The sequence below is a fragment of the Pezoporus wallicus genome, unplaced genomic scaffold (genome assembly GCF_028554395.1).
Source record: "Pezoporus wallicus isolate ANWC-B61680 ecotype Strahan unplaced genomic scaffold, APGP_CSIRO_Pwel_v1 contig_7073, whole genome shotgun sequence".
Lineage (NCBI taxonomy): Eukaryota > Metazoa > Chordata > Aves > Psittaciformes > Psittacidae > Pezoporus > Pezoporus wallicus.
The window spans coordinates 1,274,670-1,487,752 of record NW_026641326.1 but is presented as its reverse complement, the minus strand read 5'-3'; the positions used below and the strand labels follow the sequence as shown (position 1 = coordinate 1,487,752).

The 213,083-nt window shown below is 39.9% G+C and overlaps 1 protein-coding gene and 1 long non-coding RNA gene across 2 annotated transcripts; both read left to right on the top strand.

The window, feature by feature from the left end:
* The first annotated feature begins 305 nt into the window (after positions 1-305).
* SUCLG2 (succinate-CoA ligase GDP-forming subunit beta) lies at positions 306-125,491 on the top strand. Its single transcript, XM_057422907.1, has 11 exons — positions 306-469; positions 26,463-26,604; positions 59,909-60,008; positions 60,132-60,222; positions 66,403-66,555; positions 67,542-67,631; positions 70,099-70,195; positions 74,879-75,040; positions 76,763-76,905; positions 117,525-117,645; positions 125,158-125,491. The coding sequence occupies exons 1-11, from the start codon at positions 386-388 to the stop codon at positions 125,271-125,273; spliced, it is 1,299 nt and encodes a 432-aa protein (XP_057278890.1). The 5' UTR covers positions 306-385; the 3' UTR covers positions 125,274-125,491.
* On the top strand, positions 41,389-42,756 carry LOC130606495 (uncharacterized). The gene is made up of 2 exons (XR_008973983.1): positions 41,389-41,561; positions 42,588-42,756. It is a non-coding gene; the product is annotated as an uncharacterized LOC130606495 (long non-coding RNA).
* Positions 125,492-213,083: the final 87,592 nt, after the last annotated feature.

The window sequence follows — 213,083 nt, the reverse complement described above, 5'->3', positions numbered from 1 at the left end:
GGGTTAATTTAACATTTCCTATTAAATGAAAAAGGGCTTTTAGTCATGAAAAACAAAAAGGAAGAAAGAACGCAAACTAGCCAAAGCAGTGCCTCCAGCAGTTCAAAGCTTTCACCTCACGCTACCCATCCCCTCCGCACATCGCTGTCCACTGCTGTGCCCGCACCCACACGCGCTCAGCGCGGTCACCCCCACATCCTTCCCTCTCGCCGGCTCGCCCACACACCCTACCCCAGGCTGTCCTCACGGGACCCCACCTCTGACCGCCCGGCCCCTCTCCTCCCCTGCAGCGGGCCGGGCGCCTCGAGGCCCCGCCGAGCTTCCGCCCGGAGAGCGGGGCAGGGCGGAGACAGCGGCCGCCGGGGGAGCACGCGGCGCGGTTAAGATGGCGGCTCCGCTGGCTGGGCAGGCGGGGGCTGTGCTGCGGGACCTGGTCCTGAGATCCGCCCGCCTGCGGGGCAGCTTCCCGGTGAGTGAGCCCGGCCCCGGCCGCCGCATCCCGCCGGCCCTGTTCCTGGCCCAGGTGCCGAGGGAGGGCGGTGGGAGCGCAGCAGGAGCGCTGGGAAGCCTCTCGGAAGCCACCCAGCTCCTCGGCCCCTCAGCCGCTGCTTTCCGCCGCCCCGAAGCCGCTCTTTCCGCGCGGCCGGTGGGGCTCCCCCCACTCGCAGCCTCCCCTGTGCGCGGCTCGCAGCGGGAGGAAGCCCTTTCGCTGTCCGCCGTCGTGGAGCTCGGGCTGTTGTGCGGGAGTATTGCCTGGAGGATGCGCTGAGCCCGGAGCCGCGCTGTGCGCTTGGCGGCGGAGATAACCGGACCGGGCGGCCCCCAGCCGATCGCGCCTGTTGCCCGACGGGTCGGGGCAGGGCCGGTGCCAGGTCTGGCCAAAGCGTGACCCGAAACGCCAGCTCTGAAAGCCTCCCTGCCCCTGAAACTGAGAGCACGTTTGATTATTGCAGCAGCAGAAACAGGGGATGCCGTGTGTTATATGATAGCGTTTAGTTAACCACGGTCCGGGTGGCAGCACTGTAGAGGTGGCTGAGGTCAGGCTGGAGTGTTGGAACACAGTTTTGCTCACCCAGAAAGGCCAGGCATCACTCTGTCTTCCCGGTGGTCTTGAATCTCAGAAGTGTGATGGGAAAGAGTAAATGGGCCTTGAAGAGCTCGTGCTCAAGCTCTCTCCCATGGTATACCAGTTCTTTATTCACCTCAAAAGCAGATAAGCTGTGGTAAAATGAGATATGGACATTTTAGCTGTAGTGCCTTTGGCAACCAGCCTCTTTATATTGTCTTTTTATCAGATCAGCAGCTGCAGGAGAATCTGCTTTCCTTAATGCTTCTAAGCATAAGTATTTTCCCAGAAGCAAAAGCCTTTGGAGCAAACAAGGCGTGTTTCTGGCTGGTTCTGCTCTGCAGGCACTGCTGCCGGTGTGTGGCTGCATGGGACGACTGTTGGGTAAAGCCTGCTCTTGCTGCCAAGCACAACTTGCATTGTGCATCTCCTTTGGTGCGCTTTATCTTTTAACCTGGAGGATGTTAGCTAGCTCGGTTTTAAATCAAATCTTTTGTGCCCAACTTTCCTTTTTTAATAGTGAGAATGGTATTTGGCAGTTTGGTGCAATTGATTAGTTCGTTTAGTGCGTGTCAGTTTAATATACACACAGAGGGAGAGTGTGTGTATTTATGTATATATCCATACACATAAATGTGCATATGCATACATTTGTCTGTATGCATACATACTTAACTCTGTTTATGTTGATAAGCAAGCCTATCAGCCCCAATAGAGTTTGGTGCGTATACATTACATGGTTGAAGGTGCATTCCTGCCATCATGGTTTAAGTGACACCGATCTTACAAGAGTGAATTCAGAAGTAACCTCCCTGGATTTGTATGTGACCCTGCTGTTCTTGTAGGGCTCTGATGGGGGGGGATTTTGTATGGCTTGAGTGTGGAGTGCTGTCTGAGCAGTCATCTCAGAGTGATGCATGGAAGGTGCTTTGGTTGAGCTCAGTTCCAAACTCAGTCTTTACCTGGCACTGCAGTGGGGATTTGAGGTGCAGGTGGGAATCGGGAGTTCATGCTCTATTCTGTCGTCTCGCAAAGCATGGAGTGAACCCATAAGGCACCCCATTGAAATCACTGGGTATCAGCTCAGATTCTGAAGAATATTCTTGGGATATTAAGCTGGCCAACTTTTTAAAAAACTTCATTTTTCTTTTGTGTGCTGTTTGTGAAATACAGGTATTGAACTTGTATTATAAATCACATTTTATTATTCTGTTTCTGAATGCTGACAGATTCTGAGAGCATCTCCCAAGATCTGTGCTTTCCAGGTAGACTACTGTGTAACAACAGTTATACAGTACATATATACAATTATACAGTTGTACAGTATATATACAATATATATACAGTGTTGTTATACAGTATATACAATACTGTATAACAACAAATCAGGATCTTAAATTCAAAGTATAACACTTTGCTGTAGAAAAGTCTTAATTTTTGCAGTGTTATATTATACAGTTCCCGTCTAAATAATGTCCTAATCTTGCACTGTCTGATTTCAAACTACAAATAAATTCATCAGCCAGAGTCTGGTTTTCTGTCCTACAAAATAGGGTAAAGCATCTGAAGAGTAGGAGAGTCCTTTCACTGGAAGAGTTTTTCTCACTTGTATCATTCCCTATTTAACTCAGACCAGAAGTTCCACTGTTTATTTATTTACCATAAACTGGGAAAACCTGTCCTCAAAGCCTGCCACATTGTTCTTTTCACAAATGGGGGCTTTCCGTATGGTGAGGGTATAATCAAGAAATTTATGCCTTTGTTGTTTTGGTAACCCTGTGTGAGTAGATGCTTGCTGAGATTTAAAATCTTTCCTCATAATCTTCATGACTTACTGTTGGCATTTCCACACTTTACCTGTTGCAAAATTTCTTATTCAAATTTTTTATTATTCAAAATTTCTTCTATAATTCTTATTAATTTATTATTATTTATGTTGATATTGTTCGTAGCTGTGTTGAAACAAGCTTTTTGAGAAGTTGGTTGTATGCTATCATTATAATCTACACACAAAACATTCTTCTGTGTAACTTAATTTTAGGGGTGGAATAAATGGTACTTGAACCTATCACATGAAAATATTTTATTGTCCTTCTGCTTTCCCGTTGGCTCTTTACCATTTTATAACTGTTGGACATTTTTTACTCTTTTTAATATTGATAGATTCAGTTCCTTGTGCTTTTGGAGTTTAAATCTGACCAAGTGTTTCAAGAAGATAAAAGGTAGATTTCAGTTGTCTGCGGTGCATGTGGACAAGCGTATTTAGACCTGTTCTTACTGGAGCAATATTTGTAAAGAGCTGTGACAAACGCTTCGGGGACCACTGCCGCAGAATTCAATCTTGTTGGCTAGCAACAAATAGGCTCCATTGAAGGCTGTTTATTTGAATGGGAGTTGGATCGGGCCCTTTGGGAGAATGCTGTGTGTTCAGAACAGCTTCAGATGCAGATGATTTCAGCGATGAATATAAATGAGGAACAATTAAATCAGAATCATAGAAGAAAAAATGCTTAAGGTAACTCTTCAGTTTCCTAAGTGAGCAGATCGCTGCTGCGTTGTGTGACCCTGTCCTGGCCTTCAAAACTGCCCTCAGTCCTGCTGAAACATTTCCAAATTTCATGGGTGTTAAAAGTTCTTTTTAAAGAAAAGAGGGGGGAAGATTGAATTAAACAATATTCCTGTCACAAAATCTGCTGCATGCTATATATGTTAAAAACAGCAATCTGTACAAGGTTGCTCACTGCAGATGCGTTTTATTCCTAGGCTTGGGTACCTAAAAAGCCTCATTAATACTGAACAGAGAAAGTTCTGTCTTTATTAAGAAGCTATCAGCTGGGAATTTAATGATCTTCCATGCAACAGAAAGCATTACTGAAAATAACTTTTAATTCAGTATTTCAGAAGCTACTTCAGTGCCCAAGTCTTACTTTTTCTTGGCTTTGTGTTAAGTTCTTGAAAGTTTCTTGAAGGTTCAGACTGTTTCCCTGTTTGGATTTTTCTGGTTGACAGTTTTGCTATCATTTTTAGGATTTCACATTCAGAGGCAGGAAATACTTAAGCCTACAGACTTTCACAGACAGTTTTTTCTACAGGTACTTAAACCAAATGACTGGAAAGCTCTCTTCAAACTCTAGACAAAACTGAAATGCCAAAGAGGAGCAGATGTTTGTCCCACTCCTCCCTGGCAGTTCCATTAAACGCATGGTTATTGGATGCTTTTTTGAAATTAAAGAAGGGAATGAGAACAAATATAACCCAGACTGTGATTTTTATTTTTAATTATTTTTTTTCAGTTAGTTTTATACTGATGGAACTTCTGCCTTGGGAGCAACCTGTCTCTGGCACAGATACTCACTGATTTATCTTGAAGTAGAAAAGCTCTGCTGTAGTTATGTATCTTTCTTTGTACCTCATGTAGTTATAATCAGGGGGTAGGGCTAATGAGGTAAGAAGAGACAGCCTTAGCCGCAGCACCTGCACTCTTAAACCTGGCTGTGGATAAGTAAACTCTTCCACCTGGCCCTCCATCTGAACTCCCAAGCAGTTCCCCCGAAGAGACTTCTTACCTTGCTTGGGTATATTTAGTATTTATTAAAGTTTTTGCTGTAAACGCAAATGTTTTTTTTTCATTGATCTGCCTCCTGAGGCACTATGTAAATTGTCAGTTGACAAGCTCTGTGTTTTCTTTACTGGTATCTGAGTGATTGTTTCCTCCCATTTTTCTCTGGAATGTTGTCAGTGCATGTGGCAGGTTTTTTATTTCTGTTGGTTTGGTTGTTTTTTTTTTTTCACGCTTTCATTTGGTCTTTCTGGCTGATGGCTGCCAACAAGGATGCTATGAAGAATGTGTGAAGATGTTGAGGCTCTTTTGGGAAAATAGCAAAGTGAGATGAGGGTTTAGAAACACTTGGGATTTGGTTGTTTCTTAGAAGTGAATGATTTCTCTGCTGTATTTTCCCCCCTCCTGTTTGGAAGATTCATTTTCAGCAAAAATGGAAATGTATTCATATAGTGCTTAGAGATATGATTCTCCCCCTCCTTATTTTTGGGGACTCTCTCACAGTTCCAGTTCCAGGATGACTTAACCCCAACTGATAGACTTATTTTCTTTCTGTTGCTGTTGACCACGCAGTCTTTCTGAGCATATTTGAGACTCTAATCTGCAGCATGAGCATGTACCCTAGGGATTTTCTCTAGAAAATTCCCTTCTTTAATAGTCTCTACTGAGAAAGCCAATTTATAGCCATCTGTGAATCAGTTTGCTGTATCCTCAGCTCTACCCCACTCCATAGCATTTTAATAAAACGCAGGACATTGAAATCATGTTATCTGTGCAACTGATTATGACAGTAACTTTGGAGCTGGTAATTAAACATTGATCCATAATTAATAACTGGCTACTGATCTTACTTTAACTAGATAACACAGCAGGAGTACCTATGAAATGAAGAGAAATTAAGATTGACTGTTGTGAAAAATTCCTTAATAGTGGAGTGATGCTGTGCTGTTGAATAGATGCTGTCGAAGTCTCTGTTGCATGAACGATACTTAAAACAGATTCTAAACTGTATGCTGAAGCCTTCATGATATTCTTGTATAATTAGTGGCTAAATGTTGACTGTGCAGGAATTGAAAAACCAGCAAGTATTTGCACTTACTTGTTGGAACACTTTTTTGTATCTCCAGTTAATATTTTATACTGACAGCACAAAATATATTCAGTAAATGAAAGTTCTTGAGTTTCACTTTTTTTGTCTTGTTTGTTTAAAAGGTGCTGGTTTGTTGAGCAGATTTAGACGTAATGTTGTTTGGGTTTTTTTAATTCCATGTCTCTGGTCTCTTTCTGCTTGCTCATGGGTTTCCTAAACTACAAGAGTCTGTATCCCCAAATTTAATTGCATGTTTTATTTCTGTGGGTGTCCACGGTGTTAGTGGCTGTACGTACAGGGTGTGTGCCCTGGGACATGTTGTGTGGTCACTGAATCAGATCTGAGCCTCTTATTTCTGGGTGGTTTTGATGGCTTAGACAATGGGAAGCATCTGGAAAGCTGGAGGTAACTGATGGGGTTGGCCTGTGACATGGCCAAGTGACCGTCACTTTGGTCCCCGGTGGTACCAGGTGTTGTTTCGGGGGAGATGGACAATTACAGATTTTAAGGCATTGTAAGGATGTGATGACTTCACATCCCCCTTTTCTCTCAGAATCTTTCTGTGTGAGGTGTTGGTTTTCATTATTATCTTACCATTAGATTAAGCTCCTGAAAAAATACCAGCCTGCATCAGCCATATTTAAAGAACAGCACAAAGGTCGCATCTTTTGCCTGAGTTAAGAAACTGTTCTTCAGCTGTGGAAATTCATGCCTCCGTTACACTTTGAGCAACAAGGCTTTGAGGGAAAGATTCCTTTCTTAGAGCATGCTGCCTGCAGCTAGTTAAAAAGATGGAAAGCAGCAACTTGGTGCATATACTCCAGCCCTAAGGGGTGTTTGGAACAGCATTTTGGTTTTGCTGCATAGAGCTTTATTGATCGGCCCTAGAGAGCAAAGTAGTTGAAATTTGCCTCTACCATTTGTATCTTTGTATAATTAAGTATTTGGATTTTGGGTTTTGGCTCTTTTGCAATAAAAAGCACCATAGCTTCGTGTTCTTTGCAAGTGAAGGACCAAAGGTTATGTGTACGTCTTTATCAGCTAAATTAGGCTATAGAAGAGTCATTATAAATGTTGCAACTTCACAGTATGCTTTCTGTGTTCTTAGGGTGATGATGTGACTATATAAAGTGCCTAGGCGTTTGGAGTTAATATATTTGGCTGTTTGTCTTAAGGAAGGTGGAATAGGCAGAATACCTCTGGGGACAGTAATTTAGTTTGGAACAAAAGGGTTATTTTTTATTTTCTTTTTAATGATTAAACTGTAGATGGAAATTTGGTTTGTCTGAAAATGGATAGCTGTTTTGGGAGCATTGGTAGCAGAACTTTAACCACCCATTTGTACAGTGTGCTTTTGAAATACTTTAGGAACAATAAGCAAGTTCGTAACAGTAACTGGGGAAGATGAAAAATGGCAAGGTATTACAGGAGTAGATAGGCCCTGAGGAAGATAAGCAATGACCATCATCTCAATTTGGGTCAGGAGGAGAGAGAATCATTCTTACTGTAGTTGCTTTACCTTTGGTGTCTTAAGTCTTGTCCACTTAAATTATTTGTAAGATGCAAAAGTTTTGTAGGAATAGTCAGTTATGGAGAATTAAGTGAGATTTTTGATCATGGTTGCTAGGTTTGCTTGTCCAAGACTTTTGGCCAAAAAATACGAAGCTGCAAACTGAAAACCAGGCACAGATTACGAGTGGAACTTCATCATTCTTTTGAGATCTTCCTGTGAGGGATCTGTGGACAAAAGAGCAGTTTAATTTGACATCTGCTAATTTAGTGGCAGCCAAGAAAGCAGTTGTTGCCTTGTGCAAAAAGGAAAAAAGGTGGTATAAAAATGTCTGGGAAATTCCAGTTGTAGGAGAAGTTTTATGTGCAAATTAAAGATAACAATGATAGACATAGGTAAAAGATATATATATTTATGATAATTATAGATGAAAGGGCCATTAAAAGCAACCATATACTTTTTATTGTCAACATACTCCTTGCTAATGGTCTGAAGATGGCATGAGAAATTTATTTCCCCTTAAATTTTCTAGCTTCTTCAACTCTGCCACTCCAAGCATATTGGAAACAGTGAATCTATTTAATTGAATTCTTTCATGCAGAGTTTCAGTCTGCATTTGTTTTTCAGTTAAATGGCTCGGATTAAAGTAGTCTAAAGTAACGCCATAAATTTGGGGAATAAAAGAACCGATACTTAGAGCTTACTTTAAGCATGATGTGAAAGGTTATGTGGGAGAGCAGCTGGAACACATGGAGCTCTATTTAGGGAGGGTTGATGACCCAGCTGAGAGTCTGAGGTCAGGATTAGAGGGCACACAAGTATTATTGTACATGTCTGCTACAGACAGGTTGATCAGCAAGAACCAGATGAAGCTTCAGATGACTGTAGAAAGCTTCATGATAGCACACCATGGCCCTCAAGGGGGGCTTAATTTGCTCCAGTATTTGCTGGAGTGATGGTGCTGCAACAGGGAACAAGTAATCAAGTAATCCAGGAGGTTACTGGAGACTGTTGATAACAACTTCCCAGGGCAGATGACTGAAGAGCTGAAAACAGGATGCACTACTGGACATCACACATAGAAACAAAGGAGAGCTGTCTGGGAGTGTGAAGACTGGGGAAGCCTGAATTTATAAAGGGGAAGTGCTTGGCTGATCTGATAGCCTTCTCTGGTGTAATGACTGGCTTTGTAGTGAGGGAATGCAGTGGATGTTGTATATCTTGATGGATGCAGCATGGGTTGTAATAAGGCACTAGGAACAAGGCTGGGAATATTTCCAGTATCCTTATTCAGTGAATTAATGCCATCATCCTTTTGGCTTGGACATTCTGTTCCATTGGATTCCTTCTCCCTCCGTATAGTCAGGCCGTATGTTATACTGAGTTTATCAGTGCCATTCAGAACTATACATAGTCTGACTTTTTTTCCTCTCTGTAGAAGTAATGGAGAGGTTATTTTGGTCAGTCTATTTTCAGAATCTTTTGGCTTCCTGATAGTCTATCCAAGGTGACAAAAATATGGCAGGGGTTTCAGTCTGTCAGATGGGAAATGAGGAGTTTTAAGTTCTCTGTGGTCTTGCAGTCTGTTACAGTCAATGAATTGTAATGTCTGGCCATTTTCCGGTGTTTTCTTCTACTGGTGCAGAGGTGTCTCATCCCACACCATGTATCTGTCGAGTGAAATAAAATGAGATTTTGTGATTAAAAAGTAAAATGCATGTTCTTACGTCCTTGACCTCGGCAAGACATCTTATTCCTTTAAAGGTCTAGTAACAGAGATATTGTGAAAAAACATCCATCACAGCTAGTTGCCTAGGATATTTTTCTATAGGCCATTTTTCTATAGGTCATTCCTATAGAAGTGGGAGGTTTCAAGTGGAGATGGGATGCCCTGCTTAGTGTTTGCCACAGAGGAGCCCAGGGCCAGGAGGAGCACTTGAGGGTTTCTGACCCTGCAGAGCTGTCATTTCCCACCTTGTGCAGGGGGTTCTGGCTGGTCACAGACTGGATTTCTGCTGGCGGCTGAAGGCTTTGTTCATTACTTTGCTGTCCTTACGAGTAGCCATTTTGTGTTGGCATTGGCTTTGCTGGTGCCTGATTAATGTTATCATCTGGCAGGCAGGTAGTGTTTTTAAAGAGCTACTTGATGAACATGCGTCTGATGAAGGATTGCTCTCCCCTACTCACTTTGCTCACTGATTACCTTTTACTGTATGCCCAGCTTCCACGTCGGCAAGTCTCAGTCATTCCTCATGGCCGAGCACAGGCAGTGGGTGTGCCCGTATTTCCAGACAGCAAGAAATCAGAGATTGCTTTGTTTTAGAGATGACTTGAAATAGGCTGTTATTTCCTGGAAGCGTTTGATTGGTGATGTTAGGAATGCAGAAATCCTCTTTAAGGTCACAGTCTTTGATGATTGAGATACGATGCTGCTCATAGTGTCCTAGGCTTGCTTTGAGATTTGAGCATGGCAGCAGGGGGAATTTCCAGTGTGAATAATGGAGAAATTATTTAATAAAGAAATTACCTGCAAAGGAAGGAAAAAAGTTCATGACTTTCCACGTCCTATTAAAGGCATACTTTCATCAGTTATTCTGTGGGGGTTTCTGGTTTCTCCCTAGCTCTGCCCAAGCAGCCAGAAGGCTGTCTTCCTCCTGTATGTCTGTTACTTTGAGATTGCTTCATGTCAGTTTAAATCAAATGGTTGAATTAAAAGCAAGATTTATTAACAATAAAAGGTGGGAAGCATTCAGATTTAAACAAAAATTGCATGCGAGTAGTATTTTTTGCGTGCTTCGGGATAGCACCTGTTAAGTCCATTCTGTCACCAGCTGTGACTTGGGCATGCAGTGGAACTGTTTCTGTAGATACTTTCTGTATTTCTTTATTCCAGTGCTGTGGGCATTTGCATTTTTGTGGCTTGGGAGTGCTATGCTGCTTAGAGCTCAAATTCATAATCTTCTGTGATGACATAATTAGGTAGCATGGAAATTATCATGATTTGACTTCAAGTATTAAAGAGATGGAATAAAAAAACTGTGATTATGTTTCTTATTTGCTTCTCTGTGATGACAAATGGAGCTCAGACTGTCCAAATTGGCATTTTATTGCTGTTTTTCTTAAAACTCTGTAACTCCTACCACTTGAAAAAGTATTTGTCCAGGGTATGTTAGGCATGAAATGCTGCTCTGATAGATACGTTTACTTGAGACAGGAACTCAGAAGCATTTCTGATCCAGCTGTTGACCATGTTTTGAGTTTCCTAATGATTCAGGAAGCTTAAATTAGGATGCAGTTTACACATATTGATAGTGGGGTTACTCTGAAAAGCAGAGGTTGGTGGTAAAATATTTTAAGAATTATTTTTTCCTGGTTGTATATAATATATGAAGCATTTCTTCACAGTTGCATAAAAGTAAAATTTTAATCCTGTAAAAAATGATGAAGTTAAACACTTTTTCAAATGAGAACAAAATTATTAATTTCCCCTCTAGATACTTAAAATAAGAGCATATTTCTGATTTATGTGGAGAAGTTAGCTCATTTCACTCTCTGAATGCATGGTGCATATCACTAACAATCTCTTTTCATTTGCGAAGGCAGGGAATGTATTATGGTATTTTCTGCAGCTGATTATTCAGTTGTGTATGGTAGAGAGTTTATTTTCATCAGATACTTCAAAGCCCTTACTTTTTAGGTCAGGAAAGTATGCTTTTCCTAACGCTTTGAAGTTTTAAATAAGCAAAATGAACATAATTTGACTAAAATTAATTACTAATGCAAAGCAGAGCTACTGGTGGCTAGCACACTGACAAAGGCAGAATCTGTGAATTCGTACTCTTGTTTCCTTTACCCAAGCAAAGGCTTTGAAAATTGATTTCTGAAGTATAAAGCTTTTGGGGCACCTATGGATGTACAATAAGCATTTTTAATACTGTTTTATTCTGCTGAAGTTTAGTTAAAGAATGCTAGGGGAAAGAGTTTTGCAGTTGCTTTCTGAATTAAGTGGGGGGTGTTTGCCACTTTGAGGGGACTAGCAGCTGTGTTTGTGCAGGCTGCTCTGTTTACTTGACATCCTGTTTGTTATGTGACCTTACGCATGTTGTCCCAACCAGAAAGTTTTCCTGTAATCACATGGAATAAGAAGCCTGCAGTGTTTTGGCCGGGTTTGCACTGCTCAGGTGAACGAACATTAGTGGGATTGGAGTAGACCCGGCTCTGCTCAGTCAGCCTTTAAATGCTAAGCAGAATGCATCAGGGAACTTCCCAGCGTCAGAAGTGTGCTGTACCTTAATTTGCAGGGATTTATATTTTGGTGTTTGCATGTAAATAGAGCCCTTGATACTCCTCTGGGTGGAACGGCAGGATGCAGGTTGTCGGGGATTTGGCTAAGTCCCGCTTAATTTGGCGGCTGGTCCTTAGCAGCCTGACTGAAACAACTGCTGAACAATAGGCTGGGAAGGTGTGGGAAATGGGATATTGAGGTCAGGTTCTTACTGTTCAAGACAACATTCTTCTACCATCTTCTCTTTTGAGCACTGTAGTCCTCACAAAACCATATCCACAAATACCCAAAAAGATCATCCAGGTGGTAGCTGGTAGGATCTGCCTTGTGGTGCACAAGGATGTGGGCTCAGATTCTGGCTTTCTGAGATAAGGAGAATAAGGATGACAGAAGGAGCTCAAGTATGACCCGGTGCATGTTCCTGGTAGTTTACAATGGAGCTTAGTGCGTAGGAAAGTGTATTTATGGAATAGCTGTCAAAATCCCTGTGTGTAAGCAAGCTGTAAATAAGTCTATAATCATTACTGGAGACTTTAAATCTGCAATGAGTGAAGGACTTGCTTCAAGTTCATTCTTTTCTCTGCTTCCTTGCATGAGCAGTAAACGGATAAATCGGAAAGCTGAGTTTATAAATGTGATTTAAAGGCAAATTGGAACAGAATTGTGTAGTTTCTGTTTTTTTCCGTGAGCTAATGACCCAGATAACTTCTGCAGTATAGGAACATCACACCATGCTGCATCATCTCTGAGGGAGTGCAGAGGTTAAGCTTGGGATCAATCAGTTTGCAGTCAGACTGATTATAAAAGGACAAGGAAGAGTACAAGATAAAATCAAAAGAACACAGTAGGACAGAACCCTATGGGGTGAGATGTTCGGGAACTCTTGAAGTAAAAGGGTTTCTTGCAGTAGACAGCTAGCAGGAACATTCAGAACTGCTAAGAGTTTTGTTAAAATAGCAGTGCAGGATTTTCAGTCCCACTTCCACCCTGAGCACATTTACTAAGATACTAGCAAAGCTTAAATAATCCTTACTGTTTTATCTGCGATAGTGTGAAATATCCAAGACATAACTGAGGTGCTTCTAAAACTTAGTGTTTTTCATGTGCATATTGCTGTCGCTTAGGTGAAAGGGAAAGGTTCTTGGATAGATACTGTTCCTTTTTTTTTAATCAATCAATATGGCTTTGTAAACCTTTGTTTCAGAACCATGTATAATATGTGAGCCTAGTGCTGTCTTCTGGAGTCCCTTTCTATTTCTGTTCCATTTGTTAAAGCGCAGCAGAATTGTACCATTTCATGTTGGAGTTACTGTGGAAATATTTAGAAGGTAGGTTTTAATGAAAGAGATAAATAAAGCAAAGAAATCCTTGACAGCATCAAGCCAATTCAGAACTGATGGACGTGCTCCTGACGTTCCTCTTTCCCTGACGAGGGATTCCACCACTGAGAGAGGAAGGAAAACGCTGAATCAAAAATAAGGAAGGGTGTTGAAGTATCATTATATGTTTACAAATAGCATATTGGTTAATATGTTATTACAGTTAAATACAGTTTTTAGTGGCAGGAATGTTGGTTTAGAGGTGTGGAGGAAGTCGATCCTCTTGAGTATTAATGAATTAATTTTGAGGTAGTGGGTAGTGGATGAAATGTTCAGTTCCCCCAGTTATAGCATTTGCATTTTAATCTTAAAAAGCTCCAATGGAGCCACATATTTTTAGATCCAGTTATCTTGCAAAGTTGGCAGTTCAGCTGGTGCGCGAGTTTTAGGAAGGTTCACCCACTTCAGTGAGGAAATCTGGGGAGGATGAGGGAGTTTGATTCATGACTTGACTTTGGGGTCAGTTCCAGTAGCTTTATTTCTTTAGTTAAATCATTCACTCTCCCAGGTTAATTTTAACATTCAGGGTAGGCTGTTCAGGTTGAGGCTGAAACTGTTATTTTTCTAAATGGTTTCTGTAGGATCTTGCTTCTTTGAAGTGGCCTGTATTACACATGAATGTCAGACCTGATTCTGACTAGAAGTGCATCCCGCTGCAGTCTCTTCTGTCTCTGTATTTTCTCCTTAAAAAGCAGAAGTATGGCTTATATGGTCATATCATATACAGAGTATTTTTACAGTTATTTATTTGAAATCAGTTGCAGTTCATGTCTATGACAATATTGAAATAAAACTCCTTTGGCAAGACCTGATTTTGGAAGAGAAAGTAATATTGTTTCTCATGTAAATTGTGTATGAATAAATGATTACAAATTGACAGATATTGCTTGTAGTGATTCTTCTTGAGTGAAAAAATAACCCCAAACCAAATTGTATTTTCTTCTTAATTTAGGAACTTAAAAATCTGAAGAGATAAAAAGAGAACTTAGATGCAGCCCTAGCACAAGCGAGGAGAAATTACAAGTTGAAGGTTTAATAGCTGCTTTTGTTTTCAGGGCCATGTTGCGGTGCACTAAATCTGCAGATGGACAGTCTTTTACTATACTATTCCTGTAGATAGGTTAGAATTTATTAGTAACAACAAAAGGGTACAATAGGTGGTTGTGTAGAAATAGCAATGTAGCATATTCTTCAGTGTCTCTAATCCAAGCTCTTCAGCGTCTGCTCAGGTGAGCTGTGGAGTTGGTGTGTCCTCTTGAACAGTTTCTCAGTCTCTACCTCTTAGAGCAGACCTATGTTAACACATGCCCAATTCAGCATGTGCCTCTGCAAGGGTTTGTAAAGTGCTAACACTTGTATGCCAGGTGGGCACTTTCTGTCACCTGTGTTTGTAGGTAAGAATCCCTGGGTGCATGTTCCTGTGTGAATAAGTGTGATGCTTTCTGCTGCAGCAGTGTGTTTGTAGGTCTTTACAGTTCTGAAAACTTGTGCTTTCTTCAGAGAGCTCATCCTGAGGATTCATTCACCATTGGCTTTTAGTATTCCTTTAAATAGTGTACAATATGTTCTGGTTTAATTTGTTTTGAAGCAGTTCAGCCATACTTATAAAGCCTTATGGAACTCATCAATACTGCCTGCATATCTGTCTAACAAGAGTTCAGTAAAATTAGCATAATCATTAAACAGATTCTCATTCAGTTAGTAATTGGTGACTGCCTACTTCTCTACAGACAAGTGATGTCAACTGGCATGTATGAGTTTTTGGTATGCTCTGTTATGTACAGGCAGGTAATCTGTAGTTTATATCCTTGCCTTATTATGTTGCATTAGAATAATCGCTGCTGCCTGGCGATGGAAGAAAAGTACTTTCTCTTCCTTTTCTAAAATTGACATATTACTATTCAAGAAAACTCATTTCTTTGATGTTTGTCACCATCTTGATGTTTCCTGCTGTGATGCACTGTGATTCCTGCCTTCCTATCTGTGTTTTGCAGTGGCTCCTATTAAAAGAACCTTGCAACATGACAAGAGAAATTGTTTTTTCCTTGAACTATGTGTAAGTCTTCAGGGGAAGATTTAACTAAGCATTTGTTTTGATTGCATAAACTAGAATTAAAATGGAGACACAAATAATATAGGAATAAAAAAAATTAAAAATGTTTTAAACTGTAGACTTCTGAACTAGAGCTCTTCTGGAGCATTGCTGTTTTCTACAATGAATTGCAGTGAATTTGAGTAATTGCTTTAGAAGGAAATGCCCCATTGAGCATGTGGCTTCATGTTGTCTACCCCAGGCTTGGTTTGCCACAGGCAGCACAGTCTGATGTCTCTGCAGCCTCTGGGTAAGGGCAGGCTGTGGTCAGAAGCAGTGGTCCTGCCCTCATCGCAGCATTGCTGGTGTGTCTTGTACTGGTTCTCATCCTTACCTGGTCCCCTCATGGGCTGAGTTGTGGAGTCAGCAGCAAAAGCAGCTTTCTGCTGGGTTAGCTCCGCTTGAGGGTTGGGGACCATGAGGGAGGACATATGAGGGAGCAGCCGGGGAACCGTGTTGGCAGCTTGCCTCTGGGTCATCTGAGCGGAAATGGGAAACCAGAGCCCTGTAGTACCTTGGCTTCTTGGTTTCAAGTAATACAAAGCACTTGGCTGGTTTAGGTTTTTATATAGCCATGTGAATGGCTATCACAATATGTGATATTGTGATATCAGCAATATGTGGGAGAGTGGTGGTGAAATCTAAACTGGTTTCAGCTTTGTTTAGGAGACTGCACAAGGCAGACTGATGTAACACAGCACTAGCTTTGCTGGACTGCAGAAGCAAGTGGGGAGCAGTTGGTCGATTGCTCGAATGTGCTGCTGTCAAAATGTCACCAAGCTGCCTATGGATGATCTGCCTCTCCTTCAGTCCAGTTTAGGATTTAATTTTGGCAGGGCTATCTGGGTTTGCTCACTTGACATAATGGGTAGGTTTTCAGTAAGGTGGACTTCTGAGCAGAAACGGATGCCTGTTTCATGCTTTTGAAGTTGTTGAAGTTTGCGTAGTTAAGCAAAACTTATACTTTCCAAGCTCTTGGTCATCCTTTCAGCTGTTTGTCTGAGTCTAATTTTCATAACCAATATAACAGTAAAAATCCTAATAATATTAACTGTGTGCTCCTTTTATAAGCAAGGCCCCAGTTCTACTTTTTATTTTTCTGCATCTGAAGAAAATCATTAAGTTATTTAACATAGCCATCTTGTTTCAAAGAAACGTATAGCTGTTGGGAATAGTAATGATTACCCACCAGAACATGCTGTCTATCTTTAGTAAACAATGATGTAGTGGCATATTTCATGGTTGGGGATTGTTTTTTGTATAATTTTTTTTGAAGTTGGATGTTACATAAACCTTAACAATTGCAGCAACAGATCTCACTTGTTCTGAAAAGTGAGTATATGGTGCAGTGGTATAAAACAGTAACTTGCCGCTACAGTTTATTGATCAAAATGCCGTAGCCTTTAAAGAACTGGGAATGTGATACTTTTTTTTTCTCCAAGACATACTGCATTTCACTGCTCAAGATATTTTGTATGCTGTAGTTTAAGTAATAAACTTGGAACTAAAAGGCATGTAACTGTTAACTAGTTTGTGTGTTGCCCTTGTTTTAATTCATTTAAAATTAATTTGCATTTGAAGGAATAAATAGAATCGTAGAATAGTTAGGATTGGAAAGGACCTTAAGATCAATGATCCTCAGCCGTACCTGTGGAAGATCTTGAAATCAAATGTTGTTTTTTAAAAGCTAGTCTGTGTACAGTGTTTTGATACAAACCGGCAGAAATAAGCAGTTCCTAACTGCTGTGGACAAAAGCGTGGAAACTCTGTTTTTGTCAGGAGAATATTCAAGTCTTTTTCCTAAAATAGCTCACAGAATCAGTTTTCTCCTTTATAAATGTATCACAGAAGTGTGGGTCAATCATAGCGCTCAGTACTGGATGAAGCTGCTGGGCTCTGCTGATGCCAAAGGGACCGCCCTGCAATATTGTATCCAGTCTAAAGTGGGCAATTTGAGATGTTGAAGGAAGATGGTTTCTTCTGTGGCTTTTAAGTAGGATGCTCTGGATGCTAAATCCTGCTTTGGAAGATTAAAATTACTGGTTTGTGGTAGCAGACAGGACGTTTGGTGTCCTGTTTTTCATAATATACCCATAGGGATGTGGCATTAATCATCTCTGCATAGAAGGGGATGCGTGGTTTGATGTAGTGTGACAGATCTTACAGCTGATGAGTCTTACCATAAGTCTTTCAATTTTTTTAAATGCTTGAAATACTTGCTTTCATACTGAACAAAATGTAGTAATCTCTGTGTTTGCTTTCCATGACTTAGATTAGTGGTAAACTTTTTCTGTTTAGTGCTGTTTCTTGCAAATTTTTGTTTCTTGTTAGACTAACTCTGTGGATACTTACTGTTTACATCAGCACTGCCAGTAAACTGAAGTAAGTGTGTTAGTTTGTTTGCAGTGGGTTATGTGGTGCATTTCAAGTATATGACCTAATAAAATGTTCCTGTACCTGCAACGGTTTATAGGAAGGTTTGCCATTTAGTTGTATTTTCGATGGTTCCCTTTTGATAGGAACTTGTACTGCAACTTTGTCAATTACAGGAGCTGTATGTCAATAAATACAATAAAGGTTTATTCCTTATACTGATGAATGGTATGCCGTTTCATTACTGTCATCTTTGTGTATCTATTTTCTTTCATGTGCTCTCTTGGAATTCTATTGCAGGTCAGAGTGCACAGATTGAATGAGCTGGAATACTGTAGAATGCGTTGAGTGAGAAAATAGATACTTTGTTTTGGTTAGATTCTTTTATGTAGGATACACTAAACAATTTTATTTTGGATACAAAACCCATCTAAACGATCTTCCCATAGACACCACGGGTTTTCTCCCTAATTGACTTATTTCCAGTATAACCATTACAATATAGACCATATGTATACAACTTGGTACTGTAAACATTTGACACGTAATTTGCATTCATACAGAGATGAGCTGGCACAGTCTATTAGCATAGTTACAGCTACATTACTTCAGTGGAGCAGCAGAGTGGGAAGAAAGTGGTATGCACTTATTTGACCAGCTTTACTTTCAGGTGCTTTTAAGAGATCTGTCTTTGTTTCATGTTAATACTGGCTTCCATTTATACTATGAATGGAAAGGGAATGTTGGATGTCACTGAGTATATCTTCCTTTGAACAGTCATGCGGTAAAATGCATTAAGCTGGGTTTATGTAAACAGTAGAGCTGTTCAAACTATGTGGATGTGTCAACGGATGTTCAGTTATCCCAGAAATTTGCTTAGTGGTGTTTTTGTTGTTGGATTTGTTTTCTTTAATAGTGCTGATTATCACTGGATTCCCTTTCCTCAGCTAGAATTATTTGGCATTTTTCCAAAAGTACGGATTTGACCTGAAGAGACTTGCTAAGAGAAAATAGGTGGTATGTTTTTTTTTTAAGTGAAATTGTCTGAACATGATTAGTGAACTCAATATGGACAAATACTTAGTTGTGGATGCTTAGCCAAGGTAATTCCATATGGAATTGGGCATGAAATGGCACAAAATTTTTTGAAGCTAGTTCTTTTAAGACCAAAAGGTCTTGCTTGTGATAGAGACTGTAATTTGATTCTTCAGTTGTTTGTCAGTCTTGACCTTTTAGTTCTTCTTTTTAACAGTTTCTTCATACGCTTGTTACAGAAGAAAGTGGAGTGGTTCATTCATGTTTAAAAAGACTATGTGGTGCTTAACAGTTAGAATTCTCCAGGTGGTGGCATCTGCCTGCGAGAGCCCCTCTTCAGCCCTTGTAATATATTAAAAAATGATTTTATTTTGCTATTTGGAAGAATACTTTCTTCTAGTAATAACTTAATGAGTTGAAAGGTAAATTGTGAAGTTACAGTGCTGGTAATACTGCTGGCTAATGATGTTCCTAGTGTAAGCTTCAGTTTTTCTACTGACACAGCCACTGGATCGGCTTCAAAAAGCCACTGATTTTTTTCATGTGGGTACATGTCACTGTGGTGTTTTCTGCTCGTTTGTTTATTAAAGCTTGTCTGCTTATCTTGTCTGTTTATCTTACCTGTGACACTGCTTGGTACCTGATGCATACATGCTGTACATCAATATTTATATGAAATCATCCGTCTTTGAGCCAACCTTAGAAGCTTTACCAGGCAGGCAGGCCAAAGAGTGAAAAACGATTATACTGAGCTAATGCTTAGCATATATGTTCAGTTAAGAAATAAGCAGTAGCTGCTTGGATGAAGCTTGCAGTTATTGTTACTGCTCTTTTTTGTGGTTATATGGAACATTTATTTCTGAGCAGTTTTGTTGAAGTACTTAACATGCAGTTTGTAACCTTCTTGGTGAATAGGTTAAGACAGTTTCTCCTGGGTTTATGTGTGTGTGTTTTTCTTCTTTCAAAAGGAAGCGCTCAAAAGATTCCTCCTGGGTCATCTGAAAGATGTTGCACATCAGAGTAGTTAATGCTGCATACATAAGGACAAAGACATTTCTTTGCAGTGTTTTTCTAAATCTGTTTGATGTTGTTCTTTTTTTTCTTGTGTCGAAGTAGATTTCTGCTATAAAATGTACTTGTAGTTCTACTCCTGTTTAACTGTGTTGCTGTCGTTTAGCCCATATTATTATTCAAATAGTGCAGATTATTTTCTGTGGCCATGTGACAGCTTAAAAATTGTCAAACTGAGTAGCAGAAGAATAATACAGCTACTCTTTAAATGCATTATTTGTGCAAAGTGCTTAGCATTTTATGTTAAAAGAATGGACAGAAAGGCAGTAAATAAGAGATTATGCAGGTTACATGAACGATCAGCTTTTTCTCCAGCAATAGTCAATAAACCACTGATACAGTTATGCAATACCTGGCTTTGTTAAGATGCTGAAAAAAAAGAGATTTGATTTATTGATGCACATGCCGCTCATTTTAATGACACTGTACATACGTAATTGGACCAAACATGGTATCTAGTTACATGAAGTAGTACATTGAACATAAGGCTTGTTCAGAATCAAATACACAATTGCTAATAACAGTAGTTTCCTGAAATCCTCGTCACTCTACTGACTTTTGATCTATATTAGTATGATTCTGATGGGTAACATATCTTGGGGGCTGGAGAAGGGAAGGGGGATTAGAGCTGAACCCCAGTGATATCTTTGTGATTTTGGAAAACGTCACATAATTCTAACCAGCAGGACAGAATCCAGTGTGAAACTTGTACTTGATTAAATAATCCCGCCTTCATCTCACTTCATGTTATTGTTCAGTTGAGGCCTTTCAGTCCACTTACTTGGATTTGGGGATTCTTGATGCTGATTCCGGCTCTAAGGAAATGTTATCAGTTGTAATAGAGTCCTATTTAAGTATATTTTCTCTCTTTGATAAGTACTTATGTTAGAAATTTAATCTTAAGAAATATCTTATTAAGAAGAATTTAATTTCTCTTTAAAACTTGATTAAATAATAAATTATAAGTTACTAGTGATACTGGTTTTATGATTTTTTATGATTTATTCTTAAAGCTTATTTATGGTTTATTCTTGAAGCTTATTTATGGTTTATTCTTAAAGCTTATTTATGGTTTATTCTTAAAGCTTATTTGTGATTTAAAATAAAGAACAAACCCCAAAGCTTTCAACTTACCTGGCACATCTGAATCTCAAGCAAGAGCTGCTCTCCAGCTGCAATGTGTATATCAATACACAACACATATAAAGAGTGCACATGAAAGCTGTTTCTTTTTTCTTGTGGTAATAGAAGGTCTGTTGGAAGTCTTCAGCAAAGCCATGAATATTTATTTTAGCCTTTAAATAAGAATTTTCTTTCAAATGACTAAATTCTTTAGTTTGAGATTTTTCTTTATTCCATTCCTTGAAAACATAGTGTCTGAATTTTCATTTAGGCTCACTGGAGTGATTTTAAGTTTTCCTTTGTTATAGCAACTGTAGCTAACATGCATAGAAATAAAATGCCACTAAAAAAAAGGTTTAGAAAAATGTATTTAAACCCCACAGCCCTTTGGGCTGTTCAGAGCTTGACAAGTTATTATTCAAGGTTAAGGGGTATACAGTGATGATGTGTGTCAGTTTAGTAAGATGTTTTAAAACTGTTTTTGTTGGTAGAGAAAAATGTCTTAAGATAACAGAAAAATGCCACCAACTGAAAATTTACTCGTTCTTGCCTATTGTCTTATGAAGATGAAATGTGGGATGTCACATAGGCAGGTTTTACTGAAGTCCAGGTGTTTCCAGCATCCTCTTCTGAGGCTGTCAGGGCAGAATATACTCCTTGTACTCCAGTGCAATCTTGCAAGAAACAAACAGATGAACCACAGACATGTCTAAACTGTTGGAACATACCGTGTTTCAACTGCAGACAAAGCTTCATGGGAGGATTTGAGATATGTATGGTGTTTTCCATCATGGTTTTCCCACTAGTATGTAGGGAGAGGAAATAAAAAGTATTAAAGGAGGGAATAAGCTGGGAATAGAAGGTGGCAAGAATCAATAATGAACAGAAATCCTTAAAAGGTAGCTTTTGCTTCTGTGTGCTTAACTTCCCTTTTACTTGCTTCCCCCCCAGCACCTTTCAGATTGAAATTATTTTTCTGATGGTAATTTGTGACCAAATTATTCAGTCTGTCTTTTCATGCAGGACAGGACTGCACTGGTGAAACCAGCAGTGCTGTTTAATGCTGCTGAGAGCTGTGAAATAGTTGACAAGAATAATGCTTCAGAATGGGAAAATAAAGAGTTAATACAAAGACACATGACACTGGTGTACGGTGTTAAAGTGTCCTCCTAATAAGTTTCAGGGGAAAGGATGGATTATGGCTGCTTATGGGAGACAGCTTTCTTTCAAAACTTCCTAAGACTCTTGCCTAGGCTGTCTTAGGGCTGGACCTTTGTGAAGTGGCACTGTTATGGTCAGTCTCAGCTGTATATTTAATCTGTAGGATGTGTGGTGATTTATGATGCCCAACAAATTTATGCTCTTTGAAGCCCACCTGAAATTATTGTGAGCGCTTGGTATAAATGAATTTGGGAGGTTTGGGAACTTCATCCCTCAAAGATTTTTCAAGATTCTTGTACTTCTTCATCCAGTTCTTTTTACTGCTGTCCCTTTTTAAATCGTTCAGGTACAGATTTATTGCAACCCAGATATAATTGAGTTGGGAATTAGTTCAGAGAATCATCTGTTTACTCCCATTTCTAACATCTTGTGGTCCCTTTTTTTGTGTGTGTGCCTTAAGTCTAAAATGCATATGTTTGCAACTGTTTTGATTTTTTAAGATGGTCTTGAAAGAGTAGTTGTCTCCACAGATTCAGAGCTTTTGCTTTATTTCATCTCTTGTAACTGCTTTATTTTGCCCACTCTTCTGAAGACATATGGTGTGTGTACTGTGAGTGCTTTAAAGCAAGGTCTTCATGTTCTTGCTCTGCAGAGCTTCTAATACAGACTTTGTCACAGCTGGTTTCTAAATTCACTGTACTCCTGTATACAGTGGTAGGCTGTACTAATTCATTTTATTGGGGAGGTTGTTCACGACCAGGAGTTTGTCTGTTGTGGAAGGTCTTGATTGAAAGTCTTCAGCTGGCACTCAGAAAGATGGTCACCAATGGGAGAGGAGAAAAAATGCGTGTTTACTAACCTTAAGTTTGTAAGCTGTGCTTTTCTGTGCCAGCAGTTCTTGGCCAGATCTTTGTTTCATCACCCTTCTTTCAAACGAATTATTCTCTTCCTTCATTTCTGTGTTTTTGAGACCTGCCTGGTTCATAATTAATGAAGTAAATATTCTCATAATATCCCAATATTAATTATCCTAATACCAATTATGCTAGTATCTTAACTGTCTTTATATAAGAGGACAGACCAATCTCCACATGCTTACATATAAATGCACTGTATGTATATGCAATATGATTAACATCTCAGCAATAATTTGGAGCATCCCAATGGAACAGTTTGAGTTAATATTTTCAAGTTGTAAAACTGATATATATCAAAAGCTTCTGTAACAGCCAAGAGGGTGGTTGGGACCAGAGTTCACTGCAGGCTCCCGTTGGAGCTGTTAGGCTTGCTTTATTCATTAACTAGGCTGGAGCTGAGTTAACACTGGAGTGCGGCACACCAGATGGGTGGCACTGGAGATGACCTCCCTTCATAAAACAAACAGAGCTTTGGTTGCTTTTCTTGCAGTGGCCTCTGCTCTCTGTTTGTCACATGTTGTTAGTTATCACTGGTGGCCTTTATTAGGTGGTGACCCTTTGCAGTCCATATTACTTAAGAGAGTCCTTAAAGGATTTTATTATTTGGGCCTTGCTGGTTTGAGCTAATGGTGAAGATGTCAGTTGACACACAGTGCTGCATTGCAAGTTCCTTTACTTAATTTCTACCTAGCAGAACATTTGAAAATGAGTTGTGTTGAAATAGACTTTTGTCAAGGAACAGCAAAGGAAGTCTTCCCTGGAATAAATTGTTTGAATATTTTCTCTTTCTATTTTATTTAGCTCATCTTAATATATACATGTGAAACTGATTTACTATTCTAAATGATGAATAGAAGCTGTTTTGAAGACTTGCTCTTATTATAAATTACAAAACCAGAGAGCAAAATTTTGTCAGCTGTATTACTGAGCTGTAGAAATCATTATATAAACCAGTTGTGATTAAACACATTTAGGCATAAGAAAAAGAAACTGTAAGTAAACATACTCCTATACCTAAGAGAAATCCTTAGTAGAACTTGGAACTCAGCTTTTTATTTAATGTATTAACTTTAACATTGTTTTCTCTGCTTTTATTTAATTCTATCCAAGATCAGTTTGACATGTGTCTCAAATATGTTTTGACTTCTAGTAAATACAAGATTAAAGAATATAAGAACAAATAAATGTATCTCTGCGGTTCATAAACGTATAACAAATGAGGAAAAAAAAGTGCTGTCAAACTTAGCATAGAGTTATCCTTCATTTCACATCAACTTCCAGTTAGGGAGAATTAGGCTTTCTTCTGGAAAGAACAAACTCAGAATTAGAACATAATCATTTAAATCAAGGTTTCTTCCTTTCAGATTTAAAGTAGAATTGATGGGTTGGTTTGTTTTGGCATAAGTCGGTCTGCTTTAACTAAAGGTGTGACCTTATTTTCCTGAACCTTGAAAGCCAGATTGGGAAATTCCTTGTTGCTCAAGGGAGATGCATTGAGAAATCTCTTTGTAGATGTGCTCCTGTTGTAGCTGCAGGCCTTGAGGGGTGGGTGGAGTGTGCACATCAGATACAATTTTTAACTAGAGCAGAATGGCTGAAAGCCAGTCAGTCTGATAGAGATTGCTATTGTTTTTTCCTCCTTCCTTGTCTCCCTCCCTCCACAAATGTGGTTGGCTTCTGATTGCTGTTAGGTTGTTCTTTCTTCTGCTGCTTACAGCTGAAAGGGGGAGAGCTTTTCTGGAAATGTGTTTTAGTCTTAGGGTAGTGATCACATAACACAGTAATAGATAGACCCTTGGCTGCCTGTGCAGATTCAGGTGGTACTTCTCATTGTGCATGTGTGTATATGTATTGATTATGTGCGTGCATCAATAATGATGTATTCTGAAGTCCTCATAATAATAATGTTATGAGGTAGTCTTTAGAGAAAAAAAAGGAAAATGAGAGGGTTAATGATTGTCAGGGTAAAACTGGTATTTTCTCCAGTCATGCTAAAAGCCTGATAGAAGTGAAAGGCTTGTAGCACCAGCTTTTAGTTGGATTATCTGGTCTTTTTTAATATGAGGCTAGAATTGACCTGCAGGGTCCCTCTTGGCTCTTGGTGTTAATCCGTTCGTGGAAATGATCATGAATTAGTAGCTGTTAGAGCCTAACAGGGGAATTTATGATAGGAAAACAAATTACTTGTCAACAATTATAAAAGTGACTTTAAATTTTGACCCTATGCTTGAAGGCATTGCATAAATGTAAGCATACGGTGTTTGTGACTCACATGGAGGAATGTAAAGCACTGAGGTGCCTGTATGATAGTGGAATTGGAGATAGCCATAGGGCGTACTGGCAATACGTCATTTTATTATTCTAAAATATCTTAACTAGGTTATGGTTAAAAGTATTTAAAATGTGTCATTCTGAGCTATTTGTAACTGTTTAAGTTCTGTGGGAGTCACTTGCAGAAAACATGTGGTTATATGCTGCAGAAGGAGGGGGGTTTATTTTTTTATGCATCAATCTTTTGTGCTGTGTTTCAAAGCAAGTGGGAACAGATGGAGGCTTGCTTTTGATATAACATAGCATTTAAAACTCCAGTATTGTGAAGAGGGTTTGTATTACTGAAAGATTTCAATATGGAGGTTTTTTTGTTTTCACTATGAAGCTGTATTAGGTAATATTTTTGTATCATGATGTTAGAGGTCAAAGTATTAGTACAGTAAATAATCCTCTATGTCTAAGATACCTAAATATATAGTGCTAGTTTTCATACTGTGCTCCTTACTTCAGGAGAAACCAAGAATCGATTGTCCCACTGGCAGACAGCCCACAACACTTTGTCTCTCCATATGGGAAGAGCATCTTTTGCTGCCCCCAAAATGGGATTATACCATTGGCAGGAGTCAGTTCCACCTTTGCCATTATACCATTGCCAGGAGTTAGTGACAGCTCCTGAACTATTGCTTTTGCCTGTAACAGTTTATCCTGTGTGAAGAATGCGTCCTTTCTTAAAATCTGTCAGTGATGAACCTGTGACTTTTATAATGTCTGTATTCAATGTTTACTGTCAAGACAAGCAAATGTTGTCTTTTTGTGTGTGTAAGGTTGCTATATCTTTGTATTCACAATATATATTTATACCTGTATGCACACACAAGCATCTAAACTGGCAAGCTGAGAATGGAAAGTAAATTCTTTCCCAGCTGTTACTGGCCTTGCATGGCTGATGTGCTTGTGCTAGCATCCTTGACAAAATATACTTGGAAGTTCAACCAACCACCAAAAATACATATGTCAATACATATTTTCATACAAGATAATGCTAATTCCGCATCAAGTGTTTTTTCTTCTTGGAGATGCTGTACTAAATGCTTAGAATTTTATAGGGGAACAAATAAATAAAATTTAGTGTAAATAAAGGAACTTAATATGAAACAGTGAAGTTTTAAGTTAACAGGCTGTTAATGTTTTTATGGCACATAAAACCACATAAATAGACTTCATTGTTCAAGCCAAGTTTGCCAGTCTGTGTTGAAATTAAATGCAAGACATTTTGTCTAGCCAAGAACACCCAGTGAGTCTTGGGTAGCTTCAAAAACAAAACACAGACCTTTAGCTTTCAGAGTACTTTGGATGCCCAAATGTTAAGAAAAGGCACTTGGGTTAATCAATATGTATTTTACCTTTTCCCTGAAACTGTTGTTTAACTGCTGGTTTGAGATGACCGTAAGGCGGAAGAGCTCACTTGGCTGTCTCATGAACTGTTTGTTCTTAATGAGCATTATGTTATTTTCCCCTCTCGTTTTTCTAGGCTGTTCACTTAACCCCTAGACGATGGCTGAACCTGCAGGAGTACCAAAGCAAAAAAATAATGGCAGACCATGGGGTTACAGTTCAGAGATTCTTTGTAGCTGATTCTGCAAATGATGCCCTGGAGGCTGCTCAGAGACTAAGTAAGTTGACTGATAATGGGAGAAATTTGCTTCACCAGATAGCAATCTGGAAACCCAAATTGCTTTCTAATAAGTTGTACGCACATCTACTAATTGATGTGTATTGAAAAGCTTTGATATGTTGTCCAGACAATAAATATATGCTTCATTTCATATGTGAACACTAGTTTACAACAGCAATATTCAAACTTTAAAATGTTTTGAAGCAGCGATGGAAGGTATCTGTTGTGGTATATTTGATATAATTTTAGGAATGGAAGTCAATGAACTCGGTTTTCAAACAAAAATTTGCTCTTAAAAAGCAGAGGGAGAAAAAGGTTGTGGAGTCTCAATTTTAAGATATTCAGAACCCAATTAGACTGAGCTTCCTGTAGCTCACCCTGTTTTGACCTGGTGGGTTGGACCAGATGATCTCCAGAGGTCCTTGTAACCTCAACTGTTGTATGCTTCTATGAAGAAATGAGAATTAATTCTCATATATGTTTATATGTACTGAGAAAGAGAATTATATGTGTGCATATTTGTATGTATGTTTGTCCATATGGAGAAGAAAAAGAAAAGGTAAGTTGAGTCATGTACCATCACAGAAGGACTTGATAGTGGCCGTGCTTCTGGAACTTCATTTTGGTTCTCTGAAAACATCCTCACTTCTGTGTAGTGAATTTAAAATGAAAGTGTGGGTCAGAAATGAATTTATGTAATACCTTTTCTGCCAGAAGGGAATGCATGGAAGTGTATTTGTCATCCAGTTCTAACTCTGAGAGAAGTTTTCTGCAATAGTAGAAACAGTAGTTTGCATAGTTTTCCTCTTTTCGTTTAGGTTTTGTTAATGTATCACACATCAAAATGCCAGAGGCCAGACATTATTGTAGTCTAATTGTGTAGGAACGGGAAGCTTTTCTGTTTTATGTTTTATGCTTTACGTAATGCACAAGCCACTTAGTTAAATGCATTTCTGTTTTGCACACTGGAAGGTAAATTAATGCAACTTATATCAGAGTCTCATCAGACCTTAAGTAGCTGAATAGCATTAGCATAACGGCTTGCTAAATATCTATAACTTAAGGTGATACATTTTTCAGCAATCAAAGCCTTCTTATGACAACAAATATGTTTGAAACAAAAACGTTCAATGTAACTGTTACGGTCATTTGGCAATGCAAAATGAAAAATGCTGACATAAAGCAAAGCTCATAAAACTGGGGGGTTTCCTCACGTTGGGATGTCTGAGAAAATCAAGAAATGCCATCTGAAGCTGGGGCAGGTTTTTTGCAGATCTTACAACACTTAAACTCTCCTCTTTATGACTGAACCCATAAATGGATTGGTCTGTCCAGTAACTATTACTGGTCTCAATCTCTGTACCAATTTGGAGAAATTAATTACTCCATTAAAGGCAGTGAACCTCTTCTGTTTTATGATGCAAGATTTAAATAACCTTTGTAGCTTGTTTGCTTTGCAAATTACAGGCATACTGATCTATTAAAAAAAAGGGGGGTTGAAATTTAGATAATCAAAAGTAAAATCTAAAAATTATTTACCAATGAAACTGTAAGGCAAATTGTGTTTATTTTAACTGAGTTGGCTTGTTAACACTTCAAAACTTGTAAGTCAGTGGTAGCTTTCTTCATTTTATGTAACTGCATTCAACCATACTGCATGACTGGGTGTTAAAGAATGGTGGTTTATAGCGTGGAATCGTATTTCTTGTTGAAATAGTTGACACTCCTTTGCTCCACTAAATAATTAACAGCATCCTTGTAATCCTTCTGATAGCACGCTGTTATTCTGCTTCTAACATGCACTTTGAAAACTAAGCATCAGGAAGCGTCACAGTTTTGCTACTGTGGTCGTTGTTCCAATATTTCATCACCTTTATCATCTTCATGATCCTTCAGACTAGTCGTATCTCTGTCACTCAGGTTTATCTGCACAATTTGGTATGGGCTTCCATCTTCTGAATATGCAGCCACACAAAGTAAAAAGTTATGGTCAAAACAAAAAACTTCAGCCTAGAGGAGGCACAAAATACTTTTCAGATGAAAAACCTAATGGAGGTGGCTGTGGGATTTCTTGACAGACAGGCGTTCTGCAATGAAAGATGGTGAAAGGAGAGGCCAATCACCCCTGCCAAGTACTCCTCAAAAATCTGGTGGTTTAGATGCTGTATGCTACATTGCAGCTGTCCTTAACTTTCCTTCCTGCAAAGACGAAAGGATTCTTGCCAACATATTTTTAAGATAAAAATAAAGTTATCAAAACTTGAAAGTCAGGGGTTCAGTATTTTTCTTGTGAGAGGAGGTTCTTTCTATAGACCTGTTGTCATGAGTACAGCTGAAACAATAATTTTCCTTGAGAATCTCAGAGCATTACATCACTCACATGGGTCTGTGTGTGTGATTAAGGGGTACAGATAAAGGGATAGAAATTCCTGACATGGAAGTTTGGTATTCACAAATTAATTTCACCAAATACTATGTGCTTGACAGATGTGTCTGTGCTGCTGCTGTGCCTGCAGTCACCAGTTTTGCTGTTGTTGGGTTTCTTCTTGATGCAATGGAAAGAGATGGGATTAGATAATTCTTGCTGCTGTCTTCACTTGTCAGGAAGGTGTTAATGTTCTTGAAGGGGTTTGCCTTTATCCAGTATCAGCACTTTAGTTATAGTTTGCTCATTTTCTCTCTTGTGCTCTCTATTTTTATTAATATGTACACTGAATACACGGAATGTTAATTTTCTCAGTTTCAAAACTTGCCAGCAGCACAAAGGTGGTCTACAAGGAATTTTTAACAGAATTAAAGGATTGATTTTTTTTTTTTTTCCCCCCTTCAAAGATAAGACTGGCAGATGTGAAGAAAATTAAAATGACATCACTAATATTGACTTCAAACGAAGTTGTACACAATAAGGAATACAGAATTAGGCCCCAAGGAATTCATTGCCCTCTACATGCTAAGCAGTTTTTAGGTGTAACTCTTGCAGAGCAGGGGATATTTACAGAATACCAAGAAATACAGTCACAGGTGGTTTTGTTTCATGTTAAAATTCCTAGTGTTTTCAAGAGAGGAAACTGTTTTGCGGCAACACTGTGCCCTTGCTTGGTCTGCCATCTGAAGAAACACAACCTGTAGACAAGTTCTTACAGTTCTAGTGCAGGTATTTAACAGAACAAAGGGAAATATTTGAGGGCTTAGTTTTTCTCTGAGATATAAGATCATCTGGCTGCTGCAGTAACTCACAAGTCTTCTGATCTGGTTCTCAATGCAGTGGTACATTAAAGGCTTGTTTAGCCAGAGAAGGCATTTCATAGAATCATAGGTTGGGAGGGACCTTAATGATCATCTGGTCCAACCTTTCTAGGCAGGGCATGGCTTAGGCTAGATGTCCCAGCACACTGCCCAGCCAAATCTTGAAAGTGTCCAATGTTAGGGAGCTGACAACTTCCCTGAGGACATTATTCCAATGGCTCATTGTTCTCATTGTGAAAAAATTTCTTTTGTGTCCAGTTGGAATCTCCCCAGGAGTAACTTCTGCCCATCACCCCTCATCTTTTCCGTGTGACTTCTAGTAAAAAGGGAGTCCTCTCATGCTATTTTTTTTCCTCATACTGTACTACTGATACAAGCAAAAATTCCCCATGTATGCATACATATACACACACTATTAGGGTGTGCATTGGGCAGATGCATTATGCAGTATTTCAGGGTCCATCATTTTCTCTAGCCTTCTTCACCAAAGCCCCTTAAGTCTGCTTCAGCCCATGCACTGTTCTTTAAGTTCTGCCTGATGGAGGAAATTATTAGGGGAACCATCATTTTAAACTAGTAGGTGGACAAAGCTGAAAGGGATTGTAATTATGCCGGAGGGTGTTACTATGTGCTGTCAGTTGGCTTTTTGAATCAGTAGAGAACTTACAGAGGTGGTTGAAAATGCTGACAATCCTAAATCAATGCTGGAAACTTGGCGTGCGTTTCTTTTTGTGATTTTTAACAAAAGCAATCGAGTGCTGCCTGTTGCCACTTAGAGTGTTTCATTACGTTTAGGAATCAGTCAGGTGCAGTGTTCACACTCTATCACAGAGAAATGCAATTGAATTGAGTGCAAGGCTTTTATTCACTCTTGTTTAAAAAAAAAAAAAAAAGGTCTGACAAAATATAGTTTCTGCATGTCCTATTTCCATTGCCTTATGCATGAGGGAGCTCATAAAATTCGGCTTTGGACTGAAGGCATGCTTCTTATATCAGGCTGGAGAGGTAAACATGTATTTTATAAAGAGCAGAAGAGGTTTATTAAAGCCTCTTTCCATGAGGTCATTTACCTGTCACCTATTCACTGCTTTTCAGACCATTGAAAGAGTTCTCAGCCATGTGATCACCAGTCTGCTTCCCATCTCAGCCGGCTGGGTTTTTTACCTTAGCTGTGTTTAATTTAGATGGAAGGCTGCTTTTTTTTTAGATGCAGTTTTAGATCCCTTATCTGAAAGTTCATCTCTCCAGCACAAGTTGGGAAAACCACTTGAAAGCAATTTGTATTTAGAAAGGATCAGAAATTGATCTTTAGCTTGGTAATGCCCTTTTTGTATAGATTATGAAGAAATTGTTGGTGGTAATGTCTGCATTTAATGTTAAGCTTTTATGTTAGGGAAAATGAAAAAGATCCTTGAACCCAACATTTCTGGGGATATTAGAGATGTGAATTTAGGTTCTTTTTTGTTACACCAGGAAGAGCTTTTCTATTAGTATCCTGTACAGACTAGCTCTCTTATAAGGTAGTATTTAAGTAACTCAATTTCCTCCTCAATTTTTGAGATTGTTGGCTACTTAGCTGATCTTTTTTTTTTCACTGTCGTGTGCTTTGCTTACATGATTGAATTTCCTTTCTTCTCTTCCATCAGGATAGGTAACAGAGCAATTGCCTCCTGCATTTCTGTGATTTTTCATATTTCTTTCCATTGTATAGTTCACTGTGTAGTAATAATTTTTTACATGTGTATAATGAGTTATTTCTCAAACCCCTCTATATACTTAGTGTTTGTAACTAGTTATTTTTTAGATCCCCTTGGATTATATTTCTCTGCATATGCTGAAAAATCGTGTTGCTGAAATAGCATTCCATGGAGCTGTACGCGAAGAACGTGCTTGCTGTTAAGGATCAGCTCTCCCATAAGTCCTCTTATTTTCTCTGACAGCTTTTATTAAAGTTCCTTACACTTAAATTATGGCTTTATGGAACTATTCTTTCAGACAAAATAAAGCTGTAAGTTATTGACTAATATGATTCTATTCTCAAATGGGTAAGTATTTAGAAAACAACCTTTTAAATTTAATAGAAAAGTAGTGGTGGATGAGCTGCCTTTGGACCATGTTCAGCATTATCAAGCATGAGTGTTTCTCTGTTCTGTTTGGCGGGTTTTCAGTGAATGGATTTGCCTTGTTTGAGTGATGAAATCTGAGACCAAAGCAAATCTGCATTTCCCAACAACTTCTCAATAAGAGGAAGTACCTGTTAGTACTCTGTTACTCCCAGTCTTCATGGGCATCTCTTGAATGTATCCATTTGAAAGCTCCGCAAAAGTTGCCATTGTCTGTGTTTTTAATCACTTTCTGTCCCTTGCTCAGTTTCCTGTTGTTTCTCAGAGCCCTTGCCTCGTTGCATCCGTTTTCTCTTGTTTCTTTCCCGGGCCCTCTTGTGAGTTCTGATTAAGAACACCCTCTTTGTTTTTGTGCTAAACAGTCGGTTGGATCTTACCCTCCTTACAGCAAATCTGTGGGAGTTGTGTACTGCTAAAAGTCATTGTGTGTTTGTGTGCATACCTTTTTCTGCCTGCTGAAGTTTACTTTGACCACCATTCACTTGACACAGCGGTTATAGCAATGAATGTTTCTGTGTATGATCAAAAAACAAATAATGATTGCTGCCAGTTCAAGTACTTATTTTTTCAATATTTTTCTGCTCTGAAATGACTTGTTTTTTGGAAAAAAAATTCTAAATTTGGGTATTATGTCAACAGTTTACAAAATCTCGTTCATGTCTGAAAGTGATGAAAATAATAAACGAGTGTAAAAGTTATGAAGGCAGCGCCTTGTTGGTTATAGTTATTTAAAGTAATTTTTTGTGGGAGGCTTAGTAATCAATATGCCAATGAGCCCCATTTTTACCCCGTTTACTGGGTGAAAAAAATCAGTCATGGAAAAGCAGAGGAGTGAGGAAAGGTGTTAAAGGGTTGTGTTCACTGAAACCTGCTTTACTAGGGGTTTTGCTAGAAAGCTGCATTGATTTTGCTGTGATACAGCTATAGTGCAAAGCTGGAGTACTGTATCTGTTCAGTAGTAGTTCTTTTTATGGACATTCTTCGTTTGCTCTCGCATTGCTTTTAGGTGCTTTAAGTTAACCTGTCCTGGAAGCTAGACCACACAAAGGCACTATTAAGGTGGAATTAGGGTTTGTATGTGAGGATTTCATACACAATGGCTGTTCACACTGCTGTGTAGCAAGGCCTTTCTCCCTGAACATAAGCCCTAAAATACTACTGCTTTCACCTCTCTGTGTACATGTTTTGCTTGGTTGGTTTTGAGTCTTGTAATTCCTGTTTATTCTCCTTCCTCCTTGCTGCCCTCCTTCGTGTTTCATTTTATTTCAGAGAGGCTGCTGAGAAGTGGCAGAATTTTAAGTGCAGCAGTATTTAAGCAGTGCGTTATCCTTGGTAAACCCCTGCAAGGGGTCTCAATTAACTTTACTATGTGCCCCATTCCTCCTCTTCAGATAAGTAATATAATCCCACATAAGCCCTTGGAACCTGTGTGAAAAACAGGCAGTTGTCTAACACCGCGTGTCTTTGTTGGTAATGGCCACGTGTTGCATCCTGCATGCCAGAAAAAAAGTAGTAAAACTTCCAGCTTCCCTAAGTGTGATTTTGAGTTTTATTCCTTTTGAAACAAAATTAATAAAAGATTTTGTCAAAGCTTACCATTGGGTGTTTGTGGTGTTTCATGTTGAACCATGAACTTGCCATTGCAAGTTAAATTACACAGTGTTGCTTTTTACATACTTTAGATACGGAAATTCTTTGAAGGGCACTCTGTCTCATGGGGAATTAGGGAAATAGTTAATTTCAATGGATTGTAATGAAAAAACAAATCTGGTTTGTTTTTCTTATCTGTTCCCCGTGTTAGAAAATTATATGCTGAGTGTGAGTCAGTAAATGCAAGCTTGAGACTGCTTACAATAGTTGGGTATTTTATGACCATTCTTTGTCACCAAATGTCTTCATATTCAATAGATTTATAGTAATCTGAGTAATGGATAGGGGGCTAACAAATCAAAATCTCATTTCAGATGTTTGACACTAATGTTGTGCTGACTTATTGTTCTCTGTGTTGTATTTCTGATCAAATTACCAAAACAGCTACTTGGAAGTAACAACACAAAGCAAGAAAAAATACTCTAGGAAAGGGGTACTGAGTTTTATATTTAATGTGTGGCACAGAAAGTGGTCATTTACAGATTCCAGTTGTGTTAAATATATTGGTAGATTTTTGTTTATAAAAGAAGGTGGTGACAGAAGCCATAGCTCTTGATTCCGGAATTTTTACAGGTTGTAAAAGATGCAGGATTGCACAAGGAAGGTACAAGTTGACTGCTGGTATTTATTCCAGGCTTTTCACGCCATATTTTATAGTTCTTCAAGGTAGTTTTGCAGCTGCAAAACAGTAACCAGATGCATAATAGAGAAGCAGCTGCATGAAGTTTTCATGTTTTTTATGCATAAAATCAGAACCATTAGACAATCTTTATGTCTAAGGTATGAAACACCAAACAACATTGTTTTTCTGCAATACTAGCAGCTGTGTAAAGGAGAGAAATCACACCTTCTACACTCTCTCAGTGCCCATCTGCTTCTAGATATTTGGGGGCCAATTACTGAAACTGAATTTCTTGGTTTTGTTTTCCCTTGTTTGTTACTCTGCCTTGCATTGAAATGTAAGTGATAACTTTGGTATTAATTTGCAAAACTCGTGTAAAAATCCATCTGTGACACTGAGTAGTCTTTTTTTCTTTTTCCAAATCACCTGTATTTATAGCTGCTGGTTTAACCTGAATGCCACAGAGTATCCCCTTCTGGGAACGTCTGTTCCTGATGGAAGATAAATGAGTTGTGCCTGTTTTTTTAGGATTCTGCCATCCCTGACTGCATGTGTTTCAAGGCAGAACTGAATCCAAATTTTTCGTTTGATATAAACTACACAACTGTAGAAAGAAACACCAGGTTATTTGAACAGTCATTTAGTTGGCATTTGTATTTAACAAAGCGTGTGGGCGAACTTATAAAATACTGCTTATTGTCCACAAGCCGTGTGTCACTCTCACTTGAGAATTCTTCTCTAATTCCCCCTGAAGCCTGATGTATGTGTTCATTCAAAAGAAATCTGTGTGTTGATAGTTACTGTAGCTTAGCGTGCTCTAGGTGTGATCTTCTGTATGATCAGTCTCAGTGCATAATCCCGCCTAAAAGGGTGTCCGTTATGTAATGGATGCTTATGTCTGTAATATCTGGATTGTGGTTTTTTTTAAATTAAGCTTTTTAATGGAAGCACTAGTAGCAAAATCATATTGAACTAGTGTAAAATCTAAGAGTGGAATGATGGCAGTCTAGAGAAGAGGATAGTTTATAATTAGCCCCTTTTGGAGTATCTGTTAGGTCCTTACTGGCAGAATTCTTTCCTGTGGTCAGTAGTTTGGTAGTAAGTTCTTCAAAGAAATAGATAACCTCTTCCCTCCTCCATACTGTGAGCATTTTTGTCCCTGAAACTGATGTTATTTGAGGCTGCAGTTTCATCTGCAAAGGGGGCAAATACGACATTAGCTCTGGTTAGCCCCTCATTGCTCCTTGATGTGTGGAGAGGTGTTTCATTTTGTAGTCAGGCCTGAGATAATTGTCACAGTAAAGAACAGGAGGAACTGGGCTAGATTTGGAGAGAGTAAAAGTGGAAAATTTTACAAACTGAAGAGTTTTGAGTAGTGGTAAGTTCCTTCAAATTAGTAGTTAAACTTGTGCAGAAACCCCAGTTCTTATTCAGAAGCTATTTTTTAACTGAACCCTGACTTTTTGCCCCGTCATTTACCATTTTTTTTCTGTTGAGTGTTTAAAACCACCATTCTGTTATTGCCCAAGTTTGATACTGTTGCAATTTCCCTATCTCCAGTAGTGTTCCCTTGGTGATGCAGGGTACAGCAGGAAGGTCCTTTCCTTAAAACCGCTTTCCCTATATAATTTGATTGGGGAAGTTGCATTTTTTTAATGTCAATCGTTTCTGTTAACTTTGTTACACTTTTTGTCTTTATAGAATAGGTGGTGGTTTAGGATGAGCTGTGATTGATGTGGAAGGATATTAGCTTGTACATTTGCTATAGAAGCACATGGTTTTGAACCAAGCTGGAAATATCTCACGTCTGGCCTTTCATATGTGTAAATATATACATATATATGTACATATATATATACACACTTTTCTGTATAAAGTTCAGAGAAGACACAGCATACAGCCTCTGTACCATGAATCACTTCCCATTTTTCTTCCTCATCCTCCTCCAGTCATGAAGTAATCTTAAGCAGCATTTTGCAAAGGTTAGTATGACTTGCAAGGGCTTGTTTTGTCTTTGAAGATGGGAGCAGTTGACAAGCTGATACTCTGAATACATCAGCAGTTGTGAAGTATGATCATAAAAGGCTGTGATTGTTATTTTCTTTTTGGTAGATAATCTCTACCTAAAGTGGTAAGAGCAGTTTTTGAAGCAGAGGATGTTCTGACATTTTGTTAATCCGCTCTCTCATATTTGGGAAAGTGCTGTGAATTTAAAATATGTTTATCTACATTTCTTCAAATATTTGCAGTTTAAGTAAAATATTTTAACACATTTATGAATATGAAATGTGTCTTTTTAACCCTGCTGGATTCAATTGGGAGATATTACCTGACTTCCTCCATCACAGTATATTTTAGATGAGCCTCTAACCCTTGGGAATGCCAGCAAGAGAAACATTTGGTGAGAATCATGTTCAGGTTAGTTCCAGAAATTAGCTGTGCTCGTATTTTAAGTGATTTTTGTTTCATTAAGAAAAACCTGAAGTTGACAGTTTTACCTCTATGTGGTGTATACTCTACCCTGTTCTACAGTTAAAATCATCAATTGTTTCTTGCATCATTATGAAGGAGAACATTTTTCTTTCACCTCCCCTGGGCTTACTTGGACTGCTCACCTGAGTAAGATAAATAAGGCCAAACTTCAAGCTGTAAAATATATTTATTATTCTGAATGCTTAAGAACAGCCCCAGGTTATTTGCAGAAAGAGGAAAGAAAGGCATACATGTAAAATGTACTGTATAAATAGTTAACGATATAAAGTCATTGGGAAGATTCACCATTACTGCATTGTGCTTCCATCTACTCCCTGCCAAGTTTTGTCCGTCTGTTCCTCCTGTTATTCATCTGTGTATTTTAGTAGTAACTTTCCTAATCTTGGTGTATGTGAGTATTGTGCTCCACTGAAGATTGTCATCATATTCCTGATACTGTGTATATCCAACACCCTCTTTTACACAGGTTTTTGTTCATTAAATGTTCAGTGTGGTTGATTTTTCTTATTGGCCTTTCCATATCTTATGTTCACTATAATACAGCCTTTGTTTTGGATATGTTGGAATAAAAGTGGAACAAAAGAGACCTGAGGCTGATTACTGCAAATGTAGGTATCTTAGAAAAAACTGTTCTTATAAAATGTTTTTCCCTGTAAATACAGGCTTATGTCTCATGCCATAAAGTAGTCTGCTGTTTAAATACAGTGATTAACTTATGCTATAAATAACTTATTTTTATCTTTTGAGTGACTTTTGTACTTCAAGTACATATGCAGGTAGTATTTACTTGGTTGTTTCTTTGATCCGTAAGTAGCTAAGTTAGATGCTTAAAGATACTTTTGTACTGAAAAGTTATTTTCCAACTTTGAGATGAATAAATGTTACATATTTTCATATTTTATGTTGTGGGTTTCCAAGATGAGACTCCTGTGTCTTTTGAGTGTACTCAGCTTTGTGTCTGTTTTCAGTTTTCATGCTATAGGTTCTGATTTATGGCTTGTATTTTACATTGAGTTTTTTGATGTTTAGTATCCTGTAAATAGTGTTATGTTCCTTAGACTGTACTGAGCATTCCTTCAGAAGCTCTAGGCTAATGAAGAAACAAAATAAACCAGTCAAGTTTAATACTAGAGAGAGATTTTTAACAGCTAAGGTTCAGAGGTAATTTAACACGAGCTGCATATCACTGAAGATATCTATGTGATGTGATACTTGTCAGTTGTGCAGAAAGGAATGCGATTAGTGCTGTTAACAGCAGGTAGGGCAATGTTAATTATAATGTTCTCTTGTCTCTATGAATTGTTTTAGCTATTTAGATCACTCTTCTTATGCATCTTATTAGGTAAATTACACCACAAGAGACTTTCTGAGAGTTAACTGTGACCCTTATTTACAAAGATGTAATTAATGCTGCCTCAAATGCAAGTTCTGAATTGACCTCAGAATGAGAAGGTTGGAATGGAAGAGGTGGCAGATGCATGAGCAAAAAATTTTGCCTTTTAAAGTTGCCCTATTCTGTAGTGACACCTCACTAAAATCTGGCAGTATTTTCTGCAGTATAAAGTAGTAATGTACTGTAGCATGCTTTCCAGCAGTTCCCTTTTCTAGTTTTTAAACCAGGGGGACAATATTAAGTGGTCCTGTGCAGGAACTGAGAAGTAGATTTTCTGATGTGGTAAAACAACTTGCTGACCTTAAATTAATGAAATATTAAGCAGTTCTTAACAGTTGTCAGGATGACAGAGCATCTCTTTTTGAGGATTCATACAAGTGGCCATTGAATGGTGTTTGGGTCACATATTTGTCATTTAAATAGCAGATCGGCTGCTACCACCTCTCAGCTGAGCCGTGGTTAAGAAGCCAGTGTACAGATATGGTCGTCTGCTGCTGGCAAGTTCAACACAGATTTGATTCACAGTCCCGCTCATCTGAAGCTGAGAATTTGCTGAATGGTGGCACTTTGCATAAAGACTGAGGACATTTGAGGTATTGAAGAGGGACTTTCCATCAGGGACTGTAGTGATAGAACAAGGGGTGATGGGTTTAAACTGATACAGGGGAAGTTCAGGTTAGATATAAGGAAGAAGTTCTTTCATGTGAGGGTGGAACAGGGTGCCCAAAGAAGTGGTGAATGCTCCATATCTGGCAGTGTTCAAGGCCAGGTTGGACAGAGCCTTGGGCGACATGGTCTAGTGTGAGGCATCCCTGCCCATGGTAGGGGGGTTGGAACTGGATGATCTTAAGGTCCTTCCCAACCCAGACCATTCTGTGGTTCTATATACTTGCTCATCTGTTATGTCAGTCCCTTTATAGGTTCAAAGCACCGAAATCAGCTGCACATTCTTCTTCACACTGTTGCTGCTCATTCCAGTTTTACCCAGAAAAATTCCCTTCATCTGTGAGTAACTGAGAAAGCTCCAAGTTCCACAGTTTGATAAGATTGCTCAGGCCTTGTGATATTTAGACTATGCAATAAAATATCTAGAATCCAAGTTCCGAGCATAGTATCTATCTATAAAGTCCCCACAGAGCTCATCTTGCAGTAAGCCAAAATGAAATAGCTTTGCTGATTTCAATATTATACCAAGATGCATCTTTTCCTGTAAATGCTGACTGCCAAACCAGAAGCTAATGCCTCTCTATTGCTTTTACGTTCATTTTTCTAAGCTAATTTAATGTTACAAAACCTGAAAAACACAAAGTCTAGCTGTAATATATATCGTTATATCTTTGTTGGTGAGGTAGTTATCGGGCCTTAAGACAGAAATGCTTAGCTGTTAGAACTGGTGAGTAGATGTTTGTATTCTCTCAAAGCAGTAGGAACAGTCTACACGGGACAAGCTATTGCGTGAGGAATGCATGTAGGCTTCTAAATAACCAGTGCAGCACTACTAATAATGGAGACCTGTGCCATGTACCTAGTGTCTGTAGCATTCTATGATTCACGTGGCTAGTATATGTAAGTGTATTTAGTGCTCTCTATATTTTAAACAAGTAAAAAGTGCCTTATTGGATACTAGAATTAGGTTATCTTTTTATCTTCACTTCTCTTTGCAAGTTCTAAAAAGGTAATCATGTATCTTAAGGAGAATCACAGTTTGTTTTCTTCAGGTTTAAACTCGTCCAGTGCTTGGCCTCACTACAGACTGTTTGATTGTAATTATACAGAATTTGGTATGCTATCCAGCAAACTGTTCTGAACAAAATCATGTGTGACAAATCAGTGCTGAGTTGATTCAAATGAAGTGCTTGGGCAAAGCTGTTAAAGCCTTTCCAGGCTCACAGAAAAAGAGAGATTAGAAAGATTGAAGCAGCCAAGGAAAGCACTGGAAAGCCTGCAGTAGGCAGGAGCTTCTTGTATTTGTAAGTGAATATCTGTGAGGCTGTGTGTCCTCAGCATTCCTCTGAGGTTCAAGAGCAGCACAGCAGTTTGTAAGCTCTGCTTTCTTCAAGGATTTAATAAGAATTTATGCAAGCAAAACAGAACATTTTCATTCCATGAGTACTGATAATGTCTGGAGGTGTTGGGGAAATTCTTTGTTTCTGCCAATATCAATGATTTATTCAGAAATGTAAGTTGTGACTATAATAGGAAAAAAATATACTAAATTCAATAATTTTGGTCACATGGGGTTAAAATGTGTATTTAATAATAATTAGCCTATTAGAACACACAATAGTTCTTATTTGGTGATTAACTGTTAATCAAATAAGATGATGGATAGCATTATGACCTAATGAAAGATGTCTGAGGGGCTCACTGACTACATGGTGAGCATGGGAAACTTCAGAACTTTCAAGTTGCAAGGTTTATCTTGGAGAATTATGTGAAAACATGAAATGGAATATGATTAATTTTGTTTTGGAAGTCATGGCTTTCTCTGGTGACTCAAGATTTTTCTTGAAGGTATTGTATCTTTAGGCTTGGGCAAATATAGCTCTGAGATTTGCATGATTGTTCTGTGGTTTCACTTATATTTTGTTAGTACTATGTAACCCTGAGTAATATCAGGAGCTTTTCTGCTCTCTAGTGTTCTCGCTGTAACTGTAGCCCTGTAGTATGGTGCTATTGCTAGCAACAGGTCATAAGCTCTGCATGGTTTGCAGAGCCTTAGGATTGGGTCTTGTCAGACTTAGCCTGCTTTGATTTACTTGTTTTAGCTGTAATAGCAAGTTTTGATTTACTTGGTTTAGCTGTAACAGCATGTTTTCTAACTGACCAGATATCTGTGGCTAATTTGTTTTACTTTGATGTCACTATGGCTTTACAACTAATTTAATGATGTGGTATAGAGGAATACAGACCTGGTATAATAGGCTTAGAGAAGTCAAGTCATATGGTGTAGTGCAGCATGGTACAGTTATGGGTTGATGAGCATCAGCGCACAGGCTTGATGCTGGAGATCCCAAAGTCATGAATTACTTGCTGATAGTTAAAGTAATGCAGACCACAAGCAGGATAAAATAGTTCTAGTGTTAGCAAGGGGAACGAGAAACTGGTTTCTAATTAAAAAAAAAGTAAAAAGCACTGCATATAGTAGATTCAGATGACCATAGGCCATTAAGAAATGAACAAATTTTAAATCGGGATCCTGGAGTGAGGAAGAAGGAATCATCAGAAGTAACATCATATTTTTCCCAGCAAAGGACTCCAGGTAGCGATGACTTGCCTGTAACAGCCCTAGACCAGAATGAAACTGGCAGTCTTAGGACCCAGAAGAGCACTGGAAGGATGAGCGTAACACCAGGAGCAGCGGTAGAAATTAGGAAATAGTTGTATGACCATTTGAACCACCTTATTATTGAAAGTTTCACATATAGGTGTTCTTTTTCTGTAACAAACCTGGAATATTGTTTTAATTGATTTAAAATTATCATTATACTTAAGATAATATTCTTGGCTTTATATGTATCTAAATATATAACCTGTGCTTTCTCTTTGCCCATAAGCAAGATTTTGAGTGTAACATTGGTAGTAGCATAGGTTTATGCAAACACCTAACAAGTATGACTGCTGCTTCCCTGAAGCTCAGTTTCTGTAAGCCTAGATGGTTTGTGAGGTGTGTGTGCTTCTCTGCAGGGGGGCAAGATTTGGGATTTTTAAACACATCCCCCCCTTCTCTTGTTATGAAACCACAGTCAGTACACTGAGAGTGTTCCCCATTTGAAAATACTTTTTTACAAGAACAAAAAGACATTTTCTTTTGTATGTAAAGAAAGAAAAATAGGCGTATGTGTGTGAGTGAAGGATCTTAAATAAAACATTGTCCTTTTTCTACTTCAGTTCAACTGGGAAAATCAATTTTTGGTTCTTCAACTGCAAAGAAAGATCAAAAGGAAAAACTGACAATCTAAACAAAGGGCAAGGTGATGTGGGCTGCTTGCACTCCTGTTCCCTGGTGTGCTTCATACAGGCACTTTTCCAAGCAGAATATATTTACAGAAGAATCAAGGGTATTTTTTTCCCCTCTGAATCAGTGATGTTAGGAGTAAAAGTGACCTGAATATAAAATTGAAAAAATACTACTTTATATTAATTTTGTGGAGTTCTTTGGTGCTGATATAGGCAACGGTTCTCTGATGTGTCAGGTTCCTTGTAGCAGAATACTTATGTTTTAAAGCATTGTCATTGATTTTACTTTGCTAGAACTGGCCAAAAAATACTCAGTCCCATGTACAGTTAGAGAACTTTTTTCTTGCTTTATTGCCTTGCCAGGTATGTGTTTGAATCCTTGTATAAAAGCTAATTTCAGTCACTGTGGGTGAAAACTTTATGGAGATTATCTTTTCTGCTGTCTATTGAATCATGTTTTTACCTTTAATAAATAACATGATTTATTCTTATAGGCTCATATTTACAAGAGGGGGAGATTAAAGTGTCAGCAGGAAAAGCTGAAGGGAGGAGTGTGAAAATTTTCTTTGAAATACACAAAGAACAAACCACCTCAGACTGAAAAAACTTGGAAGAGCCTTTTATGAGGAATATTCATTACCTTCTGCATAAATGTAAAAAGTTGGAAGTAGTTACAAAAGTATTTTACTTCAGTGTATTTCCGCTTTTTAGAGAGAAGTATTGCATAGGCATCACTTTTGTAACCATATTAAGTGTTAATTCAGTGGAAACTATAATAAATAAGCAGGCTGCGTCTCAGTTGGGGTGTGTCGTTGCAGGCAAATATTTGTGTGTATGTTTTTTATCAATATGTTTGGGTCTTTACCCATGCAGGCAGAATGCATTTACATTTGGGACTCTCTACTTTGGCATGGTAGAGATGCAAATAACTATCTACAGAATGCTCATTTCAAATACAGATGGTCTGAAGTTTCAAACCCAGCAACTGTAGCTGGCAGCTCTGGCATATTTTGGAGTCTGGTGTTCTCAAGGAAGGGTGCTCCGCACCATAGCATTTGAAAAGCACAACCTTTAGAAAATGCTTCCAAATGATTGATTCAAAGTACCAGTGATTTATAAAGATTTCATAAAGGCCTGTGATTTTTTTGATCAAGACTTCTCAAAGCTCCAAGACCTCCTCCTTCAAGTCAGCTGTGTCCCATGAAAGCTTTGAAAGCAAATCTGCTGATTTTTAGACCTTAAATTTGGGTGCTTGTGTAATAGCTTTGCAAGGCTGATGTCAGTAGTACATAAGCAATAAAAATCTGACTGTGTGTTTGATCTTTGTGGATTTTGAGCCATTTCAAATTACTTGTAGCTTGCTTAGTGTGGAGTTAAATCTTAACTTCTGATGAGAATTAGTGTTCTGAGTTAGGCGAGTGATAAGAAGCCATGTAGAAAAATGAGTGTAGTAGTGAAATGTGCCTGATTTTCTAACTTTGGTCATTTGCAAGTTTTTCTTTCTTTGTCTGTTCACTCGATTGTGTAACAGGATAGATCCTAGGAGATGCGAACAGAAATCTGCCAACCCTGTCTGTGCAGACTGCGATGTCATGGAAGTAGTGCTGTGGTACTTTATCACTTCGCTTATTAGTCGTAAAGCTCTCTGCTGAAATTAATGCAAGCCTAATTTTCAATGTTACTTGCTCCCTTGTTTTTTCTTCCGTCAGGTTAGGACAGTTGAGAGCTTTATGAAAAGTTTATTGCACAGAGCACACATGACTAATATGGGTGGCCAAGGTCAGAGCCTCAGATGACTATGTTCTCCCTATCAACACCTTTTCTGCACTGCTGGCTGAAGCTTTCCTCTAGGGCTGCACTGTACAGGGCTATGAAACAGCCCACTCCTAGGGGAAATTACTTTATTTCGCAACATGGTTCTGGTTCATCACTGATATCCTTTCCTTGCTGCCAGGTCCCTTGTCCCTCTGCAGTTTTCCTAGGTTAAAAACACATTGACAATGCTTTGCTCTGGGGGTGGTAGACCTTGATGCTTTGTTCTGTCTTCTGGTTTAGTGTTTTGGGGTACCGTACAGGCTGCCTTGAAGGGTGGCACATTTCATTTTACACAGGGCATTGTTCTATGACATACGAGGGTTTTGTTTAAATCATTTTGCCTTCCACTCATGTTCTCTATGCTGAAAACCCAGGAAGTTGTAGGGATTTCAGTTTCGCTGCATGTTTCAAGTGAGTGGGACTAACCCTTAATTTACTTGCCGCTGCTTAAAAATTCCTTTAGCAAATGCAGACTCGGTTCTGCAAAAGTCAGCTGAGATAATGTCAGTTTGGCGTTAGTTGAGTTGAAAGAAAAAACATGATTGGAGATGTTCAGCCTCAGATCAGTGGTAATAAAAGAAAATTATTGTGTATGTTATCTGATTTCTTCTCTCATGTATCCAGTATGTTTAGCTTTAAAACTCTAGTCCAGAGGCTGTGCATCCGATCTACTTTGAAGACAAATCTATTGATATCAGAACAGCCATGTTTGTGATGAATTTGAAAAACAGGCTTCCCTTGCGGAACAATAGGAATTTGTATATACAAAGAAGAAGGAAATAATAATAGATTTTGGGCACTTTCTTTTTTAACACAAAGCAAATAAGGAATGGTTTAGATTCAGGGCACGCACTAGAGATAACGTTTCTTGGGGGTTGGAAATTGGAAAACTGAGTATGGTTAATAATTACTTTCATATCCTTAAATGAAATCAGTGATTGCTTTTAGAAATGTCATTGTGGGATAAATGACCAAAGTGACATTTGGTCATACACCAATACAGATGACTTTAACGGCAGTGTTTTGTCAGTAATTTAGCAGGTAAAATGCGTTTTTTCAGTATTTCTTGGGAGCTAAAATATCAATGAGGTTTATAACGTCACTGATGTACAGAGTAACCTTCGTCCTCCTTTTAGTTAACATTTGGGCTTTTTAAGGTATACCAATTTTTATTTCTTTCTGTGGAATTGTTAAAAGTCAGCCACTGGGGTTGTCTTGGTCTTTTATGCTTGGGACTGTATTTAGCAACCAGAAGTGATTCTGGCTTTGCTCTATAAGCAGATAACACTCTACCCCAGCCAGATAATAAGTTATAGTACAGCTCTTGTGAGAGAAGTACAAAGGTGTATATCCAGGGTGAATCAGATCATAAATTCAAGTCTTACAGCAACCTTGTAGGATGTACACTTTCCCATGGTGTTATTGAATAGGTAAAATGTGAACTAGAAAACACAGTTGTTTGTGTAGCCATAATCAGCTAATTAGTTAGATGACTCTTCAGAAAAGTTCTTCAAGAAATTACTTAAATCTGTGCCCTGTTAATTGAGGAAAGTGTGCACTTATGGGAAGTTACTTAGAAAATTGTTCCTTTTTCAGACCATATATTTTTCTCTGGGAAAATATGGTATTTTAGTGTAAAAACCAAGAGCAATTTTAAAAGGCAAAATGTTTATGACTATCTATGAGGCAGTGGATCCTGCTAAATGTTTGTAGCTCTCCTCTTATGAGGAAGCTTCTACCAGAGCTGTTTTGCACCCAGGTTGCTGCCAAATACTTTCTACTATTGCATATCATGTCCTAACTTTGAATCATGTAGACCATGAGGCAGGTTCCTGAAAATTGAAAGCAAATGAAGTGCTCAGTGGAATACCAAAGAAAACGCAAGCAGCAGACTGAGTTGACTCACCCCCTAATGCAGATATATGCTTGATTGCTCCAACTAAACACATGTATCTTTTTATATATATATATATATATATATGTATATATATGTATATGTATATACAGAATAATAGAATAGTTAGGGTTGGAAAGGACCTTAAGATCATCAAGTTCCAACCCCCCTGAATGGGCAGGGACACCTCACACTAAACCATGCCACCCAAGGCCTTGTCCAACCTGGTCTTGAACACTGCCAGAGATGGAGCATTCACAACCTCCCTGGGGAACCCATTCCAGTCCCTCACCACCCTAACAGTAAAGAATTTCCTTCTTATATCCAACCTAAACTTCCCCTGTTTAAGTTTTAACCCGTTACCCCTTGTCCTATCACTACAGGCCCTAATGAAGAGTCCCTCCCCAGCATCCCTATAGCCCCCCTTCAGATACTGGAAGGCTGCTATGAGGTCTCCACGCAGCCTTCTCTTCTCCAGGCTGAACAGCCCCAACTTTCTCAGCCTGTCTTCATACGGGAGGTGCTCCAGTCCCCTCATCATCCTCATGGCCCTCCTCTGGACTTGTTCCAACAGTTCCATGTCCTTTTTATGTTGAAGACACCAGAACTGCACACAATACTCCAGATGAGGTCTCACGAGAGCAGAGTAAAGGGGCAGGATCACCTTCTTCGACCTGCTGATCACGCTCCTATATAGATAAAGTATCTCCTTCCAGGATGAAAGATCCCAGTGCCAGGACTCACTTTCTTGTGTCTCTGACAATGTACCAACAAGTTTGGTAACTTAAACCAGATTGACTTTAATACAGAATTTCAGGTATTCACCATAATGGGAAGATCTGCACATCGCTCACTAACAGGGAAAGTTTTTAGGACAGGAACACTATTTCTTACAGTGTGACATACATCTGTATGGATTTGGCACTGCCCCTTTATGACTGAGCTGTAAGATATGAGAGTCACTACATCTGTTTGGCTTGCTGCAGGTTGATGAGATATGTTAGACCTACTTACTGTATTCTGTGGTAGTGTAGATTTTGGGCAAAGGTTGTTACAGTGGGAAATTATGTTGAGCATTCTGTTCTCTTTTAATAGCTAAATTTGTAGGTGCATATATGTATGTACTTTATCTTGTAATATGTGTGTACATTATCTTGTAGTATGTATCTTTATAGTCAGACCTGTGCAGTCCTTGAGTATGTATCCTTGCTAAACTTCTAGGTTATATTAGTGCTAGCTGAGGTTACACTGAATATTTCTGTATCTGCTTATGCAAACAGCCATCAAATTGAGCTCTTTTTTAAATAGTACAAGAGAGCATTTTTCCCCCCATTTTGTCCTTTCACTCAATGTCATTTTTATAATCTGTAGCTTAAGGCATGTGTGTTCCATTTTAAGTTTTTAGATTGATAAAATCGTTATGCTGGTAGATCTGCATATATGTGTGTGTATATAGAAGCAGCACATAGATGTTAGGGGAAGAAAATATTTCTGTGAATATGAATTTGAAAGAATGTTAGATTTTCTTCTCTTTGGCTTATCTTCAATAAAGCCTCAAAATATCTTCCCGCAAAAGGTGAATTTGACAAAATCACACTCTTGAGAATTGATGGGACCATGCTGTGCAGTATTTTTGTATGCAGCAATTCTGGAGGTTTAAATATAGGTGCATTTTGAAAGGGATATGGTCCCCATGACTTGAAATGTCACCACCGGACATTTGATGCCTAAGCTTAGAATTTATTTCCTTCCTAATGCTTTTTGTTTAGCAATATCTCTTGTTAATATTATCCCCGGGTAATGTGCAGATGATAAGAATCATTTATAGCTTGAGTGAATGTGCTGACATCTGACTGTACTTCAGCTGAATCTCCCTTTTCAGGTACCCACAGCCAGCATGTGCCCTGCACATCTACATTCTCATGCTAGACAGTAAAATAGCTCTGCCCATCAGCTTAACTTCCAGTAGCAGACAGCAGTAAAAGCTTTTATCCAGGGTGCTTCAAAGGAAAATTCTCCCCTCATGTATGTATGTTTTATCCCAGAAAACATCCAGTGAGGCAGGTAACCTTGTTATTTTCGTTTTACAGTAAGAGACTTTGTTATCTAACTTCAGGGTGGGATTTCCAGATCTAAGTGCTCTACAGTCTGCGTATACACAAGGCATAATACGGGGCAGGATGGAAGAAGGTGTCTGTTTGGGGTAGTGGCTGAAGTTTTGTTTATTTGGAGTAGAGTGGTTTCTCAGTTGGAGTTCCACACCTGTGTTGGATAGCATGAATTCTTACGTGCTGAAATATGACAAGGTAACATAGTAAGTTGAGTTCCCAGATCCCAGTCCAGTCTGTGACGCGTGGATGTAATTTCTCTGACTGGCAGAGCTCTGCAGGTGCTTATGGCTGGACAGGGACAAACCAGTTAACAAATCAGTGCAGAAGGTAAAGACTGTCAGATTCACGGCACAAACCGTGCTGCACAGATCTTCATACAAAGATCCAGTTTTAGAATAATGGTGATCTTTGAGGCCTACACTGAGATTAATTGTAACTTCCAGGGTCTGACATGCACCAGAAATGTGTGAATGGGGAAAAAGGCTGAGGAAGTGTTTGGAGCTTCCTGGACATCTGCAGACATTCCAGCACTTAATTTGCTTCGTGTCATTGCAACCATATGTATTTTTATGGGTTTCTTCTAGTGCCTAAAGATTAGAAAATAACTTTTAATTGTTATTTATGAAGCACCATATGGCTCTCTGTAATTTTGGCTTCTCATGGAATGAGGAAAATTAAATTAATTGGAAATCGCACTCTGAATTCTATTATTAAGTTAATAGAGCTAACAGCTTGTCCAGTGTCCTCATACAGAGTGTGTTGTAGCTGCGTATAATAATAATCAAGTCTTATAAATCCACAGAGAAAACTAAGGGGCGGAGAGAGGCTGAGAGAGGTAAAAAAGCTGTGTACATTGGTACATGGTCATGAATCATTCAGCTAACAAACTGCTGGTTAAAATCAAGGATACGACATGTTTTTTTTTGACAACTGCTTTACAGAATTATCTGAGTAATATTTCCTTCTAGGTTCATGAATTAAAGGCTCATCTCAGGGAATGAGGGAATGGCTCTTGACCCATTTTATACTTACATCTTTCTCTATAATACTAAGCAAGTACAAACTTTTTTGGTCCAGCCAAATAAGTCATTGCAAACATGTATCTCTTTAGTGGCTCTTGTTCAATGAGCAGTGATAATAATTGAAACTGTAAGGTTTTTTTTCTCTTAACCTCTCCTAATATGCAGTGAATCTTCAGAGCTGAATCTGTACGGTTTGTATTCTCTTGCTTCTACCAAACAGTCAGAATTGAAGGCTTTTAATACAATGGTGTTAAAAAGAACAAATCACCAAGATGAAAGACTGCAAAAATTACCAAGCTATGAAAAGCACAGTGGGACTGGGTTTTTTTTTGCCTGTTATCTGGAACATTCCCTAAATTGCCTTTCTGCAGTGTTTTTGAAAAGTGTCTGCAGATGGTGTGATATTAAGAAAAATATCACAGAACAAAAAAGAAAGATGGAGAAAACTATCTAAAGGAAGTTATTTTTCTTCGAGGGCTAATTAATATTGGCAGGGATGCATTGTTAGGAGTGCACTCTGAATGGGTTTATGTTGAATATCTTGGTGTACCACAGGCATGTGAAAGAGTTGTATAGGTTTGGGTAACTTTATAAAGCTGTTAAAGAATGTTGTTCGGGTAATAAAGATTTGATGCTCTTCTAAGCAGATTATTTTGGGCTTTCAATCTCAATTCACCGGTGAATCATTGATCAGTGAGATGTTCCTTTACTGCAATAATTAAGTCTGAAATATTGAATTAAATATTAACATTCTTATAATGGGTCTCCTTTTAACCTTTTCCCAATGTTATTTTGGCAGTTGCTTCTATCTCAACGATGTGATGGGTAAACAACAACAAGAGCAGGATGATAGTACATCCTCTCCCTTGTTAGTTGTGCTTACGGTATTACTGGTATTATCTGACAGTAAGTTATAAACAGTTGTTCTTATCACAGATGAGACTTCGTCTGCCTACAGTAGTTAATATTTACCAGCTGCCTGAGGGCTAAAATACTTCTTTTTGTACTGCTTAATGCAGTAGGGTTTTTTATGAATTGAAAAGCTACATACCGTGAAAACTAACATCAGTAATCCTTAGGATTTTAAACAACCTGTGTAGGAAAATATATGCAGGAATAAATTTGCTTCTTATTCTGGTTGCAGTGTTTCTATGTTCTAAATAGATATTTCTGCATGTATTTTTTGTATCCCTTTTTCTCTTGTCATCTCTAAACCTTAATGTGGTGAGCTTCCTCTGTCTGTTTCAGACTTGGATAACTCTGTTTCCTAGATCTGGAGCTCTAGAAATGAATGAGCTTCTGCCCAGAAGTCTCCAATTAGTTAACCTCCACTTGACAGGAATGAAACATCAGAACCAATTCAGATAATTGTTTTCTTCTTGGTTTTTCTTTTCACCCTGGGCAAAATGCATTGCAATTCCGGATGGCCAGAGCTGTACCTATTCATCACTTAAGTTCCACTTGCATCTGCAACAGAACTTAAACATCACACAGCCCTGTGCATGTTCACTGCCCAGCATCTCTGTTACTGGGTTTTACTTCTCCTTCTGGATTTTACACCTGCTATCAGGTGTCTGTTAGAAGCCCTGCTGGGAAAAGATTGTTTCTTTAAAATGAAGTAGTGTTTATTTTTGTTGTGGAGTCTGTTATTCTTTTCTTCTTCAGATACAAAATACCTCAGTAAATAAGACAGCACTTGAGTGGTAAATACTGTGGTCTTAAAAATGCCCTCTTTTAAGTATGGAATTCCTCTCTGTAAGAGGGGGTGTTGTTGGGGTTTTGTTGTTTGTTGGTTCTTTTTTTGGGGGGGGGGGGGGGGTTTGGTACGGGATAGGAGGTGGCACATCAATGTCATTTTTTTCCTCTTGCTTCAAAATCAAGGCCAGGAATCAAGTGCATATGTAGAATAGAAGCTCCAAAGAAATCCTTTCCAACTTTCTGTCTTCAGCACTACTGAGGTGGACATAAATTCCTGTATGTGATAATTTTCCCATCCAGATGTTTCCCACACATGATTTTCTTCAGAGGCTCAATAAATGATTTCAGCTATACAATAAAAACTCTGTCCTTAATTCCACCATGTAAATTGGATAATGAGCTGGAATCCTGAAGGACACTTCCTGGGCTTGATTCAGATCAAAGTACTGCAAGATTTGCTGTTCTTTTGCATGTTTGGGTGTGGATTGATTTAGTTACAGTCTGAGCATCTGAAAATGTGTGGTATCTAATACAGCCCTAAACAGTGAAACAAAAACTAAGGGATATAAGGCTAACAGGTAGAGCAAAATTTGTTTAATGGTAGCTGGCTCTGGGAGGGAAATGTTAATTTTGCAGAGAATGTAAATTTTCTGCCAAGATCTGTTCAGTATTTTATCACTTCGGGTGAAAATGCAAACTGTGGAAGAGCTCTAGGATTGGAGCTTCATTAAGAAATTCTTCATGAAACGTGTCAAAGCGTTGCTCAGGGAAATATTTATGCATGCACTCAAACGCCAAGCTGGCATTAGTGTGTGCTTAAAATATAGCAGATAAATACCTGTTTGATGAAAACATCGTATTGTGTCTCTGTAACTTGTTGTGAAGAGGAATTGGACTTGATGATCTTACAGGTCTTTTCCAACCTAGCTGATTCTATGATATGATGTCAAGTACAGTGGAAGCAGGGGGATCTCCTGATTCCGAGTGGTGCATGCACATGTTAAGCTATCAGGTCATTTTGTCCTGGTGTTTGCAAGGCAGTTAAGAGATGCTGAAACCCTTTGAAGGGCCTTAGTCCTGCCCTAGAGTTGGCAAACTTGCAGAAAATGGATTTAAAGCTGTTGTACCTTCAGATGCCTCCTTTCTCACACATGTCCTGTTTCTTGTGCTCATGAAGGCTGTTGGTGGTGTGCCCAGCCACCCCTGTGTGATGTGCTCCAAATTTCTTTTATCTTTGCCCACTGTTTTAAAGCTTATTTTTAAAAGGATCTTGCCAGGCCCAGGCGGCCTGTGTGTAAAGACTCTGCTTGGCAAAGAACTAATTATCAAGTCTGTACTTGAATGGGGTTCACCTGCCACGCATACTTCATTATGGATTTGTTAACACTTCTTAAGCAATGGTGGTAGTGTTGCAGTTGTCTTCACTGCTTTATAGCATGTGAACTCCTTGGTTTCTTGCTGATGTTTCTTCTTGTGTGCTCCATGTTTAAAAATACCTTGTACTACAGCAACTCTTTTATGCTTGAAAGTGAATTGTGAAAAACTAATGTATGTTTCTCAGTTATTATATTTTCTACACTATCTATGGATTTCTCAAAACTCTCTCTGCAGTTCGATAATGGATAAAAGAATCAGTTAGAGAAGACTTTGTGTCTTTTGTGCCTTACACATAATCACAAAGAATGAAACTCTGAAAGCATTCCAGGAAAAAAGGTGTGTGTATTGTTGCAGCTGGGGGTGAGAATAGAGTTTGTTCTTAATGACTGCATGACTTAAACGCTGCATTTAGGTTCCATAAAGCCTGTTCTCTGAATTGCATTGAAACAAATGGAATCTTAGAATCATAGAATAGCTAGGGTTGGAAAGGACCTTAAGATCATCTAGTTCTAACCTCCCTGCCATGGGCAGGAACACCTCACACTAGACCACGTCACCAAAGGCTCTGTCCAACCTGGCCTTGAACACTACCATTAAAACATGTTTTTACTTAAAATCACAGGATATTTTGGCAAGGAAAACTTGAAATCACTGTAGGCTTTGTAAAAGGAAAGATGGAAAGAAAACTGTCAGTATAGTTGTTTCACTATAGCTATTTTTGAATGACAGTGGTTTTAGAAAGCAAGTCTTGTGATGTATAAACGTATTTTATACTTACAAGGAAAATGGGTCTACGAAACCACATGGTTTTGCATGTCCAAATTTCTCGGCACATACTAGATTATCCTAAGAGGCTTCCATGGTGATGTCAAGTAATAGCGATTACAAATAATACACAAGGACAAGTATTCTTTCCTTGCCTTTACAGTCTCTTAAAGTGAAACTATCAGGAGAGAAATAACATTGACTTGGGCATAATAAAAGAATATTAGAAAGTCTGAAAGTTACAAGAATGAAACTGGTGGGTATAGTGATAGAAGAACACCATCGGTTTGCATGAATTTTTCCGTGTTGTTCAGTATTTATTGCACAACCTGGTGCAGGTTGCTGGGTTGACATTGTGGGTTACAGGAAGCAGCCTTCTCTGTTTCACCCATGGAATGGATGTTCCACGAGAGCTTCAGAAAAAGCTTTTGCTCTTGTCTGCTTATCAGTAGACTTGCTCTTCCACCAGATGAAGAACTTGTTCCTCTCCTGATTAAGTTTTCAAATGAGTTTACAAACAGATGGGCCCAACAGTAGTTTTTCAAAACCCTGTATCTGTTGCAGAAGGAATCTATGTAAAAAAATAGCAAGAACTTAAGCTGACAAAAGAAAATGTTAAAGGCTGGAAAACAGCAGAAATAAGATACCCTATGGAGTTTTAAACATGCGTATACAATGAGCAGTTTTAATGTGAGAACTGTGTATTTTGGGATCCCTGCCTTAATGTGCATATTTTTCCATGCCTTTCCATTTCTGCTGCTGGATCTGCCTTGGCTCCACTTCCTGTATAAGTAATTTATCAGGTTTAACTTAAATGTAGGGCATGTGAATACTTGATTACTTTCACTCTGAGAAGGTTTAAGAGCACAATATTAAGAGTGAGCTTTAACATAGCTGATTTTATCTAGCTTTAAATTTTTTATCACCGGTGAAGTGTGTAGTAATGGTTATGAAAGCAATTAATAACAGTACTGACAGAATCAAGAGACTGACTAATTTATCCTTATAGACTTTAATGAGGCTTATAATCTAGCAATAAATATACAATATATTCAAAAGTACAGAGTTATAAAAAGGATGATTTATTTCACTTTAATTCTAAACCAGTCTGAAAACCAAAAGTTGTAGAAAGTAGGCTTGTAAGAACATAATTCTGCTTTGCTGTTACAGAGCAGAAGAATAAAAATACCAGAGGAAGAGAGTTTAAATTAAAAGGGGGGAAAACAATAGTTTAACTTCATTCTAAAGACCTCTAAGCACAGTAACAGTAGTAGATGTGGGAAGTATCTTGTGGATGGCTTCTTTTTCCCACCTCAATCTGCTTACTTGGCAGAGCATGGGAATTGTCTCAGATGCTGCATCTCCAGAGCTCTTGGAGGATGGGGAGCAGTGGAAGTGGTAGCAATACTTGCTTCTTGGGAAAAGCTGTCTCAGTTCGTGTAAAGAGACCCATATATGAGAAGTTATTACAGCAACTTGAAGATTCAGTCTTCAATTTGGGAATTAGGTTTTATTACAATTTTTTATTATTGTTTATTATAATCTTCCTTATACCTTGTATTCTTGTTTCTTGTGCTGAAGTAAGTATGTTGAGTGTCTTTGGACAGGATTATTGTTAAAAGGTAATAAGCACCTGACAGGATCTTGCCTTACAGTATAACAGGATGGCTGAAATTGAGAAAATTAATTATAGCCAGTCTTTCCCAAAGGGAAGCTAGAAACTCAGGTGGTAGTGGTAGCTTAAAACAAGAAAAAAACAAGCAACGATAGTAGAACAGGACAGATGAGACCACGGAAAGTAGGTTTCCTTAGTGGTGAATCAGCTAGAGGTAAAAAAAACCAAACCAACCCCATGTTGTAGAAGACATGATCTGAGCAGAGATGCAGTTGGAGAGATGTTATCTAGAACCCTTACAGGACACTTGGTGTCTCAGTCCCTGCTGTCTTTGTGGGAATGGCTCTTGTGTGTTTACAGACTCAAGTGTTTATGCTCGTGTTTGGGTCAGTAAGGAGATGGGGCTTCTGTAAGACCTTAATTTGGCATGTCCTCAGTTTGTCTTCATTGCTCTGCTACCATGACACTGGGTTGTTTCCATCTGTTTCCAGTGTGTGCTAAGCTCATTGCAAGAGAGATCAGTACATTTTCCAGAGATGCATTTGCTGCTGCTGCACTACTTACAGTGCTGCCAGGGTTTGGAGTCAGACTTGTGCGACTTTACACTGGGGTTAAAATACACTAATGTAATATGGAACCAGGTTCTGCATTTTTAAGAGGTGCAGATGGTAATTAATTTTCACAGGTCCCCTGCAGATGGAGAGTCTGAACTGCTGAAAGTCACAGGGTGAGACAGAAATGTCATTAGGGTTTAATGTGAGACTTCCCTTCCAGTCCCGTGCTCTAATTCTGTCGTGTGGGAGGCCTTGCCAAAGTAGCCCTGGGTACCCTCTGACAGAAAATCTTTTGTTCATAAGCAAGAGCAAGGCCTATTACCACACAATCTTACATTGACTGTTCTTTACAGTATTTTATTTCTGATAAGCCACAGCACATTTGAATGTAATTGTTAACATGCCTAATTTGCAATCACGTAGCTGTATCAATAATAATGGAAAGTTGTTCACAGGTAATAAATTAGCATGCCACATAACTAGCAGAGCTGTGGGTCTCAATGTATTGTTCATGATCAAGAATTCAGTAGTTAAATATACACAGCAGTGGGCTGAGAACAAGCTGTTCATTTTTTTGCTGCAAGCAGTACCAGTGGACCAGAGTAATCATAGCTCCCCAAAGCAGGACTGATTTTATTGTTTTAAATAGGCTTTCATTATAGAACTGAGCCTATTACAATTGCAAGACTATCACTGCCGTTTGTATTCACAGCACTGACGGAAGGGAAGGAGTGGATTGTTGAATCCAGCGTAGAGGATGCTTGTCCCTCCCACATTTTGTCCTGCTGAAACATCTGAATTTATGTAAAAGTACTTAAAGCTTTTTTTCCTATGTGGACAGATTTATTTTTAGAAATGTGGTTAGACCCAACTACACTTGTGAAAAGTTAACCTCTCAGGACTTCTCTGAGGAGTAAAGGTCTTGCTTGTTTATTGGCATCTGACTTAAGAGACAAGCTGTATTTTGCTCCCTTTTATTTAAGGACTCTCTGGAAATGTTCATGCCTCTTTATTTTGTAGATTAATTAAAAAAAGGACAAATACAAGATTCAGTGAATAAACTGTTAAGTCTGAGATATTAATATTCAAGTTATAATTAGTTAAGAACACATGCTGTTACCAGAAATGCGTCATTAACCTGCATGGAGCAGTTTGTGGCTATTTGCTGCTAAATTAGTGACACTTGGAAGCAGTCTTTTTTGGTGTTGGTTTGAACGGTAAGGAAAATGTTAAATCTGTCACAATAAAAAGAAATAGATGCATGCACATTTAAGCAGCAGTCTGTTGTGTTATTTGGAGAGCTTTGTGGGGGTTGTTTCTGTATTTACACAGATGCTTGTCAGTCAGTGGACATACACAGAAGTTCATCAAAGCCTTAATTATCAAATTCAGTGCTGTTGAAAACATTGCACTATACTTTATGGTGGTGTAAAGATGTGTTTCTTGTGCTAGGTTCTCTTCAGATCAGTATTTAAAAGCGCACAGCCCTCCTTAACCGTTTTTCCACTGTTACCACAGCAGCTTGGAAGGGTGCTAATGGAAATTAGTTAGAGCTTTTTTGTTTTTAATGGGTGTAATCCTGACTTTACTTACTGTTCTCAAGAATGTTAACACTTATTATTATTAGAGCCTCCAAGTGAAGGTGGTTACTTCAGATATTCCAGCTAAACCCACATTTTTCTTTTGGGGGTAGTCTTTCATAACAAAATTTGGCAATTCAGGCAGGAGGTAATAAAAACTGTGTCAGCATTTCTAGAAACTGGCTCTCTAAATAAAACAGTGACACTAAGTAATCAGCTTGGTAAGTACTGAATAACCAGTCCCAGTTACTGTATTATAAGATCTGGCTGGTTTACTTTATTTTACAGAGCTTACGCAAGTAACTATTGAATTAGATTGCTTCCTGTTGGTTTCCCCGAAGGCAAGAAGAACCTGCTGTAGTGTGCTCTGCTGAGCTGCTGTATCGATTAGTTCTTCACGTCTAATTTTTACGTGGTTATGCTTGCTTTTTATTCTGTTTATGATTTTGATAGTTGTTTTTCTTAAGTTATTCTTATTGCCTTGATAGTTCTCTAGTGGATTATAAAATGTACACAGTAATTGCTCTCCCTACCTTCATTTGTTGCAGTCAAATGGAGATAATCAGCACTCATGTAGTGTGTTGGTTAGGAATGAGGGTAATGATTACTCACAGAATTGATAACAGATATCACTGACAATCAAAACTCACATTGCTGTGATGGTTGGCACCTCAGACCCATGTAATTAAATGCTTCCAGCATCTATTAACAATACGATATTAGATTATTTTTTTGCAGCAGCCATTGTGATTTGAACAATTTGTTTCTGCAGGTTGGAAAGTGATTTATAGTTTTAATTAATCTTAATATTTTTTGTGCTTAGGAAACATTTTATATCAAACTTTGTTCCATTTAAATTTCCTTCTTATCTGCCCTTCAGTGGCATGAATAATAGGGAGCCCTGAACATGAATATATTGGAATGCATGAAGAATTTTCAAGGAGAGTGCTTTTAAGGTTCAGAATGATATATGTCAAATGTTACTGAATGGGTAAACACATGAAGGGATTTTGCATTGAGAAGCTTCGAAATCACACATCTCTTAGTACAGTACTTCCAACAGCTATGTTAAAAATGCATTCCCATCTTAATACAGGAAATAGGATATTTATGCTGTAATATTTATTCTATCCCAAAATCCAAATTTTTTTTCTAGTTGCTGAGATTTATTATACTGGAACTTTGAAATGGCGCTGCGTCAGAGCTGGTCTGCACCAAAAATTGCCACGCCTCCAAGCTTCTATTTAATTTAATAATCTGTAAAATGCTTTTTGTGTTATTCAAGCCTAGATAGCCTGTGTTTTGTCTGAATGAAAAGTATCTATATCCTCCGTGCCACTTTAACAGTACATTTGTCCATTTAACTACAGATTCTCTTGGTTTCTTGCATATTTGCATAGAGTATTGAAATTTGAGGCATGACCTAATCCAGACATCACTGAAATCAGACATTTCCACAGGCTTTAGAAAAGATGAATAATGGTAGCCTTTTCTAAGCATTCTTCGTGCAGTTCTAATATGAGGATCTCAGACTTCACAAAATACCTGGCAGTATTATAATAAATGTGCAAAGTGACAGTACTCAGTATTCATAAACATCTTGCAGGCACCTGGCAAGTTTTTATGGTTCAAGAAGCTGCTACAGTCCATGGAGCTGCAGAGATCAGGAGTGATGTTTTTGTTTAGTTATTTTTTCTTTTCCCCTTCCTCCCCCTGTTTGTAAGGATTTCAGAATTGCTTCTGCTTCCAGTGTAGGTCTTGGTACAGTTGCTTTTGTCAGTGTGTCTTGCTGCACTTTTTCGTTACTGAGATACTGTTACACTCCAATTGGCAAAGATTTAAGTGATGCCTCAAACAGATGAACGTGTTTTCACAGCTACAGCCCTTGCTCTACACTTACCTGCCCTTTGGAGTTAGGGATTTCTTTTAGGACCACATCCCAAGGTTTGCTTACATGTGTTCAGAGGAAGGAATGTAATTATTTTCGTTGATGGGCATTTGTTTGTTGTGCATTCAAGACAAAATGCACTCTGATTCATTGTCCTGGGTTCAGCAGTAGCAGTCATTTTTCTTCTTCTTAGCAGCTGGTGCAGTGCTGTGGTTTTGCCTTTGGCCTGGGAACAGCGCTGATAACACCGATGCTGCTCAGTAATGTTTACTCTGACCAAGGACTTTGTGAGCCTCATGCTCTGCCAGGGAGGAGGGGAAGCTGGGAGGAAGCAGAGACAGGACACCTGACCCAAACTGACCAAAGAGGTATTCCATACCACACCACATCATGCCCAGGATGTAGAACTGGGGGCAGTTACCTGGAAGGGCTAGATCACTGCTCGGTCGCGCTGGGTATCAGTCAACAGGTGGTAGTGGTTGTATTTTCTTCCCTTGTTATTTTGCTTATCACTTGTTGGAACAAGTCCAGAGGAGGGCCACAGGGATGACCAGGGGACTGGAGCACCTCCCGTATGAAGACAGGCTGAGAAAGTTGGGGCTGTTTAGCCTGGAGAAGAGAAGGCTGCGTGGAGACCTCATAGCAGCCTTCCAGTATCTGAAGGGGGCCTGTGGGGATGCTGGAGAGGGACTCTTCATTAGGGACTGTAGTGATAGGACACGGGGTAACGGGTTAAAACTTAAACAGGGGAAGTTTAGGTTGGATATAAAGAGGAGGTTCCTGTCAGGATGGAATGGGTTGCGCAGGAAGTTGTGAATGCTCCATCCCTGGCAGTGTTCAAGGCCAGGTTGAAGAGTGCCTTGGTTTAGCGTGTGGTGTCCCTGCCCATGGCAGGGGGGTTGGAACTTGATGATCTTAAGGTTCTTTCCAACTCTAACTATTCTATAATTCTGTGGTTCTATGATTATTATTATTGGTGGTAGCAGCAGTGGTTTGTGTTATAACTTAATTACTGGACTGTTCTTACCTCAATCCATGGGAGTTACATTCTTTCCATTCTCCTCCCTATCCCTCCGGGAGCAGGGAGGAGAAGAAGGAGAGAAGTGAGTGAGCAATCAGCTGTGTGGTTCTGAGTTACTGGCTGGGCTTAAACCACGACATTCATGTTTTAAAAACCATTCCAGAGTGTAAGTCATCAAACTGTATGCTGTTTATCTCATTTGTTGTGCAGGCCATGTGGCATTACTAGCATGGTTTTGATCTAAATAATGACGGATTTATCCATCTAATAAGTAGTGTGTATTTATCCTTTAACAATTCTTCTTTGCAGGGTTGCTTTACAAAAATGCTGAATTGACTTTTGTTTTATTCTTCACAAGTTACGAACAACTTCTTGTTATTTTAAAGGGTGTAATCTGGAAATGCGTTTTAAACTTACACTGACAAGCTCGATAAGTGATGCACGATAGAATAACAAGGTGTTTTTTCTCTTGCAGAGGCTAAGGAAATTGTTCTGAAGGCACAGATTCTGGCTGGAGGGAGAGGAAAAGGTATTTTCAATAGTGGGTTAAAAGGAGGAGTGCATCTAACGAAAGAGTAAGTCTTTAAAATTGAAAAAGCATCAATAATTCCGTTGTAGTATTTAAGCTGTTGACAATAACCATGTGACTGTTCCTTTTAATATCTTTTGATAAACTAACATTTCCCCTTTATTTGTAGCCCTAAGACTGTTGAACGGCTTGCTAAACAGATGATTGGGTACAATCTGTCAACAAAACAAACTCCAAAGGGTGGTGTGACAGTTAAAAAGGTAAGTTTTTTGCCTCTTGAAAGTTGAGAACTGTGTTCAGCTGCAGTTTTGCATTAATGTACTGGAGTATATGACATAGATATATTTTTTCATTCCTTTTCCAATGCCTGATTGATTGCATCTAATTGACAAAAGAAATGGTACTTTTTCTATTGGTGTGTGTATTTTGTCCATCAATTTCAGTATGGCTAGTAGTGGGAAATAAAGTCATTTCCATTACCTGTGTTGAAGGGAGTGCTGTATCATAGGTTCATTCTTCACCAAATGCATAACTAAATGCTAGCATAACTTTCTGTAGCATTAAGTGTACAGGCTTATTGATGTTCTTCTTGCAGAAGTAATATAGACATGTTTACTTGTAGTAATAATAATGTCCATATGTCGTACATCTTCAGTTTTAAGCAACGGTTACTAAAGATCGAGACAGATTATTTTCAGAGAATCAAAGAATGGTTTGGGTTGGAAGGGACCTTTAAATTCCATCTATTTCAAACCCCTCGTAATGAGCAGGGACATCTTCAAGAAGATGAAGAGCCCTGTGCAGCCTGACCTTGAATCATAGAATCATAGAATCGTTAGGGTTGGAAAGGACCTTAAGATCATCTAGTTCCAACCCCCCTGCCGTGGGCAGGCACACCTTACGCTAAATCATATCACCTAATGCCTCGTCCAACTTCGTCTTGAACACTGCCAGGGATGGAGCATTCACAACCTCCCTGGGCAACCCATTCCAGTGCCTCACCACCCTAACAGGAAAGAATTTCCTCCTTATATCCAATCTAAACTTCCCCTGTTTAAGTTTTAACCTGTTACCCCTTGTCCTGTCACTACGAATGTTTCCAGGGATGGGGCATCTATCATCTCTCTGGGCAACCTGTGCCAGTGTTTTGCCACCCTCATCATAAAAAATTTCTGCCTTATACTTAGTCTAAATCTACCTGCTTTTAGCTTAAAACTATTACCCCTTGTCCTGTCACAACAGGACCTACTAAAAAGTTTGTCCCCATCTTTCTTGTAAGACCCCTTTAAATATTCATGGGTTTGCATGGGAATGTTCTCAATTTAAAGAAATAAAAAAGGCGTCTAAAAGTAGATTCTTCCTAACATGTTGAAAATGCATAGTTAAATATGGTTATGGTAGTGGTTTAGCTAATATATGGCAATTCGTTTACCTATGATGGTACATATTGCAAGGTGCTGAGATTTACCTCAGCATAAATGTATTGCTTTACTGAGAAAGGACCTTCATACAGGTATGTAGTCAAGAACCACACTCCTGGTATTTGAGGCCAGTAGATAATTTGGCAGGAGCTGAAAAGAACTGCAGTTCACTTTTAATATGTTGTGAACAGCTTGAAATATTAGCATAGAAGGAGAACACCTGTCTGAAAAGATACTGTCTAATGAGGGCTGGAGGAAGAAGCTCAGGCAGTTCTTCTCCTGGGGAGAGCAGATTACCATCACTCCTCATAAGTGTTGTTAAAAAGAAATACTAGATATTAAAAAGAAGGAACAGTATTGCCAAGGCACGTCTGTCAGAGATCGTGATAATACTAAGGATATAAAAGAGGATATACATTTCCCATATAAGGCACTCTGCTTTGAAAAATTTGTATCGTAAAAGCAGTTTTCTTTTGTAAATTCAATGGTTTTATTCTTTTGCCCTAGTTGACCTACTTTGAATACATCAGTACAGGAAATATCACTCTTTGAGTGCGAGTCTGTTCATTTACATATTCAGTTCTGAAAAAGAAACTTCTAATTTTCTTTCAAATTGGTAGAAATGAACAAAAGGTGTTGGGTGTTGGGTCTTTGAAATGGATTATTCAAGGGATTTGTAGCAAGATTACTTTTTTTTACCATGTGTAGAATAGCTGTAGAAGATTTGACTTGTAATTACTTTCTTCTCCATCCACGCTTTGACTGTATGAACAAACAATAGTCAAGAGTAAGCAGCTAGGGCATATGTGGGGTTTAATGTGGTATTTTGGTGGTAGAGGAAAGCATACAGCCTTGATAGATTGTGTACTTTTCCTTTGCTGTACAGCTACTTGGAAACTTCTCAGGACAAAGGTTGCAAGTATTTTAATATTGATCCATGATAAAACTAGAGTGATGCTTTTCACTGGGGCAAAGCTTATCATCTGTTGTCATGACCTTCCATTCTGATTATGGACTTGGCTTTTAAAAGCCCTATGACAGTTCATGCCTTCATTGCACACACATTTATCAGGATAATAGTATGTTTTACATTTTTGGTGTTGAAATCTTGATTCTTGGTAATTTATGGTGAGAGCTGGCACCCTGTTTTAAGTTAATTATGTAGCAGTTCAACTAGTGGTATGCTAATGGTTTCCCATTGCTCATTAGATAGTAAAGAAAAAACATGGTTAAAGCAATTCATCTAGGTCATCAAAAGGCCATTTCCCAGAAAAAAAATAATGTCTTCTTAAGAGCCTTTACCTTCTCCAAAGTTAGCTCACTGTAGGATCTATAAAATAGTTAAAGGACTCGAGGCACTCATGTTTGTAGTACAAGGGCTGCAGTGTCAACCACTGAAATTTTAATCAATGGCCAAACAGTAATATGATTAAAAGGATAAGTTTAGCTATGTCTAAGATGTCATTTAATGCAGTGGGTAGTTAGTGCACAGGAAGTGCTAGACAGACTCTTTAAGCTTGCTAAGAGCAGTGGGGAAGTTGAGATTTAATAGCTGGCATTTTTGTTCTATTTCAAGGCATAAGCCTTCTCTGTATGTGAACATAAGTGTATGTGAGTGTACATGTACTTAAAGAAAATTGTAGTTCAGGGAGAAAAGAAAAGGCATGGGTTTAGGTTTTGTGGGTTTTGAACTTTTTTATGTTCTGCAAAGTTTGAATGAACTCATATGTTTTAAAGAATTTAGGTAATACATGTTTTCCAGAAGGAAAATAGTCACTTTCTGTGAGGCAGTCAATGAGCTGGTGTCAAGTCAAGGGGTGGAAGTGGCATACCTTTGACATGTGTTTATAAGGAAGAAATAAAAGACAGGAATTTTCTACAATTAGAATAATTTCTGAGCAGAAAATGGACTTTTCAGCTTCCTTCGCCTGTGTACCTACTATGGAATTTAAAGCATGTTTGCGCTTCTTTAGATTGATGTTTCTCAAATAAATAGCAGTCTCCTGAGGTCCCTTGTAACTTGGAAGCTATTTTGCGAGTTTACATAAAATTCTCTTATGGCGGTTTGGAATTTGGAGAGCCTGGTTATCTTAGGAGACAGTCTTTTCTTATCATGGCAGCCTGAGACTTCATTACCTGTGTTTTCTCTCCAAGCAATAACAATTAACATTTTGAATATTTGATTAAATATAAAAGAGCTGTTATAGTTACCCTTATGAAATTAAATGTGTAACTTAAACTTTTAGGTAGTGGTTTATTTTTAAGAAGGAAAGGTTGAAGTTGCCAGGTAGTTTTCAATAAAGCTGATTTTTCCCATGACATTTAAAATATAGACCTGATGTGGTAAAGAGATAATGATGCTTCACATTATTTATCATGAGCAAAACAGACAAAGCATGAGAAGGATCAACAGTCTTATTCAGTTACACTACTCTTAACCGTTCATTGATGTGTTTGTGTTGGTTTTGTCATGTGAATGATAGGTAAACTTTAAGTCATAATATTTAAAAACCTTGAACACTATTTTCCCTGGTTTTGCTCTGCATGAGACAGGGAGGATGGTGAAGGGAAGTAAATGCTTTGTTGGGAAAATGAGAGATGTTACACATCTAACAACTTTTACTCTACCGTAAGCCTGCCTACTACAAAGTAGATGGACTCTCAACAGTTTTGTGCATTAAGACAGAGAAGTATTTGGTGATGTTGACATAGTTTTAATAAGCAATAGTGAGGACAGCCACTTGGGTCAGAAGTAGCAGTTGAAAAGATACTTGATTTAATAATTTAAGTTCCACCTGCTGTGCTTGCAGATGTATCTCTCAAGACTTACTCAGTCTCATCCTAAGTCTGGATCATCCTGATCCTGAGCACAGCTCAGACAAGGTCCAGTAGCGCCAGCTGGTTTTATTTGACTTATGTATGTCTAAAACAATTGACTCACATTTTTCAGATACACTGATGCGGGATATACAAGAAGGTAAAAACATGCATGCAGGTAAAAAGTAGCAAATCAAGGATATATTCCATATCTTTGCTTGTTAATTTGTCACATCTTGGTAGGTAGCCAAGCTATGTTTCCACAGTTGGCTTTTAGCATCCCTTTATAGTGGCATAAAATAGGCAGATGCTTTTAAATAGTATGGTAGTTTTTAAAGTTCTTACTTTTCCCCTTCATCCTAGTTTTCTTTAGTTTGTCTTTGAACAGTTGCTATTAGGATTATTCCTTTGCATCACCTTATGTAAAGGTAGAAGAAACAAAATTGCTATGTTTCCAAATCGGAAACCCCATAAAGAAACAGGATCTTTCCTTCCATTCTGGACACGGCTTTATTTAACACCTTGTCTCTTACTTTTTCTTTCCTATTCTGGTAAGATGTACAGCCAGGTAGAAGGTACGTACAGTTTTTCTTGTGTACTTCAGAGCAGAATGCAAAAAACCAACTTGTTTATAGACCTTAAACTGTGAAATCCCCAGCAATACTTACTTGATGAAGCACATCTTGCCAGGTAGTCAGAACTTGAAGACTGCAGGTGTATACATACCTCTTGGATCTGAGGACTTTGAGCTGCTGACTGATGAATTAATTTCAAATGAATTTCACCTTATGTTTCTTTGGGAGTGATGAATTTCATCTAAAATAATTGCCCAAAATTGTCACTTTATAAACAGACCATGTTAGAAAGGCATTGCCACCTAATCCTAATATTAACCTTAGGGAAGTGATTTTCCTAACTTCTACTGCTTCCGTTGAAAGATAAGAAATAGTAGCTCTGCTAAGGAAGAATGTAATTCGTTGTCATAAGGCGAAGTGATCGTGCTAATTTAATTGTAGAGGTGGCTGCTCAACTTTCAGGTTGAAAGTCAGAACTGAATGCAGAGCAGAAGTATAGCTTTTGCACCTGAGATGAAGGCACCTATAATGATCACGATGAACAATTATTAATGAGCATATTCAGATTTGAAGAACATTTTGGGGAATTTGTCAAAACATAGTTTTAGGAGCCCTTTGCTAAGTATACAATTACGTAATCTCTGAAATGGCTTCAGTAGCTATTGTTAAACTATTGCAGAAACTGACAGTTCAGATGAAGAGTTATTGTAATACTAAAATAGAAAGGACTTTGTGTTTAGCATGTTTTTAGGAGGAGAGAAAAAATTGTTACAAAGAATTTACTTGGACCATTTTCACCCCAATTTTAATGTGAATACTTCTAGATTCCAAACATGTAGGATTTGAATCAGCTGTTGTGTTATGTGCTGAGTTATCTGTCAGATACTGGGACAAAAGGGCTCTGTAGTGTATAGTAAATACCACATATTAGTAGCTTTTTGGAAAACTAATTTTTTTGTTTCAAGGTTGTGCAAGTATCTGAAGGTCACACATCTGCTTGTCTCTAAACTGAAAGTAAAAAGCTGGAGGGCAGAATTATCTGTAGCCCCATTTCCTTAGGAAGTACTTAGGCAGGTCTAGAATTCAGTGCTGAGATTGTAAGTGTAGGAGGGCCTTCTGTTAGAATGAGAATTTAAGCCTGAGGATTTACTGGTGAGGAATGGAGCTACTGATGAGATGCATCTGAAGGGCAGCGTACCCTCTTTCAGATCTATGTGATTTGCAAACTGTACTCCCTTGTGACTCAAGTTTTTCTGTGGTTAGCTCTTTAAAGTGCATGTAAAAAGTTGGTATGGAGATTTTCAGCAGCAGCTCCAATTCTCCTCTTGGAACAGCCCCAGCTGTAGGGGTTCCTGGATTGCACTGCTTGTTACACAACCCAGTGAGAACAGCAGCGTCAGGGGAGTCTGTTATTTAGGGAAAGTGGATTTTCTGGGGAAGAGGTTACTGGGTTGTAATACCTTGTAAAAAAGTGAAACAAGTATTTCTATTCAGGATAGCAAGTATCAAACTGCTGTGTTTTAAGGCAGTGCAGAAACATGAGCCGCCATGTTCTCTGCTTCACCAGCTAGATGGACCAGTCAGAGCTGCTCATGTTTTGGGTTTTCTTTATTATCTTCCTTTTCAGGTGATGGTTGCAGAAGCACTGAATATTTCCAGGGAAACATACTTTGCCATTTTGATGGACAGAGCCTGCAATGGACCTGTTATGGTTGGCAGCCCACAGGGTGGTGTTGATATAGAAGAAGTCGCAGTTACTAGCCCAGAACTTATCTTTAAGGTAGGAATATAATATTTTACACTAAAAATTTTCCTTGTCAGTTATCCAAAAGAACATATCCCATCTCCCCTCCCCCCGCTTTCCCTTTCCATTTTTCCTTCTGCCACATATGGAAAGAAGACAGTAAGAACCATAAAAATTGTTTCATCCAGTAGGGATTCAGGCCTATTATAGAGTAGGCAAATGAAATATGTTTTAACGTCTGATTTTGTCAGTATTTGTGTCTTCAGCTCACTTAGAAAAAGAGCTTAAATCTGGCTTTTGTATGATGCATTAAACTTAATACCTGAGCTGTTCCATGATTGAGTTTCACTTTCAGGAAGGTACAGTTTGTTCACAGTGAGTCAGTGCCAGTATGGTTGTTGTTTCTGGAGTTGGTTATTTTTTCTCATTGACAGAATTGTTAATTATTTCTTTGTACCTGGATGACTTTTGCAGCTGAAATACAACTGTTGTAATTGCTTTCTTAACGATGACTACATTTAAGTATTCTTCATGTTACTGTGGCATGGTAATGAGTAGACGAGCTATTAATCTGGGAAAATAATTGATACCATCAAGTGTAATTATTCAAACAGTTATAAAAATATTTAATGTGCATTCTAAAAATTACATAAACGTTCCAGTGTTACTGGGCAGTGACACCCATTGCCTTGAAAGTATTCCAGAAGATGTCATTAAAATTAACAGACTAAATAGTCATCAACGCCATCTGTACAGTAATTAAAAGTGAAAACTGGTGTCACATTGTCTTGTCAGAATGCCACCCTGAAGAATTCTGTATCTTTTTGGAAGGACTGTTTTGGAGTTGGTGTGGTAATTATACCCTATAGGCAGCTGCTGCAGCCTCAGTCTCGGAGAGCTTTGGCAAGCAGCCATGCTTTAATTACTCATTTGCAAATGTATACTAAGTGTTTTCCTTTTGAAGTTCTAAATCTCCATTCAGGTTGAATATTTAGTTATATTTATGCACGTTATTGTTGCAGGAGGAAATAGATATTTTTGAAGGCATAAAGGATCATCAGGCATTGCAGATGGCAAAAAATTTGGGATTCAAAGGACCTTTGCAACAGAAGGTAACTTGGCTATTCCCTCCTTTTTTACTGACGTTTTAGCCCAGCCGTACAATAAATGCTTTCCAAATAGACACGAAAAGCCAAGTGTCCATTAGATCAGGAGTGTTTTGACATTTTAAATACTAAATTTCACCTAGATAATTGTCATCAGGCTTTAGCAATTTGAATAAGCTCCTTATTGTTCCAGAGTGAAAGTTCCTGGTCTTTGGTGACAACATGCTGTTATACCGCATGGATTCTTTTGATTCCGATGGAGCTCAGTGAATTACATGGGTAGAGGTGTTTTGGAAAATTTGGCCCTTAATATGGGAGAATCTCTCTGGGTAAATGAAGCCTTTTTTTTCTGACCATCAACTCAAACCCAAAATGCTGCCAGCTTGTTGTCTGTTCAGTATCTCTATGTGTATATATATATATGAATTCCATATTGTACACAAATATGTGAGATATTTTGCCTTTATGAATCATTTTGCAGAGAAGAGAAAGATTGTTTGTGTTACTTTTGTCTGGTTTTTCCCCCCATAGCATCAAACTGTCATTTCTGTAGAACTCCTTTATTTTTAATTCAACGGTTTTAATTATTTTCTATCCCAACCATGCAATTAAAAACCGAATACTCATTAAGTTGATTAACACACATTTGAAGATTTAGCTGTATACCTAATGAGGAGGAATGATTATGTAGAACCTTTCAACCCTTGAAGAGTTCTGGTACTTAATAATTTACAGCAATGTACGGACTATTCAACAATACATTTAAATAATGCTGCAGTGAATGCGTTTCTTTCCTTGTGCTATCAACTCAAAGGAATTTACTGAAGCATAGGGACATAGTTTTTATTCAGACAAATCCTGGTATCTACTTAAACATTCGCTATTTCTATGTTAGGATTTTATGCTTTGCCTCAAAGAGGGTCAGTGCTTATAAACCTTGAGAAAGAGAAGTGTTGGCATTAAGTTGCCTAATTCAGAGACATAAAATTATAGAATAGAATCATAGAACAGTTAGGATTGGAAAGAACCTGAAGATTATCCAGTTCCAACCACCTGCCATGGGCTGGGTTACCTCACACTAGACCATGTCGCCCAAGGCTCTGTTCAGCCTGGCCTTGAACACTGCCAGGGATGGAGCATTTACCACTTCTGTGGGCACCCTGTGCCAGTGCCTCACCACCCTTACAGTAAAGAACTTCTTCTTTGTATCTAACCTGAACTTCCCCTGTTTAAGTTTAAACCCATCACCCCTTGTTCCATCGCAAAAATCCCTGATGAAGAGTCCTTTTCCAGCATCTTTGTTAGGCCCCCTTCAGATATTGATGCTGAAGGATGGAGCAGGCCTTAATAAAATTAAGTGATTCTGGTGCTCTGTTACACTTACAGCAGTGTAATAGGGCAGCAACAGCTTTTCAGGTTGCCCAGAATTAATGTGGGGTTGCACAGTGGGACTTTTCCCCAGCGTCACTGTTGACAGCTATACCCATTGGTACTGGGACAGGTTGTCCACCGAGTGTTCGTTCTTCATAAGCAATTTGTATGTTGCTTCCAAACAGTAACTCTTCACAGGGTCTTAAGACATGTTGGTCCCCAAACTGGGGTTGGAGTTGAGCCTTTCCAATGATACAGTGTTTCCTCTCTTATAAATGGCGCTGCGAGAGAAAGCTAACTTTTGTCGTTTTATTTCCATTCACTTTGCTTATTAGGAGAGATCCCAAATGTTTTTGGTGCGTGTACTTCTGTCAATTGGTCAGTAATGAAGGAATAGATTTGAATGTTTCTTTATTGGTGCACTTCATCTGCAGACTTCATCCCACACTGACAACCTAAGTGTTGTTTTTTATGCACATTCATGTTGCTGTTGCTTAAGCTGTTCTATTAATGGAAGAATGTTTTAAGAACAAAAGACTTGGAAGTTAGCAGTCACAATACTTTCAGCCACAGAACCAGTCGCAGAGCTAGATGGGAAAGAACAGTAAGGAATAAGCAAGAGTATCTTGGGAAGAGTAAGCAAGATGCTTCTGACACAGATTCTTCAAGGAAACATTTCAGACTGATCTAGGAAGGAAAAATGTATTTTTTTCTGAAGTCATAATGTGCAGATACTGCTTTATGGTTTCTGAACTTTGACTGATTAACGTGGATGCAACTTAGCATGCTGGAGATTATGTCATTATGAACTCTTCACATTGAACTTGTCATAGTTATCGTGCTCTTTATTTTGTAGATAATCTTCAGTTCGTGTAGTCTTTAAAAGCTCGATCACTAGATGTTATGCAGTGCCATAATGCTGCATGATAGCTGGTTTAGGACCTATACAATTACGATTAAAGAAACTAAATAAAAGTAGTAATTATCTAGATCTAGTGTGCAGTTGAATACATTAAAAATCATCGATAATTGTTTACCTCTGCCTTGAAAACATTAACTTCTGTTTTTCTTTGGTAATTGTAAATCACTTGATCAAATTTAGGCAGCGGATCAAATTAAGAAGCTGTATAATCTTTTCTTGAAAATTGATGCCACTCAGGTTGAAGTGAATCCCTTTGGTGAAACTCCAGAAGGGCAAGGTAAGAAATGGAAGGAAACAAATGAATGCATTATAAGTCTTTATTTATCCAAACTATAAATTAAATTGTGTACAAAGCTGTAAAAGCAGCTTGGCATTAATTTCATTTTGTAATGTAATTTAAGTAACATTCATTAATATTCCCATGGCAGATTTTATATTGCAAAACCTTTTGTTATTTCATGCAAATAATCGAAGTATTGGCTTCTACATGTTGTGTTTGATGAGAAACTAACGTTTTCTGCTTTACTGCTCTTTGTACAATTTAGGTTATTCTTGGTTTGGGTGGTTTTTTTTGGTGTTTTGGGTTTTTTGTTTGTTTTTGCTGTTAGACTTAACTGAGATTGTGTGGAAAGAAACTTGTTATTCTACATATCTAAGCATGTGGGTAAGTTAAAATTTTAAATGCATGACTACATTCTACTAGAGCACAGGAGAGTTTCCAGCTGGAACTGGTATTTAGATACATCATTCGGGAAGAAAAGGGGTAACTGATCTGCTTCCACCGGAAATACAGGGCTAAGAAGGTGTAACATAAAAATACGGCACTGAATTACCTTTCACATCATTCTAGTGGTTGTTTTTCCAGCTGAAACCTTTCCTTCCCTTTGCCTTTACCCGGTTTAACAGACATTAGGAATGTGGCTGCTTAATTGCTGTTCTAGAAACTTTTGGGAAAAGATCACTGCTGTGTCAGTTAAGTATATGAATGGCTCATATTGTATGAAATAACATTTTTTAAATACTATTTATGCACCCACAGCTAGTTTGTAAAGTAAGCAGCTTTTCACTAAAAATCTATGGTTTTGGCTCAGTTAGTCAGATGCTGAATTGTGGCTAGAAAGTATGCAGTCTCTTCCAATTGTCCAACCTTTTTCTTCCCTTTTTAACAATAAAAAAAAAAAAACAAGTGAAAAGGAATTGGCAGAGAATTGTCCACAGCTTAAAGGGAAAACTCACTCTGCTGGTAATGAAAAGCTCTAGAAGATGTAAAACAAATCCTGCCCCACCCTGTTTTACTAATGCATCTTGATGACGATGCTCTTTGTTATAAAATAGGCTCTGGGGCACAAAAATACTGTATCATAAAATGACATTTTAACTACAAAAAGGGAAATCTTGTCTATTAAAGTAGGTGAGGGTAATTCAGGGATAATGATAAATATTAAATATGCATTTTTTTAACATACTTAGCTGTTTTCAGGTTAAACTAAGGTAGAAGAACATATTTATGGCTTAGATGTATGAATTCTGCTTTGATAGCAGACCTTTTTCAAATTCCTTCTCTGTTGTGGTTGGGTTTCTGCGTGTGCTGTTGCCACCAGAATCCTTTAGCTCTCTGGGTAGAGTTTACTTCATGAGAATGATTTCCTCCAAATGCCTTAACTCTTTATCTGAGAATCTCTCACAGCACTGTGTGCTCAGATTTCTAGTTAATTTGAAGTGCTATGATAATGTGCATATCAGTAATTTCTGCATTGTAAACCTCACTCAGCTTAATAAATGTAAGTCACATTCTTAGGAACTAACTCTGGCTATGTTGGTTCTTATGCACTTTGTGAAATGTGTGCTGGGGGAAAGAAACAAAAAGCCCTGTTGTTGACCAGTTCAGTTCTATCGTATGCTGTATTTTAAATGGAAATGGAAAATACACCTTCAGAACCTAGTAGCAGACTGTTGTTTTCCCCACCATTTAAATAGATCTGTTGGCCTCATTAAAATCAGTTTGGAATGAGATAAGATCATCTTCATTCTGTGTTGCACAGTGAAATTAAAGCAGAACAATAAAATAGGGCCTTGTAAAATGAATGGTCTGGATTTTGCAAGTTCTAGCAACATGCAACGTGTGACACTTTTGACTTATTTGAAGATGAATGGCACCTTTAAAATAGGTACAACAAAAACTGCTGGAATTTCCTGCAGATTATGATGTTTACTTCAACACATATTCATTGGTATGCTTGTCCGCCATGGCTGGTGTGCTTACAAGGTTTATTCTGTGGGTTCAAGACCACTGATCCTGCAAAAACAAAATATGCTTTCTCAAAACTTCATGAAATAATTATTAAGTAGAATAAGTGACCAAGATACCTTAATCATAGAATAATTATGGAAGGTACCCAGTAGTCCTTTTGCTCAGTCAGATATCAAGAATTTGGGACATTTATGACAATTGCCTTCTATCAGAGTTTGTGGTGAGCTCTTAGGTTGTTCTGGTATTCGCACTTGGCATATTTAGTGAGGAGGGCTTAATTTGAGGGATGGTAGGGGGTTTTATACTGTTTTTTCTGAGGTTGTTCTGCATGTGTTTCACATCCAGGAATCTGAGGAGCAGAAACAGAGTGGGTTTCAAACTGTGAAAGCCATCTTACTAGCAGGCATACACAGAAACCTTCCTGTGCTTTATTTTTTTTTGCTAGCAGTTTCTCCATCTGAAATGTCTTCAAGAAGAATAAAGATAAAACAAATGGAAAAACATTTGAGTAGCTTAATGCAGTTATTTCTAATGATAAAGTACGAGTCTCTCTATGAAGACCATTATTCCTAAGTAATGGTTGAGATGGATTCATTTCTTGCTGTGCTTTGTGTTTTTCATTTGTGCAATTTCCATTAGAAAATACATTGTCATATGCATTTCCTTTTGTTTAATTTTGTAGCAAATTCTTTGTTAACACTATTGGGTCAGAAGCCTGTAACTGCCCGTTTATTTGGGTTCTTTTGTTTGCTCTCAATGTAAGCTGTTGAATTGGCAGATGACAAAAATCCCATACTGCTAGCAAAAACAACAGAAGTACTCCATGAATACAAGTGCTGGAGCTTTCTTTGATATTTGTTTAGACAAAAAAAATCCATTTGTATAATCTATCATGCATGTAACAATGTGCTTTTGATGGTGCAAATGGGCTGATAAATATTAATAGATGTTTTTCCTGCTACTTTGTACAGCATAGCCTTTGTTAAAGGTGACTGTTCTGGAGAAATGAGATTCTATTAATGTGACATTGAGAATGTTCATGTCTAAGGTAAACAAACTCTGCAGCTGCAGTTTTACTCTAGCTTTGGGTTGTTTTAGCAATTCGAAGAACTTAGAGCTTGAAGAAGAGAAACGGTACCAGTCTTAGTTCATTGTTAAAAAAAAATGAAAGCAGCTCTAGTAGAGTAGAAATGTATTATGAACTTTAGATGCTTCTCCTGTTGGCAGATTCCCTCTTGATGGTTGACTGGGTAAGATCTAGACTCTTCCAAGAGAGATTTATTATACACAAACACACATGAATAGTTCTCTGAAACTGCAGTCACTCACGTGAAATTTGGTCGTGTTTCAATTTAATCTGGTATTTCAATCAATGTGCAAAGACACACAAAACCTGCGGCAACATCAGAAAACCAAACCAGGAAAACCCAGTGCAAATCAAGACGTACAATTGAGACTCTCCTGTTTGTGTAAATCTTTTGCTGTTTGCTTCAATATTTTCCTCCTGAGTTAAGCAATTGCATATTGAGGAAAAAAAAAAGAGGTATTTGGGCCACCAAAAAAGATTGTGTGGGTAGTTGTTTTAATTAGTGGGTATCTGTATCAAAGACTTAAAATTGTCTTTTTAAATGCAGTTCACCTTTAGTTGCGGAGGAGTGTACAATTCTTGTGAGACATGCACATGTAACATGTATGTATTTCAATGGTGATATGGATCAAAACAAGCAGAAAGAGAAACTAATAAGTTTTCTGTATGCATCATTGAAAGGCACTTATTTCTGACTGGCTTGCATTGAGATATCAATTATGCTTCAGTCAGTAATTATAATCTAGGCATAGTACAAGTCACATCACTTGAATGGTGAAATGATAAGTGTATAGTCTTACATTTACTTAGAACATTTTAATCTAATGAGGTGTTTGCCTCTGCAAACCCATAGAAATAATGAGTCAGTAAATAGGCAAATAACCCATTCGCTCTATGTGCATTTCTGTTGCTGGTGTTTTTATGTTAATGTTATGTCTACCAGCTTGTCTTTTGTATCTATTATTTAATACAGTCAGGTTTAGCTACTTATTAGTTTGTTTTTACAGCCATAATGGGTGTTGACATTGATGAGAAGTTTTGTATTTCTTTTGTAAATTTTCTTTGTTTAGCTGTAATCTTTTGATCATTTTAAACATCCATTGGCTCAAAGTTGTAATTCAGATCCTTAGGGGAATAATGTGTGTGTAGCTAATAACATTATAAATTAAAGCTATAGCTAAGGAAAGTATTGTGTGTTGCTCAACTATAAATGAGTGCATGTTATCAAACATTGCTTTGGGTTGCTAACCTGTTATTTGTTATATCTGTTGTACTTTCAGTGTTTTTGAAAGCAGACTCTCTTATGAATCTAATGTCCAAATCGTACAAACTGGCTTCATAATTTACATGAACATTGTTTAAAGCAAACACAGAAGATCATCTGTGGCAAGGGCTGTGACACTACTAGTGTGGAGATGCTTGCTTTTCTCAATACAGGATTTAAGGAAAACTTGCCCTTACTTGCTGTATTCAATGCTAGAATTTCAGCTTATCATATGGTGGAAGTGACCTCAGTCCCAAAGTAACCTTTTCCCATCCCTGCTGTAGTAGTCGTAATATTTCAGAAGCTCTGGCTGTGGTCTCTAAATGCCTGTATATTGTCTTATTCTTTTATTCTGTAGTTGTTTGTTTTGATGCCAAGATAAACTTTGATGACAATGCAGAGTTTAGGCAAAAAGAAATATTTGCCATGGATGACAAGTCTGAAAATGAGCCTATAGAGAACGAAGCTGCCAAATACGACTTAAAATACATAGGACTGGATGGAAATATTGCTTGCTTTGGTAAGAACAAATAAATCCAAAAGACATTTGAAGACAAATTCATACTTGTTCAGTGCATAGACTTTGTTTACATTCTGACATTCAGTCCACCCTTAACAGTATTTCAGCCTCTTTTGCTCAGGTTGTCTGTCCTTCCACAAGTTCTTGCAGGAATGAAACTAAAACTGTGTTGAAACTGTGGTTAAGGCTACAGCAGACAGGCCAGGGCATGAGGGGGGTCAGGGAGAGGGCAGGCTGAGGGAGAAGGTTTCTACCCACTGAATTGTTAAGCTGATGTAGTTGGTCCTCCCAGTAATAGAAACAAAAACCAGGAAAAGTAATCAAAAATCAATCATTAATTATCGAAACTCAGTCTGTGTTACTTAAAAGACCCTGCAAAAGTATGTGTGTAAAAACATTATATTTGCGCTTACAGTTGAATATCGAACTCCACTTTTCCTTTAAGGAAGGTTGTTAAAAGCAAAATATCAGCTTCTTATTTTCCTGAAGTTTCTGTAGGACAGAAATGACTTTTCTCTTTAGAAGAGATAAGTAAGAAGGTGAGCTGTCCTCTAAATAATTTTCACTTTGTATAAATGCTTTTAGCCGGTACATTTTATTATGCATCTAATTGAATTAGGCATTTTATTTCAGCTTGGGGAGAAAATGTCCAGCAGTCCAGTATCTGAAGGGGGGCTATAGGGATGCTGGGGAGGGACTCTTCATTAGGGACTGTAGTGACAGGACAAGGGGTAACGGGTTAAAACTTAAACAGGGGAAGTTTAGATTGGATATAAGGAGGAAATTCTTTCCTGTTAGGGTGGTGAGGCACTGGAATGGGTTCCCCAGGGAAGTTGTGAATGCTCCATCCCTGGCAGTGCTCAAGACCAGGTTGGACGAGGCCTTGGGTGATATGGTTTAGTGTGAGGTGTCCCTGCCCATGGGAGGGGGGGGTTGGAAGTAGATGATCTTAAGGTCCTTTCCAACCCTAACTATTCTATGATTCTATAGTTTATATTGCTTAGATGTGTACTCTAACCATAAATCTAGAAGATACTGTTAACACTCTGCAGTTAGATTCAGTGACAGTGAGACTTTGATCTTAATTTAAAAAACAAAACCAACAAAACAACAAAAAACCCCAAATAATAATTGGCAACGCTATGGTATATTACTGTTTCTCTAGTCTTAGGTCTTGCTGTTGAATTGCAGATGACACGGAAGATTTCCTTTGTCTAGCAGGAGCAATTTGCTGGGGACAAGTAATTCTCTCCTTCTTTTTCTAGCTTAGAGGATGTGTGTGCCCCTGGGATTGCTTTTAGACTAATGCAAATGCAAAATAAAAGGCAGTTTCAGGAGCATTTGTCCCCAAAATTCAGTTGTCTCTTTTACAGTAATACAAAACATCCTCTACTGCTATCAGCATGATGGAGGGGAGCTTAAGGAGTCAATTTGTCCTTCATGCCTCATGGTGTGATCATTATTCCAAGAAGTTTTTGTGTGCCTGTAATTAAGGAAAGGTGCACGTCTAAGTCCTAAAGATACAGTCATAAAGAAACCTAAATGTTGGTGTGTGTGCACCAGACTTTGAATTAGTTTTTGCTTTGGATATCCTTGAATAGGTACTGATCCATTTAGAAACAGGTGTTCATGAGCTGTGGTTGTGCTGATATGTTTTAAACTTTTTCACAAATCTTACATACTTTTATGTGAAATATAAGTACTTGGTGTTTGTAATTGCAGTCAATGGAGCTGGACTTGCAATGGCAACATGCGATATAATATCCTTGAATGGTGGAAAGCCAGCCAACTTCTTGGATTTGGGTGGTGGCGTGAAAGAAGCACAAGTGTATCAAGCATTCAAGCTGCTGACTGCTGATCCAAAGGTAAAAAAGGTGGTTTTGGACCAGAAGCTTCCCTGTGCAGTAATACAGCTATGGTATGGAACATCAGTATGCTGGAAAATAGAGATAATGGTGTGAACACTGAGGATGAGTTACTTAAGGGGCGACCTGGAAGGAAAATGATTTCACTGTGAACCACTGGCCTGACTTTTCAGTTCCTGGTCCACGTGCATGCAGGTTTGCTGGCTTTGTCTCCTTTTCCTCTTTTTTCCAGTGCTTCCATCCATTCTCCTCATGTTTGTTTTGTCTGTGATACAAACTCCTCTAAATACTACCTTCCAGTGAAAATTACATCTCTGTAATTGTCACATCCTGTGCAGCAGTGACAAAAAGTTGTGACTTTTCATGTAGAGATGAATATTGTTTGTAACAAAATTTCAAGGCAGAATCAGGAAGAAAATTTGCAGTACAAAAGAAGCACAGGTTGACTTCAGATTTTAAGCTCTTTGCAGTTGTAACTCTCCTTGCACAGGCACATAGTATCTCGACCGTTCAGCTGTACTACTCAAAACATTCTTCCTGGGCCTTTTTGCACACACATAGATGGGGTCATGCTGACCTTCTGTTTGTAGAGCTCTAGGCTTATATTCTTCCCAAGACCCACAGGAAGAGAACTGATTATTTCCTTCTGCTTAGTGATGGTATAAGCTTCAAGTTACTAGCATAACTAGAAGAACACAGACCTAGAGAAGCAAGGTACCTTACTTGGGGCAGAAGGGACGAAAGATGGATTTGCGATTCATGTTAGAAAACCTGGTAGTTTCCTTCATTGCCTGATGCTAGTAGTGTTGTGCTTGTCTTCATTTGTGGAGCTTTATCCTCAGGGCACTGCACAAAGATTTGCTTGCATGTGTCTGAGTTGTTCTGTGGTGTGTATTTTGTATGATGATCAAGGTCTGGCTGAGATGTAATTGGGTTCCAAAACTTGTGTTGGTGGAGAAGCAGATGCAGTAAAGTCTTAGATATGCAACTTAGCTGATGATTATCAGTATACTAAATGCATTCATCTGCCTGCTACAGCACACACAACATGTATTAATTTTGGTGATGAAGCTGAGTTTGAACAATTTGAAAGCAAAAAGGTATTTCAGTACCTCTCAGCTATATAACATCTGCATGCCCAACATTTGACTTTCAAGTATATCCTTCTTCTATTATATATTCTGCTTATATATTACTGCTTAATACTACATGCTTGCACCAGGTCTAATAAAGCTACACAAATAAAAGGTAGCATGGGAAGAACCTGCTATAGTAATTTATGTTTGTTTTTATGCACAGCTATAGCTGTGCCATTCCTGCCTTTGAGTTGCTGAAGATGCGGAAGGTTTTAGCCTAAACGCAGCACAATTCATTCCTCATTAATTTGTTGCATCCTCTTTTCCTTTTGAATGCCTTTTCTGATCTTCCTTCATTCACAGGAGGAATCACAGAACAGCTCCCTCTTGCCTGTTCTCTTTATTGCACTCCAGGAAAAAGGGGGAGGATGTTATTAGCATTAGTCCTTTTGAGCCTAGTTCTGCATATGACCGCAGATGTGATCCTTGAGAAGCTTAAAGTGAGTCACTTCTGAACTGTTTCTTTTCAGCCCTTTCAGTGTGACTGATCTTCATGTCAGTGTGACCATCAGCAATATTGTTACAGTTCCATGAGACATCGGGTGAAAAACTTCTCTTAATGGCAACTGGTAAAGAATATGCAGGAGATAAAATTAGAACTAGGGAAGATATGCAGATATCCTGGCACATAACAGGAGGCTGTAGCAGCCCTGGCAGTTACATCAGCCTAACATCAAAGTCCTTGATTTTCTTACAGCTCTGCAGTTAATATTAATGTAAGTTTAGTAGCTATTAGAACAATAAACTTGTCATATTTTATTTCTTTCTGTTCAGAAAAGATAGTAAATGTTACTTCCTCTCCTAATACACCATGTCCATTAGATCACTAATACACAGTAAAATAATTGAATGAATCCTCTCTTTTCTTAACTAATAGTAGGCTTTTAACCCCAAGAGTTGTCGTGGCTAATGCAGCATCCACAGTTTATATCTGTTCAGTCATTTCCCTGTAACCTTTAACCTGATTCCCACCTTGTTTGAGAAGATAAAAATTAGCTCTTTGGAACTTGAGGGACAATTAATTGCTGTAAATGTCTCCAGACAACATTAAGCTGAGAAAGACTGAACAAACAAACAAGCTTGCAGGGCTGCAATATGAACAAGTCCTGTCTTTTAGTTGCACCGAGACGTAACACTGGTAGCATTAAGGACATTGCAGGAGAAGAAATCTTCCAGAAGGAAACGTTCAGCTGCACTTTGAAATAGATCTTTAAAATGTCTGTTTTGTATTAAAGCAACACAATACAGGTATGCAGTGATTTGATTTGATGAAGCTGGGGATATTGGTTTTGAGAAAGATGAAGATCCTGGCTGCTGTCCTGCTGGTTTAATCTGGCTGTTGTCAGGGTCTATAATTCTAAAAAAAAATAAAATTAAAAGATAAAAAAGGGGTATTTTTGTTGCAGAAGGTTCCCCACTGGCTTTGAATGGAAATGCTGTCTCTGGAGTCAGTGACTCTTTTATATTCTGCCAGTCTTGTTTGCAGCCTGCCATATCCAGTACCCCTTATGTCAGATAGGTCACTGCAATGGTTCTGAATTCCTTTTATTTCACTATCTAAATTCCAGACTGTTTTTAACTTTCTTCCTGCCTGCCTGTCTTATTTCTGTGACTTTGTGCTGTGTGTCTGCTTTGGCAGAAAATAAGCTGTCTTCCTGCACTTCAGTTAGTAACTGGAAAGGGGAAGGTGGCTCACTTCTGGGTGTTGAAGCTGCTGGGAGGCACTGCAGGAGCTTCATTTCTCCTGCTTGTGCCACAAGTCAGGTAGAGGAGGTTGTTTCCGTTGGTATTTCAGAGGCCTGAGTGATGCCTGGATGAATGAGGTGCTGTTTCAGCTATCCTTACTGAAGTCCTCATCCTTGAGTACTCTCACGTCCTTACCAAGCTCAGTAGGTGCTCATTTTTATTCATGCTGAAGACTTGGCCTGTTACATTTACTGTATGATATCTGTTTATAGGATTTAACAGGGTTTTGCAAATAATAGTAATTTGAAATAATAATAATAAATAGAAATAATAATAATTTAAGTAATAATAAGCTGAAATAATAATAAATCTGCTGTCCAGGGAACTGAAGCTTCTCTCTCAACATGCTCTGCACCATGGGCTGCAGCGGAGTCTCTGCCCAGGCACTTAGAGCATCTTCTCCCTCCTTCTGCACTGACTTGAGTGTCTGCAGGGCTGTTTCTCTCACACACTCTTACTGCTCTCTCCAGCTGAAGTTACCATTGCACAAGTTTGTTTTTCCTTCTTAAATACACGCTACCACCTTCACTGATGGGCCCAGCCTTGGCCAGCAGCAGGTCCATCTTGGAGCTGGAGGGCAATGGCTGTGTTGGACATCGGGGAACCTTCTAGCAGCTTCTCACAGGAGACTCATCCATAGGCCCTCCAAAACCAAAACCTTGCTGTGCAAACCCAGTAAAAAAAGCAGAGTACATTGTAAGCAGTCTTGGTTCACCAGTGACTGGCTCTAGTCCTTAACAGTTGTCTCCTGTTGGAAAGTATCACTGGAATACGGACAGTTAAAGGCCAAGATTATGTTATTCTTGTTCTCCTTTTCCCCCTAAAGCTCCTTTGAGAACCCTTTTTGAAGCCTGTCATTGATGATGTGACTAAAGACTTACTGAATCAATTGATGTTAACAAGTGTTTGCTTGTCGTTTAAGCAAAAAACATTGACAGATTGACAAACATGTCTCTGGAAAAAAATATATTCTATATTGACATCTGTTAACTCATATCCAGGGAATAATTAATATCAAACACACACAGAAATTTGTTGGTTTTTTTTTCCTTTAGCTACTCTTTAGTCTGAATTCAGATTATTGTTTTATTAATATGGAATAAGCATTCTTATTCCTGTCACTTTTCTTCACCTGTTTGCTTATGTCAGATGCATCTCTGCCCAGCTCAGGGATAGGAAAAGTAATGGCACTAACATGTCTCACCATTGAGGGTGAAGCAGAGGTCTTGGGGCTTGTATTTTCCAGGCGTCTGAGAGAGTGAACAGCATTGTGAAGGAGGGTATCATTAAATCATATTTTTGCAATTCACTTATTTTCTGGCTGTGCTTGTTGTGAAAGTAATACGCTTTATCCATCCATATATAATAAGGCATTTTTATCATGGCTTTATTCTTTTGGCTGGAGGGATTTTTAGTATTAGTTTTCTTAACATTGCAGTTCTATGTGTGGCAACAGAAGGGAGAACATTATACTAGGAGGAAAGATTTAGGATATTCTTTCACAGTATCACAGTATCCTTAGATTTCAGAAATAAAAATAAGGTTGTCTTGTAGAATTTATTTGGTCTTTATTTCAGGTGAATTAATTCAGAATTGGGTGAGCTAGCTCAGTTAAGATGATTCAGAAAGTCTGCAAACATTCAGGCAGTTTGGTGTGTAGTAACTACATCAGTGTTACCGGAGTGTTTGCTCTCACTCTGCAACTTTACACAAACTTTACACATGCTCCCAGTTTTAGGGGGAAAAGGCTCTTTTGAGTATGGTTTTTAAGTAGGCTTCACTGTGTAGCTGAGGGGTTTGTCCTGGAAGTTGTGTAAAAATCTGCCTTATTCAGCGAGTCTGTGACTAGTGTTTAACTGTTGTTACAAGCCTGAGCCAAAAAGGGGTTTTGGTAGATAAGCTTCTTACAAGTTGCCAGGTATTTACTCCCAACCAGTTATTCCCTGCATCCTGCCCTCTGAGGCATCAATTCAAACAGTCTGGGAAAAAAGAGAATGGAAGAAGAAGAGGGGAATGTTGTCACATGGTGTTTCTGATCCAGGACTGGGCACTGAGACATTATAATCACATCATGTAAAAATGATGTCAGCAGCCAACTTCAGCATGCTGGCAGTTTGCACAGCTGTTTAATGTGACCTGCAGAACGTCTGTGGCAGTATTAGGCATGCCAGTCAGTCCAAGGCTATCGAGTCTGTCTTAACTAAGAAGAAGAGTACGTCAAAGGCAATATCCAGAAATAAAGAAACAACTTGATGCACTTTCTTCTAGGGCTGCCTTTGCCCATTGATGAGGTTTGGTATTGCTGTTAGTCCGGGACATTTTGTGTGGAGTGAGAGGAGGGTGCTTTGGAGAGTGGGAAGGGGACTATTAAACTTTAAAAGGCATAAATAAAAGATGGGGTGTAGAGGTTTTAAAAATACAAACATTAAAATACCCACACTTGCTGTGATATTGAGCCTTATCCCCATTAGAGCATAGGCTAGTTGTGAATAGTTTGTCATGCATTTTCAGTGTTTCCTTCGCTAATTGTCAGTGTTACAGTAATGTGAAAACATGAATCAGTAGGATGAGATAAGCTTGTCTATCACACATGCAGTCTATTTCAGTGTCTGTATAATGTTGATGAAATGAAATTAAATAGCATTCAGTTAAGGACATATACTAGAGTGTTAGTGGTGGATTCTGATTGTCGGATTGCACGTCATTTCGCATAATGCAGGGGAACCCTGTTTTTACATAGTCATTAGAAATCTTTCTGCTTTCTCATTCAACTATCATGCAGCCTTTACACACTTCATTTCCCAGCTCTTCTTTACACAGCCTGAAAAGGCTTTATGCTTTGTGTGTTTTTCTGATTCATACAAGAGAGTGAAGCATCATATGATGTTTTGAGTACTCTAAAAGCTGTAGGTGAAGAGTTATTGTAGTGAAAAATATCGGTGTGTTATAATACACCGTTCCATGAGAGCTAACTGCTAGTCCAGTGTTCACAGCTCTGCATAGCCCTAAAGGGGCTGGATATCTGAAAATGGTGGCACTTCAATTTAGCGGCTGCTTTTGAAAGTTCAGGCTTTGACTGCTCTCTTGTCCCCCTCTGTGTGAACTGTAGGTTATAATACTCATGTGCCATATATGTCTGCTCTCAACACAATCAAAAATTACGTAGTCCCTTAAATTAGGCACTATGGAAATGATAAAAGTTATTCCTGTTATTTGAGTGTTTATTACATGTTCCTTTGCTGCTTATTACAGAGCCCTATCCCACTGCCAGTTTTGTATTCAGCATGGTTTTTGTAGAAGTGAAATGCTACATTTTAAAAAAGAAAATCATAATCAATAAATCTGTTGGGTTCATGTTGCAATTTTGACACTTCTGTAAGACAGTGTCATTGAGGTATACCACATAGTTTTTGGAAGATGGATCTTACTATGTCATCTTCATATTATCACCTAATAGAACATAGAGAGCCCCTTTTGCCTTGGGGGGGTGGGGCGTGAAAACATATGGAGAGACTATCCTTTTGTCTTACTTAAAATACAATCTCAAATGTTGAAAGAGGAACCAGACACAAAAGGTGAAACAAACCTTCAGTTAACCTGGATAATCTACCCAGTGTTGCAAGTCAGTGTCTGACACAGTAAGGTGAGAAGTGGTAAGGCTTAAATGCAGCAAAGAAATAGAAGTTAGGCGTTCTGAAAATTGTCCATCAAAAAGGTAGTTGAGTCCTACAGCACTTTATTTTAGGAACTTACAGGCTATCCAGCGCTGCAAGTTTTTAAGAACCAGCTGAACAAAAATGTAGCCAGAGTGTTTCAGGATGAGTTGATTCTCCTTGGCGCTGGTGATGGTCTAGAGGTTTGTTTTCCTCTTTCAGAGAATAGCCCTAAACTGTCATAGGATGACTCCTTATAGAGGTAGAAAAGACCTATAGGAGCACAGAAACATCTTGTAAAGCTGGGAAAACTTGACAAAGGTATATTGCATTTTCTGCCTCAGAAATCTGTACAAATACTCTGCCTTTAACCTAGGATATTGGAGCAGCTCATGGTTCTTTAATGGATTCTGTAGGATTTGAGGTTATAGGAGTAATTTAGAAATTTCCAGACATTTTTATTAGCACTGCATTGGTGAGAAAATGTAGAGTAACAGAACTTTAACAAGTATTTCTTATAATGTGTCTCTACAGTTTTGCAGGAATTAATGCAAAATGACTAGTCATCTTTTAGAGCACTTAAAGTATTGAAAAGGCATTTTCTCCTTTCATTGAAGCATTTTGAGAGACTGATAGTATATTGCCAATATTTATGAAAATGTGAGGACAATTATGCATTTAAGCTGCATAATTGAATTGTCTTGATTTATAATCAAGAGTAATGTATTTTTCAAGAGCATGTGTAGTATCGAGCCCTAAGTAATTGATATGTAAATATACTGTAACATGAATCTCCCATTATTTATAGGCACTGACAAGTTGAATGCTTTTTGGCATTTTAAAGTTGGCTATAATGAATCTTAAAAACTGGCTGTGAAAATAAACTTACTAAGAAGGAGGAAAACTTGCAGAGATTCTGTAATTGCCTCCTTTGCAGCAGAATAAGGAAAAAAGCACAAATGTTTCCATAGAAGCTATAAATGCTAAAAATTGTGTGGAAGAATCACAATGAAAATTGAGCTGTTGGGTTTGGATGGAATTTGAAATGTTTGTGTGTGCATTACCCTCTTGGTAGTGGTGTCCCTTCTAAAATAGGGACAAAAGAAAAGACCTTGCCATTTTCTCAGAAGACAATCTGCTTCACCCTCTTGGGATGGCTGTTGTGTGGTCAAGGCTTGTTGCATTTTCCTGCTTGTTTGGAGTACACTTGATAAATGACCAAAGTGGTAAAAGGATTATTAATATTATTAGTAGTATTTCATTAGTGCTTGGGACTGTCCTGGTGAGCCAGTATGGCTAAGCCGGTGATGTGAAGTGTTTTAGAGAAGTACATGCTAATGGCTATGGGATATTGCATGTCTCTTGTCATATCATAGTGGAGTATCACCCTCTTGCTCCAAAACAGGGCCTAAAATGAAGGGTAATTGATACAGGCAGTAAATCTCCCTTTTGAAAAACTTGCCAGCATCACCTCTACCTGCCAAATGCCTGGTCTCATATCCAGCATGTGCGGTATGATGGGCACTTACGTTTGTGTGTCTTAGTACTGCCTGCTAAAAGGAAATGCCATAATATATTGGAAAAGTGTGTTATCCTTTACTGTAGTTTACAAATTGATTAAATATTGAAAATTTATATGACTCATTTCACAGTTAGGATAAAAAAGGAAGATATTTTAGGAATGTCAATTTGGAAACTCATCTTGATGAGGTGAGTAATTTATGAATGTATTTATAGATTATCTAGCTTATTTACAAGAGAATGAAAGACAAATCATTTGACAATACAGGTAGGGAATAGTATATTAAAGTAAAAGTGGTAGGTGTCCTTACTTAAACTCTTTTGTAAAGAAAAGCACATTTTCATGCTCATTATTTTTAAGTGGTTTGAGGTGTTATGGCTGTCTAGGAAAGTGTTTGTTCTTTTCATCAAAATGAAGAAATTTAATCACCTTACCTCCATCTGTCCCTGATAGAAGCAGGCCTAGATCATGAACTGTATATTTCAAATAGGTGCTTTTAGCTATTTAAACTGGGTAAGATATGATCTTCTGACAGTGAAATGAATATCAACTGGGTTTCCTTGTCATTTCAAAAGCACCCTTGATGGATCAGCACAGGTAGGTAGAGCATAGGTTAGTTGAAGAATAAGACTCAGCAGGGGCTGGGGGGAATGGTGAAACACAACAAAATTAGTGAGCATTTCCCCATCATAAAACTATCTTGTAAAGACAGAAGAATAAAGGGCCTGATCTTGCTTTGAGTGTAAAGGTACATCTGTACTTTAAAATAAAAGAGCTGGGGGGATGGGGAGGGAATGAAATTTGAAGCACTTTTTGTCTCTAAGCTGCAAAAAGTGTAGTGTCAGGTGCAGTGATGCAGTTATTGGGAAAGAGGAGAGAATTGCATGAAAAATACAGATGTTGCACCTGTCTCTGCTGTGACACTTGTGCTCTGGTTGCCATCTTAATATAGGAAATAGATCACAATGGGTGATCTTGTTCTGACCTATTATTAATCTCGTATGCCATCTGAAATGACTGGTGCGGTGATGTGATCAGGAATAATATGCAGGTCTGGCAAATACATAGCTTTTAAATTCATTGGTGTCTTTTATAAGAGAATGATCTGTTAGAGCATCCACCCCTGTCTGTGGAAATGGAATTTTGAGGTGCAGTGTATGTTTTCTGTATTCCACTCTAGATGCCTTTTTTTTTTCCTTTATTTCAATTTTTTTTTTTAGTGTTGAGATAGGGAATGTGTTTTTCCATAGTGTGTAAGCTTTGGGTTTGGAGCAGGAGACATTCTGTCTTTCCAGTCAGAGGGATGTATTTAATTTATATTTGAATAAGAAAAATATTCTTTGGCCTGTGTTCATCCATTCGTTTGCATTACTGAGCATAGGATGATGAAAAAGCTTTGGAAGAGACAAAAATTACTTGAAATATGGCTTAATGAAAGAGGGACAAGCTGTTCTTTCTCTTGAATCACTGTTTTGTTTCAGGTGGGACTGAATTATTTCACAGCTTCATTATTCATGCTGCAATTCAACAAGATATTCAAACCTGTTTCAAGTTTTAATGTTTTATTATCTATTATTCTGAAGTGGACGGCTAAAGCTGAAATAAATGAGCCTATTCACTTTTAAAGCTTGTCGTGTGCTTACGTACTTGGCAAGTCAAGGCCACATCTACCGCAAATGAGTAGTTCTTACTCTTGTTGCTAAAGGTTTAGTTTTTTCTTCTAACAGGAAAACTGCCCTGTTATAGGGAAATGAAAATTACTCCTATTTCTTAAAAGGTGTTGTCTGTGTTGTACTTTTCAGTATTTTGTCTCTAAGATGAGGTGTTATCTTTACTGTGAAAAGTGAAAGGCTTATCTCTTTTAGTGCTTGTACTTCTGATCACAATCTGCAGAGCACAAGAGTTAATCATACATTTACAGTTAATAGTTTTTCTCATAATGTATGAGAAGAAGGACTAATTTTCAGATTAACAGGGTGCCCAAAGCAGTGGTAAATGCTCCATCCCTGGCTGTGTTCAAGGCCAGGTTGGAGAGAGCCTTGTGTGACAGGTGAGGCGTCCCTGCCTGTGGCAGGGGGTTGGAACTGGGTGGTCTTAAGGTCTTTTCCAACCCAGACCATTCTGTGATTCTATGTGCGTTCTCACGTGTGGGGGAGAAGGAGCACTCTGTTGCTGCAAGCAAACTGCTCAGTGCAGAGGAGCAGCCAGCTGTGATAGCCATGGAACAGTGTTGCCTTCCTCCAACCAAGAACCACTGAAGTGCTTCAGTGTAAGCAAGGCGGCAATCCTGCCACCAGTGCCATAAAATTGGATTTCTGAATGGTTGACATTAGGGCTGGCCATATAAGCCAGTATTCACTTTACCAGAAGAGGGAATGAAATCTCTGTTAGTTCCAGCTGAGAAGGCTGTTAAGCAAAAGTTTAGGCAGAGTAATACCAACCTTTTGATTAAAGCAGAAGCCTTCCTGTAAACTACGATGGCTCTTGTGCATGGTAGATTTGGAATTAATAGTGATAACAGGGAGAAAGAGTAAAAGCGTCTCATTAAGAAGATAGATTACGTACATGCTTATGTGGTGTAGACAAGATTAAAACTTGAAAATGCTGAGGATCTCTTTTTTCTTAACTAAATCTTGATTAAGTCAACCTCCCAGAATAGTCATAGGCCTGTAACTAGCAAAAAAAAGGAAGAATCAATTATTGGGTAGAAATGAATGAATGTGAGGAGTCAGCATTTTATAGTAGGTGGTGAAAGCTGAATGCCTGATGCCCAGCAATCATTTGATTTAAAGGTTTGGGACTGCAATGCTTGACTTCTTATTGAAGAAATATAAAAGAGCAAATTACTGCTGGAAAGTCACAGAAACCTCATCAGAATTGTTTAGTTCCTGCTGCTCCCTGGAGGTTTTCCTCTTCAACCACTGATTGAGCATGTGCTCTCTGAATTGTGAAGGATTTGCCTTTAATCAAAACTTCCACAGGGCCCTATACAGTTGGTTTGGGGATTTTGTGTGTATAACTTAGAATCTTAAAGACATTTTTATTTTCACTTAGTCATACAACTATGGAAGTAATGGACTGAAAAGATAAAATAGAAACAACTTCAGCAGAGATAGTGCCTACATTACAGTAGTGTTCATTAAAATGCCATAGTAATACTAAAAGTCTGTTGAACTTCTGTAAGTTCATCTGCAAACAGGTGGGTTCAGCCTTTCCCCTGACACTGGGACAGATTTCACCTTACTGACCACTGCAGTTTTAGGCTTTTCTATCAGAGAGCTTCCTTCCTCCACTTGTACCATCAGCGGTCAGCTGTGACATTCGGTTCTGTCAAGGAATCAGGTCTGTGCCAGTTATAGTGTGTCAAAGATAGTTTTCCACAGTTGCATCCTCCTCCTCTCCATTTGCCCCCACAGTCATCTGACACAGCAGTGAAAAAGCTCAATGAGCTACACAGGCAGAATGACTAAGCCTGTAGAAACAGAAATAATCTCACCAGGGAAGTGGTGAACTCGCCAGCGTTGGACACTTTTAAGATTCATCTGGACATTGTGCTGGGACATACAGTCTGTATCATATTTCGCCTAGAGAGGTTGAACCAGATGATCCCTGAGGTACTTTCCAAGCTGGTATTCTGTGGAAATAGGTTAGCTGCCTGAACTGGCTTGTTACTAGGCCAGATGAGTAGTTCCTGAAGGACATTGGTGGTCTAGATGAGCTTCAGTCTTTCACAGCTACTATTGCTCCCTTGTTTACACCAGACTCTTGTGTTCTTTCTTCTACTGTGCGATGCTTCCCTCTTCAAGTGCTCCTGTTGAATTCAGTGACACTAATTTGTGGTCTTACATTGCTCATCACAATCTTCTCCAAAGGGAATCTGGTTCACTAAGGAAAATTAATCATTTGGTGTTGTTAGCAGGAGTGATGATTTATGTATAAAAGTCATAGAGCATTAAGCTGCCCAGCAAAGAAAAGAAAACAAAATCTTACAGCCATTGCTGGCCTATGATTAGATGTGAGCTCTGATTAGAACAAGTTTCCTTCATTTCATAAATCACAGCTACCTGTGTACTGGGAGTTTTGTCTCAGATCCAAGAAAAAAAATGAATTTTGTCTGTGTGAATATATTTACATATTTAATGTCCTCAGAAAAATAGAATTAAGAGAGGTTTTCCGCAGTTCGCTCTGATTAGTGATCACATGCTGTAGTCTTCTACCCTTTGTTTGACACCTGACTTCATATTTCACTTGTTAGTCCTGCTGAGTTCACTAGTGTTTTACCATAGAGCACTCTGTAGTGCTCACGATCAAGAGCTAGTCACCAAACCTGCTTTAGTCATAGTTTACGTTTGAAACCCGAAGGATCAACATTGATGCAAATTTGATTGAAAATAGAAACTGGTATTATTGGCATGACGGTGCTGCAGTTCTGTATGGTGAGAGGTTTTCTCTTGGTGTTAAGTTAAACAATACCAATACAGGATTGTTCCAGCAAGCCAAGGAAAAAACTCCACTGTTGAATTCTCAGGTGCAGGATCTTGGCATATAAATCAAACCTTGTCTAATTGTAGTGCCAACTTATTGGTCAAAATCTTAGCCCCGGTGTTGAATTTAATTACACAGCAGATAAAGAGCGTGAAGTACTTTCATGTTATTTAGGAAATCGTGGTCATGACTACTAAGTAGCTTGTATTATTCCCTGAACTTGCTACAGGGCTAATTGTTTATCACTCACGAAGTCCCTCATTTTCCCACTTAAAGTCAGTGGTGCTGTAAGATCCCAAGAGAAGTCACAATAGCACCCTCAACAGAGGAAGATGATATTCATCAAAAATAAGAGGAACTCAGAATCAAGCAGAAAGTGCTGTGAAGGTGGGTGTTTTTCATCTCTTGAGAGAAGGAAAACGTCTTAGTGAAAATGATTTCATTATCTCAGCTCCTTCCCTGTTTTTGATGTACTTTTATCAACTGATTTGCTCCAAAATAAAATGCCTGAAATTAATTACTATAATACAAAAGAAAATTTGCTCTGTTCTTTCCCCATCTGCATTATATGTACTAATGCCATGTTTTTGGTTTCTTTGGGGAGCTGTATTTGCAGAAAGTGGGGAGTTGCTTTGGAAGTCAAATGTTCCACTGCCTTTGAACCCTGGAGAGGAGGGGTGGGTTGGTTGGTTGTTCTTTCTTAAAACGCATTTGTCAGGACAGAGCAGCTCTAGAGGCTTTAAGTAAAAGCACTGATTGCCCTGTCAGTCAGGGTGCTGAGGAACTGGGAACTTCGCAGATTGATGCTTGACAGAATAATTAGAAAACTGTCGCTTGAAGTAACCACTCTGGTGTTCCCTAAAGAAATGCGCCCATGCCAAATGTGTGCTGTCCAAATCTAGAGGTTAAATGTTCAGTAAGACAAAACATAGCATGTCACCAGAGAAAATTACTTCCAACATGCTGTGGAAGTGATGCTCCTCAAGCCCCTAAACAGTGACTACAGAGTTTATTGAGCATACCTCCTTTGATCTTGCTTGTGTATTCAAGAGCTTTTCAGCCCTGAACTCGGGCTTTTAACTTAGCAATGCACTGAGGCATTATCTAACATTTTAGATAACAAAGGGTCTTGAAGGGTTTGAGACAAAACCACTTAAAGCTGTAACAGTGTATTCCAATTCTGGAAAGGTTTTACAGCAGTTCTCCAAGTGTTTTTGAGTACCTTTCGCTAAAGTAAATGGAGGCAGCTCATATCGCATGCTGCTTTCTTAATCCTTAGCCGTTAAGGAAACCTGGATGTACATTTATGGTTTGGGTTGGTTTACAGACTGCTCTGAGGCATGTAGGAAACGGGCTGTAGCATTTGGCTTGCATTCATGTTAGTGCTATGTTTTCTGCATGGGGGCTGGCATATTTAAAGAAATTAGATTTGTTGTGGGAAAGGTTGTTCTGTTTTTGTTGGAGTCAATTCTGGAATCTCAAGCTGGAAAGATCCAAGGCAGGTCTCTCCAGAGAGGGGTTTTTATGGTGGAAAGCCCTGTTCATTCCAGGCAGCGGAGCTGCTGGTCCCAGCACTGCTCTTGCAGAGTTAGAAAAATCTGATCTCAAAGCAGTTTCTGCAGCTTGTACTTGTTGCTTCATAGTAGTGAGCCAGGAGTTGAGAAGTGATCAAGTACAGTGTTTGTTTTCAACCAAATAGTCCAGCGTGAGGATCTTTGGTACAGTTGCTATATGGGACAGTTCTCTGGAATGAACATAATAAGTTTATCTTGCAGACTTGCACAGTCATTGTGTTGAGGTTTGTCTAATTTACAGCTTGGAGTTCATTTTAAGGTGTAATGGGCTTTTTCAGAATTAGTCTTTTACCTGAACTGGATTTTATGGATTTTCTTTAGTAGTAAACACAAAGGTTTTATTGAGAATTTGAATTTGAAGCATGCGTTTTCCTATCGATTTGGAATATTATAGGAACATGTGCTTTATTTTGTCACTCTTGACACTTAAGAGCATGTCATACATGAGAGGGGTTTCCTGATTGCTCATTATATGTAGGGCTGAATCTTGAATCGTGCAATTCTCTTGACAAAGGAAAAACTGCTTGAATAAGTTAGAATGTATGAGTTATGAAAGCGGGTTGCATTTCTCAACGCTTGCTCTGGAGCTGCTGAGACTGTATTTACAATGGATCTGTCAGAAGCAGAAGTGTCTTTTCTTTGAACATTATACAGCTGAAGGTCAGTGCTTCTATGGATTTAACTGAGAATAATTTTCGGATTTCTTTTTTCAGAGTTACAGATGAAATTTCAAAACTGTCATAGGAAAAGATTTATTTCCATGAGCAGTCAAGGTCTGGTTCCCGTCTCAGTGAGGTATTTCTTTTAGTTACACATCCACTGTTTCTGGAGTGTTAGTGCTGTTTTGCTTTAGCAAAAATCATATTGGGTCCTTAATACATCTTCAGTTCTTTCTTGTGTTGAATGAACTAAACTGTTTTTTCCCCAGGTGTGCAGTCATGTACGTGCACATACACATCTTGAGCATTAATGTGTTCATATAAACGTGTGCCCTTTGAAGCCAATATTGCTTACTGGCATTGTGACAGTTTGGGAATTTGAGGTTTCTTTCCATAAACTGGAGATTCCTCTTTGACATCCCAAATAGCATCTGTGACTGTAACTTTATAGCACTTCTACAGCTTCATTTTTCCAGAAGGAAACAGACTGTGGCAGGGACAGTAAAGCAGGGACACCAAGAAGTTACTAAGAACTGCGTTGGTGGAAGATGGGGCTCCAGCTGCCTTGCTAAAAAACAGGGTTCCTATGGTCACAGCAGTTCTTCTTGGGAAATTTTAGCAGGAGAACAAGAGAACGTGTCTCATGACTTTGAAGAATAACTGGGGGTGATTTCATTCAGATCAGAAGAAACATCAGGAATAGATGAGACAGGGGTGGTCTAGTTCTTGAGACTTGGGATCAAAGGCAGATAGCTTATTGAATGCAGGATTCCTCTCTTGTATAATGTGGGATGCTAAGACAGAATCTTTCTGACTGGAGTTGGAAATTTTTGAGATACTGTTCTCTCTCAGCAAGTGACTGCCTGCAGAGTGGAGAGTAAAGGTTTTTCCATAGGTCGGATACAGTACAGTGAAGCACTGACTGTCCACTGGGTAAAGGCACAGATATAACAGAATATTGTAGTACAGTTTGGGATTTTCTGTTTTGTTTTTTACCCAACCCTTCCTCCATTCAGATTTTAGAATGGTAAAATTAACTTTTTACTGACACAACTTTTTGTATGCTGCATCAGTGACAGGATTGTTTCTATAGAAACTGATTTCCTCAAAAGACCAACATCAAAAAGCTGAAACCAAATAAATGGCATGAAATAAAATGTGATGGTGCAGATGCTATATCTTTATGATTGTTGTCACTCATGAGGGGAAAGCCACATAGGACATTCATATCTCTGGCACCCATAAGAGATGTTGTCATTCCAAACTCACAGTAGTGAAACCTTTAGCTGTTCACACACCATCTCCTGTTAATTTGTATTCTCTTTTTTTTATCACACATACCAGTTCTCCGTGTGTGCTCCATACATGTTTTTATCATAACTGTTTCAAGTAAACTTCCCTTATCTTGCTGCTGTTCTCCAGCCCGGAGTTTGTTAAGCTCTATTGTACTTTTCCTACCCTGAGAAGTGGTAAAGGTGTTGACTCTTTTTTTTTTCCTTGTTAATATTTTTAAAGGAGGTGGTGAATTTTGATTGCATTTTATAAATATGTGAATAGGGAAAACTTTTATTTCCTACCCTTTGAAATCATCCTTAGGTAGGTTTTGATAAATTGGACCTGTCATGAATGCCTTCATTTTCTCCCTCCGTTAAACTTTCTGTGTCTGAATAAATCAAAGAGAGCATCAAAAATAACGGAGGTAGGGGGTGAAAGGGTTATAGGGAAGTGTTAAAAAAATTACACTCCCTGGGAAGAGGGACATGCTGAGCATTTTGAAGTGTATAAAAGGTGTAAACATGAGAGAGGGAGTAGAATTATTTAATCTTAGTAAAATTGGAACTAAACATTTTGAAAAACCAAAGAGCAGGGAATATCAGAAGAAGACTTCCAAACAGCAAGAGCTATAGTGTAAGACTTTGATCCTGAAATTAGCTTGGTATGTGCCTTTCCTAATGCAGGCGAGGAGGCTGCTGAGTAGGTTCTTCATTTACCCGGTTTGCATTTCTGTTTGCAAAATCCTGCCAAAAATGTGCTTAAAATAAAAAATAAAGGAAGCCATAACTTTGGAAAACTCTGAAAGGAAATAGGCTAGGAAAGGGAGGATGCTATATGGCCTTCAGGAGAGCAACTGAACTCCTCATAGGTTTTTCTTTGTATGTTTATTAGCAGTCCTGTCACATGCACAGAAGGTGGCAGGTGGTAAATGCTGTTTTTAGAGGCTGTGGCATAATTCCAGATTTGCATCTAGTAACAGGATCTGACTTCAAATATGTTCTCTCAGAAAGTTCAAACTTCTGCAGGAATTGCCTCTACAGTTCCCTCCTCTTCCTCTGCATCTTCATCCTTTCCCATATAGGAACCTGTATTTCTAACATCTCATTCCTCCTTTCAGCCCCTGCACCCCGGTTTGCACTGGCACTTCCAAATACAGAGCTTTATCCCCATCCCCAGTAGGAAGTGGCAACTGAGTGCACCTCCACAGTTCCACACCTTGCTGGTGGAGGAAGCAAGTATTACTCTGAAAGATTAGTGGGGAAACAAGGCACAGTGTCATTTAATGCCAAGTTGTGTCTGGGTGGGGGTTACCTGCTGTTCCAGATTTGGGTTGTGGGTCTTAGGTTCTTTTGTCTTCAGAGTTGTTAAGCCCAGATTGAAATCGAGAACCTAATTTATTTGATACTTGGGAGCAAAGTCATTGTCAAAGGCTGAAGGGACTCAAGATCAGGGTCCCTAAATAGCTTCTAGAAGGTGGAAGACTTTGTCAGGCTTAGACTTACCTGTGTTGTTTTCCTTTGACTCATTTTGGACATTACCTTATATAAAGCTTATATTTTGGAGCTAATAACTTTGTAGCTTTTATTGCAGACAGGAAGGGATAAGTTTTTATCTATGCATATTAATTTTCTATCATTTTTTTCCTGTTCAACACATACCACATTTTTGCTTTATCTTAAAAACAAGCGTTTTCAGTGCTGGAGTAAATTCTCTAATTGAATATATCCAGTTGGCATTCTAATAGCTTGTCAATTTGTGCATGTTTGACAGCTAGCCCTGTTGCCTTCACAACTAATGCTGGTTGAGTGCCAATATAAATGAGTATGATAATAGTCTGATATTATGTCGAGTCTTTCTAAATGTACTGTCAACATTTTTTCTGAATCTGTTGGTGGTGTTTTCCTCAAAGAAAATGATTGAGGAGTAATGAAATCTTGCTTTGTTTGTCATATCTGCAACAATGAAGCCTACAAAGAATTTTTCTTTCTCTTTTGAATGTCAGGTAATTCAATTTGTGAATGCTTTGTAAAGCAGGTCTTATTAGCCGGAGTATGACAATAAGAAAAGAATGTAAAACTTGATGTGCATTGAAAAGAATAAGAGAAAGGGAAAGAAAAATGCCCTTTAAATGACTGATAGGTTGCCTTGATCAGGTACAGTCTAAATTAGACACATTGACCTTCTGAGTGGATAAAGATTAAATTTGATTGATGATGTCACTGTTTGAATAAAGACTTTATTTTTTGCCTTTTTTGCTGATTTGTTCTTTTGGCATCCAGAGACAATGAAACAAGTACTTTATTATGTATCACGACTTTCCAGAAGACTCATAAATAGTTTGAAGGATAGGTAATTTTGCATGCGGTACCACTTTGGTGTACAAAATCACGTCCAGATGAATATTGAGCCTAACAGGCCCTTGGAAGAGACTTGTAATTGCTTATATTGGAGTACAGAATAGAAACTTGGGCTGAAATCAAGGTCTCTAAGTCAGCATCCTGCAGTAGAGCAATTCCTTTCTTTAAGCAGTTTAATCTAAACAGGTAATGCATGGAAAGAAATAGGTATCTGGAGATGACAATACTTCCTTGAGGTTACCCAACAGTCAGTGGCAGAACCTATGTTAGAAACTGGGTTATGTGGCCTTGAGTTGTGCGTGCCACATCCTCTGATGTGGCCTCCAGTTGCAGATGTCACTGGTGCCGTTTGGGGCAGAGTGCATGTGGATGTATTTAGATGGGTATCAAAGATCAATGACATACTCAGCAGAAGTGTGGAGTGTTAGTAGTTCCTCTGTGGTGTTGTTTTTCCTGCAGCAGAAACTAATAAAGCTGTTCTCATTAAGGCTTTTTTTCCTGCTGACATGCTGGCTGAAGAAGGTTTGATATCAGCATTTTGTCAGGAAATTTACTGAATTGACAAGAAAGGAAATGTTATTTGTTAGCGTGCAAACCAAATAAATGCAAATAAACACAAATAAATGCTGTTTTGTAAAGCTGAGGAGAATCCCTATGAAACGAAGTCACTTTCATCTCTTCTGTCTGCTTTGTTGAAATAGTGGCCTATGAAGTGAAAAAGGATACTTTTTGAGATTTAATGCCCTGAAAATTTACAGGCTTGATGCTTAAGCAGTAATAAGTGAAGCATTAAGTATTTCTTGGGGATTAATGACTGGCTGGGAGGAGTTGATGGCTTGAAGAATAGCTGAGGACCATTAACCTCCACTGGTCATTAATCTTTGAAGGCTGTCTCGAATACCGAGGTCATTATTGCTATTAGAAAGTAAATATTTGAGGAGGGGGAGAGAGGAGGGATCAGGCAGACTTATAAATGCACAGTTTGAATGGTGTAGTGGCTACCCTTCCTATTGTATGTCGTGCTTAGGTGAACAGTCACTAATATTATTAATGCCCAGCATTAATAATAGTTTTAGATTTCCACTGCTCTGGTTGCTTTTATTTTATTCACTAATTCAGGCTGTAAAGTCCGTTAACATCAGGATAAATACAGTTTTAGAAATGTAAGGTACAGCTGCGTGTTTACAGAACAGGCCATGTAATGGTGCTTCTAACACTGTTTTCATGTTTAAATGAGACATTGCAGCTGCTGTTAAACATCCTTTGTTCTTCAGCCCCATTCCCTGTTTAGGCACGTGGTAATTACACGCTTTCGTCTTATTTCCCTGTCAAGGGATATACCTTTCCTTGTCTTCAGTGTTCAGTGGTGGCTTTCTCTGCAATTCTTTGCAGAATAGCATGGTATAACATCTTATTTTCTGCTAATCAGGTTTGCTTTGCGTATGAAAAGCTATAGAAGTGGTCTTCTGTGTGTCTCAAACACAAGCGAAAATCAAGCTGGTAGTACTGCTGCTGTTTTCCATTTCTGGCCTTCAGCTGTGAGAGAGAACAGTGTCCCCTGGAACAGCAGATGCTCTGTGTTGACTGGAAATAGGTGTTCCTAGCAACCTCCAAACCACACTGCTTTTATGTGCTTTTTGTATAAAGTTTATCACATGAGGAGTACTTTGCATCTTTACCACACCTTGAGCTATTTAATGGGTAATGTCAGGTGAAAATCAGCTCATCTTCATCTTTGTTGCAGTTACAACACCTGGGGTTACAAAATTGAGTAAATTCATAGGAAAAAAAAAATTTTATTTCTTCATCGTTTTGCTCCATTCAGCTTTCTGTAATGCTTAGTTTATTTTCTAAGTTGAACTGCTCTGCTCTCCTCTCCTGTCCTGCCATCACAATGAGCTGTCAAGGATGGATACACTGATTATCAGTCATCTGGGTTTTGTGCTTATAGGTTGCTGCTGTGTTTAGTGTTCATTAGGATGATGCTGTGTCACTCTCTTACTCTCAGTACCCTAAATTACTCTTGACTTATTAACTACTAAATTTGCAAAAATGGTCACTGCAGATGTGTTCCTTTCTATGAGGTGCCACCTATGAGACAATGGCTGCAGCTTTCTAGACTACTGAAGGCCAGCAGCTTTGGAAGGGATGTCTTTTTCTATTAGGCGTGTTTCCGCTGCCAAAAAGTGGGCTAGCCTTTGCTTTCATTTAAGTCAATGGAAGATTCCCTATGATTTCCGGGAAGCTCCGGATGAGGTAGGAGCTGCATGGCCCTTTTTCTCCTTGTCTTACCCCAGGAAGCACCTGCCATGTGCTCCAGTTACTACATACTCACTCATTAAGAATGCTTAGGGAAAGCAAGACGGGATGCTCAGGCCTTGCAGGGAAAATGATTGCTGAGGTATAACTTAAGGGTATTAACTTTATGTTTTGCAGAAGCTTGTGTTTATGTAACTTGGTGTCTTCATTTCTAGAGCATACAGATGTAAATATTTGAGAATTTTTCTTTGTTGTTTAAATTTACATTATTCATAATACTCACTTTAGAAGTTGAAATTAAAAGTTTTTTCCTTAGTGATTTTGCCTTTTTCGCACTTGGCGAACACTGATTTCTTCACCACCCTCTGTGTTTCTAATGAACCCTGAAGCTGCTGTAGCCTCTTCAGTTTTCTTCTTGGTGCACTGTCAGCATCAGTATCGCAGAAGATGCCATAGTTGTTCCTGTTCCTATGACCTTGAATGTATATCCAGGGAAACATTAGCTTTGATTTACTTTACTTGCTCAAGAATCTCAGTTATTGCTTTTGTTATTGAAGTACATACTCTTTTTGCATCATGTCAAATATCTGCCATTCCAGTTCAGTATTACCAGCAGTCCTTTAGAGATAAACTTGTTCCAGAAACTGTGGGTGAACTGTTCATCTGATTCAGCATTACTGAAATGAATGTAGGTGAGCAGGCTTGCATCTGCCAACTCTACAGCCGTAAGTAGTTACTCAGGGGAAAGCCAAATGAAAGCTATTTTGTACCATTTTTTATGGTAGAAGTAAATTTATATCTGTAATATGCTCACTATGTATGTGGAGGTTATGCATAAACAAATCTGTATATGCTCCTTGAGACAGATTTGAAGACTGGGAATGACATTTAAGATCAACTAGTCTGACTTCCTGCACACTCTTGACTAAAAAAACGCCTTGAATTCTAAGCCCTCTAATTGCATTAGCATGCGTCTTTTTTAGAGGAAATTCTCAATCTTCATATATATATATATATACTTGATTAGTTTGGGCAGATGCCACACATGCATCTGAAAGCTTTTCTGTAGTTTATTTTTATGCTTGACTTTATTTTTATCCATATGAATCTTCAGTTTGTTATTCCTATTGTAGTACGTTACCTTCTGAAGTATTAGATATTTCCTGTCAAAATTTACTCTGTAATCTTCCATTCAGTAGTGTAATAGGTTGAGTTTCTTAATTCAAGTGAATTTTTGAGATCCTGAGTAACACTTTCTCTGATTCTATTTTCTTCCCAAAAGTCTGAGAATAAGAGAATTCAGCTGAACTCTTAAGAGGAGAAATGACTGAGACAACCTTGCTTTTTAGTCCTTGTATTTCGTACAGGAAGGAATGTCTGAAAAACAGAAACTTCATGTGAATAGCAGCAGCAAAATTAAGTTAAAGACTTCCTTAACAGCTGTGCAGAATACCAAGTTTGAAAGTGCCGAAAGTCCTCTTTCTGGTTCAGTTTGTAAAATCTGCTTCTTCCTACTAAAACATTTTAAATGGAAGACTTTAGCACAAGTGAAAGATGAATTAATCAACTGAAGCCTAAGGCAAGACAAGGTATATGTCAAATTACAAGTTTTTGGTGAATAGCTGTCTGCTGCTATGGTTGATGTGTGCAAGTTGCATAGCAAGCCATGCAATGAAATTGAAAACTTAAGAATAAATACGTGTCTGGTGTTGAAAAGTGAATGAAACAGATTTTGAAACAGATTTGTACTGCCACTGAGTGCTCCCAGAAAAGACTTTTTTCATGTAGGAATGAAAAATTAATCAGAAACAGGCGACAACTTCAGCATCATGTTATACCGAAAGAAACCGCTACCTGTAGCTTTTTCACAGTTAGAAAACCAAAGGATCTATCCACAAATCAATAAGGTGATTCTTGTTTCTTTGAGGTTTTGTATGTGAGTCTTAACATTTGCAGTTGTGTGCAGTATTCAGCTGTGTTACTGCATATTTTTTGACATATGGGTGGATCAACATGCTTTTAGAAGAATGCCTGTAAGTGCACGCTATACAAGTGAAGGCCTGAAAATAACCAGTGAGTGAACGGAGAATCCAAACATCCTGGTGGCATTCACATTCAGCGATATATAATAAGCTTTACATATATAAAATTAGTTTTTAAATCAGATTAATTTTTGCAGAATTCTGTGTCTTTAAAGTGTTTATCCTTCCTATCCTACAACCAGTGGTTGTAGCAAACTACAGATCCTGACAAAGGCAGTTGTCTGGTTCTATGAGTTGACAATAAGGTTCTTAGTTGTTTTGCTGCAAAATGTTTGAAATCATTTTGGTGCCACCTTCACATGAACTGTTATTACCTGGGAACATTCACAGCTCTGCCATTAGATGGGTTTGTGGAATTCATTCATCAAATGATAAATGTTGGTCATAAAGGAAGGTTGCAATTCCAAGAGTTAGGACAGATGGAACTTGCAGGAGCTTGCTGGGGTTTGATTTCAAAGCCCAGTAAGTGAAAACTTATTTGGAAGATAGCTTTGTAACATGCATGAATTTTACACCTGAAGGAAAGCAGCAAGCTCTGTGTAGAACTACTTCAGTATTTTCTGCCAGTTCCAGTGTTTTCTAGGAGTCATCATCACAGCTGCAGCCGTAAGAGGAAATCAGTGATATTGGATTTGCTGAGGTCCTAGTAATCAAAGCCTAGCAGGTAATAATAGAGGCAGGCTTATGTGATGGTGATTAACTGGAACATAGTTGTTCTGCAGGAAGGGAAATTTTATGGGAACTTGAAGTCCAGGCCAGAAAATAACTCAGATGATCACAGAATCGCAGAATGGTTTGGGTTGGAAGTGATAGCATGGAATAAGTGCAAAGAACATCTGCCCGTTTGAGGTATAACTGTTTAGACTAAGAATACAAACATCCTGGTGACAGTGGTATGTCATGTCCTTGGTCTTGCCTTGGCAATTTGTGTTAAAGGATGCTGGTGAATAAGCCTCCTTTGAAACACCAATGCAGTGAGCTTTCTGTATCCCAAGTAGGCAGTCCTTCAAGGAAAAGAATACTGAATCAATAAACACAGGACACAAGCAGAGGCATTACCAGCTTGGATCAGAATTATCATCTCTGCTAGTTACTATATCTGAGACAGTAACCTTTAACAGATAGCTAATTACAGAGGGGTTATATAAGAGGCAATTACAAACCAAAAATGAGAAAAATATCATTCCTGAAATGCATTTTTTTTTTTTTTTAAATTTACTGATACGTTGCTTTTCAGTGACAAAATCCATGTGCTTGGAGTGGTTATTTGTAAAGGCTGATTTGAGAAGATACTTTCAATAGCAATGACTTACTTTAAATTGTTTTATATATTCTGTGTACGTTTTATATATTCTGTGTACTTCTGGTAGTGGTGACTATAAAAGACTTGTTCTTTCTGAACAAGCAAATACATTAACGAAATACGAGTGTAGCTATGCTGATTGCTTTGGGAAGTGCCAGCCCTGTTTACGTTTGAATCCATTGCAAAACAGTTCTGCATGAGGCTTTTCCTAATCTCTGCTTCACTGGATATTTGAAAACATCCTGAAAAGTGAAGAATTTTGCACATGTGTTTAGGTGCTTTGTTACCCAAACTTGATTATTTGAACCTTGAGCAGGTGTTGGTTTTCTGACAGGATTAATAAACCATTACCTTGCACAATAATCTTTCTGCTCTACTCAAGCAGGGGAACACATTCACAAATGAAAGAGTGCAGAAGCTGGTAAATTGGATCATTCCAGTATTGCTGTATTACTGTTCCTTCTGATTTTTGTCTACTGTAGTCAGTTAATTTGCTATTTTAGGACCACTGGCTGTATGACTCCTCACCTTCCTAAAGAACTTGTATGTGTTCTAAGTGAAACCTTGAGACATTTACTGCTAGATACCTGCCAGAGTAAACACTGATGCTTTCATTCTGCGTTTTGCTTTCTGAATCCGACCTGTGTTGTTCTTAATCCATGACAATGCTTTTTCTTCCACATCAAGTTACCACTCTGATAATCTTTTGCAAAGGAACCATTACGAATGCTTGTGTATTTTAATTATAATGCATGAGTAGCCATAACTTGCTGATAGGGTTCATTCTTTAATTCTCTATTCCGAAGCCTCTTGATATATTGTTAACCAAATATTTGGGATTTGCAGCCAGCTAGTTAAAAAGTCAAGAAACAGAGACTGTAAAGTATTCGAGTATTTATGAGAGAAATGTACTGGTTGTTTTAACAAGGACCTACCACACTTTTCCTTCTGATTTGCGTCAATTTTATCTGCAGGAATGTGTTGCCCAGAGTTGTGATTGGTAATCATTGCATTGATCATGTGCTCATAGAGGGTTTTGTGAGCAATCTGTTTAATTCAGTATCATCAGAGTAATCCCAAATGGAGTGATAATCACTGTACCATTTACCATGGCTATAATTTGTTGGGTAGTTTTTTTAAGTGTGTGTTCTTTATGCAGCTTCAGTAGTGTTTTGCTTTTGGTTTTGGAACAAACAAGAGCGTTTGTAACTCTAAAAAGGAGAGTATTTTTCTTCATTGATACGGACAGCAATTTTTACTTTGTTTCGGGCATTTACGGTGAGAAGGAATTATAGTCAGGGGAACAGATTTAAAACCAAAGAAATCGGGGGGGGGGGGGGGCACTAATAAAAGTCCACAGAGATGTAAGTATACTTCTCATTTGGATCAAAATTAGAACTGTTCAGAGGTTTGTAGGGCAGATATTTTCTAGATACTTCTGATACGTCTTAAATTGTTCATCCAGGTTGTGTTTAATTCTGCGGAGTATCAGCATTCCAGCAAGTACCAGGGAACAACCTGTTGTTTTTCTGTTAGGTATGAAATGGGACTTTTTGCATGTCTTGAAGCAGAGTTTTGAAACATTGCCCAGCCATTTGTGGAAGGAATTAAATTCATAGGCTCAAGTGGAGGGACTAATTCAAAATAGTTTGCCAGACTGCAGCTGGCAAAGGAGTGTAAATGAGTATATCTGTCAGCTGCAGACACTGAAAACAAACAACGAAGTGAAACTTTGATAAGGACCGTTTTATTATCTGTTGTTGCTCAAGAATCACTCAGTTGACTTCATGGATTATAAAGTTAATTTGTTTCCCCTCCTTTCCCACTCCTCTTTGCATCGCACCAAGGAAACTTAGTTTGCAATACTGCATGTGAGTTCAAGGTATCTGTACAAAGTTGTTGATTTTTAAGTTCCTGTATTAGACTTCTGGAGCAGTCTTATGTCTGTAAGCAATGTGGTGTTTTGTTAGTTCACTATAATGAAAAAGAACACTTAAAAAGAAGTGGTATCATGCTATCCTTGATAGCTATCATGCTATCTAGGCCTTGGCACATCTTTTATGGCCTTAATTGTATGTGTTGTAGGTTTTTTTGGTTATTTTACCAGCAGAAGTCTTTTTGTCTGTCAGAGATGTCACTTGGGCAATATGCCTGCATATTAATTTTGTTCTATTTGAATGTAATGAGCTTGTAAAGATCTTGTAAATATACTTTTCCCATTTAAGTGGAGAAAAAGGCATACAAATGCTGCCATTATAGCAAAGTCATATTCAAGCAGCAGATTACATTTCTGGTCTATTTTGGATTAATACAACATTCCTGCAAAGAATTTAATCTTTTACCATAAGCAGCATAGTTTTCTCTGTCTTCCTATTGACTCCTAATTGTTGCATTTCAGATGAAAATAAGGTTTTACAGGAAATGTAATCACACGGTCTTTCACATTTAAACATCTGTTGATATGAAAAGGAAGCTATTCTTGCAAATTATTTAAGCCTTTGGAACTAAATAAACTCTAATGAGTATTTTGTTATGTATCTGAAACTCAGGCTTTATGTTTTCAAAATAGGACAGGATTTGAAGCAGTTAATTCCAATGACAGCTTTTCACAGCGTAAGAGTTACCTTATTTTTACAGAGTTAGTCTTAACCCCTGGCCTTTAACATTTCACACACTCATGAAAGCATTTTCCCATTAATAAGAGGGCTGGCATCTTCTCACTGAATATAGACAGGGAAGCCTGCAATTAATAGATAACCTGAAACAGTAGTTCTAATAGCTCATGATTGAGCTTTTTTAATATGTAAGGAGATTTTCTCACTTAAAACAAAGAAGAAGTGAATGTGTGCAAGACTACCAGCGTGCAGCAGGGGTATGCCATTGTCTGGGCTGAAAAGAGCCACGCATCTGTAGATAGTTGATAATTCAGATAATTATTCATTTCTGTGTAACTGACTGTTTCATAATAAAAGAGGGGTACAAATTTGGGGGTTTTATTTAGCCTGAATTAGATAGGGAAATGATTAATTACAGAGCTTGTATTTCATGTCAAGTTGTGAATAAATATGTTTAGCATTTGTATGGTTGTTTACAAACAGGAAGCCCACACTGCTTGCCAACAGTTTGATTAAAAAAGAAAAATCATTCAATTCATCACTAATTCTCTGTGGGAAAGATCTTTACATTTGTGTAGTTTGGCAAATTGTAATTAAATTCTTTTAAAACGTTTTAATTAGGGAGAAGTAAACCAGAGTCATTTCATTCGCTCTTTGTAAACACTCAAAGGTGTCACCAAGGTGAGAGCTGTTGAGAGTGCTGCAGGGTATCTTGGCTTTTGAAGAGGACTCAGCTTGATTTTCTTTAGCTTGTGGCCACACATAATTGGTAGATGGCTTTATCAAATCAAATAATAAATCCAAGAAACCATTCTTCATTAAAGATCTTCAGCTATGTGGTGGTGCCCCAAAGACCAAATGTGGTAGATGACTTTGGACTGATGTCTCACAGAAATGTGAATATTTATGATGTTTTCCATCTAAATAAGATGGGCCTTTTGGAACAGGGGCTTGTTCCGAAGGCGTTCAGTTTGTCCATCGTCTGTTTTGCAAACACCACTGAGAACCCCTGACTTCCCATCCCTCGCAAAGGATGTGGATAAGGTCTTGTGAGCATACTTTCATGTGTCATCTACTTGCTTCCCAGAGCTGTCATCTGTCTCTATTACAAGCCAGCACTGGTGAGAATATAGCCATGCATCTCTGCGGGGTGGTTGCAAGTGCCTGCATGTGTTTGAAGTGCTTTCATATGGAGGTGAATGGTAGCACTAAAAGGGCAACTACAGTCAATTAAAAGGCAATAGCTTGGAGTGCATGTGGATTTGCTTTCAGGGCCAGTATATTAGTTCACAGTGGAAACACTGTTATTTTGCAGCTGCTGGAATAGGTTAATTGCAGTTACAGAACAGTGTCATTGCTGTTGTGGTTACTCCTTTTGTACTGGCTCTTGATGGGCCAGAACTCACTGTTCAGACGGTGTATCAGCACAGCATAAAACCCAGGTCTCTAACTCAGAGACCTGACAGTCCTAGGATATGACTTTGAATTACAGCTAAGTCACAGTAGGTGAAAACGCAGGGTGTTGCTCCTCTCTGCTTCCACTCGTGCTTTAATTGGATTAAAACTATTACAGGAACCTGTGACCTCAGCTTCCAGGAGGGTCCAAGATGGAAAATGAAGAACGTGAGCTGTAATCGCAGTGGTTTCAGATTGCCAAGAGTCTTGTCTTTGTCAGCCTGCGAGGTTTTTTGGGAGGTTGTAGATGTCACAACTAAAAGAGTGTCACAGGGGAATCTTCATGGAAAGCTTCTTTCGGACATGACAAAATACATTAAGATGACTGTACAGGTTTAGCTTGTGGCTGCCATCAACTGGCAGAACAGGATCTAGACGGGAACCTACCTTGATGCTTGAAACGAGCAGGTAGGAATGACATGGATCTAGTGGAGTGAGTCCAAGGGAAGCCACAAAAGTGATCAGAGGGCCGAAGCATCTCTCCTGTGTAGACAGGCTGAGAGAGCTGAGATTGTTCAGCCTGGAGAAGTCTTCAGGGAGACTTTAGAGCAGCCTCCCTGTACTGAAGGACACTACAAGAAAGCTCAAGGGTTTTTTTTACAAGAGCCTGTAGTGATAGGACAAGAGGGAATGTCTTTAAACAGAGAGTAGATTTAGATTAGATAATAGGAAATTCTTCCCTGTGAGGGTGCTGAGGCGCTGGCATAGGGTGCCCAGAGAAGCTGTGGCTGCCCCATCCCTGGCAGTGTTCAAGGCCAGGTTGAACGGGGCTTGGAGCAACCTGCTCTAGGGGAAGGTGTCCCTGCCCAAGGCAGGGAGTTGGAACTGGAGGAGCTTTAACGTCCCTTCCAACCCAAACTGTTCTTTGACTGAGATTCTGGTGGGCCATTGAAGGCCTTGAAAGTAAAAGCAAGGCTTTCCTGACTGATCAACACTGCTGTGGCAGACTGTAGCTCAGCGTGAAACACTCACTTGGAAATGCTTTTATGTGATCTCTGTTTCAAATTCTCTTTAGCTACTACTGTGCATAAGTACTTAAAAAGTAATTAACAAAAACCAAATGCAATACATGCATTAAACTGTTTCTGCCTGCATTAATTTCCTTGCTTATAACCATTTGTATTGTTTTCTTTTGAAATACAGACTTCAAGCTCGCTTTTACTTTTGCAGCTTAGCCCAGATCATGGTTGGGTCTCAGTATTCTATCAGAGAACAAGATGTGTTTCTCAGGTGATGAAATAAATTCTGACAACAGGGATTGTTCCTTTCTGTGGATCATCCAGCAGTGAAAAAAAAAAAGAAGCCACAAGAAGATGTGAACTTGTAGCTTCACTTCTACACTAGCAAATTGCAGAATGCATCATCTGCTTCAGCTATACTTGCTTATCTGATTTTTGAGATCAAAAGATATTAGATGCTGCTGGATATATCTGTTTGCTTAGCATTAAATATTGCAATTGAGTTTTGCACTGTAGTAAAGTTCTGAAATAGTTTTTGGCTGGGAGTTGGCTCTTTATTTGTGTCTTTGGATTCCTACACCAAGGAACTACTGTTAAGTTGCCAATATAATACACTATTGATCACAGCAGAAAATCTGAATTTAGAGAAAATCTGCTACTGAAGTGACAGCTTTTGGCTGTGATTGATGGTTGGTTTTATAACTGAGTATTTGCTGGCGATTTGTTTTCATCATGCTTAATTTCAAGTGTTATGGCTGCATACATTTGAGTCTCATTCTGACATTTTTTGCTATTCAGTGTGGGAGTTTCAGATCCTCATAAGATTTTTTCTAACTCTTGTTGGAGCTAACAGGTATCCAGGAGAGCCATTTTTTGAGATACGTATTTTCCTTGACCATACTGCAGAATCATTTGTGAAGCAAGGGAATATAACAGAATAACAGAGACACCTGCAATTCCATGTGTTGTTCTGTACAGAATTGGGTTGAGATATAAGAAGCCGGCTGTGATTTACATGTCTCCTGTTAATTTTAATGTGTATGACTCCTGATGGCAGCCTTGAGCATCTCAACCTTAATTAATCTAAAGTTCCTTTATGCTACCTTATCTGCGATTGCTTTATGTTCACTCCATCTGTTTCTTAATGCAGCTCTGTAACTTCTTTCACAGTTTACATTTGCTGATTGTATCATTTTGGGGTTGTGGTTAAAACATTCAGCTCTGGTTTTATTACTAGGTGCTTTGATGAATTTGTGAAAAGTGGCTGGGGGATCATTATTGAGTAATTATTTCTCTGAAGGTGATTCCCTTTTTTTAATGCAGAAAATGGGTGGAAAAAATTTACTGCAAGTGGAGGCGGCAGGTTAAATTATTAGGAGGAGTAAAGTGATATTACTGATTTGTACTTGCAGAGAGGCCAATCTTTTTCCTCCTTGTTATAATGAAAAGATGTTAAGTTGCATTTTAGGACTTTGGACGTAGCAAGATAATCCAAAAAGTGTGTAGAAGCACCTTGTCAGCTCCTGAGTCATTCTGTTTTCAATAATACAGTTCTTAGCTTAGCATCCTGTTTGCGGGGATGTTATTACTAGACATTAATTTTTAAACTGTCACTCTTTCTTAGTTTAAATTACTTTATATAAACCTTGCAGCAGATAAAGATCATTATCCATCATTATCCATCTTTCAACAGTCCTGTTCTGAGCTGAATGTCTTTAATATATAATGCCAGAGTGTCCAGTCTTCGGAAGAGACGTGTCTGGAACAAAAGTTCTCATTAGTGTTTAGGCAAGTCCTGATGGTCACCTGTTGCTGGTGCAGACTGGGAAGGAGTCTGAGCTGATGGGTAGTAATCTGCCCCACATCTCCTTCTGCTGCTCAGGAGCATTACAGCCTGAATTTAGCAAGGTAGGAGGAAAATGTCCTAATTTGTGCTAATGCAGTTTTCCATCTAGGACTTGGTACATCCCTCTGGTTCAACACTGGTTGCTTAATGAGTAGGCTTGATGAAGCAAGAGGAAGAAAGTATAGATAAACTGTTCTTAAAGTTGTTACCTGTTGCGGACAAAGTCATAGGTATGAGTTTCAGTTCCCATCTTCTGATTGGGCTCCTATCCTTGAAAGGATAGGAAAGGGCAAGGAATTAATTGCACTAGAATGAAAAGAGAAGTAATCAATCTTCCATTCTGATCACTTGCCTGGTGCCACATACTTGATGATATTAAGTGGTAACTGCTGAGATTAGACAGTATTGTAATCATTGAAACTGACAGAAGAATATATGACTCCAGCATAAACTATTTTGTGATTTAATTTGGACGGGAGGAGGAGTGTGCACAGATGTAATAAAGAAATTAGGTATACGTTTTGTTTTAATAGAAGACTGTAACTGCATTCAGTAAGATTTGGATCTATCTGGATATGATCTTCTTTCTCCGGTAGTAGCCAAAAGCAGGTTCCTAGAGAAGAACACAAGAAGAGGACAACTGTGTGAGGATACTTCCCTGATGTACCCCTCTGCTTTCTAGTAATCTTTGATATCCTTGTATTTAAAAGCCTTGAGAGGCTTTCCTTTCACGAATTTGTTACTGTGTATTCTTAAGTCATGTAAGCTTTTGACACAAACAATACCTTTGGCAATGAGTTGCATGCAATAAGTATATGCTGTATTTAAAAACAGCAGTAAAAGGACCCCTTTTGTATTTTCATCGTCTCTGTCATTGTAAGAACTAAGAAATAAAATTACCCAAAGGCAGGTATAAAATGGTTGCACCCTCTTCCTTTTTTTCTCTTGCTTCTTGCAGTCTTTGCTATATATCCTCCTCCAGCTTTCCTCTTCTAAGATAGAAAGTCCTAGTTTATTTAATCTTCCTGTATACAAAGCTTGTTCAGTATCTGTGTCACTCTTCTTTGTACCTTTCTCAGTTTTACTGTTTCTGTTTTGATTTGCTTACATGTTAATAGTGAGCTGATTTTTATGTGGCAGTAATTCAGAACCTAATGAGCACAGCAGTTCACATTTTTGATGACTACAATGTTACCATAAAAGAACAAGGTTTAATTATTTGGAGATTTCAGACGTGCATGTGTAGTTCAGTACCCATGACAATGCAGTTTTATACTTTAATTAAGCTTAAGAATTCCTTTTTAAAAGTTTCCATTGTCTCTGTAAGAAAAGCAGAATGACCTAGATAGGAGCTTCTGTAGCATTTCATTCTCTTCTGCATGGGGAATACATGTCAGAGATGTTTCTCAGGTGACAAAATAGGAAGATCCCATAGGAAGAGCGTAAGAATAAGTGGTTTTCATCTGCTTTATCCCTTGTGATGAGTACAATCACTTAGTATTTTGATACTCCGGTTAAATACAGTATTTATATTTCTAAGGCTATTTCTAAAGAGGAAATAAAGAAAGGTTTTGATGTCTGTTGGTTACAGAAAATAAATCCCTTGCCATGATGACTGGAAAAGTAGTAGTTGGGTCTGTCCCTTACCCAAAACAAGGTGTAGAGCTGAACACATGGTGATAGGAAAAAGAAATGACAGATAACCGTGGTGCTGCGAAGTCTTACAGCGTGAATCTTTCAACATGGGGAGTCTCTGAAAATTCCAGCTCCTCCATTCCTGTGCTCTCTATAAACAGAAGATGAAATCTTCATGTTAAGTGAGTTTCCAGCTCTCAACATGGGGAGAAGATCAAAGTCTGTTTTAAAGATTAGGCATTATTTTTCTCTTGTTCTCCTGAGCAGAAATGCAAAGTCATGATGATTGACATACCCCTCACCCCCTGTTTTTTTGCCTTTTGTTTTTGTCTTCATGGGAATTCACATGGGAATGATGGCGTTAACATGATGAATGTGTTTGTGCCAGGGCTGAGTGTGTGCAGAGTGCGTGTTGTTCCCAAACCAGCTCAGTGTGAGACTTGTCTCACAGAGAAGTAATATTGAAATGAAGGCTCCTGAGGTCACGTTGCTGCCTGCCATCATATTCTGGAACTTAAAGGAGGCTGTGTGCCTGGAATTGGAATATTTCTGTTTCCAAAACACAGGCTTCTTGCAGCTGAGCAGAGGAAGGTCTCCGGGGACTGTTTCCAGTGCCATACTGCGGTGCACTATCTGCCAGTTCTCATTTCATTTCATAGCGGTTGTTTAATGAGCTCTGATCCCTTAATTCTTTTCTTATGTCAGCACTGTAGAGGAGTAAGACTTAAGTCCTCAGATGGAGATGTTCCTGGTGGTCCATTCTGGAGCTGTCTTTGGTATCAGAGGGCACCAGAGCTCTCCCTACTACAGAAACCTGCTTACCTGCATGTTTTTCTCATTCAGTCCAAGCCCACAACCTAAATCTGGTCAGTTAGCAGAGGATTGTCACTGAATCCTTTTCAAACCAGTAAAAGCAAAAGCCAATAAAGCTGTATCCTGTTCTAGATCCTTTATTTGCTGTGAGCAGGAAGGACTGACGACTGTGGGCTGGTTTAGCACATCAGAAGTCAGAGCCACAAAGCTTGATTTTGCAAAGCTGTGGTACCTGGTGCTCTTAGTGTGGCACCAAAGGAGGTGTGCATCTCTGAAAGGCCTTCCTCCAGTGCTGGGCTGGTCTGCAGGCCAGATACCACCACCTCACCAGCCATTCTGGATAAGGGCTTAACCTACAACAAGTGATACAGAAGAAGCAGGGTGTTTGATCTCTGAGACTTGCATTCCTCAGGAACCTCTTGAACACAGGCTAAAAAGGAGCACGGAAGAAGATCCTTAATCTGCCTTTCCTACCTGTCAGTTCCCTCCAAACATTAAAAAAACCCTGAATTTTGTTTTGGAGATCCGTTACAGCTCCTTTCCTGCTATGGCAGGAGGGTGAATTTTAAACCATGACCTATTTTAGGATAGTATAAACCATTCAAAATGGCATTGTATCAGTATTTCTTCACCTCACTGCAGGCTTTCTTGCCTTGCTTTTTGTTGATTCAACCTGCTTAAATTTATCACCTTCAGACTTTCAAAATCCCATTGCAAAGAGGCAAAATAATATTTTGCATCATTTTTATAAAGTAAAATGAGATAGTTTGGCTTTAAGTAGGAAAAATAACCGTGCTCCTCTTTCCAAAGGGATTTTCATATCCCTTTTCCACATTGAATTGCACTGCCCTCTAGTGGAAAATTTAAGCAATTGTTTCGTAAATCATACTGCTCCGATACAGTAGGCTTAATCTTTATTTTCAAATGAACCATAAATGTTGTCTGATGTAGAAGGGACAGTAATATTTCAAACTGGATAAGAAAAAGTTACATTTGACCTGTGATCCAAGTCATAATAATGTAGAGACATTAAAAAAGTGTTTGTATCTGACTTATCAGTTGAAGCAGAAAGATACGGAGTGAAGATGCAAGTGTATGGCATCTGTGTTTTATTGCATTTTATTACATTGCACTGAGAGTTGGAGATAACACATTGAAACGAATTTTGTGAGCTGCGAATGAGTGAATAATAAAAACCAATGGAATAGTAGGAAGGATTAAACACACGTTATTAGATTCAAAGTGAAGAACTATGCATCCCATTTTACGCAGTGGCTTGGTATTTTTCTCACTATTGTTCTCTACCCATTGTGGGATAGGGAATAGATCATTGTCTGAGACACAAGAACTTGTGATTTGTAATCCAGGTAAACTAAACCATCTCCACAGGGTTTGCAGAATGTCCTCAGCATCTGTATCTCCAAAGCAGCTAACAAGGAGTCTCACTTTCTCCATGTCATGCTGAGGATTTCTTTCTTCATAAACCAAGGTGTAGCCTCTACGAAATTAAACGGAAGTTCCTTGCTTACCTGTAGCTAATTAAATCATGTTCCTGGGATTCTCTGATCCTGGCAAAGTCACGTGCATGTAAGCTTATCTTGCTTTGCATATCTCTAAACTGCAGCAGTTCTTGATGCTTTGCTGTTGGTAAAGGTTCCCACAGTCTTCCAGCCCTGTGAGAAAGAAGCTCTTCCATGTCAGTGCTGCGAAGGCCAATGGATGTTTGCGAGGCAAAACTGCGTCCTAGATGTCTGATTTTTAGAAGTGGTGGATACCCTTCTTCTAAACTGGGACTTGAGGAGCTGCACATCTCTGAAAAGCAGAATGGGAATACAAAAGTCTTAGTGACAAAGCTTGTTGCTTGTGTAATTGTAGTGCTCTGTGTCTGGATCCAGATGTAAGTTACAGCCCCTTTATTTTCCCTCCATGAGCTGGGAATACATCTGCATCTTCAGATGCTCCCAGCATCCTGCAATGGGAGTTTCCCCACATTTTTTTTGTTTGAGCAATTTGAGATGCCATCCTTCCACTGGTGTTTATTGTGTTGAAGGAAGGAGAGAAGCAGCAAATGCCTGGCAACATGCTGCTGGCTTGCTTTTCTTAGTTATTTTCCACCAACTTAATAATTTAGTTCAGTAAAAGACACTAACGCTGACCAGAAGGACTGGGAGACACCACACGTTATAGCCACAAAAATGCTAGAAGCCTTCTGGCAGGAGCATATTTGCCAACTGTACCATGCAAAACCATTGTCTTCCACATAGATGTGACCTGTGGCATCTTGGAGAAGAAAACTTGACTCATTTGTCTACTTTATACTGACTGGGTATGCTTTTGGCTGATGAAAGAGCTAGGTTTGGTTAGTAAATTAATTCAGTTAGCTTGAGCTGTAGAGGTTTTATATTCTAATTCCGGTCAAAGCAATCTGTAAGCAAGTTCTTTGCTAGAGTAGCTTTTAATTTGCTGCAGATGTAGTTTTACTGACAGTTTCCAAATAGCTTGTTTTTAACTAAAATAGATGGATTGAGCTTCAGAAAAATTTTACAGCAAGGACAGAGGTAATATTGGTGGGTTTTGTAGTAATATTTATAGCTCACTGTGAGAATGTTCATGTGTCTGTGTGTGCATGTCAGGGAGAAGATGCATCCAAATCACGAGGTGTGCATCCATCATTGCTCATAGTTGGAAAACTGTTGCAAGTCCTTGCTGCTGTCATCAGATAACGTGGGTTTTATTCAAAAGAGTGTCTCATTAAAAATACCCCAGCAGGAACTTTTGATTAAAGGGGTCTGAATGTTGGAATAATTGTGGGTTTGAGCTGTCGCTGTGCCAGCCATCCTGAAATACTTTGCTAAAACAAGTATTTTAGAAACCTATGTTCCATACATTTTCAGTAGTATTCAGGAGAGATTTGTGCTGTACAATCATGGTGGTTTAAGTTTGGGTTTTTATTGGACAGTTCTCTACTTGCACTGTCAGCTTCACATTTTTGTACATACCTAATACTCATTCTGATCCTGAAAGATAATAGCCAAAAAAATGGCTTCCCAGTTGGCTGATACATTCCATATTAAGGGTCCTAACAGCACATTAGGGGTTCTTCCTCACTTCATGGGCAGTGTTTGTGTGTCTGTAGGGTCAGTTGGATCCAGGAGCTGCTCTGGCATCTGCATGGATCAGGGGCTTATTCGAGCACGGAAGAGATTCATTCAGTCGTGGTTGTGTGCAGGGGAGGGAGGGAGAAAGCAGGAGAGCAGTTTTGGTGGTTACCTCTACTTGGTCATCTTCAAACAATTATGAAACCTCACCCTCAGTTCATTTGCATTCGTGTTTGGATTTGTGAGATTCAGAGCTTCACCTTTATAAAGTATCTGCCGTTGTTCAGCGCTATGGTGCATTATCATCCTAAGGCTGTTTTAATTGTTCAGTGGTAAATCATCTTTAGATGATCTTTCGAGGTCCCTTCCAATCTCTAGCATACTGTGATACTGTGGTAAATGAAAGAGAAATAACAATTTTCAAGTGTCAAGTTTTCATTCTCCCTCTTTTTGTGTATAGAATTTGTGGTGTTAGTGTGGGCTCTGAGGGTCAGCAGACTGGAATGTAGTTGCTGCAGACAGTGAGAGGTCCTGTATATAGATTTATAAATGGGCTGTAAGGGAGGTAGAATGCTTTATAGGTGCTGCTCGTATTAATCCTTATGTGTATGATAATCAAATGCCAGTATACATTTTGTTAAGGCTAAAAATTTTATAGAGAGAGAATAAAAGAAGAAAATACAGTAAATGCACACACTGTATCTGTTTTCTGGAGTGCGGGCAGGTATGCTGTATGCTAAAGCTGCTTCTCCTGTGTGTAAAATGCCCTTAGTTACATGGAATATGGCAACCTTTTGGATTATGTCAGTGATTCAGTGCAGTTCAATCAGTAATGTCCTACCACTGCTTCAGGTAGTATGCAATTACATTCATCTGGGGTGGGGGTTTTGTGCCAGACAGTCAAAGCAGAATTGAAGGCTTTGTCAAGAATCCCTTGAACAAGAAGACACTATTAATTAAAGCTGTTAGTTTTCATATAGACAGAGCATACATAAATATATCTAATTTCGTATATAAAGAGAGAAGAGGCTGCATATATGTTCATATAGTATTTAGGAGCTGTAGGATTGATGGGTCTTGCAGTATTTATAAAGATTCAGTCCTATACCCAGCATGAAGACAGTGTAGCATTTGCCTTAGTTACTGTCACTTTTGTTCCCAGCATTGGTGCTTAATCCTGGCAGACTGCATGTTGTTACTACTATTGATGATGATGCCTTCATTCTATTGTGGCTTCCTTATTCTTCCAGAGGAGTCCATAATCAGTTGCAAGTCCATTTGATGGTAATTTCACATCTGTCAGTTGTTTTCTGGGTGGAAGGAACCTAACCTGTGGATATAGTGCTATCTTTAGTTTCTTTAATAGTGTTTTGTAAGGCATGCTATTGGGTAAAAATGGTTATCAGAATAATAATGCTATCAAATAACCTGTCTTGTGTGTAGACAGTTTGCCCTCTCCTTCATATGTCTAATAGTCTGTGTACATTAGATACTGATCATGGTTCTGGTATGCAATGGAAGGTTTATTTCTCTTACAGACTTAAATAATACAGAGACGGTGCATCCTCTGTGCACATGAAATACTGAAAACCTTTTCATCTAACTACGGGGTCTGAATATTAAAGTTCTTTCAGCTGGAAATGCAAGTTCTAGTCAGGCTACAGAAGCATACATAAACAATGTTCACCCATTTCAGTGGAGTTACAGTCAGCATCATATGAACTGATCTTTTGGCTTATTTGGAAGATTACAGTAAAACCCAAGATTGAATTCTCTTCCTGAATCAGTTTCTTATTGATTGAATCCTTTTAGACTCCTCTCTAATTTAACAGTGTATTTTTATTAAAGCCAAGCATACAAACATCAATTATCCAAGCTGCATCTAATTTCCTTCAACTTTATTTCCCCCCCTTTTGCTGCCAATGGATTAGAAGACCTGATTAGAATTCAGCTTGGAAGCTGAAAAGCAGATCCTTAAATGAGAATGTCTGCATTAGGAATTAGAATATCTGTACTGGGCATAAAATCCTCCTCCTTATCTCTAATAATGTAAACACACTCGGTTAAGTTGATCTGTCACATGCCTGGTGCAATGTCCCTGAATTAGGAGTACGTATTAGAAAGGGCAGAATGGTGTCTGTGGCTTGTCCAACTGTTAGAATCCGCCACTAGTATATTTTAACATCAAAAGTGTTTTGCATAGATCTCTCTCTACCCATAAGGGTTAATGTGGTAAGAGTTTGAAGGGCTAGATTTTTTCTTTATGTGTTTTCACCTCCTAACAATGTTTGCATGTGCACAAGCAGTAGGAGCAAGGCAGAGAAGGAGAAGGTTTCACTATTGGTAGCTTCTACAGAGTTAAGGATTTTGTAACAACGCAGAGGTGCAATAAATAATGTCAATGGCATCACCAACTTAATACCCAGAAACACCTAAACTGGTAAATGCATGCATTTAACATGACATTAAAGTGTTGGCCTCCTATTTTATAAGAGTTATAAAATCAATTAAATTGTGTGTTCTGATTTGACTGCATTGTTAATTTCCTTCTGGTACCTTAATTGGATGGCTCCAGTGCAAATAGTAAGGAGACACATAGCAGACAGGCAGCATTCTACCATATCATCTATGCAAAACTAGATGAAAGAGTTAGTGTCTAGTGGGCTTGGGTGGAGAAAATGTGGCTATGTCCCATATGGTCAGATGGGAACTGTCATGACCACTTTGGGTGGCATCATGAAACATCTTGGAGCTGGAGGGAGCAGCAAGTGATGAAAGAGATACCAGTGAGGTGGTCCCATTGCCATCTTCATTTTGTGACTGTTCCAGCATTGAAGTTCTATAGTACACAACACTGCCATAGGTCTAGTAAGTGATGTTTTTTGCAGTCTGGGGTGCTGCTTAAGAGTGAAATGATTTCTTATGGTAAGTAAAGTATTTGTTGAGATTTCCCACTTTTTTATTGCTGCATTGTGGATGGCAGTATTACTGACAGTGGTGAGCTTTCAATCTGTGTGTGTGACTGCACATCACAGGAGTTAATTGTCACATTTTGTCTGTGGAGAAATATTAAACCTGATTGTGCAGAGCTATAAACGTGCATGACTGCGGGGAATTTTCATGGTGCTGGTATGAGCCTGGCTACCTGGAGGGTGGGCAAAGTGAATCTGTTCATCTTGTGCAATGAGTTAAGCATAATTGTGGTTGACATCATGCACAAGTAAAAGCCAGTGATATTTCGTTCCTTCAGACCTAATCCCTTCTTTATCTTGTCTTTTGCATCAACAGCATTCTGGCAAAGCTTGTTTGTGACACCCAGTGAAGCTTATTGTAGAGTACCCCAAATGTTGTGGATTAGACCCACCGTGGATGAGATACAGCATAGCTTCACCTGTAGGGTGTCCCCTCGACTTAATAAGCTGTGGTGGGAAGCCTGGTCTATGAACTTGGGTTCAATAGTATACTACCTTACCAAGTGGAAAGAAACCATGTCAATATTTTGTAGGTATTAATGTCTCGTACATTGTAAAGGATAATTTAATAGTGAATTGGGTGCAGGAATTTCAGTTTGGAGAAACTAATGAATAGCAGTTTTTTGAGGTTATCAGTTAATCTCTTGTAATGACTGTTCTTCCTTGCATGCCTTTTCTTGTTAATTAGGAGGGATTTTTAGTCCTCTTTATCAAGTCAGGGCAAGTATATTACCTTTTCCTCTGTACTGTTTATGCTATAGTGCGTATCCAGATTGTTTTGTTCATTATTCACACATGAATATTTCATTCCATGTGTACCCGCACATTCATACACTGTGTTTTCTGAGCTCCAACTTCATGATTATTCAAGACATGGAAAAAAATACAAAACATAGATTGTTTAATCTCTTTTTGTTTCTACTTATTGGTAGAAATTCCCCTTTTCTATGTAATAATGTGTCTATGACATTAATTACCATGCCAGTTTAGACCAAGGGAATTAATCACTGCTGCACACTATGGAAACAATAGGCTTTGAGACCAAGTCCTCTGAGTACTGAGGTAAAGCTTGTATCTTCCATAAATGAGAATGTGCCTGACAGAGGGGAGTTGGTACCCGGTTTGGGTCTGTTACCTGTGTTTATTTAAAAAGAAAAGCCAAAACAAAACAGACAAAACCCCCACCTAATCCCTACTCTTGTGTCTTTCTTACAGGTTGAAGCGATACTTGTGAACATATTTGGTGGGATCGTGAACTGTGCCATTATAGCCAACGGCATTACCAAAGCCTGCCGAGAGCTTGAGCTGAAAGTACCTCTGGTGGTCAGACTGGAAGGTGAGTGCTGATGGTTTGTCCCTCAGGTACACAGTAATCCACTTTGGCATTCTTCCATCGCTAAGCTCCAAACAGATTAGTCTCACACAATAGGAATACATCCCATTCTTTATCCATAGCGTGACCTGAAGTCAATAAACTCAGGTCATATTTCTGTATTCCTGCTCCCTGGTGATACTTGAAGCAATGAAATTTTGCAGTGAAAGTTTTAGTTTTACTTGTAAGATTTGCGATGCAAATGGAAATTATTTTGCTGCAAGTTTCTGTTTACTGGAAGCCGTTTCTTTTCAAATGATTTTTTTGGAGTGCAATTCCGTTACTGCTGAACCTGCAGCAACGTCACAGTTTTCTTAAACTTCTTTCAATAAGTAATTAAAAGGAAGATGTTAGAAACAGTGTTTTTGAGAGAGAGATTACTGTAACATGTTCTTCTTCCCAATTACCCTGCTAAAATCCATTAGAAAACAGATTTGGTATGGGCAAGGAATACTTTTTTGGTACATCCAGCATTATGAAACTGGAAACAAAAAAGTAATAGAGAGGTAAGGAAGAGTGCTCTTTGGCAGTTATTGGCTTTAATATAATGGCAGTGGGTATGGAGTTCTGTCTCTAATTTCTGAGAAGTACCCTGAGGGAGGAAGGGGGATTCTTCTGCTGCCACTGAATGAAAAACTGCTTTGATAGAAATCAGCACACAACTCTGGCAAGCTTAAAACATTTCTTTTTTGCTAAGCAGGTTTCGAAATAGAGGGTTTTCTGTTTGGTTTTGGGCTTTTTTAAGGCTTGTTCCTCAAAACCATCAATTTTCATGTTTGGGTATGTGTAAAGAGCGTAAAGTGTCCTGTCACTCAGCACTGATGATGAAAGGAGGAAATGCATCCGTTTAGGTACCTGAGGTACAAAGCAAAGGTGACTTTTAACACTCTGGTAGAGGGGAGAGGATAAAAAGTTCTGAATGCACCGGACTTGTTCCTTTTCAAAAGTCACCAGGACTCGTGAAGATGCAGGTTACCCACGAAGCCCTTTGGTCAGCACTTGTTTCCTTTCACCATAAAGCAGGGTTTTCCCATGCCTCCTTCTCCTGGTATATTACACATGATACATGGTTCATGTCAGGGGAGACCACAGCCTGTGTCATACAATTTTGTCTGTAAAAGTTGTGCCATGCATTTCCCTGCTGGGTTCAGACACTTTCCAGAGGGCCTTCTTGCTTTAACGGGGTCAGACTGCTGCTGTGGTAAGTGCAGGAAATTTCAGTTACTCTAAAATGGATTTTAGAAACAAATTGTGAAAAATTTCTTTGGGTGATGCAGCGCCACTAAACACCTTAACAGAGTAAGAAGCCAGCTTAATATGGATCAGGGAGACTGATGGATGTTGGTTAGAAGCAGGAAAGTTTCATAATATAAAATCTCATTGTTTGTCAGCTCTAGGCAATGTTGTGTAGCTTTTTGTCATAGCAACAAACTTTTCCTGTCTGTCATAGCTGGGAAAAAGTTTATCTGTCAGACCTGCAGGACTTCTCATCTATTGTAGCTGTTATTTTTTAAGCGGAGATACTGGAAAAGCCATTAGTTTTCCTAATGAACAAGATAGTTACAAGTTTGTTTCTATTGCAGTATTTGAAACTGGTATAAGAGAAACAAGAAAATCACCTTGCTCATTTTGAACTGCAGTCTGCTAGGTCTGCCACTGGGCTTTCTTGACCTTTCTCCAGTTCTTCTGATACTTCTGTGGTTGTACACAAGTAAGGGTGAATGTTTATTTATCTTTTAATGTGGCTTATGGGAGATTGCAGAGGCTGAGTGAGGAGGTCCCAGTGCTGCTGCCCCGTGGAGTTTGTCTGGAAGAGAAGGTGAGACGATGTGGAGCAGGAGCTCTTCTGCCTGGGGCTTGCAGAGGTGACTGCACAGTGCCTGTGCCTCTTGTGCCTGGACCTTTATGAGCTGTGTGCTGGTTCCTCCACAGAGTTCAAAGCTGAGTCTTCAGAATGTCAAACACAAGATTTAATGCAGACATCTTTTCTTGACCATCTTCCCATGACTGCTCACTCTTTACTAGGTTTGTAATAATGCTTCTCCTAGACTAGTTGCTTACTCCAGAGATGGCAATGCCACTTTTTCTTCAGGAAACTTTGTCCTGAATTAATACAGCAGACTCCCACCTCTATATAATATGTATCTGAAGAGATTTTTATTCCTTCTCTCATTTCTAGCGTTACCCATCAGTTCATCCTAAACCAAAAGTGACAATGTTTGTAGCTGTCAGATGTTGTACTTAGAAACAGTGGGAACGTAACTCCTGCTTTCTCTGCCTCCCTAATCACATAGTTAGATTCCTTAGAAATCAGTCCTTCTGGATCCTTAGTCATCTTCATTGTTCTTCTTTCAACTCACACCAGGTTATTGAAACATAGAAGGATTTTGAACTAATAATGAATACTGTGAGAGTAATAAGGCTACCCAAGGCTTTTTTAAAACATCACTGATAACATTTTGCACTTCAAAAGGAGAGAAAGGGACAGGCACTTTTTTGGATTTCCATTTTGAACATTTTTCCAGCAGAAGGTTCATGATTATTCCCATAAATCTAACAGATTTGTGACATGCACTTTAAAGACTCTTTGCCCGCATGCACTGTATTACAAATGTCTTGATGACTAGAGTTTTAATCAGTCAAATCTGTCTTGATTTAGCAGGATTCTGTGGACAAATCTTTGTTCTCAGTTGTATAATAATTACAAGCTGTTTTACCAGTGGATAAAGAAAGGATTACTCTCCTCTTTGAAAATGGTAACTTTATAATTACATGTATTTATGTGCCTTGTCAGTAAAGAACTCAGCAGCTGAGGCACAGGATTATTGTTTAAAAGGCTCGTGGACAAATGGAGAAATGACATATTCCAGGTTTTATGTTTTACAGATGTAGAAAAGTAACTTCTGCTGCTCTTAGGTAGGATTTTTTGCCCTTTAAAATGTAATGTACTCAATTAAGTTTTGTGAAGACTAACTAGGGGTGCTGAATTGCAGCCAAACCTTGTTTCTCATTTATGCAGTTCCGAGTTAGATGAAAAGAGGAAAGAATGAAAAAGAATTGTGAATTAGATATCCTCTTCCTATGCTGGAAGTTTTACATTCTCTCAGTAAATGACTTCTCTGCTTCTCTGGTCGTAGGACGAGAAGAACTGGGAGGAATTTGAACTACTTAATGTGTTGAAACACGGCTAGAAAGAAGTCGACTTTTATTCAAATGTCTGAATCTAAAGTTTCCTATCATGGTTTTTCAGCCATGTGATTGGTGACCTTCAGTGTTCTTCTGAATAGATTTGAACAGTCATTAGATTCTGAAATCTCTTAAACACAAGTGAAACTTTGCTCCAGCTTACACATCTTGCTCACACATATGGTCTAGTATGTATGTCTATGACTTTTAGTATCCCAGATTGCCTATTGAGAGAAGAATTGCTATTGCAGAGTCACACTTAGAACTTTATTCACCTCTACAGACATCCTGGGTGTTTAAAGATTCAGTACCAATTTAAATGTGTTTTTCCCAGGTAGGATGTAGACATGAGGCAGAGGAAAAGATTAAAATTTTCTTTGGGAAGAGTTTGGGATAAAAAAGTGCAAATGGGGCGAACAGAATAGAAAAGGTTTAATTGTCTCTTATAAGTAGGCAGTGAAAGTTGATTCATTCTTGACTGCAGAGCCAACAGCAGCAAGATGTGTCAGCCACCAAAACTTCATCAGTTCCTCAGCTAAAGATCATTCATTAAAGGTTATCACCAGTCAAACCTCAAATCAGATGTTGACTGAAGGTTAGATGAACTTCAAACCCTGTCCCTTATTTTCTAGTACCTCTGAGCCCTGAGAGGCTGTAAGTTTCCAGCTTGTGGGCTGGCACAAATGACATAACCTGGACCCATGATGGGAGTAAATTCAACTTTTAACACACTCATCTGTATAGCTTATCAAAGCTGAAACATTGCTGCTGGTAATGTGACGTGGTCACAATGTGTTCATGCCAATTTTCAGATATGCTGCACGTTGTAAAATATTTTCTCATAGCAAAATGTTTTGGGTAGAGCAGACTAGTTTTTTAGATAAGTCTTCTATTTGTTAGGGTATATCAAATGTAGATAACTGTGTCTTCTCCCATTATATCTTATTTACCCAGAAAGCTAGAAATGGCATTGCAGAATCTTGCATCCTCTCCAGCCATCAGTATTTAGCAGTGACAATTCAGTCTGCTCCCAGTGGTTTTATAGCAGTGTGAGTAAGTGAACATTATCAAAATCTTGGAGTATGACTGGGGTGTTTTCTTTGTTTGCTTTCATTCAACCTATACAGTCCTCTTGACTCATTCGTAACAATGTGTGCTAGTGTAATCTTACAATCTATAGAAACATGCTTACATAGAATATTTATTACTAGGTTTTTTAGGCAATGAGTTGAATAGATTTGCTTTGCCAGTAATAGCAGAGATTTCAAGGCAGCAGAAGTGTAAATGTGAGAGATTGCATGTACACAGAGAGGTTGTTTCAGAAGGAGGATATTTAGATTAAAAAGCCTGAAGGTATAAAATTACATCTTTCCTGGTTTTCTATGGAGTCATTGACAGTAATGTGTCAGATGGAAAAAGGTGCTTTTTCTCATTACAAAGGCATTGCCTTAACAGAGTCCAGGTAAAAAAAAAACACACCACCACAAACTAACAAAAACCACCCCCAGCAACAACAACAAAAGCCCTATAGCATTCAGTGCTGTGGATTTTTACCCTTTATGGGTTGGCCTCAGTGTAGGTGAAGGGCGGGTTACTCTGGTAGCCTGTGTATGGGATTCTGTTTACGGTTCTCTGACACCATCCAGTGGCAGGAGGTTAATGTTAGAATAGTGGGAGTATCTGTTTGTTTATCCTAACATCTACTGCAATAAGATGATGCCCATTGTATAGTCTTAAACATTTCCAGTGTTTTATGTTTAGTTTTAAAAGTCTTACCTCTGCTTTCAGCAGGATCTCATTATAATTAATGTAGTCTCCATATATCTAAAATACTTCTCACAGTGGGATAAAAAGCTATTATTTAAATACACAAAAATCACAGCAAAGGAAATGCATGCTCAAAAATAGTTATGTGGCCTGCCTATAAAACACTCTTTATAACAAAAACACAGAGTGTACCCTTACTCTTTCGACTGCAGTAAGATTTTTTCAGCTTTCATCTTTTCATTTGCCTGCATAAATTCCCCCTCCCTTCTTAGTGGACTGTGTTTTGTATTGATTTTGTGAGGCATGTTAGACAAGTGGTGAGTATAGCAATCAATGCAGTGCAGAATAGATCCTATGTATTTTTCCCACTCTGACCTGTTAGTAAATTAATATTGGCCACTTAGTGAAGGGCAAAAGTCAGTTTTAAATATGTGGCTATCGCAGACATCATTGTATTTTTCCCTGTGGGAAAATTTCCCTCTTCCCATTTTCTTCTCCTCACAGCACTTTGTCTTGTAGAATCCTGTTTGAGAGAGCAGTACAATCTTGGCTGTTTTAAATGTTTATCACGCTTGTATCTAAATAATAGGTAAAACCTTCAAGGCTTGCTTGATGGGAATCACTATATAAATGTGAGGAACATGACGGAGAGGGGAGCCTTCATAATGCTTTCTGACTGCCCTGTGCAGTTCTGTACTGCCAATTAACAGCTTCCACATTATGTTTTATAGGATGGCTGGAAAAGAAAAATATTAGAGAATCATAGAATAGTTAGGGTTGGAAAGGACCTTAAGATCATCTAGTTCCAACCCCCCTGCCGTGGGCAGGGACACCTTATGCTAAATCATATCACCCAAGGCCTCGTCCAGCCTGGTCTTGAGCACCACCAGGGATGGAGAATTCACAGCCTCCCTGGGCAACCTATTCCAGTACCTCACCACCCTTACAGGAAAGAATTTCCTTCTTACATCCAATCTAAACTTCCTCTGTTTAAGTTTATACTCTTTTTTACCCTTAATACTCTTTTTCTTCCTGTGGGAAAGGTCCTGTACAGTTCTGGACTTGCAATTGCATACAGTTACTGTGCAACCAAATCCCACTTCTATCAGAGATTTCAGATTCTTTGACCTTCCTTCACAACTCCTACAGCATGTCCTCTGCATACGGATGGGAAGCATGACCTCTTCTGCCAGTGCTTTTAAAGCATAGGAGATGGAGTCCAGCATTGCTCTTCCAGACACCTGTCTCTCCTATCACAAAGTGCTGGGACCTGCTGATGAAACAGGCTTTTGAATTTCTCTACTTCTGCTGTACAGTTTCAGACGTTTTATAATGTCTGCCAGAAAAAAAAACAACAGAAACACCCTTTAAAATGAGCATTCTGGAAGCTGCACAATAAAGAGTATGCTCCTTGCTTGGTTAATAATTAAGAGTATTATTAGTGTATAGCTCCAAATATAATTAAAATTCATTTTGCTACGTCTAGGAATTACAAAGTAATTAAGCATTTTGACATGGCAAATGAACAAGGAACTTGATGTGGAGGAGGAGAGGAATAGAAATGGTCCTAAAGAGGATCAGCACAGGGTCTTGTGCTTGTGACCAGAGTGTGATCCCAAAGTGTGGATTTCATATCCTCAGTAGGAAGACTCCAAGTTCTTCCATGGTGCAGAGCATATCGGTGATCAAAACTGCCACTGGCTTTGCTGGAGAGTTCAGATTTTCTGTTAGTCTCTGTTTTCCAAGGGGAATGAGCTGGAGTAAGTGGGAAGATGATGTCCTTTATACAGGTGTGAATAGCGGGGGGGAAGCAGACTTTCCTGAAGTACCTTTTTTCATTAGGGATATCTTTTTCCTTCACTGTGTGTGTAGTCTATGGACTGAATTTGAGCTTTTTACATACAAAATGGAGCACTTGGACTGTATAGCTGTACAGTTGCCTTCGATACGGAGCAATTTAGTGCAGCAGCAGAAGGAATGGTGTCATGCAGAATGCTTCAGAAATCACTGTGTTCCCCATTTTTGACAGAAATGTGCAAAAGCATATTCAAGAGCACCTCAAAACCACTTAGATTTTCAGGATTACCTAAATCTTTGACTCTCAGTAGCCCATTTTGCAGCTTTCAGTTAACATGGGTGCTTTTCAGTTAACTTCAGTTGCTGTTGATTCACTGGCTGCTGATTAGCTGTAGCTGATCATTGCTAATAAATGTGGTAAATCTTCTCCGTGTCTTAAAGGCCTGGTATGCTGGATGTCCCTACTTGACCAGTGGATGTTGGATTGACCTTCTCATCTTCACAAGGCCACTCTTGTGGATGCAAATGCTATTATCAAAATTATCTGTCAAAATTGTCATTGAAATCAAGAATTCCTTCTTTTCAGCTCACTCTAAACGACTCATTGAATCTGTTGCTAAACTGGAATGATGTGTAGTTTGAAACGTTAACTCCTTTTATAGAGATTTAATAGAAGATGCTCATTTATGCATTAATTGCTAATTATAGTCAGTGCTCTGTTTTTAGGAACAAATGTTCATGAAGCCCAGCGTATTCTGAATGAAAGCGGACTCCCCATCACATCTGCAAATGACCTTGAGGATGCAGCAAAGAAGGCTGTGGCTAGTGTGGCCAGAAAATAACAACCTGAAGATTATTCTGATGGGAAGTACGTGTATTGCACAAGATGTCATTCCTGTCACTGTTTCAGAGAGGATTAGTGGAGTTTTCCTAAGCAGTCATCGATGTTGGTGGACTTCATTTGTGATACATGGCAAACTGAGGCCGTGGGCTTGCAAGTTTGGGGTTGCACCTGCCACCTTGAAAAGTTTGTATGTCTTAATGTGATTTTGGTCATTTTGTTACTGAGGATTGTAATAAGTGCAGCTCTTTTTGTGATTTCCGTCCAGAATTGTCACTGATAAAGTCATGATAAGATACAATAATTAATAATTGACATCTATCAACAGGATTGTTCTTTAATCAAACACGTGTAGTTCGCCTATTTCACAATATTTTCAGTGGGATTTTTTTTATATTGTAAAGAGGCAGCAAACTAATAATGGGGTTCTATTTTTTATGGATTTTTACAATAATGTAAAAAATTGTGCTTTCATTATCTATTTTTATTCAAATGAATAATGTTTATTTTCTTCTTTAGAAGTCACACGTTTTGCCTTAAGATGTTTTTCTTTTGTAGATGCCAAAGTATACCTCACAACAGGAAAAGGGATTGAATAGTAGGTAGTGAAAGGACTTCTCTTTCTTACACTGTGCCTAGAAGCCAGCAAAATGTGATTCATTTTATGTTGTAGCTTTTGGGAATGAGGTGCAGTATTTCTGGGTATAACAGTGCCATACAGAGAGCTCTAGGAGGATGTGTCTGCCAGTAGGAAAATGGCTGCTAACTTTTTAAACTAACCTCTTTCATAAGGATGTCACTGCTGTGAGGTTTTAAAGTAAGATGAGAACCTGAAGCAGTTTTTTGTCAGGAGTATGAAATACTCTTCAATTGATTTTACTTCCAAAAACAACATTTCTGATTTATTGTGAATAAAATCCAAATTAACTTCTCCATTTTTAAAGTATTTGATTTCTCAGGCCTCAGTAAAAAACATGTACAAGAAAGAAAAAAGTAAGTTTCAGTACTGAGATATTGACCGAGATTTATTTTGATGATATATTATTTTGTCACAGTCAAAATCCACACTGTTAGTTACACAAATCATTCATTCAGGGAACAGAAGGCAGTACCAAATGGCTTGTGTAACTAAAGACCTCAGTACAGATCTCACTCAGGAATTACATGCTGAAAATCATCAATACATTTGAACAGTGAACAAATGAGTGGATATTATGATCTGGTCCTGTAAATGGCCAGAGAGGTAAAAATTTGTCTAATAAATTATTAATTGTGAGTTTTGAGCAGCTCTAATCGATCCCAGGTTCTACTTAGAAAAATGTAAATAAATTTTTCTTGACTTTTCCATTAAAACTGTTACATTCAAAATAAATTATCTGCAGTGATCTTTGGCTCCTGACACAAATGGTGTAGATTGGTTGCTGTCATCAATTACTGTAGGTTTTTTCTTCTCCATTCCTTTCTCTACATATTGCTCAAGGAAAAAACCTATGACCGTTAGAAGAGCAATAAATATGCCACTGGGTAGGTACTTATTGACTGAATGAAGGAGAAGGGGTATCGTTAGCAGTTCTGGTGAAGGTGCATAGAAGCACACTGCTGTGAAGGAAGCAATGTTTACCTCACCACAATAAATGACAAAGACACACTCTATTTTATATATTTTAATACTGGAAATAGAAGCATTCTGTGGAAGAACTGTTTGTGCAATGTTGTCGCACGCTGTGTGCAGCTTCTCGGCTCAAACCCATTCATTGTGTGTGTACATGATTCTTACTCTGCAAAGATTAATTCTGCGTGCACCATTTCATGAAATAAATGCAAAAATGAACCCATTTAATGACTTTGTTCTTTCTATAAAATAGAAGATCGTTTTGTTGCATTCTGTGTTCTGCCATTCAGCATTTTGTTACAGGTGGGTGAAATCAAATCCATAGGGACTTAGTTTTAAGCAGATTAATATTGATATCCTCATATATGTGGGTTTTGTCTAAAAAGGTAGATCTTTATATGTATCTTTTCTCATATGTAGGCTAATGACAGTACCTACAAATTTTATTCCTCTTAGGCCATGTACAGAACAGTATAATGTTTAGTTTACAGCTGCCCTATGCAAAATGTCATGAGCTCTGGGTTTGTCCATTGGAACATTTGGCGTTCAAGGCACTGTTGGCTCCCTGTAACCAGGGCTCTCTTCCTGTGTTCAGCTTTCTTGGTGTGGTGTTGCAGTCTGGTTTGATTTTGTTTGCATGTGCTGTTTTGCTGTGTATGGAAATGTGTTAAGTTAGTTTTAGCTTTCTCCCTGGAAAGGTGTTTCAGTAGCACTTCCTGTGATTTATAGCTATTATAAATTGCAAGTAAATGCAGTGCCGTGATGGGATGCTTTTGTCTTTGCTTAAGTGTGCAGAGCCACAACCTGGCACGAATATGTTTGCTGTCCTCAGCAGCTGCCTACCTGAGTGCTGCCCCTGCTGCAGCAGGGTGGGATGCAGACTCTGCTCCATCAGCCTTTCACAGCCTAAACCCAAGAGGCTCATACGTGAGAGTTTTCGCTCCCATAGCAAGCAACCAGTGGTGTAAGCAGGAGGTAAATTACAGTTAATCCCCTTTGTGAAAATTTTTAAGTGGGATTTAGTTAGTCTTTAAATCTTGACATTTCAGCCTCTATTAATAAAGCTCTGTAGGACTGGGCACTTAGAAGGCAAAACAGGAGGAAACGGTTAATGCTGACATTGTGTTACATCTTTAACAAGATACCTTTAAGTTCTCACAGCGAAAGTGTAACAGCTGGGAGTTCTGGAGTAATGTCCTTAATGTGCATTTACTGTCCTATTTGTCAAGCCTGTTCTTCCCTACATCCGGAAAAGCAGCTGTTATCATGCAAAATTGCTGTGATTGGAACAGCACGTCACTGCAGATCTGTCGCCAGATGAGATCTCAAGCAGGACCGTCCCTTCACAGCGGAGTCTGCTTCCCCAGTCCGGAGCAGTGTTGTGCTGCACACGCTGCCCTCCAAGGTGAGCCTGGCCTGGTGACCTTGGGGTTTTATAGACCTGGGCACCTACAATAACCTCTGGTTATTACCTGTGATGTTGGCCTGGATGGTTCCTGTGTGCAAAGAGCTGAGCAGAGTAATAGGTGAGTGTACGGGCCAAAACACAGGTCTGAGCAACCTCACTGGGTAGGAGAGCTGGGAAGTCTCTGCACAAGGCAAGGTGATGGCAAATTCTGTCGACTTCATTACAGAAATCCAAAAACCTCCTAGGCTTAGTGCTTCATCATATGACATGTAAAATGCTAGTACTAGGTGCTGCTGTAAGCCTCTGAACTGATGGCCAGATTTCATGCGTTTTCTTTTTGCTGCCTTTCTGAAAATTGGAGTTTCTTTTGAAGTCGAGGTGAACTCTAGCAAGAGGCAAGTGAGGGGAAAGCCAGTCATTGCATGCTTTGGTTTATCATCTCAGATTCTTTCCTCTTCCTCTACTAAAATCCCTGGGTTTTTCCCCACCTTTCCATCCACATAGCTTACTCTCTGTGATTTTTCTCTAATTATAGTGTCATCCTCCCGATTAGCATTGTCCACACCACCAGGTTTGTTGGGCTGGCTGTTCTGGGACTGGATGTGTTGTGCGAGCATCCAGGCAACTGCCTGAGAACTGAGTGTGCTCTGGTCAGCCCAACACTGTGCTACCAGCAGGCATCAGTGACCTGGCACATGCCAACCTAAAAGCTGTCCTCTTGGTGCCTCTTCCCTACCTATCCATTGCTTTCTTGGGGAGCTAAGACCTCGACCTCTTGCTTTCTCCACTCATAACAAGAGTAAGCACAGAGCAGAAATGGGCTGAGGAGCAGTTTGACTTGTCTGTTCAGGAGTGCTGGGCTCTGAAATGGGGCTGTGTTTCAGAAAAGTTGTAGATGGGTATGTTCATAAGAGTTAAGAGGAGTGAAAAGCATGTGAAGGGCTGCTCTAAAAAGAGAATACTTCAAGGAGAAATAGTCTTCCCCAAGTCCAGTGTGGGCAGGACAAGCAGTGAGGAGCTTTGATTGTGGTAAGGGACATTTGGGTCACACTTGCAGTCATGAGCTAAGCCAAAGAACGGGCTGTGAAATCATTAGGTTTTCAGAGTTAGATGAGCATCTGTCAGGAGTGGCTTAAGAAATGATGATTTTTGCCTCAGGGCAGAGGGATGGATGAGGTGACCTTCCAGCCTGATCTGATAGGATTTAATGCTTGTTGGTAAGGTTTTGCTTTCTTATTTTCTTCCTAAGTTGTAGGTACAGGGAGGAAAAAGGAGGACAGATCTGGTGGATTCTTGAGAGGAACTGCTCTTAATTTACTCACTGAGAATGATCTGCAGCTGCCAGGGAAATGAAAAGCAGATTATGCAAACTAAAAACTTTCCCTAACAATAGGAGCACTGTTAGTGCAATGCATAAAAGGCTGAGCAGAGAATTAGGGGTATCTATCAACTTTAATATCTTTAATTTAGAAAGGAACAGGTTGCACCAACAGGTTTTTTTTCTACTTAATGAGGCCCATTCATAAGTAGGATAACGGGATTTGCCTGGCACCCAGAGGAAATCATGGTATGTGTGTCTGTACTTCGGTGCAAAACTTGTGTTGATCGCAGTGATTTGTAACTTTTTGCAGCCCAGCTGCAGTCAGTTTGATGTCGGGATGCTTTCATCCAGAGACAGATGCACCTTTGGTAGGATCCTCACCACGTCTTTGTCTTTTTTCAGCCTCACAAAATCCCAGCTAAAGATTAAATATAAAAGTGTGCATGGGTTATTGCATGTTATTCTTCAGAGATAGCTACTGTGAGATAAGATTTGACTTAGCCAACACATGTTAACCACCTCCTGCAGATTGCACGAGGATCTTTAGTGCCTATGTGCGTTTGGCCTTCTGCGTTTCTCCATTCTGCCCATGTTTGTGGGTGCCAAATGGTGTAGGGACAGTAAGAGCAGAGAATTGCATAGCATATGCATGGCATATGAGGCCATTCCTTTTCTACAGGACTTAGAACACTGAAGAGGGAAGAGGTTTTCTGTGAATTTTGGATCCCAGTGACAGGCTGGAGACAGGACTCACCTCCATTCTGGTGTGTGGACAGACTCAGGCTGCTTCCCTTGAGCTACCCCTTCCACATCCTATTCATGTAAGTACAAAGTGGCCTCAATAGCCAGGCAGAGGGCAAAACACTGGGGGAGTCCATAGGACTGGATAGGGGTGGTAGGTGAATCCTCGCTGGGGAGCCTTGGAAGGAAGAAGCTCCACATTGGAATTGTGATGGTTTCCCACATCTGCCCTCCTTGTGTCCTTGGAGCACTCCCACATCATCAAGAAGGAAGCAAGAGGAACGCCATGAGGACAGTATTCTCTTATCCCATCATTTGGGTACAGGAGATACCTCCTTTTGAGTGTCCCTGCGTTTGCAAAGAAGGGGGAATAGCCTGCCCTCAAATTTCCAGTTAAATCCAGGCTAATTTGAAATATAATAGGGATAGGAAGTCTAGAGAGAAGGAAGCTTCTGACACAAATGGGTTACTCCATGGATTAAGTGCTGTTGGGATGTGCAACAGGGAATTGGAAACTCTGTCCTTTGTATTTACCAGAGCAGCTCCTCTGAACGCGTGCGTGCATACCATCAGGGCATCGCCAGAGAGGTGACAGTGACAAAGTATTGGTAAGCGGATCTGGGAAAGGAGGCTCAGAGAGATGAAGTGTGAAAGAGTTTTTGCATTTCTCTAGCTACAGAGATGAGAAAATGAGGAATTTGATCTATTATAATAGACATAAGGAATTACAGGGCAGCAAAAGGCCACACAGCTAAACAAAGCTGTTCCCTTGATTTCAAATGTCTCTGCTCCAGCGCTGTGTCCTTTAAGACTTTCTCTCTGTAATTGCATGTGGCAGCCTCTTTAGAGCTAGATGCAGATTGCTGCTCTCCAGCCTCCAAAACAGGAATGAAACATAACAAGTCAAGAAAGGGCACTGCAGGAAGTACTTAGGAGAGACGTTGCTCCTTTGTTACAGAGATGGGTCAGTAGAGGGATTCAGAAAGCTGTTTTGTCACAAGCCCTGCTCTGTTTGGCTCTGTGACTGAATATTGGCCATTGCTGAGCAGCTCAGTCCCCATATCAACTCCTTCTTTGTGCTTTCATTAAAGGACTTCACCCTGAAGGCAGTACAGTTCAGGAAATAACTAGTATTTGGTGCCCTTCCTTATCACGTTACTTGCTTAGCAAAACTCACCTTTTGCCTCAGCACTGTGCAACCAGAGGCTTCATTCAAAGGATGCTGGCAGCAGTGTGGTGGTAGTCTCCTGCAGCTGTACTGTAGGGGAGATCTTGTGAAAACAGACAACCTGCAGCTTTGGAAGGACTCACGCTGTGTTTCAACATGAGACCAGCAGTGCTACCACTGAACATCACAGTGCTCATCCTCCTTCTGCCACCAAGCAATGGGTGGGGTGGGATTTGCACCTTATGCACCTCTGTGCCGTGTACAGACAGGCTCAAATTTTACTATGGAGGTGTAAATCTTTATCATTAGAAGATATCAGGCCTAAAATCCTCTGCTCCTATGTAGACCAATAGGATGTAATTGACTTGCCTCTGAATATGGTGCCAGGGAAGCTGGTCGGTGTTGGCAGCTTTGTGGAGGGAGCCCCTAGAAATACTTGAGGAAGGTGAGCTGTGATCTTGCCCTCTCTTTCTCATTTGGTGGATGCTTTTCTCTCTACCCCTTTTGTTTTCCCATTTTCTGAGGCAAACACGAAAATAAGGGCTTTTAGGAGGCTGCGGTGTTCCTAGGAGCATTCCTGGCTGATGTCAATGGAAGTTCCTAGGACTGGCCCAAAGAAACCAGTATTAATAGGAAGTCAGACAAATTCCAAGTTATCTACTTGGACTTACTTAACCTGTCCATCCACTGTCAGCTTCACTGCTCAGCCTAACCCCTGTTTCCTGAGGTGCTGGAAAGCCCTTAGTGCCAGCGGCTTTTGCTGTGGCTTTCCCACATGCTTTTTTCTGATTGTATAGCAGGAGGAATGTGATGTGAAGATATTAATGCCTTTTGAGTTGTGCTCTAAACAAGCATGTGCAAATCACTGAGAAACTGAAGCAATACATTAGTTTGCATTTAATTTTCCATAACCATTGTCTTGTGGCCCTGGTGAAATGTTTGATGTAACGCACCGCCACAGCTTGTCCGCTCAGCATCTGGTAATCAGTCCTGAAACTCACTTCAGAGAATACTCAGAGCAGAAAGTAGATTTTCTCAGACATGTAGGATGTCACTTGCAAGAGAATGAATCTTTTCTCCTTTATTACCATGATGGATGCTTTTTCTTCAGGACAAAACTTTTGAGATCAACAGCTCACAACTAGTGTCAATGTCAGTTCTCCATGTGTACAGCTCAGCCTTAGAGCTTCAATCCTATTGATTTCCTTAACAGTATCTATCTATCGATTTTTCCACTATCCTCCAGATTGTGCCTATTGTGGAAATTGCTGCTCACAAACCTAAAGAATTCTTGCTGTCATGCTCCATCTGCTGAAGGCAGCCTGCTCTTGCATGACAGCCCCATTGGCTTTTCTAGTTGGGAAATTCCCATCTCCATCCTCATGAGGCTGCCCTTTGAAAACAGCTTGCTTTCAAAGGACATGGAGGGTCTGCCAGAGCTCTGCCTCCTATTAACAGTCGTTTTCCAGGTTTCATCATTAAGCTTGAGCTGTTTCAGACCACAGCTCGAGTTCTTCCCTGGTTGTTTCCAGATCTTGCAGAGATATGAAAATGCAGCAGCAGAAGCAAAGCCCATGTTCGCAGCCTGTATGACGGGGCTTTCATGTACGGTCCCCTTTGTTCTCTGTTGCTGGTATAGCAGAACCACCCACATGCTGTGTTCGAGTCTCTTCTAAGATGGGTATTAAAAGCAGGTAATTCAGAAAGTGCCTGTGTCACTCCCAGCCCTCAGGACATCACTGTGTTGTACCTCTACTGATATCCTGGGCCCCCCATCCATAGCTCAGTACATGTCATTGACAAACATTAATTTGGCCATGCAAGAGTAGCTTCTGCTTTAATGGTTTGCATTAAAGAACTTCACAGAATCACAGAATGGTCTGGGTTGGAAATGACCTTAAGATCATCCAGTTCCAACACCTCACTAAACCCTGTCACTCAAGGCTCTGTCCAACCTGGCTTTTAACACTGCCAGGGTTGGAGCATTAGATTTATGGGTGCCTTAATTGACTTTGGAGCCAAAAGATCCCCAAAGTGTTCCTGGTTTTCCTTGTGGAATACAGAAACGCAATGTTGTGATGAAAGCTTTGACAGGTAGGATTTTTCCACAGACTTCACCCCTTCAATTTTCAATCAGTTCTGTTTTTCCCCAAAAAAAAACCCAAAAGGACCCAGATTGGTGAAACCAGAATAACTTTCTAATAAAATGCTACTAACTAATTAGGCACAGTAAGTACATCCATAGCAGTGTAATGTTTGATTTCTCAGACCTAAGCTCCAAGCAGGAGTGCAGGGTGAAGGTGCTGCCCTGGTGTTTCTGATGTGCCAGCCATGAAGGGACTCTGCAGTGGGAACAGCCTGGGGCCCCTTGGCTCCCATCCTTTCCCTGCCTCTCCAGACTGGCTGGATGCCAGCAATTAGAAACTAATTGAGAAGCTTTAAAAATGCTTCTCCTCCCCATTCCTTCTGCTCTGTTTAATCCTCTAACAATCCCCAGCAGAATTCTTCACGAGAGATTTCGCACCACTTCACTGTTCGCTCGGTGTCTGAAGCTGAAGCAGGTGTCTCAGCAGAGCGGGGCTGTTTGGGGACCCAGGAAGAACTCTTCTCCTGCTGTTTTCTCTGCTGCTCTGTCCTCTTGGGCACTCCCTGTTTGTGCAGAAACTGGGATATCACCTGCTTGCAGAAGCATATCCAGGTCCCAGAGCTGATGCGTTTCCTGATAGCAGTGTGGTGCCCACAGTGATTGTGGTGGTGTGGAGATCAGGACACAGATATGTGAGAGCAGGTAGCTCTATCAGGTATTTCTGTGCTTTTTGCTTACGTCAGTTTAAAATAAAATCTATCAGTAATAATAGCCAGAGAATTTTTCATAAGCAGGAAGAAAATGGCTTCATCTTCTCCTTACTGGCTTCTGGCCATTTCTGGATGCATGATTGTCCTGGGTTCAGCAGTAGCAGTCATTTTTCTCCTTCTTGGTAGCCGGTGCAGTGCTGTGATTTTGACTTTTGGCCTGGGAACAGAGCTGATAACACCGATGTTTTGGTTTGACCAAGGACTTTGTGAGCCTCATGCTCTGCCAGGGAGGAGGGGAAGCTGGGAGGAAGCAGAGACAGGACACCTGACCCAAACTGACCAAAGAGGTATTCCATACCACAGCACGTCATGCCCAAGATGTAACGGAGAGTTACCCGGAAGGGCTGGTAGACTGCGGGGTTGGAGGAGGTATCGGTCAGAGCTTGGTCAGGCTGGGGGGGTGAGTTATTGGTGTGTGAGGTGTTGTATTCTCTTCCCTTGTTATTTCCTTTATCATTATTATTGGTGGTAGCAGTAGTGATTTGTGTTATACCTTAGTTACTAAACTGTTCTTATCTCAACCTGTGGGAGTTGCATTCTTTTCGATTCTCCTCTCCGTCCTTCTGGGAGTAGGGGGAGGGCAAGAAGGGGGGAAAGTGGGTGAACAAGCTGTTTGGTTCAGTTTAAACTACAACAATGATAAATGGATTACTGCATCCTTTGCTTGGCAGCAAGGAGCCTCAGTTAGTGATCAAGGGCCCATTGTACCCAGCATGATACAAACTGAAGTCAGGCAGTGCCTTGGAGAGCCTCTCCTGGTTTGTAAGCCTTCTCCTGATTTGTAAGCCATGAGTCCCCAGTAACAGGTATTTATTTCCTGCACACAGCAGGGAGTGAAGACAGTTATCCAGCCCCTTCTGATAGCTCCTCTCCTGGCTCTGCACCTCCTTCCTGCTCACTCTGTCTCCTGGCATCATCCTGCTCTTTGTTTTTAGGTCATTCAGCAAACCAGAATACCAGTGGAGGGTCAGGAGTATGTTAGACATCTGTTTTCATCGTTAGACTATGCTGAGTCCATGGAGCGTGGATCAGACCCCATGTTATTGCTGTCACAACTCTTTTCAGCTTAGTGAGAGTTTTGCCCAAGGAAAGACATTGAGCACAAGCACTTTAAATGGCCAGTAAGTAGAAAACAAAAGCTACTTAGCCACATAGACTAAGCTGCTCACTAACAAGGGGAAGATGTTTGGAACGCGTCTTGAAGTCACAGAACAAGCATGGCCATCCTCATCCTTCCTTCTCCTGCCTAGGGTGGCTGCACAGAAGTGTCTGTGGTTAGGATGGAGCAGCTTTATGTCAGTTTGCTTTTCCCCCTATTTATCCCAAATCCCCAGCCCATTTACTAGACTTGTTCGTATGGGTTTAGTGCTCACCTCTGATAAAGCTCATAAAAAAATATATGAAAGTAACATATTAAGATCATGGTCTATCAAATGTTGATAAGCAGAATACAGAGCTCAGCACTGCAGTTATACAGATCAAGCAATTGAAGCATTTGATGGAAGTATTTTACTGGAGTATATATTACCATTTGGTCCAATTATTCTGCCATTAACCATTAAGAATAATTGAACCAAATGGTGCCCAATAGAAGGAATACATCTGTTCTGATGAATTCCTGCCAAAAGGCACTGGGAATCTTAGCACAAGCATTTTCTAAACCAAGATAACAGTCTTTTTTCTCTCTAGCTGATAAAGCAGGGCATTTGAATCTTATTTATGACGTATAAATTGGCTAATTTGTTACCAATATCAAACAGCCCATAAGAACCAGGCAGTGTAAAAGCTAACAAAATACTGACAGCTTCATCACTTGCTGACTGCATGGAGTACAATATAATCTCAATTAATAGAGTGCAATTATCACAGAAACTGTGAGCAGGAACTAATTATACAGAAGCCAATCAAAACGAGTCCAAAGCAAGGCAGGATGCATTTCAAGAAACTTGAGAATAATTATTTTTACTTTTTTAAACTTCTTTTTTTAACTTATCTCCATGTTTGCCTCTACCTCTATGAGAGGGAAGGGGTTGTGGCATCAATGGGAAAAAGTCAACCAAGAACCTGGCCATAATGCTGTGGGTGAGCTCCAGCACAGGTTCCAGTTTCTGTATGAAACAGTAAATCACAGTGTTTTTCTGTTTAAACACATTGCAGTTATGGTGTGACTAGGGATAACCAAAACACAGCTATATCCTTCCCTAAGGTATATGAGACTTGCAGACAGTGACAGATGGGAATGCTTTAAAAGGAAATTTAAGGAGAAAATAACATCTTGATACGTATTTTGAAAGAAAATGGTGCACTCAAGGAAGAATCTTTTAAACCCCCAGGAAGGGAAGCTTTTAATGTTGGGATAAATACAGCACTGGCTTGTTAAATTCCTGATGGTGTCTTAAATACTCAGCAGTTGCCAAAGTAAGAGGTTATTCTGCTTTTTCCACTTGACTTGAAGGGAAAAAAATCTCTACAAGAAAAATACTGATAAATCTTATAAGAAAAATACTGATAAATCCCAGAAGAGGCAAATCATGTGAAGGGCCAAGAAATTTCCAGTGTTTCAGATACTGTGAATATTTTGAATGACCTGGTTATCTTCAGTAAAAACAGAAATAGTCCTGGCCCTGGAATTGTTTAAATTTCTATTAGTGGGGTTTTAATTACTAATGCTGCTGTCTTTTACACAGCACCATGTTTAGCACTCACAAAAACAAATACATGACAAAGCAAAAAAACCCAGCCCTAAAGCACCTCAAATCCACATTCTGGCAGCCCCAGCTAAGCTTCCACTCAGAAGGTTCCTACCTAGAATTAGGAAGCAAGGTGTTTTATTCACAGTGGCTGGAAAAGAGACTTTTTTTATCCAAGAACAATAGTCTTCATTGGAGTACTGTTAAAGATTTGCGTTTGCACTTGAAGAGAAATGGCTGTTTGGAATGGATATTTTCTACTGGAAGATAAGAAATAAGCGTTTAGACTGAAAATAAAGGAACTTTGTTCTGGTTTTGATGGATTCACATGACAAAATCTGAGCTTTCCCATTGCACAGTCAATGCCTGATTTTTTCCTGGATATTTTTTGTTTTGATAAGAAAACTTTGGCTGCATGAACTGTACTCTGCCTGTGATGTTATGTTTCAGAAGCTGCTCTGTGTGCCTTATTGGAAAAGGGATGTCGGAGGTGGAGGGAATCCAACCTTTTCTTTCCTCTTTTTAATTTTAAGTTTAGGCGACAGTTATTCCCTGAGATTTTGGCTTTGCTGCAAACCTTTTAGTCCACAGCTGGCATTTTTGCATCCATGTATTGGTGAAAAACAAGGTTGTTTATCAGTGGAAGTGATCAATGGCTCCTGCAGGCCTTGGTTCAGCAAAGACAGCCCGCTGCAGGAAACCACTTAAGCATGTGCTCTGCTGTAAGCAAAGATGGAAGACAGCAGTTATGTTCCCTGACAAACAAAGGATGGATGCTGATGGTTTTGTTAGTTCATTTTGTCCTCTGAGATGTCTATTAGACTTTCACCTACTTACACCTGTATTGCAACTGAGACCTGCAGAGGAGTTTACTGTTTGCATCCCCTCAGAAGAGAATGCCTTGTGCCCCTCTGGCAAGTTCTAAGTGCTGTCACCTAGCACTGTTGCTTTAGGATTAAGCTCTGGAGCTATTTTTGCTGGAAAACTGATTCTGGTAAGTTAACCCATGGCTTAACACTTGATGACCTGACCTGGTGGGAGGCCCTCTTCGCAACAGAGGGACCTCCATTGTGCAGCACTCCCCATATTCTGGCATCCCCCAGAGCACATCCTCAGGGCTCAGTCATTCTCCCAGTGAGTTGAAAAATCTGGTACAGGTCCCGAGATGACCAGGATTTGGAAGATAAAATTAGTGCTGCCCTGTGGCTGAGAATTAGCAGTTGTCAGCACTTGAATGGCTTAGCCTGAATGCTTGTTCCAAAGAGGGAGGAGTGCCAGCTGGCATGAAACCAGAGCTCACAGGCTTACTGTGCTGCAATGGCAATGAAGATGCTCAGTGCCTCGCAGACCAGAGCTCTGCTGTGTTAGTTAGCACCACCAGATACAAAGCTGTGTGGATGGATGGGTAGTATTGCTCTCATAAGAAAGGCACTGAAATGCTAGGCAGGAGACCTGCCCGTTGTTCATGGCTCCCAGCTGGTCTCCTGCTGACAAAGAACCTTTTCAATTCTTTGCACCTCAGTTTGCTATGTGCCAAAGGACACTGGTTTCTATCGTAAAACCCAGGGCTGAAGAGTGATATTCCTATTTACTACTGTATGAAATTCACCATTATTAGCTTATTCAATGTCATTTGTCCATGGTTTAAAAAATACTCTTAGTGGCTGCATTTGTTTTCTTCAAACCTTTGGAGCTGTGAAGCCTTTTCACTTTCTCTGACAGCTATTTAAATCCTGCTTTTTTCAGTTTCTGGTATGAACTTCCAACACAGAGAAATGCCAGCACGCTAGGTTAAACAGTTATTTGCTGCTCAATATCTTTGCACTTGCAAGTTCTCCAAGAGCAACCACTAGCACTCCCCTAAACTCCAGGTGAGTTTTCCTCAATCCGTTTATGACTAATCACATTAATCTTCTTCTCTGGGTCTGATATTGGTAATACAGTGTATCTGTGCTCTTCATGAGAGGCAGATTACTGGAGCAGCAGAGACTGTAATATCTACTAATGTTCCAAAGCTTTTACCCCTTTGTTCTACCTCTGCCAACAGAAATTCCAGCATTGCTACAATTTACATGGACTATGAGGCTTGAGAAACTAGAGTTAAACCTTCAGCAATATCAAAGAGCTTTTCATAAGCATTTCTTGCTTCTCCTGGCCCCTGGACACAGCCATACACACCACATTCAGCACACAGACGTCCCCAGTGCTGGATCAGGGCACCTCTGCTTACAAAACCGGAGAGGTGGGACCATGGCTGAGATGCTTGGAGACAGGAAGGGAAGAAGTGCACTGAGAGAGCTGTGGGCAGGGAGGAGAAGGCGATGGGTGTAGTGGGAGGATGCTATAACTGTTCATTTATTTCCAGTGCAGCTCAGAGCTGGTCCTTGCAGAGTATTCACAGAGACGTATTCACGGCTCAGAAACAGTATTTCACCAGCATGTTTATTGGGTGCTTGCCCTGTCAGCTGGGAATAACCAGGCAGGGCATTTTCCTTCCCAAACCCCAGCTCATTTATGTACCTGCATGTGAGTGCTGCCATTGCAATGAGCGAGCCTCACTATGAGCAGGTGCTGAAGCTTTACTGGGTCAGAGCTAATGTAAATCTGTAAGCGCTTTCAGCGCTTTCGATCAAAAAAGGGACATAATCATTTAGTGCAGATGCTCATTAGCGCTGCCACCATTTGTCAGAAACATCTTGCAGTTCTCTCTGTTTCCTGATACGCTGCTCTGTGCGTATTTGGTATTCATGTTCCCACACACGTGTCATTTGTTCTGAGGACAAACCTCTCCCCAGGTTCAGGGCCTTGGCTGTGGACCGCTAATTCTTTGGGTTGTCTTCTACTGGGACATGAAGAAGTATGCCTGATCTATTCAAGTACTAATCAAGGCTTGAACGACTCCCAGGATCCCCCCTGTTCAGTTTGAGTTGGGAATATATCAACCACAGAACAAAACGGTGTTTCTCAGCAATGTGTCATAATGATTGGTTATATGGGTGTCACAATTCTGCAAGAAACACAGTAAGTTCAGTTCTACTGTCAGGAGCGCTGCCTCATGGGGAGGCATTTGTAACTATACTGCTGTTCACTTGCAGAATCTGTAAGAAGAATGAAGCTTTGACTGGAAATATGCTGAAAAGCTGCCGTAATAAATTCGGCATAATATGCATGACGTGGATGGATAGATCATTGTTTGCTAGGCCTGGCAAATAAAACTGGTGCTGTGGAGCCAGGGAGAGAGAGAAACATTGCTCTACGAGGCATGTTTCAGGTAGGAACCACATTTGAAACAGCTATATATTGTAGTTGTGTTTAAATTGAATAATAAAGGGGGCTTGCTAAGAAATCTGATTGTGCCTTGGAAAACGCATTGAGTTTTTTGTTCTTGTGAACTTCTAAGAAAGTCGCCTACTCATAAATAGTAGCACCTGCATATTTTTTATTCCTTTTTAATCTTATTAAAAGATACATAAAACACAGGTAAGAGACACCCAAGACAGAAAGCAGCGATGCAGATGTGTAGCGTTGTACCAGGGAGAGTTTTAGGACTAGTGTTTTACATTTTACTTGGGAGATCTTGTTCCTATTGTCTCACAGATTCCTTGTTTGTCTTTGACATGGCAAGTTCCACGTTCCCTTTGGCCTCTGTTTTCCAGGCCTGATGTTTGGGTTTCCAGCAGCATAGCTACTGCAAGACCTATATGGAATATATAAAACTCCTCTTTGGAGTTTTGTACCTTACCATTGATCTGTCTATGTCTTTCAAATCAGAATTAGATCTTACGTGCACATACAATTCCTAGCCTAAAGGGAATTTGAACAGTGAGATGATACACAGTATTTAGAAGTATACAGACTCAGTAAAATACTGCAGCAAAGGGTAAAAGGCATGAATTTGAACAGATGGGAACTGCAGTTTTCAGAAAGGGGCTGGAAAGAGGCAGGTAAAATTTAGAATTTCATGGTAGAAAATAGTTTTTCTCCAGATTTTCTGTTCTGAAGATCTTAACAAAGTATCTCTGGGAATGTAATACCACTTCTTGAATGTACAGGGCTTCATTCTGAAGCATGTTGAGGTATGTTACACTCGGCAGCTGTGGGGCCATCCCACCTGTGTCCTGCCTCCATCCATGATTTAGGGCAGTTCAAAAGGTTTTAAGTGAACTAGGTTTTAAAGGCATCTTTAAACTGTTTCCATATTGCAGCAACTGCATCTTACATGAGTGAGGGCTTTCAGCAGAGAGCTTTAATCTGAACAGGGGCAGCTGCAGGACAAAGTATTCTTCCCAGAGGAAGGGCAGATAAAGTTTGGCCCCAATGTTAGGAGATGCAAACCCTAACTAAGCATGGAAGTTGCTCTTGCTAACCAACAAATCAGTTCCTGTGTGCAAGCAGTGACACTTGGGGAGAGGTAAGTCACTCTCGGATTTGAAAAGAAGGAATTCACCTACAAACATACTCTGTGAGCAAAGGAAGACACAAACCTGTTTCCTCTCCTGTCCTGGTGTTTGATGCCCGTGTTGATAAGGGGCTCTGGGGCCCTGCAGCGCTGCCCAGCCCAGATGGAGAGTCATTAATATTCCAAACCTGTGGCTCTGTGCTGCTTTGACACAGAGGAAAATGAATCGGTGAAAGAGAAGCTTGTTTTTTCCTGTTTATTTCTACATTTGGGAGCACGGTGTGAAAAGTGCTTTTTTACCTTGGAGCGAAATTTCATGGAAATGTCCAAACAAAAAAACATTCCGTGTGGTTTCCTCTGTTTATTACAGCAATTCATTTACCTGGGGCTGAACGGACAGCTCAGGGCAGTCCTTGGCCTCACCCTCATCACAAGGAGTGATCTCATTTTTCCTGCCATGGGTTCCTCTGGGAAAATCACCACAAGAAAGGCTTCTGAGGGATGTTGGTCTCTGGCATCTCCTCCTGAGCATGGGCTTAAGCCTGTCCCAGTCACAGGTACATGAGGAGGGACCATGCAGAGAAGGCAACTGATGACTTAAAGAACATGTACAGCCCCTGTTTCTGTCCCTGCTGCAGAGCCCTCTGCACGGTGGTGGGGAGCTCAAGTCTACCCCAGATGCCTCATGGCAGGTTTGACAGGTCAAGGTGGTGACCAGCCTTACAGTGGCACTAGTGATAACAGGGATGGGCAATGCCTGACTGGGAGGCTGGAGCCATGCAGGCAGAAGAGGGCTGTGGGCTTTTCCTTCCCATATAAAGGCATGGCAATGGTTCCATGTGTGTTGTCCTCTCTGCCTTGAGCTGCCCTGGCACTTGGTGAGGTGAGTAGTGCTGGCACAGGGCAGGCAGAAAGGATGTGTTCCCTGCAGCCAAATACCACTGTGAAACTGGGTAGAGCCAGTTTCCCATCCCATGCCTCTCCTTGGGGAGAAGCAGGGACTGCCACGCTGCAGGAGGGTGGTGGGAAATGGAGCCCTTCGTGTCAATGCCAGTGCTTGTGTGGCTGCCAGGCAGGAGACAACCTCCAGCTCAGTATATACTGAGTGGTTTTGTATTGTCAATGTCCTGCCTCACCTCTAATTTAATTATAACAAATTAATGGCCCAGTCCAGGGCTTAATTGCAGGAAATCATGCCTCTGAAAGAGGATGCAGACATGAGCTAGGCTCTCTGGGGTGTGAGGGACAGGGCAAAGCTGTGCAGGATTCCACCCCTGAAAGCCTCATCCCTGTGTCTCCTTGCCTCCATTTCCTCAGCACCCATTTCTCTGTGCCCAGAGAAGTGCCCAGGAGAAAGAGAAGGCTGATGGGAGAGGTGGGTTTACACCTTTGCAAAGTTTCATGCTACAGCACTGTTTCTGCTTACAAACCAGATGTTTAGGTCTTACCAAGGGGAATACAAAGCATCATGGACAGTGACTGTTTGGGAAGTCTGAGGACAGCTGCCCTTGTGTTCATATAAAAGCTACCATCTAAACCACTTGCAGCACAGACATGGGGTCATCGATGTTTTCTAAGCAGGATAGACCGCTTCTTATGTGTCCATGGAAAATGGGGAGGGAGAAGTGTTTTTGCACTCTCACCAATGAGCTGTCTGCGTGGGGATGAAGGTCACCTTGCAACAACTCAGAGCAATTATCTGAAGGAGGTTAGATCTCTGTCCGCTGTCTTTATATTATTCTCATAAGCTGCATTTTTGGCATCACTTAGAAGCCAGGAACATATCAAACCCGCATATGTCAAATGCTATTGACATCAAATACCTTTCATCGAGCCCCAAGCCTCTTGGCGTCTTTTGAGCTCTGCACCCAGGAAAGTGGCTTGTCAGAGATGATTTTTCCAACTGAGGAAGCAAGTAGCATAATGAGACAGTGTAGTTTCAGCATACACCTTCCAACTAGTTTCCCAACTGCTCAGAAAGCAAACATGAGCCTGCATAGTAATTAGCCCATAAAGAAAGCTGGGGATACAATGAACATACAAACTGTATTAGCAAACTCTTTATGGCCCCTCATTACCATTCTCCAAATGCATTTTTGTCTGCATTTCCCATTTTCAGCAGCCAAGATCAGAGCCTCATAGAATAGAAAAACAAAACAAAACCTGACCGTGTCAAGCAGCACAAGGAAATACACTACCCAGATGTGCCAGGGTAGTGCACAGATGTGCTTAACACTCAGAAAAGCTCTAGAGATGCCCACAGATCTGTTGCTTCTGGACTCCACGGCAATCAGAAGGTGTTCTGTTCCACCCAGGATGTTACCCTTTACAGGCTGGCACAGGCACAGTGTGGTCAAAGGGAAAAGCCCATTGGTTTCAGCACAACCTGGATTCGCCTCTAGAAAAGGTTTTGTTTTGGTTTTAATTCATTTCCTCTTTAGAGCAACAGAAAGTGACCACTGACGTGGGAAGATGCTGCCACTGAATACCTCTGTTAGCAAAGGACCTTGTAATGGAGCCACTGTTCTCATGCCAGCTCTTAGTTCCGCAGGTGCTAGGAACTTCTCAGCTGAGCTGACTTTTCAAGTGTTATCTGAGCAGGTGAGATACTGTTATAAAATCTAAACTCACACAGAGAGGGTGGGTGAAAAGCTGGGTGCATGCTGAAAGAGGCACCATGGGTAACTGAAATAAAACTGCTTGCTCTGTGTAGTCATAGGGCCTGCAACACCTGAGCAGCACATCTCACATGGCTTTTAGCTTTTTGATTTACCTCAGCTTCCTTGCCTCATCTATGTGATGTTATTTTCTCCACAGTTTTTAATAAGTTTTCCTTTCCAAGCTAAAAACCAGAAACATGCACAAAAGCTATTGCCAATGGTGGAGGAAAAAGTTGGGAAAAGGAATGAAAATTGACCCTTTTTCCTGCATATATTTCCACAGTCATTCCTGAAGGCATTCGTTTGTTTGAGCATCCAGAAGAACTTGGCTTGGAAGAGTCTTGGTAAGTACCAGTATCTGCAAAAGGTTTTCTTGAAGTAATGGCATGGAAATGAGCATGAAACCAACTTCACAAGTAACCCGGTTCACCAGCTACTGGTGTGCAACTTGTGTAGAGCTGGCATAGACAGTTTGAAGTTACTTAACCCTTTGCTTGATGATGGGTTGGGTAAAGCCTGTGTGATTACAAGGTTTTACTTACTGTTCTCAGATTTGGATGTCAAAATGTTACCTGCCCGAAGGTGTTGCAGATTGGTTTATAGGAGTTCTTTCTGGCAGAGGTAGGTTTGCATTTGTGCTGACTGTGGTGATCCGCTGGACACCCTTGTGATATCCTTGGGGAACATGTTGGGTGTGGATGCTGGGAGGAGGTGCTCTTTGGGGCCAAGTGTCCGAGTGTCCAAGTGTTGCTGGAGAGGGCGATGCAGAGTGTAAGTGCTCAGCTGTCCCTCCCTTGGCTGTAGTGCCTCTGGTAGCACTGTGGAGGGAGAAGGGCTTTGTCCCAAGGCTGCAGGCTAAAAGGGGAAAGCCCGGGTCGCTGTGGTGGGCATAGACCAGGCTGTTTCAGCAGCACTGCCTGCAGAGGGATGGGCTAGGGAGGACAGTGTGTGTCCCAAACATACTGTCCAGCCCTCTATGTCCTTTCACTCAGAAAACCCATCCCACTGTTCCTCCCCTCCAGGGTGTGCCTTCCACATCTCTTCTCCCTTGCTTATACTTGAGCTGAGAAATCAGCCTGGCTGCGCTGCCCCCAGCAACAACAATTCTCTCAAACCTCTGCCCAAGGCTGGTTAATTTAGCACATCCCCAGGCCTCCTTAAATGTCACAGCTATAAAATCATCCCCATGTTTCCCTTGTTTGATAGCAGCGTGCAATTTCTTTTAAGTCCATGTCTTTGCTTTGCTCTTTAACATAGACTAGAGAGGGATTCATGGACCAAGCTTTTAGAAAAACTTGTGCACATCAGCAAATCCACCTGCTTCCGAGTCCTGCAGAGAAACAGCGTGATGGCTGTGGGATGAAAGGAAGGAAGTTGGGAGACTCCTTTACCTTCATCTAATGAGCTGTGTGTGTCTACCAGCTTTTCTACCAAAAGTTATGACAAGCAGTGAACAGGAATAATGCACTTCTATGTGATGTGCACTCCAGAAAGAAAAGAACACTTGTAGATGAGGAAGCACAGAGTAAAGGATATCTGTCCCTGCCTCATACCCCTTCCTCCATTACTGTAGCACCTGCCACTTTGCAGCACCTCTGTGAGTTATTCCTGATAGTACCTGGTTGCTGTTATTCCTATATGTGCAAGCACAACTGTGCAGCATGGAGAGCATAGGCAGCATGCTTCAGGTTTCAGGGGAGACCATGGAAGAGCAAAGACTTGGAAGCTGACTCTCCTAAAAAGCAGATATAGCAGTTAAGCACAGAAATTTGTGGATAGATTGTCTTTCAAACTGCCCAAGCCCTAGGCAAAGTCCAAAATGGCTCTGGCCTGTTCCAACCTCTGCAGTTGCTCACAGAAACACCCTTTTCATCAACTGGAAGAGAAATCCTCACTTCTCCTCTGCTGCTGTGACCTGTTCATTCGTCAAGCTACTAGATGACACTTTGCCCTTGCTTTTCCCTAGCCATCAAAGGTTCTTTCTTCTCTGCCCTCCTCAATGCCTGAAACCATAAAGAAATGATATATTCTCCCTAATTAATGTGGTGATTTTTACAGAAATAATTTATGGCTCCATGTCCTTTCCTGCTGTGAGGCTTGTGTGCTCATTACATTACTCCTTTCCTCTCTGAAGCAGTTTGACCGCTGGTTCCAGTGGTGGCCAGCACTCCCCTTAGCCGAAAAGTGCTAGTAATTCCCAGTGGTGGGATGCTGAGGAGATGCTGAATGTCTAGCACTGTGGGGTTTGGGGTCTCTGATGGGGCTCATATGCAGTCCATGGCAATTACTTAACAGATGGCTTTTGTATAAAAATATCTCAAAATATCTGACTTTAAACTAAGAGGTACTAATAACAGGTGGAAATAGCAAGGCTTAACAGTCTGATACATTAGAAATTATTGTTGCCCCTACTTTGCTGTTAATAATGATTCACAAGGGGTGAAGTGGAAGAAACGCAGATCCTGTACAGTTGTGCTCAGAGAACCTTTACCCTGGGAATGTGAGGTTTCTGTCCTGACCTGATACAAAATCTTCACCTCCGCTTGCCATACATTTCCTGTATCAGCCATTAAATGAGCAACGCTATTTAAAAAGGAGATGTGTTCTGAAACCCTTCTGCAAGGGCTGGTTGGATCAGGTTTTATTAAAGCTGCAGAACAATAGTTCTCTGTAATTGACTTGTGCTGGGAAAGTAAGTTGCCCCACTTAGTGTATTCATAGGAAGCTACAGTTGTAGGTTTCTCTTTTATACAGGTCAAGCAGGGGGAATCACTGCTGAATCAATGTATCTAACTCCCTTCAACGCCCAAATTTACAAAGAATACATTCCTGCTAAGATTTCTATCTGCTTTTTTTTGATTGTGTTTCATCAAAGCAAATTCACACAAGGTGAGCCTTTAAAAGGAGTGATTTTCTGCTCCTCTTGACTACATGAGATATTCAAAAATTAATGAAAGAAGTGACATCCGTCTGGCTTCCAGGGCATCACATTTATTTCTGCATAAATTCTCCCAGGTCAACTCAAAACCAGTTCAGGGTCAAAATCTCATCTAGTCACCTAGATTAAAAACTAATTTCTCTAAAGTATAGCCTATACTGAAGCCTTTTCATGCAAATAAATAGCCAAGGGCCTCATTCTCTCCTTCTCTATTAGTTGTGCATGTCATGAATGTGAACAGAACATTTTGTCCTGTGCTCTAATTACATGCATTATAAAGAAAAATCTATTCCTTGCATACATATTATTAGGAGCAGTTCGGAAGCGCCATTCCATCAGGGCAGCCGTCATGGTGGCTCATCCTAATATTGACAGTTTAATCTTTTTGTTTCATAGGAGATTAAAAGTCGTATGATGGCTGTTCCTCTGTGGATCAGGAGGCGAAGCCAATTGGAGTCAATCCGTGTCTAAGTGCCATTTCTGCTCTGAAAATGGACTTGTGGTTTACAAAATATATAAGGTAATTATCAGTGGTTATGGAAGAATGATAAAAAAACCTCTGGGTTGATGACAGAGTAAATAGGGTTGCTGTTGAAGAAAATACTCATTTTACTCACAGCTGTGCTGTAGTACATGTGCATGAGAACTAACTTAGTTGCTGTCTAATGTATTCATATGCATGATCATTAGCATTTTCAACTCCCTCTGCTTTGTCTCACTGGAGAAGGAGAGAGCAACAATGCACCAGGCGGCCACCTACACCTATCAAAGCTGCTTTTTATCAAAGGAGAGTGTAACCTCCATGAAAAGGTGCTGGGAGTTTTACTAAACATAGCAAAATATTATATGAGTTTGTTTTTGTTTTAAACACCCTGAATTAGCTTTCACAGGCAACGTCTGGTTTTGCCTCTGTCTTTCAAAATGCAGACCAGGAACAAGCAGTGGTTTGGCTGTGTTCATTTTCGACTGCTCAGTGAGACATTATAGGAGGGTGTGATTTCTTTGGAGGGCTGGATTATGTTCGCTAAGGATCAGTCCCCTCCAAACTATCACACATGGGGAACTCTGGATCACCTGTCACCTGCACAGATGTTGACTAGAATAAATTCCCAATGGAACTTTCACCTCACTGAGGCCAGGCCTGTTTCTAGCATCCTAAGAAGCCAGCAGCTGAAATTCAGTCTAGGTCTCGGGTGAATATAGCTCTACTTTGAATGTGAATAACTCTGTGCCTATAGGATGTGATATGGGAGTGCTGCCAAAGTGCATGCATATGTCTCTATCTGTCTAGAGGACTGTTGATTCAACTTATTTCTAGGTGGGAATAGCAGGACTTGGGTACTGTATTTTCTTTTAAATCGCTCAATTTAGTCATTTTATCTAGTATGTTTTCGGACATGATAAGTACCCTGCAACTTCCAGTGATGTCCTTAAAAGTTTAGAAAGATCAATGACTGTCCACAAGAAATTTGGAACTTGACTCCCTTGAGTGTTTTCCCTTGGAAGAACAATCTTGAAGAGTTCGGTATGCAGGAACTGCCTTATTATTGTGAGAGCGCTGTATTTGAGGTCAAAGCTTAAAAAAAGCAATAATTGATAAAATGTCTTGTCTCTGGCTGCAATTTGTCTTGGAGTGAATAAAACATAATTATTTTTATCTTGGAGAGGTACAGTTCAGCACAAAATGGGGATCCAGACCTTGCAAATTCATTGGCTTTTTCATTGTACAATGTCAAGTGTGGATGAGGCAGGCAAGATGATGGCTCTGTGCTTTCTCTTTGAAACCATGTTTAGCAAAGACTTGACACAATGGCTTAACAGCAGCTGGGGAAAAGGTTTTATTGCACGCTGAATGCCTTCCTGCTGGAAAAAATATCCTGGCTGCAGTTGCCCAGCATTAACTTTTCACTTGGCTAAATCAGCTAGAATTGCCTCTGTGCTGTCAGTGTTTGCACATAGGAGTAGTAATTACGAAAGCAGGATCATTCCTACTCTCTAGCAGAGTACCGTCCTTGAGTAAATGAATTGTGATTGGGAAACAATTGGATGGTGGAGGTGTTTCTAAGGAGAGCACCTTATTGACATTATTTTCAAACTAACAGGACACATCCTTGCAGTGCAAATATTGGTTTCTTTTGCAAATGTGGGAGTTATTACTTACTGCTCTGTAAGAGGACAGGCCTGCCATCGACATAATAGCAACTTAGTATTTTATTGTGAATCTTTTCCACATAGTTTCTGTGATGTTTATCATAGCAATTGCATAGACAGCCCATTCTTCATTTCCAGTCTAACTAAATTACAAGTGACAGCAATATAAAGCATGATATTTAATTGCCTCAGTGAACACTGACTTCCTTGAGCACATATTATATACTCTCTGGCTGACACTCTGCAGAGGTATGTTTCATTCTGAGGATCTGCATTTTGGCATTCCCAGGTTGAAAGAGTTCTGACCTTCTGAAAATGCCTATAGTGAATGCTTTGGTAGATGGCTTTAAAATGAAGCCTTTTGCAGGTTCTCCGCTAAGGTCATGGCACAAGCTGAGATGTTTTTGGATGATGCCGTCGATTCACATCTCCCAGGGTATCTGTAATCAGCGTAACCTTGACAGGTACTAGCAAAAGGAAAGAGGCAGTATCTTTCTAACAGTTGAACTATGTTAGTTCTGTGGGAGTTCTTCTCCCTCTCATCATTCCTGGATGTGCATGAGGTGCATGTATGTGGTGACATCCCAGGGTAGCCTGCAAATATGTAATAAGGGTAAAGCAAAACAAAGTAAGTAAAACTAAGCCAAAAACAACAAGTACATGCTTTGTGCTGTCATAATATGAAGCCTTGGCGTGTCAGTGCCGAGCAAGTTGATACTAGGGAAAGCTGCCTTCTCATAAAGGTAGGGTGAGCATCAGCCTTGATTGCTTAGGGAAGATGAGACTCTCTTGTTGGAGGTTTTGAAGAACAAATTAGCCAAACATCTGCCACTGAGGCTGTGACAGGATGATAGGTTCTCTTCTCAGAGCCATTGATTTGGGCTGTATGGAAGACCACACTTTGATGCTCTTTCAAGGGTTCCTTTCTCTGACAGCAATTCCAAGTCACCAAAAGCATGTGTAAGTGGCAAGAACTACATTTAGAAATTGGCTCAAACCCTTTTAATCTGAAGCCTGGGGATTTTCCTTTTTTTTTTTTTTTTTACATTGGAAAAATCAAAGATGAAGGAGCTGAAGGACTTCTTCCTCTCTCTGGGTTTGGATTTAAACAGTGTTACTCTTTTTTCTCACTCTATCTCCCAAGCTGCCCTATTGTACCTTAAGATTCATGGGATGGTTGCCAAATACCAACTTTATTTTACAAATGCCCCGTAAGTCAATAAATCAAACATATCTCTTATTCATCCCAGATCCTTTAAGTCCTTCTGCTAGAAGAAGTTCTATGTATTTGGGAGCCTAAAGCACAATAAAGCTTTCAGCTATTTTTTTAATGAGTTAGAAATTACCGGAGCTATAACTTTTAAGAGAGCACTGAAGTTTCAACTGATGTCCTGAATTATTTAAAATCATATAAAGTGTAGTACTAGTAATTCTTTCCAAATTAAAAATGACACTTTTAAAGCATGTTTTGATGATGTCTTATGTTCAGGCGGTGCATGTCGGGCACCTAGCACTGTGCAGATGTAAAATTGTTAATGGGATTATTTAATAAATGCCAGTGTGTGTGTTTCACTGTATATATCTATATCTGATATAGATGTTTAATATATATATCTGATATAGATATACATAAATATCTAAATCGGAAAATATTCTTCTACCAGCTTGTCTACGAAGACCTCATTAACTCTAGATACACTGTGGCCCATTTTAGAATGTTGGATGTACAAGCTGATTTTGTTTCTAGAGCAGAGAGTTCTGTAAATGTCCTCCAAGATTTATCTGCCCTAGATACTGAGTTAGTTTTAGGTTGGTTTCTAGAATTCCTGAGTTTAAGATGCTTTAGCTGATGAACCCAATTTGCACAAGCACTTGGAGATGATGAGATTCCTTTTAGACACAGAAGGAAAACACAATTTAATTTTAAACTGACTACTTTGGGTTTATTGTTTACAGATTTCTACATGGAAGATATTTGCTCTTCTCCGATGCATACGTGAGAAAATTGGTATAATCCATTTGGCTCTGTTACTATGAAATTCAATCTGAGAACAGGTTAAGTGTCCAGCACTCATCCTTCTAGTTATACAGTTTATCAGTGGATTGAAACAATATTGGATGATGTTAATGTTGTGCTTTTTTTCTGGTCACAAAACTGACCAAATCTCATACATGTGTCTCATACAATGTTTTGTTCTTAATGATGCCTTGCAGTTTCCTGATTTATTTCACTATTTTGTAGTTTGGTTGGCTTGCTATTTTGTTCTCTTCTTGGCTTGAAACAGAAGATGTGAGAAAGTGGGTGGGAAATGCCAGCAATCAGGGAGAATTAAAACAGAACTTCTTTCTCAGTTGGATGTAGATATATTGATTTATTGGATTCCTTTGGTTTTGTCAGGGTTCTACATGTCTGCATAGGATACATTGCTAGAATGGGAGCCAAATTCCCACTACAGAGATTAGTATGTAAATAGATGTATGCTGAGTGTGTCTGTGATATATGTGGTCATGGGGAAGAGAAGCAGAAGGAATTTCACTGTGCCTGAATTTCATGAGTCTTTCACCAATTTTTTGACTCTGTTTTCTTCTTTTTCTGCTTGAGAGAACTTCATGTTTCTGCAAGAAGAAATAATCCTGGAGAGATTGGATGAGTCCAACCTTCCACTGAGTTTGTCATCATAGGCTTCTGCAGAGCAAAGGGAATGCCCAAGTGCTGATCAGGGATGTTTCCTGGATGTAATAATTAGGTGGCTAAACCTGTATTTGATATGCTGTGGCAGGGTTTCATCTCCAGCATTTCCCTGTGCTTAAGGTGGGGCCATCTGTGGAATTAACCAGCTTTTCCTAGCTGTGTGCTTCATACTTCACTTGACTCTGATGTAATGTGTATGTCAGAGATCATGGTGTGGGGTAAAGAGATATTGGTGGATTCTTTTTTCCCTCAGGTCAGTCAGGGTGATAAAAGATCCTGATGTTTTACGACTACCATTGGTGTGAAACTTCACATCAATAACACATTAATATTGGAGGTCATGGACCACAGGTGCAGTCAGGTTATTTTGCACAGCAAAGCAACCTTAACCCTGGTTAACTGACCATATAAGCAGGGTTGAAGCATCTTTAGGACAAGTACAGAAGTGCAGAGCTGCACTGTTTGCTGGCAGACTCTGATTATGTGTATTCAGAGCTTTAATTTCAGGGAGTCTCAATCCTAACAATTCCCAGCGATTCTGAATCTGGGAAAACTCACTCATTTTTCTTCAAGAAGCCACTAACTTCAAGCAGAGCAATATACTCAGATTGGAAAATGTTCCTCATGGAAGGAGCTTGCATGATATATTATTTTCTTATTGAGGTGAAAGACCTATATCTTGGTGCTGTTTTAAATGGACAGGGGAGGTTTCTCCTGTCATGGCTGGACATTTAGACAGCGCAGAACCACATTTGCAGGCTTTCTGTGTGATGTAAGAGATACTTTGGAGAATATCTGGAGGGGAGATAGATAGAGAGATACAACATCTTTGCTTTCCCTCACCAGTGTAATAGATCTCAGTGTAACAAAAGTAACCCGCAGAGATGGATCCCACTGCTCATCTCAGTGATTCCTGTCCAGGGGCTGAGTTACTGGCAATGAAGAATTTTATCACCATTGCAATAGTTCTGCTCACAATGGCTCGTTTCCTTTAAGTTTTATAAAGGTTTAGCTCTAGGCAGACACTCAACATTGGCTGTAGCTAGAATGGCTGCTTTCATTTGGCATTTATTTCTCAACATCTTAGTCTGGTTGACGATTCAAACCAGTAAGACATCTTGCTCTTTGGATGTATGAAGCATTGGCAGACTTGATCGTGAAGTCATGGCACACACCATAAATTCCCTCTGCATGTGGTTGTCCATACAGTCTGTTCTGCAGGTTATGTTCTGTAAAGGTGCATCTTGGGACTGTGTTAATACCATCAGCAGAACTAGTTCATATTTGGGGTTTTGGAGGTGGGGATTTGGGGGTATTTTTTGAGGGGGGGGTAGTTTTTGTAGGTTTTATAGTTTTTATAGCCCTCTGCCAAGGTCAGTGTTCCATTGTAGTGGAGCCACATACAAAGACTTATTGCCTGTAGTCTCCTTCCTAAAAGACCAAACAAACAGGAGAGCAGAGCACAGGTACAAGGAGCCCCATGGGTCTTAATCAAATGCAAGCAGCAGGACAACAGCAGAGCTGTAAGAAAATACCTTTCTTCTAGTCCACTGCATTACCCACTGAGTGACACATCTCATGACTGTCCTGCCAAACCCAGCCTTCATTCCTCTGGTTTGGTTTTCATTGTTTGTTGGGTTTGTTTGTTTGTTTGTTTCCAAAGAGCATGTGGGAAGCCCTGTTCATGTATCAACCAAAAGAAAACTTCCCCTCATTCACCCTTCAGTGAAAAATCACATCACACTGTTAATTCCTTTTGTTCGTAATCCAGTTTTCATTTGTAAAAGAACTAATTTTCCATCCTTAATGCAATTTGTGTTTCTGCTAATTCATTTTGTAGCAAAAGCCCTGATAAAATGAATTTCTTCATGTAGACTGTATGTACAAGCTTCTTGCTCTATGTGGGCTGTAGGATGTAGCAACAGGTTTGATTCTTAGCATTTTGCAATGTTAGTGTCTAATTACATCTCTTCTGAAGAAAGGAAAGTAATGGGTACACAGTGAAAATGTCATGAAAATGAGGTATCAATCAAGCAGTGAAATCCAAGTTCAGAGACTACAACTGTTACTGCAGTTTTGACACCAAGTCCTTGGGACAGGCATCTTGATTCTTTACAGTGATCTCTCCTGAAGCTCACAGGTCTGGGTGTGGAAGCTGGAGATGTGGAGGCTCCAGTTCTAACACTGTAAAGAGAAGGGGAATCTTGTAAGAGAAAGAGAACTGGTATGACTGAAACCACAGGGATTAAGAACAATGGCAGCAAACTTGCTTCGTTGGACAGGATGCTAGAAATGAAAAGACTGAAAATTCTTCCTTTTTGTTTTTCTGTTTGTTTCTTTTACTGCAGGGAACTTAGTTAAGCCAGTGGGAATTGTTCTAAGTAACAGCCAGCAGCTGTAGCCTTACCGCTGTCTCCTTTGCTCTGCATCAGTGTATTTGCTATAGCAGCTCCCAAAGGAAACAGATTTTGCTGGCCACCCGGTCATTCTGGTGTGTTACACCTCAGCTGGGATCTCGGTTTCAGCTCACAGAAGTGAGAAAGAAATCTTTACAGGTGTTGTGTGGGCAAATATTTTTTTGCCTTTTAAATATTCATGTGATTTCTGCAGGGCTTTGGAAACTTTTACTGTAGCTTGCAAATGTTATAACTCTAAACCACCAACCTGATTGCAATTATAATGCCACTCTGACGTGCAAACTGCAAAGAAGAATAATTTAATTCAATAAAATCACTCACTGTTTAAACAAATGGGGGAGTAATTAAATGTAATGGATACTGTGGTTTCTGTACCAGTCTATGCAGTCTAATGAAATCTACAACTCCATCATGAAGAAATGACAGATAAAAAGAAAAGAACAATAATCATTACTTTTGTGATCTCCAACAAGAATGTGCTCTGCTCCATCTGCTAGTTCTGCAGCTGCGGTTAACTAATAAACAGTATTCCCAGTTCTGTGCTAACTGCATTTGATGTGGCTGGTTCACAAACAAAGATGTCTTGGCAGAATAAGGTGCTATATGGGTTGTTAAAGAGCAGCCTTGTCAATTTTAGATCCGATGGAAGCAAAGGGGAAAGCTTTGCCTTTACCATATGGAAAAACAAACAAGCCAAAAGTGTTTTACGCACTTTTCTGAAACTGTAAAACAGATACTATAGAGTAATAAGAATGTGCTGGAGGCTATAGAGGACTAACGGCAGGTTTAACAACACTCACAAGCTGTGGTTTTCTTTTCCCTCTCTGTTTCCATTGGCTTTATCAGGTGCAACAAAAAAAAAAGACCCTCCTGAAATGCTTCAGAAACATCGATGTTGGTTCCCTCATTGCTGTGGTTAGAAGGCAGCTTGCACAAGAGACTTCTGAGATCTGAATGAAAGAAGGCTGCCTTTGGCCTCTTCCCTGCTAGCTCCACACTCACAGCCTCAGTAGAAGCTTGTGTCCAAGAGCCTTGCTGGAAGGTAATCTAGACACAGGAAGCCCACTGAAAACAAGACTTCAAAAGGCAGGATCTCTGCTATGGTGCATCTTGCAAGCCACGATTTTTAAACAGCTGATTATTTTTCCTAGCTTTTCCATCCCACAGGTTTAAACAGGAATTGTGAGGAGCAGGTACTACTGCAAGCAGGAACTATTCCATTTGGTCAGCTGTCGATTCTGTAGTTTAATCCACAAAGTTTAAAACAATTTAGCCTGGATGTCCTGGTTCAGGGATATACCAGACCTGTAGGTGTCCCTTACTCTTGTTATGCATGGATCGAAATGATCAGCTTCAAAAGTTATTTACTCTGCTCTCACAGAGTTGTGCCTACAGCATCACTGAGATTTTCTCTTCTAGTCACTGGCAAATATTGTTATGCCCAAGTAGCTGTGAGTTGGTTCAAAACTGGCACTATATGATAGGCTGCTTTTTGAAATGAAAGGGAAAATGCTTCTCATAGAAAACTGCTCTGTATGAAATATTGCAGTCTTAGCAATAGGAAAACAAAGAGATGTAATTCTGTTGTCCCTTGCATTTGTTCTACAGCCATATAAAACCAGTGAGAGACAATATGTACAACACCTTGTCCAAATAGGGATTTTAGTATTTCTTTGGGGGAAGAATGATCATTGCCATCATTAGAAACCAAAGTATTTGCACTGACATAGGTACATAATGAGTCTTCAGTAAATATTTCTTAGTACTTGATACAAGTGAAGTAAGGGGCCTTTAGTACTTTTGCTATTCTAAGTGTGCGTAGAAGAGGTTTAAATGAAAACTGGGGCAATGATTGAACCAGGTAAAGGAGAACAAGGCTGCAGCCAGCTCCCTGTACTTGCTACCATTGTTGCCAGTGGCCATAGAAACTTGAGGGTATTTGTGCCTCTCCCCAGCTCTGCCTTGAAACCACTCTGCTGCTTTCACTCTCTGCTGCTTCATTAATCCCCTACCCTTCAGCTGCTTACACCTGATTTTCCTTCATTTATGACTAGCTTCATTCGGCTCAGTGAACCAAGACATGTTTAGGATCCAGACCTTAGCTTTTGGGCTCTCTCTGGGTGCACAGCTTACAGAGCTTCCCACTGAGCAGCACCCTGCCTGAGGCGGCAGGGTCTAAGCAAATGCAGATGCCATTTAAATTTTGAAGTTAGGATGCAGCTAGGGAGAGCCGTGTGTATAGAAAATATAGGCAAGATGGGACATGTGTGTGTATATATTTATAGATGTGTGTATCTATACATATGCAGCACATGCCCACGCATGTACAGTTGTGTCAACCCTCAGTTAGCTTCTGAATTGTGAGCAAACCTCCAGAGGGCCCAGGTCCTTCGTGATGTAAATCCAGCAAATTTGTATCAGTTGAACACACAGCCCTGGGCCTTCCTTGGGACACAAAATGGAGCCAGAGGAAAGGAGATTGGTCCTTCTTCCATCATGAGTTTCTTTCATTTGATCTCTCAAATCTAAAATTATAGCTCCTCTGATACACTGATACTTACCATACAGGTGAGGCCACGGTTTTGGTCCATGTGTATCCATGTAGCTCCTCTACACCCACTGCCTATGCTGCACCAGTTTACACCACAGGGGATCTGACCTTGTGTTTGTAAACAACAGAATGACACAGCTAACCCAGAGCAATGCACAAATGAACCATATTCTGTATAGCCAGTAGCTTGCAAATAACTTTCTAAAACTGTTCCAGCATTAATTGAAATCATAAATCCCAATCACGTTCAAAGCATAACTACTGTGTGCCATTGGCTCACTTCTGTTCTCAATCATAGTCTTCCAGGGATTTTTCTTGCTGCTTCTTCCTTCCCTCGAGAGCAGCCATATTTATTATTGCAGTTCAAATACCTGGAGATATTTTGGTTGAAAAGCCATATAACATCTCTCTAAGCATGTCAATACGTGTTCTGCTTAATATGAATGTCTGTGCCATTCCCACTGGAGAAAGGCAAAAAATGTCAAGGAAATATATTTAACTTGCTTCTGCGCAGATGCCTGCAGATATGTTGTATCTAAAGAATATTTAAATTCTGTTTTGTTAAGACAGGATACTTACATTATACAGTGGAGCAGCCAGGAGGTTATAGTCTCCACTAGACAATTCGCCAGACAAGAAAGATGGCTTAGTTGCAATGTTGACAGCTTTATTCTTGTGGCATTGGCAGAAAAATAGGCAAAAAGATTGCAGAGGTGGCATAAGAGAATACAACACGCAAGTTCAGGAAAATATTAACTGGTTGTAAAACGAGAGGGTGGATGCACTAAAGGATACGGCATTTCGGCTGGGTAACGACTTATTGCAACATTTTATGGCCAAATTATGCTCTTTTTCTGTGCTGTATTTTTGCATCTGCTGCCCAGCTCCAATGGTGAGGGATGGAATGTTTATTTGGCAGGAGAAAAGGGCAGGGGCCATCCATCATTTTCAGCTGTATCATCCCATATTCTCAGTTGAAGAGTCCCCTGAGAATTTTTTTCCATTTCTAATATATTACACACTGTGATTTTACAGATCTGCTTTTATTTTGTTAAACCACACTTGCATAAAGCCCCTACAAACATCCCTAATGTGAATGTGGGTTTGGAAGCCCAGGCAACCTGATGCATCTCCACAGTCATGTCCCTGGGCTACCCAGAGCTGCTGAGCATGACAGAGCCAATTCTTCACCAAGGCTTGTTAGCCAGAGCAAATGCAAAGGTGCTTCCAGGGGTGTGTAGTCACAGTTGCACTGAAGGCTCTTTGGACTCTCATTCTATGTATAACTCTAAACCAGCTTTCCTTAGCAACCACAACATAGTCCATGTGCACATTATGAGTGTCCTCACTGACAGTACGGTCTCTATTCTAAAGAGCGTTAAGCATGAATAAGGGGAAAGAAAGCAAATATGATGATTCCCCCTTTAGAAATATGAAGATAGACAGTGAGGCACACTTTCTTTTTCTTCTCCTTTCACAGCATGGGGGCTTTTATTGGAGGACTCTTGGAGCAGCTGTAAAACAAGTTCAGTCCCCTCTGCCTCCCTTGGTCCCCTTGAACATAATTTTTAGCTTCCCGGTGCTACAGGGTACATCCATTCTGATTCTCTCAAGATCTTCCCTGCTTTCCTGGACTCAGTTAAAAAGGGAAGGTTTTCAAAGCAAGAAAAAGTATTTACATGATTTGAAGGGAGAGAATGGAAAGCCGTATCAAGTGAGATCGGTGCGAGTTTTCCAACTTAATGTTAAGAATACCTTTAAAACTGGGGCATAAGGGTAAGGGTGACAAACCTGAGGACCTTGGTAAAAAGCAAGGAATTAAATCACTTGGTTACACGCAAACCTAAACCCAAAAGGTGACAGCCTTCTCAAAGATGCTGTCTTTTCTGTCTCAAGGATTCAAAGGTTATATGGGAATTTGCTACAGTAGGCATAGATAAGAAATAATGGAAGAGCCAGGGTTCAGTGACCAACACAGGGAGAAACAAGATAACAATCACCAAGGGAAAAAGTGAACAAAATATAAACTACAAGAGCAGGACAACTTCTTATACTAAAAGAACCCTGAAGACTGGTGGAGAAAGAACCTCAAATAGCAGCTAGGAAATTGGCAACAGAGGGAGAGAGGGTATCAAACCCAGTTCTTGCAACTGGAGAGAAAGGTCTCTCTGATTTGATGACTCCTGAGTCTCAAGAAGGTGGGAGACCTGATAAGGAGACAGCTGACAGACAGAACTGTCTAGAAAATGGGTTTGGGTTTTTCCTCCCTAAAACTTGGTGCTTTTTCTCTAAGCCCAGAATATTTCTATTTTACGGGGACAATCAGAATATTTCCAGTGGCAAAATTTTGGTGAGTTAGGAATTCACTTTAATTAAAAAAAAGTCATGGGAAAATGTTGTGCCAAAAGTACCAACACAGATCCTGTGGATGCTGAGCTACTGACAGAGTAAATCGTGAGAAGGGAGCAGAGCTTTCAAGGAGTAAGTGCACCAAGGTCCTTTTCCCAGTGCCAATCTCTCTGATATTATTCTAGCCAACCACCTGAACCAGGCACTTCTTGATTACCTCTAACTTTTTATAGCCCGGATCAAACTTATTTACTGAGCTCTTCTCTGTTTTGTACAATAGTTTTTACTGGTTCAGACATATTTTCATTGCATGACCAATTTATTTCATATTTTTACAGGTACACTGTGTGCAGTTTGGCTTAGAGAAACTTGTTTTATCAATAGAACATCTATACAATATTATTACCAAACGTTTAATGGAACGTTTTTACAGTGATGGAGTTTGGTCAAAATGCAGCAATTGATTGTGCCTGTGTGTAAAACCGATGCGTGTGAATACTTCTGCCCTGGTACAGAATAAAAAGAACATTTGAAGTTCTGTATGAGGTAAACTAACCTCAGCACTAGATATTCTCACAGATGCACTGCTTAAATTCCTCCATAAAAACCTCAGAGAACTTTCAGGGAATGCTGGACTTCTTTTCCCCTTCATTCATCTTCATGCAGCTCAGTTGTTTGCTGTGCAGTTGGTGTGATATTTTAGCAGTGCAGAAGCCCGCTTCCCACAGGAAATGTTTTTCCCCAATTATCCTGTAGGTTTCCAAAGCAAAAGGAAAAAGAGGATTCTAAAACTAGTGAAGGAAACTGTGACCTCTGCAGGTGTGACTGGGCTACCTTTCCTTCAGCGGTTGCGTAAGAACAGTGATTTCGTGTTTTTACTACTGTGCCTTATACTTTTTCTTTCACTTGTACATGGACAAGTATACATTACATCTCTCATGGCTACAGTAATAGCACATGAAGATCATAAGAAATGAGTCTGCCTATGGAAAAAGTTTGCCAATGGAAATAGTTTACTTTCCTATGCTTTAGTATAAAGGAGTTTAACTGGATTTTCATGACTTGACAGCTATTCTGAAGGGTTAGAAATGCTGAGATACTCAGAAAACAGAGTAAATCAAACAAAAAATCTCTAGAAACCTCCATGAGGATCAGAAGTTTAGGCTAGCTCCCCATACTGTGAAACTACATGAAATCAGCACGAATTACACTGTAGTCCCTGCTGAGTCTTTCTCTACATACAACAATACAGCACACCTGTATTGTGCCTTCATAGCTTGTTCTGTAGGATGTTCAGTGCCTTTCTCATGACACTGCAGTGGGTTAAAGCCTAGAGTTGGTTTCAGAAACTCTTCAATTCAACCTCTTTGCAGAGAAACCTGTGTTTTACATGCATCCCACCCACTGAAAGTGTGTGCTCAAAATGTCTTTGGGTTTATCTACCTCCTGTTCTTCTATCATCTTGTCAGCTATTCCTGACACAGGTAAACTGAGTTATTATGAAAAGCAGGTACTGGGTAAAGTGAGCAAAGTGGAAAGTAATGCAGGAGAGAAAAAAAAAGAAAAGAATAAAAATGTTTTCCATTCAATTCTTTCAAGGATTGTTCAGTTGGAATCCCAGGGTGCTGTTGCAGTATTTGTTGTTTTTACAGACAAAAGGGATATTTGCTCTGTGAGCACTACAGCACTGGGAGGATGAAGAGCTTTGGTTACTGGGCTGTTTGTGATCTCGGCTCATGACTCAGGGGAGACAATTTTGCTCCAATGACCTCTAAGCTGCCTTTAGGTTATTGATTGGCTAATAGGGAAAATTGATTTTTAAGTAGCTCACCAGTTTTGAGACCTGAACAGAGTTGTCACTTCCAGTAAGTGTGCTTCTACTCAATCATATATGTTCTCTCAGTCATCAGTTCATTCTGGATGCTGAAAAAGGTGAGGATGTCCCAGAAGGGTTTGGCAAGGAGCCCAGACACAGAAGACGTAGTCCAGGACAATTTGTATATAAAATGTGTTTATTATGTTATGCCTATCATACATGCTCCACTCTTGGCAGAAAACAGCTGGCTGTGCCTAAGGCACAATGGGCTGAAAATAAGAAAAGGCAAATTCAAGAAATATTGGGAAAAAATACTAGGGAATATCAGAGGAAGAATACCAGGGAGAGACTTCTGAAGTGAGGTGTCTCACTCGTAGGTCAGAGTGCCCTGAGACCTTTAAAGCTAAAAAGTAGCTGAAGATGTAATCTATAGAAATATTGACCTGAACTGGTCCAGCAAGAAATGAGAACTTCCAAGTGACTTTTTCCAATTCTAATATACATAAACTGAATTGAAAGATTTCACAGGTAGAACTGGTGCGTTGTATTTCATACATGCCCTCCTGCAAGATCTGAGATCAGGGGTTCCAAGTTTCATGCCCTCACTTGTTTTCAGCTTACCTGCAAATGCTAGCTGAGCTGAAAACTGGAGAGTAGGGTGTATGTGGAGGGGACTGAGCCAGAAGAGGATGTCTGGGTGTTTGGTTTGGTTGCTTGGTTTGTTTGTTTCACAAACAACAAAAAAGGAAATCTGAAAGAAATGTCATTTTTTGATTCATCAGTAATACTCAGTTTGCCAAAGCAGTGTATTTTTATTTTCAGGATATTAAATCAAAACCAATTACATTACAGTTTGTGGGGAAAAAAAAATGTCATTGAAATAAAAAATGAAGGGGCACCAGTTAGAAATGGCAAAACAAAATGTGAAGAGCAGAGTGAAATGCATTCTATTTGTAAGAAGAAAAGTACTGGAAGCAAAGATTCAAGATGTTCAGAAACATCTTTTGTCAAATTGAAGCTATTTGTGTCAAACCTAACTGGTGAGTAGCTCTGTAGTAGCCACTTAAACTCTTTCTGAGTGAATCTAATATGCGTAATTCTTCTTTAGCTGATTCTGGATAAATATTAATGCATATTAATTAATGCAATCACATTAATAGCTTCAGTGACTTGATTGAAGTTGCTTATGATAGTGGCAGTTTTTTCTGAGAAGGCTGGTACTGGTAAGGTAGGACTGTGAATGTGGAGATCCCATGCACACAGCAGCTGTGTGAACAAGCCATTTGTCATCAAAGATATCTTAGTTTGCAGGATCCTACCTCATATACACGGGTTACAATTTTGCACCCTATAGGTGACCTGTAGTATACAATCCTATCAGCAGATGCAGATATAAAAATACAGATGAAATGCTGCAAATAGTTCCTTGAAGTGAACAGCAAAATGTGTGTGGATGTACCAGGGCTGGGAACTAAAGGTACAACTACATCCATATCATGAAATGCTATCTGGTGTAGCACCCCGCAGAATTCATGCTCACAAAGCGTGCTACCTGCCCTCCATCTTGGTTCAGATATCTCTGTTCCAAGCACAGACAATCCCTGACAAATTTGTGTGGACAGATTTTTTCCTCAGTGCATCCGAGCTGTATTTCCTCACACAACAAACAAGACTGTGAGCTGATAAAAGTCAATCTGATGCAGTGCAACCTGGTGCCACAGATGAAAAACAGCAGATGAAAACATCTGAATTTGATGAAAATCCTTCAGCAGGATAACCAGGTGTGGCGCAGACATGCTGCTGGGGGAGACTGAGTGTTTGAGACTCGGTTCACAGTGGCAAAAACAGAGGGTTACAAAGATCATGCTCTAGAGAAAGGGTCACAACACCTTCTCCTTTATATATTGGCACACACTGAAATTCTTATTCTTATTTCTTTCCTGTTTCTTGGTTAGTCAGCTGCACAGAATTCAAATTTAAGCATCTTCTTGAGCTCACAGCTAGACTACTGTTCTTCAAGAGATGGAAAATAAAGAAAGTAGCAGAGCTCCAAAGTACTTTCCTGGCTTTGGACCACATCTTAGCCGGTAATTTATGAACACGGAGACTTGCAAATGAAGTAAAACCACATTGCCAACATCTACAGGCAGGATGTGGTTCTATATTTACTAATAGCTATTCTAAAATGTACATGGCAGTCTCCAATCATGTAAAATATGTAGCTGGCAGCATGGCAAATTTTAAAGGATACTCTTAATTGAATGCTGCAGATTTTAACTATATATCATGAGTGTTAGTGTTGTTATGTATTCCACAGAATTCTTGGGGGGTAAGGGGACTGCAAATGTTACAAGATACATTTAAAAGTAATGGCTGCAAATTGTGTCGCTCAAAGGAAAACTCCAACGCATTTGTTGATTGTTTTGAGGAAACTTTATGTCTGAAATGGAATACAAATGCACCTGCAACCTGCACTCAGTGAGTGCTCCCTTACTGCACAGTAATCCCGCTGATTTCTGTGGGACTCTGAGAATGACAACACTGATCCCTGGGTAAGGAAAAGAATCTGCTCTTTACTGTTAAATACAAATCTAAACCTCATCACTCTTAGACTCTGCTGTACATAGATGCTAGTTTACTAGAAAATTGGAAGCAGGCAGCCATCCCAAGATGTTCCCTTTAATCTCTTACCTGCATTTCTTTCTTGCATTTCACTGATATTCAGGGGTGTTTTAGGCTCTTTCTGTCTGCTGAAGTGTTGCCCTCTGTCAGAAGCAATCAGACATGTAATAGACTGAGGGCAACTTAGCTTAGGGTGGAGAAGCTTATTTGTGTAGTCTCCAAATGGCATCAAAAGCTTGGTTTTTTCAAAGATGTGCTGTTTACATGCTGGTTTAATTTGTTCTCAATAATTTATTACCTACTAATGTCTGGTTTTCAGTCCTGCTTATTCTCAGTGGAGGCAGTTGGATTTTATGTGAAGGTATGGTTGTTGTGAAGACGTGGAAGAAAGAACCCCTAAGGGTTTATCCATTAAGGCCTAGAGTTTCACAGACTTGGGGTTTCAGAGGCTATTTTTTTCTCTTCACTGTGGGATGTATCTATTAAATCCATTTAAATAGGCAATTGTGGAAATAACCAATCTTTTGAAACATTTGTGAGTGTTAGACAAATACACCTGACTTCTGATGTTTATTATATTGTATGCAGAGTTTGAATTTGCAACTTCATTTAGAGGTACTAAATGCCAGGACTGTCTGAGGCACTACCTGTTCTGTTTCTGTTGGGTTACCCCTGTTGTATCATGTTACACAAAACCAGTTTAAATTGTATTTTACAAAAGCCCATTGAACAACTTTAAGCAGGGTCACTGGTTAACTAGATAATCTGCTCTTCTGAGCTCTTTTCAGTACTGACTTGAACTTTACTCACTGAATCAGTATGCGAAAGTCAAACTCATTTATACCTCATTCAACTAACCATGTTTATATTACACTAGCCTATGGAGTCCCAACCCAGCCTACATTCAAAGTGAGAGCCCTGCCTTTCTCTGTGGGCCAGTCCTGGCCATCGTGTGTCAGAGTTGTATTATTAGCATCATTTATACCATTTTGATCTCACCTATTCAATAGATTATGTAGTGCAGTGTCTAATGTGCAGCATGGCTGAGTTAGCAGCAGATGCTGTCCTCATATTCGTATTGCATTCATGTGTGTATGCACATGTATGTATAATTTTTTTTCTATGTTCCACATACTTTCTGGTTTGCTCACATTTTGCTTGTTCCTCTTTGTTAGTTATGCAGCTGTGCCATTACACTGAACTTGTGTTTTAGCATCTTTCATAAGAAAATGTCTTCTTATTGTGCAGTATTTTATCCAAAGGTTAGAACCTGTAAATCTTATTTTTTACATCCAATGTCCTGAATTCAGATGTACTGGAAAATACATCTCTGTTAGAGAAATCCTTTAGCTGTGATTTTGAGATTCCACCTTTCTATATTTGTAAGTTTTCACTGACACTTGGAGACATAGCTGGAATAGCTGGCAAATACTAAACAGTAGTGCCCCTGAAGTCTTTATCTTTGTTGTCTCCTTCCCTCAGTGTTTTGATCGAGCCAGTTTATGCATCTTGAAGCCAGAAATCCCTTATGGAAGCATTTCTATTCAGTTCATTCATAATATGTATTGATAAAACCTCTCTTTCCCTCTCTCAGGATTCAAAAAACCCCGGCAGCATCTGCGTTAGTTCCCCCTATCCACCTACATCTGGTGAGAGCAATGAGGTTCATGCATAATGCAGAAGTGGAGCTGTGCTTGGGACGTGGCTTTGCAGGTGGTGTTTGTACAGAGATCACGCAGGTGCACATGCTGGTATGAAGAAAGCAGCCCTGTGAATCCATTAGGCAGCTTTCATGGGTTAACCTCAGCCGGCAACTAAGGACCATGGAGCCGCTTGCTCACCCCCTGCACCATGGGATGGGGAGGGGAATCAGACAACAGGTAAAGCCCATGGATTGAGATAAAAGCAGTTTAATAATTGAAATAAAGTAAAATATACTACTACTACTACTAATGATTGTAATGAAAGGGGAGATAACAAAGAGAGAGGAATAAAATTCAGTAAGAACTGATGTGCCATACAATTACTCACCACCCAGTGACTGATGCCCACCCACTCCCCAAGCAGTGATGGGCCCTTCTCTGCTAACTCACCCCAGTATATATACCCAACATGACATCCTATGATATGGAGCCAGTTGGGGTCAGCTGTCCTGACTGTGTCCCTTCCCAACTTCTTGTGCCCTTCATTCTTCTCCCTGGCAGAGCATGAGAAGCTGAAAAGCCCTTGACTCAGTAGAAGCACTACTTAGCAACAACTAAAACCATAGGTGTGTTATCAACTTTATTCTCATACTAAATCCCAAACACAGCACTGCACCAGCTACTAGGAAGCAAATTAACTTTATCTCAGCTGAAACCAGGGTAGCAACTCTTTGGGTTATTGCTTTAGAAACATTTCAGGAAGTTTTAATATCCTGAAATTAAACTTGTGCTGCTGCTAGCTGCATTCTGGTTCCCCAAGAAACTCAGTCTCAGTGGAAAATCCAAATAAGCCCAAGTTACAGGAATGTTCTTTGCCTAGAACAGAGCCCTGTATCTCTGGAGAGCTTTGTGGGATCAGTTTTATTGGTGCTATACCAGCAGTCCACCCCCTGTGTTTCAGCTATTCCAGTCTGCTATTTAAATACTTCCCCCAGTAGATTGATTTACACAGGAAATATCAAAGAGATTCTTCTAAACCCATAGCATATGCTGTAACTTAAAGTGAATACATAATATGCTTGTTGAACTACTTTCTATGCACGTGTGCATCCTACTCAGATTTTAATCAAGTTACTGCAAACTATATTTAGATTTTCAAGTTCAAGTTCTTTGTTGAGATAAACAGGATATATTGACATCAAAGCAGCTTACAGCAGAAGGACTTCATTAGACTTCTGTCTGGAGGATAGAGGGTATCAGGAAGAGGTTTCAGTCTGATTTAGTGAAAAGTCATGCTTGCTTTTTTCCTGACAAATAGAGATATGAACTCAAGAGACAGAAAATTAGCTCCATTGATAGCATTAAAATCCCCTTGTGTCTGGAGATGTCTTGAAATCTGAATAAAATCACAGTCCACCAAAGACTGGAGCTGCAGATGGGAACATCTGGTGGAACTGAAGAGCTGTTCCCACCACTGTTTGCAAAACCATCTTCCCTCTGTTCTCTCCTTTACTTCTAAGCAGCCATGCAGGTACCTCAAGACTAAGTCTCCCACCGCTCCATCCAAAGAGAAGGTGTCTCTATTTGCAGGGTGGCACATTTTGGCTGTCTAAAAATGATGAAGTGAACTCACAGACCCCCCATTCTAACTTCTTTCTCTTACCATCCTCTTGCAAACAATGGCCACTGTTCAAAGCACTATTGATTTTGGTTTGATTCAACACAGACTTAAGGGGAAACCAGAACAGAATAGACAATACCATCAGGTCTGTAATAGCTTCATAATTAAGTAAATCCCAACTGTGTGCCAGCTCTGGCTAAATCCGCTTATCCCCTTACTAATTCATTATTATCAACTGGAGTGTGTCTGGGGCTCACAGGAGCACAGTCATCACGCCAAATGCTTTCTGCCTTACAGCATTTTCTGTAATACTTTTTCTTGTAGCATATGAATGCAGCTTCTCATTAATAAAACAGCTGTATTGTTAGTGAAGGGAGCGATTTCTCTGACACCATCTCCGCACTGCTGAAGTTCCAGAGGTATAACTAGAGGTGTTCCTGATTTACCACGCTGCACATAAAACCAAAATCTGAAGGAAATAGGGTGGTTTCTTTTCTGGCATGCATAAGCCACGTTCTTGAAGTACTGTGAATGATTCTTGCCAAACAACCTCTAGATGGCTCTTGAGGCTTGCTTTGTCAATTAGCAGGCACCTGAAATAAGTCTGCACCAGGCTGCATCAAGATTTTCCTATTATTCTATTACTACTTCATATGAGAGATGAAACCTTAGAGTGTTTTGCATTCAGTGGGAAGGGTTCCCTTGGTTTTGTAAGAAGCACTGAGAACACTTCAGCTAAGCAGAGGAAAAATGTCTGCCTTTTTTCTAGCCAGAAAGGAATGCACAGGGGAATCGTGATTGCGGATTCCACTTGTGCATGTTTTGCTGAAATTACTACATATTTATTCACTCAGGTGTGGAAATTGCCACTCTTGATTGTAGCTTCTCAGGAAAATAACACAGCCACCCATTCCTTTAAATAAGCAGAACTGCTTGCAAGCATCTGATTTACCTGGTGAGATCCCAAGGCTTGGTGCCTTCAGAAAATCTGCTTACAGAAGTACATCCTTTTTTCATATTGCAAAGGGCATCCGGGGTTTATTCCTGATTCACAAAGAAGTAGGAAAGTAAGGGAAGGGAGAAAAAACATATTCATAGTTTTAAGGTGAATCCCATCATATCAACCCATGCTTCATCCTAACAGATCTTGTGTATTACTTGTTGCTTAAACTATTACTAAGCAGATCATCCTGAATATGATACTTGTGATCTGAAAGGACACAAAGCAAATGCAAATTAGGTGGGCAAAATCTGTTAGGAGCATTAATCTGACAGACAAAAAAAGTATTAATACCAGTAAGTGCAATGCATTGCCCTGTTCACAACTAAGAGCTCACGTCCTCCTATAGCGTTTCCTCCGTCACAGTAACTGGATCTCGCTATGGCTAAGCCAGGCATTATATGAGCTAGATACTTAAATTCACTAAAAACTGCTTACAATTACTTTTTTTTCCCCTCTGGATGAAAACGTCAGAGCAAACATTTTCTCCTCCCTTAACCAGATAAATGCTCAAAACATCCCCGAAAATATTTTTTTAACATTTAATTGGAAAACCCGTTAATGTTTCCAAGATAAAGAAAAGTTTAAAGATGCTGCCTGCAACCAATATATATGTTTACTTCTTCCCTTACATAGTAAAGAAGTTATACACTGTTTAATAACACACTAAGGTTCCCTACAATTAAAAAACAATGAAATAATTAATCAAGTACCACACAACAAAGAAGGTTTCAATGCATTCTTTGTTGCAAAGGTTAATACCTTGGTGGGTTGTACATTAAGAAAAGCTGTAAAATATTTATATGGTTAAATGCAATGCAGAACTGGCCATCACCACTTACAGTAACTTCCTATACTTTTTTCAAAGCCAGATATCTCTATACTTCGAATGTTCCACCTCAGTCAGAGGGACAGATCTTTGGCCATAACCCAGCATCTCTCCAGAGTGATGGAGATGTGCCTCTGTACAGCAGTGAGCGGTACACTTTTCCCCTGTAAATGCACTCAGACACTAAGTTTGGCACAAATTCCAATCACAGGACTCTTCTTTTTGGAAAGGTTTTGATGAGAGAACTATTTTTGCACAAAGAAGGATGCAGAACTTGACCATCTTTCTATGCTTGGCCATGGGCTCTCAGCCACCAGAGTCTGTTCTTCTGTTATTCAGGGCTGACTGCTAAATTCAGTAAACATCACAAAAGATACTGATAAAAGAAATCAAACTTGTGATCTAAATGTATCTTCTGAGATAAGCCTGTTCTGGATTATGTCCATCAAGGAATACTACCCAAGCAGAACTGGGGCCAGCTATCTTTACTTCAAAATGAAATTCACATTGGAAAAATATTAATTCTTTCTTAAATACATGCCCTGGTCCCATGAGTTTAATATAAAATAATCAACTGTAGGATATGTTTTGGCTTTATATAAAAACCATTTTGCCTTGCTAAGACATTAGTAGGTGCTTTATTCTTAAAACAGCTTATAGATTTAGCCAGCAGACACTCACTGAGAGCAGAGTCTCATTTTTTCAGGCACTGAAGGAACTGTATGCATGGGACCAATTTAGAAAAATCCATTCCAATGTCACTTTCTTTTATAGGCTATATAAATAGGTATGAAAAAAAACCCAAACATATAACCACAAAGTAATGACACGACCTGCAGATTACAAGGTAATTAAACTTGAAGCTACCAAGTACAGTGCTCCAGGAATAATTTACCTTGTGGTGTGGGGAGCTGAGATGTTCTGATGTTTCTTGGTAATGCAAAATGAATAACCATTGGGAGCTCCAACCTGCTGGAGCTAAGGAATTAACAGGTTCCCTACCTGTATCTTTCACTTCTTAACACTCCTGATGACAGTCTAATTTGGAAAGCCACAATAACCATGTGGTAACTGTCTTTAAAAGGCACTTACCATGTAATTTTATGGTCAGTGTAACTGGCTGAGAGCACTGATTTGAAATACACTTCCTTCATTAGCTGACCATCATCTCGACAGAGACCCAAGCATAATTTGCTGACACATGGGTACACTTGGTTCCTCGCTGATTCAGGTGTAAAGGCAAATTGAAGAGCTATTTGATAAAGCATTTAGACAAGATTTAGGTTGTCTGTTAATTTCTAGGTGAGTAATCCAATCTCCTCCTCTCCTTGCCCTAGGAGAAAAGGTACTAAAGTGAGCATTTTGGAACACAAACACATGCTCCCCCAAAAGGACGACTTCAGCAACATAGATGCATGACTCCGATAGGTAAAATTGGATCCTTCTTGTTTGTCACTTCTGACTTGTATCTGGTCAGAGGCAGAACAGAGAGATGAGTCCAGTTAAATTTAAATGAAGATGAAGGTGATTACACTGATTTACTGTGATGTACTGCTAGCTCAAATAGATTTAATTGATTACCTGACAATTTAAATAAACATCAGTGCAGGCAGATGGCATTTAAATAGGAAGTGCTTTTTAAACATAAATATGTAGAGGTGGTTGAGTTTTTTTTCCATTTCAAACTGCTGATACAATGTGTTTGCTCAGGCTACAGTACTTGGTGTTACAGTCATTGCTTTATGTCCACAATGTGTAAGCACAAACATAGCAATGTTGTCTTTTACACCTCGATTCAAGAACAGCCAGTGGACATGTTTTTAATTCTCACTGAACACAATGAGACTTAAATGTTTTTAAGTGTTTGCTCCCTGCAGGTGTTTTCTGTAACTGGGGCAATGGATATTTTTAGCTTTTTCATTGTTTATGTCTTTGTCAGTGTGTCCCTGAGAATGGATGATAGCATTCAGTCCAGCGCTTCCCTCTATGCAGTTCTAAGGATGCATGTAAGGTAGTGCTCACAAACTCCTCCCCAAAGATGTAGTGGGGCCTCTGTACATTACAATTATTAATCTTCCACAGCTGGATGATTTCTGCTGTTTCAGCCCTGCCCTAGCTTTGAACTATCACTCAACTGTGCTGGGGGAAGCCGAGTGCCTTTGTGTGAACCTTACTGCTGTAAATGTCAAGTAAGTATAAAACCAGACTGCAGTCTGCAGGTACTTGACAACTCTTACATTAAAACTCGCAATAATTTTGACACATGTGTATCAGAAGGTCCTAACCTGAGTGAGATTGCTCATGTCAGTAAAATCAGGCAGCATGTGTTTGGAAACACGTTATTAGATTCTGTTTAACCATTGACTTTTCTACTCCCACCAGCTCAAGTTGAGCGGTAGCTGGGCAGGAGTGTGGGTGTGAGCTCCTCATCATGAAACACAATGTAGAGAATTCAGCAAGATAAAAGTGAGCCCCATTTAGCTGTGTGTGAAATACACAGAAGCACTGAAAACCTCAAAGTACTTGTTGAATTGTCGCAGTGATGGGTGTCTTCTAGTTTCCTTGAATCATGAACAAAGTGAACACTACTGAAGAAAAACCCCAGTATTTCAAGCATGAAGCTATCCCTCTGTGCCCTATGACATAAATAATAAATCATATATTTTTATAGTGCTGTTCTAAATAGAAAAGACTTTTGTAGTGCTGCTAGAAAAACCCAGGAGCTGGTCAGTTGTCTCTCTTCAATGTGCTAAAGACCCCCAGCTGCTAATGGCAAGGTGGGGGAAAGGGAACCTGAGATAGAGCAATGTGAAACTGAACATTGCATTCCATTGCTCCCTGCTGATTTCTGATACTGAAAGAAAAGCACACTGTTGTCTTCCTTTCCTAAAATGGGAAATGTTTTGGTTTACTTCTGATTTATAGCTTATGGCCAGAGATGAGCACTGGAACAATCCTCCTGACGAGTGCCACAGATGAGCTTGGGAAGCTGGTACCAGAACAGAGGTCAATCCCAGCAAGAGGAACAGATTCTGCACTAGCCAGAAATATTGCTTCATTTTGTTAGACTTGTGGGTAAGTGAATTTGGTCCACTGGACAAAGAAAGGCAAGGGAAGTAATACTGATTTCCTCCCCAGTAGTCTGTATCTCAGCATAATGTCAGGAACATAACAGCAAGGTTTGGCAAGGCCATCAGGACTTCAATGGGCTGTAGCAGGAGGCAAAAGTAAGATGGATAGATAGAGTGAACTGGACAATTTCTTTTGGCTGCAGGTCTGCTCTGTGGGCTGCAATTTCCACCTCCACATTCTTTTCCTACCACCATCCTCAGATACAGCTGGCCGGCACAGGCAGTATGCCAGAGGAGTGGTCCTTTTTTCACTGAGGTTAACAGAAAATGCTCCCTCAACACAAACATGGGCAGGTCCAGCCTTCCAAATGTAGACTGCTCCCTGCAGCTGGCACTGCAAACAGCTCCCTGCCGAGCTAATCCCTTCCCGGAGCCATGCGTGCCACACAAAGGCAATACTCCCGTACACATCTCCCCCTTCATTTTTTCCTTAAATGACAATGAATGCACACAAAGCTTCAATTACAAAAGATTATGGGCTTCAATTTAGTGTGTGCTATAAAGTTGTATTAAATGATCAAATGCTAATGAGGAGAAAGGCTCTTCTAGAGAAATAAGGAATTAGCATAAATTAATAGAGTTCCATATGTGCGAGTTTTACGAGGTAACAAAGTATCTCATCACAAAAGTATAAATATTTAATTCAATTCTTGCTGGGGCCAGTACACAGCATTACAGTCAGCACAGAGATATGAATTAAAGTGCGGGAGGGAGCAAAGCGCTACCCAATCCAGGTTCACAGAGAGGTCACCGTGATGGCTCTGCTGTTCTTTTTCTCTGTTTTCCAGCTCACTCAGTTTGAAGCCAGGACCAAATGGCAAAGCAATATATGCATGGCCTCATCTGCAGTCTGGGGAGTCTTCCTGTTGGCTTCACTCAGTGCGTTATCAAGTTCTTTAGCTCTGCCCAAGAGTACATTTGCTTGTTAGCATCGGGTCTTCCTGCTCTTATGATACAGAGAAAAGACTTCCAAGGCATTTTGGTGCTGCTTTTACAGTACTTTCCCTAATCGTGTAAAAAAGAGCTGCTGTAGGTATAAATTGAATTGAATTTTTAATTTACATTCAGCTTTACAGCGTATTTCACATTAATGTTGTGAATGAGTCGCTATAATTGAGATAAATTTTACTGAGGTAAAAAGCAAGCTCAGTGCTATATGTTACTCCCCTGAACAGCTGTGGCACTGATTAGCATAGTCTGTTCCACACAGTGCTCTGCACACATGGGAAGAGTCTTTGTGCCACTGTAATAAACTTATGGGACTCTTGAACTGGCTTTTTCTTGTATGACCCAGTTTGTGGGACTCAGGAGAAAAACATGTACCAAAACTATTGTACTACTCGTGTTCTAGTGTTTCATTGCTAGAAGCAACTGCCTTCAAGGGAGAGGGTGCACGTGTGTTCATATACACACGGTGTACAGTGTATTTACTTTCTCTCCTCCAATTGTGTAAATATGTAGGTGTGTGAAGGAGTAAGTTCAGTTTTTAACTCCAATTATGGTTGTTGGATGTCATTTGCTGTGTTCTATAGTTAGAATAAGCTATAATTCTAATCTGAAATGCGAGTACCTGCATGCTTGACACTTGAGACCTATAATTGTGGTTTTGAGAGGATTTTCATTTGATTATTGCCTTGCATTTTGCAGCAGAAACATGCAGCAAACTATTTAAATCCATGGCCACAGAGAAATATGTCACTTTCCAAGTCCTTTTGGTCATTATATATAGTCATTTTGTTAATAGATTTTTTGCTAGTTTCTCATATACTGGGCTTCAGGAAATAAGGTTTTTAGTAACTGTTCCATTTTCAATTCACTTTATTAGTGTGATAAACAGCTGCTTGAAAACAAGAGAAAAATCCTGTAATAACACAAGAACAATGCCTAAGAAGTCCCTTAGAGAGGAGCTGAAACACCTTTCTTCTAGTTGAAGAACTGCAGGCATAGTCACATCTTTTCCATTGGTCCCCACTCCATGTCATTCCTTGGCAGAAAAAGGAAAACCAGCTTCACAGGTACCGCATCTTGAATTATCCTTCTCTGGGCTGAAATTCACACAATGTTTTTTGTGGAAAAGTGAGTTCTGTGTGAAGGCACTGGATTTGGTTGGCAAAGCCTTAGGATCATTTCTCTAGCTCCAGCATAGACTTCTCTTTTTGACCTTGCCCAATTCCTTTCATAACCCATGTCTCTGATTGCCATCAATAAAGCTTTTCTTTCCCTTTCTTTCCCTGTTCATCTTGTCTATCTAGACTGTTGTCTTCCTGACACATGGAGTACTACTCACTCTGGATTTTCTCTGCACATAGCTCAGTGGGGCTCAGGATTTTCTATTGAAATAGAAACAACACTGATAGCCAATGGTTGCTATAATAGTTTTGAAAGGAATAACACCATGGTACTCCAAGGTGGGAATCCCATCAGGGTGAAGGACTGAAGACTGGCCCAGCATTAAGGCAATTTCTTGCAGAGCACAGGCTACTGTTGTATAACTGGCAAGTATATATCTAAAAAATCACAGTCAAAACTCTCTGCTTTAGTACGTATTACATCAAGGATAGTTGTTTTTCAGTTGTCTTAGAGAGCAGAACTGCTATTTCTAGTAGTAACACGAAGAGCAGAACTGTCTGATGACATTTTGACTGATCTGAGTTGCCCTACATGGCTTCAAAAAAGGGACTGGTTTTGAATTAGCAGAAGAGAGGCTGGATCTGATGTTAATGCCAATTACGCCGCATGTACCTGGTGATCACTGTATCCAGTGGTTTCCTGCTTTGATTTTTCACTTCTATGAACTGACCCTTGACCACGAATGTCAACTCTGTGTAATTGGTACCACAGTGATCTCATAGTGGCCTCAATACACAGAGGTCTAGGAGACCACATTTTTCCCTCTCACTATTTAAGATGAGCCTTGCTGCCCGCAGCCCTTGCATGCTTTGCATCTTCACTTTGCATCAGCTGAAACTATTTCGAATTATATCACTTTTGAGAATCATTATGGCAAGAGATCTGTCTTGATCACAGTCTCTGCAGGCATAGAAAATGACAGTCCTGTTCAGAGCATTCTCCTGACACTTGGTGACTTTCTGCCAGGTTACATGTTTGACAGCTGTTTTGGGGTGCGCGTGTTCCCAGCCATCATGAAGCCAATTATAGTCACAGGCAATTAATGTTTCCCTCCTCAGGTTCTCATGGAAATGATAGCATAATGCAGAGGATCAGCATGAAATCTGTGACCTTTGGAAATAAAAGCTTAAGACAGGAGCTGGGCTTGTGTCTACCTCAACTGTGTCCAATTAAGCTCTTAAGACATGGCAAGGGAGATGGAAAATTACACGTTTCATGAAAGCAATGTGAACAATTTTTTTCCTCTCACTTCCAAACACAATAGCTTCTAGTTGACCTGAAAATATCAGCTCTTCTCCCACTCTCTCCCTGAATTAGATACTCAAATCTAATTGTTAGTATCCTCTTGCAACAGGTTTTTTGTATTGGTGTTGTACATAGGCCTGAATCCACCATGTTTCTTCTGTTCCAAGCTGTGTTCAGGCAAGCCTACAAGGCTAGCTCCTTCAGTAATGTAAACCAATGTAATGACACTGAAATTAAAAAAGATACTTTTATTCACATCCTTTGAGCCCCTTCCCCAACAGATTTCAGTCTAGCAAGAGAAGATCCTTTCCAAACTGACATGGCCAATTAATATGTATACAACTATCCCAAGGGCTTTTGCTATGCACTCTGGAGACAGACTGCAAACAAGCAATCAGAACTTTCAGTTCCATTACTGGGTAACATAACTTTGATTTTATTTTTCTTCTCTTTCCTGGTTGCACCAACATCAGGAACGTCTAGTGTGAGGTGAAGTACAGGAATCTTCTTCTATTGTGGTTACAGCAGAACAGTTTTCCTGTTTGCCACTGTATATGCATGTGGATGGCCCATTTCAGGCATTTACTGCTTGCCAGTGAAAAGGAGCAGTGTATGTGTCCAGAGGTACTGTTTACCACATAGGAAGCCAAGAGAGGTTTGAGCAAATAGTTGGGAATTTAGAGAATTCATAGCAAGGAAACTGTGACAGCAACACCTGGAGGTCAGATGTGTCATCTGCTTTACTCCACATTCAGAGGATGTGTTTATCTGCTTTTAGAAAAGCAGGAAGTTACCATGAAGCACAGTGGGTTTTAGGCCAGAACACTTTCAGGATAATAGGTCTAAAATCACATAAAGCAGCCTGGAGCCTCTCCTGTCTAGCTGTCAGGTTTTTTCCACCACATCTCACGATAAGATATGCAAACTAAACAAAAAGAAATATTGACATATTCTTTAAATGTCACCATTTTCAGTTCACCTCCATAATTCTTAAGAATCAGGTTTTTTTGTTGGGTTTTTTTGTTTGTTTGTTTGGGTTTTTTAATCTGTTCCTAAATTAACATCTAGATTATCAGGATATAAAGTCCCAGGATGAGATCTACAAAGGCAGTTCTGAATAATTACCCTTTGCCTTAATGTCTTCTCAGTCATGAGAGTTCAGTGTGCTTTAAAGGGGGACACCAATATCAGAAGTATCTAGCCTTCATTTGAAAGGATTCCATTCCCCCAAACAATGGAATTTGAAAATACTGATTATATTCTTCAATATCCAGCACAAAACCCTGAAAATAAATATTCACATTGGAAAGCAGGATGAAAAGCATCACATACTCACGCCACCAGCTGTATTTCTTTCACGTATCTGAGAAAGAAAATGTAAGTAGCTGGCAAAGGAGGAGAAAGTATTTGTTGAGTATGAAAATAGGTCATTAGCTTTTTAAAACAGGAATGCTTATTTCTAGGGGAAAGTTCTGAGGTTACATTGCCGAGCCCTTCCGAAAGGTTTTGTTGTGGAGTGTAATGCATTGCCTGGTGCAGGAATTCTGTAGTACTTCAGGCCTCTGCATGAGTTAATTAGGACCAGCCTGTTTGAGCCAAGCACAAAGCCGGTTGGCTGCTTCTCGTGCAGCTTCATGCTGAAATATTTTTCCTCTTTAATAATAAAACTAATTTTATGAGAAGGAACCTGAACTATAAGAAAGGGCTTTACAAATGCCATACGTATGGAGACTAACGGCATAGTGATACATGCCACAATGGACGGGGCAAAGGTTTGTAAACCTACCACAAAGTAAAATATCCAGCACTCTCTGCATGGAGGAAAGGAGAAATCAACATTGCACATTGCCACAAATTCAGGGTACAGTAAAGCATTTTCATTTACACCCAGGCTCGTCTTAATGTGGCAAAACAATTTGTACTGATGTTAACCAAGAAGGGGAGTATGTAGGGGAGAGGAGTTTACTTCTGTGTGCCCACAGTGTTGTGGTCAGTGAGGCTGCAGAGATCTGGAGCATGGATATACCCACTGGAATGACACCGGTGGCTGCTTAGTGTCCTTGGGCCACAGCTGTTTGGTCCTGGTGTTGATGATCAATATGTCCAGCTATTGAGGCAGATGGTGAGCAGCAAAATATATCCAAACTTTTGGAAATGTACCACCCTGGAGCCCAACGAGGGAGACAGCTGAAATTGGAATATAATGTAATAGAATATTTTATTTTTCACAAAAGACTTTAAGGCTGGGAAGGCTGCCATTTCTGAAAGGTCATTTTGGCTGACTTCCCCATATCCTGCACAGCTTTACAATGACTCTCCATTTGCACTCCTTTCCTCTTTTAGACTAAAACACAGGTTTGTATTTCATTTTATACACATATCCACACACACATACAAGACAATAGCAAGTGATATTGAATTCATAGACTCATTTTAAATGCATAATAATAATAAAAAAGCCAGACCAGCTCAGTCTTTCTGCAGCAAAGAGCATAAATAACTTTTGCACTATGTGTGACCTACTGAAAGTTTGGCCTCTTTGAAGGTGTGTCTATCCAACCGTGGGTCTAGCTGTCCTTTCTCCAACAACAAAGGAGAAGAAAGGAAGGACTCTAAGAACCTTGATTCGTCAGAAGACTTGAAAATTTGAATAAGTTCATGCAACTACATGGAAATCAACAGAAGGGTTGACTTACTGAGAGGACCCTTGTTTACTGCGGGTTACTAGTAGGTTTAATATTAAACTTGTGCCTGCCATTTGTTTTTCAGGGAAAAAGCAATAACATTTCAATACATTTATTTATTTTGTAAATAACAGCTTTTTTGAAGTATTCAGCTTTTTCTTTGGGTTGGGGGCAATGGGAGTATACCTTTTCAACCCTAAAGGATGCAGTTGTAGTGCTACTGGGAGAAACAGAATTGCTTGCAGGCTTTTTCCATAAAAAAAACCTTTCTATTTTCCAGTGTTATAAATTCACTTTGAGGCAAATTCTTTCTTGAAAGAAGTGGCCAGGCTTTTGTCTTCTGAGGAGTGAATAATGGAGAACGAATGATTGTTCCTATTATTTCTACGTGTTTCAGATTCATGAAATTCTGTAATCAGGCAGGATGGAAATGGAGCTCCAAGCAAAACAATTACAATATATATTCTCAATGTTCTTGAGACACTTGGCAGGGGCATTTGCTGAGCTCCATCCAGGGCCACTGACAGGGGAAGGTTGGGGATAAGTAACACTAATAAATTAACGCTAAGTTCATGTGCAAAATATATTTACCAGTTCTGCTTCCAAGACAAGTCATGGATGAAGCATTCTAGGTAATTTCTCTGGTTTGTATTTTCCAAGTTTGGGCATAGTTTTAATACTGAGTTTTGGGTGAGTTCCCCAAGATAGTTTAATTCATCTCAATGTAGCAAAATTCTGCGGTGCAGTGAATGGTAACTAAATGCTGTTTGCAATAAAAAGAGTTTAGAAAGAGGAAATGAGAAAAATACGTAATTTTATTTGAGTAGTTCTAGACACATTCCCATAAGAACACCTATTTTCTGTAGGACTATGAAACACTGCTCTGAACAGACGTTTAAATATTATCTCTCTGGAGTGTTCTTTGTTAATATTCTCTGCAGAATAGACAGACTTCTCTGAGGCTGAGAATCACTGAGTGTGTAACATGGGTCATATGGTGGTTTGTAAAACCATCTTTACAAACAACAGCAAAAGGAAGCACACAGATCCATTTGTGGACCAAATGAATGGGTATCAGTGCAGGAACAAGAGATTCTGTCAAGCATATTTTTCCTATTAGTATGACTACTGTGGCTGTAGTAACATCTGATGCATGTTATTGACTTTTTTTCTCTCAAGAATTCAGTGCAGTATGGAAATAGAAACTCTTCTTAATTAATATAATGAAGCAAGGATGGCCTAACTATTTGTTCCATGCATGATCATGCTTGAGATATCCAGCAATCTCCAGGAGAGGTTCATGCCTGCCTTCAAGGAATCATGCTAAGATCCAAGAGCTTAACATCTTGGAGATCTTGGAGTAAGGACCTGAGGATCATCCTCAGAGACTGTTTGGCTATTTTAAGACCATACTAATGGCAGTTGGCCATACCTCTCAGGAAGGTTACTAGCACTGAGCACTTCTGGTGACACTTTTTTGGCATTAGCTGGGAATCTGTTTCAGTGGGGTTTTACTAACAGTAAGTGCTTAGGGCTTTTTCATCTGGGACTGCAGGGATGTTTTTAAGGTTTACAGTTCTCTTTTTATAATGCACTACAGTAGATACACAGACTTGATATCTTAGTATGCAGATGAAATAAATTTAAGCAGACCAATGACTTCTCAGTACATCCTGAACATTAAAATTTTATTTGGAACTTATTGCAATGCACGTAACTGGACTTTCCTGCTATTTGTATCTGTGAAGGTGTCACTGACATGAAAGGTGCTGTTTAAATAAAAGATATAATTTATAAAAATCCTGCTTTATGTTCAAGGTGCCAGCAGACCAAATGGATTTTCAGTTTAATTGCAATGACTATTAGCTATTCATTCTGCTTCTTGTAATGGACATAATGCTTTGCATTAAAGGGTTTTCTCATTCTAGTACAGAGGGATTTACATGTGTATGGAAACTTCCAATAACAGTTACTATGCAATTGTAGAAATCCATCTGCATAGGGATGAGACTACACTCTGAGCCTTCAACCATCTGGTCTGTCATCTAATGATGAATCCAGCATCATAATATTCACAATTCACTTCTTTAAAAGTGAGGTACAAGTCATTTAAATGCAGGCCTACCATCTCTCTTTTTTGGTAGGGAAACTTGCCTCTGCCTTGTTTGCTGAGACATAGGTACCTTGAACAACACAAAGCTTTTCTTTTTCCTTGGTGTTCTGATCTGCAAAACAGTAACACAACTGAAATTTCCAGATTTAAGCCTGGTGTCCTTCAAAAATAGAGTATGAATGTTCGCAGAGCTGTGTGTTTAAGAGTGTTATGAGCAGCACTCTCTTAATGATGTGTATTTTGTTCTGGTGTTGTCAGCACCGTTTCTTCACAGAATTAGAGACACTGCTCTGTTTCGTTGTGATTCTGATGATAATTTAAGTTTAATGGCCAATATGAAATGGGAAGAAAGAGGAGATATGTTCAGCTTCTGAAACCGTATAGCCTAATATTACTGACGCCATGCAAGAAGCAAGCAGCTAAGCGGCATCGTTAGAGTGCCTGCAACTCTAACATACAGTGACAGAAATGTTTAAATATGCATGCACGTGTCAGAAATAACTCAATTCATTTTTAGCTCTCGCTTGGGTTTTTTGTCAAGGGTGGCAAAATTGTCAGGAAGGAACAATAGTGAAAAATAGAGCTGAAGCAGGCGCAGATGTTTGTACAGCTCTCCCAGAGGTACGGCATTCTTTGCTCCTCTGCGGTGAGACAGCGCTGCACTGACATGTGATTGCTCAGAGATGGAAGTATATTTTTAATGTGTTCATAGTTGTCTGGAGGCTGTTATCTGTCATGCTGACAGAGACAGAGTGATCTATGAAAGCTGCAGCGAGCACCTTTCGAAGCACATCAGTCCTGTCTTACATAGTGATGTGGCATTTACAACAAAACTGGTGCTGTTCCTCCCCCCTTTGCACTAGGTTTAAGAAATTGGAGGTGAGAAATGGAGAGTCGGTGGCTTTAAGTGGCTTTAAACTTCCCATTTGCTGAATCCACCATAAGCCCCCACTGACCCTTGCCCAAAACAAGAGCAGCACTGTATGCTCTCAGGAGCACGATTTCAGGTAGGAGCAGTGGGGGTAGAAGAGGTAGAGTCATACTGCATGCAATGAAGGTGCTATTTCTCCTTTTTAATCTTCCTTTCTTTGCCCAATCTGTTCATCTGCAGAACCCAGAGGCAAAAGTCTCCCAGCCCTACCTCCTGTAGTGATCAGTTCCCAGGGATTTCACCCAGGGCTACAGGGGAGCAAGAGCAACCGGATGCCCAGTAAAGCTGCCCAGGTGAGTAAGAGCTCTGCACCCAAGTGTGCCCACTACTCCTCTTAATTCCTATCCCACTGTCCACTGGATACAGAGACCACCCTGCCAATTGCCTAGCTTGAAAATCAAATACTAAAGCTAAGAATTTTCTGAGAGTGCTAAGGGGATTTAGACGCACCCTTTGGATTAATTTTAATGGATGATACACCTAAATTACCTGCTGTGCTTGGGAAAGTCTCAGCCTGAGGTTTTATTTATTATTTATTGAATATTCCCTGAGTAAACAGAACTTATTAACAAAAAGATGATCTTGCAGGAAGAACCGTCTTAAAGGGTACCCTATTATTCATGTGATTATACTGCATCACTCAATCCTTTTTATTATTGTTTGTATTATTGTAGCACCTTGAGCCCCAAACTTTGAATACACATGAGGAGCCAAACCTCATTTTGAGAGCTTCCAATTTAAACAGAGAAGGCAAAACAAATGGTGAGAGAAGCAAGTGTTGAGAAAAAGTGTGCTTGTCCAAGGTCATAGAACAGATGATTGTCAGTAGAAGCAGACCTAAACCCCAGGTATCTTGAACTCTTTGGCCAGTTAGACCCCACTGCTCCTTTTCTTCCTCAAGCAGCACTGTGCACTATGATAGCACTGCTCTGATACTTATCTGATAGGTTTCACCAGTTCTAGTTCTCATTTTTGGCTCCTCAGCAGACTCTTTTCCAACCTAACAGTTTCATTTTGACAGGCCTAACATTACAGGGGAAGAAAAATACATATGTTCACCACACAAAACTCTCATGTTTATTGGATTTCCTTAACTGGACCCGAGGAAACACAGTGCAGCCTGATGTTTTCATAAATCATTAATCTTTAGCAACCTCTGCAAAGAACCAAACAGAGAATGAAAGTCCCAAAGACAGCATTTGGATCTAGTGCACATACAATTTGGATCTACTTAGTGATTTAACTGCTTCATTGTCACTCTTGATGCTTATGCAGTGAGACTGGGTGTCATCTCTTCCTTCCTCATAAAACTCTGGTCATTCTTACAGCATCCCTGTACGAACAATATTGTCCTCAGACAGGCAACAGAACTCTTAGGGGAGGGACCATCAACTGAGGCAGGAGGAATTGTTCCCTACGTCCTCTTATGGGGAAGTCAGGAAAGAAAAATAGTCATTCCTGAGGCTCTTGCCTACTGGTTCCTACCAAGAGAGTCTTAACCTCCTTATGGCTATGTGGATATATGCTGTATGTCAAGGTTTACTGCACCTCTGGTGCTCTGTGCAGAGTATGTGCCCTGCACACGTTGTTGGCCTCTTTTTGCAAATGGAGCCCTGCTGAGGATGGGGAGACTTGTCTCGTCTCGCCTCGTCTCTCACGGTGCTGCCGGACGTGGGCTTCATTCCCTTCGCACGTAGCTGAGCGACACGGCAATTTGTCACATCCCCCTGCCACAGAGGAGGTCACGGGCTGTGCACATCTGCGAGCACAACTTGTGGAAGGAACAGAGCCAAAAAGCAGGCTCTGTGCATCTAAGCGTGCAGGAACCTGTTTTTCTTATTTACTTCTATTTATTCCACCTTCTGCATTCAACAGTGGAAATTTGACTGTATTCACACAGAGACATGCTTCAATAGGGTGGTTATTCGGCTGCTGGAGTGTCAATTGAACAGTGTTACCACATGGGTCAGGAGCCTGATGCACCCTTTATGTAAAGATGAGTGCTGTCTTCTGAACAACACCTGGGTATAAATAGAAGTTGCACATGGGCTTTTGCCTACTTACTAGATAATGTACCCAAGGAAATAGGGATGATTTATTCTCTCTCTCTGGTTTTCTGACACTAGTCTTCCCAAACTCCCCAGCTTTCTATGAGCTCTGTCCAAGCCTTTCTGCGATCACAAAGGAAACCTGTACTTAGGATGAGCTATGGATTAACTTCCAAGTTCAGTACAGTGGCCTTTAACCCATCCTTTTGCTAAGGGTTGAATGGTGATTAGAAAGGATATCCTCACAGCCCTCCTCCCATCAGCCAGCTTGGGGTATACTGAGTTTTCAAGGATTTGTTGTGCCCTCTGATTTTATCCATTAGAAATTATGAACAATTGCCTGTTGGAGAGGATAGATGTAATTCTTTTCACACCCTCATGCCAGAGACAAGTGCACATCAACACTTATAATTTTGTATTGCCTTGTCTGCAGATTTTGTCTGCATGGTTGAACACATAGTTCTTTGCTACAAATAGCTTTTTGTGTGTGTATGTGTATCAGTGTAAGATTTGGTACCTGAAATTACTTTATTCCATACACAGCTCCCCACACATCCTCCTGTTTGAATACTCAGTTAGGGGATGGCACTGCACACCCTTTATACATTTGCTGTGAGCATCTTGCACCTCTAAATGAATTCTCCCAAATAAAGGCAGTTTTTCTGCCTTCTGTCTTGGGTGTTTATTTCTGGGAAGACAATGCATGCTTACTTTCTTTTAATTTTAAGACAGAGGGATGCTATAGAAAAAGCCTGTTTGTACATCAGTGTGGAGTTACTGGACTGAGGAGTTAGGTAGAAAAGCTGGCAGAGACGGCAGGAGGAAAAACATTGCTGAAGGACAAGATAGCTTCGAAGCAAAAGCCCAGGCTATGCCTTTGGCATAATGCTGCTAAGCCATTTCTGAAGCCCACTTTGTTTTTAGCAGAGGGCTGGATGTATTTGAGCTGATCTCAAACATCTCTTCCCTGTAAGAGACACAAGAGCAGAAGGTGCTATTTCTTTTCCTGAAGACACTGGGAAATCTCAGTGCTGCACTGCAGAAACTTAATAACATATTTCCAAATATCAGTCACTGAGATCTCATTGTCTTCTGCCTTATCCTACAATGGCACAACAACAGCAGGGATAACCCGAAAACCAAAGTTGCAGTGCTGGGCTCCCACTCTCCTCTCCAACTTGCCCTTGAGCCTATGGCTCAGAGGAAGCCTGGCTTTTCACTTTGCTGTCAGTCTGCCCGCTTAGTGACTCCAACAATGCACAAAAGCATCCCCCAATGAGTAAATGAGTAAACTCACACATTTACTTTCATTTCTTTTCCCAGCTACCCAGAATAAGTCCCATTCCCTCCCCTTCCTTGGGGAATGGAAACATCCTGCCAGTGATATCTCTGCTTCCTCCAGGTCACTGAGGAAGGAATCCTGAGCCAAAGCATCCTGCATGCACCTACTTCTTCACCAGCCTTTCAGCCCAGATTTAAAAGGGAGAGATGCAAAATAATTACATTGATAGACTTGCTTGACTTCTTCCTCTCCGAACATCTCAGTAAACAGAGAACCTTTGGCATGGACAGCTTTTTCCTACTGTCAGATTTTTTTGGCTGTCCGCAGGAAGCACCCATGTCGCAGGAATAATCTCTCCCTTAATAAGAGAATAATGTTTGGTGTCATTTCTCTCATATGCCCTGCAGGAAGCAAAAGCAGGATTTGACTCAGATGAAAGAATTAAGTGACCCTTATAAAAGCAGGAAACCATGCTAACTTTCAGAGTAACAGAAGGAAGGATAAAGTGCATGTCAATACACCAGGTCTGTGTATTTCACTCTTTCTCTCTGATTTACAAATCACTTCTCAGGTAGTCTCAGCACTCTTGTAGGGCAGAAATCACAGTGGGGTCATACAAGCCACCAATTCCAAAACCTCTCTGAAATCCTGGGAGGAAAAACCCTTCTTATTTTAAAATGTGCATGCTCAGAGTGCCCTGGCTGGAAGTGCTGCTTCACTTCACTGCTCTGCACTACACAAGAGGCAAAATACTGCTTTGTGCAAAATGTTTATTTTGGAGGCTGTGCGTATGGGGGGGATGACAATACACATACACTCTGGATTTGAAAATCAACCTGTCCTCCTTTGTCTGTGCATGTGTTTGTTGCTTTGGCCTTTAAAATGAAATGAGAGGTGTCTGTGCTTAATCTAAATGCCACATCAAGCGTGACAGCAGGAGGCACATTTCAGTGACAAAGGAGCCAAAATAAAAGGAGAATAGCCTGGGATGTGGGTGGAAGTGGGACAAGGCTCACAGCTGGGATGGCTGGCCCACAGCATAAATTATGAAAGCAGTGCTCTTTCTCTGCCATGCACTAGGTCCTTCATCCTGTCTACTGTGTCCATTGTTGTTCTTTTTGTATCTTGTCTTGCCCTATATTTTTTCCCTTTTTCTAAAGCCCTGCTAAAAATTATTCACAATTTTATAAGTGAAATCCATGTATGACAGTTCCACTCCAAACACCATCTCCTAAAATACATTAGGAAAAAAATCCCTCCCTTCTGTCACACAGCACTTCCAAACTGATACTAACAGCAGACAAAGTCCATAAATCATTCCTCAATTGCCTATCAGGCCACAGTTGGGCTTTGATCTACAAAATAAAGTAGGGTAAATATATAAGGTCTATAAAGTTTAAGGACGTACTATTTACCGTTGGTAATTAAACCCCAAGTGCTCTACAATAGGCATGCTGCTGAAGTGGACTCCAGGCTGATGTAAATGGGCACAGCTCCACAATGAGGCAAATGACATTAATTTTAGCTGAAGGTTTCGTCCTTACACATCTTATTTTGCCACCAAAAAAAAAACAGGTGGTGCTTTCCTTACTTGCATTTTATCATCCCAAATTGATTTCAGTGGGACTATTTGAGTTGCAAGTACTGCTCAGCTTGAGTAGGAATGGTTGCACTTGGCAGTTGGTGTGCAATAGATTTTTTTCTTTTGAAAGCCTATAAAACCAGACATTTTCTTTACATCCCTTTTCAAGGCCTATAACGTAAACAGTTGTAACTCTTCCCATCATTTGTCTTTCTCTTATTTCAATGGTAATGACAACAGGTGGAAGTAGTCCTAATTATGGAATTACCTGGTGCAATCGTCTTCCTTAACCAACGAAGGGGTTAAGGCAATGGAGCAATCCCTGTCCCTTCCTGGGACACATAGCGTGCTAATGTCAGATTTCTGAAGTCACACTGCTCTGTCAGCTCTCTCCCTGTCAAGCAGGTGGTGAGTGAAAAGTTATTCAAGGATGGTGCTATGTACCCTTCATGAATTATGCATCTTAAACAAACTTACATGATCTGACGCACTCAAGTGGAAGCCTTTTAGCTAGAAGCAGGCCACTGGAGAGCTTAGCTACAGATCTCCAATAATGGTTTAAAATAGCTCGCTGTAGTATGTCTGCTCACGTTCCCTCTTTGACTCAGTGGCCCATGCTTTGCTTCAGCTGCTTGCTGCAGCCACAGTGGAGCTTCTGAAATCCCTGCAGGAAAAGCCCATCTCAAAAACACCTTCAATGGTTAAAAAGGCAATGCTGCTTTCTACTGGGGCTTTGTCTTTTGATGGGCTTTGGGGAGGATGTGCTGCCTTGGTTTTGTCTTATTTTGGAAGAGGGAAAAGCAGAGACACAAATTCTGCCAAGGTCACTGTTTTATTCCCTTTCATGAAAAGATAATGAATGTTGTTTTAATATTTGCTTGCAGTGAAAGGGGATCTTGATGTGTCTTCATTGCAGCTACGAGCTGGTTGAGAAAACGTATTAGTTACTGTGTCACTTAGGCAGCCCATGACAGTGTTACCTGGCAGTAATTAATTGTTTCCTCTTCAGAATGCATTACTTGAGCACAAAATATGGCATTTCATTTCTGATCCTCTGCTGATGTTAATCTGGTGGGAAGGTGGGTGGACTGCCTACTTGCACTGCATAACATGGTTTTTCAGGACCTGAAGTTCTTTTTTTTACTTAATTAAATTTAACTTCATCACTCTGTTCAGTCATGCTTTAATGTGACCGCTTTCTCTAGATGCTAAATTGTGGTTTCATTATGGATACACCACCAAATTTGCATTGGATAGGGCTTTATTCCACTAAAAGTTTCCTCAGCCTGATATAAGGCATTTCAGATAGAGCTGTAGCATACAAAGAAGACATTGTAGGACAGCTTAGTATAGACTGATTTCAGGAGCACCAGTCACTTAGGATTCAGGTTGCATTGGTGGTGTTAATACTACATCTGTCTTCTCCTTTGGTTCTTATGTATTTCTTTTGTTCCTCTGTGCAAAGAGGAATGCCTGTTAACCATGGACACTGTTTATCCAAGCTTGTCCTGATCCTATGAAACCATAAGTAATGGGAATTTTCCTACTGATTTCTTCAAGGGTGAGAGCAAGACCATACTCATTAAACTCACAGTGGCAACATTATAGTTGCTGCCTGCAGAAGAAGCCTAACATGGGCCATACATCCTCCTCATGTGTTAATGTTAGATGGTGGAGATGTGGAGAGCAGCTTCTAGTGTGGCCAATCCCATGTGGCCAACTCACCCTGCTCTTGACCAGTCAGCTCCTGACCACCCTTTGCTATTTAAAGGCTGTCAGGTGTTTTCTCTGGCTTGGTGTTAACATCTCAGGTCCCTTCCAGCCCTAACCATTCTATGAGTCTACAATATTCTTGCTTGTGTTTTCTGGTGTAGCTTCTTCCTGCATGCCGGAGCAAGAGAAACGCTTGGGAGATACAAGTTCCAATGTAAAAGGTCAGATTTTAATTTGGTTTAATAGTGCTGTGATTGAAGTTATTTGGGTTCCATGTGGCTTTCAGTTGTGGGAGATCAATAATTCTTGAGAGATGATTTACTTGTGGGAGTAACCTTGCTGATGCCAGGAGTGAGTAAAGACTGCAAGCTAGAGATAGGAGACTTTGTGCAAACAGTCTTGTGTAGGCAAGGAAATAGTTATATTGTTCAGAATAACCTACTCTTGCATCAGTACATTTGGGAACTGGTATTACCAGGTTAAACTGTTTTGCAGGCTTTAGAAGCACCATTGTTTTCACCTCATGAGCAAAATCTTCATGGAGTGCTTTGGAACTAACATGTAAAAAATTCTCTTTCTAGCTGGTGCTAATGCTTTTTTGTAAAACCATAGAGGGAAAATAATCCATTTTCTTTAATGGTTTGTAAAAGGGTGGGGTAATGGGGCCTTTCCACATTTCATGCATGTCAAAGATGTCATTTGTATAAGTCTGCCAAAAAAAAAAGCAAGAAAAAAGAAGAGAAAATCTGAGATGCCTCAGTGCAAAAGGAAAGAATTGTTTGGTTAAAGTTTTCAAAACACATTGCTAAAACTTGGAAAACACTGGGATTTTTGTATGTCTTTTTGTAGGGACTTAGTCTGGTAATGTGCCCTGTACCAGGGCTTCAGAGTGAATAAGCAAGGCTTGTCAGCTCCTATAAGGAAGACTTGCATTTAGAAAAGCTGGTGGTGTGAGTGAGTTTCTGCCTCCTGTATCTGAGTGCTTGGGTCAAGACTGAAGGGCCAGTTGTGCACAGATGAAGCACCTTTGAGGTGGGCTCTGTTTAGGTGATTAGATTCAAAGGTGATTGCTACAGCTGAGCAGCTTTAGTGCTCTGGTTTGAGAAGCAAAGGTTTTGGAAAACAAAATTCACTTCTTGGAGTGCAAAGTTGCTCAACTGGGTTTGTGCTTTCTCCTTCATCCTCAGGGTGATTGTAGTAGTTGAATGATGACAACTGCTCTTACAAACTCATGTTTCCCATGAAAATCACAACTCCTTCCCTGCCTGTGTACAGAATATCGGACTTGGTTTTGCTTGTGTAGTTTGTGTAATGGAAAATATTTTCCCTTCAGGTAAAGATTTCTTGGAGTCAAGGTTCTTGTGAGTGCCACACACTCAAATGTGATGGAGACTGATGCATTTATGGAGTAATTTGCTTCTTTTATCACTGCAGTTTTGATGAAAGGGTATAAAGAATCTTAAAAACGCTTATAATGAGTGTGCTGAGTGGCTGAGGAATCACATCCTTTCAGTAGCTTAACTGCAGATCTAGCCTTTCTGTAAATAAAGCTATGGAAATACAGCTTAATATGAAACTTTAACAGCATGAGCAAAACACGCAAGAACTCAGGTTATGATAACCTGGGTGCATCGCTTGCTCCATATTTCCAAGACAAATCTAAGACAGTCTAGCTAGCAAAGCAAGGGTTTGATTGCCAATGTGTCCTTGGGAGAAGAGCTGGCCTTATTGGGTGCAAATGTTTCTTAAAAAAACGCAGAAGAACAAAGGAGCTCAGTTTGACCCTGCCAGATCCCCCTTTAATCACTGCTTTGATCAGTCTTTTCCCCACGGACAGCCTCAGAGCTGGAAAACATCCTCCCTGGCAAGCAAATGGGCTCCTTCTGGACTGGAGCAGACTGATCCTCCAGACAGCCAGCAGAGCAGTGTGCTCTCAGGGGCTCTTACTCTACCAGCTTTGCCCCTTCTTTACTCTTATTAGCATTTCTGGACATCCCCATCCTTAGAAAAGGACATGAATCTGATTTGCTCAACTGTAGGTTTAGTAGAAATACAACTAATACATTTGGAAAGCAGTTGCTTTAGTTACTGAAGAGTGCCAGTAAGCTGGCAGGTCCTTGACCCCTTTGAGACCAATTTACTATCCACAGTATTGCATAGCATGCTTACCTGGGGAAGGGACAGAGAAAGAAATGGCAGTGTTTGTCCTTCTCAGTGTAAATTGGTCTCAGTTTCCTTCACTGACTTCCCCACTGTTCACAGTTGTTCTGCTTTGACATTTTGCCTTGGAAGCCATTCGTCCTTCTTAGCGCTGGACACTTATTAAAAGGTTAAAGTAATTTCCCCAGCTGCATTTTGACCAAATTCTCTTTGGAGACTCCGTGAGCCAGATTGTGGCCAGAGCCCTGGTGGGAACCACACACCCAGGTGGGAACCTCAGAAGCTGATGGCTTTGCTGAGACCAGATCTTGACCTTTTAGCTGAGCACATCACGTTCATTCTTACTGCATCCTGCTCTTTTTTCCAGGGCCAGTTAAGGTGACATTAGAAAGCCAACCTACAGCTAATTCCTCACAGTAAATAAAGAGAAATTATAATTACATAATGAAATTAAGTCCCAGTCCTAATCCCATGGAATAGTGAGGGTCTGTTCCTCCAGTCTCCCTTGGGCATTACTGACAGTAAGCCTTCAATAATCTTCCAAGTGTTTAATTGGGTATTTTCTTGCAGGTAAAACTCTAATTTAAAACCAGCTATTTGAGAGGAAGGGGGAGGGGACGGGACATCAAAATGTGTTTATAAAACCAAAAAACTCTGTCATGAAAGGGTTCAAGTAAATTTTTTATGTGTAATGTCCTTGGTCTAACTCGGAGGTCAAACCATTCCAAAGTAACTTTTAAAATCATCTCTCTGAACTGTACTGTGTATCTCTGAAATGACAATGTTGTACAGAATTAGACTAGATTTAATTGATCTTACCTTAATTTACTTTGGAAACAAAACTCAAATTATTGCTCTCTTAATCATGAATAACCATGCCTACAAAATAGTAAACATGATTTAACACATTCATTTTACACGGGGTCTAGTTTTAATTTGGATACATTTCCCTCATTTTGCTGCGGAGACAAGTTCTACATGAGGGTAAATTTGGAATAAATCAAAAGTTATTGCAGGATTTCAGGATTCAGCAGGACAAATGCACAGCTGACCTGAGCAAGTGATGCCTCTTGTGTGGAGCAGGAGGTTACTCTAGATGACCTTTAAAATCCCTCCTCCTTCAAGTTACTGAGGTGCACCAGTGTAACTGAGCACGCTGGGCTGGTTGTCCTCACTGGCAACTTATTGTTAGGCTGAATTTTTATAATGGGGACCTTTAATTATTTGAATAGGAGTTTTTAAATAAAACTACTATATTCTTCAAGCTTCCTTATTTATTTTTTAATCTAGAGATGGAAAACATAATTATGGGGGCAAAGTGGCATTATACCATATGATGAGAATATCTCTCCTTGGTTTTTAAAACCCTGACCTTTGTTTTAAATTTAAGCAAGCTTAAATTGTCAGACTCAATCCATTTCATTATGTATAGGGCTCAAGTTAAAGCTCTGGCTTTGTTTGGCGTGTACAAAAACCCCTGGAAAAATACATTGATAACAAGTTTGAAATACTCTGGGGATAACACAGAGTCCATTTATATCAATAAGAAAAAAGTCAAAAATCTGGTTTTTAGAGGGTTTGGATTTACAAGAACCCTTAGGGAATAATTTTTGGTAGCACTCGTATTGCTGAATTACACAGGCACTTTATAAATCTCACCCTTTATCTCCACTAAAGTCTCACAAATGCAGTTTGCTGGGTTTGATTTACTCAGACTGGCTGGGTTTTATGTGGATCTTTGCAGACAGGCATTTACTAGGAGAGGGGCTGAGTTTCACTGGTGTCCTGAAAGGTGATGACTTTAAGCTGCTGCTTCTCAGCCAGACTGCTTTCATATCCTCTGTCTAAAAGCTTTATGCCTCCTCAGGGTAGCACCTGCTTACCTTTAGCATCAGTGAAATGATTCTGATTGCTTGAAGTAGAAACCTGGTTCCCATTCACATGAACACAGAGAGGTGTCCTTTAGTATCAACCCAGGCCGACTTTCATTTGTACAGAGACCATGAATTGTCTTCAAACTCATCTGTGCCAGAGGACTTGCTAGTTAAATGTGAAATTATTTTGGTCACAAAGCTGAACAAAGCCATTAGTGTCTCACTGAAACACTTCATATGATCTTGAGAAAAATAATTAGATTGACTTTCAGGTCTTCTAATGCTGTCTGCAAATGCTTTGTGCTTAAGGGTCAGAGATTGGTTGGAATCAAAAAGAGTGAGGGAAAAACAAAACAGAAAAAGAACAAGGAAATATTTTGTTTTAAAATGATAGCTGACATTATTCATCTCCTTTGTCCTGTGACTTTGCAGCTGGCTGCAACAACCACACTGGGACCTGAGGGCACACAGCACAGGACTTGAAGTAATCAGAGAAAACTTTCTATTGTAACCTTTTGTCCCATCCTGCAATTTCTCTTTTGTGACCTTTGAAAAATGATCTGTCTAAAACAGTCCACTGAACAACTAACCAAGAAACCAGAGAGCACATAACCTCCTTTACCCCAGTGAAAATTACCCTTATGTGCATCCTCAGAGGATCTAGCTTATTTTGAACCAAGTCTTTCTCAATCTTTCCCTACAAAGATTGTTAAATGTTGTCTGACCTGACTGAAATAGGATACCTGATTTTTACTAGCTGAGAAATGTTTCGGTTAAGGAGGACTCTGTCTTCCCAACAGACTTCATTTATTCCTGTCCAGGCACACCGCACCCATTTTTAGATGCACTGAGCTGATTGCCTATATTTTAATTGCATCAGTAATATTTTATATATGCTGAAGTGGTATTAAATTTTAAATTATTTCAGCAAGCTAATAATTTATTTTCTACCTGGCAGACAGACAGTCTCTCATACAGAAGGGTAGACAAGAAGAGTGAGAGACGGTGTATTAGTTGTACTTTAAGACCAAAGCACCTTCTGCAGTCCTGGCGGGTGAAGAACAGACACTTTGATACAGTCACTGCGGTTTATTGATCCTATTAACATTATCTTGTGGTAAAATCAATGCTGGAGTTTCAGTCTTGCAGGAGACATGTAAATGAGAAGATGAAAAAACATGCCAAGCAAATGGTTTCCTGATGGAAAAAGAGATATGAAAAGAAATAACAGGAGGAAGGTGTGTGTTAAGCAAAGATAGTACTTAGAGACAGAAGAGTGAGTGCAGGACCTTGCCCAAAGTCATCCTTAGCGTTTGAAGAATGTGGTCTCCTGAAAAGTCTCCTCTCTAACTGGGACATGGCCTTGAAAGACATGAAGTACTGACAGCTCCTGTTACTTGAACAAACCCTGGACCCATGTGGGCCTTTCTTGTCCCAGGTCCTGCACAAACGGGGCCTTTCTGCAAGTCTTGCATGTGTTTGTGCAGGTCTGTTTGGGCCAGGCACACAGCAGCAGCCTATCCTGCCATCAGTAAATCAAAGCTAAATACAGATGGCTGTCACATGGCTGTAGTGCTTTAACCAGCTCACTGGTTTGGTAGCTGGGGTTTTCCACTTTGGTTCCTTAACAGGCTCATCTAGAGAACAAGGCTGTCACCCTAAGCTCCTCTAGTACACCTGTAGCCCCACATTTAGGCTGGTGTCAGCCCAGATTTGATGGCAGGAGGAGAAGGCTGACTATCTCTGGTTGGATGCACCCCTTGTGACTGTGTGCCCCACTATCCTGGGTCTGGTGAAACCTGCAGCCACTGAGTATTGGGAAAAATCAAAGGTGTTGAAAGGAGAGACAACTACATGAAACGAAAATCTTAGGAAAACCTTGAACTCCTTTTGAATGTTTTAAAGGATTTTTAGAATCAGATTATCAAGTAACTGAAACCAGCTCCAAGGCATTCACTCAAATCACAGCATTAACTTGGAATTAAATAGTTCTTGCTCTTCCCTGTTACAATTACTGAATCTTTTCTTTTTTTAACTTCACCAGCTTTGTGAAAACAACATGAATTTGTGCAGTCATTTGGCTGAAGGAAATGACATTTTTAAAGAACACTACACAGGATGTGCTCAAGAAATGAAATCCATCTCAATGCACAAAGTTCCACTGGATTCTGAAATTTGCAAGTAGCTCTAATAGCATCTTTACCTTTGTGCATTGCTGTAGTAGGGCAGCATCACCCACAGATACCAATGAAGGCTCATATCCACAGGCAGCTATGCACCCAACCTGACAGCACCAAAATAAATCTCTGTACTGCTATAGCTAGGTCTGAACATAATGAAGCATCAATGTTCTCTAGATTTATTTAGAGTGAATGGTGGTTTCCTTCTTTCAGAAGTTTGAGGGTTTTGTTCTCCTCACACCAAGAAGTCCACCTTTATAACAATGTGTTCTTAATGATCAATTAGTGAGTTCCCAAGTGACAAGCCATATTACAGAATGACTAATTAGAAGTTTTGTGCGAGATCATTTTTGCCCCTGTTCTACATTTAAATTAGTATGGCTTCATTTTCTAGGCAGCTTGATCAGAGGAGCTGTCTGTGCATGAATGAATGTACAGATATGTTGTTGTTAAAGTTCATTTAATCTGTAAAATATGAACTTATCTAGTTCTTAGTTCTATCACTTCAGCCAGGTTATTAATGAAAGGGGAAGTCAAATTTACTAGAAGTTTTGGTGATGACGCATAAGTTGGACATTAAATCCTGATCCCCTCCAAACCCTCTCTTCAATACTTACTGCGCCATCACCAAGGAAGAAGAAAGCATCTGTGCTGAGTATGTGTCCTGTCCCTGATAGCCACCAGCTGCAAATGGCTAAGGGCACAAAGACGGGCAGGTCTAGGTGGGTGTTCTGTGATGCCTGGTGACATCCCCTTGTTAGTGGGTTTACCCAACTGGCATCTGAACAATTAGGAGTAAATGCCCCTATCAATGAATGACTCTTCCTTGTTCCCCTTTTGAATCGATTTATTATTTTGGCCTTTGCAATACCTTTTTGGTAGGAACTTTTGCAGAGATGTTGTTTGAAATTGTTTCTTTTGGTTTGATTCATACCTGCTCCCTGGTAAATTATTGGTTTCTTCAGAGCTGCTTTTATGTGAAATAGGGAATAACTGTTTCCTGTTTAGCTTTTAGATTCACTATTCATTATGGATCTATATTGTGCCCATCAGTTAATTATATTCTTAATTTTTAGGTACATAAATAATGCTATTGACCACTGTGTGCCTAAAGTTAAGCATGTTGTAAAGTGATTGCCTGAGTCAGGGCCAAGGTTTTTGTGCTAGTTAGCTTTCTGTTCACCATTAGACAGTAAAAAGGGTTTGGATATGCATGTGTAGCACTGAATTCTTTGTGCTCCCTTTCCCCACTCCCAAAAAATTAAGTGCTGCCCAATGAGGGATTCTTTTAGCTGAGGCTCTGCATGTGGCTCCTGGAGATGCTGGTAGCCTCCAGGGCATGCGTTTAGGACCTGGTACTGCAAACAGTAGAGAAAGACACTGTGTGCATCTGGGATCCTGACCTTTCAGCCTTATTGTGCACCTGGCAGGGATCTTTATGTATGGAATAAGGGGAGCAGCATGTCTGGCCTAGAGTGCTGCTTTCGCATGAGGTCTTGGTGGACCCCTGAACCCCCTCCACCAAGCAGAGCTCACTGGAAAGGGGTGCAGTGCCTTGCACTGCATCTGCTTGGCCTTGATGAGCAGCTCTTGTGCTGCCTTAGGTGATAATTCAGGTAAAGGCAAAGCAGAAAGGGTTTGTGCTCAGTCATGTTGATTCTGGAGAAAACCTTGGTCACCCTGTCCTCCAAAATTGTATTTTGGGCAGGATGAGGCCATAGGCACATCTTTATATTCAGCATCTTTCTAATAAACCCCCCCTAAAGCAACAAAATCCTATAGTTCAAAAAACCCCCAGAATGACTAAACAAATAGGTAAAGACTCATTAATAACTACAGACTCCATTGCCAGTTTAACATGAGGAGCAATTTAATTGGGACCTAGACTGCTTTGTGTAGCTTCGTTAATGTAATTGAGTAATGCATATTGATTTTTCATGGGGCTCAAATCTTCTTTTTTCTTCATCTTGTATAAGAAAGCCTGTTAAGGAATTATTAATCACATTATAATTGCTTTAAGATCTATGCTCTAATTAAAACCATAAATTCTTTATTACATCTTTATTTTAATTAGACAACCAGAAAGACAATAATTTTTACACGCAAACTCGTACAATAAAATTACCCTGCTAAGCAATGCTTCAAAGAGCCTGTGCTTAGGACACACAGACTCCGATAGGACTTCCTAAATGAAGACGTGCGTGATTCTAGTCGTAATCAGAATTGAAGTTGTCCTCTGAATACAATTAAGTTACTTTACAATAAGATCTTCTCTAGGCTACAAAACTGGGTTCATCCACAGGAGTAAGACTTTACGTTCTCTTCTTGTATTTCTTTTGTCTTTTAAAAGCCCAGGATCGCAGAAGCATGTTCTGAAATTCTAAGAGTCTGATGAAAGGTTTAAAATATAATCCTACTATAATGAAAATAAGCTTATTATCATAACCACCTTCTGGTATTTTCTTTTGGGTGTCTTTGCTCCCGCTGTGATAGGTACTTTTTATCTGCTAGGAGGAATTAGAAATTAGTGTATCTGTGTCAAAGGACCTGACATTTCTCTCATTTAACCTATTGGGAAACCAGGTCCTGGAGAACAGAGTCTAGCCTATAGTTTGTAGGGATGGTTTTTGTTTTCTGAAGTGCGAGTCATGTGGGTCTTTGTGACTAGAATTTGAAGACTTTAAAAACACAGTTTCACTGCATTTGTTTTTAAGATTACATATTTTTTCTGCAATGTGAAATACCACCGTACTTTCATTGTTGGCCAGTCCACAGTTTGCTTGAAGTCCAAAACTTTATCAGAAAGGTCGATGACAGCTGACTCAAACTGAAACTTTCATCAGTATCTAAGCATAATGGAGAGCTCACCTTACGCTAGCTCAAGGTAACATGTCTTGGAGTGCTCTAAATGTTCACAGACAATGCCTGGTAGGCTGCCTACTTGAAGGGTGGGGTATGTGCCAAAAGTGCTTATCATGATTCTGCAATCTGTTCTTGCAATAGGTGCTTTGTTTATACAGTCTCACTGCAGCCAGATAAGGAGCCTAGGCCAAACAAAACATGCTTTTATCCATATTTTATGGGGCAAATGTACCAGTTCATTTCTCACTGCAAGGCAGATTTTAAACTGTGGCTATGTGCAAAGCACCAGGTGTAAACTGCAGTGATATGATTGTAGCAAAAATGAATGCCTGTTTCCCATTTTCCTTGAAGAATCTGCAGTATGTCTCCTTTCAAGTCCCAGAACAGCACTTCAGAGTGATGTGTTACCATTTAGGCGGACAAGGTCTGATTGAAAAGGCAGCTCATAGCCTAGCAGTTGGTAAATGGTAAAAAGATAGGTTTATTTGCCACTAACTCCTCCACTCCGCATCAAAGGAAGCCAGTACACAGCCAGTGCATTGCCTAGGCACATCACTAGTCAGATAATGACTTGATGGTCACTTGATGCTCGTTCAGAATAGATAAAATAAGGTGTTGCTGGAGGGCTTGTTAAAGTGGCAATTAGATTTGCATCTCTGGCTCAAGCTGTGATCCTTACCTGTGCTAAGCACCAACCCTGATCAGAATGACGCTTTAGAGGTACCCAGGAGTGCAGCCTTTCATTGTTTTGATGTGGGCTGAAACGCGGAAAGGAAGGAGGACTTGCAAACATCCTGGTACTTTCTCTTCCCCAGCATTTTTTATTACTCTGCTGTTCTGTGGCTATTGCTCTAATTTAACCTTCGCTTATTTGTGGGCTAGACTGGCAATGGTTTAAGCATCCTCAAGGCACGGCAGACTTTGACACAGTACCTGAGCTCAGGGTTTAGGGGTCCCATTCTCAAAGTATTGCTTCCACCTGGAAACTGAACCCAAACCGACTGGTTTGGTCCAGTACAGATCATGGAGAGCCTTTTCGTTAATTTCAGTGCACTTTGAATCAGGGTAACTTGGCACAGTAGAGAAAACAAGTGAGCCAAGTGTGAATGGAAATGTTTGAATAAAGAGGACATACTCCCTAGAACAGTCTGCCTTGGCAATGCGTAGCAGTCGGTCAGAAGGATGATAGTACCAGCTTTCATCTAAGTGAAAATGAAATTATGGGGGTGGACGGTGCAGGAAAACCTATGCTTGAGTTGCAGAGGGCTGTGTGGCACAGGTAGTTTAGCAAACAGATCAACCGGCATTGCCAGCTGTGTACACCTCCGCCTCAAACGTTTCACTTGTTCGGCAGTCTTTGTGAAGTTTGCAAGATATATCTGCCCTGGCTCCCACTTTAGAGAGTGAGAACATGATGGGGTTTTTCAGGCTTCAGTTCTGAGGCTTTGCTTTCCTGAGCTGTCTTTGCTTAGCCTGAAAACAACTCAGCAGGTCTTCTGCAGGAATTAAGCAAACAGACTACAAGGCTGGGAGTATGTTGTGAATACTTGAATCGAGCAGGGGGACATGCATCAGCAAGAGCTCAACTTAAGCTGTAAGTCCTTTGTGAGGAATGTTTAGCTGCATTTCTGTTGCTACACGGGTAAACTGAAATAGATCAGAATGTGGCATTAGTCATAGCTTGCCTCTTCCTTTAAACATCATCTAGCTCCAGTTATACTAGTAGGGTTATTGCAATTTAGCAACCTGGGTTTACTGAGATTTTTTTCCCCAGAAAAATGGACAAAGATGACCAGGATTTACCTTAGAGATTGCTACCAAGCAAGGCCAGAAGTCTGTGGGTGGAAAATATTTAATAACTTTTAATATATCTATATAGTAATGATATTTAATAAAGAGTAGTTAATTTGTAGAGACCAAAATACAGTGAGCCACTCAGGTGAATTAATGTGATCAGTGTCTCTGAAAAGCATCCTCAAATATGGGAAACTTTTAGACACCCCTATGAAGAGAGCAGGTATCAATTCAATCTTCTTACTACCCAAATAAAAATAAAAGCAATAAAGAAGCCTCTTACTATGTAGGAAATGACACTATTTAGGCTGTCAATACATTTCAATGATAAATAAAAAGGGGGTTTTGACAACTGTGGCTTCTGAGCTCTACTAAATGCTTAAAACTGACTATTCCTTTCAAAGGAACCCCTGGGTGGATATCATACTAAAAGATTCAATATCTGTTTCTTTAAGAATCAAAAACCATACATTAAACAATTATTTACTTAGGTAATTTGTATGTATTTAGCATCCCTAAGTCGCTGATCTTCCTATAGAGACAATCTGTTTTCCCCCTTGGAGAAGAAAATAACCTTTTTTACTATTATAAATGTCAGGAAGCGGTTATTCTCAATTCCTCATGAATGTGACAGAGGAGGGAGGTATCACATGGCACTATTGAGCAGACATATAAAAAAGGAAAAGCATAATGAAATTGTGGAAGTCATGCCCAAGGGATGCTGCGAGACCAAGGCAATGAAAGACAATGAGAAATTAATTGAAGAAAAGACCATTGGAGGCCATTAAATGAATCTCTAGCTTTCAAATTTCTTGCAACTGGGGACATTGTGTAATTCGAGAGCAAGCAGTCATTGTTAGAAATAGGATACAGACACATTTGAGACACTTTGCTCAGGGAATCCCAACACGCAGGTGCTTGCCAGTTGCTCCAGCTTCCAAATGGGCTCATCCTGGTGCCAGCTCAAAGCAGTTTCCTAAGAAGCTTCTGTAAATGAGCAGCAAAGCAAGAAATGTCCAGAACAATAACTCTTTTTAAGCACAGCCAGCAGAACTGGGAACAGCCAACCTAGCCATGTGCCTGGGTCCTGTTCAGCATAGATCAATGAAGAGCATGGCCTTTTCTTCTCTCCCCTCTAACTCTGCCATGGGTGGTGGGAGTAGAGCTTTTTAAGAAAATGAATGGTATTAAGGCTGTCCATTTTTAGTGGTCATGCCATGAAACTAACCACAGTCCTTGTTCCCAAGTAGTTCCTCTGCTCTGGATACATGTGGTGACTCTAGTGTCCCAAATGCATCTCCATTTCCATAGGGCTACACTCACTTCCAAACTCCCAACCTGGGGCATATGCCAAAACACCTCTTTTCCCCTCCTGTTTTCTTCAAGCAGGAGCTAACTTCCTTTGTCATTACAGCTCAGTAAGCCTATAGACTGTAGGGACACAAACCACATACTCACCTGTATTTCTTGGGGACAGTGTGACAGGGCTGCAGAAAGAATAGACTGAAAACACTTTTCCTCTACGATTACAGTTCCTGTCTGCACTATGGGTCTTTATTTCACAGTCCCTGTTTGTTCTGCATTCAAAATGCTCTATGGATGTGCATGCAAATTCCATACATTTGTACACTGACAGGTATTTAATGTGAGCAGAGAAAGCCAAGCGAAGATTGAAATCTTCATTCCTTTAGACATCCATACGAGCCCTGAAACTGCTAAACTGTTACTAATGCCTATTGACAGTGCAGCTGAACTCCAGATTCATAGTAGTAAAGAGGTGGGAATTTCACTGCTTCTGTGGTCTGAGAAGACCCTGAGGGCTGTTTGTGATGGCACAGCTTGGCTAGTATGATCAGAAAAAACTGGGGAGCCTCTGCTCTGGCTCAGGTCCTGCTGCCCACCCTGGGTTGGGGGTACATATAGACCATGGTGCCAATTGCTCACACGGGGTAACTGAGGATAATTTTACCTGCCCACTTGTGCTGAGTTCTGATAGAAGACAATAAATGTGGTAACCAGCAATTAAGTTGTGTGGAAATACACATTTTTTACCTCTATGCTAGTGGGAGCCAAATTATGCCAGAGAGCTTTACACTTCCCCTCCTCAACCTTGACATCTCTGCCCCCCTTCCTGAACCCATGCCTGGCAGTGTGCTTTTTGTTTGACCTGTTGTCTGATCACAGACAGAATCTGCCCCTGGCTCTCTGTTTGCCTCTCCTCTGAGAGCAGATAAGGTGACAAGTATGGCTTTGGTGGTACCTTGACAGCTCCCCAGTACAAGCGCAAGAGCTGCCGCAGTGCAGATCCAGGTACTAGTGGGAATGCTGTTTGTCAGCCAGACCAATCCATTCAACCTGCTGCTTCCTGGGGATGGAAGAGATATTTTAGCTGTGAAACCCCAGAAGTGAGCATCTTGTCTGTGACAAGCCCTTAGCTATCAGTTTTGTGGGGCTTTAGATGCAGAACTGACCTCCAGCTCTACCACTGCTGAGGATGGGCAACTCTATGGAATCTTGCCATAGTTGAGTGAGTAACACCTAGCAAAGGCAGTGAGAGGGAGAGGCAGCTACAGTGCAGCGTTTTGTCCATCAGCCATCCCCAATCCTTTATCCAGAAAGATTAAAGGCTGTTTGCTTGCAGTTATATGTAGTGTCATACTCTGTTCGTCATCTTATTAGCTCTCCTGGGATCATAAGACATGCCTAAATGCTACAGTGTCACCTTTCAGAAAGCAACCTAGTAAAACTAATTAATAGTGTGCCCTAGTTAACACATGCAAACTTGGCATTATTAGTCTAATTAAAAGGATTTTAACAGTCTGAGTTCCCTTCTCTATTCTCCTCACAGATTTCAACAAGCAAGTCAAGTAAATTAAACCCATTAATCACCATTGGTGCAAATGATATAGGTGCTTATACCATGGGCTCATCTCTGAAGAGAGACACTAACAGGCCTCATTATGTTTAATTTCACTTCTTAGCAGAGGATAATAAATACCAATCGTAACATCACAATACAATGTTTAATTATTCACAAGTTTGGTAACAAACATAATTAGCTGACTAGTATGTGTCTTCATCTGGGTGATAATGGATCCAATTTAAGAGCTTAACCATTTCTGGATAAAGATTGAAAATAAGAGTCTTTGCAGGACTCTATTGCTTAAATGTAAAGAGGATGAACCCATTTCCACAATCTCCATTAGCTCCTGTGGAGAAAGCTGTGTGGACATCCCAGCCCATCAGCCTGACAATGTGCCCTATGTTTGAGCTCTTCTGCCCATCCACAGGCTTGGGCATGTTTCTTCAGCCTTGCCAAGAAATGGGAAACTGAGGGCTGATGGTGCTTCCAGAGATAATGGTAGAGCAATCCCAATGAACAAGATGCCAATATTTTAATGTTGGTGGATTTTCAACTTGTTGCATAAAAACCGGTTTGGTTTTTGCAGCTGATTTGAAATTCAGGGTTTTCTATTCAGCTACCTGGAAGAAAATCCACAGTGGCAGAAGACCTGTGAGAACATCACAGGCAGTTTAGGCTATGTCCCATTTGCAAAGTGGGATAGGCTGGATGGAGAGTATGATTGCCTATCCCACCTTCCCATAGCCCATCTACATCCCTGGACACGAACCTGGCTGTAATAAAGATGTCCCAGGAGATGCTGGTGGATGGGACTATAGCTTGCAGAGGCAGTGCTGCTGAGGCTCAGGAGTGCAGGAGTTAACTTCATGCACCACTTGGTGCAGGAGGCAATGCTGACAGCGACTCAGCAGCAGCTGTTTGCTTTTATGGGATCCTAATTTTATTTATTTTACGTTCTCCTCATTGCACACATTTAGGTGACAGATGTGCAAATTCCTTAATCTCTTCCTCATTATCCTATGAAATTATAGCTGCGTTCCAGCAGTTTTCAGGCAAAGATAAAAGAGGAGAGGAAAACTTCAAACATATGGAAATTTGCAGAGACATTGGGCTGACTCCTGGTAGGGAGATCAGTGGATACGTAGTTAGAGGAATTAGTTAAGACTGGTGGCCTTTGACTTCATGGTGTCTGAATGCAGATGTAAGGGAAAGCGCTGCTCAAGCAGCCATGATCCCAGCTTTCGATTATGTACCGTACAGGAGTGAAGGGAGCTTAGGAGTGAATTAATGCTCTGAACAGATTAATTCAAAATTGGGTTTCCAGCACACTTGCCATGCGCCTCCGCACTGTAATGTTTGCTTAAGGGGAAAAACATAACAATGAAACACTGGCAAAACTTGGGATGTCTCAGCCGCTGCATGATGGAAACAGTAGGATTCGAACTTAGTTTGTAAGCTGATTAGTGGGGAGATGGACTTGTTTGGCAGATTACATTGTCTTGCCACAAAGGGAATGGTAGCTTTATGCCAAAAATAAGAACAAGGCACTGTATTTTTGCTTGCTTTGAATTATTTTGCATTACTTGTCATACTCATTTTACTTCCCATAGCACGATGTCTCCTTCGCCATTTCCCATTTCTAAATGGATTTTCAAAGACTCCCCTAAAACATGAATTATATTGTCTCTCTGAAGAAGGCATTCAAATTAGTGCGAGAGAGTGTGAATATAAATTTGCAATCAACATTACAAATGCAGTGTGTTAGTTCTTCCTCCACTAATTCTTCTGAGCAAGATTTACTGTCTCAGTGAGGGTTTTTGAAAGTAAATTAAATATAACATGAACTAGGTAGTTGTTCACATGGAGGTAGAGCTGGAAAGGCTCATTAATCACTAGTTTAAATCCCAGAGTATCCAGTCATCCTAATTAATGATTCAGTGCTGAACTTTACTCCAGCAGTGGCAGCAGAACCAAGCTATTACCCATCTCAGCTGATAGGGACAGAGCGAGTCAAAGGAAATGAAACAGCCCTTTGGAATGGTGAGGCAGGGCTGCTGATATGTGGGCAGCCCTGTACTGATGACAGCCCTGGAGTGGGCAGTGCTGGCAGGCACTGATGCCTGGTGCTGAGCACAACTGCCACCACCACCTGATAGCCATGTTTGCAGCATCCGGCTGGTGCAGGGTTCAAACAGCAGCCCTGCAGGAAAGATACGTATGGTGTTGAGTACTACAGGATAACACTGTGCATCCCTGGGGTCAGCTGCATCCTGCTGCTCCTCCCCACACAGAAGCAGGCTCCCTAGCTCACAGCAGATACATGTAAGGTATATAGGATAATATATAGGATAGAGTGAGAGGTTTTAAACAATCCTGCTGTCCAAGCTAGGGCACCAGCAAGGGAGAAAGTTCATACCACAGGTGTTCCACCAGCTCTTCAGGTAAAATAGAGCATTTTTAGGGGGGAACGAGAGTTTCTAGCCCCTTGGATTCCTGGTAAGCTGTTGGCTAAGGTGTTCCTTTAGCACAGATGCAAGGCCCCAGGAAGCAGAGTATTTTGAAGCCTTGCCTATGCATGGTGCCTCTGAATCCTGCCTGGGGTCCTGATACTTCATGCACAGGAATAGAGCAGCTTTTGTGCAAGCCAAAGCATAATTAAAGTCTGTAGCATCGAAACTAGTTCTTGTAATGGGAAAATCATAAATCATAATCCTATTATTCAAATGAATTTACCTGCTCTTTAGGGCTGCATTAGTTCTGTATTTCACTTATCTGTGTTTCTAAGGCAAATAATTCACGCTGTTTCATCGTTTTTCTTGCTGTTATGTTTTAGCATGTAAATGGTTTGCATTCCTCACAAATGCCAAGGAAAGGACATTGTCTTTCAGTTTTGTTGCAGGAGCTTTGTTTATTATATATTGGCAGGAAACCCCGCTAGGCAAATGTTTCATGTTGCCTTAGGGAACAAGAGAGACGCTCAGGCCCTAGATTAGCAAAGCAACAAATTACTTTTTGTTATAGGCAAAATCTTACAGGAGAAAGCTACCTTGAACATAGTCTCAGTGCATGGAAAACCTGCAGAGAATGGGGTTTGTAGTTGCATCATTGTTTTGGACTTCAAGTTTTTGTCAACTGTTATAATTAACTTAACCAAGAGAGCTCTTAGGGCTCTGCTCACTTAGTTCTTAACACAGAATCAGGGTCTTTGCAGCAGCAAGTAGTTTTTATCCTTGTTGATTTTTAGCCTGGCTTGTGGGAGCTGGGAAGTTTTAGCATATGTAATTTGAATTATTTCATGAAACATTTAACAAGAGCCTATTTCATTCTTTACTAAGGCAAGTTGATATAAGAAGGATGATGTTATGGTTAATGTAAATCATAATTATTACCAGGTGCATCACTGAACTGGGAAATTGTGCTGAAAATGTAAGTTTTGCTCCATTTCATATTGAAAAATTACTTTGCAGCCTCACAGCCATTAATCTCTGTTACAGGAATGTTATTCTTTATTTTGGTATATTACAGTGCAAAGACATAACAAGGTATAAATTATGAGGCCACAGGAGTCCACTGAGCTAAGCTGGGCTCAAACACCCCATGATGGTAAGAAAAGCCAAGCCACTTACACCACATGCCCCCACCCCAGTGCTGTTCAATCTGGGGGACACCTCAGCTCCCCACATAGCCAAGCCTTCAGCAGCTCTGTTCCCTGAAACTTGTCTTCTGGACACAGCTAAAATTGTTTATTACAGCAGCATTCCATCTCTGCAGCTCCTATGGGGATCTACCCTACAGAGATTTGTGAGCTTTTCATCTGTTGGCATTGTGAAATCCTCTCTCAAAATAGGATTTATCATAAAGCAGGTCTCTGGAAAGAGTTCCTTTTAAAGCAAGACGGGATATTTGTGTTTGGTATCCAACCCTGCAGGGGAGACACAAAACTGTATTGCTTTATTTATCCCCAGGGGGTGAATTACTTATTCTAAGGCAGAAGCTTGAAGCACTTTCTGAATTGTAATAAAGATGCTTTTCCAGAAGTTATTAGCTCTTAGGCTTGGCGGATGATGAAGTACCATGGCAAGTAGGACTCTAATGGGACTGTGTGTAACAAGGTCCCTTCTAATAGGGACAGCACCTGTACCAAGGAATATTTATTAGACAATATCTAAACTTACTCAGAGCAAGGTGCTGCTGGTCCCAGTTTGTGCTGTAACATCAGAGGTATAGAGTCCTGCTTGGTTTTGCTTTCTAAGCAGAATCAGCAACTAAACATGAGTTTCCAACCACTGAATTATTCAATGAAAGTGCATAGGTTTTTGAGATGATTCTCCACCAGGCTTCATGTGCTTCCAGTAAAGTAGTTTTGGTTGGTCCTACTCATTTGCTGTGAATCCAGCTTCCAGACTACTGACTCCATGAATGTCATGAAGTTCAGAGTATTCTTTACTTTTGATAGGTACATCTTTCTGCCTATAAATTGGGATGGGGAAAGCACAAGAAAGACAGAATGAAGGATAGGTCATTATATATAGAATGAACCTTTTGCTTGTAACTAAGCAACCTGGACCCCAGGTGGACTCTATGACAATAAGGAAGAGAACTCTTCAGTTAATATTTAGGGAAACCAGTTAAAACCAGCTAAGGAGCTGGCAAACCGACAGCAAGGCTGGCCAACTCCAAAGTTCAGGCAAAGGACGAAGTGATGAAGAGGAAGATAATGACGAAACAACCATCAGGGGTCCCAAAGACCAATACCACATGACTGTGTGCATGCAGGAGGAATTTTCTAGAATAATGTCATGTATAAGTAGTTTTATGAATATGCATGTAAGGTAATGAGTATGTATCTTTGACTATATAATCATGGCTTGTTTGGTGCTCAAATGAGACATGCTTGGAGGAGCTATCCCCCATGTCTCCCAACCCTACAATAAATACATGCTTGTCAACTTAAACTTTGTTGGCGAGTTCTTAGAGTTTTTCTATGAATCAAAATGATACCACTTCTCTTCCTCTCACTTTTGGCAGCTATCCCAAATCAGTGTGATCACCATAACTCTTCACAATAATGTCTTAAAAACATTAGAGTATTGCTCATCAGCACACCATTGCCTGCCATGCAATGCTTAAGTCTAAGAAGGTTCTTTATAAAGTGCCTGTATCTCCTATTTTGTTGAAGCTCAGCTCCTTGTATTCAAATCACTGTTCAAAAGCCCTGAGGGCCTCTCCAAAGCTTTTTATTGATTGTGCAAGCAATGCTTCTCAGAAGACTCTTTATTAAATCCACCTTCCCATTTGTTCTGCACACTTTATCTTTGACAGTTCCCCAAGACAGGATGAACAGTTTTGATAACATAACTGAGGGATAGACCAGAGAGAAGTCTGTCTGCTTTTAGTGACTGTTTTTAACTTCAAGTGCAATCCTCAGGCTGCTGGGGAAAGGGGCTGGAGTGGACACATCTGTGTCTTGGCATCTCTGGTTTCAGCTCTTGAAAAAAGCAATATTGAAAGTGTTAGAAAGTACATAGCAAAGCTGAAGTGTAGCCTGTGAAAATGATAACAGCAAACGGGAAACCATTTAATACTCAATGTGTTGGTTAGCTTGACAGCACTGTGAGAACTTTGCCAAACCTGAAATGTATGCCTTGAGAGCACAGGGTCGGCAGAAAAGACCCAAGCCAGCTGAACTGCTTGTGTCCATAGAAAATGCATCAACAGAAGCAAGCCATGTTGCACTTGAGGGATTGCTAGAAGCACGTGAGAGCAATGTGGGTCTGCCCTTTACCTAAGTTAAGCAAGAGGCAGAATTAAATACATTTCCCTGGTGCTGAGGACTCGGCCCACATAGTGCTCATGGGCTTTGTAATAACTTACCTGATCAACTTTGGTTTGCATAGGAATGCAATTATGTACAGCTACCTTCAGATGATTACTAAAAAATGCTGGCATTTTCCATACTTTAGCATCTGGCATATTATAATATAGATGGCTTATTTCTCCTGGAAAAGTGTTGAAGTGAAAGGGGTTTTAGTAGGACTGTTACCATTTGATAGCAGGGAATACTGCACCACAAACATTTCTCTATGTGCCATTTTCTGGGCTCTTAAAAGAAATCCAGTGTCTCAGCCAGAAAGAACAGATGTGAGAAAATAACACAATGGTTGCCAAGCATTATGAAATAACTCTGCTGGTCAGATGTTCAACACCCCTGGCTGATTGTGTGCTGATCTAAAAGTAGAGTAAATCAATCATTATCTGGGCTCAGGATATCTAGGTAGACTATAGGAAGCCTCTTGATTAATATGCACATCCTCACCTAGATGGTGGCTAGCTCTGCAATTCATGGTTAAACTGAAGGCAGTAAGAATTGCTTTTTAATAACCTTGATAATAACCCTTCTGATAGCTCCATTTAGGCATCATTATTGAATAATAGCTTGTGCATGTCATTGAGGCACTCTGACATTAGAACAGAAAATACACAAATATCCTGGTCATGCTACTGATCAAAACAAGAGACAAATTCTCTTCTGGGGCAAATTAACATAGTTCCCTTGGTGCTAGCAGAATGGGGGAGAATTTCTAAACAGACACCAAGCTGAAGCGATACTTAAAATCTTGATGCAGTGTGTGAAGAATTTTAAATGTATAAGATGCTTAAAAAAGCCTTAACTGCCCATGTACTGTCATTCGGGCATTGTGCAGTTTCTACACTTGTGCTCAGTGGATCTGTGATACACTTGAAGCTGCAGACGGATGGACACCCCAACCAGGGACAGACCTGAGCCACTGCAGACCGCAGAGGTGTGGAGAGATGATCAGGGCTGTTACAGGATGGGGAACTGAAACTAGTTTTCAAAGTTTTACAGCCAATTATCACACCTACTGTTATGGTAAAGGAAAGCAAAATCTGGTACATTGGTACATGCACAAACAGGAGAACACAATGTGGAATATTCCTGCACCACTCAGAGCACCTTACAGAGGGAGATGATGCTACTGAGAGAACATCAGCAATGCCAGCATCAGTAAAACCACAGTGAATTACATCAGCTGCTTATTGTCTGGTCCGTGACATACTGTACAGCACTTGCTCCCAGTGCTGGAGTATCTCTGCTGATTCAAGTGGGACCATGTATCCAGCATGAAGTAACTGGTACTCTTTGCACAGTTAGCATGACTTTAGCCATGCATGGCACGTGAAATACCCATTTCATGAAGGCTTTTGTTTATTTTTCCTCCATTAAAAGAATTACTAGCTAATTACTTTGTATAAAATAACACAATCTGACATTATTAGATCTGATCCGTGCAAGCCCTTTATGTAGAGCAGCCTTGGTTTAATTTCATTTGTAGGATTAACAAATAAATCTAAAAGCAAAACTGGAATTAATGAAAGCAAAAAGGAAGGCAAATAAATGTCACCCATGTTCAAGGCAGTGTTAAATGATGTAAGTTTCATTTAAATTTTCAGCTCTGACATGAAGCTAAGAGGTATCTTAATGCCAGGTAGTCAGCAAAGAGAACTAAAATTATACAATCGCATTATTGGCTGTTTCTGTCAAGTTAACAGCCCATGGTCCCTGTCAAAGTCCTTTCCTCTTTCTTTTTGTGTTAATACTGGATTTATTATGATATCAGCTCTTTGTGTGCTCATCCAGTCCCCGACATAATCCTGGCATGAAGCATTTACTGGCTGGACAGAAAGGTGAGACCTGGGTGAACAGCACGAATGAGTTAGAAAAGAAAGCAAAGACGCAAACATGACTGTACTGATGCATGGATGCTGCCTTCTGCAGTATGTGTACCCAAAGGATTGCTGACAACTGAGGAGCTTGAAGAAAGCCAGCTCAGAAGAAAGAGCTACAAGAGGTCCCACAGGGCTCTTCAAGAAGGTGGAATACACCTTGTCGTTCACCACTGTGTGCTGCTATGCCTGAGGGGCAGCTCATCCTTCCTCAGTCATAAACCATCATCTGTTTGTTTTGCTCCTTCAAAATTAATATCAGCCATCAGTCCCAAAGGCTTTTCCGAGGAGATCAGTATTGTCCTCCAGTTCCAGATGGGCAAGCTGAGGGAAGAGGAGGAGGGGTGATGTGTTGAGGCTGCTTGGCATCTGTAAACCAAGACCTTTCTCTTGGGTCTCTCATGTGGCCAATGGACCACACTGCCCTGCAGCAAAGACTGGGCAACAGATGGCAAACAGTCAAGGAGGTGGTGATGGGACAAGAAGAATATTCAAATCACTTCACCTCTTCCAGATGTGCTTAACCAGGGCAATTGATTTTTTTTTTTTCCCCAATTTAGGAAACACATATTTGCTCTAAGTTTTATCCCAAGATGCTCCTTACAGGCATGCTGTAAAGCTAAGATGACATACTGCAGAAGCAGTAGGCTTTTTGAGGGAGGATTTGAAAAATCATTTGCAGGGTAACCATTTCTTATTGTCCTCATTCAGAGAGCTCTGTCTCTGTTAGGGATGAACAGTAACAACTGTTCTTGAGCTTTTAAGTCCTTCACAGCCTGCAGTAGTCTGATGCTTTGCAAATGCCAGTGAAAAACTCCCTAAAGAATCAAATCCCAGCCTAGCTGCATCAAAGATGTAAACTGAAAGGTGCCTATAAATCACAGCATGCTTTCATAACTCCATTCATATGTGAACAATATGTTAGAGCCCCTGTATTAAGCAATGGAGGTGTGCTGAACAGTTGTGGCCAATTCTGTATTAGCTGCCAAGAAAATGTGATTTATCCAAAAGCTTTGCATACAGAAAGTTTATACTGACTCCCAGGTGGCTCTTTTTTCCCCACTCCTACTACTTATGGGAGAAAGGAATATTCTGAGCTGACAAGCCATTAGCTGTCAATTAGCTGATTGAAGTGCTCGGTGCTAAACTGAATGCAGCTGAACAAACTGTCACAGTCCTGGAACCAGTAGCTCAGTTCCAGCACAAACCTTCCTGCCCTGCTTCTAAGTGGATGTGAGGATTCATCCAGGACTGCAACACAGGTTTTAGTGTAGAGCATCCCCCTGGGCTTTGCACTTGCACTGACCCCTCAGCCTCAGAACTCAAACTCAGGTTTGAGTGGATTTAGATGGGTTTTGCTTTGCATTAAGTTTCAGTTTTCAAACTTGAGAACCCATTGTAGTGACCCAACCATCACTGCTCACAGAGTTGGGGTTTTTGCTCTATGTACCTCTAGAAATCCTTACTTAGAAATTACATTTATTCACAACACTTTTGAGAGAATTTGATGCACTCTGCTGTCAAAAAGAAAAGAAAGTATTTTGTCTTTCTTTTTCTAAATAGAGTACCTAGAGTTCTTTATTTACCTTCTTCTGCTAAATATGTAACACACAGTCAGATCTAGTTCTTACACATTGGTTATGCATCACAGATTTCTTATTCCCTATATCAATGGTTATTTTTTCAGTTACCTCGTGGAAGGAAAAGTGATTCAAACCTGCTAATATTAGTATTATAGGACCTAGATATGCTCTTTTCTTGCTCTCTCTCTCTCTCTCAATCTCTCAGTGAAAGCTGACTTCTAATTTCCAAGCTTCATGCTTCAGAAAGCCATATGATGCCCGTTTGTGTGTATGCTGGCATTGTTCAATAGTTGAAAATCTGAAATATTTTTTCTCCTTCTCTAGGGCTTTTTCCCCTTTGTCCTGGGTTCAGCAGTAGCAGTCATTTTTCTCCTTCTTAGCAGCTGGTGCAGTGCTGTGGTTTTGACTTTCGGCCTGGGAACAGCGCTGATAACACTGAAGTTTGTAGTTGCTGCTCAGTAATGTTTACTCTGACCAAGGACTTTATGAGTCTCATGCTCTGCCAGGGAGGTAGCAGTAGTGATTTGTGTTATACCTTAGCTACTGAACTGTTCTTATCTCAACCCATGGGAGTTACATTCTTTCGATTCTCCTCCCCATCCCTCTGGGAGTAGGGGGAGTGAGCGAGCAACTACGTGGGTCTGGGTTGCCAGTTGGGCTTAAACCACAACAGTTCTTTGTGGGGCATGAATCTGACTGGAGTGTGTCTGATTGTATTTGTGATAAGCATTCATTGTTTTGGATTAATAGTCACTCGTCACAATGCTGACTTACTGGCTCTCAAAGTTGTTGCTCTTGATCTCAGGGTTTCAGCATGTCGTACCTTACTGCCTGTATTTGCTGTTTTTATCGGCTGGGGGGCTTGGGCAAATGTTCTTGTTTCACTGTACTTTATGGTAATGACTTGTAATACAATAGATTCATTGGTCATGAAACTGATCTGGCTTGCTTCCCAGTCTTCCCAGTGTGGTCATCACCTCTATACTTTGGGAGGTATATAATGAAAGTGTTTAGCCACCACACATCTTTGTTTCCTCCTCGGGTGGTCAACCTATGAAGGAAACATTCTCTTACCTTCCCAGCCCCCCTACCAGACCATTTACAGCATCATTTGAGTATTCTGATGGTTTTGAATGGCCTTTGGATACCCTCAAGACCCGCCTGCTGATTTTGATGGGGAGCAGCATGTTGGCACACATACAGAGTGTGTTTTACCCATGACCATTTCGTCTGATCTCGAATGTTAAGCAGAGTAGGGTTTGGGTCTTGTCTGGGGTTAGATGACGATATAGGAGGACCAAGAGATTTTCCCTGAGGCTGGACAGTCATGAGTGGCAGGGTCTGTGGGACAGTATGGGCAAGTATCTAGGTCAGTGAGCCCCTCCAGTGCTTTGGAACTTCACCACTGAACAAGTGCAAAATCCAGACAAAATTAGTAAAACACTTAAATGAGGTGTGTGGTCATCCTGGTCATACCAGAGAGGGACACATGGCAATGTGCTGGGGCTTGGCCTACGCTTACAGAGCCCTGTTCAACACTACCCAGCACCTTCAAAGGGAAAAAGATGTCTCTGGATCTGATGGCAAAGCAACAGGCAACACAGCTACTCCAACTCCAAATATGGCAGCTGCACTAACCCTAGTGACAAGCACAGCAGCTACTCAAACTCTGACTATGGCAGATAACAGATATATCACGGGTATAATGAGGTTTAAATTCTTCCAGTGATTTTAATCAGTATTTGATGTACTAATTTATCCACCCTCACCCCCTTCATATTTCCATAAGTCTCTCTTTAAGGTGGAAAAGAAAATGAAACCTTCTCAGCAGTGAGTGGTTGTGCTGGGCTGACCCTGGCTGTACACCAGGTGCCCACCAAAGTCTGTCAATCACTTCCCTCCTCAAATGGACAGGGGAGAGGAAATACAATGAAAGACTCGTGGGTCAACATAAGGACAGTTGCTCCTGCTCAGTAACATTTCCCCCCTTCTTAAATGTGTTATCCCAAAAGCCTGGCATTGGTAGCGGAGGAAACTTCTTAGCAGCTTCTTTCAGGAGCCACCTCTACACCATCCCCACTACCAAAACTTTGCCATGCAAACTCAATACAGTAGGTCTTTTCTCTCACTTATTAGTGTGATGGTTTTGAGGTGCTGCAGAGGACAGTTATTCTTGAAAGCCAAGGGAGAGGCTGATTCTCATTCCACAACCTAACATGCCTCAGCTTTCCTTCCCTTTCTGTGGTATTTGATAGGGCTGTTTAACAAAGCAGTTTTGTAGGGCCTACAGGAACTGTGTAACCTGGCAGGGCACAGGGGAATATTGTGAATTTCTTTCTGATGGATGCTTGGAAGCACTTCTTGGATATAACTGCAAGACAGCAGAAACAGCTGCCTGGTGGGTTA

What these genes read in the sequence shown, in the direction of transcription:
- SUCLG2 (XM_057422907.1), top strand. Translation starts at nt 386, where the DNA reads ATGGCGGCTCCGCTGGCTGGGCAGGCGGGGGCTGTGCTGCGGGACCTG. An exon ending in GCCTGCGGGGCAGCTTCCCG is followed by an intron (nt 470 to 26,462) that starts GTGAGTGAGCCC and finishes TCGTTTTTCTAG; the next exon opens with GCTGTTCACTTAACCCCTAG. An exon ending in TCTGGTGGTCAGACTGGAAG is followed by an intron (nt 117,646 to 125,157) that starts GTGAGTGCTGAT and finishes CTCTGTTTTTAG; the next exon opens with GAACAAATGTTCATGAAGCC.